The following is a 215,049-nucleotide window of genomic DNA, read 5'->3' as shown; positions in this document are numbered from 1 at the left end:
CTCAGCACACAGGATGCTCTGAGCTGCCTCGGGTCCACCTGCCCGGGAACCATTCAGCCGCTTATACTCCACCCTCCCAGGCCACCGTGGCTGGACGACCCTCCGTGGGCGTCATGGACACCAGGGCAACAGGGCAGGTCCCTGCTACTCCCAGACCCTCAAGTGTGTTTTGGAGGGTCAGCCATCTCACCAGCCAGATCACAGGCAGCTGGTTGACCCCTCACATCCACTCTTACCTACGTCTGCAGTAACGGACCCCATTTCCTGTTTCTCGGGGTGTGCTGGCCAGTGAGCTGCAGAGCCTGCATCACTTCCAGGAAGGGTCCTCCAGGGAGGGCTGACCTCCTGGTCCCACCAGCCGGGCTCCTGCAGTGCCAGCAGCCACTGGGACCCGGGGAGGGAAGCCCCCAGCACAGCAACGAGACAGCGGCCCCGGGCCCGGCGCTGTGCCCCCCCACCCGTTCGGGGCGGGCATCCTCGAACTTCTAGCACAGGAGAAGGAAAGAACAGTGTGGCCTGTTTAAGCCCCTGCTGCTCCGGAGAGCACACACACGTGCTTCTTGTCCGGCCCCGCACCGAGATGCCATCCGTCCGTCCGTCCGTCTGTCTGCTTCGCCAGCAGGCACGGCCGCGCCTCCTCCTCCAGGCCCGCCCTGCTCCCAGGGCTCGGAGGGGGAGAACGCTGGACGATCTGTTGTTTTAAGTGATGACCCCTCTTTGTTTACAGCCTTCCTCAGAAGTTTTGTCCGAGGAGTCTGAGAAAGGTGAGCGAGGACGTGGTCGATGCACATCTAAAGAAGTGATCTGAAGCCTGACGTGTACCTGCGGGCCTCCCTCAGAGAGAACACGGTTCCCAACCCCGCAACGCGGGGGCGGCTCGCGTGAGCCTGCTGGTTTCCCGGTGCGCACACGTGATGGCACCCTCACTGCCGTCTTCTAGGTGTGCAATAGCATGGCGCCTAGAGAGACAATGTGCACAGCTTAGCTGTAAAAATACTTGTGCCCCAAACGGCGAAGCTTCATAGGAGCCCTCTGGGAAAGTGGTGTCACTCGACCAGCTCGGCGCAAGGCGGCCGTGAACCGCCACCTGTGAAACACGCAGTCTCCGCGAAGCGTGCGCAGCGAGACAGAGACCCCAGCTTTAGTTACCAGCAACAAGCATGATCGTTGCGGTCAGACAAGTGAGACACAGAATAAGGGCTTTGCTCTGGAGAAGCTGAAATAAAGTGTGAGGTCCCCTCCTGTATCCAGATGGGTTTTAATAAAATAGAATTATAAAGACAAGGCTTTTTTTTTTTTTTTTTTTTTTTGGCCAAGGTCAAAGCTTCAGGTTTCCAAGTAGCTGATGTTCAGTCTCAAAGGAAGACCAAATACTGCTCAGGACTGAACACCGAGAGAGCCGGCTCCTGAGGTCCAATCCGCACCCAGATGTTTACAGACAACCACACACGTCTCACTGTGGCCCCCATTTGCCTAGAAACCGTCCCCAGTGTATTCAGAAGACGTGCTATTATGTTGTCTTTGTGGTTTTTCCCACAGGAAGAGAAATTTTAAAATACATTTTTTTGTGTACTCCAGGAAGGAAATCAATTCTTTTTTTTTAATATGTTTTTTATTGATATTTTTAGAGACAGAGGAAGGGAGAAAGAGATAGAAACATCAATGTGAGAGAGAAACATCAATCGGCTGCCTCCTGCACGCTCCCCACTGGGGATGGAGCCCACAACCTGGGCCTGGGCCCTGACTAGGAATGGAACCGGGACCTCTCTGTCCACGGGATGACACTGAGCCACACTGGCTGGGAGGAAATCACTTCTTAAACCAGAACTTGAGCCAGTTACGATATAACTTGTAGTAAATTGAACTCTTTTTTTATATATATATATATACAGGGTGGGGCAAAAGTAGATTTACAGTTGTGAGCACACAAATCACAGATTGATTCTTGTGATTTACTGATTGTTGTATTATTTTCCATACGACTCTAAAGCTACTTGGCCCCATCCACCCTGTATTTACTGTGACATCTCATAGATGGGGTTCACCTTCTAGAACCACCAACAAGAACCCAGACCAAGAACGAAATAGAATAAGACATTCCCGGAACATAGGAATATGACCTTTCCTTTAAATGTTCTAGCGCTCCTGGGCTTCGGATGAGGACCGTGTTTTATCCCGTGACGCCTACGTAAATGTGGCTGGGATAGAGTTTGCTGGGAGAGGCACCGCACGTAAAAACCAAGCACCCTCCAGCAAGTCGACACTGAAATACTTTTGCCAACATAGATGGCTACAAACACAGGACCATTTTCTTTCAGAGAGGGAATAAAACTACACTGTTCTAGCAAATCAGTTATAGGGGCCTCTTTCCTAGCAGTCTTTAAAGTCTATGGGATCTTTGAAATACTTAGCTAATTCAGTCGCTGTTAACCACCAACAGCTCCCACTAGAAAGGGCACGTGGGTAGAGACAGCCAGGCTTTGGGGAGACTTATAAGAAAGAAAAGCAGGCACCGTCGGTGTTCTCTCGGGTGGACGTTGATTTGGGGATGGCCCCGGTGAGGCAGAGTACCGGAAAGTAAGCACGTGGCGCGTGAGGACCTCGTCTTCATCTCTGCCCCTCGGTCCCCAGCGAAGCCTCTCTCTGGGGGGCCTGCGGTTCTGAGGTCCGGATCTGAAAGTAAATCTTGTGCACTTTGGACTTTGCTTTCCTGTAAGAACCAGAAATAAAAATGAAAGTTACAATAATCAACGTCTTGATGAAGAAACTGCTGCAAAGTTTTACGTGGGCATAAGTCTTACAAAGAGAGAAAGAACGAGAGGAAAGGGGTCTGTGGGCCAGTTCCGGCCACGGCCGGCTCTGCACGGCCTGGTTTACCTTTTCTAATTGTTCTTAAAAATCAAAATGAAAATATTATTTCTTGACACTTGAAAATGTAGATGAAATTCCCATTTTAACATCTATGGCCCAGGCAGTGTGGCTCAGTGGTTGAGGGTCGACCCTGCACCAAGAGGTCACCAGTTCGATTACCAGTCAGGGCACGTGCCCAAGTTGTGGGCCAAATCCCCAGTGAGGGGCATGCAGGAGGCGGCCAATCGATGCTCTCTCTCATTGATGTTTCTCTCTCTCCCTCTTTCTCCCTCTCTCTCTAAAATCAATAAAGATTTTTTTAAATGTTTTTAAACCAAAAAATTGTCTATGGATGTCTAAGGGCCCCAGCCACACCCACTGGTTCATGTATCACCCATGCTGCCTTCGGGCTGTTGAGCCGAGCCGGGGCCACGACACGCGTGGCCCGAAGCCTGAAGTAGCAGGTGGGCCGTGGCAGGGAGCATCGCCGGGCCCGGAAGAAGAGCATCTCTTGCATTGCTGCCTAACTCCGTCACCCTGCAGCCAGCTGTCCGTTGTGAGCCTGGGACTTTGGGGTGCCTGTCATTATGATAACAACAGCCGCCGCCTCAGTGTGTCGAGAGGGTGGGTGGGAATGTGCATGAAGTGTTCAGAGACGGCGACACACCAGCGTTGGCTAAGGCTGCTGGGACCCCGTGCCTTCACGGCGCCCCCTGGGAAGTAGGGAAGAGTCACTGAAACACCCTCCCTGGTGACAGACTGTGGCTAACAGTTACGGGGTCAGTGTGATGGGAAGACATCATGAAATCACGGTTATTATGAAGTGTGAGGGGTACTGTCGAGGACAGAAGACAGTCAGGGAGGTGTGGGGCTCAGCCAGAGGACCGTCCCCCACCCCGGCAGGCAGAGTGGTTAGGAAGATGGCCTAAAGAGACATCCTAAAAGATCACAAAGTGCCTATTAACAAATGATAGTGAAATATCCCAAAGTCATGTAATCAACATTTACTCTATATTTCTACAACTCGGGACCAAAAAGGAAACATAATTCCAGCAACGACAAAATGTGTTCATAGCTAAAATAGGATGTTTGTCCCTTATCGGTACTGAGAAATACGGAATTTCTCACAGTGAGATTTAATTTATTTATTTTAAATCCTTACCCGAGGATATTTTTCCATTTATCATCAGATAGACTGGGAAAGAAGGAGGGAGGGAGGAAGAGAGAGAGAGAAAAACACACTGATGTGAGAGAGACACCCCGACTGGTTGCCTCCTGCACGATCCCGGCCAGGGCCGGGGACTGACCACAACTGAGGCACGCCGTGCCCTTGACCGGAATCGAACCCGCGACTCTGGTCTGTGGGGCCGACGCTCTAACCGCTGAGCCAAACCGGCCAGGGTTCACAGTGAGTTTTACAGGGGGCCTCAAGGGGCCCGGTCAGCAGAGTCGTCAAAGGGCAGATTCTGCGTTCCACGCAGTACCTACTTCAGACCCGACAAGCCCAGGAGGCTCCCCTTGGCCTGCGTGCTGAGTGTGGAGGACCAAGGAGGAGCCATGTGGGCAGAATGGGTCAGTCTGAGATTTACTGAACACCTACTCCGGGCCAGGCGATGGATTAGTCGCCACCCCCACTTTATCATCGAATGCTTATAGCAACCTTCTCAATGAGCTCTCACTGTGCTTATTTTTCAAGCGAGGAACTTGAGGTTCCGCAGAGATCAACGACACCCCCAAAGTCACATGGCCGAGGCAACGGCCATGCGCAGGTTGGAGCCCGTCTTTGTGACTCCACAGACGGCTGTCTCTGCCGCACAGGGACGCGTGCGTCCGTGCGGCGGGGTCCAGGGGCCCGGGCCTGGAAAGGGGCCGAGAGGTCCCCTCAGCAAGCAGGCTCCTGTCCTTCCTCAGTGCGTCCAGAGTAGAGCCTGACACTCATCCCTGTCACGAGAATGAAACCTTTCAGTCATTCTTTGTGCGGAAAGTCACAAGAAACCTGACCCACCGCTGGCGAAAGGACAGACTGACTTCAATAGTCAGCTGAGCGCCCAGCTCAGGGCGGGCAGGGTCCCTGGCTCCCGCGGGCAGTACCCCGCACAGGTCGCTCTCGGGGCCACTGTTCAGACGACACAGCTGTCTCCAAAAACGCACACCAGGCCTTCCCTTCTTTCCTGCAAAGCCGGTGGCTCTCGCGTTGTGCTCTCTACACACCAGCTCTCGAGTGAGCGAAAAGACAGACAGACAGACGTCTGAAAGCTCCCGACACGTCAGCACAGGGGGCAGGGGTGGCGCGGCCCCGAGGGCTCACCTCCGGAGGTTCTCCGCGTCCTCGATGGTTTCTGGCAAAGTGACCCCTTTGGTCTCTGGAAGAAGCAGCGTCAGTCCCCCGGCGACCAGGCTCAACGCCGCTTCAAAGGAGACAGACCGCACGTGGCGCCGTTAGCCCGCAGCCAGGACCGGGCACTAACTAAGGAGACGCCTAGAGAACATGTGCCCCAGGGACACGGTTCGAGAGGAGTCGGGAACCTGCAGCATCCAAGCAATGGGAGGACTGGGAACCGCGGAGCAAGAGAGGAAACTGTGCCTTCGCGCTACCTCCATGGAAGCATGAGGTGCGTCAGGAGATTTAGAAACAATTCGGACTCGTTACTGTGTATCTATTTATAGTATATACTATAGTTACTATGTAGTAATACCATCTTATTATACATTTGTATGCTATGGAGCACAGCAAATCCATTGCAGTCCTCTCTGGTTCCTCCCTCCCGCCCTCCCGCCCTCGCCCTGGGGGACTCAGCAGGCCCAGGCCAGGCTGCTCTCTGCATGTCCTTAGCCATTTCGCCTCCCACCAAGTGGGTAACTGGGGCCTTGGGGGTCCCCAGGGCTTGGTCTGGGGAGGGAAGGAAGAGTCCCCACCTTCTTCTTAATTCAACCCCATCAGCAATAACGCTGATATAAACTCTGATTCCCACTTGTGTCCTTGTGTCTGTTCTCAATTGATAAGACCCCAAAGCAGAAGAAGGTGACCATTTAGATCTTCAAGCCTCTACAATTACATGTTAAGTGCACAAGAGTCCGGAGTCACATTCATAAGAAAGCAGGCGGCTACGTCAGAAGGTCCCTCAGATTCTTTTCCGTAGGATCAATTACTGGACCCCGGAGCCGGAGGTTGTAAACCTCTGGCCCAGCTTCTGGGAATGACATCTTATCTTTCCCGTGAAGCAAGACAGCATGAGCCAGGGGACCACAGAAGGGCCAGCGCCATGTGAGCTCGCTGGGGGGATTCACTCATGAAATGCTTACTGGATGCCCAGGATGGGCTGAAAGAAGGAGCAACCAACGTCCTGTGAAATCTTACCAAACAACACGAGGGGCAAACTTTCCCAAACCTCTATCAGCCTGAAGACCAGAAAGGGGGTGATGATCCCACCCAGGTCACACAGAGAGGAACACACCATCACTCCGAGGTTCCTGAAAAAACAGAGAGGAAAAAATGTCAGCATTTCTGTGATTCGATTTTCCAAATGTTAACCTTACCTTAGAGTGAACACGGGGGCCACCAACCCGCTCCCAACCTCCAAGTAGGGGAGAAGGGCTGGAGATAAAGTTGATCACCTATGGCCAATGATGTCATTAATCATGCCTACATAATGGAGCCTCCAGAAAACCCTAAATTATGGGGTTCAGAAAGCTCAGGGTTGGTGAACACATCAATGTGGCCAGAGGCCGGAGTACCCCAGCTCTACACGGACAAAACCTTCTATGTGCTCAAGACCCTGGCAGACCTCACACCATGTACCTCTTCAACTGACTGTCCGATTGTATCTTTCACTATATCCTGTATAATAAACCAGTAAATGTAAGTAAGCGTTTTCCTGAGTCCTGTGAGCCATTATAACAACTTACTGAACTTGGGGAGGGGTCACGGGAATCCTGACTTCTGGCCAGTTGGTCAGAAACACAGGTGGACCGTGGAGGACTTGCACCTGGTATCTAAAGTGGGGGCCGTCTTGCGACACTGAGCCCTTCACCTGCGGAATCAGCACCGCGGCCAGGTTGTTACGTCCGAGTTGAATTCCAGGACACCCCGTTGGTCTTTGGAGAGTTGGGAATTTGTTGCGTGAATCGAGTTTTTTCTTTTACATGTGAATTTTACATGAGGGACCTAGTTCTCTACTTCTTCTACCTTCTGTGTGCTTATCCATTGTTTCTCTTTTTTTAAGACTTATTCTCTTAAAATAGTTAAAAAAAATAATAATAGTGTAAGTTGTGTCCAGAGGGGTCCATGGAGCTGCTGGACCTGACACATCTTGTCAGTGCTGAGGACAGAGATGGGCTCAGCCTGCCCCCCCCCCCCCCAGGGCTCTCTCCTGTGCCGAACGCCTTTTCTTTCTCACGAGCACAGTGTGACCCCTGGTCACAGCTTCCCCATCTCACCGTCTCCTTGACACCCAACCTGCTGTCTCAGTGTCACACCAAACAGCCACTGGAGGGGCCCCGAGGCCCTGCCCTGAAAATGCTGGTCCCCAAAGAGCCAGGCTAGCACACAGCCATTTCAGGGGCCACCCCGCAGCACTCACCTGATGAATGTGGGGTACAGCTCGGCATTCACCAGGCACACCATCTGGAACACGATGGTGATTCCCATCCGGCCAACACAAGCCACTGCGATGCTCAGCCAGTGTAGCTCTGGAGAGAAGACAAGAGGGCGGAGCGGGCTGGGCCCACAAGTGGGGGCTGCGCCCCGAGCTGCCCCCCGGAGCTGACGCAGACTTGGAGCTGGAAAGGCTGGAGAGTTTGTCTTGGCTAACCCTTCAATGTTGGGTAAGTCGGCTGAGTCCTGAGAAATTTGGGGACTTGACAGTGACACACGAGGGGAGGCCCCATGGTGGAGAGGAAAGAATGTCATTTTGAAATTTCTGCCTTGGCCGGTTTTGCTCAGTGGTTAGAGCATCGGCCCATGGACCAAAAGGTCTCGGGTTCGATTTCCGGTCAAGGGCATGTACCTCGGTTGCATCTTCGATCCCCGGCCCTGGTCAGGGTCAGGTGGGAGGCGGCTAATCGATGTGTCTCTCTCACATCGATGTTTCTCTCTCTCTCCCCCCCCCCACTCTATCTGAAATCAATGGCAAAAAATCTATCCCTGGGGGAGGGGGAACATTTCTGCTCTGTCCCCTGTCGACTGCGTGACTTAGGGCGGCTGTTCGCGTTTTCATGGCCACGGGAACCCTTACACCCAGCGCCCAGGCTGGCGTGAGATTTAGAGACACTAGGTGCCCAGGGTCCGCCACGGCCGCTCCACAGGGCTGGCTCTGTCATCGCGCAGCCACGACGTCGCTAGCACAGCCCCCGAGACACAGCAGGGCCTCAGTACCGTCCCCGTAGCGGCGGCCTGGGCTGACAGACCAGGTTCCTAACCCTCAAGCTCATGTGCCTGTCCAAACACGTGGTTGCATTTTACTTTCAGAACTGTTTATTGTTTAGTTGCAGCTGGCGTCCAAGGTCACATCAGTTTCGGGTGCACAGCCAGCGAGCGTGAGAAGGAACGCGTCACGGAGGTGCGTGGCGTCCTCGCGGGGGCCGAGCCGAGGCTCTGTCGCTGCAGCGTCAGTGTGCGCGCGGCCGACCCTGGTGCTCCGAACACGCTTTCTCCAAACACCCTTCCCAAAGCCTCGGAGAGCGAGTGTTAGGGGACCCGAGCCCTTCTCGTCCTAGCAGACGCTGTGGAGTCCTGATCACCTGAGCCCACTCCCACTGGGGACTGATCGCAGGACTGGGCACGGCACACCCTCCCCCCGGATTACCCCAGACACGAAAGTGTATGAGGCTCCTGTAACAGGCCAGCTCCCTCTTTAAGCCCCTGGGGTCACACCACGTCACCCTGACCTGGCCCCAAACACTGGCTGCTCAGGGGAGAGGTGCTCCCTGTCACTCCGCCAGCGCGAGGCTCCGAGGAGACAGGGCGCAGGGGCCTAGGAGCTCACCTCGGGGTCCAGCCAGTGTCTCCGCTTCACCTGGTGGAGGAGCCAGGCCAGGCCTGCATGAGAGACCACCCCTCCCCCAGCTGGCAAGAGACAAAGGTGAAAGAGCGGGGGGGGGGGGGGGTCTCGAGCACAGGTCTGGGGTCTGTAATCTGGGGAGAGTCTCTACCCAACATGAACAGCAGCACCTCAGAGGCCTGCCCTGAGTCCCCCCGGGCCCCGGGCCACTCTACCGCAGCCGAAGGGACCACTTAGAACTGCGGGTGGGACCGTCACTTCCCTGCTCAAAGCTCGAGTGGTTTCCGCCACGCGGGATAAAGTCCGGGCCTGGCTGGCTCCTGCTAGCTCCTGCCCTGGCTCCCATGGCTCCTGCCCCTGCTCACCCCAATCTAGTCCCCGCTCTTCCTGCTCCGGGTCCTCGCACCTGCTGTCCCCTGCCCGCTAATCTCAGCCCCCAGAGTTTACAGTCGGTCCCCCTTCGCTGTCTCCTCAGGCCACCGTGACCACAGAGCTAACACCGTCACCTCCGCCTCCTCTCCCGCTAGAACCTGAGCTCCGCGCGGCAGGGGTTTGCTCTGCTTTGCTCACCACCGAGCCCCCGGGACTGGTGCCGGCGGGCCACTCGGAGAGTCAGCAAAGTATTTCCTGGAAGAGAGGATGAATGTTTACCACCCAAGGAATGAGGACTAAGGAGAAGCCAGCGGGGGGCGCGGAGCTGGGAGCAGGCCAGAGCCCTGCCCAGGTGAGACTCGAAGTCTCAGCTCTCAGGCTCCCTCTGGGCGCTCTGTGCGGTCGCTTAAAAAATGAGTAAATAGCCCTGGCCGGTTTGGCTCAGCGGTTAGAGCGTCGGCCTGCGGTCCAGAGAGACCCGGGTTCGGTTCCCGCTAAGGGCACGTACCTCGGTTGCAGTTTGTCCCCGGCCCTGGTCGGTCGTGCGGGTGGCAGCCACTCGATGTGTTCCTTTCACGTCGATGTTTCTCTCTCTCTCTCTGTTCCTCTCTCTCCCTCCCACTCTACCTGAACAAAAAATGGAAAAATGTCCTCGGGTGAGGAAAAAAAAATGAGTAAATAAATAAAAATTTTAAAATCTGTTCATTCACTCCATCTGACCAGTATCCCAGAAACGGAAACAGGAGAAAATGGGTAAACCCAGCGCAGGTGCCCCCCGCCCTCCCTGCTTTGCCCCCTGCGAGGAGGGAGACCGGGGCCTTTCTCAGTCTGCTGTCACCTGCAGCCTGATCTCCACAGCCCGGTTCTCGAGAACACAGAACCCCGACTGCGGGTCGTCCACTGTGACCTTTCCACTTCGTGACGTGCGAAAGCAGCACGCGTTCAGTAGAAACCAAACTTCTATCTTTCCTAGGCCGGCCACGTGTCCGAGGGCCAAGTGCCCCCTCGGTGCTCCGTGCGGCCCGCGTTTCCGGATGGTGTGCTCTGCACACATTCAAAGGAGAGTGGGCTAAGCTATGCGGTCCGGTAGGTCAGGTATATTAAATGCATTTTCCACGTACGCTGGGTTTATCGGGATGTAACCCCATCGTACGTCGAGAAGCATCTGTGCAGATTCTATGGGACGTTTCCCACAACACTCTGCCCAAAAGCCTGTCAAAATGACTCAATAAACCAACAAGTGTGGAGCACGAGCAATAAAAACTGAGGAAATGGCAAATCCACCTTCGTGTTGATTGAACATTTCCAAAAGGAACAGAAGAGAATGTATGCACTCATCCAGCCCCACTAAAATGAGCCTGCGTGGGCTTCTGTCGCAGCGTCAGAACCGTGGGTGACGCGCACCAGCGAGTGGCCGGTGTTGAAAGGCTAGCACAGCAAGGCTGGTGCGATGGGGAACTGGAACCCACATGCGTGCCTGTGGAACCGTGTGCTGGTCCAACCTCTCGGGAAAGCTGTCTTGCTGTACCTACTGAACGCTAAGCTCACGGACACGCACCCAAGGGAAATGTTCACCGCGGCTTTAACCCCAACAGACAGACACTGGGAACCACACAGGTGTCACTCGACGGGGGCATGGGTATCATGTGGTGCACCAACAACAGGATGCTACATGGTCATGAGAAGTACAGGCTACCCTCTCGTGCGGCAACATGGGTGAATCTTATAGACACAATGATGGGCGAGCGAATGAGGTAATACAAGGAGTACACTGGGTATGTTTCCATTCATATGACATTCAACAGTCACAATTAGCCCGTGGTGGCCGAGATCAGAGTAGCAGTGATCTTGGCAGAGGTGGTGGGTGTGGGCTGTGAAGACAGGAAGGAACCGTCTGGGGTGCTGGAAATTCTGCATCTTTGTCTAGGTCGTGCTCCCCAGGTACAAACATATGCACAGAGTTGTCACCTTGTGCACTTATCCTTTGCTCACTGTATGTATGTTATACTGCAACTTAACAATTGTTTTAAATTGTAGGCTGAGGCCGCACCTGCCATTGTCTTCGTTCTTGTTCTAAGAGCTTACCAAGCAGTAAACACGATTCCCACGATACAGTCACCCGGAAGACAATGGGCGGACAACTCACCACGTGAGATGAAAACCATGGCGAAGCAGGCCGCCCCCGCCGCCAGATTCGACACGGCCAGCGGGTAGAGGCGGCCGACGCGGTCGATGGTGGCGAGGATGACGAAGGCCGCGGGGAACTCCACCAGCGCAGAGTAGAGGAAATCCAGGTACAGGTCCTTGCCGGTGGCTCCCACGTGCATGATGAGGCCCTGGTAGAGCACGGAGCTGGTGAACCTGCGCCAGGAGACAAGGTCAAGGGCAAGCGCCGCAGAGGAGGGGAGGGGAGGTCCCGGCAGAGAGAGCCAAGGACCCTACACGCTGGGGAGAAGCAGGTGCGCGATTTAGAATGTCCTAGAGAGCCCTGGCCCATTTGGCTCGGCGGTTAGAGCATCTCGGCCCACGGACCAAAGACTCAGGGGTTCAATTCTGGTCAGGGACACGTACCTGGGTTGGGGTTCGGTTCCCAGCCCTGGTCAGAGTTGTGCAGGAGGCAACCAATCGATGTGTCTCTCTTAGATGGATCTCTCTCTCTCTCTCTCTCTCTCCCCCCCTCCCTCCCACTCTATCTGAAGATAAATGGAAAAATATCCTCAAGTGAGTATTTAAAAAAAAAAAAAAAGGAATGTCCTAGAGCAATAAAAAGAGAGGCATAAAATCAGAACACCCCGCCTCCCCTAGAGATCGCAAACACAGATGCTGTTGCTTTCTGGATGGGGAGGCGCCGGCCCTGCTGAGCTGGCACAGGCCCTGCCTGGCTCAGCTCCAACCGTTTTCCAAGGGTCCCGGGGTGAGCGGTGAGTGAGCAGGCTCAGGAATCAGGCTGCTGTATAAGCTGTGGGACCTTAAGTAAATTAACTAACCTCTCTGTGCCTCAATTCCCTTCTCTGTAAATGGGATAATAGTAACCTCCCACACTGGTTTGTCTTGAATATTCATTAAGCTAGTAGACAAGAAGTCCTCAGTGTAGCTCCGCGCACAGAGTACCACTCGGTAAAGATGAGCTGTTATGGCTGGCGGCACCGTCATCTCTCCAAGATCAAGTATCGAGACACAACGAAGCAGACACACAAGTCCAGTCTCTCTAAGTGCACACTGCTGCTCCCCAGCACCTCGCGCTGTCCTCAGGGAGCCACCTCCATGCCCCCCTCCCCCCATCACCACCGCCACCTCCACACGCCCCCCTCCACCCCATCCCCACCGCCCCCTCCGCGTGCCCCCCTCCACCCCATCCCCACCTCCAAGAGCCCCCCTCCACCCCATCCCCACCTCCAAGAGCCCCCCTCCACCCATCCCCACCGCCCCTCCGCGCGCCCCCTCCACCCCATCCCCACCGCCCCCTCCAAGCGCTCCCCTCCACCCCATCCCCATCGCCCCCTCCAAGCGCCCCCCTCCACCCCATCCCCACCGCCCCCTCCAAGCGCCCCCCTCCACCCCATCCCCACCTCCAAGAGCCCCCCTCCACCCATCCCCACCGCCCCTCCGCGCACCCCCCTCCACCCCATCCCCACCGCCCCCTCCGCGCACCCCCCTCCACCCCATCCCCACCTCCACGCGCCCCCCTCCACCCCATCCCCACCTCCACGCGCCCCCCTCCACCCCATCCCCACCTCCAAGCGCCCCCCTCCACCCATCACCACCGCCACCTCCAAGCGCCCCCTCCACCCCATCACCACCGCCACCTCCACGCCCCCCTCCACCCCCACGCCGCGGCAGGCCCCCTCACTCCGTGTTCGAGGACAGAAGAGCCACGTCGCGGAACGTGGCACAGAGGCAGATGGGGACCAGCTCAGTCACTCTCAAGGGAAAATGCAGAGACTTCCATTTTGGAAAACGATCTAATTTTGGAAGCCAGGAACATTTTACAACTACATCGGTTTTTGCACTGCGAGAAGAGGTCTTGGTTGATGAGAAGCTACTGTCTGCTCGCAGCAGGCACATGGCCTGTCGGCTCCAAACCGGAGCTCGGGCGGAGGCGTCCCGGTGAGGTGCCCGGCTCCCGGTTCCCTAAGCCCGCGCCCCGAGAAGCACCCGGCTGCGTCTGTTTCTAGTCGCGACTTATTCCCGGTGGACGAGAGTGTCAAGAGAAGAAGGAAGTGGAGACCAGCTGGGTGCCTCCGCCAGGCCCTTTGGCCAGTTACATGGGGACAACCACCTGTCCCCGGTGAAGACTGGATGGAGAGAGAGGATAACCGAGGTTTTACTCCCCAAAACATGTTACCAGGGTGCGGGGCTGCCACCTTCTGGCCGAACCTATGCATTGCACATTAAAGTAAGTGGTGGCGCGCATTTCCTGTATCCAAGTCCTTTACACACATTATTTCGTTAATTCTCCCAACACACCTGAGACAGGCACTCCTATCAACCCTACTGGATGGTCAGGAAACGGAGTCACAAAGGTTACAAAGCTTCCTGAAAGCCCCGTGGCCTCCCGAGTTGCTGCGATGGAAGAGGCAGGTGGGAGAGGCCCAGACCAGGGACCCTGTGGGCCATGGAGAGACCCTTGGTTTTATCCTCAGAGGAGCAGGAAGCCAGTGGATGGTGTGAACAGGGAGCGGCCTGGTCCGTTCAGCTCGGAAAGGACCCCTTCACCCGCTTTGTGACCAGCGCCCGAGGGGCACGGAGTGGGAGCAGACAGACCACCCAGCAGGCTTCTGCAATGACGCAGGCCAGAGGCCAGAGACTCCGACAGGGCACCAGGAGCGTGGGTACTGAGAGATGGCCGGTTCCGAACGTGTCTTCAAGATAGAGCAGAGTGCGCTGCAGGACCGGGGGAGGATGTAAGAACAGAGGCGTCCAGCGGGCCAGAAGATGCGCTGCCCAAGCACCAACCACCAGGAGAAATGCCCCAGGCGCTGGGGTGTCTGCAAAGGCTCCCGTCCCGGCCGGTGTGTGGCTGAACGCAGGACCCCCGGGCAGCACAGACACGAGGGTCCTTGGTGAGCAGGGAGAGGACACGGTGAGCCTGTGTCCACGGAACTTGGGGTGGATTCTAGGAATTGTGGTCATTCTGTCAACCTTCAGCAAATATTTATTGAAGGTCCACTCACCAGGCACCACCCTGGGAGTTCAGGCCCTTAGTGCCAGTAACATCACATGGAAATGTCAACAAGTGTACCAGCAGCACAGTGGCCGACGGGGGTGGACTGCTGAGCCTGCAGTCCGGCTACTCGGGCCGCGCGTTGGGGGAGCACCTGGAACCACCCCATGTTGAGGAGAGAGCCCTGATGTTGTGGAGCCCACCCAATGTCCTCTGAGGAAAGAGTGGGGAGTGGGGGTGCAGACCCTGGGGTGGGCAAGGGGTGCGTGGCTAGATCCACATGTGTGCATGTTCCCCAATCCGTGCAGGACAAAGGCTCTGACCCCTCAGGCAGGGTCTGGGAAGTGCTGAGGCGCAGGGAGGGGCTCTTCCTCCTCGCCAGCGCCAGCAGCCACGAAGATTCACCCACCCCTCAGCAGCCACGAGGATTCACCCACCCCTCAGCAGCCACGAGGATTCACCCACCCCTCAGCAGCCACGAGGATTCACCCACCCCTCAGCAGCCACGAAGATTCACCCACCCCTCAGCAGCCACGAGGATTCACCCACCCCTCAGTAGCCACGAGGATTCACCCACCCCTCGATGCTCAGCCAGGACGCGGCCTGCCTGGAGGTCAGGCGGGCGGGATTTAGGGCAACCTTGGGGGCCCGTCTTCTTTGTCACTCATCTTACTACTGCCTCTCATGTGAGACCCTCTGCCTACTGAAGCGAGCCTCTGGGGCCCGGTCAGCCCTCGAGAGAGAAACACGGCTCTTCCTCTGGGGACTCGAGACTGCTTCCAGGTCCCGCCCGCGCTTCTCCGTCCCCGGGGTGCCCAGTCTCTGACTCCGCCCGGGAGGGGGACAGGCCCTACCACAGGTACATCAGGATGCAGGTGTGCTTCCTCAGCTGTGGTGTGCGGAACAGGTCTGCCAGCGCCGGGCTCAGCTTCTCGGTGACGTCCTCGTCCAGAGACAGCATCTAGGACAGAGCGCTGCCGTCACCCGCTGCTGTCACCCGCTGCCGTCACCCGCTGCCGTCACCCGCTGCCGTCACCCGCTGCTGTCACCCGCTGCCGTGCGGGCACAGCCTCGGAGGCTGCCCTTCGCGCCCATTACCCCGGATCCCGCCAGGGCCCCTGCTCCCCAGGGCAGCCCCACGGGTGTTGTCCACGTCATAGACCCGACCCAGAAGTCAAGGCCATGAGAAACCCCTTGCTGGCTTGTCACCTTTAAGTCAGCGGGAGGCTGTGCGCCATTCTTCTGGGCGATGTAAGCCATTATCTTTGTGGCTTGAGTGTTCTTCTTCTGCGATAACAGCCATCGGGGGGACTCGGGCACGCACCTGGGGGCAGAGATCCCCTCAGCCCGCCTGACGTGAAGCCCTGATGGGAGCAGCCCACCCCCCTCGCCCTGGGCCTGTCTCCCTCTCGACAGTAGCCGGGGACAGGGACCTGAGGTCAGGGCGCGCTGGCCCGGGAGGGCCACTCTAGCTCGGTGAGTCCCTGGAACTCTCAGGACCCCTGCTAAGACGTACAGACCAAAAGGGAACTTTCTCTCTGTGGCCTTCACCCCATGGAGCAGGGTCCCATTCTCTCCTGGAAGCCGGCAGCCCGTCCCCCCAAGATGCTCGTGGTCCCCCACCCTCACGTCCCAGCAGGCTGTCTGTCTCCATGTGGAACAAATCTCAAAACCTCTCCAAAACCTCTGCGTTCAGTGTCCTGTAACACCAGACGGCACCATGCTGACTGTCTCCCTCGCGGCAAGGATGCTACAGCTCAAAGACCAGGACCCTCGGGCCTGAGGTTTTCTGAACAGACACAGGGACAGCCCCGCGCCGACCACTGAGACGCAGCACGAGGCCCTTTCCCACCGGGCAGCCTGGTTCACACCGAGGAGGAGCACACAGGGCCGGCCTTCCTTTAGAGACTGGGTCCCCCTAGTGCCGCCCACAGAAAGGATTTGTCCCAGCGAAACGGAGACAGAAGGTGCATGGATGAGATAGTTCTCCTCACGCCCCCTCGCCCTCTCCCCCGGTGAAAACTTATGTGTCTAGTTGCTTCTTCCTGCAGACCCTGCCAGTGCTCACAGCTAAGAAGATTCACACCTCGTCTGGGCTGGTTTTGTTTCTGGCTTAATGTGCACATTCCCCAGAGAACTTTTATTTATTTCATTCATTCATTCATCCATCCATCCATCCATCCATCCCAGAGCAGGTGGCCGCGGCACGGCTAAGCAGATGCTTGTCTGACTGGCAGCATCACACGCCTTTATCTAGGGGGGTGCAAACTGAAAGAGGCTCTGTTTGAGGGCAGCTCCCCGCGTAATGAGGGCCAGCCTGTAGTATTGGGACATGGGGTGCTGGGGTGGCCACCACGCCTGTCTGGGGGTCAAGGCAGGGCACAGTGCTCAGGGCACCGAGCGAGGTCCGGGGCTGGGGCGCAGTACCAGTAGTAGAGCAGGAAGAGGAGGGTGGGCGCAGAGACCACCAGCTGCAGCTCCCGCCAGCGGGGCAGGACGTAGGCCAGCCCGCACAGCAGCATGAGTCCCACGGTGTAGGCCGCCTGGTACAGGATGGCCACTGTTCTTCTGTAGCCCAGGCCCACAAACTCTGTGACTGAACAGGAGACAGGTCACTGTGGGGCTCCCCGGACCCTCGGGAGCCCCGGCCCTGCCCCGCTTCCTGCTCCCCAGGCTCCTCGCTCTGTGTCCATTGCTCCTGACCCCAGTGACCACCAGGCTCGAGTCCTGCCTTCCCCCCGTGTCCTGCTGACACCGCTCGGCTCCCCGAGGCACGCCAGGCTGTCCTGCCCCGCCTTTCTCCAGCTGCCCCTTCCATCCCACACTGACCGTCCCCTGCAGGGGTCAGGACCGGCCGGCCCGCGAGCACATGAGGCCGGTGCAATCAGCACCAGCTCACATCACACGCCTCACCAAACAGCCCGACCAACGCAGCAGGCTAACGTTTAGGCTGATGCTTTTGTATGGCCCTCAGATGACGTTGCAAATATCCTAATGGCCCTCCGCGCTCTCCTCCGGAGAGCTCCAAGCCGACCTGGAGCGTCCGTCATGCCCGGAGCTGCTCCTCTTGAGACGTGTCTCCGAGTGCCCCCCGGGGCCTGGAGACACTTCTGGAGGTGAAGAAATCTGCTGCCCGCCTCAGGGGAGCGAGTCCCAGGCGGAGGGTCCGGAGGGAGGTGGGCCACATGGCTGAGGGTCGTGTGAGCAGTCAGGGACCGGGACTGAGCTCAGCGGGGTGGCGGGCGAGTCCTCCTGTGGACACTGGCCGCAGGTGTCCGGCCTGAGCACCGTGCAGAGAGCACTTTGCAGGCGGGCATGGAGTCTGCGGCGGAACAGGTTGGCGGAGGGGCGGGGAGGAGAGAGTCCTGGTCCTGCCACGCTGAGGGGCCGGGACGAGAGGAGTCCCTCAAGGAGACTGAGAAGGAGCGGCCAGCAGAGGGCCAGCGTGTGTGTGTTCTGCACGCGAGGCCGTGGGGGGTAAGGAGCCGTGGGGGGTGGGGAGCCGTGGGGGGAGCCGGGGCCCAGCATCGCACCGCATCCCAGCTTCACACCTCTGGCCTCTCCTCCCTCTCTCCAGCCTCTGAGCTCCTGGAAGTGGGGAGCATGCCTGATCTGGGTGCCCGCGGCCCACCCCAGGGCCTGCCATACCTACAGCCGCCGTGGCACCACGGGGTGATGACAGGACAGCCACTGTCCTAAGGGACACCTGCCCCAGTGCACCCGCGCACGGCATTGTCATTGCCACTCTGAGGACACGGATGCACGGAGATTATGGAACCGCCCAGACCACACAGCTGGTCGGTGTTGGGGTGTCGCGTTGACCCCGAGTTAGTCCTCTCAACTGTGAGCCAAACGGTGCGTCCATACAGATGGCCGGACGTCCGATAAATACGTACTGAGCTCACGCCACCAGTGTGTTCAGTTTCCCAAGGGAGGAACATGGTCCAAGTGAACCCTGTCTCCGAATGCCAAACCGTGGACGGATTTCAGAGCCGGCAGAACGCGGCTGTTTCTCTCCCGCTCTCCACAAGGAAGCGAAAACGCGCCCAGTTCTCACTGCGTCCGACTCCACCCAGGGCCCAGCGAAGCCAGGTGACTGCCGCGCACCACTTCCTTCCAAGAAATGTTTTTCCTTAATCACGACACTTATCTCTTCGCGAATTTCCGCTCTTGTCTTCTCTCCTAACTCTCGAGTGTCCTTCAAAGCAGTTGAGTTGGTTGGGTTTCTTTTGGGGGAAGCTGGTTCTTTCTTATTTAAAGTTGGACGATACCCCCCCACACCTGTCCCCCTGCTTCCCCCAGCCTCTGTGGACACGTCGGATTTGTTCCTAGGAAACACTGATCTCTTTAAGTGGTTTACGTGTTTCTCAGACAAGGAAGGAAGGGAGGGAGGGAGGAGGAGAGACTAGGAGGTCACATGGCACTAGGCCCTGCCCGTCACACAGACAACGAAGCAGCTAGAGGCACCACAGTTTCTCCAGACCCCACAGACACCCCCGCCCCCAAAGCACCCACCCCCACATTTTCCCCACCCCATTCTACTCCACCACCTGACCTCCGTGGTTCCCTAAGACCCACGGCCACACCAGGCCGGCGATGCTTACTCAGGGTGTAGCCAGCCGTCCAGCTCCCCTTGCTGACCAGCCCCTGCAGCATGCGGAACAGCAGCAGGGATATGTAGTCCGGGGCGACGGCCGTGAGGATCCCCGACACGGCACTGACCACCACCGTGGCCAAGAGACACAGCTTACGGCCAAACCTGCGGGGCGGAGACGGGAGGTGAGCGGGGGCCGCGTGGTCAGGGTCAATGGGCATCTCTGCTTCCCCGAGGGACCACGGGGTCTGTCCGATATCACTGCCCCACCTCAAGGCCCAACCTCGTCGTCCTCAGCGAGCAGTGGCTCTTTCGAGGTTCCTCAGATCCCTCCACAGGGAACCCTGGTCCCTCAGTAACATGGCATCTCAGCCAAGGACAGGGCCCTCCCTCGGCCACTCCGCATCTCACAGGTCTCCTGCCCTGACCTTCGTATGGCACAGGCTGTCTCGTCAGTCACAGGAGCTCAGGGCCCCCCACCGGTCACTCCCATCACAAGCATCACAGCTTTTCTGGGGAAATATTTGTTCTCCCAGCGCGACTAGTGCTCTTTGCTTTCTTTTCCTCGGGGATGTAAAATGGGCACGTATTTGCTCCATCCAGCACCATGCTCGATCGCTGCGGCTTCTCGATCTCATCCCCCATTCCCGCTGGAGGCAGGGAGCCAGGGGCCAGCACGTTCCGGCTGCCAGTGACCCTGCCACCCGGGGTCCCCCTGGCCGCAGGTTCTGCGTTTCTCCGTCAGCCTCCCTCCTAGACTCCAACCCTTCCTGTGTCTACTCCTTGTCTTCTTGCCCCTTCCCCGAGCAGCCTTCCTCCTCCTGTGCTAAATATAGACTCGGAATGTCAGACCTGATGGCCTCAGAGTCCATCTCCACCTTTCCCCAAGTCCCGAGACCCCTGAGTCTCCCTCCCGAGACCCCTGAGTCTCCTACCCAAGACCCCTAAGTCACCCAAGACCCCTGAGTCTCCCACCCAAGACCCCTGAGCCCCTACCCAAGACCCCTGAGTCTCCTACCCAAGACCCCTAAGTCACCCAAGACCCCTGAGTCTCCCACCCAAGACCCCTGAGTCTCCTACCCAAGGCCCCTAAGTCACCCAAGACCCCTGAGTCTCCTACCCAAGACCCCTAAGTCACCCAAGACCCCTGAGTCTCCTACCCAAGACCCCTAAGTCACCCAAGACCCCTGAGTCTCCTACCCAAGGCCCCTAAGTCACCCAAGACCCCCGAGTCTCCTACCCAAGGCTCCTAAGTCACCCAAGACCCCTGAGTCTCCTACCCAAGGCCCTAAGTCACCCAAGACCCCTGAGTCTCCTACCCAAGGCCCCTAAGTCACCCAAGACCCCTGAGTCTCCTACCCAAGACCCCTAAGTCACCCAAGACCCCCGAGTCTTCTACCCAAGGCCCCTAAGTCACCCAAGACCCCTGAGTCTCCTACCCAAGGCCCCTAAGTCACCCAAGATCCCTGAGTCTCCTACCCGAGACCCCTGAGTCGCCTACCCAAGGCCCCTGAGTTGCCTACCCAAGGCCCCTAAGTCACCCAAGACCCCTGAGTCTCCTGCCTGAGACCCCTGAGTCGCCTACCCAAGGCCCCTCACCTGCACTCAGCCCAGCCCCAGCCTATGCCCCTCGGGTCCCTCGCTCCCTCTACAGTGGTGTCATCGTCACCCTGGGCATCACCGCTCCAGGATGTCCCCATTTCCAGCTGTCCTTCAAACCAACTCATTTTAAAGAATGGTCCACACACGTGAACGCCACCTTCTCCTCCCTCGTTCCCCTTCAACCTCGCACGGACAACAGCGTGGGTACGCGTGGCCGGCCCACGGGTTCACTGCTCCTCAGGCCGGTCACGCTAGTTCGGCAGGTAGCTGTCCTTCCGTCTTGCTGCCATTTCTTCTAAACTTCCTGCACAGCAACTCCTTCCCTGCCTACCTCTGCGTGTGGGAGTCCTCTCTCTGCACCGCGCCCGCTTTTCTCCAGCCTGACTGATAGATAGCCTTGAATCCCAGGTCCTGGGGCCCAGCCCCCAGGTACGACTGCAGCCGGACCGCTCTTCTGAGCACCTCACACGTCCAACTGCCTACTTGACAGTTTTGGTTTGTTTTTAATAGTTTTTCATCCTCACCTGAGGATATGTTTTTATTTTTGCTTTGTATTGATTTTTTTTTTTTTTAGAGAAGAAGGAAGGGAGAGAGAGAGAAACATCAGTGTGAGAGAGAAACATCCATCAGTTGCCTCCCATACATGCAATTTTTTGGTGCATGGATGATGCTCAAGCAACGGAGCCACCCCACCAGCTCAGAGGCTACTTTGAACACACCTCCAGTCTTCACGCTTCTAACCCAGAATTCCCGACGGCGCCCCAGCCCCTCCTCGCACAAAGAGTGGCAACACGGTCTGTTTCTGACCCACTTGGTCCCATCTCAACAAATGGCCCCGCCCCCACCCGTTTGCTGGGAGCATAAACCTTGGCCTTGTGCCCTTTCTCTCAGCCCCATCGATACGGTCTGCGGGCAGTGTTGACCTCCGAAATCCACCCTGGATCCCACCTTTCTCCATCCTGCTCCCCACAGACACCCAGAGCACTAGCTCCCATCTGGGCTCCGTCAACTTATGCAAGAGATTCCACTGGCCATACTCTTCTGCCACTGTCCCCGAAAATCCATTCCCCTCCTGAGGTCGGCTCTGCTGCCCAGCGGGATCGCCCCACGTACCTGTCTGCGACATAGCCGATGCCCAGAGAGCCCAGGAAGAAGCCCAGGTTCACGCAGGACTGAAAGAGGCCCACCTTCCAGGAGTCCTCGCACACCAGGTTGAACTGCAGGCCCAAGACACGGGGACGCGTGTGAGTCGAAGTGTTTGTAAGTCAAACTCCACCTCCCATCCCCTCTCCAGGGTCAGCGCATAACCCACACAGGGTGTTTCACATCCTCTTCTCCTACCACATTTTCATAAGACAAGTTCTGGTTTTTCTGGTGACTCTCATCAATGTCATTACACGCCTAACGTCTTGGCTTGACCTCCCTATGTGTGTATTAACTCAAGAGCCTGTTGTCCAGTGTCCTGCCACCGACAGTTGGTTATCAGAGGACAACGTGGCCACTAGATTTGTTTTCTAAAAAGAAGTATAGCAAAGAAATTTTCCAGAAACAGAAATGTAGCAAAATAAACATGTTTTCCAGAATTGGTCGAAAGCCCTCAACCAAGTACAGAGTAACTGCCTACTTAATCATGTACGTTCACCAATAATTATGCCGCTTTTGTCGTGAATGTTGGGGCTGTGAGCTGCAGCATGAGGAAGACACGGGGGCGGGAAGGCAGGTGGGGAGCAGGGGCTCCAGCAAGGTGTGCGGGAGGGACCGAGAGCTGGGGAGTCTCAGGGGGCCACGTGCCCAGACCCAGAGAAGGAGGCATCGAGGTCTCCGTGGAGGGGGCTTCATTCTGTGTGGGTTTAGAGGAGGTCCCCCATGTCTGGCACAAGCGTGGGTGATGCCACACATACCTGGTCACAGGGAAAGCCCCCAGAATGGCAGCATCCTCACCCCTCTTGAGAGCTCAGCCGGCCCTCACCCCTCCCCATTCCTGGCACAGCCCTACTCATGGGGTGTCGGGGGTCCCTCCTTCCCTCCCGTCTCCTCACCGCCTTATTTACTGTGGATTCCTGCCCCCACCCTCCCAGAGGCCCCTGCGCAGTGTGACAGCGGGGCAGCCACTCAGCCACGTGGGCCTCGGTTTCCCTGTCCTGTCTCAGTCCCAGAGCCACTAGGAGCACTGAAGGGGAGAAATCACGGAAAACTATCTGGTAAGTAAACCCCATTCAGCTTTTACAGTGGGGCTTTATTTCCCAGCACCCCTACATCGCAGAAGTTCCCCTTTGAACCACAGCCTTGTCCCGGCCTCGGAGGTCAATCCTTAAGAGGCCCTGGGCTCTGCCCTCCACCAGCCGGGCGTCCTGTCTGACGGGCAGCTTACTTCCGTGGCGTGGGAACTTTTTAAAATAAAACATAAGCGGAACTCCATGTCACCACTGACTTTCAGAAGCTCGCAGTGAGCGGGTCCTGTGGCCCAGGAGTGGGTCAGCTCTGGGCAGGGGCTGCCCGGCTGCTGGGTGCCACACAGACCACGCCCGTCTCTCCAAGGCTGATGTTCTTTCCCAGTAAAACTCAGCAGGGCGCACCCTTCCCCAGGGGCCTCCCATGCCTGCTGGGGACTGTCAGGTGTTATCTGCCTGTCCCAGGACTGTGGCTCTAACTGCCCAACCATCTGTCTGTGGCCTCCACCCACATGGCCCAAGACAGTGAGCCGTGTACACTAGATGTCACTACAGTCGCAGGGCCCGGGGTGCTGTCTGCTATCCTAACCCGGGCGAGCAGCGTCTGTCAATTTCCTCGCTGCCCTTCCGGAAGTGTCCTGGGCTGGCCGGGCCCCTGTGCGGAGGGCAGAGCACTCCCAGACATGGAGAGGGGGGCTCTGGCTTCCGGCCAGCACGCCTGCCCCGGAAGCTGCCCAGGCTCCACCGAGGGTCTGTGTCCAGTCACTGGCAAGGCTGGTACACCTGCCATGCCCCCGCCCTCCCACACTCACGCCCAGCCACTGCCCGTGACACACCTGTGCACGCCGGAAAGGCGGGCCGGCTGCCGGAGGAGCCTGGGCTCCAGGGCCAGGGCTCCCCAGGGCTGCCCACCACAAGAACCCCCGGGGTCACCAGCAGGTCACGGGCGGGAATCCGGGTGAGCCCGAACCAGCTGGGCCTGGAAACAGTGGAGCAAGCCCTGCTCTCACCTCGGGCTCACGCCCCAGGTCAGGGGCCAGGCTGGTGGGGGGAGGCGGGCCTGCGGCAGGGCTTTCTAGAGGGGAGTCAAATGGCAGGAACTGTGATCCTCCCCGTGCCCAGAGGCCACCTACCCGAGCCCCAGGGGCCGAGGCTGGGTAGTCAAACATGTGGCTCATTGTCCTGCCTTCAGCAAGTTCCAAAGTCCCAGGCAAAGCTGAGTTAGGTCACTTCCGCGGGAATGAATAACCGAGCCGAATCCCCAGAAATGAGTGTCCGCCGGGGCGGGGGGCGGCGGCCTCCTGGCCTCAATGGGCAGCAGGGTCCAAGTGGAGCCACTCATCCCGGGGCTACTTCTCCTGACCGCCTGACCTTGAGGCCCCTGTGTCTCATCACCTTTATCGCCTCCAGATAAGTCCGCCGCCCTTCAAAGGCCCTTCGAACCCAGCATGGCACCCCACCCCTCTTCCCGGGAGTTTCTCCTGCAACCGCCTCCCCCTCGATCCGTCAGTCATTCCAGGACTTTCTCCCACCTCACCCATCCTAAATCCGGGGTCACCTGGAAGCCCACAGATCAGTTCCGAAGCTCAGAGGCCCTCTGACACCTGACCCTCCTCTCCAGACAGCTCCCCGCCCCCCGGCTCCAGTCACCCCGCCCCCCCCCCCAGCCAGAACCCTCGGGCAGCCTGGGTCCCTGCTTCTCCCCAGCCCGAGCCAGCCTGTCTCTCTCACATCAGCTCTCCCTTCCATCCCTGTGACAACCACAGCGGTTGACATTACTCACTGGGGCTCATGCCTCAGCCTCCTCGCCCTCTCCCCACCCCACCCGCACGGTGCGCCCAGTGCCTAAACGAGGCCAAACTCTCTCTCGTTTGGCACAAAGGTAGGGGGTGCCAGATTTAGCAACAACAAAATATACAGGTGCCCAGTTGAGCTTGAGTTTAGATAAATAACACTTTATTTTTAGTAGACGTATGCCCCATGCAATAGTTGTATCCTCGGCTTCCGTTATCAGAATCAAATATCGTGCAAAATCTGGGACATAATTATCATGAAAAGGATTCTTTATCTGAATTCTAGTTTAACTGGGTGTCCTGTGTTTTATCTGGCAACTGCACATAGGTTCTGTGCTCTGGCCCAGAGGTGAGCTATTACCCCGACTGTCCCCATGACCACTCTGCAGGACCGTGAACCCGAGCCAATGTAAGAACTCTCTGCCCCGTCACCCCTGAGCCTCAGCTCCTGCTCCCTCCCCATGCTGCTCCCTCTCCTGGCTACTCCACTCAGACGCCAGTTCCTTCCACAGGCCCTGGAACCGCTCAGCAGCTATGGTCCCTCGCAGAGCCTGCTGGCCCCTCTCATTCGCCCATGTGGTCTTTTCTCGCCAGCCCTCCCCACAGACTGCGAACTCCTGGGGGACCCCCCCCCAGCACCCTGCTCAGAGCCGGGTCACCGAGGGAAAGGGCGGATGCTGTGTCTGCTCCTACAGGCAGAGTGCATGAGTCTCGGGCACAGAGAACAAATCGCCCGCCCGGGGCTTCCAGAGTCGTGGTGAGCGCTCAGCTCAGGGCCTGGGGCCGCGTGTCATCGGACCGGTCCAGCCTCTGGAGGACGCCGTGCACGCCAGGTGTTCCTGCACCCCAGGTGTTCCTGCACCCCCACCAAAAGCAAGCTGTGCGGGCACCTGCTCTCGTGCCCCTCCCCCTCCCCCAGAGAGCCTGCGTGTCACTGTGCCACAGTCTCAAAAGGGTCCATAAAGGGGGGAAAAAAATCTAGTGGCTCTTTACTAAAATGCTCATATAACCCATTAAACTAGCCAAGCTAGGCCCCTGGCACCCCTGCCCCCCCACCCCGGGCCATCGGCAGGGCCAGGGTGACGGTTGGTTTGCTCAGTGCTTTCACCGGACTCTGCTGAGCCCTGCAGCCCTGGGAGGCAGGTCACTGTCATCCCTGACGCCCTGGTGAGGAAACCACGGCGCAGAGAGGCTGAGGGACCTCCCCGGGGATGCTCAGCGCCTGCAGGCGAGGCTGGGGTCCAGGCTGGCTGGCGCCAGGCCAGGGCAGCGTCCAGCTGGCTCCTGAGGGGAGTGGGGGATGCACCCTTCAAATGGTGAGGAAGCTGGAGCCCAGGTGAGTTCTGCAGGGTCTTGAAGAAGCGGGGGGCAGGGCCAGGAAGAAGGGGAACCCCAGCCTCCCCATAGACCCAAGTCCACACAGCCCAGCACTGCCTGGCCTGCGACGGCCTCTCCTGACCCCAGAGTCTGTGGGGGCTCAACAGGAAGAGCGCCGCGTGCCCAGGGAGGAACGCGACAGGTGCCAAGTACCCCCTGAATGTGGCTCCCGCCCCCTCTCCTGGTGGGAAACTGAGCCTCATGGGAGTTGTTGTCTGTTTCTTCCTGCCCCTGAAACTCACACGTCCCCCGAGACGCAGGGCCTGCTCTCACCTCGGTCACGATGGAGGAGCCGGGCGTGTCGTACACCCAGCCGTGCCGACACGGGCCCAGCGGCAGGCGGCTCCTGTTGGCGGCCAGGCCGGCCAGCGGGTCCGCGCAGCCCAGGGCGCTCTGGTTCCAGTCCAGCTCGTAGCTGCGGCACTGGCGGGGGAAGGCCTCGCCCTGCGGCCCCGGGCCGGGCACCGTGAAGTTCAGCTCCTCGGCCAGGCTCCAGCCGCATCGCCGGCTCAGGGCGGCCACGCCGGGGCTCAGGCAGCGGTGCTCCGGGGTGAAGCCCAGGAAGACGATGCCCACGTAGATGGGGGCGAAGGACGCAGAGAGCAGGCATAGGGCCAGAAAGGTTTGCTTCTGGAAACAGCCAAACTCCCCGACCTGCTCCAGAACGCTGTCCACGGTGGGCATGGCGGGCCAGCTCCCTCATCGCCTTGACTGGATCTGCATCGGTAGCTGGGCCCAGGGTCAATGTTTCTGCAGGTTTCTCTGCCGGTTTGCAATCAGGTTGCTGTCTAAGCAGGATGCACCCAGACGTCAGCCAACTAGAAATAACCTTTTACCCCAGGGTGCCAGCTTCTGGCACGGGGGGAGGCACGAGGTTACCACCAAGTTGTTTACTTGGGCAGGAAGCAAGCCCGCCGGGCTGAGGTTCTGACTCTTGAAGTAGGGCCCCCCCAGAGCACGAGGGGAGAGCCAGAGCACACCCCGGCAACCCCAGCCTCTCCAGGGCTCTTCCCAGAGATTGATTCCAAAGCTTCTTTTTATAATCCGGATATATCAAAGACGCCAAACTGACCACGCAGCCCAGCTTCAGGTCTGTGAACACTCTCAGCTTGTCCCCCTTTCACGAGCCAGCCCCACGTCCCACAGTGCAGCCCAGCCTCCGAGTGGTCTCTGCTGAGCACCGTGTGTCTGTCCCAGAACCTCTCGGAAGGGGGAGCAGTGATGACCCAGCCCTCAGCAGACCCCTGACTGACTTGGAGCTTTCTCGGGGCTCCAGTGTGCGATCTCTAATGCCCTCTCCCGACAGCTTTCAACCCAGATGCCCTGCTGTCCCTGTGCACACCTGGGAAAACAGGCTCAGGCAGGTGACCACTCTCCAGGTTCACACCGTCACCGAATCTGAGCTCCACAGCCTGCGAAGCTGTACTTGGCTGGCTGGTTCCTGTGTTAGTTCACTTGCTGACTCACAAATAGTCCCTAAGCCCCTGCACACCTCCAGCGGTGCCAGGCTCTGGGACAGAGAAGGGGCGGTTCCTAACTCCACACCGCTTACCACCCACAGGGACAGACTCACAAAAGGACAGCAGCAGTCGGGCGGCATCAGGGGAGCCCCCCAATCTGGCCCTCAGCCGAATGTGCTCCTTACACCCAGCAAGTTGACAGGGCACAGGCGGTCAGCAGGAGGTGGAAAGGCAGGTGGCAAAGTGGCCCAGATGACCCGCCTCCTGGTGTTTGTGCCGAGTACACAGGTGGGCAGGGGACAGCCTGCGGTGGCCAGGCTCAGGTTCCAGGCTCCAGGCCTTCACACCGGGCACCTTGCCCTCCTCGGGGAGATGCACTGGACCTGCCCAGCATGGGGCAGAGCCGAGTGCTGGCAACCGGGTCCTCTGGCCTCCACCCTCAAACACAGGCAGAGCCTCTTACAGCAGGTCCGTGCACCTCACCATGAGGGGCTCCTGGCCAAGAATCAGCGAGAAGGGACCTGGGCAGTGACTGGTGTGGCTCGTGGTCAGCAGCAGCACCAATGAATGAAAAGCAGCCTCTGGTTTGGCAGTTAACCAATCCTCTGGCCTGGGGTGCCTGGGGCTGACTGGGGTGCAAGGAACAAACTCCGCAGACAGACCATTTCCTGCCGTCCTTACCCCACTTGGGACGGCTGGGTGTCCGGGACCCACGTGGGACCTCACCGGCATTGCTGCCTCCCTCGGCAGGCTCCCAGCCACAGGGAATAACCCCAGACAGGCCCTCCGGCCACAGAGGTGGGGCCCCATGGACCCAGGCAGAGGATGCTGATAGGAGACAACAAAGTGCCACCAGGAGAAGACACCCTCCCTACCCCCATTCAGCCCTAGGAGGACATGTGACATTAGGGTGGGCCCCTCCATGTGCACACAGGAGGGACAGATAAACAGATGCACAGGGCACAAGGTGTCCTTTTGTTTCTGGGGCTCTCGTCTCTGGGCACCAGGAGCTGGCTCCAGCCCAGTGGTTGGGTAACAAGCATGGCCCCCTCCCTTGGGGACGGCAGCTCTGAGATCCCTTCCCTACTTGGCCAGAGGAGAGCACGGGCAGGGAGTGGGGGTGGGGCAGAGACGTCCCCCACGCAGGTCCGCAGCACACTCAGTGCCCTGTGCGTAGGTGTCAGCCTCCGTTCCAGAAACCCTTGGGTGACAGTGTTTTGTTTCTTTCTAACAAGGTGACTCTGCTGGGCTCCTGGTCACAGGAAAGACCAGGTCATGGTTAGGAGGTGGGAACTGTCCACCCCTCCCCCACTCTCTCGGGAATGGAGAGGGGCCGGCAGTGTAGTAACTGCAGTGATTGATTGTGCCCACGTGAGGGTGGCAAGCACACCCACACCGGGAGGGTGCCGACCAGCTCCACAGAGACAGGGCTGCTGTGCGTGGGACCCTCCAGACCTACCCAGTGCATCCCTCTACCTGGCTGTTCGTCTGTGTCCTTTATCACGTCCCACAGTAAGCTGGTCGACATAAGTGTCCCCCTGAGATCTGTGAGCCGCCCTAGCAAGTAATCAAATCCAAGAGGAGGGGTCACGGGAACCCCGACTGGCAGCCAAATCGGGCAGAATGTGGGAACCTGGGGACCTACGACTTCTGATTAGCATCTGAAGTGGGGGGCGGGCTCGTGGGACCAAGGCCTCAGCTATGGGATCTGATGCTGTCACCAGGCAAACAGCATCAGAAGCAAGTGAAAAGGTAGGACACCCCGCTGGCGTCGCAGAGAATCGCTTTTGGGGGGCAAACCCACACGACTGTTAGCCCGAAGGGTCAGAACTGACACCGGACGACTCCTGGGCCTTTCTAACATGGGCCAGCTCCCCGGACAGGACAGCTCTGCGTGGGAAGTCGCCGGGGTGTGAAGGTCCCGCTTTCAACACACCATGGGGACAAAGCTGGGTCCTTCCCTGTCCCCACTGTCCCCGCGCCAGGCCAGGCCAGACCTGACCCCCGATCACTCACTTTTCTCCGTGGAGAAACCTGCCCCAGCTCCGGGCAGGGGCTGTCCCCAGTGGTCCCCCACCAGAGATTGGGGACCCTTCCCTTGCCCTGCATCGCCCTCCCGTCCCCGCCCGCCCCTCCAGCCTGCTTCAGGAGCACGCAGAGCCCTGGCCGGTTTGGCTCGGCGGTTGGAGCGTCGGCCTGCGGTCCACAGGAGCACGCAGAGGTGACTAGAGCACCCTGGCGATCATAACTGTAGAGGGAGAAGCACCCAAGGACTGCGGCCAAAGCCAACCGGGAAAGGCCTGGGTGCCACCATCCTGAGCTTCCGGACGACAGCAGGTGCCTCCCTGAGCATACTGCCTGCGACCGAACGTGACCTCGCCGGCGCCTGAGGCACGAGAAGCCAAGGCCCACGGGGTCAGTCCCTCGCCTGCCGTCCCGCCCACGGTCCTGGGGCGGATGCGGCCCAGAGGGGAGGTAAAGGAATCACGTGGGGACTTCCAATAACACTTCCCTCGGGGACACTGAGGTTTCACTCTCGTGTGACTTCCACGTGCCATGTAATATCATCCTTTTTCCTTCAGCCGTTTAAAAATGTAAAGCTGTTCTGCTTGCGGACCACACCGAAGGTGATGGGGCCGGGGCCAGTGATGGACTCAGAGCTCAAGGCCCTGGCTCCGGGGCACGGCAGGGCACAGAATTCAGTGACCTCCTGATGGTCCATCAACTCCCCGTCTTGAATAGAAAGCCTTCCCCAGACTGGTCTCGTGAAAATCCAAAGCAGAAAAGGAGACTGGGGACCCTGGGCCTCAGAAACAGCTGCACCCGTGCTGCGAACCCTGGCTGAAAAGCATTCGGGACCAGCTCTTTGAACGGATGAACGGGCAAGAAAGCCGGTGGAATTTCTGCACCACGTCTTCAGTTAGTCCCAGGGACAGACAGGCAGGCATGGTACAGAGGCCTAGACGGCGCCGCGCCCCGAGCTCCTGAGCCTGGCACAGCCGTGGGCGGCTCTCCACGTGCGCCACCCCCGCCGGGCCCCCCGGATTCACTTCTAGGGCTGCGGACTCTGCACTGTGGACGAGGGCGGGAAGGGAAGGGCATTCTGCCTCCCGCTCTGCGGCCAGAAGTCCAAAATCAAGGGGTGGGCAGGACCAGCTCCTTCTGGGGCGGAGGGAAGTTCTGCTCAGGCCTCTGTCCTTTGCTGTCTCCCCCCCGGGTCTTCACATCCTCTTCCCTGTGTGTCTGCCTCTGGGTCCCCATTTCTCCCTTCCGTAAGGACACTGGTCATGGTGGGTTAGGGCCCACCTCGCTGACCTCCCTTTAGCCTGATTATTTCTGCGAAGACCCTCTCTCCGAATAAGGTCACACTCTGAGGCACCAGGGGCTGGCAGTGCCGCGACCCCAACACGCGAGCGCTCAAATGAGGGAGAACAAACGAAGGAACGGGGCAGAAGCACCCCTCTTCAGTGGTTCCGGGACCTCAACGAAGCTGTAAAATGCCAGCACGCGATAAGGCGCTGGCTCCCCGACGATCGGAGAAGTGGATAAAGGGCAGGGCACCACTGGAGAAGCTGGGCTTGGCAACGAGCAGCTTCCTGCTTGTCTGCTTTCCCGTGACCCCGCGCACCAGGGCGCCCCCGCGGACAGGGCTGCACACCAGGACACGGCACGGCACCCTCGGACCCCCTCCACGGCGCTGCTCTGGCGGACAGGGAGTACTCAGGTCTGCTTTCTCGAAGAGGGGAGACGGCAGACCCGGACGACGCCAAGGCGGCACGGGGGGCTCGGGTCACCCCACACATGGGAAAGACCCCAGAGAAAACGGGTGCTGCTGGGACGGGCAGCCAGCCCGCTGCAGCCGGAGCCCGAACGCAAACACCTGCCACCTCACAGGAGAACAGACGGGCAGCCAGCCCGCTCGGCCAAAAAGCAGTAACACTCAGTTAATAATTTATCTTTTATTGAAATTGTTGAATACTTTATATTACAGTAAATTTGATTGAAAAAAAAATGAGGAAAGAAATCAATTTTAAAAAATACTCATGTTGAAATCAAACGAGCCAGCCACGCCGAGTGCAGACCAATGCATCCGCAGGGCGGTCTGCGTCCCGGTAGGTGACTGCCACTGAGTCTACGTACAATTCTAGAATAAGAGAAAGTAACTCATCAAACATTTCGAGAAAGGAGCCCGAGAGCGGCGGGCAGGGAGCAGGGCTGCCCCACCCGCCCTGCAGCAGAGGCCTGGCCGCGGCCCCTCCGCAGCTGGAGCCCAAGCCCAACGCCGGGGGCGCAGTTCAGGCCCATCTGCTTTCACGCCACCTCCGTAAGTCACTCACTGTGCGGTTTAAGGCTTCTTATAGGTCAAATGGTTGATAAACACTTTTTTCTTAAAAAAATAAGCACAGTAATGGTGGTATCAGGAGAACCTGAAGAGGTGAGACCTATAAAGTTATCTTCTCTGACATCTCAACTCACAAAAATCAATCTTTGGGTGGGTTGTGTGAATTCATCAGCCAGCAAAAGAAATACTGATACATGTGCTCTGGGCACCTAGGACTTTAGATGTCATGCAAAAAGCTGCAGCCGTTACTTACTAAAGGCGTGGAGCAGGCGAACGCTCCGAAGCCTAGGCACTCGGGGACCCGCGTGCGCGCGTGCGTGTGTGTATGTGTGTGCACGTACGTGGGCCCGAAAGAAACAGAAAAGCCAAGAAGAAAAGAGACACAATGGAATATTCTAACTTAGAGGATACATTATTGACCAGTTCAAAATTTCATATGAAACCAACCCAGCACCGACAGCTCCCCCTCGGACATGGCTGAACCAGCACACCCCCTGCCGGCGGGAAGAAACTGTTGGGTGGTTTGTTTTGTTTTTTTTTGTTTTTTTTTTTTCTTTTTTCACAAACCTGAGTAATTGTCAAAGTCAATAAATAGGAGGAGAGAGTTAAATGCTAAAATATGATGGTCAAATACCCTCAGGGCCTAAAGCAGCAAGGGCTTCCTCAAACAGAGCCCTCTGTCCCCAGGCGCGGGGCTCCGGCGCGGGTATGGAGCGCACGGCGGCCACGCTTTCAAATGAGGACGTGGGACAAAACCCGGGGCCCTAGCACCACCCTTTGGCAACGGAAGTGATGCCTCATTCCATGACATGATCGACCACGGATGAGTGGTGCCGGACCTCCTCACCCTCTCCCCCTTCACAAAAATTCTTCCCTTTTGAAACAGTTTCTGTTAAAGGCAAAAATGACAGAAGCATCATTGAGTTGAAGTCTTATTTGGTTGAAGGTGCCTGGCTGGGCCATCGGCCACACCCCTCGGGCACCGGGGTTCAGATGTTTAAGAGGTCTTCGTCGCTGTCGTCATGGAAGGATGCCAGGCTGCCGGGGGCGCCGGGCTTCAGCACCGCAGCGCGGGGTGGGCCCCGCCTCGCCTTCTCGCTCACCAGCCCCACCCGGTCATCCCGGAGCATCTTCCTCGGGGGGTTTCTCATCGGGTGGGTGCTTTCGGGCCCCGTTCCTCTGGCCGAGTGGACGCGCACCTCGGGGATGGTGAGGACCTCGTCCTCGCTGTCCTGGTCATCCCCGTGCAGGGAGGTCAGGGCCTCGGCTTTCACAGACTTGGTGGTGATGTGGCCGTTTTCCTGCCCCTCCTTCCCGGGCCTCGGGGGCGCCACCTGGATCTCCTCCATCAGCCACTCAGTCTCGTTCTCGTCCACCTCCTCCTCCTTGTTGACCTGCCGGGACAACGCGGGGCGCATGGAGCCCACCGAGACCCCGTTCTCCCCGGTGCCCTCCTTCCGCAACCCGCCGAGTCAGGGCCTCTTTCCCACCAGGAGAGGAAGGTGAGGCTGGGACCGGCAGCTCCTGCCAAGGCCCAACCAGGCAGACGGGGCCGCGAGGGGCAGGAGCGCAGCCAGCCCGGGCTCCTCCCGCACTCAAGAGCCAGCGCCCGGGCGGGAAGCGAGGGCGGTCGAGCCAAGACGCGCCTCTCAGAGGGCAGTTGGCTGGGCCGTCAAGAGCCACGAGCACACGAGTGCCCTTCGGTCCAAGCGGCGCCTCCGAAACCCGCGGAAGGACAGCGGGCGCAGGCGCGCACTGCTCCATCACGGACGCGTGTTCTAGACGAGCCCGGGACCCCGGGACGCGCGGGCAGCCCGCGGGACGCGCTGCGGACTCAGCCGCAGACAAACGTGTCCGGGCTCAGGCCAGCGACCTTCCCCTGTTCTGGGCCAGACGGCGGAGAGGGCGCCGAGTCCGGCGGCGGGGGCGGGAGCGGGATTACCTTCGAGTACTTGTAGGACACGTTCGCGCTCCGTCTGCAGCAGGTGGTTAGCTTACTCAGCACCGTCTCCCTGCAAGAGACCCGTCACTCCGCGTGCCGCCCGCCCCGCCCCGCACGCCCGCGGCGCACCCCGCGCAGGACGCCGGCGACCAGCCAGCTCCGCACAGAACGCTCGGGGGCCGGCCGTGGCTTTGGATGCTGCCCACCCCCTGGCGGTCTGGGAGGCCTAGAGCGAGCCTTCCTGAACCCCAAGGCTGTGCCGGACCCTGTGGGCAGGTGACTGACCCCAGGCCGGCTCACACCCAGACCCTCTGCTGGCCTCTGGCTCGTGGCAGATGAGAGGGGGCGGGGGCCCGGAGCTGGCCTGCCCCTCTGCCCTGGGGCCAGGGCTGACCGCACACAGCTCGCACACAGCTCGAGTGCGTGCGCAGTCACGTGGGAAAGTCACGTGCGCTGAGTGACCCCGCCCCACGGAGGGGGGCCCAGAGGGCGGTGCGGCTACGTGACGCCTCCGCGGCGAGGGAAGAGGGTCGGAAGGAACTCCGCTCATGACAGGTGCGAGCTTTCCGTCCCTCTGTGCACATCCAGAGACAGGGGGCCTGGAGCCCGGCCAGCCAGGAAGAGCCCACAGGTGCCTGCCGGGCGCGGGCAGCGGGCCTGACTTAGCACCTGGGGCAGGTCCCACAGCCCTGCTCAAACGGGACACTTCGCCACAGACATGCAGACGTTCGTAAAATGCAACTGGAGACACTCCCATAGTTTTGCCTTAGGACTTTGGTTGCTGTTGGGCCCCAAAAACCTGAACCCAAGAAGCGATCCTGACCCCTGGTCTCGCGGCCACCACCCCCTTCCCGTCCTTACCGTCTCTCCTTCTTATAGAGCAGCAGGGCCAGCAGACAGCCGGTGAGCGCCACCAGCAGCAGGCTGAGGACCGCCCCGACCGCCTGGCTCCTCTCCGAGAGCCCCTGGTGCTCCTGCGTGTCCTCGTCAGCGTCCTCGCCGCCGAAGCCCACCCTGGAAGGCAGTCCTGTCACTCGGGGCACTGCCGCCGCAGCGACGACCCGAGATCCCCCCGACTCAGCAACGCAAAGCTGTTCCGATGACCGGTTCAGGCAGGAACATCGAAAGGCAGGCGGGACACTGCCCCGAGCCACATGGCCATGAGAAAGGACACCAGGAAGCTGAGCTCTGAGGCACATACTCCACGGTCCTTGCTCGTCCCTCTGCAGAGCCTCAGGACACAGATGCAAGGACCTGGAGGTTGACCACAGCCATGTCCCAGGACTCCGCCCCCACGGTGACCCCGGCCCAGCACAGGACACAGCCTCAGCACTCCTCAGGGGTGAGGGGACATCCATGGCCACCACGGGCACGGCACAGGCGCCCATCCAGCCATTCTCCATCCAGGCCTGCTAAGTCCCAGGAGGCAGGGCTAGTGACCAACACAGTTGTTCAGTCGGCCAAGATTCCACAGCTGCCACCCACGTATGAGGAGAAGCAGTGTGTTTCCGCGACACTGAACGGTCAAAAATAACTAATATAAAATTAGACACATCTTCGCCGACCTCTCTCTGCTCAGAGAACGAGACATCGGAGTCATGACACGTCTAGTCCTCCTGGCCCTCGGTCACCCAGGGCCACCAGCCTACAGTACCAGAACCATGCCCAGAAATGCTCCCCCATCCCGAGAAGGCAGACTACGGTGGCAAGAAACACCTGGACTGCTCGGGATAAGAGGAACTCAACGGGCCGTACACAGTCATGAAGTCAGGTAGGTGCTGAAGCAGCTGGCCGTTGATTTGGAAAACTGCTTAATTCAAGTAATTGGGGTCAGACAGCAACCAACAAGACCACAGAAGAGTAACACTCCAATCAAACTCAGCTTATGTCAAGTAAGCCGGGCTCCAGGTCATCAAAGAGAGTTCAGCTCAGCTGGGACGTAACTGCTGCCATATGCTCGAGGGGCCACCGCCACACGACAGACACACGGCACAGTCTGCGGACTGCCCTCGAACCCAGAGCCCGGCTGAGCAGGACCGGCCAGGCACGGGAACACCTCGAGTGACACGGACCCGGTGCTGGACGTCAGATGTTCCTTCTTGCTCAGGTCTGAGTGTGTTTTCATTTCTACTTCTGGTTTCTTCTGTGATCCACAAACTATTTAGAAGTGTGATTTAATTTCCAAACGTGTTTCTATTTTTCCATTAGCGTCTTATCACTGGTTCCCAACTTAATGGCACTGTTGTGTCTTTTATATGGCACCGACGTTTAAAAATGCGTTGAGCCCGCTGCTGTGGCTCAGTGGACTGAGAAGTCCCGGCTGGATTCCCAGTCAGGGCACATTCCCTGGTTTCGGGCTCGATCCCCAGTGGGGGCGTGCAGGAGGCAAGAGGCAACCAATCAGTATTTCTCTCTCACATCGGTATTTCTCTCTCTCACTCTCCCTTCCTTTCTCTCTAAAAAACAAAGTCAATAAAAACATATTTTAAAATTTTGTTGAGGCTTGTTTTACATCCGTGTTCCTGGAAAATTTGGGAGAAGGCTGACTTTTTTCTTTTTTTTCCTGGACTAGCGCTCACAGTAAAAGCAAACCCGGTTCACTGGTTTCGGGTCTCCGAGATGACTGACGCCCACCCCTGCCACGGCCAGGACCCCACACGTACCTCAGAGGGCACACGGCGGCGGTGTACCAGGAGAAGAGGTACTGGCAGTCGGCAGTCTCGTGGCTAAACTCGGGGATCCCGTCCTTCATCAAAGGGTCGCAGTGGAAGAAGATGGTGGAAGAGACCGTCTTTGACTTGTCCTTCCCACACTTGGAGGACGAGGTGAACACCACATCTAGGTCGCCATCTGTCAGGAAGGCACAACCTCAATGATGCTGCCGTCGCTGTCTCAGTAACGGCCGAGTGGTCTTTTCAAGTTTGTACAAAGTTTGCACAAAGTCAAGTGTAAGGGCCCTTCACCAACGCCTGTGTGCTCTTCTTCACAGGCGGACCCACCTTGCGGAGCCGCTGCCCTAAGTCGCTGAGCGACAAAGACTTGAGCCTCGCCCGGGAAGAGGCCTGGCTTTGGTCCTCAGCTAACAGTATGATTTGGAGTGTCTAGGCTGTTGCACCCACCTGGACACAGATCAACCGAGTGAGCTACCAGCCAGCCAGCCAGTCAACCAATCAACTAATCAACCAACCAGCCAACAACTAACCAGCCAATCAACCAACCTGCCACTAACCAACCAATCAACCAACTAGCCAATGAACCATACATCCAACCAACTAGCCAGCCAGCCAGCCAACCAATGAACCCAACCAGCCAGCCAGCCGACCGACCACCTATGCGGGGTTCGTCGGTGAAGGCCTGGCCACCACGAGGCAGTGAGCTCCTGGCTGGTGACGCAGACCTGGGAACGTACCACACCCTGACTCCTCAGGGAGACAGCAGTGTGTCCTGCTCCCTCCTGAACCCTGCCCTACATGCATCTTCCCTTGGCTGATTGTAACCCGGGTCCTTTCTCTGTAGTGAACCGGAGCTGTGACTGACAGCGCTCAGCGTCCTCAGTCCTTCCAGTGAATCATCGACCCTGAGGGTGGTGATGGAGTCCCCCCAAACTGGCAGTGTCCGAGTGAAGGAGCCTTGTGGAGATTCAGCCCCCTCCACATGCTGTGGGCGGCTCGAACTGTTCACGTCAGCCAGCTACAGCCAGAGGCAGGGAGTCCTGGGGCCCGGGCTGTTCCACTCATTTGGACGGATGCACATAAGGCAAAAATCAGACCAGTGCGTTTGCTTTAAAATGCATCTGACGGTCCGACTAAAGGGGGTTGGTTCATGAACATTTTAAAGCTCTCCCTTTGAGGAAGTTAAATACGGAATGATAACAGAAAAAGAGCAATTACCTTGAATGTAGTATTTGGTTTTATCAGAAGTTCCAATTTTCCTACTAAAGTGTTGGTCATTCGGTTTAACCTGGCATATGTTGGCCCCGTAGCAAGCGGGATACTTGGAGCTTGAGATGGAAGAGAGCTGGATTTCATACAAGTACTTGTCCCCATTCGCTCTGATGTCCCCAGAGGCACTGAACGGCCTGCAGAGACAGAGGTTGGCAGTGACTCCAGCAGCCCTTTAGGACAGCCATCCACTGTGACCCCAGTCCTGGGAGCGGGTGTGGGGCTGCGGGACACTCTGGTTCTGAGCCCGTGAAGTCCGGTGGGCACCCGCTCCCAGCCCCCGCCCCGACGGGCACCCACGCCCACTCCCCGCCCAGGCCCGCGCGGAGCAGTGCACCCTCCTCCACTGTCCAGCTGCACACCCACCGCACAGCCAGTCCCCTTGGCCCCCGACCCCAAGAACCTCCCAGTGACACTGCCAAAGAACTGACCATGTTTTCAGAAGCTGATAAGCCCATATATCCCTGATCAAAAGTTGTTTCGCAAGGTTTTGGCTTCAACCCCTGGGCTTATGGTAAAGCAAGGGGGGGAAGAGCGACTTTATCTTTACACTCGAGAGAATTCACCATCTTTGGTGTTAAAACTTCGCGGCTGAGCTACGCTTTCCCTTGTTTGAGGCAAACACACCGACTACCTAGAAACAGTAACTAACGCGCGGCCTGTGGATGTCGCGGCGCTCAGCCAGGGAGCGCCCCGGACTGCCGGCTGCGCCTGGACCACGGCGCAGCGCTCAGAGGACAAGGCTGCACTCACTTAAAATAAATGTCTCCCAGATTGACGCTCTGGCCGTCGGCGGGGTTGGTGATGGTCCCGTTCACCATCTGCACCTCCTGCGGCTTCACGGCGCAGGCAGCCCGCGAGTCCCAGCTGAAGTAGTAGGTGCAGCTGTCCATGTCGAACCTGGAAGAAGGGGCAGGGGCGCGGTCACAGCCAGACCGGGGCTGGACTGTGCGAGGCTCCGCAAGGCGACTGCAGCACAAAGCCCAGGGCTCGTCGTCCATCCGAGAGGACCTCAGGTCCCCATGGGTCTCCACCGCCAAGCCTCCCTCCCTCCCAGGGATGGGCAGGCAGGCAGGCAGTTCTGGCTAAGATGACTATTTCAGTCACTTTCCTCAAAACCATAATAGGAAAGAGGACCAGCTAGTACATCAACAATGTGAAAAAGTAGGCAAGAGTTTAACACAATTTTTTAAATTTAGAAACCATGCAACATCTAAAAGCTGGGGGGGAAAAGTTGCTCCTCGATTTTTAATTTTTATTTGAGAAAGCTTTTAGACTCAAAGTGATCAAGCCTGCGGACAATCAACCACCCCTGGGCCTTCCCTCTCCGGCCCAGCTCGGAAGGGGCTCCTTTGTTCAGAGGGCGGCTCACATGCTCCCTCTACTGGTCAAACGTCCCCCTCACACCAGATGCAGAACTGCCTGGAGAATTCCAGCAGACTCCATGGGCAGCATCCCAGGCGCTGGCCCCACCTGCTGGTGGGTCCCAGACTTGAACACTGGCTGCTTCAGTCCAGTAGCGGTGTGTCCCCACACATTTTCCTGCGGGAGCAGCCCTGCACCCCCAGCCCCAAGTCTCAGCACCAGCCCCTTCACATCATGACTATCAACATCCTGTCCTGGCTCACACACTCACAAACCCCAGTGAAGAGCAGAGAGCAGTGCTCAGGAGCCCCCACACTCTCCGTGGTCCCGAGACCCTCACCTCCGGAATGCAGGCCTGCCCACCGTCTTCGCGCAGGCCAGCTCTATGACGGTGGATATAGTCTTGTTTCTTCCACACTTATCACCTTTGGAATATGTTACGATGACTTTGTCGTCTGGAACACACAAATGATGGAAAAGGTGTTACTTCTAGTGCTTTATGAAAACCTTCAAAGTTGGAAGTCAAAATCTACACCAAGGACCAGGACAGAAAAAAATTGGCTTTCTGAAAACGTATCGCCCGATTATCAGCCCCTGGGCCGAGCCTCCTGGCCGCGGTGGGGAGTCACTGTGGCTGCCCCTAGATGGCTCCCCCGGCGCACTGGGAGCCAGCAGATCACCGCTGAGCGTCCAGCGAAGCCTCAGAGCCCAGCTGGCCAAGGAAGTGGCCGGAAAGACGTCCAATGGCCACAGTAACTGACTCGCAGGAACAGCTGCTCCGGCCGAGCCTGTGAGCAGCCGCTCGCGCAGCCAAAACTAAACCGCCAAAGGGGGTCATATTGTGGGCAGGGAGGTCTAGGCACTCCTGCCTGTGGGGTGACTCTCCCCCCTCGACCTGCAGAAAGCAATGTGGTTTTCATCAAGGCTGAGTGACCCCTCAGGATTTCCTTCTCCATGTCAACAGCTTCGAGCGAAGTCGTCACCTGCGATTCAGTCAGGACAGCTCGACGACCCCACTCCAGTCCAACAGGCGAAGGCGAATGTTTCCTCCTTACTGGTCCCAACACACCCCAGCTACTCCTCACGAAGAAAGCCCCACCCGCCTCCTCCACATAACGAACAGCAGAGTCTCAATACCAACTGCAAGATGCACTTTTCGTTAATACCAAGACAAAGAGCTTCATTACTATTTCTCCAATTGGCAAGACGTTATAAAATGTACCCCTGAATTACCTACACCAAGTTCTCGTGTAACTGTCCGGCTCTCCCCAGTGAACGCTTGCACACGTACCTACACACCCAGGTATTCAGCCCCCGCAAGAGCAAGGATTCACAGGGACCCGACCCATCCTGCCTTCCCCCGGGGAGAAGCACCTCCCCAAGGAGCTGGGCTCTAAACACACCCCCGGACCTGCTGTCTCAGAGAATACCAAGTAGCACTTATTTGACTGTCCCAGGAGTTATCAGAAGGCCTGAGAAACGGTCATGGGAACAGTGCCTGGGAGCTTCACCCCCAGTCTGTGCTGACCCCTCGAGAACACCCCCCCCTCCCGCAGGGGCGGGACCCAGGCCTCACCCACGACATCCAGCTTCTGCGTGTGCACCAGCCCCAGAACCTGCACGTCCCCAGATGCGGTCTTCTTGCAAATGCTGGCCCTGCCGGAGCAGTTGAGGGGCCCCTTGTAGACCTGCTGGCACAGGTTTATGTAGTACCTGCGGAGCACAAGAGCAGGGGCAGGTCAGCCTCCACCTCCCCACTCAGAGCAGCTCTCCCGCTACTTTCCGAACAGCCGTCGTCCGGCAGCAAGGAGCCCGAAGCACCTCTGAGCGCAGCCCCGACACCGCTCTGCAGACAGGTCAGTGCTCCCTGCAGAAGAAGGGGTGTGCCAGCCGGCACACGGGGCGAGCCCTGCGACGCGTGGGGCCTGCTCACCTGAGAGGTGGCTGCAGCCCTCCGAGTCCACGCCCCTCTGAGGCGAGCCCGCAGGACTGAGCGTGCCTGGCAGAGAGCAGGCCCCATACCTGGGGCGGTCGGTACAGTCAATGACCTCGGGCCAGCACAGCCTAAGGAGTTCATGCCACAGAGCTGGGGAATGAACACGCCTTCCAGAAACCCGGCATCGGAAGGCCACCACCCTCACCAACACAAGTCAAATCGAACCTAACTGGATGAGGTCAACAGCTGACCACCAGCTTCTCTGGTTTCCGCTCAGCTCTGCCTGCTAACCCATGCCCGACACCTCGGGGCTGCGCCCAGGAAACACCCACGCCATCATAACCTTCCGACTGACAGCAGTCCCACCCGGGGACAGGAGGGGGCCCACCGCGGGCCCAGGACCGGCAGGAGAGTGAGACGTGGCTGGCGAGTGGGGAAGGTACTCACGAGGCCCCCTGGTGGACAAAGATCCAGGACCCGGTGAGCGAGGACAGCAGCCGCAGGTCGTAGGTCTTGTGCCCCTGGATGAATCTGCACTCCATCTTCTTTGGAGGGCACACAACGTTCGTCTTCCACTCAAACGTCACCTCACAGCCGCGGGTTTCACTGAAGACCTGTGGCCGCCCGACATCCGCATCCTCGTCACACTTGAAGATGATAGCAGACGTCCTGTGGCTGTTGGCTGGGGAGCAGCAGCGCGGAGGGAAACCATCAGACCACAAACAGCCGGTGTCGCACGGTCCTCACACCCCACGCCGGCCTCCCCACGCCGCCCCAGCCAGGCCTCACTTTGTTCAATTCACATACAGCGTATCCCTAAACAGACCAGTGCGTCTCACTGTGCTTAACGACCTTACACCTCTAACACAGTTCCCCAAGGACAGGTGTTCAAACCTGACTAAAGCACCAAAGACAACAATAAGCAAAGTGACAAGACACCCACAATGATCTCTACACGTGTGCGTGGCATCCCACAGGCCAGGGGAAGAGTCCTGCGGCCATGAGCCTCCAAACAAACCACAGTAGCCCCCGGGAACTGATCGTTTATAACTTGAATACACACACCATTCTGCTCCCTGATCACGTACAAGAATTAAGTCACTTTTTACACAGTTTCCTCAGCTCACTTTCCTCGGGAACTCACATCAGATTGTCACACACATTAGGAGGACTCACGTGTCACTGTGTCTAAACATCACAGGAGTGAGGGCTCGGAGCGGGTTCACCATGACACCCCCAGCCCCGGCCAGGCCTGCCAGGCAGCAGAGTCGATGAAGGGCCCCGGCCCCTCCTGATTAGTCACTTGCCTCCCTGCAGACCCATGACAAGCAGTCACTCTGAGGCAGGACTGAGTCATCGACGCTGGGCCTGGTGCGAGGACACGTGTCTCAAGCTGGTGAGAGCCTAGCTGACCACCCAGCATGTGCCCGTCAACCCCGCTGTGGTCTCCACGCACGGTTACGCAACATGAGCCGTGGAATGATTAAAAACATCCTTCCTTTATGAAAAGCAGCCCTGACGAGGAAAACAGTGACATGCGACAGAGCTGCTGCCGTCCACACGGAGGGCCACGGAGGCCAGGCGCCCTCAGAAGCGAGCCTCGGAGCGTGCCAGCTGGGACCAGCCCGTGCCCGGACGGCCCGCAGTGCCCGCCACTTACACTGTCTGCAGAAGCCCCACTCGTGGTCGCGGTCGTAGTTCGCGGTCGTGGCGCACCACAGCCGCACCCTGTTCTCCAGGACACACTCGTCATAGCTCTTCCCGTTGACGATGAAGGGGAACACACAGGGGTCCCCTTCCTCGGTTTCTGGAAAGAACACCGGCATGACCCAGGGCCAACGCGACGGGGATGTGCTCCGCCGCGTGTGGTCACCGATGACCTAGAATGGTCGCGGAGGACCTCCCACACCAAGGGTCACCCGAGACCACCTTCAGGACCACCGGGCCTCCCCCCAAGGCTGTCGGGACGTGCCATCCCGTGGTCCAGCCCAAGGTCTCGCCACTCAGGGTTTGGGGTGTCACGGCTTTCTCCCGCTGCCAGGTCCAATTCCGTGTTTACTAAGAATGTGTCACCCCGCTGCGCAGTTTTACCTGGAGGGCAACTGTCTCCGTTGGCATAACTTAAGATGACTGCTTCGTCCTGGTGCCTGTAGTCCAGCCTCATCGACGCCAGCCGTCCAAACGACACCCCCTTGCTCCCGGACAGCAGACAGACGCCTCCGTCCTTACAACCGCCTTCATCCGGGCCCGCGGCCGCTGTGCACACCCCCAAGCTGTAGGTGCGCGAGTCTCGGGTCACCTGGACAGGGGACAGCACGTGGCTGTGACGGGTCCCAGGTGCGGCGTGAGCACGGCAGGGGCGGCGGGTGCAGAGCAGGCTGCCCCTGCCGTGCTGGTGTCGGGGCCCGGGAGCTCCTCTCCTCTGGCCCTGGCCGGCCTGCTCTCCGGACGCCCGCGCCCCTCCGCCCTGGGCCCCGCCTGCTTCCTTCTGCCCCCCCCACGGCAGCACACTGCTGGCCGTCCTGCGCCACGCCTGCCCATCTGAAACACGGCGCTGGTGAGGACTGAGCACACAGTAGGTGCTCCACGACCAGTGTGCACCTTACCTGCCTTGCCGGCCCCGCCCTCTGCAGGCTCACACCTGCTGCGCACCTGTCAGGAGAGCCCGTCACAGGGCCCAGGGCATACAGTTCGGGTGAACCACTCTCCAGCTGCCCCCCGAGCAGTGCCGGGGTCCTGTGGGCGTGGCCATAGCCGCCCAACTAGGCACCATCTAGATCACAGGCCTAGGGGTCTAGGATCCCCAACCACCAGGAACCGAGGTGGCCACAGCCTCATCGACATAACGAAGAGTCCGTGACTCACAGGCCAGGAGTAAGACGGGCCCCAAGCAGGCTCACACGCGTCTCAGGTCGGAGGGACCTCCTGTCTCCCCCACCATGCCTCTGGGGTCAGTGGAACAGCTGTCTCTCTCTTTTGAGCCCAGGCTGACCACAGTGTAGAACTCCATGTGACGCTGCCCCTCCGGGAACCTGCCCCTCCGGGTACCTGCCCCTCGGGTACCTGCCCCTCGGGTACCTGCCCCTCGGGAACCTGCCCCTCCGGTACCTGCCCCTCCGGTACCTGCCCCTCCGGGTACCTGCCCCTCGGGTACCTGCCCCTTGGGTACCTGCCCCTCCAAGTATGTGGGGACAAGGACGTCCCGCCACCTGTTCTTCGCCTGTGATGTGAGGGCCCCCAGGTGACCTCACAGGGTCATTTAACCCTCACGTGCCTAAGGGTGGGAAGCTCTGAACCAGAAAGCACAGCTCGAGTGTCAGCTGCGGCAGGTGAGCACAGACCCAGACCCCCGACAAGCGCCACCCTCTGTGCCTGCCTCAGTGGTCAGACGTCACATTACCTGAAACACCTCGGACATCAGAAAGAACCCAGGCCCTGGCCTGCCCGCCCCCGGGCCTGGTGCAGGGACTACCTTGAAGGTGCTTTTGGATAGGCTGGACAAGTTGAAGCTGTAGTACAGCTGCTCGTCCATCAGGGAGCAGCCTTCCACCTTCACTTCGTCAGGACAGACCAGCGGCGTCTCCCACTCAAACACAAAGTCGCAGTCGCTGGTCCGCAGCAGCTCGGGGGTCCCCTGTTTGGAAGGAGAGCACAGGTGTTGACGACCCACGTGGGTGAGGCCCGGCACCTCCGCCCCCCCATTGGCCGGCCGAGCACCGCACACAGGTGTTGACGACCCACGTGGGTGAGGTCTGGCACCCTCCCCCGCTGGCCGGCCGAGCACCACACACAGGCACCAGGCTCAGGCACCCTCACTGCCCGGGAGAAGGGTCCTGGCCGCAGCCGAGAAGGAGCGAGAAGTCTCTAAAGGTCACGACAGACATATGTGAAACGGAGACCCTGGCGGAGGAGGAACGTGGGCCTGGACGTGCTCACAGGAGCGTTCCCGCTTCCGGACACGGATATTCCCAGCGAGGGCGAGAGCCACGGCCCGACACTGCACAGGCCAAGCGTGTCCACCAGTGTCTACTCCCTCACTCAGCAGCCACAGGAACAGAGGCGGCAGCTGGTCGATAATTTTATTGTTCATTACTGCTGAGAATCTTTTTTTCTAGAAACTCAAGTGGAAAAAGTATTTCCACTGAAAATAAAAACCACAGGGGAAGAAAAGCACCTGAAAATCTTTCCAGAACTGGAGTAACCCGTGTGGGGGCCCTTGCCCCTAAATGCACCGAACACTGACCAGGGCCATGAGCAGCAGCTCAGACAGGGAGCAGAAGTCAGCGGACACCCAGCCGCAGAACCGCCGCAGCCTCGGGGCACAGCGGGCACGGCACCGCGGCTCATCTCAGGGCGACACCAGTGCTCCTCCTAAGACACCGCCTGAACACGCACACACGCAGGAAGAGACCAACTCGCCTGCCTCCCTAACCAGATCATCCCACACCCGCACACCGGGCCTTTGTGCCGAGAGCCCCCCGCGAGGTTTGGTTGTCGTCCCCGCTCTCAGTTACACTGTCCCTCCTTGTCACTTTCTGCCACTGTCCACATACTGTATCCGGCCAAGAAATCGGAAAGTCATCTCACGGAAACTGCAAGACACGTCAGGGAGCTAGTGTCCATGACCTGAACCCCAGAGCCAGCTGGGCCTTGGAAGTCCATCACTGGGGCTCTAAGAGGGGTCTGGGGATACACAGGGTGGGCAGGGGCAGGGTTCCAGTGCTTCGTATGGACAATGGACAATGACACAATTTCCGTTCACTCACAACCAAGAACCTACTTTGCCCACCCCTGTATTCCTTCCTTCCTTCCTTCCTTCCTTCCTTCCTCCCTCCCTCCCTCCTTCCTCCTTCCTTCCTTCCTTCCTTCCTTCCTTCCTTCCTTCCTTCCTTCCTTCCTTCCTTCCTTCCTTCCTTCCTTCCCTTCCTTCCCTCCCTCCCTCCCTCCCTCCCTTCCTAATGGGGTTGGGGAGAAACATCAATGTGAGAGAGACACATCGATTGGTTGCCTCCTGCATGACCCCAACTGACGAGGGCGACGATGGAACCAGGCACGTGCCCTTGACAGGGAGTCAAACCTGAGACCCTTCAGTGTGTAGGCCAACACTCTAACCACTAAGCCACACACACCAGCCAGGGCCACCTCCTGTGTATTTCTATTACATCACACACACACAGAGCCCTGTCACCAAGTACGTTATTATTTCTGCAGCAAGATGTACGAGTGTCCACATTAGGTGGGACAGACACAGTCCACAGCAGCCTCGGTCCATTCATGTCGAAGGACTGGAAGTTTTCGGGGTTTCATGGACCTCAGGAGCACAGACAAGGGGCAGGGGGGGAGGGGTTTCCACAAGCACGTCCCCCAGCTGTTCTGACCCAGAGAGAAATGGGGGCCATAATCTCCTAATTTTTCTTTTACTCGCAGAGGGCAGTCAAGAGAAAAACATATGCAAAGCCCTGGCCGGTTTGGCTCAGCGGTTAGAGCATCGGCCTGTGGTCCAGAGAGACCCGGGTTCGGTTCCCGCTAAGGGCATGTACCTCGGTTGCAGTTTGTCCCCGGCCCTGGTTGGTCGTGCGGGTGGCAGCCACTCGATGTGTCCCTTCACATCGATGTTTCTCTCTCTCTCTCTTCCTCTCTCTCCCTCCCGCTCTATCTGAACAAAAATGGAAAAATGTCCTCGGGTGAGGATAAAAAAAAAAAAAAAAAAAAAAAAAAAAAAAAAAGAAAAACATATGCAAAGAATCTGTAACGACATATTTTTTAAATGCACCCAGAACAGAAATAATAACCTCCTCCAAAGTCAAATGTACAACTTTGTGGGACCTACTTTGATTCCCGAGGGTCTCCTTTTGTTTGCTAACGTCTGGATCCGAGGTGATTACAGCCTCTGAAAGTCTGTCAGTCTTCCTCGTATGAATCAATCACAATGTTGCAGTTTTGAGAAAAGGTTGTGAGTCTTTTATACATGGGTCGGCCAAGCTGAATACCACTCTTGTACTCAAGTGGGTCGTGTTTTTAAATTACAGTAGCCCCTCTCTGCAAAACCTGCCCTGCTAATTCAGGATGGGCCTGCTCACTTGTAAATTCACACATGAAATTATTCAGGTGCACGACGGCCGGGCGGTGCGATCCGAGGCGGAGACAGAGCACGGGCAGCCTCGGCTCCGAACGGGCTCCGTGGCTTCCAGCCCGGACTGGCGCACACGCACTTCACCTCCCAGCTGCACACTCGCGGCACACTCACCATGCTCACGCCTCTCTTGCAGTGGAAAGCGATCAGCGAGGTGTAGTTGAAATGCTTGTCTGCCTGGCAAGGAGTACTGCTTTCGAAGTTCAAGTACACTTCGTTAGCCACGGAATTGAGTATCGGAGGTCCTGTGACTCGGCCGATGTCCTGAACAAAGAAGAACGCAAACAGTGTTTCAGGAAATTCATTGTTCCCCGGGTTTATACAAAATTGCAAAAATTACACCTCATCCGTTTTGAACATGATTAGCGGCTAAGGAAACCGGGTCATGGCAACTCCCTGGTAGGTCCTGACAGTCAGACGCTGCACAGAACACTCAGTCCGGGGCCATCCCCTCCGATCCGTGGCTGGTGGTAACAGCTCTATTTCTACCCACAGCACTTCAGAGGCTCCAGACTTCAGGCATTTCTCTCCAGTCACAGCGAGAAGGCCGAACCCCGTGTGCCCCACGCTGACCGTCTCCTGCCGAGCCCTGCGCTGGGCCTGCCCCTCCCTTGGCGGAGGGCGCGGCCACGCTCACGCCACCCTTCACCACTCCGCTCAGCACCCAGCACTGGCTGCTCAGTACGCACTTCGGAGCAAATGAACACGAAGGGAAGAACGGTGAACGCCAGGGCAGATACAAGTGCCTGAGTGTGTGTGTGTGTGTGTGTGTGTGTGCACGCGCGCACGCGCAAGGGTGAGAATGAAGCTGTAACTTCCCATTTACCACTGTGGGCGTGTTCCAGCCACAACATGCAACAGCCCCTCTGATTAGAGAACACATTCGTTTTTAAGAGCTGAAAAAGGGTAGCCAGGCAGTACAACACAGCAGATCCCAATCTGCACTGGGGGGCAGTTGACACAGAAGGGCTTCCCGAGACTGGGCTCACCCAGGCCCTGCACCTCCCACGTGGCTGAGGCTGTCAACCACCTCTTGAGCAATTCCTTTGCCCGCTCCTGACAACGCCGCAGATAATGTCCAACTTTTAAAAGGACATCTAGATACCTGACGACAGGGCTCACTATTTAAAGAATACAGAGAGAAATACACCACTTTTGAGATGCATTTCAAAAAATAACACCTATCAAGGATTTGACAAAACACAAATATAACTCATGAAGACAAGTTTTGAAAATCCAAATCTACACTAAAAATGCGAATTTAGCCCTGGCCAGTTTGGCTCTGCAGTTAGAGTGTCGGCCTGCAGTCCAGAGAGTCCCGAGTTTGGTTCCCGCTAAGGGCACGTACCTCGGTTGTGGTTGTACCCTGCCCGGTAGGGGTCGTGTGGGTGGCAGCCAGTCGATGTGTCTCTCTCACACCGATATTTCTCTCTCTCTTCCTCCCTTTCTCCCTCCTGCTCTATCTGAAGATGAATGGAAAAATGTCCTCGGGTGAGGATAAACAAAAAAAAATGTGAGTTTAACACCAAAGTTTCAAGGCAGAGTATTTAGCTATTAGCAAAGCAGCTCTGGCCATTATCACTTTTTAGTAAAGAAAGTGCTTGCATTTCCTAAGCATTGCAATGATACAAGCAACGTTCTTCCTTGCGCTTGACGTAAAAAAGTCTCCCTCGGGAACAACCTTGAGACTGCTCTCATGACACAGACGAGTGTATCTGTGTACGTGTGTTCACGCTGCCTCGCGGCGCAAAGACCTGCTGGCGGCACCCTCGGCGACAGCTCCACACACAAACCCTGGCCGCTCTTCTCCAAGGTCCCAGAACATCGCAGTCCCAGGCCGCGCCTCCACTTTCTGCCTGAGTACCTCCCCGGCGAAAGCAAGAAACACAACGCGCAGGTCTGTTGTTAAAATCGTGCAAACACTGTTTCTGCCCTTAAGGCTTCGCACACTTACTATGGGGGTCCCGTCAACGGGCACCTTGCACACGGCGGCTCCGGCAGGACAAGCCACCCCGTGCATGGGGTTCAGCGGCTGGCAGATGTTAATGTAGAAGTCAGGGTTGGTGTCGGAGGAATCATCCTCGCTCTCGTCATACGCCTCATAGCCCCCCGTGCGGTGGATGAGGGGAGACAGGTCGATGATGGAGCTTCCGTTCTTCACGGAACACTCCGTCTGTTAGAGGAAAGAGGGACCTCACTGGAGTGAACGGTGAGATTCTCCTGATCACCATTAAGTCACCCACAAGAACTTAAAAGCTGAACAAGAAAGCACGAAGAGCGGATTAACGTCCCCAAACGCTTGTTTACGTAACATTAACTCCTGAACCAGTTATTACTGGGACCGTCAGGAGTGGATGAGACACACGGGGTGTCTGCTGGGAGTGACGACACCCGGGAGCTCCTGGGCTTCGGGTGCACCCACGTGTTTCTCCGATGCCGCCTGTGCCCGGCCGCAGACTCACCACCTGCTCGCAGGCCAGAGGCGTGTGCCAGGAGAAGAAGAGCGTGCACGTCTGTTTGTCCAGGGAGATGAGCATGGGCTTGTTGGTGGGCCCGGCCTCGGGCCTGCACACAAAGCTGATGACACTCTTGTACCTCAGGTTGGATTTGGAAGGACAGAGGGACCCTTCCTCGTACACCAGCTGCAGGACCTGGTCCACGTAGCTGAGCCTCTTGCTCGCCTTGCCCACACTGATCCTGGTCTGCCCGAAGCAGGCCCCTGTGCCAGGAGAGCGGGGAGGAAGAAACACCGTCACGCATTCGAGCAGCCAACTTCCGTACGAGATCTTCCTGCAAATCCAGACTTTCAAGTGCACAGCAAACACCCACAATTCAGAGTGTCCAAGGTGGTTTTAGCAAATGTTATACGTCTGATATTTCTTCACAAGGCCACGTGTTCCCCCCAGGTCAGCTGCCCGCTGCAGGTGAGGACGATGTGACCTTCGAGGCTCCTCTGCTACTTGGCTGGAGGAACGCAGAGGCTGGGGTGGCAGGAAGTCTCGGCACTCACCTACGCCGGGAGAGCAGTTTTCATTCTCCCCACAGATGCTGATGTAGACCAGCCCCTTCTCGCTGTATGCGGCCGTGTGTCCGGAGCTGCCACTCAGAGAGTTCAGATCAAACAGGTGTCCTGCAAGGGGTCGGGACGCAGTGACTCCAGGAAGCCGAGTCGGGGGCCCACCACACACGGATCACACTAGCTGTCGGGACCCCTGCCTCCCTCATAGACACAGCCCTAAAAATGCTCCTGACTGGCCAGCCGCACACGAGGCCCCCAGCCCGAGTCTTCCGTGTCCGTCCTTCCCCAGGAGCAGCGGCTCCCAGCACCCTCCTCTGGCGCTGGGCCACGGCAGCCACTCGGTGCTGCTGGGACTGGGAGGGCCCAGTGGCGCCACGCCAACGCCTGGGCACCGCCACCTGCGTCCTCCAGGCCCCCAGCAGACTCGGGAGGTGTCCTAGTTGTCCCCCGTGAACAGATACCAAGGAGGCTGGTTCTGCAAGCCCAGGGCTGCTGGACAGCACCCGCAGACTCAGGGGTCACGGGGGACATGGCTTCCAGGGAGACGGCGGGGCTCCCAGGACAGCGACAGAGAGCAGACGACGGGCCCAGGGAAAAGGACGGATGGACACAGGCCGGATGCCGCTGCCTAGGTGCCCTGCCGGCTGCATGCTGGGGCCCTCACGGGGGGCGGTGACCGGTGGCTTCTCACCTGTGACGGGGTTGGTGACTTGGCAGTCACCGTGCACGTTGGTCTTCACGGGACAGGCGGCGGCAGTGGGCCAGGTGAAGGTGTACTCGCAGTCCTCCACCGCGCTGATGAACATGGGCCTGGAGTTCTAGAGCGAAGAACAGTGCGTTGCCGACAGGGCGGTCTGCTGTCCCGGGCAGGGCCTGCCCGGCAGCGCACCTGGGCTCGGGACTCCTGCTCTGACTTCTACGAAATGAGGCTGACTTAGGAAAGGCGAAGGGTCAGCTTTGCTCCCGAGACACCAGTGGGGGCTCCACAGATGCAGGGTGAGGGACGGGTACCCAGAGCCAGAAATCCGCTTAGGGGACCGGGAAGGTTTTCCTTCAGCGAAGGCACAGGGCGGGGCTGGGGACAGAGCAGGCGAAGGTGCTCGAAGGGCCCGCCACTGACTCTGCGAATCCCTCCACCGCACCGGCCAAGACGTGCTCCACGCGTCCTCAGAGCTGCTCGCCACCGGTGCTCAGCCTCGTCCGCACCCACACCCTCCGGACGAGGCCACCCTGGCCAGCCCCCTGGCACCGCATGCAGAGCCCTCACTTTCCCTCCCCCGGTCGGTCAGCTTTCCTCCTCCGCCGTGAGCCTCCCGGCTCACAGAGTCGAAGGTCTGCCCAGAGCCTGGCCGCTCAGTCTAGGCTAAGCCCCGCAGTCTGCCCCAGAGAAACCTCAGCTGCCGTCCAGTCCAGAGGGCCAGCCCCAGGCCCCGAGCCCTTGTCCCCACTCCTCCTGCTACTGTTGGCCAAAGACAACTGGACAGAGTGGGCAACCTGTCCTCACGTGGAACAGGCTGTCTAGCTGGACCCTAACCCGAACTAGCCGCAGCTCTACTCTCCCACAGTGCAGATGGGCTGCACCCTGATACCCCAGCGCCCGAGAATCCACTGCCGCCGTCCGCAGCCGCGCTGCCCCGGCCAACCCGCCTGGGAACGGTCACTCACGTCCCAGAGGACGGGCCCGGCCGTTCCCGGTGCACCGACCACACCCCAGAAACGGCACCCGACACTTGACACCTCTTCTCTGTAACCCTCAAAACAACTGGGCACGTTGGGCAGGGCTTGTGTTATTAATGGGTGAGAGCTCAGTGCGGGCAAGTAATGAGCCACGTTCCTCGGTGGGAAGGGGGAGCGCTGCCTTTGACCCAGGTCTGACCTTCTGCTTTCCCAACGGCCCCGTGAATACAGGAGCGTGTTGTCCAGGATCAGTTTTCTCTACAGTCTCTGGGCCCTGAGTCAAACTTTAACCGGAACCCACGAACTCTGAAGCTACAAGGGCCAGGCCGGGCATGTCCGGGCCGGAGGAAAGGCGCCCAGGCCCACGGGGCAGCGCGACACTGCCCTCACCTGCGGAGGCGCCGTCATCCGGAGTCCTCCCCTCCCGGCCGAGGGAAGGGCAGGTCGGCTCACGACCCTTGGATTCCTCCTGCCCCCACAGCACAGCCTCGGGCCGAGGCGGCTGCTGTCACTTACGACTTGGTTCTCGCTGCAGGTCAATCGGATGGTGGTCGACTTTTTCCGAATCTGGTCCGGACACAAGTCTCCATCGACGTAGGTCAGGACGGTGATGCCATCTCTCCACTGAGGGCCATCTCTCACCCTGCCGAGATTCACGGGCTTGGAGCCGTTCAGCAGACACACAGCCGCCTCCGGAGGACATGACTCTGCAACAGGGGGACGAGGAAGTGACCGTCCGACACCTTCCCGCCTAGAACTTCACTGTCCCTGGGAAGTGATGTCAGACACTCTGCGCCGACTCCAACAGTCGCTCTATGATAGTCTACTTCTTCTACGTCAATCAGAGGCAAGGATACCACGAGTCCTCACTCACTGTAATACTGTTTGACCAGAGACGACTGGGACAGGTATGCTGAGAATTCGAGGTGTCACAGCCTGAATTACTTCTGAACCTCAAAATTCATGAAGCTAAAATACCTAGATGAAGCCAAAGGGGCATTTTAAACATCCTACATTCATGTGCCCTCTTTCACCAAGAAAGCACCAAGAACTCTGCCCCTTTCTTAGTCCCCAAATGTCCGTGCCATCTGTCCTGCTCCACAGACTAACACCGATCTGCCCAGCACAGAGCAAGTGAAGGGGCCCTGACCTCAAACCACACGGAGGATGAAAACCACTTTCTGTAGGTGAAACCCAGAGCCCCAGGAGTCGAGCCTCACAATGTGTGGGCAGGGCTACTAAAACTCCAAAAAAACGGGACAAGTTTCGTCTTCAGGACTTAAGGGGCTATGGGTGGCACCCAGTCACTGCAGAACGCTCCTGGTCCCAGTGTACGGCTGACTTCTGTTCTCACCACCGGCACGGAGGCCTGGGTGAGCCCCTGCACGGCAGGACCAGACACCCATGTCACTCTCAGAAGACCCAGCAGGCACACGCCCTGTCTCCATTCCACATCCTCCACCTCCTGTCCTGCTGAGAAGAACCACCTGTCACCGTGATTCCATCTCCCCACTCCACACACTGGTTTATCCTGGGCCACGCCAGGGGTTGGTCATTAAGATCCTGAAATCAGTCTTCCTGCCGCTTCTTGGCCCACCCCCCCGTGTCACGGAGAGGATGTGCCTTCAGAAGCCCACACCGACGCATTTCCCCAGAAACTGACCACAAGCCTTCAGCCCGCCGAGAGCCCTCTCACCCGTGCCGGGATGCGGAGACAGAGACTTGCAGACGTTGATGAGGTAGTGCTCGGTGGCTCCTGTACTCGTGACCGCTTCCCAGTTGTCACTGTACCTCGACAGGGACGAGAGGTCGTAGTTGTTGCCAGCCTCGTCTCTGCAGGGAGAACACAGCCGTCAGGCTCAGCTGTCTCGTGCCTGAGCGTCAGCATGCGGCCTGGACAGGCTCAGGGTGTGGGTGCCGTCCTCCCCGACAGCCTGGGACTCAGATCGTCCCCAGGGACTGAAAACCGGGCCGCTCCCACCAAGTCGGAGCCAGCGAAAACCCAAGTTCAGGAAGCTTCAACACTTAGTCCAACACGATTGTGTATCAACAAAAACCTCCAAACACCAAGCTGGGAAGTGGGTGCTCTCTGTGCACAGGCCAGAGAGAAGACACAGGTAAGCAGCTGACACCAGGAGCACCCCAGCAAAGATCCCTCTCAGGGTCAGGCCACCTGCTGTCGAAATCTGAGGCCACCTACAGTCACTTAAATTAAAATGGACCAGTGTTGACCCTTCTACTCAGGCTAACGGTTTTCTTACTACACAAATCCCAAATGCAGACAGTTACTGAGAGCCAACCCTACACCAGGAGCAGTGTTAATGGTGAGTGAGACCAGCACTCGATCCCCATGGGGTGACAGGTCACGGTGAAGACAGAGGAACAGTCGCAGTCACCACTTCATTAGATCCGAGCATGTTTGAGGAGAATGAAGAACTTCCATTTATTCAAAAAATACTAAGCACTAAGCTGAGAGTATTGTAGTAAACAAAATAAATAAAATCATCTCTCTTATAAAGTTTACAGGAATTACAATGGAAGAAACCATCAAAGGGATCGATTTTTTTAAGTGTATAGTATAACAGCTGTCAATCAGAGGTGAAGAGAGCAAAGGCGAGAAGGGGGTATAAAGTTTGGGGAGCGAGAGAAAGAGATGAGTGGTCAGAGAAGGCCTCCCTGGGAAGATGACCCAGCAACTCTGAAAAACAAGAAACAGCTGGCCATTCAGGGACCCAGTAAAGACCACACGCAGAGGGACTGGCAAGAGCAAAGGGCCTGCAGCACAGTGAGCCTGGCGCATTCTAAAAGCAAGGTGCACCGTGTGGCTGGAGCGGAGCAAATGTGCAGGGGTAAAGTAGCCAGGGGTTAGGTTAGGGGTACCATGAGGCAATATCAAGTAGGCTTTTTAGCTCAAAGCAAGAAGTTTAGCTTCTAGTTCCAACGACACAGGAGAATCATCGTATTGAACAGTTGCAGCAGAAGAATGGTCTGAGCTGACATACATTTAAATAGGATCATTCTGCCCTGACCAGTTTGGCTCAGTGGTTACAGTGTCTGCCTGCAGACCAGAGTCCCAGGTTCAATTCTGGACAAGGGCACATCCCCTGGTCAGGGTCATGCAGGAGGTAGCCAATTGATGTGTCTCTCTCACATCGATGTTTCTCTCTCTCTCTCTCTCTCTCTCTCTCTCTCTCTCACCCCCTCAACTCTATCTAAAGATAAATAAAAAAATATCCTCAGGTGAGGATTAAAAAAGAGAGAGAGAGAATCAGCAAAGTGGAAAATCGGTCTAAGGAAATACAATACAGTGCAGAAAGGATATTAAAAGACATGTGGACAGAATGGAGAACTGAAAAGATACAATTAGTAAAAATTTCAAAGGAAAAGAACAGAATAGGTTACAGGCAACATTCAAAGACACAGTAACTGCAAATTTTCCAAACTTAAAAACAGACACGGATCTTTGGTTTTGGAACGCACCCACTTCCAAGAACATAAGTAATAGTAAATCCACACATAAACAAATCATGCTGAGATTGCGGAACATAAGAAAAATATGTAAAGAAAAAACAGCTTATCTACAAAGGAATGAAAACAACTGATAGAGAGCAGATTCTCCCATAGCAACAGCATGCACTGGAGGCTGATGGATTACCTTCAAAGTGCTGACCAGAACAGCAAACAGAACTACTAATCTAGAATTCTGTACTCAGCAAGACTCGTGCAGATAAAATTAAGCCCTTTCAGATAAAGACCAAGATTTCAACCCTGCAGACTCTGCTAGAACGACCAAGCAGTGTTACTAAGTGTGGTCTGCACCCCAGGCCCATCAGCCCTGGCAAAAGGAGCTGGGACATGAAGCAGTGAGTGGGACACACTGGTTCCTTACTTCACATGAAGCTCATCTACCTGCCGGTGCTCCTTAGCCCATCACACACCAGCAGCAACTGGTGACAAGCTACACTATGAGTAGCACTTACACTCAACAAAGTACCTAAAGAAGCAGGAAAATTAAATCAAAACAAAGAGGTAAGATGCAAAAAGAAGTAATAGGGTTATTTCTTTTGCTGTTTATAAAAGGAAAGTCACATAGTCAAGTAAACAATGGTGATTTTTTAAAAATCACAAAAATGACTTCTTTGAGAGGTAAGAAAACAAGTCTGAACTACTGGATGGCTGTACCGTGAAGGTGGGGGGAGGGTGTTCCGCACTAAAGCTTTCTACACCATCGCACTGCTGGACGGACGGGCAGAGTTACTGATCAACGTTGGCTTTTTGTTAAGTCAAGAACACATGGTTAAGGCAGTCATTAAAAACATGAATTATAATTCAGGGAATAGATGACAGGGTTTTTAATAAGAAAAGAAAACTTAAAAATTATCATCAGTATCCTCAGAGATAATTAAAAGAACTTATTAGAAATTTAAAATAAATATTTCCAAAGGACAGTTGGTAGAAAAAGTTCAGAAAGTGTTCCAGAGTGGAATAAAAACACAAGGGTCAGCAACAACTGTTCACCAGCCATGCAGGGTACTTGTAGAAATTGGGCCAATGCCTTCAAAATGGAGAGGAAATCATTTTGCACCTACAATCCTACACCCAGCTAATCAGATTTGACAGCAAAATTAAGGCACTCTCAAACAATGTATGGGCTCTCTCTCACACCACCTTTCTAACAGGCGTGAGGATATGCTCCAACAAAACGAAAGGGACATACAATCCAGGAGGCAGTGGCCTATCCAGGCCCAGAGCAATCCCAGAACAAGCACTTCTCAGGAGGCCAGAGACCGTCCTGGGAAGACAGGATTCCCCATACACACAGCGCCACAAAGAACCCAGTGGTCCTCGCTACAACAGGAAAGCACGTTATTCTGTCAACAACAAAAGGAAAGACACTACAAAAATGCCGAGGTTTCAAAGCTACTGAGGTCACCACATTCAAACACGGAGCCAGCAAACATGCGGCCTGATTCTTCGAAACAAAAGGAAAGGAAGGGACTCTGGACCTAAACAGCCTATTTCCTTCCAGAGGAACAGGCCAAGGGGCCCAGGGTTATGCCATCTCTCTGCAGGCCCAACCACACCATGTGATTTTGCAAGATATGATGTTTACACGACATTGTAAATGCTGTCCGTCAGTTTTTATTTCTTTGCAATCACCCTGTGAATAAGGCAGGGAAGACCATTAGAGCTACCAAACGTAACGTTAGTGTGACAGACCCTGACGAGGGACTGCGGCGGCGGAGAGGGAACAGAGAGTGCATCTTCACCGCTGTGACCCACACAAGCAGTGTCCGAGGGGAGAGCAGAGGCCAGATGACGCCCTGGTCACTCCACTCCACTTACACCCGGGAATCACGCAAGGCTTTCTGTTTTGACCGCAATCTCATTCCATGTGTCCTATCACAAAATAATCACCCTCCGTCGTGAAGGATTTAGAGCTTCACCTGGTCCACCTCCCGATTTTACTGTTAAGGAACTAAGCACAGAGACATCACCTGACAAAGGTAACCCTATACCACAGACCATTAACCATCAAAACAAAATCCTATCAAGTTTTCGACTGTCCACAAAGCATTACCTCGGGCACTGACTTACTTGAAGGAACACTCGGTCAGGTCGAAAGGCGGGCAGGCGTACTGTGTGCGCCACTCGAACAGGTAGGAGCAATCCGAGGTCTCCTTGAGAAACACCGGCTGCGAAGTCAGGAGAGACACACGAACATGAAATGGGAAACTTCCATTAGTTTACATGTTGAGTTTTAAGGATAAAAACAGTAAGGGATAATTATGTTCACTGAAAACTACACAGATTCATCAAGGTTTCAACACAGTCTCTGTAAGTAACTTATTTAAACTGAGCTCAGCAGGAGCTGAGACGAGAGCAGATCCATTTTATAAAGACAGGCACCCCGAAGGTGAGGCGTGCCCCACACCGCCAGGACTCCCCTGTGGACCCCGAGCGCTCACCTTCTGGGTGCTGCGGTCGCAGTAGAAAAAGATGGTTGTTGAGCGCTGATACACCTTATGGCAAGTGTCCCCCCCAGTGTAGTTCATTTTCAACAGCCCATTCTCGTAAGTCACCTTCTGAGTAAGGAGACCTGTTTAAGAAGCAGCTGATTAAACACAGATCAGTCCAGGAAGCCCCAGGTCGCCACGCTCAACATGAGGACACACTTTGCAACACGCACTCTGAGTAAACAGACGACCACGTATGCCGGGCCTGCCGGCCCTGGGTCACCTGCTCTCTGTCACACTACAGCAGGAACAATAAAACCAGGCTTCTCTGGCCTAGGGTTGCAACATTACAGACTAACCACAGGACAGATGATACACAGACACTCCTCAGCCTGATCAGCCTGTCACTTCCTCTCCTCAGTCCCCAAGGGCTGCTACACACCACAGCAGCTACTTCAGCTTCTTTTTAAAATGTTCTTCAATTGCCCTGGCCAGTTTGGCTCAGCGGTTGGAGCATCAGCCTGCAGTCCAGAGGGCCGGGTTCGGTTCCCGCTAAGGGCATGTACCTAAGTTGCAGTTTGTCCCTGGCCCTGGTTGGTCGTGTGGGTGGCAGCCACTCGACGTGTCCCTTTCATGTCGATGTTTCTCTCTCTCTCTTCCTTTCTCTCCCTCCCACTCTGTCTGAACAAAAAATGGAAAAATGTCCTTGAGTCAGGATAAAAAAAAAAAATGTTCTTCAACTTACAATCACTTGCCCTGCCGCTGATGACCAAGAGCCTGCCCTGTAAGTTTTAGAACCAAACCCTTTACTAAATGTGTCCCTTTGACTCAATTCTAGAAAGTACTACTCAGAACACTCATTGCTGGCTAGTTCAATGGGTCGCAATGTTGCAATAATGGAAAAGAAGTAAGATCTCAGAATCCACAACTGGTATTGCTAAATAAGAATGAAATAAACTAAACTCTAAAAAACATGCACAGTATTCAGTAAGAAAACTAGCAGACACATCGTTAATGAGCTGTCCCACGAGAACACAGCAGTCATTTCTCCTGTTCAAGAGAGATACTCTGTAGCATACCATCTTCAATATGTAATCCCAACGTTTCCAAACAAGAGCAAAAGAAAACCCACAGTACCTGCCACTTTTTGGAATCCCAGAGGCCCCCGCTTGTGCTGACACGACGAGATGGCCTTGGACTTGTCGTTGGTTGAGCAGACATTTGAGGACAGCTTGCCACAGACCCGGACATAGTAGGTGTATTCCCCGGAGCTCACGACAGTGTCGTTCAGGGCGAGAGGCTTCAGGTCGTACAAGTGGCCGTGCCTCGGGTCTCTCACCTCACAGTTGTCTCCTGCAAGAACACGTGACGTGAAGGGCAACTGCCATTCACATTTGCAGACAGAAGTTAGACAATTTTCAATCAGGCATGTGCTATCTTAAAACAGGCATCAAACACGTGTCCACATGGTCTCGTTTTGTTTTTATATATACATACTACAAACTGCTTGGCAAACAGCATTCTAGAAAAGCCCAGGACACAGGGTAAAGATGCACTTAATTACACCAAACGATTCCCCATACATGTGTGCTCAAGTGTGAGAGGCCAATGACCTGTACAGGCAGGTCCGTGAAGACAACACCAACAGTGAAGCTGGCAATGGGATGGGGTAAAATAACTCAAGGATGAGAAATGATCTGTTTGTTCTCATCACTATGTGGGGCACCTAAAACTAATATAACATTGTATGTCAACTGTAACTGGGGAAAAAAGTTCCCTAGATGATATTTAAAAAATAGATAAATTATCCATCCAATAATGAGCATTTCCTGGTCACGCTTGTGCCCGTGATCACAGGGTTCTGCATCTCCGGGGCTGTGCAGAGCACCTGCTCCTCGTACCCTCGCAGCCAGTGAGCTGGGCCCAGGCCTCACCTTCCGCGCGGACCACGGGGCAGGCTTCCACGGTCCTCCAGACAAACACGTACTCACAGTCATCCAGCATCAGAAACGTCGGCGAGCCCTGGAACAGAAATCAGCAGCTTGCTTGCTTTTCATTAAAAAAAAAAAAAGGGCCCTGGCCGGTCTGGCTCCGCGGTTAGAGCGTTGGTCCTGGGCTGAAGGCTCGATTCCGGTCAAGGTCATGTACCATGGTGCGGTTTGCTCCCCAGCACTGGTTGGGGTGGTGCTGGAGGCAACCAATCGATTAGTCTCTCTCGCATCAATGTTTCTCTCTCTCCCCCCAACTCTCTCCCTCCCTCCCTCCCACTCTATCTGAAGATCAATGGAGAAAATAACCTCGGTTGGAGAATTTTTTAAAAAAAGGGAAATGATGCCACAATCGATAGCCAACTTCTCACCTCCGTGAGAAAAATGCACAGCTCTTACTAACCCCGTGAGGCCTGGGGAACAGCACCGTCCAGTCAAACCCTATCAAGTGGCCTGAAACCCAGGGAAACACCGTAGATTAAACGAGACAGAGGATCCAAAGGTCGGAGGGGGACGGGCCTGGAACCGACACACGAGACACCCGCGCGGCACACGCACCGACGTCTGAGCGCACTCGAGCGTGATCCTGGTGGAGAAGCGCTGGCTCCCGCACTTGTCCCCGTTGACATAGACGATGCTCAGGGACCCGTTGGCTGCAACCTGAGGGCTGATCTGCACGACGCCCAGGTTCAAGCTGTTGTCTTCAGACACCAGGCACGACCCCACTGCATTGCCTGCGAAGAGCCGGGAAATTCGTTGGGAGGGGCGGGGGAGGAGGGGCGGGGAGGGGGGTCGGGGGGGGGGGCGGGCGGAACAGGAGTCGCCGTCTCTGAACTCACCACGGCACCCGGGGATGTAAGGAAGGGGGGTGCACACACTCAGGTAGAATGTCCTCTTGTTCCCGTCGACTGAGGAGTCCACAGCAATCCACGGCTTCCGGACTTTGCTCAAGCCACTCAGATCGTACTCATTTCCAGCGAGGTCTGAAACACAGTGGGACACGCTGCGTGGCGCATCCTCGATCACTTCTGAGCACGACCTTCCCACCCCAACGAGGGCCGATGCTGCGCGAGCCGACCCGACACGACGCTCCCGGCGAGAACGTGAGGCGGTCCCGGAGGCTCCCACACACCTCAAGCCCGCCCAGACCCGCACAGCTGCTGTTCACGACAAAGCAGCAGGGATGAGGAGGGGCTGCCCACGGGAGGGTCCCGGACACCGTTCAGCCTTGGGCCACCCTCCGCAGCTTTATGCTTTTCATTTTTCCTTCCTCAAATAAACATTCTCTGATAGTGTATTTGATTTTTTCCCCCAAGTTTTCTTCTCTGTACTTAAGCAGCTTCTGGTCCCAAAATATTGCTTCAACCTATAAACTACCCCAGATTCTCTTCAAGAGAAACATTCCAAATCTGAGTATCATTCACAGAAAATGTGTGACACAAACTGCACACTGCCTGTAGAATAAAACACACCACACAGGCACACGCTCTCACGTGCACACACACGCTCACGTGCACACACACACACTCACGTGGACACACACGCACATGCATGTACACACGCTCTGGCCGGCCTCTTGGCTCCTGGTCCTCTGGCCTTACCTGTGACCTGGCAGTCCACTGGAGAAGGTACGCAGGCCAACGCTGTTTCAAGCTCAAAGAAAGTCTTCCGGATTTCCAGGCCAGAGTCTATGTCCTGATGCAGGAATTTGGCGATCCCTGGGTAAATGTCATCATTGCACACGAAGCGGATGATGAAAACATTACCGGTCTCTGGGGAACAAGAAGGCCAAACTGTTAGGACAGCAGCAGTCACATGGCAGCCCTGGACAACGCTTCCGCTGGGAACAAGCCACAGGCTACCTCGGACACAGTGACATCACAGCGCCAGGTCCGTTTCAAGGGACCCGATCTGAACCAGGGTGGCCACATTCATTGCAACAGTGACCCACGAGCAGATGGGGTTGCGTCGTGAACCTAATGTCTTGGCTTTCATACACAGGGTGGGGCAAAAGTAAATTTATAATTGTAAGTACACAAAACATTTTACTCTGATATTATTTATGAATTACTATATTATTTCACACAGGACTAACTGTAAACCTACTTCTGCTCCACCCTATACTCCAGAAAATACACAAGTGCAAAATCCATTACCAATGAAAACAACGTAGCTCTCCTCTACTGGTTTGATCAACAATATCTGCGAAGTTCCCATTACACACGGGTGACAGACAAGATTTCCTTCCTGTCCAGGGCCCCGGGAGTGAGCACGTGAAACGCAGCCTGTGACTGGCCAGGAGGTGAGAAGTGTAATGAAGGAAAAAGCAAGACAGGCATAAGGAATTCCAGGGGTGAGGGGATGAAATGTGACCATTTTAAAGGCAGTGGCCGGCTCACTGAGAAGGTGGCTCTCGGCTGGTTCCCGAGGAAGGTGAAGAAACGGACCTCGTGGCCATCCTGAGGGAAGGGCATTGAGGGCAGGGGGGACAGCAAGGACCACGGCTCAGGAGGGGTGAGGGGCAAGAATGTGCCTCGATGGCTTCAGACCAGGAGGTGTGAGGAGAGTGGTCCCACCGAGAAGAGAGGTCCCGAGGCCACGGCGAGAGCGCTGCCTTCCACTCGGGTGCGGGGCTCTGACACGGAAAACATCCTGGGGCTGCCGAGCTGAACACGGACCGAATGGGGCTGGAAGGGAGGTGGGCGAGGAAAAGGCGGAACCGCCACCGAGAGGCCCCCGCAGCCCAGGGACCACGGGGTGTGCGGGCCGAGGCCGCAGGGGTGAAGAGCCCATTCACACACTAACTCCACGACGCTCTGCAGAGGTGGCCCGAGGCGTTACATGTGCATGTAACACGGCAGGAGACTGAAGCCAGGAGAGACTAAGGAACAAGCTTAAGGTCACAGTTAACAGTACAGGCTCTGTAGCTGAGCCCAGTCCCCGGAGCGCTGGAGCCCGGATCCAAACCCAGCAGAGAGTGCACGTTAGCGGTCGTGGCCGAACGACCACAGCAGTAACCCTGGGAGACGGGATTCCTTCCCAAAGTGGAACTAGAGAAGGAAACCACATATCAGTGTCTAAGCTAGACCGTTCTATAAACAGTCCTGTGAAACTGGACAGCAAAGGAATTCTAAGAAAGAATAAAGCATGTGGTTTTTTTTGGTATCGGGATGACCAAGAGTCAAAGAGTTTTCCATCTGCACAGCAAAGGGTGACCACCACCCAGCTCTACTAGAGTTCTCCTTTGACCAATTAAAATGTCTCCCTGGAACTTCCATCTCCGGCCCAAATGCTCGCCAGCGACGACAGCGAGCGGCCTGGCTCCTCCTGTGAAGGACGACTCTCCCAAGAGCTGCCAGCAGCCCCCAGGCCTCACAGGGAAAGATCCCCAAATCTTAAACGACCCTTCGCAGGAATCACGAAATGATCCTTCTGTGCCTGTCCTGTTCTCTCCCTGGTGTGCCGAGCTGTGGGTCACCTAGGAGCCTGGGTGTGACGCACACGGTGAACAAGGACTGTGGGCTGTCACACACCCTGGTGTGCCGAGCTGTGGGTCACCTAGGAGCCTGGGTGTGACGCACACGGTGAACAAGGACTGTGGGCTGTCACACACCCTGGCGTGCCGAGCTGTGGGTCACCTAGGAGCCTGGGTGTGACGCACACGGTGAACAAGGACTGCGGGCTGTCACACACCCTGGCGTGCCGAGCTGTGGGTTACCTAGGAGCCTGGGTGTGACGCACACGGTGAACAAGGACTGCGGGCTGTCACACACCCTGGGGTGCCGAGCCCTCTGACCACCCCCTTCTGGATACCAACTTCGACTGATGGCGTTCGTCGTCTGACTCCCCCCGAGTTCACCACGAGCAGTGGGAACAACAGACTAAAAGCCGGAGAGGTGTGGATTCCAACCCCAGACCTGCGCCTCCCAGCTGTGCGACCCTGTTTCTCCCACCGCAGAAGAGGACGCATAGGCGCAACAGGCAGGGCCGGCATGAGAATCAGAGCACCTGGGTCCTGACCTGGCTCTGTCCAGCGCAGGGGGCCTTTCCGGGCCTTCGGCACCTATCACCCAAGAGGTGGTTAAGCAGGAGGGTGTGAGCACCGGTGAGGGCTGAGACGGGCTGGGTGAGAACCCCGACACCCCAACACAGGAAGCGCTTGATCTGGTGCAGCTGTGCCTCCACGCCTGGCGCCCGCCCCCCTCCCCAGCTTTCACCACCCCCAACCTTCGTTCCTCCCTCCCCCGCCCCGCCTCCACCCCCGGCCCCTGGCTGCGTCTCCCACTTCATGACACCAAGCTCCTGCTGCACAACGCAGTTGCAGAAAAGAGTACAGATGGTAGAAAACTTAACATAGCAAAACTGAGTATCAATACACAATGAAGACTGAGTGGGAGAAGAGGAGAAAACAAAGTAATTTTTATGACTGTCACCCATCGCTCCTTCAGTACCTGGAAGAGACAGGATAAAGAAAAGGGACAACGTCCCGTGTCAGAGGGACAACTGACGGAGGACGCTTGGGAGGAGGGGACTAAGGAGCAGCAGCGGTCCGGCAACCTCCAGTACAGGGCCACACGTGAGGGACCTGGACGAGCGCAGGGACGCGTCCGTGGTGCGCGCCCAGAGGCAGCAGGACTCCGAGACCCAGCTCGGCATTTACGTGACACTCAGAAAGGGCGGCAGCCACAGAACCCCCAGGACACACGTCGGCTAAAACAACACGGCTCTGGGCTCACCTTTGGTTTCGGAGTAGGGTCCCTCGTAGGTCAGAGTGATGAAGCCCTCCGTGGACAGCTGGAGGGTTTTCTCGAGCCCGACCAGCCTTTCTGGCTTCAGATCCTTGAGATCTGCTGTCTGCGCCGGTGCCTCACAGCCAGAAGCTGGCATCCCGTTCAAGCTCCCGCACACCGACATCGTGCCGCATATGTTAAACTGCAGGCCGGGCGGGAAGAACCGAACCGTCGCGCTCAGGCTGTGGACTCACCACGAACGACAGCCCTGTGACCCAGACCCTGCCAGACCGAACAGCTGGCCTTCCCCGTTCAAGTCACCAACTCCCACCTTTGGGCGGAGAAGTCCTGGAGTCAGCATGAAAAGCAAAAATCAAAGTCCAATGGCCCATAATTGCCTCCGAGGCTTGGCACGTTTGTTTACACAACCCTGTACCTCCAGAGGCACAGACACCTTTCAGATGACAACGCACCTCGTGTAACAGAGGACGCATGTAAACCATAATGTTACAATATTTTAAATTAGAGAAAGTATACATAGCTGAAATCACGTTAGTTAAAAGGAAGTATAATGTGATACCCCTAGACTTCTTGATGTTGGTATCCTTCCATTTCAATTCAGTTACAATCCCTGCAGTTATGAAAATGAAGACTAAGCTCCTCTCGGTACGAACACAGACAGGAAAGCCCTCTATCTGTTGAGTGTGCATGGACATCGTATACAGAATGAACGACTACGTACAGGACACGTTTTTCTGAAAGACCACATCTCCTACTTCAGAAACGGTCAGGTAGGGCAAGGCCAAGTAGTAGGGATCATCTAATCTAACCGTTCCATAGGGATTTGGGTTATCTAGAACGTTCTCTCCGGGGTTCAACGAGGTTCTCATCTGCCTCTCACACTCTTACAAGCAGCTAAATACACTCACCTACTGTAAACCTGTTATAAGCCACCTGGTATGAGCCAAACTCCGGAGTAGCAATTTGGGGTGCATGGCGGGGGAACAACCCAAGTGCTGCTGAAAGACACATCTCCCGGGGGTCCCCCTAGGCTGTGGAACAGCTGTGTGCGCCACTGTCTGCCTGAAGAGCATCTACAAAGCCCCCTCTGCATCCAGGTTTTACACAACAATCTCCTGCCAACTTCCTGCTTCCAATGTGGATTTTGCTACAGAAATTTAAACAAACTAAACTATTTTTTAAAGTTTTTCCTCCCTTTCTAGTGGTGCTTAGTTTATGATACAATGGCATTAATGAGACTCCCCACCTTGCTGCCCCAGACACACCGTCAGGACTGTCTATGAAGGCAGCTCCGGCAGAACTCTAGAACACAGCCCTCCAGCTCGCTTGCCTTTCGCAGGGTAACAGAAGGCCCGTTTCCTCTCGACTAGGGTTCTCAGACCCCGGGGGCAGCAGAATCACCAGGAAGCGTGTTCAACCACACTGCTGGCCCCACTCACGAGCACCTGTGTTTCTGACAAGTTACCAGGTGTAGCTGGCCCAGGGACACCTGCTCTAGACAGACTAGGAATAACTTATTTCTGAAGACTAGCTCCCTGCATCTGCACTGTACCGGGATGGGGCGATGGCTTCACCTCATTTCCCCCTTAAATCGGGACTCTCCCGTCTCCTCCTGCTGAGAGTCACCATCCCAATGCCCTGAGCAACTCCTCGGGCCCCTGCCTCCCCGCCCAGCAGCTGGAGGCTGCAGAGCACTCTGCCCTCTTGCGAAGCAAACCAGAGTTCATCACGAGGCTCACCATGAAAGTCTTCCCGATGCCCGAGACCACGTAGCCTTGGGAACTGTTCAGCGGGTTAAAGTCAAACACATACCCGCTGTTAGGGTCCCTTATGGAGCAGGCCTGCAAGAACAAGGTGGGAAGAGACTCAAACCCAGGCCTGAGGGCAGAGCACACAGCACCCCCAGACCCGGAGCTCTCCGCGGATGGAGACCCCGGCGAGGAAGCAGCCCTCTGGCCGCGCCCTGAAGTCCGCCAAGTGTGGGGCTCAGACAGGACACTTACTTGGAAGCTCTTAAATCTGCTCTGTTTCCCCGAGTAAGACCAATGCTGACCCCCCCCCCCCCCCCGCGAGACAAAAGGAACAAAGAAAGACCCATAAATAACTTTTTAAACCAACTTAAGAAAGTTGATGTCAGTGTTGTTTTCCTCTCAGATGTGCACTTGAAGGCAATGATGGGAAGGACAACGAGGTTCCTCACTGTCCCTCTCCTCTAGGTGTGATGAACCTCACCCCCCCCACAACCCATGTCTTTCTTCTGCCCCATCCACCATCTGCAGGGGAAGGAACGGCAGTCACACCCCAGAAAGCACTGACAGAGGATGGGGCGCAGCACCTCTGCCTTCCACCCTATGCCGGGACACCATTCGGGTAAGCCTAGCTCTGCCATCAAGGGGTCCGCCCCTGGCCAGCTCTCAAGAAGGGGGGAGGAAACGCCATCCCATTACAAAGGAAGACACCCAGAGCTATGAAAACAGGAGCCGCCCTCGGGGGTCAGAGGACACGCGCAGGACAGGGCTCCCTGAGGGCAAGAGCCTCGGCCAAGAAGCAGACAAGCCCAGACCGCAGCGGGCGCACGGCCCAGGCAGAGGGGACGGTAGGAGAGCAGCTGGGATCAGCGCTAGAACCTTGAGTGTCAACAATAGCACAGGTGGGCTGCTTCCCTGGTGGCAGGCACTGAAATACATATTAACCACTCAGATCTCTGCAGTGGCGAAGAGCCCCAGACCCCAGTGGGGTGCCACGGCCGCACTGAAGGGGAGAGGGAGGAAGCAGGGGAAAGGATCTACAGTAATCAGAGAGTACAACTGGACCTGGGGATGGGGGGAGGGGTGAAGCATGGCTCCCAGGCGCCTGCCGACGGCACAGAGGGAACGGGAGGGAAGGGGGCCCGCAGAGCGGGGCGCCGGGCGGGACTCCCAGGGCAGCGCGCAGAGTGGCCCAGGCTGGCACACGTACCTGGTCTGTGTCCGTCGTTATCTGGATGGGACAGGCAGCCTCTGTATTCCACAGGAAAGTGGCCACACACTCCCAAATGAGAGAAAATATTGGATGGGTGTTCTGAAAGGTCAAGTCCAGAAGAACAGTCAATCTAAGAAAACGGAACTCAATCTAACCCAAAGAAATCCAGAGAGGTCCAGCTCATTCTACAGAATGGCTGCAATCTCCTGATACTTTATTGTGTGTCCGTCAATAGGCTAGGCAGGTGCCTAGTGAGCATTACTTAATTACAACTTAATGCCCTCATTATTCTTATCACAGAGATATCATCTCAGGCTGAGATGCTAAGACATTTACCTGAGGTCACGCCAGCAGAAATGGCAGAACCGGGATCCAAACCCAAGTCTCAGTCCAAGTCCACGTTTTCACAACGCTCCCCGCCAAGAGTGGGGAATACAACCCCAGGACCAAAGACTACAGAGTGCGTGATCTACGCATGCTCAGAAACAGGCAAACCTGGCTTGTGGCATTAGAGGTCAGGACAGGGGTTGAAACGTGACCAGAGGGACATTATGGGGGCTCCTGGGTCCTGTTCTGTTTCTAGATGTGGGGGTGTCTGCTTACACAGCCAATTCGTAAAAATGCATCCAGCTGTTAGTACCTTATAACCTGTGCACTTCTCTGGGAATTTCGCAACGAGCTCCCGAGCTCGGGCCATGCTGCCTGGCATGACAGCGCCACCCGGTGACGGGCAGCCGCAGCTGCAGTGGGAGCGTCTATCGAGTACCAGGCACTGCTGAGAGTTGTATCAGCATCTCTCACCTAAACCTCACCATGACCCCTCGAACCAGGTTCTGTAATTACCCGACATCTGCATACAGATGAGAAAACTGAGGCGCAGAGAAGTTAAGACGCCTACACAGGCTCACAGGGGAAGGAGATGACAGTCCTCCCACCCCAAGCCCACACCGGGCCGTCCCCCACCCTGTCAGCCTGAGTCTCCAACGGTGAAATAAAAACACGTCCGCCCGCCTCGCCTCACAAGCTGGCTTGAGAAGGAACTGAGCCTGAGCCATGACAATTCCGTGACTTGCACAGCGCTCTGTGGGCGTGGCCCTCTTCCCTCACCAAGTTATTTCCTGGCCCACGATACGGACCCGGCCCTGTACGAGGTATACAGTAACAGTGTGAAATTGCTCTGGAAACTAAAAGGCACCATCTGAACCAGGTGTCACAGGCACTAAGGCTCCAAAAGAACTTGCCGGAACCACCCAGCATCACGTTACCAGGAAACCACCGGGCAGGCAGGAGGGTGAGGCTCCAGGAGGCACACACAGATGTGCCCAGGAGGTGGTGAGGGCCCAGACGGGCACCCAGGACTCCTTCCCGAGACGGCAGGAAGAACATGGCTGCCCAAGCTCGGGCCATGCTCAGCCAGCTGGCAAGTCCTCCTTATCGGAGAGGGCTTGAACTCTAGGGAAATGATCTCTTGGAAGAGTATCACGTGTTGGCAAAACACACAGAGAACTTGGGGTCTGCAGGACGGGACTGTACTGCTGAGAGAAGTGAACACCCTTTGCTACTTCTCAATAAAGCCAGAAGAAGCTGGAATATACCCTTAACAAGAGGACTTCTAAACAGTTTATTTAGTAAGAAATGTGGATTTCAGAATTGCCACTTTGTGTCTCCCTGAGTTTGGCCATCACGTGAAGAGCACAGGACGCAGGTGTGAAGCGTAACTCCAGGTACCGGGGCGCTGCGGGGTGAGGGGCCCTGGGAAAGGAACCAGTGCTGGTGCGCACACGGAATGCACCTGACGCCCCTGAACTGCACAAGCGCTTTAAATGGGGAATCGTATGTTATACATTTTTTGCCATAATTCTTTTTTTAAAGAGATTGGGACTATACAGAATGACCCCTGAAGCATTTACACGTAGAGTTCTCTTCTGTTCTGCCCCAGCTAAGGAACTCAGGGCCCAAAGCAGCCTCCGTCACCGTTCTACTGCCCAGCCTTAACTTCTTTGTCCTGTTCTGCCAGTGAATTGCACATCTGTCCCTCACTGTCTGTCGTGGGCCTGAGCTGAACCGAGCCTCAGCTCCCTCATCTGCAGACTGTGGATGGAACCAGCTCCAGACCCTTTCTCTGCCACAATCATCGGGTCACTGACTTGAAAGAACGGGCAGGGCGGTGCCTGTCCAACTCAGAGAGAAACTCAAGTCTACAGACCACCACCCAGCGCTGTCACACACCAGCAACGAGAGAACTTGCTTACACTCCAGAGGGTAGAGACTCGAAAGCCTCGGGCGAGCTCCTGCCTCCTCAGTTCATCACGGGCTGACCAGAAGCACAATTAGGAGGGATCTAACCCTCCACCCACCCCAGAGCCATCCGTCTCCGATGACACACACCTTAGGCAGCACTGGTCACAGCCGACCCCAGAACCACCCCAGCCCTGGGGCCAGCAGCGCCTTACCAGGCTGCCCCTGGAACAGACAAGATGGATCCTGGTGGTGTAGGTGGTCTGCCTCCCCTCGCTGGTGGTGCAGGCCGAGCCGTTCACATACTCGATCAGGAGGCTGCCACTTTCCTCCACCGTGGGGCCTGTCTGGGCCATCCCCAAGTTACTGATGGAGACTGCTTCGGAAAACACACCCTGCGAAAACAAGCAGTAAACATAAACAAACAAATAACACCCTGCCAGCAGACATGTCCGTCAGGCTCCCCGTCTGACTCCATCACTACTCCCGCAGATCCTTGTTATTCACAGCAGTCTGTGGTCTATAAAGTCACCGTGAACTCGGAGCTAGTGAACACGGAATACATACGGGGAAACCTGTAACTCTATGTACACAGATCTCACTTAGAATATGATCTTAAATCCTCAAAACAACTCACGCTGGTAGATTTCACTGCCGTTACAGTAAGAAAACGATGTTTAGACATGGTGGCCTGTCCAAGGCCACCCCCCAACAGTCATCAGATGCAGGACTCAAACCCCATCCGCCCTGCCCGGAGGCAGGGCCCCACACTGCCCCACCCCCCATCCTCTGGTCATCTGGGTAGGAAACAGTCCAGGATGCAGTGTCCCCTTGTTCCACCTCAGCAGGGACCATGCATGTTGGGCCACCGTGCCCACATCCCAAGGAGCTGCGAGAGAGCCATGGCACCGCTGCTGGAGGAACAGATGTTAGCACGCAGAGGAATCCGCTGACACAGAATCTGCGACATCAAGCGCTGACTGTCCTGAGACCACTGCTCCCACAACGAGCAAACACGTAGGTGCACGAACACACCACAGGGAACTCGGTTCACCACCACCGCAACACCAGAACCTCCCGGCTGCCACGAAACACAGGCCAGGAAAAGCACATTCCCGGTGTCCTATTTTCTTTGTTGATTTTTTTAAAGAGACAGGAGGGGAGAGATGGAAGCATCGATGAGAGAGGACATCGACTGGCCGCCTCCTGCATGCCCCCCACTGGGGATGAGGCCCACAACCTGATCGGGAATCGAACTGGTGACCTCTTGGTGGATGGGTCGACACTCAACCACTGAGCCACACCAGCCAGGCCCAACGTCCTATTTTTAAAGAAGCACACATCCATCCACCTTTATTTTAAGACTCACTGTGTCAAGAGCACAGGAAATATACCAAATGGCGGATAGTAACCACACTCAGCAGACAGTGAAGGACAGCTGGGTGCCCGGGCGAGAGCACACCTCGCATCTGGTTCACCCGCTGCAACTCTCCCACTGGTGTCCCCCTTAATTAGCCAGAAACGAGAGCTTTTGAAAGCAAACACTATTCTTTAAAGGCACTTTGGAATTCAGGCTAGACACTCTGCCAGAAGCTCCCTCTGCCGATCCAGTGATCAGAGTGACCAAAACCAAGGCTCGCTTGGGGTTTAAATCTGAACAATGAGCCACACACAGTCGCACTCATGGGAGGCCCCGCACCTACTCAGCAGCCGCGCTCAGCAGCCAGCCCTACGCTGATCCGGGAGTCCCGGAATAACCACACCCGCCCACGGAGGCCTACGCTCGGAGGGAGAACCAGATGACCAGGCCGGCCCTCACTTGATTGTTCTCGTATCTCATCTGGCAGGCGGCGGCATAGCGATCGCAGCCCGGCACGGGGTTCAGAGGCCGGCACACGTTTATGTAGTACTTCCTCCACAGGCTGTGCTCTCCCGCGCTGTCCAGGGCGTACCAGTTCCCTTCACGGCCACCGTCAGACTTTGCAAGCCTGAAATTTCAGAAGGAAAATATATGCTTTCAAAGACTGACAAATCACTACAAGGAGTTGGAGAACCACGGAACACACGTGCCCTCCCAATCACACTGCAGGAGTTGGCTTCACTGGGACGGAGGTCACCCATGTGCTTGACTTCTGTTCCAGACAGAATTCCGCGCCCCTCGACCTGCACCCACACCTCTGTCCTGACAGTCATTGACCTGGATGATGCAGCCAAGGGCAGAGGCTTTGCGGTGCAGACAGGCTAACGTCAGAGGCCACCAGACCACCATTAGACTTACTCTGCTTCAAGCTCCCCATCTTGGTCCTACACCCCAGAACTAACTGAACTGCCTACAAACGGCCCAGGCCCGTGCTCACCCGCAAGGCCTCAGTGTCCTCAGCACTGGCCGCACCCAGGCCCAGGCCCAGGCCCAGGGCAGGCTGACCCCTCACCTGGAGAGGTCGTACTGCTCCATGGAGGAGGAGTCGGTCACCACGCACTCCAGCGGCTCCTCTGGGCAGGCATAGCTCGTGTACCAGCGGAAGTTGTAGGTAGAGTTATCTTCCTCCTGATCGCACAGCAAGGGGGCGAGGGGGGGATGGCAGAGAGAAGGGGATGTTACGCACAGCCGGGATTTAAAGAAACATGACAGGTACGTTGTCTATAAATAAACACTGTAAGGAAAGCTACCTTACCCACCTCATTTATTAAAAGGAAGAGTGTCCCGTGAAAAGTTAAAGACAGAAACCCAGTCTCTGTTAAGTGGGAATGAGAGATGGTTTGATGCTTTTGTGTTCTGCACCCTCACCCACCAGGGCTGGGCGCTGTCCCTGAGGACGGCCCACTGGAGAAACAGCTCAGAAAATGAAAACTGAAGCAAATCTAAAATAATTAATTAAAAGCTCAAGAGGTGACAACCTGGCCAGAATACCAGACAGCCTGACAGTTTATCCCGGGGACACCCTGCCTCGCACCCCACCTATGGTGAGAACCTCGTCTCAGCCCAGAAGCCCCCAGCCCTGTCACAACACCCTCTTCCTCTCTCCTGCCTTTGCCAGACGACGTCGCCCCCAGCCCCCGCACGCACAGCACATCCCTACCTGATACTCAGGGACGCCCACGCCAACGTCGCGGTCACAGAGGAAGGTGATCAGTGTCGTTCTTGGGGTGTGCTTGTCATTATTGTAGGACGTGCCGTTTTTGTAGCTCAACTGGATCATCCCATCATAATATGAGAGTTTAGCATTACTCTGCCCCAAGCTCCAAGCCTTCTTATCACTAAGACAAATAAACGTCTCTCAGAGGAGATCGGGAGACCAGACACACGGTGGTGCTGACACTGGAGGAAGGGCAGTGCTCGGGGGGCGCTGTGCCCAGGGCCCGGGGCTACAGACCACCCTGATCCCAAGTCAGGATTTCTAAGCCCAGTGTGGGGGAGAGGGTCACCCCGCCCCCACCCCGGAACCCACACCCACTACTGGTTGAAGGCACACCTCACTTCGTTTGAACTAGCGAGTGAAGAAACATGCACACACATCTCTCTAACGACCGAGAAGAGCCAGCCACACCGAAGTGGGGCCTTAGGGAAACCCGCTCCTCTGCCACGGGCTTGGCGGTCCCTTCCCTGGGAAACAAGACTTCCAGCATCCCCTGGCTAGCAGGCTATGTCTTCTCGGTGTCTCAACGCAGAGGACACGCCTGTTCCTGAAAATGGCTGTCACCCAAGACACCTCCGGAAACACCCGAGCTGACCGCGGAGACTTGCCTCTTGGCCACCTGACAGGCGCCCGCGCCCGGCCGGCAGGAGCCCAGGGACACGGCCGCGCACACGTTTATGTAGAAGTCATACTTCGCCGTCTCCACCCTGTAGCCGTCTTTCCTCGTGAGAGGGGACAAGTCGAAGGAAAACCCTGCGAGAGGGAAAGGGATCAAGGAGCCGCCTCAGCTCACAGGTCAGGCAGAGACCTTCCTCGGGGGGCCGGCAGCAGGGAGACCGAGGCAGGAAAGAGGCTCCCTGCGGGCCACCGGAAGCACAGCTCCCGACAGTCCCGGAGGAGGGGCCATCGCATCTACGCTGCTAACCTAAAGTCTATTCGACGCCCGAAACTGCTGGTCAGAATAAGCCACCGGCACCTGCACACAGGACGGGTACCCCATGGGGCCTGCATGGAAGGCTCTCTGAGGGTTTCGTGGCCAGAGCCTCGTGGGAAAAGCCTTTTCCAAGATGATGTGTCCCTTCGTGGCCCTCAGGTTCTGCATTCAGCAACCCTGCCTCCACCACGACTTTAAGGCAGGTTCTTTATGATCTCAGTTAAGCCTCCAACATCAGATTTTCAGATTTTTGGTCAAACAGTGTTACTATCAGTCTAAAGCAGATTATCTCTAAAACACTGATAGGAAATATTTTTTTAAGAAGCCTACGCAGGTCCAGGTGGGCGGAGGCCACACGGGTGCTGCTCGGATACACACCTGCCTGGGTGTCTAGGACGGTGCAGTTATCGCCCGCGGTCCGGGACAGCACGCAGGCCGCGGCCGTGTGCCACTCAAACTCGTAGGAGCAGCCGTCCTCCCCGGAGCTTCTCAACACGGGAGCGCTTTCCAGATCACCTGTCAATAGGGAGGAAAGAACCATCACCCACCGCCCCCGAAAAATCTCCCGTTCTACAAATCGTCCTACAAAGACGGCGTGAGGTTCCCAGAGGGTCAAACCTGCGAGGGCAGGAGGAAAGGTGGCTGCCAGGGGCCGGGAAGCACAGTGGGGACTCGTGTTTAATGGGGACCGGGCGTCCATTTGGGAAGATGAAAAAGTTCTGGAGATGATGGTGCTGATTTCTGCACGACAATTTGAATGTACTTCATGCCACCAAACCGTCCACGTACAGTGGTTAAAATGGTGAATTTCACAGTATGTGTATTTTACTATAATTTTTCTAAAACTATTTTTCTAAAACTATAAATATTTTATATTGTGTATATTATGCCATAATTCAAAACAATAATTCAAAAAAGGGTCCGAGCCCTGGCCAGGTGCCTCCGTTGGTTGGGCGTCATCCTGTGTCATTCCCTGTCGAGGCACATGCTGGAGTTGCAAACTTGATCCCCACTAGGGGGCGTGCAGGAGGCAGCAGATCAATGTTTCTTTCTCTCCCTCTCCCTTCCTCTCTTTGAAATCAATTTTGAAAAGTAGAAAAATAGGCTTAGCCCCTGACCTTATTCCACAGCTGAGAATTTATCCAAGGAAATACTTCCAGGGGAGGTGGGGAGGGTATGAAATAGCATGGCCAGCAATAAGAACAATGTTTAAAAACAATGTTTAAAGCCAAGTCACGAACAACACTATCAACAAAGAAGTTCCTGAAAATTATAACTGTAACTGTAAACAGAGAAGAGTATTCACAAAACACTACATTTTGAAGAACATAAAAACACACACACACAGGTTCTGACCCTGTAAAACTACGTAAACAGAGGGAAGGAAAGGGGGCATTGTGTTTCGTGGTGAGATCACGCAGCCTTTGTCAGCGGCCCGTGGTCTTCCCCCCGCAGAGGAAGTGCAGCGGCTGCATGATCACTCGCATCAGCCCCGAGGAAGAGGAAGCCGCGCTCAAGCCAGAACCTTGGAAAATGACAATGCGATCCCCTCGGACACCATATGGTTTCTCCATTTCACTGGATTTGGGCAGGGGGTGGGGGAGCGAATCCAAATGACCCCCATTAACAATCTGGAAGCTGCAATGCTTGGCATCATCACCCCTTTCGACCTTATCACCTTGGCAGGGGCCAACGAGAAACAAAGAAATGAAGAACGCGAGCACACCCCTGGCAAAGACCACAAACACGTTTCCTCTTTTCCTTCACTCTTTTAAATTTTTTACCTGGCTTGCAGACAAGTATTATATCAGTTTTTATTCTCTTCTTATCACCACAAACATCACCATCTGAATAAGAGAGTACAATATTTCCATTCTCTTTTGTGGGAGAAGAAACAAATTTGCCCAGATTTTTCCTTTCACTCTTATCTGGGAAAAAGAAAGGGGGAAAAGACAGAAGACATGATTAAAAATGATAATGACATAGAAAGGTAACAAAAATCAGCCGAGACCCAGCAGGCGCACCCCAGTCCCTTTCTCAGCCTCGCTGGCCTGGCCCAGTGGTCAGTGAGTTTTTCCTGAATGACAAGTCTGGCAGCCACGCTAAAAATCCCACGGCCACACCCAGGCTGAGCAGGGAGTGCGAGAACGGTCAACAGCGTCCTCGTGTCCACAAGAGGCAGAAAGGCAAGCATGCAATGTCCTGCCATCCCACAAAGTAACAGTTCCCCCGTTCTGGGGCCCTCCGCTCCCCAGAGACACAGGTCTTTCAAAAGCACAGCCAGGGGGCTAGAAACTAACTAAACCTGTTCAGCAAGCCAAGAAGGTGACCACTTAATTCTTGGTTCAGTTGATTTCCCCTGTACAGTTCTGAAACTCTGTGCCCCGTCCTTCTGAAATGAAGGCCTGGGCCTGCCTGGACCTGCGGGGAAGACCCAGCGCCTATTCTGGATCGTAGAGGTAATTCCTAAACCCCCTGTGCACACAGCTCCTTATTTCATGCTCAGAACAGCTTTGAATTATTCTCCCTGCCTGTCATTTTTGAGGTGAGTCTTAAGCGATAACTAGCATGCTACACATATACATCGAACAGACGTCTCTGCAGGACAGGACAGACCAACATAAATGGCAGAGCGAGCTCGAGGGGGCAGTGTTCTCAGAGGAGGGCTACATTAGATGCCGGTCACAGTGGAGTGTTAGAATATCAAAATCAGTTTCACACAAGTACTTGCAATGTTATTCTTCAGGTTACAAAGTGAAAAGATAACCGGGTGTTTCCAACAAAGTTCCCTCCGTTCCCTGTCCTGGCATTGGCCAACATCAGAAGGCTGGGGCCACCTAAGCCCCCCAGGTTCTCCATCCCAGACTGCACCCCGCAGTCGCCTACGGGTGAGCCCTTCACTGTGTTCTCTGCAGGCTGCTGGACCACAGGGAGCTTCCCTAACTCTCTCCCAACTGGGCGCAGCCTCCGGGGAGGCCCCGATGCGCGCTGGGCCCCACTCACCCACAGAGCACACGGCCGCGTCCTCGGGGCAGCCTCTCGCCTTGCCCCCCTGCAGCAGTCTGTGGCAAATATTTATGAAGAAATGCTTCTTTTCTGTTTCCTTCTGGCTGCCAACCACGGCTTCCCAATTCTGTTCTGATTCTGTTAAAAAAAAATAAGCCTCTTTAGCCAAAGGCAGGGATTGTTGCTCTGAGTCACACCACAGCCGTGAGTAAGCGGGGAGACCGCTCACCAGCATGTGGCCGGGCGCCGCGGGCACTCACGGTTCTGGAGCGGGCACAGCAACGCCCTGTGATCCTCGGGCTCCTCGGTGAGCGCGACAGAGACAGACCGTGCCCCACACCTCCCCAGACGAGCAGGCGTAACAGGAGGGATAGACGATTAAAACAAATTCTCCCAAGCCCCAAAGTATGAAACCAGAAACCAAACCCGACGCCAGCCCTGCCTGGGGACCGGGCAGAGCACCCGCCGCGGGTGACGGCCCCCGTCAGACCAGGACGCACGTCTGCTGAGCGCGGGGCAGGGCAGCTCCGCAGAGGGTCGCCAGGAGAGGCAGAGCATCTGCGGAAGGGCATGCAACGTCGGACGCGCCCCTCGCGAGCGGAGCCTGCAGCATCAAAGGTGCCGACACAATGGTGCTGGTGGAATGACAACCAGTGTCACTCCCCTGGAAGAACTCACGATGACCACGCAAGCCAACAAGACAGATACTGTTCTGCAAGTTTGAGTCAGAGTGGGGCGGGTTGAAAAGCTGTAAAACAGGAGGACTTTTCAAGCTAACAGGGAGGATTTCAACGCTCAGTTCAGAGCTTCCTTGGAGTCGTCTGGGCACAAACACTGCGAAATCACCGGGTTCCTGGAGAGCCAGTGCCGCGCACCCCTGAGTGGACACGTCACCGCGCTCCACTGTTTTTTTCTTTTTAAACAAAGGTTGGATAAGGGGACCTGGCTAGTGTGGCTCAGTGGTTAGAGGGTTGGCCCATGCTCTGAAGGGTCATGGGTTCAATTCCCAGTCAAGGGCATGTACCTGGGCACATCCCCAGTCCCAGTCGGGGCCTGTGTGGGAGGCAACCAATCAATGTGTCTTTCTCACATTGATATCTCTCTCTCTCTCTCTCCCCACCCCCACTCCCCCTCTCTCTAAAAATCAATGGGAAAAAATGTCCTGGGGTGAGGATTAACAAACAAAAGGTGGTATAAGGGATCTAATGCCATCAGCCAGTTTACTGTAAGGAAACAGGCCTGGAAGATGTAGGTGACCTGCTCGAGTGAACATGGCTGGATATGGCCACACCAGCCCTAACTCTGGTCTCTGACAGAGGTGAGCGCGCATCCCACTCTGCAGAAAACCCACCTCTTCATGAACACACATGAACACATATGTGCAGAACAGCCACGGCACCATCCCGCCCGTGAAGGGGTCCCGGAGAACCAAGTACAGAGGCCCTCCTTCCACAGCCCCGTGCGCAAAGGAAAGCTCTCCCCGACATCCCGAGAAAGAGGAGTTCCTCGTTCTTAGTACTACACGTCCCGAACCAGACAGGACTCGGAACGAGCTCCTGGCACGGCTGCTCATTACGTGACTTTAGGCAGCTCATCCTCTCCGTCTTAGGCATTATCTCCACCTCAAGATGCACCTTGCTGTGTGTACCGAATCCCAGCACCGCCACCAAGGTAAAACTGGAAGTGTCCCCACTGGATCAGGCGGTCCCTGTGGAAGCCCCGTGCTCCCCATTCAGTCGTCTCAGCCCCTGCTAAGCTCTACGGCACAGGGGGTGTGGGGCACGCTATCAGGCTTGTTGGGTTCCCAGCACGCAGTCCGTGCCCCACATAACAGGCTCATCAAGCATCTGCGCAGCTGCACACGTCCCTTACTCGACAACCCGGCCGCGCACACACCGCGCGGCCCGGGGTCCCACAAGCTCCCGTGCCTTCCTCCTTGCACTTCACCGAAGAGTCGGAGGCTGGGGAGTGAGTGCGGATCCCACTGCACACAGGAGGAGAGGCAGTGGGACCGGGGGGAGCCCAGGTCTAAGCATGAACCCACCTATCCCACCACCCTTCGCCCCAGCTTTCCACCCTCACGGCTCGGCAGGCCACGCGCTCAGTGGGAACTCTGCCTGCTTCCCATTCATTTGTAAAACTTTTGATTGAGATACAATGAACGCATAACACTGTATTCATTTTAGGTTTATAACATAACGACTTGTTATATGTATATATTATGAAATGATCACAATAAGCTTAGAGAACATCCATCACCATAAATAGCTACAAATGTGTGTGTGCATGAGAGAGATGAGAACTTGTAAGACCTACTCTCTTAGCAACAAGAGTTTAAATTTTCTTCTTAAGTTTCTGATCGCAGAGCACAAGCGTGGCGCGACGCAGGCCCTTGGCCGTCTGAACTGAACTATGGTAAGATCAGCTCAAAGTGCCCCGCCCCCACAGAAAACAGGGACCCGACCTCAAATTCAGATACTCCGCCTTCCGACTTGGTGTCGGCTCTAATAATTCACATCGCTCCCCGAGGAGGAGGAAAAGGCCACGCAGTGATCAGCTGACAATGGAAACAGTAACAGTATTTCCCAACGTAGCTGTGGGGAAAGAGGCGGAAAACGTCCCCATGAACACGTGTCTGAGACCCACCTGAGTGTCGGGCCAGCGCGGACAGGTCATAGCGCTTCTTCCCGTCGGTGACGCTGCACAGGAGGTCCTCCTTCTCCTTCACACAGGCATGCTTCGTGTCCCACGTGAAGAAGTAGGTGCAATCTACCTCCCCGGTGAAGACGGGAGAGCCTCTCCCGCCGTTACCTGTGCAATTCGAAAAGGGCAAATAAAACACTCCATTATATGATCAAACCCAGGAATGTCAAAGGAGCAAGGGAAGAAACAGCCACAGGACACCAACACCAAACATGCAGTTAAACAAACTCCAGCCCCAAATGCCTGAGATCAGAGGGCTCAGAGATTACAGCGGCTTCTGCGGAGTTTCAGATCATCCTGAACCCCTCACAGCGGCCTGTGTCCCTTTCATCTCGGTGGATGGTCTCAACAGGACAGAGGCTGTTTACAACACATTCGAAGGGGACATGAAACGGGTGCTAATGAGGATCGTAGGAGCCACCGACAGGGCTCTCGCTGCCCAGCAGCTGTGGTCAGCCTCCCGTAGCAGCAGGGCCAGACCAGAGACTCACTGAGAGGAAAGCAGAGACCAGGGTTCTAGTCCCAGGAGTGCCACTGGCTTAAGGATGTCATTGTGGGCAAGACAAGTTCCCCGGGGCTTCCCCCAAAAATGAAAACGCGATCATTTCCACAGTCCTCCCAAGGAAGTGTGCTGAGGTCCAGTAACCCCAGAAAGCTGCAGGAACACCTCCGGATGGCGCCGGCACCCTTCGTTCTGGGGACTTCATGAGTGCATGGATCTGACGCCCTACTCAGATCTGCAGCCCCCTGGCTCACCCCCTCCAGGGACCCCCAGTTCCCCTGCGAGTCCGGACAGTCCAGCTCTGCTCAGAAAGCAGCCCATCCTGGGTCACTGCCCCGGGCAGGAAGCCTGGGATCCAGACAGCGCCGCTGGCTTTCCGCTTACTAGAAACACTCTCCTCGCCTTTCCCAGCCGGTGGACCCTGGCACAGGGCTCTGCCTCCCTCCCCGGGAGGGTCAGCAATCCTCCCAGGCCGCCTCCAGGCCGACCGCCTGCAGCCCCTGCGGTTTGATGCCCTGAAGAGCACAATGTTCTCCAGGAAAGGGAAATGATATTTTGTACCAAGGGCAATTTCTATTAGGCATTTAATATTACAAACTTCATAATGATAATACCAGCAGCTACCCTGTACTGAGCACAGTCCGAGCCAGGCACTAGGCAAGCACCTCAAGGCTACCTGGGGCTGGCTGTGGGAACAGGCTCCGATTCACGTACTTTATAAAAACTGGCATATTTAATCCTAAAAAGCCTATGGCACAGGTACAATTTTAGCCCCATTTAGTAGATTTAGGGCAGCTAAATAATTTGCCTATGGTTTCATAGCTAGAAAGAGAGGAGCCAGGAATCAAATCCAGACCGTCTGGCCCCAGAGCCATGCTTATGAGTACAAGGCAATACTTCCTTACACTACTGTGGGTTATGTCTTCTTTTATTAAAGTAAGAACGTTTAAGCCATTCTCTCTAAGAAGCCCAACTTCCTCTCCGACACACAGCACCCGCCGCGAGCGGGGACCACTGCGCCCCTCGCTGCCGGAGGGCGTGAGGCTCCCTTGCTCGCTTCCCACCCACATGTTTCCCAGACAGTTGACTCCTACTGGAATCCTATTTCGCTATTTGGAAAACATCTCTGTTTCCGCAAACTTGAAGCATTCACTGTTTGTCTTTCACCAGATTAGTTGACAAATGATTACATAAGACAACGATGGTTCCAGCTCCCATCCCGACTTCGAGCTGGTTTTACATCTGAAACTCACTAATGATCTGTCAGGAGAGTCCATTTTATAGCCAGTGGGGTACATCTTACCTGTCTTCTTATTTAATTCCTCGAACAACGGTAGGAGACCAGTACGCCAACACTCCCCTCGACCAAACCACGTTTGTTTCCTTTGAAACACAGTGGGCTTTGCCGTCAGGGCCTCGGTTCCAGGGCCGACGGTCTCCATCCATCAGCAGGATTAATACTGGCTTTTCACCATCTCTGTCAGTCACAGTCCTGGCTGCTGTCCCGCCTCGAGGTGCGTTCCCAGCACCTCACCTGCATGGCGTCCCAGGGTGTGGACCCCATGACCAGCTGAAGGAAAGGTGGGCTTCCCCAGTGGAGCCAAGGAGCTGCTCTCGGGCTTGGTGGCAGCACCCAGTCCTACTCCGCCAGCCCCCGTGGCAAAGACAGTGCTACCTACCCACCAAACTAGTTGAATTTTCCCTCTAAGCTCACACGAGGCTACATTTCCCAGCCTCCCTGCCTGGGAGGTTGGCCTGTGCCACTCAGCTCTGGCCCTTTAAGAGGAACAGCTACTCCCATTCTGCAGAGTCCTTGAAGGCAAATTCAACAGACAGCAGCAACGCAAGGCAGAAAACTCGAAGGTCCCTGAGTGACCACCTGGAGCACAGCTGTAACCTCTAGCCCCTACAGTGGCATAGACGGAACTAAAGAAAATAAACTTTGCCCTGGCCGGTTTGGCTCAGCGGTTAGAGAGTCAGCCTGCGGTCCGGATAGATCCGGGTTCGGTTCCCGCTAAGGGCACGTACCTCGGTTGCAGTTTGTCCCCGGCCCTGGTTGGTCGAGCGGGTGGCAGCCACTCGATGTGTCCCTTTCACGTCGATGTTTCTCTCTCTCTCTCTCTCTTCCTCTCACTCCCTCCCGCTGTGTCTGAACAAAAAAATGGAAAAATGTCCTCGGGTGAGGATAAAAAAAAAAAGAAAGAAAAAGAAAATAAACTTTGCCCTGGCCGGTTTGGCTCAGTAGTTGGAGAGTCGGCCTGCAGACCAGAGAGTCCCGGGTTCGGTCCCGATAGGAGCATGTACCCCAAAAAAAGAAAATAAACCTTGCCTGGTGGTGTGGCCCAGTGGACTGAGCATCATCCCATGGACTGAGCAGTCCCGGTTCAATTCCTGGTTAGGGCACATGCTCAGGTGGCAAGCTCAATTCTGAGTAGGGGGCGTGCAGGAGGCAGCCGATCGATGTTTCTTTCTCTCTCCCCCTTCCTCTCTTTAAAAAAATATCAAAAATTTTTAAAAAGAAAAGAAACATTTATTGTAATGAGCCACTTAAGTTTGTAGGTTTCTTACTAGCCTATCCTAACACACGACTCTTCCCAAAAAATGACCTAACGCCCTTATTTGACAATAATAAGGTATCACATTGCAGCAAGCTAGATGTAAGTTACTGAAACAAATAGTTAAAAATACATTACAGCTAAAAGAATAAACTTATAAACATTGTGCATGAACCACAGATTCATAAGTATAAATAATTCCTAGAGATCCAAGTGAAACTATAAACCACATTCCATACACAGCCAATTAACACCCATTCACATGCAAAAATACATGATTATATTAACCCAATAAACACAGAATCCACCAAAGGATTTCCTCTCAAAACTCTCAGTTTAAATTTGGGACAAATAATAAAATAATTTTACAGTACAAACAGCTGGCTCCAAAGTTTGAAGCATCGAGTCACTGAGGTGGAAGGGGCCTTAAATATTTTATAATCCAAGTTCAGCCTGAGAGCAGGCTCAAAATCCCCAAAAATGTCTAACATCTCTCCATCTGGTCTCCTTGTCACCATCCTAATGAAAACAGCTAACACCAAGTTTCTGGCGTCATTGTTCATTCTGTCAGGTCGAAGTTGGGGTGGAGAGTTATGTTCCATCAGTGACGTATGGTTTATATGAAGCAAATTTGGCAAAACATTAATGACCATTAAATCTGAGTGGTGGGGATATAAATTTTCATTGTGATGTTCTTTCTACTGGTATGTCTCAAAATCTTTTATAATAAAAAGTAAAAGGTGGGGGGACAGCCTGCAGTATTTTTTTCACGCCCCAGATCATTTGGACTGGATGGCTGCACCTCTTCTTTGTGAGTCCCCAGCTATGCCCTTCTCAACATCCTCCTCGTCCGCTGGGACCTTCTGGATCATTATTCTATGTTCCCAGTGAGCCCAAATGAGATCAGCGCACTCCCAACGATCCCGGCCAAGTCATTTATAAAAAGCCCAGAACAGGGCCAAGAGGTAATGACAAGGGAGGGAGACTTGGACCACAGGAGCCACCAACAGCAGAGCAGCCCAACCAGCGGGGGAGGCCAGAGGCCCGGCTGGGGAAGGGCGGGCAGGCCGAGCGCTGAAGCCCAGGAACAGATACGAAGCAGGCGGCACTGCCCGGGGACGGGGGCCCGACAGCAGGGTGCACTGCAGAGAGGGTCTCCTACCAACCTGGAAGAGCTGAGGACCACGAAGAGAGAGAGTCTGAGGAGGGCTGGAGGGCATTCGAACCAGATGGGAGATGCATCCAAAGGCCACACCCAAGCCAGAGTCCTGTCACCTGCCTGCAGAAGTCCCTGGGACTGCACTCATTTCTCGATGACATCAACTCCTTGACAGCACAGATGACTTTCCGCAAGGTTGTGCGCTCTCCTTTCTAGGGTCATCTTTAGCCACATTCTACACACACATCCTGGATCTGCCCACAGAGACCCAAATTCACGCCTTGGCATGTTCCCTCTGCCACAGAGACGGGCGCCCACAGCCGCCACGTCTGTGCCTGGCTCACACCTACTCCTCCTGCAGCCCCTCGAACAGAGCCTCCTCTTTCCTCCACTGCCTTGACCCCACGGCTGCTCAGACCCCAGACCTGACCTCAGCGCCTCCCCCTGCTAGAGCACCGGTGACAGCTCCACCAGGAGCCGGGGCAGGCCTGGATCGCCTGCACTGCGCTCACCGGTCTGTGACTGCCTGAGGCTCTGCCGTCACGGCACCATCTGTGCTCAGGTCCAAGCGAACAGCACTGACCCAGTGCGTGCCGACTGCCTGAGAGCTGGGGCAGCGAGAGGACCAGCGGGCTGCAAGGGAGCAGCAGGAGGAACGGCCGTCGGACTCCGGCCTCCCCAGCTCCTGCTCCAGGCTCCCTCTGCGGGGGCTCTCCTGGCAGTTTATCACAGCCCGGTCTTGATCTCAGCCTCTTCCGACGTCCTCCACACCCGCAGACACGTGCTCCTGGAGCCCAGTTCCCATCATGCACAGCTGCCTCTCCCAGACCCTGCAGGGAACCTGCCTGTGACCAAATGGTCGAAGCTGTGCCACAGAAACATGCAGCACACACAGCAAGCGGGGCCAGGAAGAGCCGGGGCACGCGGCCACAGCGTGCACAGCCGTGCAGATGGCGGGACCCGGCGCTCCAGAACCAGCGCTGTGCAGAGGCTGAGTCAGCCTGCGGGACGCTTGGGGTCACAGCTCAGAGGTCAACAGACAGGACGGCTCCCTGGTGGTGACGGATCCCATCACCTCTCTGCAGATGCAAACCAGGTCCGGGACCCGGGGTTACACAGAGCAGCACGGCTTTGTGAAATGCCAGGGCCACCGTGACTTCTAGGAAACTTCTCCGACTCGCTCAGAAAAACCAAACTTGCCCTGTGACCTCTTGCGATCCCCAAACCCAGCCTCCATCACAAGGCCACCATCCTAAAGGGTCTTCTTGACACTTAGTTTGTAAAAAAAAAAAAAAAATACAGTGGTGTAGTGACAACCCATTCGAAGTCAGCACGTAAACCCATGCTGCTGGATCCGTGCGGGCTTCGGTGTGAGCCAAAACTCAAGACAGAAACTCCGCCCCAGCAGGCCCGGTGCGGGGCCCACTCCCAAAACAAACAGAGAGGGGAGGGAAATGGAAACAGGATGTGTGTTGTTGGCTGGGCACTCCTACCTCGTCTGGGGGCTGGGGGTGGCCACGCCTGAAAAAGACGTCTGACTGCTCCATTCAGCACCCCAGCCCCAGAACCCGCGCCCAGCAGAGCCCAGCGCAGGCGGGCCGGGCACACTCACCCGCGGTCTCGTTGCACTCGAAGTTTATGACACTCATCCGCTGGAAGCCCGAGCTGCACTCATCGCCGCCGGAGTAGATCAGTGTGAGGTCCCCATCTGAGTACCTAGATTTTTGTGAAACACATACATGCGCGTTTAGCAGAACCGAGAAACAAACTTGAATTTGTTGTTTGTTTGTTTAATCCTAACCCTAGGATATTTTTCCATTTATCTTCAGATAGGGTGGAAGGGAGGGAGAGAGGAAGGAAGAAAGAGAAAGAGAGACATCGACGTGAGAGGGACACATTGATTGGTTGCCTCCTGCACGACCCACACCAGGGCTGGGGAACGAACTGCAACTGAGGTACGTGCCCTTGACTAGAAATGAACCCGTGACTCTTTGGTCCGAGGGCCGATGCTCTAACTGCTAAGCCAAACCGGCCAGGGAGAAACTCGAATTTTTAAACCTTTCTCCGTGAAGCCCTTTGCATGCCATCGACAAATCGGTACTGACACGGAGCAGTCCGCTCTCACCAGCTGGGGAAACCGTCTAAAGGAAATGAGTTCCAAATGTACAGGCTTATCGTCCTCACTTCAAAGTAACGACGGCTGCACGAACGGGCCGGAGGTTTTGCTGTGAGCACGAAGACCCTCTGCTCTCCTTTCTGGGTTTTGTACAAGATAAATAAGGGCCAAGAAGCACACAGCTTTTTCAGCGTCTGCCATGAACACGGCCCCACCTGAGGGAGCCTGGACAATACTTGCTCTCAGAGAGCGACATTTTCATAATGCTTTCGTGACGATAGCCACTGAGTCAGGGGTCATGGGAATCGCCCTGAATGCGTTGTTTCTGTTGTTTAAAACTTTTAAGTTGTGCTCACGGCATCTGAGATTCTCAAAGTGCCAGAGAAAACTGAAAGTTAAGGAAAGATAAATTCTGAATACAAAAGCCACATCAACTGTAAACTAATTAAATAACTTTCCTGCAGTACGTCCCTTCCAAACAATGGGTTGTAAAGCAAACAGACCTAACAGAAGCAGTCTCATTGTCAAGCCAGGAAAAACATCCCACTGTTTAGTGACAAAAGGCACGGTGCCTAAGTCAAGTCGGAGGAATGCTATCTCGACTGGCTTCTGCGCTTCACAGAGAATGGAGGAGGAAGAGGACGAGGAAGTCAGCGACGTTTTACAAGAACAGACACAATGCACTTGAAAAGCACGGGAAAACTGTTTACACACCGAAGAGTTTGACTCTGGGATTTTCCTGCCACTTTGACTTGAGTGAAGTCAGGTTTTTTCGCTTGGCAAACCGCAGCCTGTTTCTCATTACAGACCTTTGGGGTTGATTCAATTTCTCCACAGATATTCAAATAAAAAATATATTCCTTCCCAGCTGCACTATAGTAATGACCTAAAGAACGGGGAACAAATGAGGAGAGGCTCTGTCACGTTCGTAGGTGCCGTGAAGTGACAACACTACTTCATTCGACCTGAATCTGCCGAAGCGCCCGGCCCGGGGGCAGGGCTTACGGCCCCCGCCGGCCCGCCGGGCCCCAGCTCACCTCGCTCCTGCTTGAGTGGCTGGAGGTCAATGGCAATGTCATGCTGCTCGCTGCTCAGGGAGCAGTTGCTGCTCTCCAGATAATCCCTGTGGCAGGCGTACTCAGTGACCCACTCAATCTCGTACCGGCAGTTGGATTTAGCCGTGAGCTTGGGAATGGTGCCCTATGGGAAAATGGAGTGAAAGGCGCCAAAATTAACATTTGAAAATGCAACTCACATGCAGGTCTTCCCTGCTTCCTACAAGCTCGAAAGTAAACTGTTGAGTTTTTACAGTTTTCTGTCCCTGTTTTGAACCATCATGGCCCTTAACATATTTCGATTGTTTGACTTGCAACAACTCCAGTCACTTGCCAACGTTTCCGGTCCCTTTCAGGGTTACACTCAAGCTTCAGCCAGGGAGCCCGCCCCGAACTCAACGTCATCTGACACCCACGACCTGGGCAAGCAGCCACGACTCATGAAGCGAGGGCGAGCGGGCCATGCCTTTCGATCAGAAGTTCTGCAGAGCCTGGGCCAGCAGACCCCCCAAGTCGAGTGGGAATAGCTGTGCAAGGGAGCATCTAGGGAGGTGGTCCCTAACTCCTTCCTGAGATTGCTGAAGGGGACTGAGCACACCTCTCCTATATCTGCTCCTGCCCCGGGGAAGCCGGCCCCCCACCACACTGGGCTCTGGAGAGCTCTGCTTGACAAACATGAGCTCCACCAGGCCTTTGGTGCGAGAAGGGGGCAGGTGCTGGGCGGTCAGTTCCCTGGGGGCAGTGCCGGCTTTCACCGTGGCTGGGAGAAATGTGTTGCTGCTCTCAGCATCAGGGATGGCTGTGCTGCTTCTAAGCACCGTCACTCTGCAAATGTTTACCCAGCGCCTGCTACGTGCCAGGCACAAGGCTTCAGGGCGGGCTTTGCAAACACAGGTCATGTGATAAATAAGCTGCAAAGTTGCAAGTCCGGCTCCGTCTGTCTGACTCAAAACCGGTGCTTTAACCACTGGGCTCAAGAAAGTCAGATGTATGGTGACGGGTTGCCAAGCACCGAGAGAGAGAAGCTGGACACAAAGGCCACACAGTGTCCAGTTCACTTATACCAGATGTCCAGAAAAGGCAAGTCCCCAGAGCCAGAACGAGACGTGTGGCTGCCTGGGCCAGGGGCCGACGAGCCCGCAGCTTCTCCGGGGGTGATGGCAATGCTCAAACGCTGACGGTGGGAAAGGCTGCACGATGCTGTTATGTGCTAATAACCATTAACTTGAAGCAGGTGTACTTTACAGTTTGTAAATTCAATAAAGCTTAGGTCTGTATGACAAGTGAAATGTTTACTAAAATCCCAGCTCCTAAAAGTATTCAATGAGCCAGCGCAAATGCTTAAATAAACCTTCCAGTACTAAGGTATCACGTGTAGCCCAAGTTCTGCCCGGCCAACAGTTGAGCTGGAAACGAAACCTTCGCTATCAGCACAGCAGCCTCCTCTGCTGGCACCACTGAGTGCCCTGTATCCCAGGGACAGGGAAGTGGGGACGCCCCCGCTCTCCCCCGTGCGCGTGCCCACGGGCCTCACTGAATGCGGAGCAGTGAGGGGATCGTGAACCGCGGCCAGCTGAGGCTCTCGTCAGCCTTGAAGCAGCCCCGTCCCCGTGTGGGGCACACTGTGGGGCACACAGAGGGTGTGCGTCAGTCCTCAACACCGGGCTCAGAGCTGGCGTGGAGCACTGGCCAGCCAGGTCTTCAGTAAGCTGCCACCACGGGCCCCGGAGTCTAGGGACGTAAAATGGAAAGCCAGTCGGGGCTCAACTTTTGTCCCCATAACCCAGTACAGAAAATAGGCCAGCTGCCAGCTCCAAACCACAGCACATTCCACGTTTATTTGGGGGGAGGGGAGTATGGCTCCCTAGCAAAAGAATTCCACTCCTCCTAGTTCATTCTATTAGGAGAAGACAGAAATAAATTAGAGGAGAGCCCTACCCTTCCTCCCCGGGGGATGTCTCCCTTCCGTCAGCACCCACATCTGCTAAAACACTTAACAACCACACGTGCAACTCCACTGGGCACAGGCCAAGGACAACCCAGACCGTCCCTACCCTCACGGAGGTTACAGCTGTGCTAACTGCGTAAACAGCCGGAGGACAGAGCACTCGATCTGCTGGCAGCTCAGGAGGGGAAGCAGGGAGGAGGCGGTGAGCGCGGTGCTGGAAGCCCAGCGACCCTTCCTCTGGCTGCAGCTCCCCTGCGCCGGGACCCCGCACCGGTCGCTGCCGCGCGATTTCAGTGAGGTCTGCCTACCACCTGCACTTCCTGCTTCTGACCGTGTTTCTGTGAACTCATTAGCTATTTTTACCTTGCTTCGTCCTAAAACAATAACAGCCATGAAATCATGGGTTTGGGGTTGTACGGATGGTTTTGCAAATATCCATTCAAATCAGCATGAACTGAAAATTTTGAAAATCTGTCCATGAACCACTTAAAATCAAATCCTGCAACACCAGAACAAAACACCATCCTGCATTTTCCCATCCAGAGGCCCCCTAGGTGGCTGAGAAAAAGCAAACCTCAAGCTGTTCTCCCCGAGTCTCGCCCGTGCAGCAGAGGCCGTCCCGGGAAGCACGCCTTCCCGACAGTCCCCGGGCTCAGCGCCTGCACCCAGACCCCCTGCCCCGCGCACCCCAGCCCGTACTCACGGGCAGCCCAAGCTGACGTGCACGGCTGGGAGACCATGGAAGACAGGCCACTCACCTCCCTGCGCTCTGACGGGCAGACGAACGTGATGGTCACCGCCGGGCTGTGGCCCGCACAGAAGTCTGGCTTCCCTGCCTCTTCTCTCACGTAAGTCAGGGCCAGCCTGGAAGACACGCAGAGATAACGGACTGTTACAGAAGTATCAGTTGTGTTCCAATTAATCTGGTGCCCTGAGCATTCATTTGGGGACAATGGTCACAGAAGATTAAAATGTAAAAGCAGCCATACATAGTAGAACACTAAGTCATTGCCATTTGGGAAAAAAAGAAAAAAAAAACATTTGAAAGTAAACTTCAACGAAGTGCTATTTTCTTTAAAAAAATAAATAAAACGATCAACGTGTAAATTTAAATACTAAGAAAAGCTGTTTGAGTAAAACAAAAAACATTATAAATACTCTAACAAAACTAAACAAACACAGCTGAGCAGGTCAGGCACGTTCCTGCCGCGGCCTCAAGACCACTTCCTCGCTGAACAACAGATCCTGCTGCAAGCCAAGGTCTCTTGTTGAACCCGAGGACGGGGGAGCGTGCCTGCGGCCTGGCCTCCCGGCCCAGTGGGGAGGGCTGGAGCCACCGGGGGCTGGCGTTCCTGGTGAGCAGCCACAGAACGGCCCTGACACACAGCCTGCCTCTTCTCTGAAGACAAGCTCGGGCTTTCGTTCAATGCCCCCACATTTTACAAAGTCCCCCCAGGTACCAAGAATCACCCATTTGTCACTTGGGACGACGTCATGGGCTGAATTATGTCTCTCCCTACCCCAATTCTTGTTAAAGCCCTAATCCCCGCATCTCAGCATGTGACAGCATTTGGTGATAAGGTCTTTAAAGGGGTGATTAAGTAAAGATGAGGTCATCAGGGTGGGCCCTGATCAGATCTGACTGGTGTCCTTCTAAGGAGAGGGGATCAGGACACAGACATGCACAGAAGAGGCGTGAGGACACATGGAAGTCGGCCACTGACAGGCTGAGGAGAACAGATCTGACTGGTGTCCTCCTAAGGAGAGGGGATCAGGACACAGACATGCACAGAAGAGGTGTGAGGACACATGGAAGTCGGCCACTGACAGGCTGAGGAGAACAGATCTGACTGGTGTCCTCCTAAGGAGAGGGGATCAGGACACTGACAGGCTGAGGAGAACAGCCTCGGGAGAAAACCAACCCACTCACACCTTGGACTTCTGGCCTCCAACTGAGAGCAAATAAACTGCTGCCGAGGCCGCCCCGTCTGCGATACTTGACCGGCGGCCCTTGCAAATATGGACACACATAGAGAAACCTCCCAAACACTTTAAATCTCAGGTACGCGCCAGGACTTTCGACGGATGACCTATAATCGCAGCGCTGACGTGCCACCAGCTAAGGACCAGAGCAGCCCACGGCGCCCATCTAAAGCCCTGCCACGGGGAGACAATCAGAATTCCTGATCCCAGGTCAGGCCGCAGCCACGTGCGGGCCACTGGGGAAAAGCACCTCCTGCCAAGCCAGCCACAGACGCAGGAGAGCGTGTGTAATCAGCACTTCTTATCACGAGGAATGAAGCACCCAACCCGGAACTCGGGGCCAAGGCGCCCCATCAGGAAGCAGGCTCTGCACCCTGGAAGGAAGCCAGCAAACTGTCCTTCCTGCCTCTCTCCCTCTGGGACAGTGTCTAGAAAGATAAATATGGACAAAGAATGAACTTCATGGGTGACCTGCCATGGTCAATATCAGGACACACCTTCAGGTAGCTGTCACACGAAGCTGGATCCCGATACACACTTTCACAGCTCTGAGAGATGAGTGATTAGGAAGTCACCCAGCCAGCCTCGGAGACTCGCAGGACGACAAGTGATTTTGCAAGCATGTGTGAAGCCCTCATTTTGCAAGCGTTATCTTGCAACAAACTCAAAAGCCAGGACCCTGCTGAGGACGAGGAGGCCAGCCGTGCACTGACCTGTGCTTGCTCACTAACTTCAGGCCCTCCTTGGGCTGGCCGACGTCGAAGGCCTGGCCCCCCCTCACCAGGCAGGCGGCGGTGCCCTTGGGGCAGGCACGCAGCTGTGGACTTGAGTCCCGCAGTGAGTCTGTAAAACATTACACAGGACATCGATTATGCATCAGGAGTGGTGAGCACACCTACCTCTAGGCCCAGAGTCCCTTCAAAGAAATGTTCAAATTTTTTTAAGTTCCCATAAGTAACAAAGTAGAAGTTTGAAAAACAAAAAGGAGCCAGGACCACATTCCATGCTGAGACCTTGGACAGCCAGTGACCTGCCTGGACGGTAAGGAAGGAGCCCCACCTGCAGGGCTGCAGGCGAGCGTGGGGAGAAGGAATGCAAGGTGCTTGCTGTGCACCTGGTACGCGAGAGGCGCCCGGTGCACGGGCGAGTATGTTCACTGCAGTCCAGGAATGTCCGCCCTGCTCCTCAAGACACACTAACTTCAGCATTACTGCCTTTCAACCTATGAACAGACTAGAAAAATGCAAGCACTCCATGGACTTGTGTGAAGATGGGCAGATTCGAGAGAAGACCCACAGGTGGTTCTGGGTTCAAATCTCAGATCCATCACTTACCCCACTACAACGTTGGTCTAACCACACAACTCTCACCGCCCTCGAGTCACCTCAAACACTAAACGTATCTGGAGCAATGCCCAGGCGGTACTGCTGCTGGCCACCACAGCCATGACCGTCCCAGGGTCCTTCCCTCTCGCTGCAGGCCTCTGATCATCACCTAGGATACCTGGTACCTGGTACAGCCCGGGGAAAACATTTTTAGGCTTCTTCTTCCACTTGACTATAAGCTGGAGAAGAGGAGGAACTTCCCTGTGGTCAACACTGTAATTCAGTGCCTAATCAGTGCCTGGCACACAATAGGGGTTCAGAAGTTAGTTCCCCCACAAATGAGTAAATATCACCTAGTTTGGGCTTTCATTAGAGCCTTATCAACCAAAAAAGGGAGGGTCCCCATATCTTCTCCAGTTTGCCATGAGGAGTCACCAGATGACGAAAAGGACAGCGAACCTTTAGGTCTCAAGCCTGTGTTGTGAGATTTCACTACCAGTGGCTTTAGTCCGCACAGAGTATCTCCTGTGCTGTGGTCTCCTCGCCTCGGGGACACGGCAGACGGACCACTGGGGAACTGAAGACAAAATGTGGACGTGAGGCAAGTGCCCGTCAGTGTGCAGAGCTCAGCACAGAGCAGGAAAGCTACTGTTCGTAAGGTGTTTGTGTGCTTTTTAACTATGTTTTTATTGATTTTTAGAGAGGAAGGGAGAGAGAGATGAACAGCAATGTGAGAGAGAAACATCAATCCGTTGCCTCCCGTACACCCCGACCGGGGATCGAACCTGCAACCTAGGTATGTGCCCTGACTGGAAACTGAGCCCACAAGCTTTGGTGCACGGGACTGTGCTCCACCCAGCTGAGCCGCCCGGCCAGGGCCCACAGGTCCCAGGCTTGGAGCACTTTCCTGGGGCTGCAGAATGTCTGGGTCAAGACCGGGGCCCAGTGTGGATCGAAGTCACTCAAATTGCCGGTAAATTAGAAAGAAAAAAACTCTTAAGAATATATCCAGTGCATTTGAATAATCCTCAAAATGATTTTTTTTAAAAGACCAGAAACCTAACTGTTGTCTGTAAAATGGCATATTTTTTCACAGTTCAATAATCTACAAGACTCTTCAATTTTGTAATCAAATTTGAATTACAGACCCATTTAAGACAAAGACTTTGTCTATCTACCTTTTTCCAGAAGAATAAAAAGCTGTCCTTGGAGAACAAAAGAATGACAGAAACCACCTAGTACACAGATAATCTAGTGATCACTGGTCACCCCTGGTGAACCATGTAGATCCACTTTCTAGAGCTAGTTAGAAACAATAAGCAAAGTGGTACAAAACGTACATGCACAGTGTAGAGTACTTGTACACTCAGACTAATACCTACTACCCAGCAACACTCTCATGTGCTGACTTAATTTTTAAATCTCCTCCGCACTTTTCTGAGGCCCAGACTGTGCTGCATGAGAAAGAGGGGCGCAGGGCGCAGAGAAGGGCTGCAGCCCACTCACGGCAGGCGCTGCCGGCACAGCACTAGCGACGCCTCCCCTGCAGGGAGCCTCGGGAAGGTTCCAGACATCGCAAGCACCGGCCCAGCGAAGCCCTTTCTGGATGAAGGCTGTGCACAGCCTTCAGTCACTGCAGACACCACGCGCCTCTCGCCGGCTCTGGCACTGTCAGAGAGCCAGGCAGGAAGTCACCCCAAACGAAACACGTGTCATGACCTCGCGCCAAGGACTCAGATACACACAGCGGCTGCACACCCAGCTTCCCGGCCCCCAGGAACCTCGACTCCATTCTGCTCCAGCTGTCCTCGGCACCTTCACACCGAAATCAACCCATTCTCCACCCCACCAGCTCACTGGAAGGAAGATTAGCTTGAGAATCTTGAAACCCAAAGTGTCTGGCAGAGAGAACAAGTTGGAGGGAATTCGTGATGGAATCAGAATGTCTTGGGGGCCAAGGGGCAGGCTGAGCAGAGAGAACGTCTGTGGGGACAAAAGCTCTTTTCAGTGCCTCACAGTGAAGGCTCTCCACGCAGGTGAACACGGGTGACAGCGCGAAGACACGGGAGCCACCTGAGAAGTCCTTCCACACCACCCCGCGCCAAGCCCACCAGATTCAGACCTATGTCTCTACAGACGTTGATGAACAAAGAAGTGTCCGGGTCTGAGTCATCCACCAAGTAAGCCCCGGTGATCTTGATCAGTGGGTTTAAATCATGCTTCTTGAACTCTTCATCAAATGCATAGCATGGCACCTGGAAGAGAGGAAAGTCAGTCTTCAACACACACCTTCTTGGGGCTAGTGGCTCAGCAAAGCCTGTGACAGATGTCACGTAACACTGGTCTCCGCCACTTGGGTCTATCGGCTGTGATGTCGCTGACAAAGCAGAAGCTGACAAGCACTTTGTCTTGCCTGCGGGGCCTATCCCTCCCACACTCACCTCTGTTCACCTGCATCAGCCCTTTCTCCCTCCCCATGCTATGGCGTCAACCACCTGCCCAATGTCCACCCCTCTGCCACCATCCCACAGCTCTGCGATTTACGGCAAAATGCCCTGTCCATCTCTCTCTTCCTCCCCTCCCACTTTCTCCTGAGTGCCACCACAGCAGGGTGCTGTCCCCACTCCACTGAAACCCTCCTGCCAGGTCACCGTCTGCAAAGTGCACGCTTGGCCTTCCCCATGCCGGGCTCACAGTGAAATCTGATGCCGGCCCAGACCCTCTTCCCTTGGCTGCCTGGCCCCCGAGGCTCCTGGTCCCTCCCAGGGCTGCACGGGTTAGCACGTGTAAAGCTCTCGGTCCAGTTCTCAGCAAGATGATAGGCTTGTTATTTGTTGTTATTTACCACTGTCACTTAGACACACAAAAGCATCTCAAATTTAACAGATTTTAAATGTCTCCTCCAAAACCTACTTTTGCCCTAGTGCCCCCCATCTCAGCACGGTGCAATCGTTTGGCCTTAAGGTCATCCTGGACCCACACTGCCCAGTCCTGCCGGTCTGCCTTCCAACCAAATCCTGGATCTACTCACTTCATTACCACCCTGTCCAAACCACCATCATCGCCGCCTGCAACAGTCTCTTTTAACTGGTCCCTGCTTCCAGATTACAAATTCCCGGCCCTGCAGCCCGCTGTCCCCACAACCACCAGAGCGATCCTTCCAAAATTACATCACTCCCTGCTCAAATCCACCAAGGCTCCCATCACACTGAGAACGAAACCCCCTCCGACTTCACGGACCGGCACGAAGCCTCCCGGATGGACACCAGGTACAACTCGGCTCGAGGAATTCGAGGCCGCCCCAACTCGAGTGCACGTCCGACATCCGCGGGCTCTCGACGCCCCATCCAGGGAGGCCTTCCGGCCACCCAGGTCTGAAGCGCACTCTCCACCGCTCCGTGCCTCCCCGTCTTCCCTTCCCCTAGCTCTGATGTGTGCCACCTGTCTGTCAGCGGCCTCCCACACAAGTGTCCACGCCCTGAGGGCAGGGGCTTTGACTCTTCTGAGGCCCTCAGAAAGGCCTAGGACAGTGCCTACAACCGAAGAGACGAAGACAAATTCCTCCTCCGGGCACCTGGCCATCCGTACCGGATTCTCGTCTAGGACCACTCTCTCATCTCTATGAACTAATGGCCTCCTGTTTGCAAAATGTCAAGGAATCCATTACCGCTGGCAAGAGCCTGTGCTCTAATAGTCCCACCTACATCTGAGAGCAAAGCGATCAGGTCTTAAAAAGGCCCCAGTCACCTAGATAACATCACCTTCTGCTATGTCTTTATTTGAAACACCCCTGTGAGCCTTATTATCAAAATAACTCACTGGCATCATTTTAATTGCACGTGCAAAAAAAATAGTCTAAAAACTCATGTTCTCTGCAATCATTTCAACGTGGTTTGTTTCATCATATTCTGTACATAATTTTCCTACAACTTTGTCTTTTAGGATGAAGCTAGTCATCTGCGGGTCTATTTACAAAGGTTAACTGCTTCATATTTAGCTTTCAAATTTTTCTTAGAAAGATATCAAAACTGCAAGAACGCTCTGACCCACTAACCTTGTTCCCCAGTCCTGTTTTCCAAGTGTTCATGGAGAGCTGATGGATTAAATCAACAACTTGAACCTCCTCACAGCCTCCGGGGACACGTGAACTCATTCCCACTCGATCCCTAAAGCAGAGTCTCCCATGGCCTGTAATGCTGATCAGAGATCCCGCTGATAACCACGGAGGCTGACACATCTGGTACTGGGAGGGCATGACTCACATGGAGCCAGACGCCAAGCCTCAGGCTACATCCCACAGAACTGACTACATCCACAATGCTTTAAAGAAATCATCTCAATTAAAATAAAGTTATTCCTGCAAACCGTCACTGGGTTCCAGTGAAAGTAACCACAGCGGTCATAATCCTGCTAATGTAAAGCTTGTGTTCCCAGCAAGATAACACAGAAACACAAACGCGAGGGGTTAGAGGTGACAGGTTAGCATGGAAGACGAGGCACCTCCAGCTACACAATGAAAGCCTGTGAAAGAAAAGGGAGCAGCCGGCCACGGCTGGAGGGGGAGCGAGAGGGGGCCACGTTTGAAAGAACTTGTAGTTCTGAACTAGCTCAAGCCCACTGGAGGCTCGAGGGATTCCAGGAAGCATGGGGCTCAGACACCCCGCTCGAGGCAGGCAGCCACCTCTGGCCGCTCTCCGGTCCAGGAAGGAATTCCAGACCCGCCCTGCGCTGCGCCCACAGAACTGGAGTATGCATCGGAAAACAGTCCAGGCTCCCGGGGAGAGTCCTCCCACTTCCTGCTCCACGGAGCAGAGCAATGGAGACATTCATGAGAGCGGGAACGCAGCAGCCGGGAAGGAGGCGGCTGCCAGCTCCTCACTGCACTCGCTGAACCAACCTTGTTAGGCATCTTTATGTAACTGGGCCGCGCCACTTCTCTGTGCTCCCAGCCCTGCCTGGTAGGGACGTAGGTCCACGATGCCTTAGAGAAACCACTGCCTGAGAAAACCCGACCGGGATGCAGAACAGGCACCAGGGCGGTCGTTTTAAAAGGACTGTCTAGAACTGCCACAACTTCTGCCCGTCAGAGCAACACAATCCAGATCTGACAACGCAACACAAACAAAGAAACGAGGAGACATCAGGAAGGTGTGGAAATCATGACGACAGCAACCCTAAAGCGAGTCTGGATTGTTTATAAAGAAATGCCGAGTGTGTTAATAATGTCTGAAGTTATACCACGGCCGGTGAGGTGTAAACAAACCCGCTGCAGGCGGAGACACAGGAGTGTGCTTGGCTGTGATCTGCTGAGGGTGACGGCAGGGCTGTTCTCAGGCCACACGCTCCTCAGTTCCTCCGTCTGCAGTGCCCGCACCTAAGGCAGAGCCGCCCAGGCCGTGAGCAGGGTCACGCCCGCCACACCTCTGCTCCACGGGCTCCTGAAAGCAAGAGGCCTTGCAAAACGAAATGCAACTCCCACTGCTTAGCCCAGAGCAGGCCCTCGCTGCGTGGAGACTGCACGAACAGGGCCCCAGCTCCCAGAGACGACCCGAGCACAAGCTGCAACATTCCTCACGCATCTTTCAATCAGCTAAGACAGATGAAATGTCACGGTTTTGAGAGACACATAGCTGTACCTCCCCACTCCACCCCACAGAACAATTTAGAACAGGGCACACTTCTCCTATAAAGGGTCACAGAGTAAATATTTTAGGACTTATGAGTCACGTAGGTCTCTGCCGTGTATTCTTCTTTGTCTTTTTACAACCCTATAAAAAAACGTAAAGACCATTCTTTGCTCTGGGGCTATACAAACACAGACCGGGGCAGGGTCTGGCCCACAGGCCACAGTTTGTGACTTCTGACCTACAACACAAAGTGAAGAGAAAACAAGTTGCTATTTTTTTTTTATTCAATTTGGAAAGCCATTTGTCCCTAGGTGGTGGGAGACACAACTGTCAGTTTGGCAAAACAAGGGAAGAGGAGGCTCTGTTCACGCAGAAAAACAAGCACTGCCGTCAGGCTGGGGTGTCAGGGGGTACCACGGGAGCACCCGTAGGCCTGGACGGGGCTGAGGTCTCCGGGAAGAGCAGGTGGCTACCTCTGAAGCTCTGAGAGCCTTTTCTTGCCACTAACTGCGTGTTGGCCAAGAGTTTACCCTCTGTTTTAAAATGTAAACTTAAAATTTGCCCTGGCCACTTTGGCTCAGCGGTTAGAATGTCGGCATACGGTCCAGAGAGACCCGGGTTCGGTTTCCGCTAAGGGCGCGTACCTCAGTTGCAGTTTGTCCCCAGCCCTGGTTGGGTTGTGTGGGTGGCAGCCACTCAATGTGTCCCTTTCACGTCGATGTTTCTCTCTCTCTCTCTCTCCCTCCCACTCTATCTGAACAAAAAAATTAAAAAATGTCAAATGAGGATAAAAATAATAAATAAAATAAAATGTAAACTTAAAATTTGACACCACCTCCTAAATATCAGTGACATTTCTTTGGCCTTATTCCTTGTCACACTTGAAACTTTTTCCCACTGAGCGTCCCTCCAGCTCCTTCCCAGGGGCCACACTCCTCTTCCACACCGTATCACACTGTCTTGTGTGTCATGTGAAAAACCTGTGATCACTTATTATTCATAATTTCATTTGGTTTTACTTTTTAAAAACTAAGGTCTCTCTTTCTGTCATCCTTAAATGATACTGTACTAATCCATCAGTGAAAGCGACTCCCATTTGTCCATTCCTAGCTCCTAGGACTTTGAACTCAATCCTTCAGAACAAAAAACTAATGGTGAAAAGTGAGGATAACCCGCCCACGAAGACTATCGTCCTGGTGAGCACAGGGAACCGCCATGAGACGTGGGGCCGGGGCGGGGGGGGGGGGGGGTGGGAAGCGCTGTCTCCCCTCCTCCGTGGCCAGGAAAAGCCAAGCAGCAGAGCCAACCTTAGAGGCTCTACTTTAGGCAACAGGACACTTCGTGGATCCCCAAGAATGACCTGACCAAACACCACAGAAAGAATCGAAGGAACGATAATGGGCATCCGATCTCTAAGGTGAGCTGGCAAAGACCTGGAGGGCTCGGGGCTCCTGGCCTAGTCACAATCCAGAAGCCACCTCAAAGCTGTGGAGGTGGCCCCTGTGAGCAGAGTGAAGACGCTCAACCCCACTCAGCCGTGTCACTTGGTTCCTGAGTTGCACAGCTCAAGAAACCAAGAACGAATTTGCCTTGCATGAGTGGGCTGTTCTATTCCCATCACATCCGGTGATGTTTTTAATGCCCTGTCCTAAAAATAAGAACCGCTCAGCACAATTTTAACAATTAAATCATATGATCGCTCTACTCAGTGGAGTTTGAGAACTGAAAATATTTCCACCCCAGTATTTCCAATCTTAAGGGTCCCAGAATGGACTTCACAAGCCTGTAACCTTGACATGCCCTTGTTACCTCTTTCTTAGCTTTAAAGGTGTCTTTCTTGCAGGCTGCAGTAGTCCTCCACTCAAAGTAGTGCACACAGCCTGTTGCAGTTACAAACTCGGGAGTTCCCTATTAAAAATAAAAGTAAAAGTTACCATACTGCATATTGTAAAATTTCCATTTTTAAAGTTACAAAGAGTAAATGAACATTTTAAAAGTAGCAATACGGGGGTGGGCTAGGCAAACACAACCGTTTTAGTTCGACAAGGTCATCACCAAGTTCCCAAACCCAAAAATTCTGAGACAAAAGCTTCATGAAATCATGTTGGAATTTTGGTGTAATCGGGCCAAAACTGTTCTACTGCCCCAACTATGCAAGTACAGTAAACTCATGGGAAGTAATCCTCAGAGTCCTGATCCTCTCAAACTCCAAATGTTCTCTTAACCAAATGCCAACAAAATCAAAGCCAGAAAATGTGACCTCATGCTTCCTGTAAGCGAGAGAGGAGGCCCACCCAAGCCCAACTGAGTTCGTACAGCAGCCTCGCTTCAGAACCGCACCCCCACCACGCTTCAACCAGTTGACTCCAAACTGAACCACAGCACTGCTGGGTAATACCGGACACAGCGGGAATTTACCTCTACACACCCAGTGTGCAAATCTGGAGTTCTTCACCATTCTGGTTCTTTTATGGTGAACACAGAATTCTTGAAGGAAATCAGTTAAAATTAAAACAGGAGCGAGTTTAGTCAGTAACACAGACCTCCCTCCATATTTCATAGCACTGCAAACAGATTTTCCCCCAAGTTTTCAACATGGACAATAGTGCAATTGATAGGCTGGTCCAAACTTAACATAATAATATAGGTTCTATTTTTTAAATTCTTGAGATGAGACATTACAGGTCTGAGGATACAACAGTGACAGCAAATTCTAAAATATTTTAAAGCAATCTGGTGGCCACATGAGTTTCACTCACTCTGATTTTTCTAAACACTTGGGTTCTTACCCTGATTAGAGAACATTCATTAAGATCTGTATACAAATTGCTTTTCCTAAAAGCTAGCAATTATTTACTAAAAGTCCCTCTCTAAACACTGAAGATTAAAATAAAGAAATCATGCAATATGCAGACAGCAATAATAAATCACACTTTAAACGATTATGCCCCCTTTAAACACCAATAATACCCAAAAAGGTTGGGATCCCCATTACCCACTGGCAAACACTTCTTCTAGATCAGTTGCTTTTAACCTTTTCATGTCATGGCACACGAACAAATTACTAAAATTCTGCCACACACCAAAAACTACATTTTTTGCCCACCTGACAAAAACAATAATAGGTATAATTTTGATTCATTCACACCAGATGGCTATTGTTGTGTGGCTGTTGTCATTTTCTGATTTGACTATCTATGGGAAGAGCGGTCAGTGCCCCTGACTAAATAGTCAGGTATCACGTTTTTAAAGTTCTGTGGCACACCGATTGAAAACCGCTGTCCTAGATAGATGTCAGTCTCTCCAATTTAATGTAAATGAGGAAAGAAAAACATTAAAAAAAAACAAAAAAAACACTGCCCTAAAAACTATCAAAATAAAATGCTGAGAGAAGAGATTTCAGAAAGAAAAAAAAGTCATGCCTGCAATAAACATTAAACAGTGCTTTGAGTTTAAACACATTAATCACTTTGATTTGTAGTTTTACACAGGATGTGGGTCAAGTTTCACTTAAAAGTGGTAACTATAGCCTTAGGATTTTTTTTACTTATTGGTTCTTAATGGCGATGGTGATTTTGGTTTGGGTTTTTATCTGTTTGTCTTTTTAACTTTTTTTCACTTATTCTTCCTGGAATACCACTATAACAAGACCTCTAAGGAGCAAACATTTCTAACAAAGGAAATGCTATAAAGTGACTTTGTGGGCTCACCAAAGTTTTCCCGCAGAGAAAGGTGATGCTACTCTGGATTTTATGATTTGGGCTTTGCTTCAACTCACAGTCCACTGTTGTGTTAAATTCCAGAAGAGTTCTGGTTGCACTTTTGTAAAGAGAGTCACCTATTTGGAAAGGAAAGAGAATGAACAAGCTATAAAATATTCATAACCATAAAGCTATTTTCAAGCAAAGGTAAACTGAAAGTGGTGCTATAATTCATCTGAAAGTGTATAAACTTACAAACTGTCCATTCCCCAGAATTCTGCATCTCAGGAATGGCATCCCACCCACCCAGCTGTTCAAGCCCCAAACACATTACATTGAGTCCTATCTTTCTCTCATGTACCACATTCAATACATCAGAAAGGCCTATTGGTTTTACCTCCATCTGAAATCCATCCACGTTTCTTCGTCTCTATTACTACTAAAACCACACACATATCTCACCTGCACTCTGGCGGCCTGACTGGTCCCCTGACTCCACTCGTGTCTCATCCCTCACCATCCCCCTACCCGATCCATCTTGCACCAGTGTGATCATCAAAAATATATTTTAGAACCTAGAACTTGGCTACTAAAATTCTCCAATAACTTTCCACCATGTGTGCTATAAAATCAAAATTCTTTAATATGGCCGACAAGTAGGGTGTAGGGTAATCATGTCTCAGTTTGCCTGGGACGTTACTGTAATAATCCAGAATAAAAAGTCTATATAATATTATTGTGACAGTAGTTGGCATAGGAACAGATAAACTGACAAACAGACTAGAACAGAGAACAAGAGACTAGAACAGAGAGGACAAAGACATTCATGCAAATCAAACTTTAATATATGACACAAGTAATAGATCAGTGGACAAAGAGGAGGATGTTCAATAAATGGAATTAGAAACAAAATGGCAATCCATAAGGAAAAAAAAGATAAATTTGTATCACCATCTACCACCATATACAAAAATCAACTCTAAATAGATTAAAAATGTAAACATCAAAAAAACAAACTTTAAAATTCTTATTAGAAAATAAAGGTAGTGTCTTGGACAGTTTGGCTCAGCGGTTAGAGTGTCAGTCCGCAGACCAGAGTGTCCTGGGTTCGGTTCCTGCTAAGGGCACATACATTGGTTGCAGTTTATCCCTGGCCCCATTTGGGGTCATGTGGGTGGCAACCACTCGATGTGTCTCTCTCACATATATGTTTCTCTCTCTCTCTTCTTCCCTCTCTCCCTGCTGCTCTGTCTGAAGATAAATGCAAAAATGTCCTCGGGTGAGGATAAAAAAAAAAAAAAAGTTAGTTATGTTTTAGATCTTAGTGTAAGAAAACATTTAACACTCAATAGCATTAACTATAAAAACATTGATAACTTTGAGTTACTATATTTAAATTTTTATGTCCATCAAAAATAGCTTAAATAAAACAGAAACCGATTATAAATTGGAAGATACACAGAACTGGCAAAAAACTGGCATCAAGAATATATATACTAACACGCAAAGGACAAAAATGTGTTAATCCTAAGAAATAAAAAAAGAAAATGAATGACCTCTGACAGAGAACACAAAAAGAGAGATTTTTTTAAACCCACATCTAGTCAAGATAACAATGAATTTTAATATCAAAGGCAAAGAGAAAATGCTAAAGCTTCTGCTAGAAACCATGATTAGATAACTCAATATAAAGTGAACAAGACATATTCAGACAGAAGGAAACATGTCAATAAATATCTGAAGAGATGTTCAACACCACTGGTGAACAAGGAGCTGCAAATCGAGACCACATGGCATACCAATTACAGCAATTCCATTGACAAAAATTAAATAGCAAATGTTGGAGGAGAGATGGTACAGAGTCCTCCTACGCTGCATGAAAGTGTAAACTGGTACAACCACTACATAAAGTCAGTGTGGCATTATGCCCTAAAATTGAACATTCATGTACCCTATAAGCTGAAAACCATGCACACATATAACAGGAAACAAGTGAAAGGACATTTCGTGTATTTTACATTGGCAATAATCTGGAAACAATCCAAATGCTCATAAACAGAAGAACAAATTAACTTTGGTAGATCCACACAATATTATATAGGAGTTACAAGGAATAAACCACAGTGAAAGATAACAATATAGTTGATTTTCAGCAATATAATACTGTTGTTACCACTTAAGTCCCCCCAAAAGTTTAAAAAAACCACATACACATACACCCAGATTGGGGGGTGGAGGGGAGGAAGGAAGGGAAGGGACAAATTTTTAAATACAGATGTGGGCTAATGGCTACTTCCAGTGAAGGGATGGGGAAACACGTAAATAGCGGTTATTGTCAGGTTCCTGTTTTTGTTAAAGATGGGACTCATTACATTATCTAAGATGACTAATTAAAAACAAAAACAAAGGTTAGTCCACGGATTATTGGTAAATGCGTATCATGAACTCGGGGGTATAAACGGCCCAATTCAATACATACAGCTGAGATCTTTAAAGAAGAAAAGAAAGAAAAACGAGGGGGTGAAAATTAAGCTGCCCCACAACATCAAGCTGTCAGTACAGCGGCTCTTTGTCCCGCCTACCTACGCGCAAGGGTCTGCCGCAAACGCGCAAAGGTCCGCCTGACACTCCCAGGTCCGCCTGAAAATCTTCCGCCGAAAGGACACAGAAACCTCGCCGAAACTCCGGGACCTGGGACAGCGCCCTGGGCTAGCGGCCTGTGGACAGCGCCCTAAGCCCCGCCCACGGCGGGCGTGTCTGGGACCGAGATGGGGCGGGGCTTTGGCACACCCCCACAGGCCTGCCAGCTCCTAGAGATGTGGAGGGCTGGTGGTGGGAAGCGGTGCGCTGTGGACACAAGAGGGCGCTCAGGAGCCTGCACCCCCCCCCCCTTGAAGACCCTCCCCCACACCTCCTGTCCCCCCACACTGCAGCCCGTTCCGGCCCTGTGCCCAGAGCTCCTGGGGGCTCCTCATAACTGCTGGGCCCACCCTGAAAACGAAAGGAGAAGGGCCCTGGCCTCAGGCCGAGAGGGATCCGGCCGAGCTCTGCCGCCGCGGCGCGCGCGGCACCGGCATCCCTCAGCATCAGGCCCCATCGGCACTGCGCCAGCCCGTCCATCTCATCTTCCTCCTCTGCCTGCTCCGCCTGGTGGCCGAGACCGGCTGCCGACCAGGGCACACGGGGAGAGGCCGCTGGAGCCGCGGCAGGCAACCGCGGCAGGCAACCGCGGCAGGCAACCGCGGCAACTGGCCAGCCTGGCCATCCTCCCCGGACAAGAGCCGGGCGAGGACTGCGGGGCGGCGGCCAGCACGCCAGGCCCACGGCCAGCTCCCGAGGACGGCGCCAAATGGGCTGGGCCGCGCTCGCCGGGCCCGCCAGACCGCGCCGGGTCCTCCAGACCGCGCGCCGGGCCCGCCAGACCACGATCTCCAGGCCGGGTCCGCCAGACCAGACCGCACTGGCGGGGCCCCTCCAGACCAGACCGCGCCGGGTCCTCCAGGCCACGATCTCCAGGCCGGGTCCTCCAGACCAGGCTGCGCGCGCCAGGCCCGCCAGACCACGGTCTCCAGGCCGAGCCCGCCAGACCAGGCCGCGCTCGCCCAGGCCCGCCAGGCCGCACCGAGTCCTCCAGACCGCGCTCTCCAGGCCGGGTCCGCCAGATCGCGCTGGGTCCTCCAGACCGCGCGCTGGGCCCGCCAGACCGCGCGCTGGGTCCGCCAGACCGCGCGCTGGGCCCGCCGGACCGCGCCAGGCCCGCCAGACCGCGCGTGCCAGGTCCTCCCGACCGCACTCTCCAGGCCGGGTCCGCCAGACCAGGCCGCGCTCGCTGGGTCCGCCAGACCAGGCCGCGCTCGCCGGGCCCGCCAGATCGCGCCGGGTCCTCCAGAGCGCGCCGCGCCGCGCGCGCCAGGTCCTCCAGACCGCGGTCTCCAGGCCGAGTGCTCCAAACCAGACCACGAGCTCCCGGCCCACCAGACGGCGCTCTCCAGGCCGGGTCAGCCAGATCAGGCCGAGCTCTACAGGCCAGGCCGCGCCGGGTCCTACAGACCCTGCGTACCGGGCCCGCCAGGCCGCGTTCTCCAGGGCCCGCCAGGCCTCGCCGTGTCCTCCAGACCACGCTCTCCAGGCCCGCTCCGCCAGACCAGGTCGAGCTCGCCCGGGCTCATCAGAACAGGCCGCATTGGCAGGGCCCCACGAGACTAGACCGCGCCGGGTCCTCCAGACCGCGCTCTCCAGGCCGGGTCCTCCAGACTAGGCTGCGCGCGCAGAGCCCTCCGGACCGCGGTCTCCAGGCAGATCCCGCCAGGCCAGGCCGGGCTCGCCTGGGCCCGCCAGACCCAAGCGCACTTGCAGGCCCTGCCCGGTCCTGGCAGGTCCGCCAGGCGGCAGTCTCGAGGCCGGGTCCGCCAGACCGCGCCGGGTCCGCCAGACCGCGCGCTGGGTCCGCCAGACAGCGTTCTCCAGGCCGGACCCTCCAGGCCGCGCTCGCCCGGGCCCGCCAGACCAGGCCGCGCTCGCCAGGACCCGCCCGACCAGGCCACGCTCTACCGGCCAGGCCACGCCAGGTCCTCCCGACCCTGCGCACCAGGGGGCCCGCCAGGCCACGCTCCCCCGTACCCACCAGGCCAGGCCACGCTCTACCAGCCAGGCCTCGCCGAGTCCTCCAGACCCTGCGTGCCAGGCCGCGCTCGCCCGTACCCGCCAGGCCGGGCCACGTTCTCCAGGCCAGGCCGCGCCGGGTCGTCCAAACCCTGCGCGCCCGGCCGCGCTCGCCAGAGCCCACCAGACCAAGCCGCACTCCGGGTCTGCCAGGCCTCGCCTGCAACCCGCGGCGTCCGCGGCCGAGCCCAGCCGAGCTCGCCACTCGGCCCCGCTGAAGCAGCAAAGCCCGGTGATCCCAACTTCGCGGGCGGCCACAGGGCCCACCGCGCAGCCACTAGGCCTCGCCAACACCTCCATCAGAGCCGGCCTGGCAGGCAGGCAAGCCCTCTCTGTGCTAGTCACCGGTGTGCTCGAGCAAGGCTTCCCTCGCTACCCACCTCCCCGCCTTTATTGTGTCGTGTCCTTCAAAGTGGACTGTCACATGCTGTTTCACACCAAATTGAAAAAGAATCTTCTCTACCCAGGTTTTCCCTCCAAGCTACTGCCTCATTTTTCTGCTCTTTATATCAACACTCTTTAAAAGAGATTTCTATTCTTGCTACCACCGATTACCCCTCAGATTCTCCCCCTTGTCCCCTGCACTGGCTTTCCCCCCAGAGCCACACGACACTCCCAGCTCCAAGTCTCTGCTTAAATGTCGCTTCTCGGCAACAGGTACCTGACTTGATATCCTGAACACATTCCCCTGAGACCGCCAGCACTCTGAACTCTCCTTCCCTTTCTTTTTTACAGCATTCTTCACATTCTAATATACTATTTACCATTGTTGTTTTTGTGTGTAAGCTCCACGAAAAAAAAGGGATTTTTGTCTGTTTTAGTGACTGACTCATTCAAGTATTTGCTATAAATAAATAAATGAGTATTAAGTGTTGGCTGTTTTAAAATATTTTCTTCATATATCTTTTAAGATGTGAATTAACCAAGTAAATTAGAATAAAATATACTATTTATTGAACCAACCCCAGACAGTCAGGTTGTCCTAGCACACTATTTGTCACAACGCTACAAAAAAAATTTGTACAAAAATCTATGTACAGTACTAATTCCTCTATTGGTAAGATTTACAAAAGTAGGTTATAGGAATGTGTTTTAAAATTTAATAGATTTTGCCAGACTATCAGGAGAAACCATAATGGGATAAAAACATGAGTTATATCTAAAACTCAACCAGATATCTTAAATATCTAACAGAATTATATGGTTTTAAGAAAAAAAAATGAAAGAATATAGGATTTAAAAGGAAGATATTTTCACATCTTAACAGAGACACAAAATTCAATCCAGTGATCAAGCTGGAGGGGTAGCAGATCCCCACGAGTGCACACAGCAGTCACATGACGTAAGTATCACCTGAAGTCAGGGCCAGGCTCCTGAGTAAATGAAGTCACTGGACACAGCACCTGCAATCAGATGGATTCACTGTGCCCTACCCAGGTCACCAACAAGAAGACAGCCAGAGTTCCAGGCTTTGGTGGTGAGTAACCTCAACACTCTTCCCTAGTGTGCACTGCGCATTAGCTCAGTTAAATGGGCTGGTAACAGGCTTTCTAAAATGGATATATAGTGTTTAACCCTCGGATTAATTAACTTAAAACCACAGTATTAATATTTAGGATGTTAGGAGGATTGTGACATTTTTGGTGTTTTTATATATTTGCAGTGTTTAATTCAAAGGTTATAACGAGCAACTGATTTAGATTGTGACAGTATTAGACTAAGAACTTCAGGTTCATCATATTTATAAGTTTAAAGTATCAAATTTTTAAGAATATTAGTCGGATCAAACATCTTAAGTATTTTGAAAGGAAATCAAATATATGAGATGTATAAGTCATTTTAAAATGTGGTGAAGATGATTCATGTAGGTTGTAAGTAGAACCAAATGTTCACTGGCCCCACAAAAATGACTACCACACTCTGCTGGATTTACATAAGGAACAGTATCATTTGCCTAAGGAAGAACAAATGTTGGAGTTTTTAATCAAAAATAATGTAATATTATTTAAACCAAAGTTGAGGTCTTGATATTTGTTCCTAAGTATAAAAACAGCCCTGTGGGCACTATAAAACATGCATCAACAATGATCTTCCCTAAAAGGCTGTAGACAACCACCCTCCCACAACACTATGGAACGTGCTCGCTTCCAGGCTCCTTGCCAACACTGTAGGATGCAACCATTTAAACGTCTGCCAATTTGACTGAAGAAAAGTGAGATTTCATTATTGCTTTGATGTGAATTTACACCTGGCTTACTAATGAAGTTGCACTGACGATCAGGATTTCCTCTTTGTGAATTGCCATTTTACTCCTGGGTTGTTTGTCTTATTATCTATTAAGAGAAAATCTTGCCCTGGCTAGATTTGCTCAATCGTTAAGAGTGTTGGCCTTTGGACCGAAGGGTCGAGGGCTCAATCTGGTCAAGGGGCAGGTACCTGGGTTGCAGGTTCAATCCCCAGCCTGGTTGGAGTCATGCAGGAGGCAATCAATCGATGTGTCTCTTTCACATGGCTGTGTCTGTCTCTCTCTCCCTCCCTACCTCCCTCCCTCCCCTCCACTCTCTCTAAAAAGCAATGGAAAAATATCCTTGGGTGAGGATTAACAAATAAAATAGAGAGAGATAAAGAGAAGATCTTACCTCCTCTAGGTTATATTTCTATTTTCCTAGGTTTTTTCCTAATGTTCCGTTGTTTTACTTTTAATTTTAACTGATCTGCCATTTCTGTTATATGATATGAAGGAGAGGTCTGATGCTGTTTGCTAACAGATAAATAGCTAAATTATACCCCAAATTTTGGTTATACATTAAGTTCTCATATATATTTGGATCTATTGCCATACTAGTTCTCCTGTTCCTCTGATTTATTGGAAACTCCAGTTTTTGTGGCTGTTCTCAAAATTCACTCTTTTTTTTTCCTTCCTAGCAAGTTCATAAGAAGTTCGTTTTTCAGGAGTTCAGATTTCCCGTCATGGTTCCCATTTTAGCTCAACTATCTGATGTGCCCCTGTGACTCCAAAGCAACAGCACCTCAAGTAAGTCCAGACTCCCAAGCTGGCCTGGCAGCATTCAGTCCACCACGCAACCTCTGGCAAGTGCTGATCTGTTTTGTGCCTTAGTGTCTTCATTTATACAGTGAGGGAAATGGAATCACCTACTTCACAAAGTTGCTGAGTGAATTAAATGAGATTATTTTACTTAAGAACATAACAACTCGCACAGAAGTACACAAGAGATGTAGTTATTATTTAATTATAACACAAAAGTGATCCTAAATTCAGTTATGTCTATTGTATGACACAAATTAGCGAAATTAGATCTGATTCAAAATGACCTCTGTTCACTTTGATGTCACCTTCGACCACCCCTCCTCGCTTGCTTTCCCGAGCTGAAGGACAGGGCAGGGGCTGCTAGCGCCCAAGTTCACAGCATCGAGCCTACCTTCTCCCCCTTGGGACGCTCTGGGAAAGCATGTGGTATGTGTCTGGGAGAGTCAAACTGGGTTGGAAAACTGCTAGTTTGTATCATCGTCAACCTGTAACTTAGCTTTTAACTCATCTAGTTACCTTCAGCCTCTCTCATTTGCCAGTTTTTTGAATACATTCCAAAATACATTCCAAAATAAAACCTGTCTGACCCACGAGTTCAGAACAACCTGGTGCTTCGTCAGATCTTTTTCCTGGGCTGCAAATCCCTCTTCCAGTCTAACAGTTTCCCTATGGGAGACAGGGAAACCAAAAGGAGCTAGGCCTCCACCAGCAGACCTTGAAGGCTGTACTCTCCTTGCTCTAAACATTACTTGCTAAAAAGCTTTTATAACTGTATTAGGAATTTCCATTCAAAATGGCATGCAGAGCTACCACAGTATGCTGCCCCTCCCATCGCCAAAATCTACCGCACCGTCACCCGCTGTCTCCATCCGTAACCGCCCTTCACCATGAGACTGCACCAAACTGCCTTGGTGGACATCCATGCCACCACATCCAAGGATGACGACACCAGATGCTTTTATGTCTTCCCTTCGTCTTTTCATTTAGGCAGCTGCCCTTTCCGGCTCCAACATAAGTTGGCAGAGTTGGCATTGTCCTTGGACCCATCATCCTCCCCAGGGGAAGGGGATCGTGATCCAAAAGGAGGGCATATGGGGAAATGAAATGAGCCCCAGGAAGGAAAGGTATGCACTTGTTTCTCTAGGACTGCCAGTCCTTAGGACTCTTTAATGTTTAATGTAAGCCTAAAACCAATGACCATCTTTGACCCCATGTGAATACGGACTGCCTGAGAATCAGGGAACCACAGAAACAAGCAGAACGTTACAAGGGGCAAGGGCTGATGCTAGAGGAGATGAGTGGGGGAGGGAGAGAGTAAAGACAGAGTTTAAGAAAAGCATGAGAAGGCAGAGCCATACAGGACACAGCCTTGTAGGTCAATAAATACAAATGTGCATAATTCTTCGTAATGATTGGCAGCACAGTGTCCACTATCAGCAATGTCCAAACTTTTTCCTCTCATGGCACACATAAACAAATTACTAAAATTCTATGGCACACCAAAAAATATATTTCTTGCCAAGCTGACCAAAAAAAAAAAAAAATTGGTATAATTTTTATTCATTCCCACCAGACAGCTATTGTTGTGTTAGCTGTTGTCATTTTTTTTATATGACAATCGAAGGGAAAAGAGGTTAGTGCCCTCAGCAGTCAGGTGCCGATGTTTTACAAACTTTTGAGGCTCACCAGTTCAAAGCCGCTGCGCTGATGGAAGGGACCGAATCTGATGGACGCTGGACAAACTGTTACCACTTCTAACTGTGACAGAACATAAAATGTACATTCTGTATTCTAAGCATACACCGCTGTGCAGATAGCTATATATTCATGGAATCATTTTTGCAAAACGGGGACAGTGCACATTCAGGAAGTAAGGACAGACTTACCCACGGAGCGGTAGCTGCCTGTCTTCATGTCCCGCATACAGACAGCACTCGATGGCCCGCACTGGGCGAGACCCACACTTCCACACACGCTGATTTTGTAAAGCATGTGATTTTTGGTATCAACAGCTTCCCATGTATAACTGAAAAGGAAGAAAAACAATTTGTCACTGTCAGTGATCTGCCAATAATTAAACTTCTCTCCAGTTTTATATTCAAGCCACATTTGCTTAAGACTACCACAACTTTCATTAGCCAAAAATAGTGAAGTCCACTACGTCAAGTTGACTAGAAGCCAGGGCAGAAACCACTAAATACCACCTCGCTCTGGTTCAATCCGCCCGTGAGGCCACCTCAAGACTCAACAATCATCAAAATTCTTAAAATTCTACCGTCCACTTAAAAGTATCAACTCAGATAAGTAATTGCTCAAGAAGCATGTTGATGTAAGACAGTAACTGTTCAAATCACACTGGAATGCTGAAAAGCCAAAGAGTGTTTTTTACTTTGTTTATTTTATTTTAAAAACCGGTTGAGGCATGAAAGACAGTTCGACTTCTGGTTTTACTTTTTACAGCTACAACTCAGATCAGAGCTGACAAGACGAAGTTGTGCAATGAGTTCACTATCTGATTCAAAATCAGACTTACTGTAGGCTGACCCACTGCCACACAAATTTCACAAGCATTATGACTCATGTGTGCCCTGGCCCGGCGGTTCGGTTGATTGGAGCAATGCCCTATACACCAAAAGGTTGTAGGTTCGATTCAACCTACCTAGGTATGGGCACATACCTAGGTTTCAGGTTTGATCTCTCTTATGCGCTCTCTCTCTCTCTCTCTTTGCCCCTTCCTCTCTCTAAAATTCAATTTAAAAAGCATATCCTTGGGTGAGGATTAAAAAAAACTCAGTGTGTGTTCAAACCTCTGGCAACGTAGCTATTGAGTAATTGTTAATGAATGAATCTGCATACTTGGGACAAAATAATGGCTTGTTAGTTCTGTCAAAACAATGAGTCTCACTTCTCCCGTCTGACAGGGAGAATGTTCCGTCCATTCTGTAAACTGAGGGTCATTTCCTCAGCCAGGGCAGAGACAGAGGAGGAGAAATGTGGCTAAAAAGTTCCCTGGAAAATGCAAAGAGACTGTGTGAACAGAACGGTGAGAGAGAAATCAAGTCACTCAGAGTTGCTCAGGGTCGGCCCCCCAGGACTCGGGGAGGGCCTGGGGGGAGCCTGGAAGGTCACCACTACCACCCAGGTGCAGCGAGTTTCCTACCACCGCACAGCACCCGGACGATGACAGGCACTCCCTCAGGAAGGAGCGCACTGCCCGGGGAGCCCTTTCCCCACGCATCAGGGCAAGGACTGGGCAGAAAACACCAGCGGCACACCCTCCGGCCTAGAAGTCTCCCCAGTAGCCCACCCAGCAGTGGATGAACCCCACTGTGGACTGGGGGCAGGAAGCTCAGCATTCTGCACGCAGGTCTGGGGACTGATCGCATCCACCTGCCTAGAAGCCAAGGGCTATGAGCACCACAAGCATTCAGGCAGCTGGCAGACTATTGCCCCGGAAGTTCAGACAGCCCCTGAACTGCTGGAACCCTGAAAAACAGGCTGGTGTGCTTGCTGAGTGCCACCGTGGTTGACGGCAGCTTGGAAGCAGGTACCACTGAACTCCCCTTCCGCCCCAGGGACACCTCAGAGCCATCTCAAGTCGGGATGGTAAGGCGGCAGGAGAAAATAAGCCAGTGTTACCAGGCAGGAGAAAGTCATCAATAAAGGCCTGTTTCCTTTGACCTTCATTAACCTTTTTCATTCGCTTCACAAACATTCTTAAGAACTTATTGCAGAGGCAGTGGGTACAGAATGATCAGAGCACACACACAAGACCGCTGCCCTCCTGGTGTGTGTTCCAGTTGAGAACAGAAAATAAACAAGAAAACAAACACACAGGATAATTCCACCTACCGGCAGGTGCTGCTGGGACAAAAACAGCCATTGCTCACCCGACAGAAGAGACTGAGCAACTACTTGGGAGGAAGTCCTCAGAGAGGATATTTGCCCTGAGGCTTGAATAACAAAAGAAGCGACCCAGGGGGAGATAAGGTGAGAAGAATATTCCAACAGAGGGGTAGGCCAGTGCGAGGTCCTGAGGCAGGTTGATGGGAACGAAAGGAAGGCGGTTTTGTGGCTGGAGCAGGTGGAGGCGGACGGCAGAAGGGGTGGTCAAGGAGACGGCCCCCGTTATAAGGGGCCTCGCAGATTAAAGGAAGTAGTTTTGATTTTGTACTTGAGGCAAAGGAAGGCCCCTGGAAGAGAAGACCCTATGATCTTTCCTTAGATTTTTAAGCTAGTGTTTTTATTTGCAGAGTATTAGTAACACTTGTCTATTAATCACGGTTAGTTATGGAAACTGCTAACCTCTTGTTTGGGAGTCATGACTAAGTTCTTCCAGGATACTAGACTTCAAATGTATACGTGAACAGTGGCCTCATCAAGGTGTTTCACAATCTTAAATATTCAAGAGAGGTGTACAAAGTATCATTTTAGAATGAGCTGACTGGTAGGCATCAATTCTAAAGAAATCCATGCGATACCTAAAATGCTATGCTTTAAAAAAAACAAAACAAAACAGTGCGCTACTGTTTTTACAGACATAATATTTAAATAAGATAGATGTAAAGAGTATGTGTTTGGGGAGCAGCAAAGAGATGAAAAAGAGAAAAATGGGGGATATTGTCCCACTTCTCTGGAAATCAGGGTCCCTAGAAAGGAAAAGTGTTGCTCCATTCGATTACGTTTATTTTCTCTGTGTGCATTTCATATTTGCTTTGTCAAGATTTATCAAAATGAAAAGTGCTTATGTGAGTAGGAAGGGAAGGTCCTATGTAAGCACTTGAGTGCTGGCTTTTTTCAGGGGTTGATTTACCCACTGAGCACAGGGCGGCCCCTCAGGCTGGTGCCCTCCGCGCCTCACACAGCCAGTCCACAGCACATGGATGAAGTCCTCAGTCACATCGCTTACAAAGGAAGGGACAGCCACGGCACGTCTCTAAGCTTCAGTACCAAGGCATCTGCAGACCATCAATACTTGAAACACCCTGAGTCCAAGGGACTTACGTCTGTTTCAAAACAAAAGACATGCCTAGTGCCTTTTATCATTGGGAACGCAGGAACAATCATTGAGTTGAAATAATTTATCTGAAAACTCATGAAACATTTTCCAGAAACTGTTGTATATTCTGGTATGCACACTAGTTAGATTAAATTGTTATCTAGATATGCTTCTGCTGGTAATAAATATTTTTTAAAGACTATTTCATAATAAACTTGGAAGTCATATAAATATCTGATAGCACTGTTTAAGGAAATTCCGTGTTTGGACCTCGATGGCGCTAACCCGTGCCAGACTCAAGGCGGAGCTGCCAGGAAACCCTGGCTGAAATCACCCTTAAATGCATTCTAACATTTAAAAGCACCATGATCATGTTAGAGAACCAGAAAATGGTTTCAGAAACAATAAAAGTATTACAGACTAAATAAAATTTAATGATATCTTTTAGGAATAATAAACTTTTGTCCAAAAGCTTGCCCACTAAAAAATTCCCTACCTGAAGTGAACAAGGACAGCCCAGATTAGGGGCCCGACTGTGCGACTCGCTCAGCGGCCAAGGAGACCATTCAGCTGAGATTCACAGAAAAGTCTCTCTCCTGCACGGAGCCATTTGGGCTTATACAAGTAAAGACGGGGAAAAAAACAGACAGCAAAAAAAATGAGACCAACATATTAGATCAAAATGAAAACTAAGCTGTAACGTTAAAATTTAAATTTTTGGCAAGAAACAAACCTCTGGAAGAAAATATTTGCAAGCTGTGTGGAAATGTAATCTTCACTCAAACACACACACGAATGTTTTAAATATATCTGCTCTACAAGCCATTCCTGCAGCAGGGGAGTTCGGGCATTTTCTTGAAAGTCTAGTATCCATGCCAGGGTCAAGCCTTCCAAAAGCCACTCGGGCTCGAGGCTATCCTCCACCTCAGCCGAGGCACACGAGGGGACCCAGAGGGTGGAGCAGTCTGGACCACAAAGGCCCAAGGAAGCAGATGGTCAACGGGAAGCATCACCAGAAGCCCTGTCCACTGGCCCAGCCTTGCGAAAGGCAGTTAATATCCTCACAGAAGGCAGCCCATCCCCAGTCAGAATTGCTCTTCTGGACACAAAACGATCTATGCAAGAACCTTGGCTTTGAAAATCAGCAAAAGTAAGCAAAACCCTTGTCATTCTACACCTCATTTTCCAGAGTGTAAAATGTAGTTAGCCAATGTCCCCTCCTGCTCCCAAAACATCCAAATCCATTTCAAAGCAAACCTGATGATGCTCGATGGACATGTACAGCCACATCCTCTGGACCGCATGGGCTCGCCACCTGGATCCGCGGCTCTGACTCCCACCCCGCTGGCCTCTCCCATCGGGCAAGGCCAGATCTTCTCAGGGACCCCAATGTGTGCTGCTCAGGACAATGAGGCCCTCCCCCCCCAGAACACCGGGCAGGCACAGAATCAACACTGACTGATGGTGGAAGAAGGACACGTGGCCAGTAGATCACAGCACATCTTCAGAGCAAAGCCACCAAGCACTCACTGCCATTATTCACCTCTACCGAGTTCCAACTTTGGAATCAGAGCTCAAAGCTCAGAAGAATCAGGCAAACTCCTTGCCCAACATCACACAGTTGAGAAATGACAAGGCCAGGAATTAGTCCAGGTCCTCCTGAGCCCCGGGGGCAAAAGCTTCACCACGACAAGAAACTGCCTCTCTTACTTTCAATGCTTAAAAGTGTCTTTGACTTTTCAGAAAACATTTAGTTTCAATTACAACACTGAACCTGGCTAAACATTCCACAAAATGTAGAGTTGCTACCTAGTGACATTTCGTAATGCCACTGAAATGACATATTCGCACAGGTTTCCGGAGTCAGTGAGTCCATCTGAGGATGGCCCCCGAGAAAGAGCTGAGAACCTCTGGAAGATCCAGGCTGCACCCTATTACAGTGATCAACAGGTGATGTCCTTCCCTCGCCGGTTTGGCTCAGTGGTTGGAGCGTCGGCCTGCGGACCAGAGTCCCGGGTTCGGATCCCGCTAGGGGCATGTACCAAAAAAAAAAAGGTGATGTCCTTTTCCTAGTTCAAGCTCTTCCCCAGATGTTTATCTTCTGCTGGATACACCCCACCCCCACCCAGCCCTCTTTTGCACAGTTCGAAGGACCAGGCGCCAGAGGCAGCGCCTACTGTAGTGTTGCCCCGTCCCACTGGCTTCCACGGAAAGGCAATCAGCCCCTTCCACTGGCTGCACTCACCCACTCACCCACTGTGAAGGAACACACACACCTGTACTGTTCCCATCTCATGTTCACCCTCCTCTAACATGCCCCCTCAGCGCACAGAGCTGCCCTTCACAGACCCCAACAAACACCAACAGTGTCCTTGTGACTCGGAAAACAGCCCCCAATCCAACCATCAGACCCAGCAGGGACAGGGCAGGGAACAGAAGTCATACCCAAAGTAAATCACTTTAAGAGACCTCTGATCTTTAAGTGACCTGTGTGGCTGAAATGTGCCGTAGATGTGGACAATTAATTTCACCATATATGCTGAGCACACAGGCTGAGTCCTTCCCTTAGAGAAAGCTGAAGACTGTCTGCCCCGACTGGAATCCCACGGCCTGTGCCAAAACCATTGTGGACGACTGCACTCAGTCCGTGTCTGTTCAGTGGCACAGAGGTTCCATTTTAACCTCATTTGGTTTAAATTTCATAATATCCTGAAAGGTGCTGGCAGATTACCAATTAGAAGGAAGCACACTGTCAACCAACCCAGAGACAGGAAGGCGTTTCAACTTTCCCAACACTGCTCCAGCAGACGCTGCACGAGGGCCCAGCCTGGCAAGACGCACCCAGCCCAGGGGCAGCACTGCAGAGCAAGCCCGCTGCCACGCACCCGCCCCGGGGCCAGGGCGCACCAGGAGAAATGCACAGCCATCTCCCCTGGGTCACACTTCTGTCCAAAAGAGACAATTCAATAGAAAACGCCAGAGGGGTACAACAGGACAATACTTCTTAAAGCATTTGACACTGACACTGTGACACCTCTCAACTCTCAACTTTGCACATGCAGAACTACAATACCTTGTAACACATCATCTGGGGTTCTTTCATTTTAAAATCAGCTAACATCTCGAACAGAGTACATAAAATTCAATTATACAATGTGTGGTATGCCCAACCCCTCTGGAAATCGGAGTTCCTTCCCTCCAACAAGGTCAACTCGCATGCCGACCTTGCCTCACGAGCAGCCACACGGCCAGAGGCTTGTGAAATATGTCCCAGTTCCGTGGTTCCCCGGAGTCTCAGGGTCACAGTGATGGTCACGTAGGTATTAAACATTTTATTGCTGACCTGCAAGTATCGGTATATAAAGCAGAATAGAGGAATCAGTAATAAAATTAATAAGCATGTATAAATCTAGAATTTGGTTTCCTTAAAAAAAAAAAAAAAAGAGTTGATGACATATGAGCTAAATTCACACAGTGCGACCACTGGCTAGAGGGCTGTCTTTCTGGATTTAGAGTGAGCCGCAATCTAAAAGTTGGGGGACAAGGGGGATGCAAAGTCTCTCCAATCTGAGCGTCAAAAACAATTTTCCGGCCCTGGCCAAGTAGCTCAGTTGGTTAGAGCATCATTCGATACACCAGGGTTTTGGGTTCCATACCCAGTCAAGGCACATACAAGAAGCAACCAATGAATGCAGAAATAAGTGGAACAACAAATCGATGTTTCTTTCTTTCTCTCTGTCTCCCCCCAACCCCTTCCCTCTCTCTAAAAATCAATAAATAAAAGAAGAAGAAACGGGATTTTCCTAGTCTGGCAAGCATCCAAGTCCTCTACCAGAACACTGAGGAAATGGTTTGGCTCACGGCTGCCCCTTATCATGATCTGAGAGTTTCTCAGCTCATACATCCAGCCCCGTACCCTTCAAAAATCTGGAACAGTCCCTACACTACGAAGGGGAAGGAAAAAGGGAGGAGGGGCAGGCGGAAAGAGGGCACAGAAAGAGGCAAGGTTTCTAACCCGGACGTTCGCAGCAGAATGTGCCCACTTTTGTCAACAACTTTCTGCTGCTGACATTGAAAGAGAAAAGTCCGATTTGGCCTGATAATCTACACCTTGATCTGAAGGCGGGGGGACAATGCGTTTGACACAGCATGGCCAAAGCTCATACAGGAAGCACTTCACTTCCTATTCTAACAAACCCACAAAGCTGTGGAAAAGATATGGGGCCTGCGAAAAAGAAAGAAGAAAAAGAGGCAAGAAGTGCCAGACAGTCTCCCCTGGTGGTTCCACAGGGTCCGGGAGCAGGAAGCCAGTTGGCTAGAGGGGTCCGGCCGAAAGGAGCCGCGAGGTCCACGCTGGAGCATCGGGCGCCGGGAGGCGGGGGGGGGGCGGGCAGCAGGGGCCCAGAGAGCTTTTCAAACCAGCACATGAGTGACGGACAGACTCCTGTGAAACAGGGAGCCGCGTGTCACTACGAAAGGGGCATGGCAACAGCAGGAAGAGCCCACAGACCAGGCCCTGACTCCTGCCCCACCCGGACCAGCTGTGTGAGTCATGCTTCATTTCTCTGAGCCCCAGCTTCCTGGTCTGCAAAGCTGAGCCACCCCAAAAGGTCACTGCCAGGAAAACCGAGACTGGGAACAGAGAGCGTCTGAGAGACTATGATGGACGGCTTTCGTCTGGATCAACAAAAGGATTCAGACCGCTAAAAGTTAAGTTTACAAAAAAAGGTAAGTTGGTGTGGGGCCTCCTAGAGGAATGCCAGGTGACGCTGGTGAGGACAGGGAGGGGGCAGGATCTTGTCTTGGGCCACCTCCTCTGAGTAGACGGAGCTCAAGCGAGCAAGAGAAGTGGGGGGAGGTCCAGGGCACACATATACCCTGAGCCTCTGGGGCTCAGGACAGGAAGACACACACACACACACCAGCAGCCTCCTGGGACCACGAGGACAGGGCAGCCACTCTGGGCCGACCCTGAGCCTATACCAACCGCCAGCAGAACAGACTTCTGAACCTCGAACTTCTGGCGGAGGAGGAGGAGGGGGCAGGACGTGCTGTTCCTCAGGCGCTCTCGCTGCAACGCCACGCGTGGGACACTCGCACATCGGCAAGCGGCCTCCACAATGTGAAGCTACCAGAGAGAACTGCCGGGCCTCCCTTTGTGACACCTTCCGCGCTTCTGCTCGGCTCCACCCTGAGGTACTGGGACACGAGCCAGTACATCAACCCTAACCTGGCCCTGGGAGGACCTGCTAGGAACCAGAGTAATTACCTGGATGTTCTCATGCTCTGTCCCTCACATGCATAAGGAAGGGTGGGATTATAGGCTAAACCTCCTTCTCAATTACACGGATGTCTGACTCTAACTGCCTTGAAAGTCAGCCCAGTCCCCGGTAGAGAATTCAAACCTTAATTCTCAGTCCCCGAATCGGGCGTCACCAATGTCCCAGAGACCATTCCCAGACAGCGTCCTTCCTTCAGAGCCCGCCCTACCTACGGAGGCAGGAAGGGAGGAAGGTCCGCCTTCCTAGGTGCTGGGCGGTCAGCTCATTATGCTCATTTGTCTCTGCTTGTGGATGCTGGGGTCAAGGGTCAGACTGGCACACGGGGCTCAGCAACACCTGAAAAGGAAACACACGCTCCTGGTGCCCGCCAGCATCCGCCACATGTTTTCCTTTAAAAAGAACAGCATTCTCTCACTTCATCCTGGAAAGATTTTAAAAAGAACAAGAGGAATATTCCTCGAGCAACTAACTTCACGCCCCTCACATTCACAGAATGAGCTTCACACGCTGTTGCTCAGCGACTCCAACGTGAGTCGTGGAGAAAAAGCAGCCGTTTGTTGAGTGGCCAGCCTTCGTGAGGCTCCTGCTTCCCAGGCCTGGAGGAAGACGGACTGGAAACGTCCACGTCGCCCTCGAAGCTACCGACACGCCGGCAGGGCCCTCACACGCTGCCTGTGCCCGCACCTGCGCCCTGGCTCCGGCACTGCCCACGGGGACAGCGCTCCCACAGCCGGGTCTGCTTCCTGTCTCTGCTCCCCCACCCCCGCTTCTCCAGGGAGCCGCCCACAGTTACAACACCCCCTGGCCCCGCATTCCAGGGCAGCGACCACCCATTTCTCTGAGCCCTTTTCCGGCCAACTCCTCCGAAGGGTGGTCCAGACTCACTGTCTCCACATCCTGTCCTCCCATCCTCCTCCAACCCGACCCGGCTCTCACCCAAGTCTCCACCGAAGCCTGGGTCACGGTCACTAAAGACCTCCACGTGGGAAACCCAGCAGTCAGTCCTGGTCCTCATGTTACTGAATGCTCAGTGTGACCACGTCCTCCCAAGACATCGCTCTCTCGTTCTCAGCCTGTCTCCCAGCAGCTCCTGGTCGGCCTCCTCTGCTGGTCCCGTCGTGGGCACACCTCCTTCACACCCTCGGCCACCCCATCCAGGAGCTTTCCAGCGGCACCATGGCAGCTCCCAGATGGATACCCCCGGCCCACAGCGCTGCCCTAATCCCAGAGCACAGTGCTAACTGCCCACCCAACCCCCACTCAGATGTCCAGCAGGCCTCTCACACCAACACAACCAAGCCAAACCCCTTCTCTTCCCTAGACGTGCTCCTCCTGCAGCCCTCCCCATCTCTGAAAATGGCAACTCCATTCTTCCCGCTGCACCAAGCAATTCTTTCCCTTCTCGCACCCACAGCCAACCCTCAGCGAATCGTAGCAGCTTTACCTTTGTCACATCAGAACCACTTTCCACCACACCCAGCGCTACATCCCTGGTCCAGCCTACTGGGATTTCTTACCTGGTCTATCAAAAATCTCAGCTTCCCCCGTGGGCCACGCCTAGCCTACGTCACTCCTCTGCTCAAAGTCCTCCCAGGCTCCTTCCCCCCAGAATGAAAGCCAGAGTCCCCCCGGCAGCTCTCAGCCCACTCCCTGTCCTCTCCTTCCAGTCTCCTCTCGGCCACTGCGGCCCCTTCGCCATTTCCCAAGCGTGTCTTCGATGCTTCCTCCAGAGAGCACCCCCCCAATTAGATGCATAGTTCACTCTTTCATTTCCTACATGGTCTCTGCTAAACATCATCTTACAGAAAGGCCAGGGAGGGCGCACCCCACAGAGAGCAGCCCGCTCCCCGCCCCCACCGCCTCAGAATGTCAACCAAAGCCATTAACTCCTCTGCCTCCTCCAAGGGGCCAACTCTAAACACACAGGAGAGAGAGGCAGCTGGCTTCTCTCTGTCTGTGGTCACACCTCTACGGCAGATGGCAGGGGGCGGGGCCCTGGAGGGATCTGAGGGTGACTCAGTGAGACGCACCCCTGTCACTTCTAGGAACCCACTTCTTCAGCACTTCCATGCCGGTGGTGTGGGGTTTCTCTGTACAAGCCAAAGGTGAGGAGTAGGAACTGCTGGGGAAGTTTTTGTTGTTTTTAGTACAAAACAGTATTTTAGAATGTGGAACTGGTTTTAGATAGAGATAAGCTACAGATGGCAACAAGTTAATTTCATACACAATCAAGCCCCAGTAATCGCTGGGCTCCTGACCAAGCGCTCCACGTCCCAGGCACACGCACGTGAGCGGAGGACACGAACAGGATGAGCACACGGCCCCGGGAAGACACAGCGTCTGAGCTTTCCTCCCAGGCCATCCACTGGCAACCGAACTTCAAAAGCCACTTTTCACTGTTGCCACGTTCCTCGTTCCTCGATCTGCCCCTAGTCCCTCCCTGTGCTGGAACAAAACTGAGATTAAGACTTTCACAATCTCGATTCCCTCCAGCTCTCCCGGCACGGTCAGAACTGCGCGTAGGAATCTGCTCCCGGCCTGGGGATGCTGTCCTCCTGTGTTCAAGGAAGCACGCTGGCCCTGGGGATCGAAAAGTGCAAAAACAAAAGGAAAATCCCACCAAAAGTTGCCAGCTGATCAGAAGGGCAAGTGTCACAGGAACCAGAGGGCCTGGGACTCCCCCAGTGTGGAGAACCCACAGCACCTGCCTCTGCACTGCTCCACACAAGCACAGAAATAGGCAGATGACGCAGGGCTCTGGGCACCTCGGCACCCGAGCCTGCGGCAGCTGTTTCTCGTTCAGCACAGTGGTTCCCCGACGCACTTTCCCAACCCTCCCACTGGCCTGCGTCCTTGTCCCCCTTCCCACCTGGTGAGGTCTGAGGGTGGGGGCCCCTCTGACCACTGCCGCCCATGCAGAAGGGGGTTGGGATTTCTCTGGGACTTTTGGACTCTGACAGAAATGCAGCAGCCACAACAGGAAGGAGGACGAAGCCAAGAAAACTGCAGGAAGGGGCCCCGGGCCTCCCGACATATGGCACCTGGCACCAGCCCAAACCCCACACCTCCTACCCTCAAGCTCCTCCTTGTTTCAGGGAATCTGAGTTGGGCTTTCTGCTACTCGAAACTGAAGGAATCCTGAAGGATACATACCTCGAAACCACAGCACTTTGGATGCAAAATGGACCCCAAGAATCATACAGTCCAGTGGTTTTAAAACTTTTTTAAACGATGGAAACGTTGCCTTCTCCAAAGGATTCTTACATGGAGTGCCAATGCATAAAAGATAAATAAGAAAGGCTCTCTGGTGAGGCAGAAGCCCCAAAGCACTAGTGGGAACCTGGGGGTACAAAAGAACAGGCTAAAAATATCTCTAGTTAACACAGCAGCCCCAACTTGCAGAGAAAAAGCAATCGCTGCCACCCCCACCATTCATGAACACTGGCAACAGGCCAGCCACCTACAAGCATTCTGATTCTCCTACCAACCCTAAAAACGTGGTTGGACACAGAAGGAAACTAAGACCTCAGGGGATCACTAACTTGCCAGAGGCCCCACAACTCGTGAAGAGAAGAGTCTGGATTCAAAACCAGGACAGTAACTTCCCAACTCAGGGCCCATCTCACTGGAGGAGGGAACTGAGATCCAGAGAAAAGAAGTGATCTGCCACAGCCAACTCAATAATCCAGCGCTCCGGCTCCAGCTGCAGGCAGAACACACTGCCTCCTGCCAACTGCCATCAACAGGGGCTGAGCAGCTGTCTCCTGGCAGGAACAGGCTGGGGGTCACAATGGGGAGGGCGAAAAAGCACCTAAGACTCGAAGGCCAGCCACAGAGACACACCAGCCAGAGGAACGCCCTGCCCATCCCCCGGCCTCCCCCAAAACAATTTATAGCCAAGCTCCACAACTGCCTCCATCTGAATCCGCACAGCTGCACAACAGAGGCAACGCATGTCCAGAAGGAGCCCTGCTACAAAGAGCACACTCAGAAATCACCAGTGACCACAGGGCCCCAGCACCACTAAAACATTATAAACACCAACGAAGAAACTGGGCCCAAGGAGCCAGAATGAATAGGGCAACCAGAGTAGAACCTTACAGCCTCTTCCAAGGGGCATCATGGAAAAAGAACAGGAAGTAGTGAATATACATCAACTGGAAACCATGTTGAAATACACACACACACACACACCCAGAAAGGCTGAAGAGCTTATGAACAGAACTGCTAAGCTGGGAAACAGGACACAAGACATTCTCTAGAGGCCTGTCCAAAGTGGTAGCCAGATACAAAGTATAAAAGACAAATGGAGCAGGACAAAGAATAAGTTACAATAAGGAAAGGCTGAACAGTACCATTAGTGAAACTCTGACCCAAAGAGAGAACATTTTTTCCAAACACACAGAACACTCTCAACTTGACTAGGTGCTAGGCCACAAGGGAAATATCAATAAATTCTACCACGTTTACCGGCCACAATGGGGAAAAAAAAATTTACTGGGGGCAAAATATTCTAAAAAATTAATGAGCTCAGGAAGTTAAAATAGTTAGAACTTTTGGATCCAAGAAGAAAATATTTTTAAATGAAGGATTAATAACTATGTATCAAAACCAATGAGTTTTGGACAAAGAAACATACAGCTTTAAATTCATCTCAAACTAGAGAAAGAAACACGAGGTAGGAGTTAGTAACAGAGAGCAGAAATTAATAAAATAGAAAATAAACAGTGATAGAGATGGTGAACCAAAAAATGCTACTTCTTGTGAAAAGATTAATAAAGGTAAACAAATCTTTAGAAAATGTGATTAAGGGGGAAAATGCATAAATAAGAATCAGGAATTTTTTAAATGGACCTACAGATACAAAAAGTATTTTCAAAAGTATAAAAGTAGCAGGCTACATATTAATACATGAATATATAATTAAAATTACAGATTCTCTAGGAAAACACAGACTACCAAAACTGGCTCCAGAAAAAGCAGAAAATCTAAATAGATAAAGCAGATAAAACTGAAACTATAATCAGAACTCCTCCGCCAGTACACTCTGCCTCCACAAAGGCACCAGACAGTTTTGCTGGTGTAAATGTAAAGGAGAGAAAATGTCGACCCTACACAAAACTGTTCCACAGCATATAAAATACTAAAATCTACCTCGCTCTTTCCACAAAGTAAACATATGCTTGATACTAAAGTCAGCCAAGAACAGCACAGTGAAGAAAATTACAGCCCATTCACACTTAAAAACAGCTGCAAGCATCCTACATAAAATATTAGCAAATAGAACTACACATATTAATAGAAAAGAAAAAAGAAAAAGCTTTCACCCTTTCCTCGTATCATACATAAAAATTAACTTAGCCCTGGCAGATGTGGCTTAGCTAGCTGAGCGTCGTCTCGTGCACCAAAAGGTAACTGGTTGATTCCTGGTCAAGGCACATGCCCAGGTTTCAGGCTCAATCCCCAGTTGGGGTGCATGTGGGAAACAGCCAATCCATGTTTCTCTCTCTCTCCCTCTACCTTCCTCTCTCTCTAAAAAAAATTTTTAAAACATATTTTTTAAAATGAACTCAAAAAAATCGATCATAAATCTAAACATAAAGTTAAAATTATAAAACTTCTAGAAACAGCTGCAGGAGACAATCTGTTTGACCTCAGAGTAGACTAGTGCTTCTCAACTAGATTGCTGGTAGGAACACACAATGGAGGTAACTTTGTCCCCCACCCCAGGAGTTCTTTGAAACGTGTGAAGACATTTTGTTTGTTACAGCTAGAGTTGGGGGTACTCCTGGCATCTAGTGGGTACAGGGTAGGGATGCTGCTTATCATCTCACAATGTAAAATCAGCCTCTACAACAAAGAATTATCAAGCACAAACGTCCACAGTGCTGAGGCTGAGAAACCTTGCTTGGGGGAGGCAAAGGTTTCTTAGGTTACAAAAGGCACAAACCATTAAAAAAAAAAAAAAAAAAATCAAAAACTTTTTTTTAGAGTTCAAAATTTTTTAAATATCTGTTTTTCAAATAATATATTAAGAAAATGAAAAGGGGTCAAGCCAAAGACTGGGAAAAAATATTCATGACACACGTTATACATACCTAAGAAAGGACTTGTCCTCAAAATACATAAAGAATTCTTAAAACCCAATAAGACGACCCCCCCCAAAAAAATTTAAGGGACGAGGGGCAAAAGATTGTTTTTAACAGACATTACATATGACAATCAATAGCTCATGAAAGATCTTCAAAATCATTAGTCATCACAATAAATACAAGAAAAAAATACTCAACATCAGCAGGGATATGAAAATTAAAATCACACAGAGACAGCACTGCAAGCCCACAAGAATGGCTAAAATTAAAAAGACTGATAACATCAAGTGTTGGCAGAAGACATGGAACAAACAGAACAGACTGCTGGTGGGAATGCAGAATGGACCACCACTTCTGAATACAGTTTTACAGCTCCCATAGAGTGAAACACCCACCCCCCAAAAAATGATTGCACGTGTCCACACAAAATTTTGTACATAAACATTCAAAACAGCTTTACACATAGTAGCCAAAAACTAGTAACATCTATATTGCTCTTGGATCATAAACAAAATCAAAACTAAGATGACACATTATTTAAAATTAACAAAAATAAGGGGAGGAGGGTGTTCATGGCGATGTCTCCCTGGGGACAGCAGTCAAGGACAAGGACAAAAGAATCTTTTGGGATCCCGGTATAACATTCCATTTGAGGTGTTTCCATTACAGCTCTAGCCCCCCCCCCCCCCCCCCCCCCAGTTTTCCCCTCTGCTTAAGAAATGCTTAGGAACTACTTGAAGAATAAATGAATCCTGTGTCACCTTGCCAGGATTAAAGATGAGCAGACACTCTTAGCATAACTTCACTCACTCATCATGAGCCAGCTGGGAGGACAACACAAAGGACCCATGAGTATACCCAACCTCAGCCACATGGACCTCCTCATACACCACCCATGACCAGTGGAAGCATTATTGGGAAGTCTCCATTCCTGGGACAATAAAAAGGAAGACAAGAAAAGAATAGTGCCTGCAAAGTAATGAGCTACTTTCTGCCCCGAGTCCCAGTTCTGGGACCCTGTTGAGTTCTCTCTGCCCAGCACAATACAGTTTTATATGCCAAGATCAAAATAAAGATGAGAACATCTGAATTATTTTTCTCAACCCCATCTTTTAAAAATTCCTCTGTGAAACACTGATAGAAGATGTGAAGCCCAATCAGAAATTCATTGCCTGGGAATTTGTCAGGAAGTTGTTCTAAGAATTAATGCATGTGGTCTAATGTATCCATAATTAACAATCTTGGACTTCTACACATTTATTGTTGCAAGAAATGTACACACACAAATGGATGTGGTCCAAGTTTCACATGTGGCCCAAATTAAGCATATAAGCATTGTTCCTTCGGAAAAAAAATTGCAGGGGAAAAAAAAAAAATCTAGAGACAGCAACTAAACCAACCTCAACTCCCAGCTGGCTTCATTATCCTCTTGTCCTCAATGTAATAAAAACTTCCAGGATTTATACCCAAACAATTGGGGGAAAACTTGTTCTGAATAAATTTTAAAGTACTTACCTACTTAAATCAAGCCAGCCCGATGCATTATTTTATAATGAGTACAAACTGTTAAGCCCTCACTCGTTGAGGACGTTAACACCTAGGTAAAGGGTGGAAGCTCACCTATTGTGTGTGTGAGATAGCGTTTTAGAATGTGTGAATCTCACAGCAGTGAGTAGAGCGCAGAGCATGTGGTCACTTCTGGTGACTCTGCTTGGCCAGGCCTCTGCCCCTGCCTCTGCCCCTCCTTCTCTCTCTCCTTCTCTGGTCCAGTGACACTCAGACATTCCTCACCAGCACAACACTCCTTTGGCCTCGAGACCTCTGCACATGCCGGTCCCGCAGCCGGTCCCGCTGGCCTCAGGAAACAGTTCTTCCTACTAGCACCACCTCCAGGGAAAGAGCTGAGTGGTAGGATCGGCGAGTTCTTCCACGGCACAGGACTTACCTGGAACAGCAATCCTCTTGACACCTAGAAAATATAACTGAGTCGCTCCAAGGAAAAGCGCTTTAAGTAAGTGCTACCGACATACTTTGGGAAACTTGCCTGTGCGGCCCTGCTCTTCCGTGCACAGCTCGCAGGGGCCTGTTCTCTCCACGTGCACGCGTGCAGTTCAAGCCGCTGCTGAAACGGTTCCAACAACTGACTGTGCCAGGAACTGCACCGCTGCCCACCACCCTCGCCCCAGGAGTGCACAGGGCCACTGCTTGCCCCCAAACGCTGCCCCCCTCTGTGGGCCCCACAAGGTACAAGCACCCCTGAAGCAGGCCCAGGGCGGTGTCCTAAGGGTTGCAGATGAAAGTCCCTCCAGGATTCTAGAGGACAGATGGCGTCCCCAGAGCTCCAAGTCCGTGTTCAGAGGCAGTGAGAATTTACTATTAGGGATCTAGTTAAACCTAGACAGCGTCTGGGCACTCCAAACCTGTGGCTTGGATGAGGGGTTTCTGGGGACTGCCCTGGGCACAAACCACAATGAATGAGACGATTTCAATGGAAAATGTCCAATGGACAAACATTTGAAGTGTGATACTGTGATTCCACAGACAAGCTGCACCAACACTTGTGAAGTCGACTCTTCATAGTCCTAGTGGAGACCTGGGTCAGCTGTTTGCATTTCAGCCAAAGGGACACCCAGGAATGGATTAAAAAGGCAGCTTAATACATCCTGCTTTAGTGGTATTTCATCGAACTTTTCATACTAGATGTTTCTTAAAATGATCTGTTCATATTCCCATTCTTGAAATGTGTGCCAGTGTTGAGGAACTTTTAGCCAGTGTTAACTGAAAAAAGTACACAGATTTATCTCACACACACCCCCAAAGAAAAGGTCTTAAATATTTAGGCCAAGGTATTCATTTAAAATAGAAACAAATAAGAAGTTCATTTGGCAGGTATTGGTTGAAACTAGAGATCACACATGGCTCTGGAGAAGTCTCACTGTGAAGCCACAGAGCAGTAACAGACAAAGGGAAAAATGTGTACAAGCCCTCTGAACTGACTAGGGTATTTGCTGTCCTAAGAAAAAGTAAACACACCCACTTTAAGATAATCTCAGCCCACAGAGGACACATTTATCATGCTAACCATGCATCAGGCACTCTTATGTGTGCTAAGTTATGCCCACCTATGACCGTAGAGAGAAGTATTTAAAGACACGAAGGCCATTTTCTACTAGTGGAGAGGCTGTGTTGTACCTGGAGATGAGGCTAGCCAATGCAGATTCAAGATGCTGTGGTGACTAAACTAAAGCAAAAGTAAGCCCCCCTTCTCCCCAACCACACGGTGTGGTTCTGCCCTTGGGGCCAAGTTTAACCTTAACTATTAAGAAATACATTCCAATTTGCTAACAAGAGCAAGACTTGGACACCACTAGCCCAGCTGGGTTAATTTCGTAGAGATAAGGGTTGGTCACAGCAGCCATTATTCAAACCTTCTTACAGTGTCAGCCTCAGCCCGACCCTGCCTAAGTTGCAGCCCTTTTCTCTGTGTTAAGTTCATTAGCTGAGTAACTATGTATCTCAGGCGCCTAACTGGCCTAAAAACGAATGTGTGGTCAGCTCACTCGCGCAGCCCTCCCCCCTTCCAAATAAAGGGAAAAGAAAGCCCAGGGGTCTTTCCGAAGAGTTTCCATTGTGAGCTCAGCCTCCCTCTCCTTAGGAAAATAATTTCTGCAAGTTCTGAACCAGGGTTGGGGGTGCTCATAAGACCATCTCTGATTCAAAGAAAGAATAAGAACCCTATACACCCCCACCACAAACGAAGTTCGGCTCAAAGTGGCCTCAACTTCACTTAATTCTGAGAAGTAACTTGCTAGTGCCAAAGGGAACTGGGCCGTTCGCGAGTCTCGCTGAACTTTCCATCCAGCTTTCTTTATAACAAAGGGATGGGGGGAGGGAGCTGGATTTTCCAGCACCTAAAACAGTCCAGAGAAGGGTGGTCAGAAAATTCTCGGCACAGACAGTTCCCCAGCCCTGGGACCACTCGCCGTCGCAGAAAACGACAAGCCCTCGATGGGAGTACCGATTACACAATCATGGTTCCCAGAGCAAAAGACTCCACTAGAATAATCCGCACGAGACAATGACATCATGTGAGCAACTAGACAGGAAGTTAGGCTCGAAGAAGTGAAGGGTGAACCCTTGAAAGCCAATACAGTATGACCACCCCCAATCCCTCCACCCGAAAAAAGAAGTCACCCACTTTCTGTGGAAATGCTAAAGAAAAAAAATGGAAAACCCACATGGAGGAAATCAATCGGCAAATGAAACCAAAACCCCAACTCCAAGGCCATTTGTGTGGATGAGCCTTTCCCCACGAAGGGGCCTCTGCAAGCCCCGCTGGTGGAACTTTGAGGAACGTGGAGTGGGAACAAAGCAGAGCTGTAGTTCCTGCGTCCTCCAACTTTCGCAGGCGCTCCGCGGCGAGAGGGCAGGCGCTGGGCACGAGAGTGCCCGCAGTGTGTCACCCGGACGGGTCGCGGAGGCCGCCGCTCGCACACAAAGCAACCCGGGACTTAGTGACAGCCACAAGTGGCCGGGCAGCGGCCCCCGGGCCAGCACCAGGACTGCGGACGGCGGACGGCGCGCGCCCCGCGCCCCCGCGCCCCCGCCCGCGCGCACGACCCCTCCTTCGGGATCTCCTCCTTCACCACCACGAGGGCAACTTTCCCTCAGGGGCGGGAAGGACCCAAGGCTGGACTACAGGCGAGTCCGGGACCCCAGACCCTCCCCGAGCGCCCCCGCCCCCCACCCAGCCCTGCTGCGCGCCGGGGGCACCGCGAGCGAAGCCTGCGCCCGCGCGGGCCACCCACCTGCACAGCTCGGGGAACTCGGCGCCCTGGGCCCGCACGGCCCCCGGGGCCCAGATGAGCAGCAGCAGCTGCATCAGGAGCAGGGAGCGCAGCAGGCGGCCGGCGGGCGCGGGCCCCAGGTGGGCGCTCCGGCCGGCGGCGGTTCCCATCGCGCCGGGCCCGGGCTGCGCGGCGGGCACGGGACTAGCGGCGCGCGGCTGCCGGGGGCCGCGCCCGGGACATGGTCGCGCCGCCAGGGTGGAGGCGGAGAGGAGTGCGAGAGGAGCGGGAGCGAAGTGAGAGCCACAGAGGCGCGCGGCTCGGCTGGGCTCGGCGGCGGCTGCAGCGGCGGCCCCGGAACCGCGTCACGTGACCGCCGCCGGCACCGCCCCCGCCCCGCCCCGCTCACGTGACTCCCTTGTTCAGGTGATTCCCCGCCCGCCCGTCCGCCCGCCTGCCCGGCTCGGCCCGGGCCTGGTCACGTGAGCGCCCCACGCGCGGGGCGAGAAGCGGCGTGGCGGGTGCGCGGGCGCAGGTGTGGGCGGAAGGCTGGCCCTGGCCTCAGTTTCTCCCAGGGAACGCTCCAAGTCGCCCGTGGACGCTTCCCACCTTCCAGGAACCGTTTCCCAACCTCGCCAGACAGGGAGGGCACGTCCCCGAGGAGGGCACGTCCCCGAGGAGGGCACAGCGCCCAGCCGGGACTGCCGTCGGCGGCCGCGCTGCCCTGGAGCCCGCCTCCCTGGAGCCTGCCCGACGGAGGCGCGGCGCGGAGCCCGCACCGGGCTCCCACCCCCGGCCCGCAGCGCCTCGCCAGCTTCTCTGGGAATGGTCTTTCCCGGGCGTGCGACTCCCACAGAGAGGAAGGGCACACACGTGGGGGGCGGTGGAATCCGAGGGAGGCGCGAGTGGAACTATCAAGCGAGTGCCACGCAACCAAGTTTTATTGATTCTTCTACTCAAATATTTCGCTGAATCCGTCTCATGCGAATGTCTCGGAGCTAGGCACAGGAAAGGAAAAAGACGGACTCAATCTACCTTCTCTTACAGCAAGTGTAACATACAGGATAAGCACGAGGGTAACAGCTCATCTTGTTTAGAGCTTACTCCGTACCAGACACTGGCAGCGCCGAAAGCTTGAACCCAGAAACCCCCGAAGTGGGGGCCTTGCTGCAGATGAGGGGCGGAGGCACAGAATGTTAAGGAACTCACCCAAAGACTCTTGGAGACGTGGCAAAGCTGAAATTCAAACACACATAATCATGATTCAATAAGAGTTCAAATTTATTGAGCAGGTAATTACCTGCCATGCCACATACTGCTGCTTTTATTTAGTTCATTTGACCCTAAGGCAATCCAATAAGAACGGTATCTTTATTGCACCATTTTATGCTTAAGAAAACTGAGACACAAAGAGATTCAATGACTGTGAGGTCATGAAGCTAGTAAGTGAAAAGGCCAGGGTTTGAGCCCAAGCCAGACAGTCCCAGAGCCAGTGGCGTGGCCTCTATGCTCCCAAAGAGCAGAACAGCAAGAAAGACAGGTGATGTAGTGGCCTGAAGGGGGTGCTCAGATGTCCAACCGGGGGCATCAAGAAATGATTTGTGCCCTGGCTGGTTTGGCTCAGAGGTTAGAGCGTCGGGCCCACAGACCAGAGGGTCCCGGGTTCGGTTCCCACTAAGGGCACGTACCTCCGTTGAGGTTTGTCCCCGGCTGGGTTGGGGTTGTGTGGGTGGCAGCCAGTCAATGTGTCTCTCTCACATCCATGTTTCTCTCTCTCTCCTTCCTGCTTTATCTGAAGATAAGTGCAAAAATGTCCTCGGTTGAGGATTAAAAAAAAAGAAAAAGAAAACGATTTGTCTAGGCAGAAAAATTTTCTTCTACCCTTCTAGGGTTCTTTGGCTGGTCTCCTAATTAAATTGACATAAAACATTAATAGGAGAAAACATTTAATTTCGCCCCTATCAGAGCCCCATAAAAATATGAGACGCAGAGTTCAGGCACTTGAGGCTGATGTGCCATCCTGAGTAAGGAATGAGTCGAGTTAAGCCTGGGGCTTCGAGGGTAATTCCCAGAACCATCAGAAAAGCAGGGGTTTCATAACCAGATATTTGCCCTGAGCTGCAGGTAAGTCTTTCAGATTAAAAAGTTATCTCTGGTAATAGCTCTCTTTCTAAATCAGGCCTCTAGATCTAAATTCTCTTAGACAGTTATGAGAGAGTAAGGGTTTTTCTTAAGTCCAGGGGTTTTAATTGCCTTCAGCTCAAAATAACTCTCGTACCAAGGTAGCTCATTTGGAGTGGCACATTCTGCTCCCCCTGAGTTTCATATTTTTCCATTCTAATGTTATCACTGATACAGATAAAGATCTTCAGCGGATACTCTAACCACCAGGTGAAAAATTATTGCAAACTTGAATATTCACTTCGTCTCAAAGTATTTTTTCCTAATAAAAAGAAAATAATATCTTTACAATGGAAGGGTCTGGTAGAACCGCCTTAATCAAGTGATTTAAATCAGTACCACCAATATTTGTAAAGAACTAACACTTTTTGCTTCCTAAAGAAATGCGATGAAAATGCTGCTAAAGGATAATATTCAAAAGAGTAATTATGACTCAGATGCAGATGTGAAATGAACATGTGTCAAAGATATTATTTAACTCATTAATTAATGTAAGAATCAATCAGTAATATGTTACAACTGGTTCAAAGTAAACTCCAAAAAGAATCCAACATAGATTATAGGCAGTCAGGATGCTGAAGTTTAGTTGCCTAATAGATAGAAGATTGGTCAATATCCATAGGTCAAAAATCAACTGTATGTCTCATGGACACCATTTGTATTTCTAAAAAGAAGAATCCTAGATCATACCATCAATAGTCTACAAATTACAGAGTTGTAAAATAGCTCAAAGACAATGAAAGGCACATACACACATAGAATTAGATACCCCAGAGGGGTATCTAATGACCAGCTTTCTCTTGAAGTTACCCAATAATATATTTGGTCATTTCAAAGTCTTTCACAATTTTTACCTATAGTACAAAATACTACTTATGTGGTATTCTTGCCAACATATAAATCTAACCAGAATGAAGCAACGAAATCCAGATTGTGAAACCTTCTACTAGAAAACTGGACAATTCAGAAATGTCAGTGCTCTGGAACCCCTCACCCCCACCCCCACCGCCCAAGGAGCACAGTTCTAGATCAGCTAACAAACAGCAGGCTGAGAGCCAGCTCTGGCCGGGCAGCTGTTTTGAAAGTGTCACTGGAATACAGCCACACCCATTTGTGTATGTGCTATCTCTGTGGCTGCTTTTGTCTACAATGGCAGAATTGAGTTGCAACAGAGCCCACAGAGCATCAAGTATTTCGCCATCTGGCCCTCTACAGAAAAATTTGTAACCTCTTTTCTAGGTCAGTGGTTTGTAAAAGTGTGGTCCTTGAACCAGCAGCTTTGGCATCACCTGCCAGCTTGCTGGAAATGCCAATTCACGTGCCCCACTCTGACCTACTGATTCAAATCTTCGGAGGTGGGTGCCAGAACGTTGTAACAGGCTTTCCAGGGGATTGTCCTACACGTGAAGGTCTGAGAAACACTGTCTTGAATTAAAGGAGAAGAAAACAAGACAACAAAATGCAGCACATGACCCTTAACTGGAGCCTGGATCCCAAAAAAAGGAAGGGATAAAGGAAACTTGAGGATACTTGGGAAAACTCAGATAAAAATTGTACATTTGAAACTCTAAAGTCAAATGGTATAAGGACTAATCCTCCTGTGTTTCATTTAAATTTTGCAGCAAACCTTCAAGAAAAGAGAGACTCAGAAATGTTAGCCCCAGACCCCACGCTATGGGTTATGTTATGTTCCCTAAAAAGACGTGTTGAAGTCCTAGCCCCCATTACTTCATTATGTGACCTTATTTGAAAACACAGTCATTGCAGATTAGTTAACATTAGATTATACTAGAGTGGGGGGAGGGGGGTCAATCCAGGATGACTGGGGTCCTTAGTGGAAGTGGCGTAGAGACGCCGAGATGCACAGGGAGAAGATGGCCACGTGAGAATGGAGGCGTGGCATGTCAGCCGGGGAAAATCAGTACTGCCAGCAACACCGTGGCTGGGAGAAAGGAATAAATATTCCACAGAGCCTTCAGAGAGAGCATGGCCCTCCTGACAACCTGATTTTGGACTTCTAGCCTCCAGAACTGTGAGACAATAAGTTTCTGTTTTAACAAAGTGGTACTTGGTTACAGCAGCCCTAGATGAACACACCTCGCAACCAATAGGGCAGATCCAGGCTTGGTGTCCAGGAGCTCCAACCACTACCCCATTGTGCAGGCTCAGTCTTCTTGCATCTGACACTTGGCCTGGCTGGGGAAACACAAGCTCAGGTGACAGACCAAGAACAGACGTCCGCTGCTGCTGTGGATGTCCCTTCGTGGTGTCTGGCTGCAGGTGAAGCTGCCGGGTACCCCTGTGGAACACAGACCACCAGCTGTTAGACTGTTGGTGCTCAGACAGGTCTCAGGCGAAAGGGCGCAATGAAATTCCAGCAACTTTTCTGAATGCCCAGCTAAGAGCATAATTCCACTAAAAGACCCTCGGGGCACATTGCCATTCCTTTTGGGCATTTCTTAATTCCTACAGTGATAAGTAATATGTTTGCCCAGAAAAAAAAATATGTATAGTAAATAGTATTATCAAGTCAATGTTAAATTTCTTGACTGAGATGATGATACTGTGATTATGTACACCTTCTTCTCAGGTGACGCATGCTAAATGTAGGGTCATGATGTCGGCAACTTTCAAATGGCCCAGAGAAGAAAAGGACACGTGTAGCTAGAAAGCAGAGGCCAGGATACTAACAATGGCTGAACAGAGCTGGAGGCTGGATCCATGCTCTCGTGCCATCCCTCCAACGCTTACGGAGGTCTGACAGTTTCCAAAAGAGAGTTGGGAAAGAGAGCCCATCCTGGAAGAGACTGTTTTTGAGTGGAGCCTGGAAGGATGGGGGCCAGGGGGTATGGAGAAAGGACGCAGCAGACAGGAGAACAGGACTCAGGGAGAAACAGACAGGAGGCCCTTTTGCCTGAGTACAAACCACAGGGGAAGAGAAAGAAACTGCTTTGGCCAAATATCGTGCTAAATCCTTACAAAATATAATCCTTCCTTTAAGTAGTTCGTGGCTTAATAGGGACCACAGTCCATTTTAATATAAATTTGGAACAATTTTATTGGGGTCATTTCCTACAGGATCTTAAATGGTCACTTAAGAAATTTAGATGTCCTTGGATGTAAAGTGAGGAACAAAAATAACTGACAAAATGATACATATTAAAGATTCACTGCGTCACAAACCATTCTGCATTATATCATTTACTCATCGTAGCATACCTATGAGGTAGGTACTTGTATTATCTTCATTTAAAAGCTGAGACATTCAGACAGAAAGAAATTAGATGCCTTGCCGAGATCATGCAAATAGTAAGAGACAGAACTTTGATATGAACTGTATGATCTGGTACAAAAGCCCATGATTTTAACTCATAAACTTCCTCCTCATGGAGAGAGTTCGAGCCTGAGAGGGAGATGGTCACAGTTACCCATCTGGTTGCAGGAGAGACCGGAAGCTGTTTCAATGACAGTATCAGAATTAAGGTGACAAAAGAGATAGCGGAAAGCCATTTGTCTTTCCCCAAGCACTGGTTAACACCTGGCCAGGCCTTGTGACTTAATAACACCTCGGTACCTTGTGACCCCCAAGAGCAGTGGCCGTGGGAATGGGGGGTGGGGACAGAGGTATGAGGCGGACACGGTCGGCTGCCTTCCTGCAGGCGTTCCCTTCTCTGCTGGCAAAGCCCACCTCCCAACAAAAAGGCTGCAGGTGTGAGACCCTTGCATCCCGGCCATTCTTACGACGAGAGGGAGGGCATGTGACCTAGTCCTGACCTGGGAATGGATGCAAAGTTTCCTGGGACCCTCTGCAAAATGTTTTCCTCTCTAGTAAAAAGCAACGCAAAGTGGGCCCCCCCCCCTTTTGCATGTGTGAGTGTAGTACTGTCTGCACAAGGCACGTGGAGCTGCTGTACCCCTGTAATTCCTGGGGAAGATACGGCCAACCCCGCGAGAAAGACGGAGCACATCAGGATCTTCAGTGACTTGTCCACCGCTCACCAGAACCCTGGGATCGGCCCGATCGGATCGCTGGCTTTGTGGCGCAATAAGTAAATTTGCTTAAGCCAGGTGTGTTAGTTAATAATTAATTGCTTCTCAGCTTCCAAGCTACCTTTCAATATATGCTCTGTGATAAACGGAGAAATTCTTTTAAGTCATTCGCCTTTGAAGTGCACACGATGTTCTCTGAGTAGAACTCACTCTGGAGGGACCTTGGGAGAGAAGAGGTTCTCCTGCCGTGGACGGTCCAGCACAGCCACACCACTAACCGTGGCCCCCTGCTCCCCACTGCATGCCAGAGGGTGACCTCCTGCAGCCGGAGACCAGCTCCAGTCTGGCCACTGCAGGGAGTTTCTCTGCTACTCAGTGAGCTGAATCACACCTTCTTCCGTGAGATCCGAACGCTTCCAGCTTATTTTGCTTTGGGTCCTCTCCCTCAGCCCAGGGAACCACATCGAGTTTCTTTATAGTTAGTAATTATTTCTATTAAACTTCCCTGTTCCTAGCGCCTGGCTGGACTCAGACTGCTACACTATGCTGAGTTGGCTTCTGTGAGCCAGAAGCGCACCGACTGGCCCACTGCAGTGCCCAGCAGCTGGTCAGTGGGCCAGAAGGCGTCCGTGATACAGTTTCCAGATGGGAATATTGGTGCTGCCAAGAACAGAAAGTGGGACAGAAGAAGAGAAATGAATTTGAGGAGAAAGATGCTAAGTGTCTTCTGTGCAATAGCAAGTCTGAAGGGTCACCAGGAGACCAGGAGGAGGTGCCCAGCAGGCAGCTGGTGGCACAGCACTGAACACGGGCAAGAAGTGAGAACTGAAAGGAATTATGGGGAAGACGCAAAGACGGGAGAGGTGGTGAAAGGTGGGTCAGCGAGACATCAGCAAAGTGAATGAAATCGTCCAGGGACAGAACAAAACAAGAAAGTGATTCTTGGTGTGTTAGTGACCTGTTGGAGTGTAATAAATGATTCTCAGATTTAGTGACTTAAGGTAACTGTCATCGTTTATGAATTCTCACAAGCTTCTGTGGGTCAGAAGCTTAGGCGGGGCCCAATAGGAATGGCTCCTTTGCTCTGTGACTGTGGCCCTCAGCTGGAAAATTCCAGAGCTCGGGCTGAAGTTCTCTGAACGCTCATTCACTCCCACGCCTGATGGTTCGTGCTGGCTGTCAGCTAAGACCTGAGCTGAAATGCCTGTGTGTGAGGCTTCTACACGTGGCTTGAGCTCCATCAGACTTGGAGGCTGGGCTCCAGGTCAAGCAGAGAAACAGAGAGATGAGGGGGAGAGGTGGACTGAGCTTGGAAGTCACAGGACATGGGTTTGGCATCGCTATTTACCAGGGCAGTCACCAGCCCCCGCCCAGATTCAAGCAGAGGAACCCCGGGCCCCCGCTCTAAGTGGGAGCGTGTCAGTCACACCGTAAGAAGAAAATGTGGAAGGGGAAAACACCGAGGTGTGGCCATCTTTGGAAAAGGCGGTCGGCCACGCCTGGGGAGCAACACAGTGACGTGAAAGAGCAGACACGCCAGAAAAGGAGCAGAGACGAAGAAAGAGAATGGAGGGGATCCCCAGGAGCCAACCTGGACAAGAAAGTTCTGTGGAGTTCCAGCCGAGGGCTGTGGGGCTCAGGTGTAAGGAGCACAGGAGCCCTGGCCGGTCAGGCTCAGCAGTCAGAGCGTCCAAAGCGTCGCAGGTTCGATTCCCAGTCAAGGGCACGTACCTTCATTGCAGTTCGATCCCTCGCCCTCGTCAGGTCATGCAGGAGGCAACCCACCTCTGTGTCTCTCTCACATCGATGTTCCCCTTGCTCTCTCTCCTGCCTCCCCCATCTGAAAATCAATGGAAAAATGTCCTCAGGTGCAGATTTAAAAAAAAAAAAAAAAAGGCAGCAGCATATGACAGTGAGTGGTGACAATGAATGGTGGCAGCTGCGCTGTGGGCAGCTCCAGCAGGAATATCACGTTTAGGCTGCTGGTTAAAGGGAGTCCTCATGAATTAGACTTCCACTATTTAAGCTCTGCTGGGAAGCAATTTAAGCTCGTGTGAGCGAGAAGACGGGCAAACAGACGGGGTCCTTTTAAACGAGCCGTCGTCCGGCTCAGGGCACGTGCCTCGGCAAAGGGGCTCGGGACTGAGACAGGCACGAGGTCTGGATTAGGAGCCCAGGCGCGGGTGGCCCTCCGACCTGAGGCAGGAATGAGGTGAGTCACCGGACCGCCAGTTTCTCTTCTCTGCAAAGGTTCCCAGAGAAGACAGTGAAGTTAATTCGGCAAACATATCGAGTGCTTATTTTTAATCGATAACGTGCTTGGTACTAGGGTGCAAAGAAGGCACAGTCCCACGTCAAGGGCATTGCAGATACAAGAAGAGAGTGACAAAGCAAGTGATTCACAACTCAGTGTCGTACGTAGGTAAGTAACTGCCTACAGGGAACTAAGGGGACAGGATTTCCACCAAGTCTAGCTCAGTGTGGGGGAATCCGAAGGATTCTCAAAGGAGATGACGTCAGCGGATGTAGCCAGAGCACGGGTGGGAGTGGAGGCCGGGTGGGGGTGGGGCATGTTTCGGGAAACTTTGTGCTTTGCTAAGGAGAAGGGGCGCTTGGGAGGATTTTTAGCTGAGTGGCCGCATGATCGGATTTTCATTTCAGGCACATCACACTGACCACCCTCTGAAGGAAGGGTGTGGCGGACATGTGGGGTTATCTGAGACAGGGTGGCTGGGTGAAGGACTGAGACAATCCAGGTGTTATGGGCTGAATTGTGTCCCCCCACAAACAAGATGTTAAAGTCTCAAGCCCCAGCACCTCAAAATGTGACCTTCTGTGTAAGTAGAGTTGTTCTCGATGTAATTGTTAAAATGAGGTCATTTTGAAATAGGACGGGCCCCTAATTCAATATGTCAGGTGTCTTTGTGAAAAGACAAAATTCAACCGAGCACATTTTAAAGAACTAATTGGCTTTATTTAACAATTCATAGATGGGTCAGTTTCCCGTCTAGCAGATAGAGAAACTCCCAGAAGCTACACAAAATGAAAGGAGGCCACCCCCGGCAGAGGAGGGGGCAAGGGAAGAGTGGACTGGATGTGACAAGCTCGCCTTCCTTTGGGGGCTCCGGGGTGTGCTAATTCCATGTTGTCTGGTTCCAGATCCCGTTTCTGGGAGAGGCTGAAACTGTCACTGTTAGATGTTACGTCTCCGTTCAGTGATGTGCGGCTTTGCATAAGTGACTCCATTTCGGGTCTCTTTTTTAACATCTTATAAAAAGAAAATCACGTGGCCCGGCCGGTGTGGCTCAGCGGATTGAGCGTCGTCCCGTGGACTGAGAGGTCCCGGTTCCATTCCCGGGTGGATCCCTGGTCAGGGCACATGCCGGGGTTTCGGACTCCATCCCCAGTAGGGGGTGTGCAGTAGGCAGCCTATCAATGTTTCTCTCTCTCTCCCTTCCTCCCTCTCTCTAAAAAATAAATAAAAACTTATTTTAAAAAAAGAACATCACGTGAAGAGACAGATGTACACTGGAAGCTAAAGAGAGGCCTGGATCGGACCCTCGCCTGGAGCCTCGGAGGAGCCCAGCCCCCTACACTCTGGCCTCCAGACCTGAGACCCAAGTTTTCAGCTGCTCTCAGCACCCCGTTTGCAGCGCTTTGTTCCGGCGGCCCAGGGCTGGAGCGCGGGCAGAGGGTGGCAGGCGGCACTCACAGAATCCGGGCTCACTTGGAAGTCGGGGACGGGGAGCGAGGACACCCACAGGTTCCTGGTAGGATGCCCGGTGTGTGGTGATGCCATCCGCTGAGAAAATGTGCCTGGGACGCAAGCTCGGAGACTGTGTGCGCTCAGCACTGGCTCCCAGCGTCTAGAACAGACATTTCCCCAGTGAGGGGGAAACCAAATGAAATTGGGGAAAGAGGAAGAGTATTGTTTTTATATCACACACATGGGTATTTTCAGCATTTCCCCCTTACCTCGCCAAGTTTCTGCATTCCCATAGAAATGTCTATATTTTGTAGCCCGTTTTCCGTGTTCTGTGTAGTCCAGCTTATTTTTATCCCGATCTACCTTCCCTCGCTCTTCCTCTTCCCTCAGCTACACGGCGACTGTTTTCTGGCAGAGTACCTGTTCAGTACAAGCTACCGACTGTTACTGCTGTCAGAGTCACGGACGTGTACTGCTCCAAAAAGCTGGACGCATTTCCTTGTTCCCTTCTTGTCGTTTCATCTGATTTGTCATCTGAAGGTTTGACTGGGGTTGGAGCTGCTTCCAAGGTGCTCACTCACCTGGTGCAGGTGACGGTGGGAGGTCCCAGTTCCTCTCCGTGGGGTCTCCTCCACCGGGCTGCTTGGGTTTCGTCACAGCGAGGTGACTAGATCTCCCCAGGGCAGGCGACTCAGGAAACAACGGTAGACTCTCAGTGCCTCCGTGACAAAGCTTTGGAGCTGCACACCGCCACGGTCTATTGGTCACACAGACCAGCCCTTACACATGGGGGTGGGGCAGGGATCGTGCAAGAGCACAAATGCCAACAGGCGAGGTGCCTGAGGGCACCTTAGAGCCGGGCTTCCACGTAAGTCAGAGGGGGAGGTGGGGGCAGGCATCGAAGGCATAATAATGGAAAAACTCATGTGCATTTTTCGTGAATGCTATATTCATTCATTTCACTAACTTTCTATGAACAGAACTCATCAAGGTACCATGAATTAGTGTTTCATCTTTGTAAACTTCCGGTTTTGAAAATCCTTCATTTCGTCCCAATGGTTACTAAAAATTGTAACCCTATTCCAGTTTGTGTTTGTGTCCTTTTTCTCAATGGGGTGTCAAGCTCACTATGATGAATCGCAAAATAGCCTTTCAGTTTTCTCGTGCCCCGCCTATTCCGCATTGTTCCTAAGAATTGAATTAGTCATTCCAGACGGATTTACTCTGGCAGGCCCGTGTCAGTGCCGCTGGGTGTAAACAGCCGCATTGGCACACATCACACAGAAACGCAAACCTATCCCAAGCAGTCCTCCCCGTGGACCTGGCAGCAGAGAGCTTTGGGCATCTGAGTTAGAATCTAGTCTCTGCTTCCTTTGACTTCTTTGACTTGAGTCAGGCCATTTAACCTCAACCACACTTTCTTCTATAATAAGGGTCAACCGAGTTCATATTAAGGACCAGGTAGTAAATATGTTAGGCTCTGTGGACCACACCATCTCTGTCATAACGCTCCGACGCTACTGTTGTAGTGTGAAAGCAGCTGTAAATACATATAAGCACATGAGCATGGCTGCGTGGCAATAAAACTTTATTTGCAAAAACAAACAGCCAGAGTTGGCGCACTGGCTCTCGTTCGCCAACCCCGATCCAGAAAACGGACCCACGTAGAGGACACTGTAGCTGAGTGCTCAGTATCTATTACAGCCCAGCTGACGAGTCCGGGCCAACGGGCCTGCCCAGGCCATTCTGCGCCCATGAGACCCTACTGGAGGCTTCTGGGAAGTCAGTATCCTTGCTCTCGGGAAAACGCTGCAGCGCAAAGCGAGCCCAGGTGTGGACCAGGCCCCGCGGAGGTCCGGTTACCACCGGCAGCTCTCCTACCAGCTCTGGAACAACTCGACGCTGTGAAGGCAGAGAGAAGCCGGACTCCACACTTGTTTTCATGTGAGCTGAAAAAAAACCTTGCAACGTCTCTTGATTAACTCTGATTTGGGTCATCTGCTGTTTCAGCTAAACGCATCCTACGTGAAAACCTCCTTCAAAGGGTAGCGACGAAATCTTAATGGATAATGTCACCGTGGCATGTAAATTACAAAGCACACCTGAAACTAATAGAAAATAATATTGAACGTTAACTATAACTGAAAAATAAAATAAAAAGCTCTACCAATATGAAATTGGTAATATTGAAATAATCACCAAAACCCCCTCCCCCAAGTCCTCACTGGGTCTCAGTCCCACTGACTGCTTACATAGGCCTTTGACACTCGTGTTCCATTAAAAATAAAAACTTTGCCCTGGCCGGTTTAGCTTAGCAGATGGAGCATCAACCCACAGATCAAAGAGTTGTGGGTTTGATTTTGGTCAAGGGCATGTACCTCGGTTGCAGTTCAGTCCCCTGCCCTGGTCAGGGTCATGGGGAGGCAGCCAGTCAATGTGTCTCTCACATCAATATTTTTTTGTCTCTCCCCACCCCCACACCCTGTCTAAAGATAAATGGAAAATATCCTCTGGTGAGGGTTAAAGAAAGAAACAAAAGAAAATAAAAACCCTTCATTTCTTTTTTTTTTTTTTTAATTCTCACCCAAAGATATTTTTTCTATTGATTTTTAGATAGACTGGGAGGAAGAAAGGGGGAAAGAGAGAGAGAAACATCGATGTGAGAAACACATAGATTGTTGCCTCCTGCACGACCCCGACCAGGGCTAGGGATCAAACCTGCAACCCAGGTGTGTGCCCTGGACTGGAAATTGAACCCACGACTCTTTGGTCCACTGAGCCAAACCAGCCAGGGCCCTTCATTTCTTTTCAATCATTTAAAAAAATGTATTGTTGACACTATTACAGATGTCCCCCATCACCCCCTTTATTCCCCTCCCCACCCAGCCCCCGCCCTTCCCTCTGGCCATCTCCATCAATACTTTTTTAAAATTGCAAACTATTATTTCTTTAAGCTTGAGATTCCCAGCCCACAGAAGAAAAAACTCGGTGAAGGAAACCAACAGTAATTATTAGTCTGTCAAAGCGCTTCCCTGAAGTTTCTTACAAAGCAGTTCCTCCCTCCCTTCCTCCCTCCCTTCTTTCCTTCCTTCCTTTCTTTTCTGGAAAATAGCAAAGCAGAAACTTGAGTTTGAGGGGTGTGGGACTGGAGTCAAAAATTGGTCATCTTTGACTAAACAACTTCTGTCCCTGAGTAAATCATCACACACTAGATATCACGGGTCCTCATAAGTAATGTTCTCTAGTGTGAAAAAGGTATAAATCGGAGGAAAAGGTATAAATAGGGACGTGTGGTTATTTAGTAAAAACAGAAAGTGCTGAGTACCTTGTAACGTCTGAACATTACACTCACGCTTCCTGCTCTTCTCTCCCCTGGGAGGGTTAGCGAAACTGCAGTATTTTTTCTCTATTGCTTTTTTTATGTTTCCACGATGACCCAGTTTCGTGATGATTTGAAATTTGAAACAAAGACATAAATTAATCCAATAAGACATTTCGTAACCTGGGTTGCCTGCAACTATGTCATAGGTACAGTATACGGAGACTGATAAGAACTTAATAAATAGCCTTTCTAAATGATCAAGACCCATAACGTGCCACGTATTGTTTTGTACTGGGTGACTGACAATCATTCACCTTCGCCACAGCCCTGTGAGGCCGGATTGTCTTCACTGTTCCACACGAGCAAACCGAGGTTCCCAAGAGGTTAAAACAATGTGCCTAGGGCTGCAGAACAGGAAGTGGGGTGCCTGGAGTCGGGCGAGGTCTGGGAGGTCTCCAGGGAGGTTCAGGGAGAATGACCCAGTTGGGAAACACTAGGAAAAGGGAGAGCCGGCCAGAGGGTTAGAGAAGGCTGAGACCCGCTCCAGGGGTGGGACCTGCCACACGGGGTAGGAGAGCTCTGGGGACGCACGTGAGGCGGGAGGGAGGAAGGGACAACACGCTGCCCAGCGGTGCAACAGGGAGCTGGGGCTGGCACCCGTGTGTCTGCAGATGTCTCCGCTGCGGGCGGCTCCCAAACCCTGGAAGTTCTGTAACAGGCTCGAGTTCACACATCTGACTGATGACAGAGCGGGGACTGCAGCTGAAGTCAAGTTTCTGCATCCAAGTCCATTTTTTCCCTCTAAACTCACCATCTTTCCTTTACGCCCTGCACAAACCCTCCTTCTCCACATTCACTCTGGCTTCCAGCGGCCGCCGCTAAGATGCCAAGGACTGTCTTCTCGTTTGGCACTCGCCATATACTAACTACCTTGTATCACTGGCTAGCATTCCATTTGTGTGCAATTATTTTGGTAAACTCAAAGACAGGGGTTATACTTTGTATGTGTTTTGTGCCCATGGAAAATTTTTTTTATATCCTCCACAGGATCTAGTACAACACCAAACTTATAACAACACTCACTTACTGGATGTCAAATCGACAGAGAGATTGACCGGTGACACATAGCTAACTAAGTGAGCTTTTCCTGGTGGATCAGGATGTGTGAGCCCTTTTCCTGGTGGATCTGGATGTGTGAGCCCTTTTCTGGTGGATCAGGATGTGTGAGCTTTTCCTGGTGGATCTGGATGTGTGAGCTTTTCCTGGTGGATCTGGATGTGTGAGCCCTTTCCTGGTGGATCAGGATGTGTGAGCCCTTTCCTGGTGGATCTGGATGTGTGAGCCCTTTCCTGGTGGATCTGGATGTGTGAGCCCTTTCCTGGTGGATCTGGATGTGTGAGCCCTTTCCTGGTGGATCTGGATGTGTGAGCCCTTTCCTGGTGGATCTGGATGTGTGAGCTTTTCCTGGTGGATCTGGATGTGTGAGCTTTTCCTGGTGGATCTGGATGTGTGAGCCCTTTCCTGGTGGATCTGGATGTGTGAGCCCTTTCCTGGTAGATCTGGATGTGTGAGCCCTTTCCTGGTAGATCTGGATGTGTGAGCCCTTTCCTGGTGGATCTGGATGTGTGAGCTTTTCCTGGTGGATCTGGATGTGTGAGCTTTCCTGGTGGATCTGGATGTGTGAGCTTTTCCTGGTGGATCTGGATGTGTGAGCCCTTTCCTGGTGGATCTGGATGTGTGAGCCCTTTCCTGGTGGATCAGGATGTGTGAGCTTTTCCTGGTGGATCTGGATGTGTGAGCCCTTTCCTGGTGGATCTGGATGTGTGAGCCCTTTCCTGGTGTGTCTTTTAAATTTCTGTCTCAATTTTGAATATGGAAAATACCAACAGATGTATTCACAGAAAGAAAAAAAGAAACCGCTTTAGGGTCTCCATAATTTGTAAGAGCGCAAAGGAACCTTGAGGCCAGATCTAGGAAGCCCAGATCTAGATGATTCTATGCTTACTTTCCAAGTGCACTGTGAGCCATCACCTCTCCTACATTCATCTGTAAGTCGCCTCGGTCTTCATCATATTGTCATAAAGCCCCCTGAGCAGAGATGAGGATGCTCTTTGACTTCAGAATACATTTTCCTGGTGGGTCTGTTTCAATAGGTCCTACCGGCATTCATTCCTGCTCATAATTATGGTTTCGAAACAGGCAAGGCAGCGCCTTCCCCACTCCAGCCCACAGACCCTGTTACAGAAGAACCATCTTCCTTTCAGGTTAAGAAAAAGGCCCACAGTTACGGGGTGCTGCTCCAGAAAATGACCCCAGCAAACCAGCTGTCCTCACTCCCCGTGTGCTCCAAACTCGATTTTCCACCTTGAAGGCCTTGCTTTGCTCCAAGCAACTCTAGAGTTTTTAAAATCACTCCATTGAGAGTTTTGACAATGGTTTTCTGTTTCCCAAGAGTATGCTATAGGGGTCGGTTACAGACGTAAAAAAAAAAAAAGCTGGGTGGGCTGGACTAATTATATATGGATTATTGCCTCTCGGTTTCCTGTCCCGCAGACTGAATGCAGATGGTGCAATTGTTCCCAAAGCAAAGGCAGACTTGCCACCAAAGAGACAGAACATCTCGGCAGGAGGCACACAAGCACCAGGGGTGTGTCTCGCATTGACCTTGGCATCCCTTCAGCAAATCTTCCCTTTCTGGTACTCGAGGGGAACAGCTTGTGTAGCTCTGCCAAGGCTGAGCAGACTCTGATTTTCCCAAACCAATGCGGGGATTTGCTGGCTTTGGGCTAAAGAGAGAAACCAGACACCTTTCAAAAAGGAACAGCGAATGCACATTCCCCTTTAATTACACAGCTTCCTTAACTGTCTCATCACTTACAAGCAGGTCCCTTCCTGGAGGCTCTCCCTCAGGAGCTGACTACTCTGGAGATAAAATTGGTCTGGAGTGCGTTTACAAAAGACATCTGCTTTCTTTGGCTAGTTGTTGCCGTTAATCAAAATTTATGTGGAATGGCTAGTCTTTGGCAGAACAAGAATATAATCAAGATGACCCTGAAAGGCTGAGAAAGGTTAATGGACTGAAATAGCCGTGTGCGAATTCCACAAACATGCAGAACTGGTCTCCAAGGGTCTCTGAAATATGGAAATATAATAAGGTCCCTGACTTACAGGCACACACTACAGCAGGGGCCACGTATACAAAACAGACCACTGGAGAATTCTGTTCTTCCGTCTCCGGGGCCACCCTCAGGCCAGGCCACCATCAGCCCTAGCCTCCTGGCTGGGCTTCTTCCATCCTCCACCGCTCCCTGGGAACCACTGGGAAGTTTTAGAATGTTTCGAAGGCTCTAGAATCAGATTTCAAAGGCCTTGCCAGTGAATTTCCCTGTCAGCTCCCCACCCCTACCCCCACCTGAAAGACCTTCCCATGTACCTCGGGCCTCTCCTCCCTGGGGCCTGAGTCACCCACTTGGAACAGGCTTTGCAAATACTTGTCTACCAGGCTCAGAGGGAAGGTTCAGATGGAGATTTAGAGAGCTAGTTTGCAGCTCCCAGAGCTGAGATAAATATGCCAGGAGCTGAGGAAGCAGAGAGGAAGGGGAAGGTCCCCCGGGAGCAAGCTGGAGTAGGCCTCAGGCAGTCTCCAGTCTGAGCCGGTGGAGAGACGGGCCTCTGGGCCCGGCTGCCCTTTGTGGAGGATCACCAGCCTGTTCCCGCCACTAGCTGGTTTTAGTCAACTCACACCTGTGCCTCCAGACTTCCAGTCCATTGTCTGAGGGCCCAGGACATTCCCAGGTCCCCTGGAATGGACAGAGGTGCTTGTGCAGTGAGCACCCGGAGGTGGGGGGGACATGAAGGGAAATCTCACCTTTGGCAGGGGCGGGCTTAGATGGAAGTCGTTTTTAACCCCCCCAGATGGAATACCCGGAGCCTGCTACACTCCCCAGGCCTTCAGACGGGAAACACGCCGACGCACACAGAGCCACTGCCCATCCCGAAGGCAGAGCTCCACCTACCGGTGAGAAAAGCAAAATACAGAGTGATTAACTCCTTAGATGCTGGGACTCCTGGGAAGGGGTCCGGCGTCCTACCTTCCCGGGACTGCTGGAATGGAGGGCACAGGAAGTGTGGAAGACAGTGCAGGCACAAGGAATAATGCCCGGTTCCCTGGGCAGTGTCCCCGAGGCGGCAAACCCCAGAGAGAGTTTCTGAGCCCACAGGGACGCACCTAAGTGGTTGGGTAGCAAAGCTGGGGCACTCAGACAGGTGGGCTGGAGAGACCAGGGAGGTGGGAACCAGGAATTGTCCGAACTACTAGGGGCCCAGGGACCCCGAATAGGGATCTTCTGGTTGGAGCAGAGACCACTCCAATCAGCCCAGTGAGAGTGGCCTTGCAGGACAGCGAACCTCCTGGAGGCCAGCAAGGACCACAAAGTGCCCCCCCACAAACTGTGGGAGCCTGAACCCGATGCCCCCCGGGGAGAACGGAGAGAGAGCTCGGCTCGAGAGCACCTCGAGCTAACCAAGCAGTTTCCTGAAAGAGGCTGCAAACTGGAGGCAACTGAGTGAGGGCAGAACCCGTTCTCCAGCAGAAGGAACGAAACGCTGTCAGCCAAGTGGAGCTCAGTGCTGGAGAAGCCCCCCTTCTGCACACCCACATCAGCAGATGGAGACTCGCCCTTTGTGGGGTCACGGCAATCTCCTGCTAAACGGGTGTAAAAGTTTCCCCTTGTTCCTGCCAAGGAACCCAAATCCCGGCCTCTGGCCTGCAGGACCACGACCCCACTGTCTCCCCCCGTTCCACCTCCCCCTACGCTTTTGTCCCACTGGCCTCCTTTGTGAACAGCACACTTGCCAAGTTCTTCCTGCCTCGAGGCTTATGTGTATCATTCCTGTGCCAGGAGCTCCCCTCCCTGCCGAGCACACTGCGCCTTCTCAAGTTTGCTGAGGCCCCTGCTACGTGGCTGTCTCTCCGTCTGTGTCTGCCTCGGCGCTCCTTTCTTTCCTTGTTCACGCCACCGCCTTTCACGTCCAGAGCCACAGTAGGTGCGACGTTGCCCCCCCCCCCCCCGGACAATGAGCTCCATGGGGGCGGGCAGTTTCCCGCTGGGCCCACGGGGACACCTCTCGTCTGAGCGCAGCACCCACATAGAGCAGGCATCTGCCAAGTGTTTGTGGAGCCGATGGGTAAATAAGCAGACAACGTAAAAAGCAGCATAATTAAGGGCTCCGGAAAGCGCAGTGGAAGTTCGAGGCTGGGAATGACCAATTGCTCAGCGGATTCAGAGAAGGGTTCTCAGAAGAACAGCTCAGGAGACGGGAGTGGGCAAGGCCCACGTGTGTGGGGGGAACCCCAGAGGGAACAGCACTTACCACAGTTTTAAAATCTTCCGGATCAGGAGAGGAAGGGGTGTGTGAGCAGGATGCTCTCCGTAGGCATAGGGCATAGGGAGGCTTTGATAAGCTAGCCTTCTGCGCCCCTACTGGTGAGGTTCTAGAACTGAACAGTGTGTCCACATTGTAACCACATACTTCATGCAAGTTGCAGATTTGCTGAAGAAGACCCTGGAGAGAGCAGGATAAAGAATAACAAAATCTGAGGAAATGGAACAGACTCTCTTCAGCTTGAAGAACGCTGAAGAGTACCGGTCATACGGAGGGTCTCTTTGCAAATAAGAAAGTGCATAGGCAGAGGCACTAAATGAAGCTCCCCACCAACAGGATGTCCAGTGCTTGTCGGATAAATAAAGGATCACAAATGCTGCTAATATTTGGGGTGTCTCTTAATATTCTTTTATTTTATTTTATTTTGAGAGTCTGTTCATCAAGGCTGGGGACAGTGAAACGGGAAAGGTTGAGGACAGAAGAAGCAACAGGAGCGCAGGCAGGGCTGCTTGGCTCACTGCAGAGTCAGAGAAAAGGGGCCTTGGAGTCAGGTTCAAGGGGTTGAGCTGCCCCTGCTCCCCTGGTGGCAGGTCTTGTGGGGCCCCTTGGAGTTTAGGAGAAGCATGCCTGAGAGGGAAGAAAGGCGTGGCCGTGTTCCTGGGAGGGAGAGTGGGCTCTGGGTCCTTTATCTTGAGTGTTCTAAAGGCTGGGGGTTCAGGGGAGGTCTTCGGGGAAGATCTTAATAGAGCATTCATTATGCTGATGCACCAAAATGAGATTTATTCCCGTAGCTTCATCTTCTCCTTGGGTGTGGTCGGCACAAACGGCACCAGTGGGATTTCTGCTGTCTGTCTCCCCGAGGAGGGTGATTCAAGCTATTGCCCCTCTGGTTGGGGAGGAGAAGTGTAAACCATTTACTCTGAAGTGTCCTTGGTTGGGGAAGATAGGATTCTGCGATTTACTGCTTGGCTGTTTAACTGTCCGCTGTTTCCCTATTCCACTCGTCCTGGCTTACCAGCCTGGCTCGCTCCCCCTTCAGAGACTTCCATCCCTGAAATCGTTTAGGGGTGACGAGAGAGACCCGCCAGTCTTCAGTAACTGCCCCTTCACTGTGTATCCTTACCTGAAGCCGAGCACGTGCTGGACGTGTCTAGTTCAGGAGCCATGGCTGCCTGAGACGTGGCTCGTCCACTGTGTTGGCGTCTGACAAACTCCGTGGCAGCAGCTTGTGACACCGCCTGAGACGTGGCTCATCCACTGTGCTGGCATCTGACAAACTCCGTGGCAGCAGCTTGTGACACCGCCTGAGACGTGGCTCATCCACTGTGTTGGCATCTGACAAACTCCGTGGCAGCAGCTTGTGACACCGCCTGAGACGTGGCTCATCCACTGTGCTGGCGTCTGACAAACTCCGTGGCAGCAGCTCGTGACCAGCATGATGTTACTCGTGTGACCACTCTGGGTTGTTACAGTTCTTGAGTGATGGAAAGGAACCTGGGAATTCAATTATTCTGCGAGGCCTCGTGATCAGTATATGTACACTTTTTGGAAATGTTTAAAAACAACAACATATAAATGTGAAGCTCTTAAGGCCCGTGTGACCCAAGACTTGAGTGTGCTGCTTTAAATACCAGCTTCCTTAAGAGACCAGGCACCTTCTCACAACTCAATATAAAAATGACAACTAGGTGTGGCTCAGTGGTTGAGCACTGCCCCATGCACCAAGAGGTCGCCAGTTCAATTCTCGGTCAGGGCACATGCCCAGGCTGTGGGCCAAATCTCCAGTGGGGGACATGTGTGAGGCGGTGTTTCTATCTCTCTCTCCCTCTCCTTTCCTCTCTCTCTAAAATCAATAAAGAAAAAAAAAAAAAGACAAATAACCCAATCAAAAAAGGACAAAGGATCTGAATAGACATTTCTCCAAGGGAGACATACAAATGGTCAAGGAAAAGGTCCCTGACGTCACTGATCATTAGTCACTAGGGAAATACAATTCAAAACCACAACAAGACACCATTTCCTACTCACTAGAAAGGCTAAAATCAAAAAGTGAGACAATTGCAGGTGTTGGCAAGGGTGTGGCAACAATGGGCCCCTCATACACTTCCCGGGGGGTATAAAATGGTGCAGCCACTTCGGAAAACAGTCTGCCAGTTTTTCAAATGATTACCATGTGACCCAGCAATTTTCCTCCGAGGTATATCCCCGAGAGAAATGAAAACAGATGTCCACATAAAAATTCGTGTTAACAGCAGCACTATTATTGCTCATAATAATTAAATAGTGGAAACAACCCCAATTTCCATCAGTAACAATTGGCTAAATGCAAACGTGGTATATTCATACAGTGGAATATTATTCGGCCATAAAAAATGAGTGAAATTGCCCTAGCTGGTTTGGTTTAGTAGTTAGAGCATTGGCCTGTGGACCAAGGATCACAGGTTCAGTTCCTGGTCAGGGGCACGTACCTTGGTTGTAGGTTTGATCCCCGGCCCCGGTAGGTGTCGTGCAGGAGGCAATCAATCAATATGTCTCTTTCGCATCAATGTTTCTCTCTTTCTCCCTCTATCCCTTCCACACTGTCTGAAGAGCAATGAAAAAGATCTCAGATGATGATTTTAAAAAAAAAGAGTGAAATACTGATACATGCTACTACATGGATGAACCTTGAAACCATTGTGCTAAGTGATAGAAGCCAGACACAGAAGACCACGTGTTGTATAATTCCATGTATCTGAAATGCCTAGGAACGGGAAATCTGCAGAGAAAATAGATTAGTGATTGCTTAAGCATGGGGAGGGGAATGGAGAGGGGCAGGGGGGCGGCAGCTGAAGTGTATGGGGTTTCTTTTTGAGGTGATGAAAATATTCTAAAATCGACTGTGGTGATGCTTGCACATATCTGTGAATAGACTAAAACATTTTAAATAGGCAAAGTGTGTGGTATGTGAGTTATAGCTCAATCAACCTGTTTAAATGATGATGATGATAATAAAGACCAGGCATGTACCCAACAGAGGATATACCTATTCTGGATAAAGCAAGAAACCCTTGTATTGTACCAGTTACAGTCATAGGTGACTAATGACATGCTATTCACGTGAGAAGAAATCAATGAAAGAGTTGATAAATAAATGAATGAGAAAGTAACATTCCAGTGAGTGAGTGTTCTATTTTTTCTGAGCACAGAGTAAGAAAAGAGGGATAAATGGCGGCAGGAAGCTGTCAGGTCAGGTATTTGGCAAAATGACCTAACATGAACGGTTGGGCGGTTCAGTAGAACAATATGTTATGGTTTACTCATTATGAAGTTGAAAATCAAGTCTGTCCAGTGAACTTTTCTCTGGAAAAGTAAGAATTGAGTAAGTTAACCCAGCATTCACTACCACCAGCCCTCTGCCATTTCTCACTAGCTGTGGTAAACACCACGCAGAGTCAGAAGCATCAATGAACCCACAACCTAGTGAGAGAGGCCAAAGTAACACCCCCTGAGCAACTAAATAACAAGATCCAGCCTATTATTATCATTCTTAATATTGGGGGAATGATAACATCTTTCTCTTGTTTGTTCAAATAATCTTCCTCTTCCCTTTTGACTCTTCTCCACCCTTAATAATCATGTGGTGTGGCATTTTAAGTGAATTATAATTAATTTCATTTTGAGAATTCCATACTTCTGAGACAGAGACACCTTGACTTATCTAAAAGTTGGGGCTAGAAACTCTGAAACAGGGTGGGGGTGTATGGTGAACAGAGAGGTTCCACAATAATGCTACATTACTTGTGACATGGTTTACTTAAAAGAATATGCTAGCTTTGCTTACTAATGGGAAAGGTACTATTATACAATAGATAGGATAAAAAGCCCCCTCCGTACTGTTGACAAACATAGGATGTTAGTGTTGGAGATGGCCCAATTAGTCCTCACCTGGCCTGTTGGGACAGAAGGAGTTACAGTTCTTCTTGCTCCTGTTCTTATTAGGGAGAGAGGACTTCACTCACCACGGCAGCACTTAGGGGCGTCCTTTAAAAGAGGCACAGCTGTGTCCCAGTTCTGAGTCCAACCACAGCCTAAAGGTTCAGCGCTCACCAACCAGGAAACCAGCTTCATTTTCTTGCAACGAGAAGAACACTGACCGTGAAACGATCTTGGTCAGAGTCGGATGAGTGACTCCAGGAGGACCCTGGACCTGTGGGTGAGAGGCCCTGGTCTCCAGAGAAGGATGCTTTCACCAGGTGTCCTTGCGTCAAGAGATGAGCTGACAAGAAGAGGACCGATCATGCCAGCAGGGGTAATTGACCCTGATCTTCAGCAGGGTCTGCCCTTCCACAGGAGGCAGACTTGCTGTTTGAAGCTGTCGCACAAAAGGTGATAGTAGTGCGCTGTCCACATTCCCTCTTCACAGTCCAGGCTCTGATCTCCCCCGTGCAGGGAATGCTGGCTGCCGAAGGCTCACACCTGTGCCCTTTCCGGGTGTGGTCCTCCCCTGAAGGGAGCTGTCCTACCTGAGGTAACATCCCTCTTGAAGGCAGCACACACCTGGTGAGTAGTCGCTGCAAAGCTACAAAAGCTCTGTCCCCTTACTCATTAGGACACCAGATTGTATCCTGGTAAATATTTTACAACCAATTCTCTGGGAAAAAAAGCCCTGGCCTGTAATGGGACATTTCAAACTCCCACCAGGGCCAATTTCAAGATCAAGCTGACATCACTAAGCGAGGAGCTGGGAGGAGACCCACGCAGCCCCTCCCACGAGCTGGTAGGAACCAGTCAGGCATGCCACTGACATCCCTCCAAGGGCCACCATGATTCAGAGCTCGCATGGGATCGGCTGGGACCTGTGGAAACCACATCCGTGCTCAGCTTCTCCCTCCACCCAGTCCGGCTCCCTCCTGCCTTCCAGGTGTTGATCCTGAGACACACCCCAACACACCTGCTCCCCCGCTCAGCCTGTTTCCTAGGGCACCTATGCTACCATCCCCCTTGGAGCTGGCACCCTCGGGAGTCTGTCCCTGGCTCTGCTTTCTCATTCTGTAGTGTTCCCCTGGGCAATCCCTACCCCCCACCCTTGGCCATCACCTCTGACTCAGACGACTCTACTGCACTCTGGCCTTCGGAAATTTCCAGATGCCTGTGGAAGGGAAACAAGCTCATTATCTTCTCCTGAAATCTGCCTTTCTTCTAGGTCCTTTCAGTAAGTGATTCATCACCTTCCCAGCAAACGACTCAGAATTACCACCAACAGTCTTTCTGCCCAAGCTCCTGGCGATTCTCTGGTTCGGTCTCCGAGGGCGTCTTCCACTCCTCCGACTCCACCTCACCTCGGTCCTCATCACTCCTGCCTGCACCGTCCTGACCTCCGAGGCCTTTCTGAGCCCTTTGCCCATCTCCCTGCCCACACGCACCACACCAGGACATCCGGGGTGGGCCTAGCCAGCCTGTGGGAAGCAGAAGAGGTACTGGGGATCCTCTCTGTTATTTAGCCTTTTCCTACGTGTTCATGGTGTACCTGCTATGTCCGTGCGCGCTGATAACGTATAAAGGACACGCTTTGAGTGAAATGCGCGCTCACTCTGGCTGCCGCTGGGTTTTCGGGGTCCCTGAGCAAACGTGTTTGCAGAGCGCTGCTCAGTAATGCTCGGGCAGGGACCTCGCCGCCACACAGGTCCTCCCTGGGCGCAAATGCCACCTGCCTCCTTGGACCGGCCCCGTTTCCCACGCCCAGGGCTCCTCGTGGGACGCACGCTTTTTTTCGGCCTTGCAATATAGATATTTATGTAAAATCTCCTTATTCTCTGGCATGTTTTAAGCTCACTGAGGACGGAGACTGTGTGTACGTTCCCCCCAGAGCCCAGCACTGCTCCTTGAGGACAGGGAGACAGATGTTTGTTGAATGAGTATTTTAAGTCTCACACACCTCCAAGAGTGCCCCGAACAACGTCTTTCACACTTACATCATCTGTTTGTCCTAGAGAGTGTAATGTGGTTAATAAGACACCGCGCAGGATGAAACACGCGTCCTTTTCAGGAGGTCAGTGCCCGATGAGGCCTCTGTAACAGAAAGAAGTCACAGAGGGATATTACCACAAGGTGGCAGAATGACACAGCTCTTCGATAAATATTTTCCAGCTCCAGAGTCTCTTTCAAAATGTGTATAGCCCACCCATTAAGCTATCTTAGAGCACATCGCATGTCCCCAGAAGAAAGTGGAGTTGGAGCAGGTTCTACTTTTGGGTCACCCTCAGCCCTTTCCGCTGAGCCCTGACCTTGGCAGAGGACAAGTGACAGGTGCCATCTCCGAACCCGAGCTGCAGGACAGGCTGGCTCCGCAGGTCTGGTCTCCTGCACGGCCAGGTCGGATGCAGCCACCTCAGCTTCGGTACCTGTGGGGTCAGGTGCCAGCATGCCTTCCACTGCAAGGACCCCTCTACACCGGGCACCTCCTCTTAGACCCCAGGGACCAGAGATGTGAGCAAGGGTGCCCCTGCCTGTCGCTGTGCCCGTGAGCTGCCCATATTCGGTCAGGGGTGCCCACGCGGTGGTTCATCACTGGTACCTGTGGCAGGTGGGGACAGCGGAGTCAGTCCTTGGTGCGGAGACCAGAGAGCCCAGCGGAGCTGTTACTTTATTTATTTATTTTTTTATCCTCACCAGAGGACATTTTTCCATTTTTTATTTGGATAGAGCGAAAAAGAGAGAGAGAGAAAGAGAGAGAAACATTGATGTGAAAGGGACACATCGAGTGGCCGCCACCCACACAACCCAACCAGGGCCGGGGATGAACTGCAGCCAAGGTACATGCCCTTAGCGGGAACCGAACCCAGGTCTCTCTGGACCGCGGGCTGACGCTCTAACCGCTGAGCCAAACCGGCCAGGGCTGGAGCTGTTACTTTAATGTCCAGTTTGAAGGATGCGTGATGAAGAGCATTCAAGGCTCCCTGCCCTCCCCTTTCTCCCAAGGCTGGTACAGACCCCAGGTGCAGCCTCCTGGAGAGGGGCCTTGCGGGAGATTATGATGGGGCCTGGGCCTTGCCCTCTCTGTCTTTTGGAAGCCTCAGGGCATCTGGGGGAGATGCCATCAGAAGTGCCACCTTTCCCGTAGAGCCTGCAGGCACCACGCACCCGCAGGGGACAGACAGGGCCCCACACTCCAGCATGACACAACAGCCACCATTTGTTGAAGACTCACCAAGTCCTGGCACTGCTGTAAGTTCTGCCTCCTTTGATTCTCATAGCCCCGGCTGAGTTAAACTATTTGAATTCCCACTCTTTTCGCTTGCGAGAATGAAGTTTCACTGGGAAATGCTGGGGAGGACTTCGCGTCCAAACACTCAGGCCCGCGCCCCAGCTTCTGTGCCAGCTGCTGTCCTGAGGGGCATGGAGGAAGCACAGAGCTGGGCCGGCAGAGGGCTGAGGCTGCACGAGGTGTGACCTACTGGGAGCCGGAGGGGTCGTCCCCCAAGGCCAGTCCGGACCTGAGCAGACCTCAGCCAGGGTGACTCGGCCCCCGACTTCTGCCACGGCCACGCGTGAGCCTCCGCAACTAGGAATTTACTCGGAGAGAGGCTCCGACCGCATGGATTGATTTCTCCTCTCTGATGAATCGACAGCTCAGAGTAGAAATTAAATTCAGTGCCAGAAAAGTAGAGAAAGGAATCCAATTTCCTGCAGGTCTGACCTGGCAGGCGGAGACTGGTACCCAGTGAATAAGGGAAAGGGGGCATCAGGACCTCGATCACCCACTGGAGCCCAGGCCCTGTTCAACACCAATACGTTAGTGCTCCCCACAGTCCGCAGGGGGTTCCTACTCTCCCCGTGTTGACGGAGGACAGAGGCCAAGGGCTCCAAAGGCAGTGGCCACGCATGTGGCGGGCACAGCTCAGTGAGGGGGTGCAGGTCTGGACGTTCAACCAGCCCCTTCTCCATGCCCCACTCAGCCCCTCCCAGAGACTCACGTGGCCCCAGCGCCTCCTTCTCGCCCGCAGCCCTTGGCACCGCCTTATCTCTGACTCTGATACAGGGAGTCTTGCTGACATGCTCTTGGCAGTTGCTCCGTTAGAGGAATTCTTTTATTCAAATAGCTTCATTGAGGCATCATTGGCATACAATAGATGGCATACTCACATGCAATAAACTGTCATTTACAGCAGCAACTTGATCCGTTTTGATATGTGCACGCACCGTGCAGCCATGAGCCCCTGGGGACGGTGGAACGTCCACCCTCCAGAGGTGCCCTGCACCTCTCCTTTGTAACCCCTCTGCCCTGCTCCCCGCAAACAGCCGGCTCCGCTTTCTGCCACTCTAGGTCCGTTTGCGTTTTCTAGACTCACCTATAAACGGCATCATGGCCTATGTGCTCCTCTGTCTGGGTCCTGTCACTCACTGTAATCATTTTGAGATTCATCGACTGTGTTACACGGATCAGCACTTCATTCCCTTTTATTGCTGCGTAATATTCTGTGGTTCCGCTGCCCGTTTGCCCGCTCTCTTGCTGATGGGATTTGGGCGGATGCTAGGAACATCAGCGGATGTGTCTTTGAACATATTTCTCTTCTTTCCTAGGTAAATACCTAGGAGTGGATGGATAAATCATATGGTAGGTGTATGTCTAATTTTCTGATATACTACTAAACTGTTTTCAAAAATGAGTACGCTGTTTTACATTTCCACCAGCAGTGTCTGAGGTTCACTTTGTCCGCATCTTTGCCAATATTAGGTGTGGTCAGTCTTTTACATTTTAGCCCCTGAAGCCCTGCCAGTGTGGTTCAGTGGACTGAGCATCCCCTGGACTGAGAGGTCCCGGTTCGATTCCTCCTCAGGGCACATGCCTGGGGTTTCGGGTTTGATCCCCAGTAGGGGGTGTGCAGGAGGCGGCCAACTGATGTTCTCTCTCACATGGATGTTTCTATCTCTCTCTCCCTTCTACTCTCTCTAAAAAAATAAACAAAAACATATTTTTCGTTTTTTGTTCAGATAGAGTGGGAGGGAGAGAGAGGAAGAGAGAGAGAGAAATATCGATGTGACAGGGACACATCAAGTGGTTGCCACCTGCACGACCCAACCAGGGCCGGGGACAAACTGCAACCGAGGTACGTGCCCTTAGCGGGAACCGAACCCGGGTCTCTCTGGACTTCGGGCCGACGCTTTAACCGCTGAGCCAAACTGGCCAGGGCAAAAACATATTTTTAAAAATAAAATTTAGCCCTGGCCAGTTTTTCTCAATGGTTAGAGCGCCGGCCCGCGGTCCAGAGAGACCCGGGTTCGGTTCCCGCTAAGGGCATGTACCTCGGTTGCAGTTTGTCCCCAGCCCTGGTTGGGTCGTGCCAGTGGCAACCACTTGATGTGTCCCTGTCACATCGATATTTCTCTCTCTCTCTCCCTCCCACTCTATCTGAAGATAAGTGCAAAAATGTCCTCAGGTGAGGATAAAAAAATAAAAATAAAATAAAGTGGAGTACTACCTCACTGTGGTTTTAATTTGCATTTCCTTAATGTCTAATGATGATGAATATCTTTTCATGTGTTTACTTGCCATCCTTCTATCCTCTATCTACCTAGCTATCTAACTTTTGCCCATTTTAAAGCTGAGTTCTTTGTTTAGTGTGGAGTTTTGAGTTCTTCGTACATTCTGGACACCAGTTCTTTTCAGGTATATGCTTTGTAAAGATTCCCTCCCTGTCGATAGCTTTCCTTGTCATTCTCTTACAGAATCTTTCAAAGAACAGTTTTTAATTCTGACCAAGCACTGATCATCAATTGCTATTTTATGGATTGTAATTTTGGTGTTATATGTAAGAAACCTTTGCCTAAACCGAGGTAACAGATTTTTCTGTTATGCTTTCTTCTTCAAGATTTAGGTTTTACATTTACATTAGGTCTAGATCTAATTTGAGATAATTTTTCTGTATAGTGCAAGTTATAAATCCAAATTCTTTTTTTCTTTTTGCATATGGACATACCATTTTTTCAGGACCATTTGTTGGAAAGAATATTTTTCTCTATTGCTTTGTCTTTGCAGTTTTAGCAAACATCAGTTGTCCGTATGTGTGTGGGTTTACTTCCAGACTCTGTTCTGTTCCATTGATCCACTTGTCTATTTCCATGCCGATGCTACACTGTTCTGATTGCAGTAGGGGGATTTAGGGTGTGATGAGAAGCTAAAAAATGGCCCGAGGTCCATCCCATCCTGGAGAGTCTGTGTTTCCTTCCTCCCTTCCCTGGACAAGGACAGCCCACGTTCTCTCCCCAGAGCTCAGTGCAGCATGGTCCACCTCTTGCTCTAATGCTCTCAGGCCAGCTGCCACTCAGGTTGCAGCAGAGAATATTCTAGGCCTACGTGGAAAATATAAATGACAGAAACCCTGCAAAAACTTTATCCACCATTCCCACCTCACCCTCCAACACAGAGCCTGAACCAAGCCACAGGCAAGTTCCCTCCTGCAGCCTCTCGCCTGCTCCTGGAGGAACAGGGACTGTCCCAGCACTGGTGTCCCAGCACTGGGGACAGGGGAGCGCGGGCCAGCGGTTTCTGGAACGATTTGCAGAGAGGGAGACTGAAGTTAACCATTACAATGAAATTTGAGAACATTCAAGAATTCATGCCACAGACTCCCTTTCCTTCTCCCTCCCTTGTCCAGCGTGGCTCCCCCTCCCTCTGCCTGGAAAAGTGGGAGCCAGCCATACACTAAAAAGGAAAGAGAAAAACGGCTCCCTCTCGTCTTTGCACACACTGGGGGCGTGAAGTGTGTGAGCCCAGCAACCGGGCACTGGCAAGTTGGGAACAGAAAGGCAGGAAATGATGGTACTCGCTACTATTTTCACACACATAAACATAAAGCTCTTCTAAAATTAAAATGTTATGTTTTCAAAGTCAAAATAGTCATTTGAAAGAAAAGTCAGGGAAAACATACTAAACCTGCTGAAAAGTACCACTGCGGTTCTAAAAAGTAACCATCCTCATTTTTTATTATCTCCCCAACTGGAAAATGGCCATTACCCTTTGACCTTCCAGAAGCTCTCATCGGGGGGTATTTGTTTACTCCTTTCAGCTGTGAGAAGTCCCGGGATGCTCTGGAGGAGAAGAGTGTGCTGTGCCCCCCCCCCCCAATCTGGCCCTTTTTCTCCAGTCCTGTCTGTGTCATTTTTCCTGGTTTATCCGAGATTAGAGCTAATGTTGCAAGTCTTCTCAGAGGACAGTCTGGAGATGCTCCGAGCTGACGGAAGGTAAGAAAGCACGGGGGTCTAGAGTGAGACCTTCAAAAAATAAATAAATAGAGCGAGGCCTTCACCCTGTATCCCCACTGCCCTGGTGTAACAAAAATCCACTCCGTGTCCTGGAACTCGGGGCCTCCTGTTGACAAGGCATTCTAACGAGGAGTATCCCACTGACGGGAGACTCCCCCCAAGGTTAGCGGCACAAGCACAGGGGCCTGTCACACACGAACGCCGGCCAGTTGCTTGTCTCCAGCTCACAGCTGTGCCCCGGAGGAAGCCCGGCCAGGAAACATGAGCATCAGAACGGAAGCATGGGCCCTGGACCCTGAACACCGCTTCCTGCTGAGCGGAATTCCACCGAGAGACGTCCGTCTGGGACCTTGACACAGAGGCTTATCACTAACACACACTAACACATCACAAGGTGACACCTTGGCCCAGTGAATCCGAGGGCGGGGTGAGTCTGCGACTTTGGGGTACTTACCAATAGAACGGAGAAGGCGTTAAATGTTCATCCACAGGTCAAGACAACCCTTCCACGTAAAGTCCAATGGAGAATGTGGTGGACGACCCCAGGTGGCCCCCAAGGACACCCGCCTGCTGGGGTTCACAACTTTGTGTGGTCCTCTCCCCTTGAGTGGGAGTGGGACCCGTGACTTGCTTGTAACCGGGAGAAGTGGCAGAGGTGCCAGGATGTCACCCTCGATTAGGTTTCCATTCACACAGCAGACTCACTGGGCGCCCCTCACTGGCCGAGAAGAAGCTGCCGAGCTGCGGACGGATGCTGGAGAAGCTCCCGTGGCAGAGAAGTGTGGGTGAGGAGGACTGATGTCCCCCAGGAGGTCCTCTGATGCTACCGTAGCCCAGGCCAACACCTTGACCATAGCCTGGCGAGATGCTGCACCCAAGACCCCAGCTCAGCCATGTCCAGCCTCCTGACCCACAGAAACTCTGAGATTATGTAGGTGTGCTGTTGGAAGCTGCTAAATTGGTGCTAACGTATCATGCAGCAACAGCTAACTAATGCAGAGAGAAAGAAATCGGTTCACCCCAGCCAGGTGCACTGTCCTGCGCACCGAAAAGTTTGCAGGTTAAATTCCCCGTGCAGGGTGCATGCAGGAGGCAACCTATCAGTGTTTCTCTCTCTCTCTCCCCCCTTCTCCTTCTAAAATCAGTAAACATCCTCAAGTGAGGATCAAAAGAAATCATTTCATGTTAGCTAGTTTAACTTTCAAATATAAAAATTGTGCCCTGGCCAGTTTGGCTCAGCGGTTAGAACATCAGACTGCGGTCCAGAAAGACCCAGGTTTGGTTCCCGCTAAGGGCACATACCTCGGTTGCAGTTTGTCCCCGGCCCTGGTTGGCCGTGCGGGTGGCAGCCACTCGATGTGTCCCTTTCACGTCGATGTTTCTCTCTCTCTCTCTGTTCCTCTCTCTCCCTCCCACTCTACCTGAACAAAAAATAGAAAAATGTCCTCGTGTGAGGATAAAAAAAAATTAAATATAAAAATTGTGTTTGGAGGGGTCCCTTCATGCCACGAGAAGCATCCTTTCCCACTCCCACTATCAGAAGAGGGGATCCCCGGTACAGGCTTGAGGTGGAGCCCCGTCTAGAATGCATGATGGTAAAAGAGGGTGCTTCTTCAAAGGAGGCCCAGGGTCCTGTGACCAGAGAAAAAAGAGACGGAAAGTTAATACCCACAAAATACTAACTGCCCACCTGAGAGTCCAACCCGCTTCACTGCTCAGAGGTAAAGCGCCCCTTCCACAGTCACCCCTCCAAGGCAGGGGCGGAAGCCAAACCGTTTCCTCATCCTCAACCCAGGAGTCTCACCACTAGAGCACAGTGTATGACTAACGTTTTTGGATGATCTTATTTTTCTGTTCTTTTCATCTATTTAGGAATATTTATTCAGTGACAAAGCATTGAAATCAAAGTTAGATAATTGGTGAATATAAACAAAAGCTTTGAAAGATCCAATAGTGGAATAAAACCTATTTGGAAGAGAAATGCCTCTTTGGCTGTCCTTTTAAAACATTCCAACTGCCTGGCCAGTGTGGTTCAGTGGTTGAGCATCGACCCATACACCAAGAGGTTACCAGTTCGATTCCAGGTCAGGGCACATGCCCAGGTTATGGGCCCGATCCCCAGAGGGAGGCGTGCAGGAAGCGGCCAGTCGATTTTTCTCTCATCGGTGTTTCTATTACTCTCTTCCTCCCTCTTCCTCTCTCTCTAAAATTAATAGAGAAAAAAAAATTTTAAGTAAAAAATAAATAAATAAAACATTTCCAACTGGGCCCTGGCTGGGTTTGGCTCCAGTGACTAGAGCATCAGCCTGCAGACCAAAGAGTCTCAGGTTCGATTCCAGTCAAGGACATGTACCTTGGTTGCGGTTGAGTCCCCTGCCCTGGTCCGGGTCATGAGGGAGGCAACCAATCGATGTGTCTCTCTCACATCAAAGTTTATCTCTCTCTCCCCCTCCCTCCCTCCCTCCCACTCTATCTGAAGATAAATGGAAAAATAGCCTCAGGTAAGGATTTAAAAAAAAAAAAACCTTTCCAACTGTTTTTTGCTTACTTGGGCCTTTGAATTACCCACAATTAAGAACAGAATAACAGCCCTGGCCGGTTTGCCTCAGCGGTTAGAGCGTCGGCCTGCGGTCCAAAGAGACCCGGGTTCGGTTCCCGCTAAGGGCACGTACTTCAGTTGCAGTTTGTCTCCGGCCCTGGTTGGTCGTGCAGGTGGCAGCCACTCGATGTGTCCCTTTCACGTCGATGTTTCTCTCTCTCTCTCTCCCTCCCACTCTATCTGTACAAAAATTGGAAAAATGTCCTCGGGTGAGGATAAAAAAATAAAAAATAAAACGAGAGAGATTTTATAAAAAAAAAAAAAAAAAGAACAGAATAACAAATGTGAACCTATTAAAAAAGAAAAAAGAACTAACTTCTCCCCCCACATACGTCAGTGAGGGTCTCAGCGGAAGCCCGCAGAGGCCGTGGCATGCTGCCCCCCCCCCCCCCGCCCCGGGCTCCGCGGCCGTCGCTCAGCCGAGGTGTCCTGCTCGCTTCCTTCCTCCGCCGGGTGGTTTCTGTCAAGCCCACCCGGAGCTCCCAAAGCCAGCAGTAGATGGGAAAGCGGCTTCCTGAGGTCAGCACACAGCTGCTCACTGACCCCGCTGGGGCCCTGGGAGGGGCTGCCCTGTGGAGTGAGACCCCTACGAAAAAGGAGCATGTCTGGGCAGGTCGTCGTTGGGCAGGTCGTCGCTGGGCAGGGCCTGGGAAAATAGCGTTTGCCTCCTGCACGGCCTTCTGTGTCTGCTCCAGCCCGCGTGCTCTTAGGGACAGCCACAGTTCCTCGGAGGACAAGGGACAGGGGAGCAGGGAGGTTGCAGATAGAGGGGAGACAGAAAATACTAGGTCAAGTTCTGCTGTGTGACTCAGAGCAAGGTCTCCTCTCTGAGCCTCTGCTTCTCCAGCATCGGATCAAAGTGAGCGCTGCTGCACCGCAACCTCGCTGTGGTGAGCAGGTGAGCGGACACGGGTGCGAGTCCGAGGTGTGAGTGAATGAACGGGGCTGGGCTGAGCCCGTTCCGCACCTCTCGCCGCTCCCCCCGCCCACGGATGAGGCCCGAAGGCTTAGATGAAATCATAACTGACACTATGCAGTACTTACTGCGGGCCACATCCTACATGCTTGGCACACAGTAATATATCCTTCTGCGACTTTCGGTCTGCCCACCTCTTCTCTCCCCCCCAGCCGGTTTGGGGTATTGGCCATGGCAGCTTCAGCATCTCTCAGAAGGGGGCTTGTACCTTCCCCGAAGAATGGGATTAACGGACTGTTAAGATTCGAATTGCAGAAAGAAACTGAGGAAGCACTTTGTCTTCTTTGATGCCTAGAAGCATGAACACGGACAGGGCAGAGAGCCCTTCCCAAGCTCATCTGGACAAACACCAGAGCAGGCAGCCAGCCCCCTTCTCTCCCCACCGACTGAACATTGGTTCTCAATGGGCAAGTCAGAAACCGATCTAAATAGCCAACAACTGGATAAACTACACTACACCATAGAGTGCAATTTTGTGCTGGCGTTAAATATTATATTTCTAAGTGTCATCATTTAAAATATATGCAATATTTCTGGGCAGAGGGTTAGGTCACTGTTTTTATGATTATATTTGACATTTTCATTCCTGAAAAAAAAAATGTCCATAGGACCAAAGACCTAGCTGGTCCTCATGGATTCTGAACAGCGCACATCACAGGCGGCACAGCTTCCTGAGCCTAGTCAAGCAAACCCAGGGAACTCTTTGGCCAAGATTTCCTGTGTTCTGCTAGTGCACAACAAAAACAAAAACAAAACCCTTCTGAAACATATTTAATGAGACAGGAAAATCAGGTGATTTAATTTAAGGTACAAAAAGCTGAATGCAAAACAATAAAGATGTGCCCTGGCCAGTTTGGCTCAGCAATTAGAGCGTCGGCCTGCGGACCAGAGAGTCCCAGGTTCGGTTCCTGCTAAGGGCATGTACCTCGGTTGCAGTTTGTCCCTGGCCCCGGTTGGGGCCGTGTGGGTGGCAACAAGTCGATGTGTCTCTCTCACGTCGATGTTTCTCTCTCTCTTCCTCCTTCTCTCTCTCCTGCTCTATCTGAAGATAAATGCAAAAATGTCCTCAGGTGAGGATAAAAAAACAAAACAAAACAAAAAAAAACAGTAAAGATGTTAAATATTATATATAAATATATCATTGAAAAGACGAGAAAGTATATGAAAATGTGGTGATCTCTCATATGGGTCACTTGTAGTTCTCTCTTTATATTTTTCTACTTCCCAAATCCTCTGTAATAAGCACTTAATATCTTTTAATTAGAAAAAAGAGCAACATTATTAAGTGGACACACTTAAGTGGCGGCCAGCCATGGGGAACATGTGGAACCGCCTGGGACTCTGCCAGGGAACAGTAAGGACACAGACGTGGCCAGGAGATGCAACTATTTTTGTTACCGTTGCTATGGTTACGTGAGCCCTTGCTTCCCTCTCCAGGCTGGTGTGGTGTGGACAGCAAGGGTGATAGAGAGTTCACATGAAACATAAAACCCCCAGCTCATTGCCATCCCTTAACAGAGAACACTTGGAATTAAGGGAAGCACTGTTAACTATTAAGACGTGTGCTCATTTGAGACCTTCCTTTCTTCCCTCCATGGTTGTAATAACAGTGGGACAGAGCTGGAGCCTGTGTGTTGGCCTAAGAAGGTCCCCATGCTGTTTGCTTCTTCTTTGCACCAGGCTTGGACCGTTAGCTCAACGCCTACTGGCACCGACTCAAATTCTCACACATTCATTTGCTTTACATTTAGTCCAAATAAACATATGTTTTAGCCATGTAGAGCTTACCCACTTTATAACTGATGAAACTGCACCCAACTTTTGTTAGCCACAGATAAGACTCACCCTGTAGCTGTTAGCCAAGGTTCTTTACAGAAACAGAACCACTGAGAGATGATAGATAGATGACAGATAAGTAGGTAGGTAGATAGATAGATAGATAGATAGATAGATAGATAGATAGATAGATAGATAGATATAGATAGATAGATAGATGTTAAGAAATTGCCTCGTGCAGTTATGGAGGCTAACAAGTCCCAAGATTTGTAGTTGACAAACTGGAGACCCTGGAGAGCCGATAGTGTAAGTTTCAGTGTAAGTCCAAGTTCAAAGGCAGGAGAAGACGCCCTGGCTGGTTTGGCTCAGCGGTTAAAGCGTAGGCCTGCAGTCCAGAGAGACCCAGGTTCGGTATCCGCTAAGGGCGCGTACCTCGGTTGCAGTTTGTCCCCGGCCCTGGTTGGTCGTGCGGGTGGCAGCCACTCAATGTATCCCTTTCACATCGATGTTTCTCTCTCTCTCTCTCTCCCTCTCTCTCCCTCTCTCTTCCTCTCTCTCCCTCCCACTCTATCTGAACAAAAAATGTCCTCGGGTGAGGATTAAAAAAAAAAAAAAAGGCAGGAGAAGACTAGTTCCCAGCTTGAAGGCAGTTGGGAAGAAAGAGCAAGTTCTCCCTTACTTTGCTTTATTTATTTATTTATTTATTTATTTTATTCAGGCTTTCAACGAATTGGATGAGGCCCACCCACACTGGGAAGGGCAGTCCAGAAACACCTTCCCAGACACCTCCAGAGTAATGTTTAACCAAAATTCTGGTCACCCTTAGCCCAGTCAAGTTGACACAAAATTAACTAACCATCATGACTCCAAACTTCAGCTCTAGGGAACTCTCTGACCCAGAGACTCCCCACCCGGCTGCTGAGTGACACCACCTGGATAAGTAAATCTCCTCTCTGATTCCAGTCAGTCCTAAGAATTCCCATACCCTCTTCCCCTTCTAGGTGATGGATCAGCGCCCCTGTCTCTGAAGGTCTCCTGTTGTGAGGGACCTCCCTCTGTTTGAGTCCCGTGCAATGAAGCTGTTGTGCAACACTGCCACCTGGTGGCCCAGGCTCTTCTTGATCAGCCTCCAAACCCTCCAACTGACCATAATAATCCTCATTGCATCATGGAAGAACTTTCTTATGACCCTTCCTGCTCCTGTCCAAACTCTTGGGAAGAGAGTGATCACCTTCAAATCACCACGTTCTCTGCATCAGATCTGTCCTCAAGCTCCTTGAACTTCTTATCCCTAGGAATTCGGGGAGAGAGGGTGTGTTGAGGAGAAGCAGGTAGGGAGAATAAAGTGTCCCGTCTCTACCTTTTAAGTTCTCTGAGCCACGTCTGCCGAGTCAGAAGTTAGACCCTGAGAACTTAGTGACCCCCGACCTGGAAACAGTTGTGATGCCCACCTCCTGCCCTCCATGGCCTTCAAAATAAGAACCACAGTTAAACCATAACACTCAAACCTTAAATGTGTGATGAATTTAAAATAATTTCTAGATTTTTTCTGCCCTGGCCGGTTTGGCTCAGCGGTTGGAGAGTCAACCCGCAGACTGAATAGTCCTGGTTTCGGTTCTGGTCACCGGCACGTACCTTGGTTGCGGTTCGTCCCTGGCCTTGGTCGGGTCATTTGGGAGGCAACCAATCAATATGGCTCTATCACATCGATGTTTCTCTCTGTCTCTCTCTCCCTCCCTCCCACTCTATCTGATAATAAGTGGAACAATACCCTCGGGTGAGAAATAACAAAAAAATTTCTAGATTTTTCTGTATGCAAAATGCTAAGTAAGTTTGTGAAAAATAAATATTTTGTTTTGCTTTGTTTTGATCCCTGGCTTGTTGGTACATTTCGTCTCTGGAGCAATCCTGTACTGCTTACACTCACGCGTGGGACAACACAGAGCCGCTCTGAGCCGGGCCGCCGATTGCGCTTAGCACAGCGCCTGGTACAGAAGATGCTCGGTCAGCATTGAACAATGACCCTGCTACAGTCACATGCTATGGAGGACTATGTCTTTTTACCAGCTGACCTCAAGCAAGTAAAAGAATGTGAGACGGAGAGTACTGTACTGTATTTACGATTGTTTCTTTTTTAACAAGAAAAGTGTAGGGAAAAAATCAAAAAGGAAAAAATCTTCACTCATAATCCATGAAAGAAATAGCTGATAAACTGAACTTCATTAAAATTAACAGCTTTTGCTATGAGAATGTCAAGAAAATAAGACAAGCCACAGACTGGGAGAAAATGTTTATAAAAGACACATCTTGTAAAGGATTGTTATCCAAAATACACAAAGAACTCTTAAAATTCAACAATAGGAAAACACCCTGATTTTAAAATGAGCCAAAGACCTTAACAGACACTTCACCAAAGAAGATATACAGATGGCAAGTAAGCCTATGACAAGATGCTCCACATCATGTCATCAGAACCATGCAAATTAAAGCAATAAGATACCACTGCACACCTATGACAGTGGCCAAAATCTAAAACACTGACAACATCAAATGCAGACAAGGATGTGGAGTAACAGAAACTCTCATTCATTGCTGGTGGGAACACAAATGGTCCAGCCACTTTGGAAGATAGTTTGGCGGTTTCTTACGGAACTAAACATACTCTTTTTTTTTTTTTTTCTTCTAATCCTCACCCAAGGATATTTTTCCATTGACTTTTTTAGACAGAGTGGGAGGGAGGGAAGGAGAGACAGAGAGAGAGAGCAAGAGAGAGAGAGAGAGAAACATTAACGTGAGAGAGACACATCAATTGGTTGCCTCTTGCAGGACCCTGAGTGAGACCATGGATGGAACCCACAACCGAGGTACATGTCCTTGACTAGGAACTGAACCTCTGACTCCTGGGTCCTCAGACCAACGCTCTAACCACTGAGCCAAACCTGCCAGGGACTAAACATACTCTTAACAGACAATCTACACAAAAATCTGCACGTGGATATTTATAGCAGCATTGTTCATAATTGCCAACACTTGGAAGCAACCAAGATGTCCTTCAGCAAGTGATGGACATATAAATTGTGGTACATCCAGACAATGGCATATTATTCAGTACTAAAAATAAATGAACTATCAAGCCATAAAAAGACATGCAGGAATCTTAAATATATATTCCTAAGTGAAAGAAGCCGATCTGAAAAGTCTACAACCGGTATGATTCCGACTATATGGCATTCTGGAAAAGGCAGACTGTGGAGACAGTAAAAGGATCAGTAATCGCCAGGAGTTGGAAGGCAGGGAGGGATAAACAGGCAGAGCGCAGAGAATTTTTAGGGCAGTGAAAATACAGTAGTCACCCTTATCTGCGATCTTGCTTCCCATGGTTTCAGTTATCCATGGTTAACCTCAGTCTAAAAATATGAAGTGGAAAGTTCTAGAAATAAATAATTCTTAAGTTTTAAATTGAGTGCTATTCTGGGTAATGTGATGAAATCGTGTGCCTGCTCGGATTGTGAATCATCCCTTTGTCCGGTGTCGCCACACTGTAGACACTCCCCAGCCGTTAGTTACTTAGTAGCTGTCTGTGCTATCAGGTTGACTGTCGCAGTATCTCAGTGCTCGTGTTCCAGTAACTCTGTTTTACTTAACAATGTCCCCAAAGGGCAAGAGTCGTGATGCTGGTTCGGACATGCCACAGAGAAGCCGTAAAGAACCTCCTTTCATAAAAAGGTATGGATATACAGGGTGTACCCCCAAAATGTATACACACACCATTGTAGATCTATTACATTTTGAAAATGAAATGTATTTTAATAAACACTGTCTTTATGATTATTCAAAGTGCATGTACATTTTTGTGGGGGATACCTTGTATAGAAAAAATCTTACTATATAAAGAGTTCGGCACTGCCCTGGCCAGTTTGGCTCAGCGGTAGACCATCGGCCCACAGACCAATGAGTTCCAGGTTCGATTCCAGTCAAGGGCACGTACTTTGGTTGCAGTTCGTCCCTGGCCCTGGTTGGGGTCTTGTTGGAGGCAACCAGTCGATATGTCCCTCTCACGTCAATGTTTCTCTCTCTCCCTGTCTCTCCCTCTTTCTCTACCTGAAGATAAATAGAAAAATATCCTCAGGTGAGCATTAAAAAATAATAATAATAAAAAATAAAGAGTTCAGTACTATCCATGTTTTCACAGGGGTCTTGGAACATATCCCCTGCAGTAATGAGGGAGACTGCTGTACTCTGTATGGTTCTATGATTGATATGTTATAGAATTATTAGAATGACATGTCTAAACCCATGCAATGTACAACACCAAAACTGAACTGTAATGTAAACTATGGGCTTTGGGTGACTATGATGTTGATATTTGTTCATTAGTTGTACCCAAGCACCCTCTGGTGGGGGATGTTGGTAATATGGAGACTATGCATGTGTGGGGGCAGGGGGCATATGAGCCATCTTTGTACTTTTCCCCAATTTTGTCGTGAAATTAAAACTACTTTAAAAAATAAAATCTTTTTTTTTTTTTTTATCCTCACCCAATGACATTTTTCCATTTTTTGTTCAGATAGAGTGGGAAGGAGAGAGAGGAAGAGAGAGAGAGAAACATCAATATGAAAAGGACACATCGAGTGGCTGTCACCCGCATGACCAACCAGGGCTGGGGACAAACTGCAACCGAGGTACATGCCCTTAGCAGGAACTGAACCTGGGACTCTTTGGTTCACAGGCCAACACTCTAACCACTGAGCCAAACCGGCCAGGGCTAAAAAATAAAATCTTAAAAATTTCTTTCTTAAACAAACATGTACTATATCTAAATTTATTTATTTATTTTTATTTTTTTTTATTATTATTATTTTTTTTTATCCTCACCCGAGGACATTTTTTTTTTTTTGATATTTGGTTCAGATAGAGTGAGAGAGAGAGAGAGAGAGAGAAACATCGATGTGAAAGCGACACATCGAGTGGTTGCCACCCACACGACCCAACCAGGGCTGGGGACAAACTGCAACCAAGGTACATGCCCTTAGCGGGAACCGAACCCGGGTCTCTCCGGACCGCAGGCCGACGCTCTAACCGCTGAGCCAAACCGGCCAGGGCACTATATCTAAATTTAAATAGAGATTTAAACACACACACCTCAGGTCTTTGCCCTGGCCGGTGTGGCTCAGTTGGTTGGACATTGTCCGGAGCACAGAGAGGTTACTGGTTGGATTCATGGTCAGGGCACACACCTGGGTTTTGGGCTCGATCCCCAGTAGGGGGCGTGCAGAGGCAGACAATCGATGTTTGTCTCTCACATAGATGTTTCTTCCTCTCTCTCTCTCTCTCTCTCTCTCTCCCTTCCTCTCTCTCTAAAAATCAATAAAAATATTTAAAAAATAAACTCAGGTCTTTATTTGGTAGGAGGAGGCTGCACTATTATATAACCTTTCTGTTGCCAACATCTGATGTAAATTAATAAAAATGTCAGAACTGTACATTAAAAATATCTTAAACCATTTTTCAGATCACCGAAAGCATGGAGGGCAATTGACCTCTGAATCTTTCATTTGTCTTGTTACTAGGTAATTAATAAATATATTTAGAAATATTCTTTCCTTTACAAAAATATTATGCCAGAGGGAACAGTTAATGTTCCCCATAAAAAGATGACAGGCAGAACTAGTAAAATGCTATTTACAGCATTTTTAGCAGAAAACTGAAGAATAATTTATTTGGCTCATTAAGCTCTGTCTATCTCTGAAAGCCAACCCAACTCCAAACTCCCAAGTTCTTAAATGTCAAAACCCTGTGATTAAATGTCTTGATGGCTACAATCTGTCAGAGCCTAATATCTGCAAGAATGTATTTGCTTCTGCCAAATATATTCCCTATAACACTGGGTGGCTGGGATTTTCTCTTTATTGGAAGTTATCTAATCCTAACGTAAGTCCCTATCTGGGACTCATGGAGGGGTGCGCCCTGGCCGAGGAGCGCAAACCAGAGACAGACAAAGCATTCCAAAGCCTCAGTTCAGCCTCAAATCAAGTCTGCTCACGACTGCATTAAGGGGACCAAACTCTGCTCTTTCTGCCTGACCAAAGTTTGCAGCAGACACTGTCTCAGGAGACGCCATCACCCAGAACTTCTACGCGGCTCCTAATCTGGGGTCCATGGCCCCCCAGGGCCTATGCGTTGCAGTTCAGTGTAACTGGCTTCTTTGCAATCCCATGCATTTTATTATCTGCATTTAAAAATATTCTTCTAAGAAGTCTGTAGTCTTCACTAGATTGGCAAAAGGCTCCCAACACACATTCCTCACATACAGTGTTCAGAATTCAGCCAACCATTTCCAGGCATACCAAAAACAAAAGGACCAAGAGTGAAAAATCTATTGCATTTCTATAGCAACAGTTGGGAAGCAAAATTAAAACAAAACAAAGCCTCCATGATTTACAACAGCGACCCAAGCTAAAGGGTTCCTGGACATAAATCTAATAAAAATATGTGCAAGACCACTACTCAGAAAATTATAAAACCGCCGTTAAAAGACACTAAAAAAGACTTACAAGTTAAAAAAAAAAATGTTTTATATTCATGTGTAAAAAATATTTAATGTCATAAGGGCATCATTCTCCCCCAAAACTGGTCTATATATTCTATTCAAAAACGAACAAAATCACAACAGGATTTTCATGCAGCTGGAAAAGCCCCTCTAAAATGTCTGTGGGCGACCAAAGCTTTGAAGTAGTTGGTTCCCCGAAGACCCTGAAACGCGCATGTGCAGGGATGCGGGTGATGTGCTGGGAATTGTCCCCAGGAAAAACTGGTGATGAGATGGAGAACATAAAAGAACCTGAAGAGATTTGGGCAGAGCATTATCAGCCCAATAAAATGAATGGGGAGACGGAATTCCCCAATCAGATATCAAGAGGTGTATGAGGCTATAGTGATTAAAGCAGTTTAAGTAATTAAGGTCAATTAAGACTTACCGGAGAGATTTAGAATTTGGCCAGAGGAAGAAAATCCAAGGTGCCGTCAGGGCCATGCTCTCTCTGAAGCCAGAGACGATTCCTTCCTTGAGTCTTCCTAGCTCCTGGTGGTTGCTGGCCATCTTCGGAGTTCCTTGGCTTGGAGACACATCTCCAATTTCTGCTTCTGTCTCACATGGCCATGGTCCCCGGTCTGCGTGTCCTCACATGGCTCTCTTCTGAGGACACCAGTCATGGGATTAAGGGTTGACTCTAATCCACCTCTTTACCATTCTGGTAAATGCACATTAAGTCTACAATAATATACCCTTTTACGCCCTCAGACTGGCACTGACTGAGCCATGCACAGAGGATCAGGTGGACCAGGTATTGGGGGAGGGGGGGTGAGTTGCTTCTTCCCACCTGAACTGCCCCACATCAGAAAACACTTTGCTATTGTTTTGTAAATATGAGTCAGCAATCCTACTTCTAAGTACATGCCCAAGAGAAAGTCTTGTTTTTAACTCACCTTTATTGTTGAAAGTATTCCAGGTGTCCCCTCTTTTTCCCCCGTTGACCCCCACTCCCACCCCCTCCTCACTTCCCTCTGAGGTTCCTCAGTCTAACAAACAATTTGTACTTCTTAATCCATTCACCTTTAAAAAAATTTTTTTTTCTTTATTGATGTTAGAGAAAGAGGAAGGGAGAGGGAGGGAGAGATAGAAACATTGATGAGAGAGAACATCGACTGGCCGCCTCCTGTATGCCCTCCCACCAGCAATTTGGCCCACAACCTGGGCAAGTGTCCTGACTGGGAATTGAACTGGAATCAAAATGGTGACCTCTTGGTGCGTGGATCAACACTCAACCACTGAGCCACACTGGCCGGGCTCCCTTCACCTTTTTCACCCATCCCCTCAAACCCCTCTCCCAACTGGCAACCAACAAAAAGTTCTCTATATCTATGAGTCTGTTTCTGTTCTGCTTGTTCATTTTGTTTGTGGATTCAATTGTTGATAGATATGTATTTATTGCCATTTTATTGTTCATATTTTTCTTCTTCTTCTCCTTCTCCTTCTTCTTGAGGAAGACCCTTCAACATTTCATATAATACTGGTTTGGTGGTGATGAACTTTTTTAGGTTTTTTTTTGTTTTGTTTTAAGTGGTAAGCTCTTTATATGTCTATTGATTTTAAATGACAGCTTTGCAGGATAGAGTAATCTTGGTTGTAGGTCCTTGCTTTTCATCACTTTGAATATTTCTTGCCACTCCCTTCTGGCCTGCAAAGTTTCTCTTGAGAAATCAGCTGACAGTCTTATGGGAACTCACTTGTAGGTAACTATCTGCGTTTCTCTTGCTGCTTTTAAGATTCTCTCTTTGTCTTTAACGTTTTGCATTTTAATTATGATGTGTCTTGGTGTGGGCCTCTTTGGGTTCATCTTGTCTGGGACTCTCTGTGCTTCTTGGACTTGTATGTCTGTTTCCTTCACCAAGGTAGGAAAGTTTTCTGTCATTATTTTTTCAAATAGGTTTTTAATTTCTGTTCTCTCTCTTCTCCTTCCAGCATCCCAGTGATGTAAATCGTGGTACACTTGAAGTTGTCCTAGAGGCTCCTTACACTATGCTCATTTTGGGGGGGATTTTTTCTTTTTGCTGTACTGATTGGGTGTTTTTTGCTTCCTTATATTCCAATTCGATGGTTTGCTTCTTGGCTTCACCTACTCTACTATTTCTTCCCTGTAAATTACTCTTTATTTCAGTTAGTGCATTTTTTTTAAACACCCTTCATTTTTGACTGGTCCTTTTTTTTGCTCTTGAGGTCCTCACTAAGTTCCTTGAGCATCCTTATAACTTTTGAACTCTGCATCTGTTAGATTGCTTATCTCTATTTTATTTAGTTATTTTCCTGGAGTTTTGTTCTTTTTTTTTTTTCTTTCTTCCATTTGGGACATGTTTCTTTGTCTCCTCATTTTGGCTGCCTCCCTATGCATGTTTCTATGTATTAGGAAGAGCTGCTACATCTCCTAGGCTTGGTAGGGTAGCCTATTGTAGTGGGTGTCCTGTAGGGTCCAGTGGCACAGCCTCCCTGGTCACCCCAGGTGGGCCCTTGAGGTGCACCCCCTGTGTGGACTTTACACCCTTCAGCTGCAATTGAGTCTTGATTGCTGTTGTCACATCAATAGGAGGGATTTACTCAGGCTGATCAGCTGCACGGTGTGGCTGTGACCACTGAGCACCGATCTCTGACCACTAGGAGGGTCAGCAGTGCAGGGGCCCACCCCACAGAACAAGACTTCCTTCGGCAGGGCTCTGGTACCCATTGAGTTCACCCCTTGAGTGTGTTGCTTGTGGAAATGGTTGGGTCATGGTGCTTCAACGTAGTCTGAAGCTGTCCACTGGGTGTGTTGGCTCTGGGCACTCCCAGGAGGTGCAGGCCAAGGTCACCCACTGCCTGTGTTCTGCCCAGGGCCACCAGACATAAGCTACAAAGCTATCTGCCGATGGCTGCTTCTTGTGCTGTTCTTGGAGGTGCCCAGGTACAGCCAAGCTGTGAAGCAAGGCTGGCTGCTGCTAGTGCTGGGCCTGGGGACACTTAGCAAGAGGTATGGGGCTCACCGAGGCCAGATGCTGCTTGTTTGGGAGATTATAGGAAAATCCGAAGCATGAGCTGGGACAGGCCATTCCTATGGTAAAGCCATTGGAAACAGCTTGGGTGGGCCCAAAATTGGGTGGGGCAGGACCTGAGGGAATAACCAGGGAGGGGCAAACAATGTGAGTCAGGTACTGGAGTCCCAGATACGGTGCCTGTCTGCCAACCCCACGGGGGAAGAGCTCACCAAAGGAACAAAGGCCTCCACCAGCACGTCTGTCCGGGAGAAAGCTGCCTCTCCAGCTCTCACCCCAATGCCAGACAACTCAGTTCTTCCCCGTGTGTCTCTGGTGCTTTTCAAGCTGTCTGCCCAACACTGGAGCCCAGAAGGAGCAAGTCCAAGTAAGTCCTTGCGCGGGCCCTTTAAGAGGCGCTGCCTGGGGCTCCAGCTGCCTCAGCCTCCCTGAGCCTCAGTTCCCGCTGGTTTTCCAGCCAGAAGTTCGGGGATTCTCTTCCTGGCACTGGAACCCTGAGCTGGGTGCCTGGTGTGGGACGGGGACCCCTCACTCCTCAGGGAGGACCTTCCCAGCCGAGGTGTCCCTCTTGGTTTTTATCCGCCACACGTGGGAGTGGGACCAGCCCGTCCCCTCCGCCTCCCACCAGTCTCCACGTGGCCGCGTCTTCGGTCTCGTAGCTGTAGGACTTCTACGCACTGGATGTCAGGCGGTGCTGAGTGACGGCTGTTCTGTGGCTTGTACACAATTCCCATGCAGTTGTGGGAGGATGTGAGACCGCTTACCTACGGCCACCTTGACGGAAGTCGTACCTCCCGAGAGAAAGCCGCCCAGGCACGGGAGGAGCCTCTCCACAGCCTTTCCCGTTTAAAACAAGAACTGCAGCCCTGGCTGGTCTGCTCAGTGGTTAGAGTGTCGGCCCGCGGACCACGGAGACCCAGGTTCGGTTCCCACTAAGGGCACGTACCTCGGTTGCAGTTTGTGCCCAGCCCCGGTTGGAGTCGTGTGGGTGACAACCACCTGTGTCCCTTTCACGTCGATGTTTCTTTCTCTCTTTCTTCCTCCCTCTCCCTCCCACTCTATCTGAAGATAAATGCAAAAAAAAAAAAGTCCTCAGGTGAGGATAAAAAACAATCAACCAATCACTGCGGCCCTGGCCAGTTGGCTCAGCACTTAGAGCATCAGCCCGAGGACCAATAGGTCATGGGCAAGATTCCCATCAAGGGCACAAGCCTCAGTTGCGGTTCGTCCCTGGCCCTGGTCGGGTCGTGTGAGAGGCAGCCAGTTGATGTTTCTCTCTCCCTCTCTCTCTCTCCCTCCCACTCTGAAGATAAATGAAAAAATATCCTCAGGTGAGGATTAAAAATAAATAAGTAGCCCTGGCCGGTTTGGCTCAGTGGTTAGATCGTCGGCCTGCGGTGCAGAGAGACCTGGGTTCGGTTCCCGCTAAGGGCATGTACCTCGGTTGCAGTTTGTCCCCGGCCCTGGTTGGGTCGTGTGGGTGGCAGCCACTCGATGTGTCCCTTTCACGTCGATGTTTCTCTCTCTCTCTCTCCCTCCCACTCTATCTGAACAAAATATCGAAAAATGTCCTCGGGCGAGGATAAAAATGAATGAATGAATGAATGAATGAATGAATGAATGAATGAATGAAAACCGCAGCCACTGTGTAGAGGGCGTGCAGTGCGGTGTGTCTCCGAAGGGCGCCTTCGTCAGGAAAGTACAGGAAGGCGGCTGGGGAATCCTGGACGCGGCGCTCCGCGAGGGTAGCTGCAGACCACAGACTGGCGTCGTTGTTGCACAGGAACAAGCGCATATTATGTGGCACGCCGTGTGACGAGCGGTAACTGCAGGAGCGGGCGGAGAGGAAGTGTCCCCCGCGGTGGGTGCAGGTGTGGGGTTGGAGCCCTGGTGGCTGGGGCAGGGCCTGGGGGCGCCGGGGAAAGAGGCCTTGCTGCCGTGTATGAAAGCGTCCTTTGTCCCGTCTGCAGTGGGGAGGCCGAGCTGTCGGCCTCTCTGGAGACCTGCCGCTGAGGGTAAAAGGAGGGGGACCCTGGTCTGGATCATTCCACAGAAGGAAGGAGCTCCAAAACTGGGAGGGGGTAGGGTACATAAAGACTTTTTCTTTTTGTACATTTATTTATTTAAATCATTATTGTTGAAAGTATTGCAGAGGTCCCTCTTTTTCTGCCTTCGACCCCCTCCTCCCTGCTCCCACCCCCTCGCCTTCCCCACATTGTCGTCTGTGTCCATCGGTTGTGTGTGTAAGTTCTTTGGTTTCTCTGTTCCCACCCTCTACGCTCCTTCCCTCTAAGGTTGGTCAGTCTGTTTCCTACTTCCACGTCTCTGGATCTATTTCATTCACCAGTTTAATTTGTTCATTAGATTCCACAAATAAGTGAGATCATGTGATACTTGCCTTCCTCTGAGTGGCTTATTTTGCTCAGCATAATACGCTCCAGGTCCCTCCATGTCGTCTCAAGGGGTAAATGATCTCTCTTTCTTATAGCTGCATAGTACTCCATAGGACCTTTTCTTTGTTTAAAAAGGTTTACGTTCTTGAATGAAAGAAGATGTGGATTCCTGCTAATTATTACATAATTTATTTTCATGGACAATCTTGTAAAATCTTAATTCCTATGTTTCTCAAGCCGGTTGCATTCCTCTTAGTTCATGAGCTCGGGCATTTTGCCACATCCTTTAGCCTTATGTCTCATCTTCTACCTCCTCTCCTACTCTTCTCAAGACGCCTTAGCACTGCCCTTGGCCTTTCTGGCCCCTGTCATCGTTTCCGCTCCGTGCCCCCGGCTCGCTGCGACCGGAGCACTCCGTCGAGGCACAGTCCCCAGGACCCATCTGCAGGAGGAAGGACCACACGGTGAGACCGCCCACAGGGCAGGAGTGTCCGGAGGCCCTAGAACCGGAACGCAGGCTCCAAGCGAGGTTCCCGCTTCCCCGGCTCCTCTGGTGCCGCCGCAGGCCGGGGCCGTGCAGCCGTGCAGAGTCCGCCGCAGCAGCCCCCGGTCCCTCTCCGGCTGGAGTGGACCCCAAAGACCACGCGGAGCAGCCGAGCTGGAGGGGGAAGACGGGAACCACGAAGGCGCCACGACGGCCAGAGCTCAGCTCTGCACTACTTCGCTCTGAAGACAGCAAGCTGAGGGAACATCCTAACGCTCCCCAGGCCCCTCCGGTCATCCAGTGACCACAAAGGTCTGCGCTTCCTTTTCGGGAGTAACAGGGAAAGTGAGTCTTCAGTCCCCAGGGACAGACACGAATATTGAGTCTGGCTCCACCACTAGTTTTGGGGCACTGGAGATAACAACAGCATGTTCTTCTCCAGTGGTGTGTGTTAAATGATACACACGCGAAGCCCCGAGGGGAGAGCCGGCAAGTGGGGGACAGCCACCGGAGCTGGCAGCGTTAGTCCCCACCTCACAAGCAGGAATCGCTGGTCACGCAGAGGGAGGTTCACAGCCATGGCCAGTGGGTCTCGTTCCCAGAGAGATCACTGCACAAAACATCGCCCCCTTCTGTTTAAAACACAAGGAGTCCCCCACGTACCCAAGGTTCTAGAAAAAGTAAGAAAGTTTGGCCCTGGACAGTTTGGCTCAGAGGTTAGAGAGTCGGCCTGCGGTCCTGAGAGACCCGGGTTCGGTTCCCGCTGGGGGCGCGTACCTTGGTTGCAGTTTGTCCCCGGCCCTGGTCGGTCGTGCGGGTGGCAGCCACTCGATGTGTCCCTTTCACGTCGATGTTTCTCTCTCTCTCTCTCCCTCCCACTCTATCTGAACAAAAAATGGAAAAATGTCCTCGGGTGAGGATAAAAAAAAAAAAAAAAAGTAAGAAAGTTTGTCCCCTTCGTTTCCTGTAAGCATCATGGAATTGAAAAAAACATATAGACAGCCTGCTTGTATATAATTTTTAAATATTTTTAAAATTGCAGTTGACATACAATGTTATATTCGTTTCAGGCATACAGGACAGTGATGAGATATTTACACAGCTTACAAAGTGGCCAGTCTAGTACACAGTTATGACAATACCACAGCCCATCCCGGATCCCCTGTGCTGAACTTTACACTCCTATAATGTTCATATCATCAACTCATTCCCACGTGGATCGTGCAAAGACTGTACCATAGGTTACGTCATCTTAGCTGTGCAGATGGATGTTCCACAGAACGTACGTGGAATGGAAAATATCTTAATTTTTTCAGAAGCTAATTTTGCTACCCTGTGGTTTCCTCCCTTTCAGGGTTTTCTATTTCATTGCTTCTCTCTAAACCCAGAGGAAGGTTTCCAAGGCAGGAAAATGGATGGCGCCTAGATATCCCGGACTCGGAGCTGGGGGGGGGGGGGGACGTGAGCAGAGGAAGTGGGGGAACTCCCAGGTGGGGACAGGGGCGTGTGTGGAATGCCGGGCAGCCAGAGGCATGGGCCGTGAGGGGCGCGTGTCGTTTTGGAGTGTTGCACAAGGGGAGGGAGGGGCGTGGGCACGTCCTCTGCCTGTCCCGCAGCAGCCTGGGTGTGTGTAAATTTGGCATTGCCAACTGCACTCTTGCTCAGGACACTGCCTGGACAAATAAGTGATTTGAATGTAATTGCGGGGTCTGCAGAGGCAGTGACAGCTCAGCCTCCGGGTGGGGTCCAGACGATGGCGCTGTGGGCACATCAACAACCACAACCTGGCTGCATCTGCCTGGTGCGGCAGCTCAGCATCCCGATGGCAGCTCCAGACCTTGCCAGTCTTTCCGTCACCGATGCCCACTTCTCTTAGACCTAGCACATCACAGCACAGCACAACACAACACAGCACAACACAGGGTTGTGCGATATAATACATGACAACACGATACAATAGCACGCCTTCCCAGGGACGCTCCACTCCCCAGGAAGAGACAGGAGAGGAAATCAAGACCAAGGTCACAGACCCCAGAGCAGGGCTTCCCAACAAGCCGTGACAAGGATACTTCCCATTTTTTATTTCCAATCCATTGCAGACCTTCCCCCCCCCCAAAAAAATATAATAAAAATCAATGAGTTGGAAAATGAAATAAAAAGTGAAGTCATACAACATACAAGTCCAATATTTTAATTATTAGATTCAACACACATGAAATGTACTATAACATTTTCTCAACACTTCCTCTTAGTCTGCTCTCACCGTGGACTAGGAACCAGTCCAGGGGCCACTCGGGCCTGGAGTGGGGACCTTTCTCTGGGTCAACTTCCGCTGTCATTCCAGGCTGTGACCGAGGGGGCTGGGTTCTCCCTGAGGACACCTTCTGAGAAAAGTTAACCTGTAGAAATCTCAGTCATCCGGCAGAGGCTCCTAAGACATCAATATCCTGCCTCGTCGGTCCCTTTACTGAACCTGGGCCAGCTTTAATGAGCACCACTGGTCTCTCGGGTCATCTCTTGTAACCCCAGAGACAGGAGAGACCATCACGTCTCCCAGGCCACTGGCCCAGTATCGTCATTCCCTTCCGGTCCCCAGAGCGCCGTGATCTGTGCAGGGAGCGTGCACGGACCCAGACACCCGAGTCTGGCTGTGCTTCTCAACCTCGTTTGCCCTCCTGGCCTCGTCTGCGCCCTTTCAGTTCACCCAGCTTGAGGACAAACAAGGAAAAGGATTGAAAGCTGGGGATAAGGTCTGGCGGGAAAGACAGAGCCCGCAGGACTGCGAGACGGGCTGTGCAGCTTCTGCCCCTTCCTCGGGGACGGCCCAGGGAAGCGGCTGGACATGAGGACTGAGCTGGGCCACAGGCTGGACAAGCTCCATCGGTGTAAAACCAACAGTGATGTTTCGACTTCACGTGCCTAACAGAAGGCCCTTCCTTCAAACCTGAAACTCTCCTGGGAGTGCTTGTTCTTGGTTTGTAGAAATAAAAGGCAAAACTTGGGGTGTTCAGCCCTCCACAAATATAGTTAGCGCTGTCGTACCCTGGCTGGGTGAGTGAGTGGCAGGAAGGGAAATGGCCCCTCGACCGCTCGGGCCTTGTTGGTGTCCTCTCTCCTTGGAAGAAGAAAGGTAGGAAGCACTTGGGAACACCTTCAATTTCCCATGAGCATTGGACCACGCTCCAGCAGAGCCAATGAGGCTGAAGGATTAAAACAATTTTTTTAATGTTTTTATTGATTTTTTTTTTTTTTAGAGAGAAAGGAAGGGAGAGAGAGAGAGAAACATCAATGTAAGAGAGAAACATGGATCGGCTGCCTCCTGCACGCCCCCTACTGGGGATCGAGCTCAAAATCCCGACATGTGCCCTGACCAGGAATCCAACCAGGAATCCAAGTCTTCTGAGCCACACCAGCCTGGTAAGGCTGAAGGGTTTCTAAATGATGTTTCATTGTGCTGCGTTTTTTTGTTTTGTGTTTTAAGTAATCTTTTTAGCTTTCTACATTTGCCTGAGGGCAAATCATTCTATAGAGTGCACTTTGATCAAAAGCATACATCAGTAAATCAGTGTGAGGATGACCTTTGCACTAATAATATCCTGAAATATTCATCCCATGACTCGGGACAAGGCATATGCTCCTCGTTTGGGGTGGTGGTGGTACAAAGCTTGCAAGTGCTGATCAGCCCAATATTAGAAACGTTCTGTTTTCTAACTCATTAGCAAGTAGACTTTATTCGTGCTGTACCCACAGCCACATGTGAGATCATCATCCTTCTAAAAGCCCGACAAGAGCCCGGCCGGTGTGGCTTGGTTGGTTGCGTGTCCTGTACATGAAAATGTTGCAGGTTTGATTCCTGGTCAGAATATGGATGGGAGGCAACCAATTGATGTTTCTCTCTCACATCAATGTTTCTCCCCCCACCCCCACTTCTCCCTCTCTAAAACCAATTAAAAAATAAAAAAAAAAACAAATGCTTATGCATGAGCATTTCATTCCTGATCTCTGAAAAACTCCAATAATTTCCTCCGAATTCAGAGGATGTAGTTTGGCATGACTAAATACAACTGAGCATAGAACTGGAATTATATTCACTGCCAACTTAGCTCCCCCAGGAAATCTCTCCCTCGGGTTCGAGGGTCCCCTATCAGTCCCCAGAAGTGGAATTCTCAGCTTCCTGCCTCTCATTCATCAGACTGGAGGCGGAATGTCTGCTGGTCTGTTTGCAAAGTCACATCTCCGGAAACAACGGAAACTAGCCACCACTGCCAAGGTCAGGGTCATACATGGACGGGTTGTGGCCACACTGAAGTCAGTTCCAAAAGAGGGATTCCCAAACCACTCTAGGCCAGAGGGGCAAATAAATGACTGTGGCCACACAAGCTGATTGCCACTTGTTTTCATGTGGCTACAGCTAAGAGTAATTTTTCACTCCCCTCCCCCCCGGGGGGAGCGTGAACGCGGTCCCCCATTACCACAGACTGTGCAGTCGAGTTCCCCACATTTGGGGAAATCACGGGGTCAGCACATCCGGAGGGCAATGGAGAAGTCTCGCCCCGGGAAGACCACCTTTGTGGTCATGGTGTCTCCCCGGCCAGGTATTTTTTCATATGTTTAAATGTTTGAAGAAAAACGATCATTTTTATGACACATGAAAATTACATGACATTTCACTGCAGCGCCTGTAGATAACGTTTTGCTGGAACACAGCCATGCTCACCATTTACGTATCGCCAGCGTCTGCTTTCGTGCGAAGGGGACAGAGGTGAGTCCTTGCCACACACACTGTGTGGCCTTCAAAGTCCGAAACGGTTGCTCTGGGCTCTGCATTGGCTTCGTTGGGATCCTGTGGGGCTGCTCCAGAATGTACAGACTCTGTCTGAGATGTATCGTTTAATTAGCCTCCTACCTTTCTGTGAACTGTAGCTGGAGACGGAGCCAGCACAGCACAGCGCCCCCTGGAGGGACGGAAGGAGTCTGCCTTCCTTCTTTGTCACCAGCACTATTGGTGTGGTGCCCATCGCTGGGCCAGGCGCTGTCAAGGAGGCCAGGGATCACACCTAGGGCCTTGAAAGTCTGAGGACTAGCTGGTTTTACTGTGGTGAAATATATATACCAAACCGTTTGCATTTCAGTGGCTTTAAGTGTATTCCCATGGCTATATAACCATCACCACCATCCGTCTCCAGAACCTCTCCATCTTCTCAAACAGAAGTTCTGTCCCCATCAGACACCCCCATCCTCCCTCCTCCGGCCCCTGGCAGCCACCCTCCACTGCCCGTCTCTAGGACTCAGTCCTCTAGGAGTGAATTGCAGCGTTTGTCCTTTTGTCTCCGGCTTATTTCACTCAGCATGTTGTCTTAAGTAACTTTTGATGGCTGTGTCCCATTTTACACAGCTTCACACGCATTAGCTCACCTACTTGGCACGGCTCCTTTGTGAGGCAGGTTATTGTTATCCCACTAGATGGGATGCTGTTGGTCATCCCTGAGACCACCCTGAGGTCACCTGCAGTCAGACCCTGCACCTGCCCGCAGCTCCCTGAGCCTCTCTGCCTCCAGGGGTTCTCACGGTGGCCAGCAGTGCTACACCTGAGCACGGGCCAGGCCCAGAAGAGCTGGGAGCTGTCACTGTAGGCGTGGGCAGGAGGAGGGTCCCCACTGTCCTGGGCCGCGGTACCCACTAACTCACCCCATGTGGGCTTTACCCCTGCCCTGTCTGAATTCCTGCTCCCTCCTCATCCCCGTAAATAAATCACTTGCACCAAATCCTTGCCTCAAAATCTGCTTTGGGGGAATTCCAACTAAGTCATTAATTATAGATCATGAAGGGTCAGAGAGATGAAACTGGTGTAGACTCTTGTACAGCTAATAAATCGAGTCGGGGTTTCAGTTCTAGCCTCCTCATTCCATGTGCACTGTCCCCTGCTAGTGACAGAGGTCTCCCCTCTGGCGTCTACAGTCTGGCATTGGCTGAGGTATTAGAAAGGGAGTGTCAGTCGGCCGGTGTGGCTCAGTGGATTAAGCATTGTCCCATGGACTGAGAAGTCCTGGTTCAATTCCCAATCCAGGCACATGCGAGGTTCTTTCTTTCTTTCTTTCTTTCTTTCTTTCTTTCTTTCTTTCTTTCTTTCTTTCTTTCTTTCTTTCTTTCTTTCTTCCTTTCTTCCTTCCTTCCTTCCTTCCTTCCTTCCTTCCTTCCTTCCTTCCTTCCTTCCTTCCTTCGTGCCCCTAGCGGGAACCGAACCTGGGACTCTGGTCCGCAGGCCCACGCTCCAACGGCTGAGCCAAACCGGCCAGGGCACATGCGAGGTTTTCAGGCTCCATCCCCAGTGGGAGGCATGCAGGAGGCCGCCGATTGAAGTTTCTCTCTCATATCAATGTTTCTATCTCTCGCTCTAAAAAAAAATCAATAAAAATATATTTTTGAAAAATAGGAAGGGAGTGTTGGCAGCTGCCTGTAACTCCCTCCTTCCCCACATGGGTGCCCTGGAGCGTGAATGGCCCCCACCAGGGCTCCTTGCAAAGATGATAATCTCAGTTTCAGCAGGGCTACCTGATCTCTCAACACTGCTTATTAAAATGTATAGATTGATGGGGTGCGGAGGACTGGAGAAGGGGCAGTCACACATCCATTTTCTATCTGTGCAGTCATCAGAGTACGAAACGGAGGGGCCCCACACCGAACAGCTTCCTTCAAGAAGAGCGCGTCTGTCCACATTGCTCGAGACGCACCGGCCCACCTGAACCTGTCTCAGGAAGGAGGGGACGTCGTGGACACCCCGTGTCCGCGCTCCTGCAGGAGAGGGCGTTTCGCGGGCGCCTGCCCTCGCATGCGACTTGGCGTCGTTCGTTTGGTTGGGTAAGATCTGAAACCCACGGCGCGTCTGTTTGACGATACAGCCTCGCGTGTTAACACTCATCCACACACGTTTAAAGGTAGAAATGCGTGCAGGAGGGGCCTCCTTGTCTAAGGACAACCAGTTCAGTAAAAGTCCGTTCAAAGGAGGACCAAAATGTCGTAGTGAACCCTGAAAGAGAAAAAGCTCGGTACATTATCTTGAGACGTAAAATTTAAATCATGGGGAAAAAATTTTTAGTCTGTCTTTATCAAAATGTATGCAATTTCAACCACATGCTAATTCTTTTTTTTAAATGAGAAATCAATAGTTGAACTTGGCCTTTTGGAGAAGCTCATTCACAGGAGGGCTCCTCTCAGGACACAGTTGCCATGTTGTAAAAAACTCCGGCCGTGCAAGAGGTCAGGTGTAGGACGTCTAGCCCGCCTCTGCCACGGGGCCCACGCCAGGCCCCGCCAGGTGGCGCAGCATCCCGGTGCCGGCCTGGTCCAGCCTCCGATGACTGCCACCCCCTCAGCATCTGACTGCAGCTGTCAGAGACCCCGAATGAGAAGCACCTGGCTCAGCTCAATCAACCCACGGAGCCTTGACAAAGGACCTTAGGTTGTTGTTTTAAGTCCCTGGAAAGAGTTAATGTCTGAAATATGTTTTCTGACAACACTGTGTGACACCATGATATGACGCCTTTTATTTCACACTTTTTTTGAATATCAAAAAATGGATAATTTTTGCAAAAATACCTGAGGACTTCATTCTTTTTCCAAGAGCCTCCCTTAAACACGCTCAATTAAATCCCTTCATTTCTGCCCTGGCCACTTTGGCTCAGCGGTTAGAATGTCGGCCTGTGGTCCAGAGAGACCCGGGTTCGGTTCCGCTAAGGGCATGTACCTCGGTTGCAGTTTGTCCCCGGCCCTGGTTGGGTCGTGTGGGTGGCAACCACTCGATGTGTCCCTTTCACGTTGATGTTTCTCTCTCTCTCTCTGTTCCTCTCTCTCCCTCCCCCTCTATCTGAACAAAATATCGAAAAATGTCCTCGGGTGAGGATAAAAAAAAGAAAGAAGCTTCCGTGTGGGTATCAAAGGGTCAGGACTCATGGCTCCCCTGCCTCGCCGAACCTGTGTGCAGAGACACGTGTGGCATGCGTGTGAGATTATCGTTCAAGAGGCCAGTGGACGGAACATTTGGAAGAGGAGAAAGTCATCAGACAGGAGAAAAGGAGGAACAGTGGGGACTGGGGTTCTCCTAGATGATGGGGAGGGTCTGAGAGTTGTTACCCCGTAGCCTTGATCTTTTTCTAAGTGGCCCATGAAACAAGGCCGTGAGGAGATGGAGACAGCGAGGGGAGGTGCCGAGTCTGAGGACAGAGAAGGTTTGCAGGGCTGCCCAGGGGAGGCGGCGAAGTTCATGGCCTGTGAGGAGAGACCAGCCTGGTGGGACCATGACTCAGCAGGAGCCCTCCCCTGACTGCTGAGGTCTCTGCGCGGCTCCGAAGCCTGGTTGGAGGCCGAGGCAACGGGGCAGAAGGGCAGGGCGGGAGAGCAAGGGCGACAGAACCAAGGAGCACCTAGAGAGTGACCGGAGCAGGGACACCAGAGGTTTGGCTGTACAGCTGCAGAGAGGACGCGGAGGAGACTCGGACTCAGTGGACTCCGCAGCGAGGGGCAAGCGGTCCTGTGGCGGAGAAATCCGGGCCAGAGGGCGGAAGAAAGGGACCGCTGTCAAGGACAGGAGCCCGCGGTCCGACGGTGGGACTGCGGGGTTCACTTCTCGCCAGCTGATGGGTTTGTGGTAGGGCTCAGAGTGTAGCTCAGAAAGGAGAGGGCCAAGGGTCAGCCGAGATGACGCAGAGACGGAGGCCAGGGCAGGACTTGTGGAGATGAGAAGTTAGAATGGCCGCGTGGCAAGACGGGATGATGACAGTGGCCGTGGACAGAAGGCCTGGGGCCATATCTCAGAGAGCTTGAAGGGTGTGGGGCCACAGGGCCCGGTGACAGCAACAACGACAGAGGGGGGTGGTGAGCAGGACCCCATGGGTCTCCAGGGCCTCCGCCCCACACAAGAGGGAGCACTTGCTTCTCCCGTGTGGACTTGTCGCCGATTTCGCTCAGGCCTGCCCTGTGCCTGGAGCCCTCTCCCTCTTTAGCCTTTTGAAATCCTACCTGCCTTCAACCAGCCAAAGGACACCTCCCTGAAACACTCCTTTTTCACTACAAAAGATGTGAGCCCTGGCCGGTGTGGCCCAGCGGTTACAGTGTGGCCCGCAGACCAAAGAGGCACGGATTCGTGAGTTCAAATCTGGTCTCAAAGGCATGTACCTTGGTTGCAGTTCGATCCCTGCCCCTGGTTGGGGTCGTGCAGGAGGCAGCCAATCGGTGTGTCTCTCTCACATCAATCTCTCTCTCTCTCTCTCCTCCCCTCCTTCCATCCTTCCAACTCTATCTGAAAATCAATGGAAAAATATCCTTGGATGAGGATTAAAAATACAAAAGATGTGATTTCACCTCCCTCTTGACTGCCATACAACTTTGTTTACGACACTCTCCTGACACTGATTTATGAGCTGTAGATGCCTGTGTGGCCTTCCCCTGCTACCCCAGGGGCTTCCACCTTCTCTTGGCCGTGTTCACATCCTGGAGTTTGGCAGACAAGGGCCATCCACGAATATTTGTAGCATGAACACTGCAGACCCTTCCCTTTCGTCCAGGACAGGCCTTAGATCCGAACCACCTCCTCCCCAGCCAGGCCCAAGAATTCTCCGAAATGCCACCTCCTAACTGACAATGACAGACGTATCCTCTACAGTCCCGGGGGGCGTAAGTCCTAGAGGTTCCCCTCCCTGTGTGCATCCTTCCTTCAGCCTTCCTGATTTTGTTTCTCCCCTTACACTTGACTTTGGGGGAATAGTCTGGGTGAAGTAAGAGAGGAATTTGTCCTTACCACACTGCCAAACCCTGAATTCTAGCTCTTTGCAAATCATGACTCTGGAAACAGTTAGAAGAATGTTTATATTCATTAACACACTCAACTTCCCCACTTTATCTGCAGAGGGACAATTCATAGGGGCTTCCCATGAGCTCATCGAATTTTCCTGGGTCGAAAACTCCTTGTTTCTAGGAGCCTCTCATTCCTCTTCGGCACCGGGATCCCTCAGAGACGGCGTGAGGTGGCTCCCTCCTCACTGACCAGGAGGCCAGCGCGGCATCTGGGAGATGCCAGTAGATGGAGGACAGACACTCCGATTCCATATTCTCTCCATTCCCCCTGAAGATGCTCTGTTTTCAATCAAAAACAAGATCATTCTAAATGTCATCGCTCCACACCCATCTGGGGCTTCTGAAAGCAAGCTGCCTCAATTCTGAATCACACGTCACCCACCCCCCAAGCTGAAAAGCTGCCTGCATCTAAGCATCTCTCCACCGGCAAAGCTGTCCCAGGCTTACAGGGGACCGTCTCTTCGGAAAGGAAGAGGATGGAGAAGAAGCGGGTGGCGACAGAGAACCATGTCCTCACGACTTCTCTAACCTTTCGGAGACAAACAGTTGATATAAACACTAATGGGCATAAACACGCTACTCCCCACTGAGCCTCGGGCAGCAATGCCACGCTCATGGGTGCCCAGGAGAGGCAGGAGGAAACTAACACGGTGATGTCGTCCATCGGCTCTGATGGCTGTCCCCGCTGCAACCTGGGACATGCTGCCAAGGACACAGACACAGTCACAGTCACAGCCGGCGAGCAGTGAGACACTGAGATGCTGAGGAAGTCCCGCGAAGGCCCCTCTGGGATGTGGCCACACTGTCACCAGCCCTGGCCGCGGAGCCTCCGGCCAGGACTGCAGGACGGACACACAGAATCTCTTGCTCAGGAAGAGAGGAGGCCCAGAGGTGAGGGCTCTGTGGCTACAAATAAATAACCCACCTCTTGAATCTGGAATTCAGTTCCACTCACGACAGTTAATGTCAAGCGAAGCGAGTCCAAACGGACTTGGGTGACACCGAGCATGCCCACAAAGGGAAGGGAGGCCACGGGCAGCCCCTCGACAGGTGGCCGGAAGTCTCTGTTCACACGTGAAACATGCTGTGACAGGGCCGCGGACGGTTTCCGTGGTGGTGTCACGGAAAGCTGTCCTGCTGTGAGTGGAAGAAAGACCTTTAAATCTACACTTGACATTTGACAACATGTAATGATACGGGTACGTAACAGAGTTAGGTGTGTGCTCCACAGAACAGAAGTATGTATTTCTTCTTCCACTTGAAGCAGCGAGGAGAGACCCACGTTTATTGAACACTGACAACGGGCCAAGGGCTTTGCACACCCCTCTCCCCATTTCATCCTCACCGCAAGCCCCGGAGGTGTGGGCTATCGCTGTCAAACGTCCCGTGAGTGAGGAAACAGGGCTCGGAGGTCAACTACTCGTCTGAGGTCACACAGGCTGCAAACGACAGTCAGCCCGACTCCCAAACCCAAGTCCTTCCCGCTGCGTCCCGCTACCTCTTCACAGTCCAGCAAATCCGTGGTGCCCTGTCCTGTGCACGTCTGCACACCTTCCTGCTGGGGTAACTATACACGTCTTAGGAAAGTGCCGGCGGAAGGCCCGGGACGGGGCAGAGAGAGGTTTTCTGACAGGGATAGAAATAACCGAGGTTCGTGTGTAGCATTTCCAGGAGAAACAGTGCAAGCGCACAGTCTCGTGGTTAATTGGCATCTCATGCATATGGGATGGGGTGTCCTTCTGTGTCCTATTGAGGAGATACTTAAGTTGTATTGCAAGCACTGACTACAAGTGACCTTCGTCCCACCACTTTTGTCCTCAGACGACAGTCTCGATGGTGGCGGTATGGCTGTTGCCTTCCTGGCGCCGGGGTTGCATTTCATCTTTGAAAGCCCTGGTCAGAACCACCTTCAAGGATTCCTTGAAGCGCTTGTTCCGGCTGCTGCCCACGAAGAAGTAGATGAAAGGGTTGGCGCTGCTGTTGATGGTGGAGAAGAGAAGGGAGATGTGGTGGAGGTCCTTGAACGTGGACCAGTACTCGTAGTACAGCAGGTAGAGAAGTCTCATGGGCATGGCGAAGATGAGGAAGATGACGATGGTGACCGTGATGACCAGGTACAGCTTCGAGGAGTGGGATGTCCGCGTGTTCTTTCGGATCTTGACCACCAGGATGGTGCTGGACACCATCATGAGTGGGGTGAAGACCAGGAAGCTCAGAATGGCTATGAAGATGATCACTGCCCGACAGTCACTCCGAGAGTGACTCTGCCCTTTGCTGTCGATGCACATGACATATTCCGTGGTGGTCACTAAGCAGGAGAGTGCCCAGAGAAGGGCACAGACGAACGCCGACTGGTGCTGGGGGCGATGGCATCGGTACCAGATGGGGTACAGGACAGACAGGCACCTCTCCACACTGATGGCCGTCAGCAGATAGAGGCCCGTGTTGTAGCCAAACAGAAACGTCACGGATAACGTGACGATTGTGTAGTAGTAGCCGGAAGAGAGCTCATGATCCAAAGCATAGTCGACAGTCAGAATGAAGATGCAAAAGAGCAGCGAGATGTCCGCGATCGACAAGTGGGTGATGTAGACGGTGAAGGGGTTTCTTCTCATTCGGAAGCAGAGGAACCAGAGGAGAATTCCGTTCTCAACAAAGCCCACGGGGGAAATGCTCATAATTACCCAGTGCACGACTGGGACCCCCTGGCGCGGGTCCCCGGCGGAGGTGTTCCGGCCGGTGGAGGTGTTCGAGGAGCCCTCGACTGCAAAGGACGTCACATTGGACTCATCCATGAGGAGGCCTCAGGCTGGAGCTCCTCGGGGAATTTTCTGTAAATAAGTAAAGAAGAAAGAAAGTTGATGAATTGGAGTAAAAGGGAGAACTGCAGCTATGAGTCACAGCCTTCGCATTATAACCATACAAAGGTCATGATCATCTAAAAGGTTACATACGTGTAACCTTCATACAAAAAAATATTTACTAGACTGTACAATTCTCTTTCTAATGATGGTGAAATTAGACACTTCCCTGAGAAAGAGAACGGACTGATTCCCCAATAGCCTCTGCTTCTGCGTTGTTCTTTGTTTCTGGCTCAGTGCCAAAACGATCAGCAAAGCAGGGAGGTCAGGGATCCTGGGGTCCATTTCCAGCCTGGCCTGAGCCTCCTGAATTAGGCTTTGAAAATCATTTCATCCCCTGTGCCTCCATCTCCGGGCCTGAGGAACCAAGTTAATCGCGTTAAAACGCGATGCTAAAATACACGTTTGGGTAATGCCACTTTTTTCAAGGTAGAAAGTGCCGTAGGCGATAGGTGAGAGGAAGTAGCTCGCAAAATGCCGTTCGTCGGGCACCGATACCTTTGAAAGCGTGAACAATGAGAAGGCACCTGCTTCGTGTGGTCTCGGTTCCGGGACGAAACTGGGCCCCTACTCAGACAGGAGAGCGGTGCAAACCAGCACCGAGACAGATGGCGGCCACAGCAAGCTGTAGTCACGTCCCCAGGCCCCAGGGGCCAGACCGCGCAGAAACCACCAGCGACTGGCAGACGTCAAACAGAGCGCGGAACCGAGCACCGAGCTGGAACCGACAAACACGCTGAGTAGTTCCACGTTCCAGGCAAAGAGTCTCGGAGACCTTCCCTCACACTTTCCGAATTGCAAAATAAATGTTTGCACAGTGCCCCCTTCCTCTTGTATAACAAGTGTGTGTGTGTGTGTGTGTGTGTATGTGTGTGTATGTGTGTCACTTCCACCGCCAGGGAGGGAAAGGGAAGAGCCAGCAGACAGCATCTCCCTCGTTGCAACACTAACTTGTTCTTGGTTTTTTTTTTAGACTCTTTGGGAGGGTGGGAAGGTGCTAAAATATTGTTCTTTGCCCCGCCGGTGTGGCTCAGTGGTTGAGTGTCAACCCATGCACCAAGAGGTCACTGGTTCAATTCCTGGTCAGGACATTCGCCCAGGCTGTGGGGGGCATGCAGGAGGCGGCCAATCGATGTTCTCTCTCATTGATGTTTCTATCTCTCTTCCTCTCCCTTCTTTTCTCTCTAAAATCAATAAAGAAAAAATATATATATAAAATATTGTTTTTTGTTTCTTTAAAATCCTCATCCAAAGATATGCTTTTATTAATTTTAGAGAGAGGAGGGGATATTTAGAGAGAAAAAAACATTGATGTTGGAGAGAAAGGTCAATCGGTTGCCTCCCGTGTGTGTCCTGACTGGTAATCGAACCTGCAACATTTTGGTGTACAGGATGACGCTCCAACAAACTGAGTCACCCATCCAGGGCTTGTTCTTTGCTTTGTGAACTTTGCCCTTGCAGACCAGGCCCCTATATGTGCAAATAACCTTTAGGAAGTTGATCAAAACAATATTTTGAATTCGCAAATACCTGCCTTTTGCCCAGAACAGGACATAGATGTGACATTTTGCGGCGCTTGAATGAATCTGGTGATATGAGACATTTCTGGGATGGAGTCAGCTGAACCCCAGCATTGGCAGGGCGTCGAGTTTTTATCTCCGTGCAGCTGTGCCTGAAACCTGGACCAGCAGGTGAGCTGGGGGAAAGGACAGTTACTTCCCCACTGGTGTGACCCAGAAGCCCAGAGAGGTCTCTGCCTCTTCTGTCCTGATGCCTTCTCCCCACTAACACTTCCCTCGGCTGTTCTGATGGGATGCTGGAAATGATACCCACTGGGGAAGATTCTTCTTTCATTGCATAATTAGATAGGAGATATAGACCCCAATACCCTTCTGGGAGCCGCACACAAGAATTGGAATCCACAACACGATGACACGGCTGCCCACAGACAGCTGTAGAGACGAGGCTCCGTCAGGAGCTTGTAGGCAAGAGAGCCATGTTCCCTAAACGTGCCCATCAAATACACGCTCAGTGCCAACGTCCTGCCCAGCACTGTCGGGGGCACTGGGATCCAGCAGTGAAGTTTGAGGAGTGTGTGGGCCCTGGGTGGAGGTCTGACTACAAGGAAATGAACGTCTGGACCGAAACCTGAAAGCAAAGCCTGGTGATGAGCGTTTGGTCAAGCTTATTCCACAGGCTCTGCGTATCCAACCTGAGTGCTCAGAAATCCCTGGGGTTGCTCAGTAAACACGCACATCCTAGGCCCTCCTGTTCCAGAAAGCCAGGTCAGGGCCCTGGAGTCCGAATTTTCATAGCCCGAGGATTCTGATGCAGTTGGGTCGTGGGCCATGGTTTGAAAACACCGCCATTTACACGGGAAGCCGGTCAAGGTCTTCATGCAGGGCTGCGATATGACTTCAACTGTGTCTTAGAAAGCTCCTCCTGGCCCTGGCCAGTTTGGCTCAGCGGTTAGAGCGTCAGCCTGCGGTTCAGAGAGACCCGGGTTTGGTTCCCGCTAAGGGCATGTACTTTGGTTGCAGTTTGTCCCTGGCCCTGGTGGGGTTGTGTGGTGGCAGCCACTCGATGTGTCCCTTTCACGTTGATGTTTCTCTCTCTCTCTCCCTCCCTCTCTATCTGAACAAAAAATGGAAAAATGTCCTCAGGTGAGAATAAAAAAGAAAGAAAGTTCATCCTGGCTGCAGTCTAAAGGCTGGATGGGAAGGGATGATGGATGGAGCAACAAAGTCAGTGGGGTGTTGAAATGTCATGGGGAGAAATGATAACTAGGACAATGGCTGAAGGAGAGAAGGATTCCAGAGACATTTCAGAGAACAGAGGTTGGGTCTCAGTGGTTGTGAAGAAAAGGGACAGGGAAGAGTCAAGGGACTGAGTTTCCCATCTGAGGAGGCTGTGCAGGCAAACTCCCGGTGAGCGAGCCCGGGACCGTGCAGACGAACCACCGCTGAGCAAGCCCTGGACCGTGCAGGAGAACTACCGCTGAGCGAGCCCGGGACCGTGCAGGCAAACTCCCAGTGAGCGAGCCCAGGACCGTGCAGACGAACTACCGCTGGGCGAGCCCGGGACCGTGCAGGAGAACCACCGCTGGGCGAGCCCGGGACCGTGCAGGCAAACTCCCAGTGAGCGAGCCCAGGACCGTGCAGACGAACTACCGCTGGGCGAGCCCGGGACCGTGCAGGAGAACCACCGCTGAACGAGCCCGGGACCGTGCAGGAGAACTACCTGCTGAGCGAGCCCGGGACCGTGCAGGAGAACCACCACTGAGCGAGCCCGGGACCGTGCAGGAGAACTACCTGCTGAGCGAGCCCGGGACCGTGCAGGAGAACTGACGGGACCGTGCAGGAGAACCACCGCTGAGCGAGCCCGGGACCGTGCAGGAGAACCACCGCTGAGCGAGCCCGGGACCGTGCAGGAGAACCACCGCTGGGCGAGCCCGGGACCGTGCAGGAGAACTACCTGCTGAGCGAGCCCGGGACCGTGCAGGAGAACCACCACTGAGCGAGCCCGGGACCGTGCAGGAGAACTACCTGCTGAGCGAGCCCGGGACCGTGCAGGAGAACCACCGCTGAGCGAGCCCGGGACCGTGCAGGAGAACCACCGCTGAGCGAGCCCGGGACCGTGCAGGAGAACTACCTGCTGAGCGAGCCCGGGACCGTGCAGGAGAACCACCGCTGGGCGAGCCCGGGACCGTGCAGGAGAACCACCACTGAGCGAGCCCGGGACCGTGCAGGAGAACCACCGCTGAGCGAGCCCGGGACCGTGCAGGAGAACCACCGCTGAGCGAGCCCGGGACCGTGCAGGAGAACCACCGCTGAGCGAGCCCGGGACCGTGCAGGAGAACCACCTGCTGAGCGAGCCCGGGACCGTGCAGGCAAACTCCCGGTGAGCGAGCCCGGGACCGTGCAGGTGAACCACCGCTGAGCGAGCCCGGGACCGTGCAGGAGAACCACCTGCTGAGCGAGCCCGGGACCGTGCAGACGAACTACCGCTGGGCGAGCCCGGGACCGTGCAGGAGAACCACCTGCTGAGCGAGCCCGGGACCGTGCAGACGAACTACCGCTGGGCGAGCCCGGGACCGTGCAGGAGAACCACCGCTGAGCGAGCCCGGGACCGTGCAGGAGAACCACCGCTGAGCGAGCCCGGGACCGTGCAGGAGAACCACCGCTGAGCGAGCCCGGGACCGTGCAGGAGAACCACCTGCTGAGCGAGCCCGGGACCGTGCAGACGAACTACCGCTGAGCGAGCCCGGGACCGTGCAGGAGAACTACCTGCTGAGCGAGCCCGGGACCGTGCAGGAGAACCACCGCTGCTCGAGCCCGGGACCGTGCAGGAGAACCTACTGCTGAGCGAGCCCCGGGACCGTTGCAGGGTGAACCACCGCTGACGAGCCAGGACCGTGCAGGAGAACCACCTGCTGAGCGAGCCCGGGACCGTGCAGGAGAACCACCGCTGAGCGAGCCCGGGACCGTGCAGGAGAACCACCGCCTGAGCGAGCCCGGGGACCGTGCAGGTGAACCACCGCCTGAGCGAGCCCGGGACCGTGCAGGAGAACCACCGCTGAGCGAGCCGGGACCGTGCAGGATGAACCACCGCTGAGCGACGCCCGGGGACCGTGCAGGTGAACCACCGCTGAGCGAGCCCGGGACCGTGCAGGAGAACCACCGCTGAGCGAGCCCGGGACCGTGCAGGAGAACCACCGCTGAGCGAGCCCGGGACCCGTGCAGGAGAACCACGCTGAGCGAGCCCGGGACCGTGCAGGAGAACCACCGCTGAGCGAGCCCGGGACCGTGCAGGAGAACCACCGCTGAGCGAGCCCGGGGACCGGTGCAGGAGAACCACCGCTGAGCGAGCCCCGGGACCGTGCAGGAGAACCACCGCTGAGCGAGCCCGGGACCGTGCAGGAGAAACCCACCGCTGAGGCGAGCCCGGACCGTGCAGGAGAACCACCGCTGAGCGAGCCCGGGACCGTGCAGGAGAACTACCTGCTGAGCGAGGCCCGGGACCGTGCAGGAGAACCACCGCTGAAGCGAGCCCGGGACCCGTGCAGGAGAACTACCTGCCCTGAGCGGATCCCGGGGACCGTGCAGGAGAACCACCGACTGAGCGCGCCCGGGGAACCGTGCAGGGAGACAACCGCTGAGCGAGCGGGACATGCAGGAGAGCAGGAGAACTACCGCTGAGCGAGCCCGGGACCGTGCAGGAGAACCACCTGCTGAGCGAGCCCGGGACCGTGCAGGAGAACTACCTGCTGAGCGAGCCCGGGACCGTGCAGGAGAACTGACGGGACCGTGCAGACAAACTACTGCTGAGCGAGCCCAGGCACCTGAGCAGAGGCTGGTAGAGCGGGAGGACCGGGACCCAGTGTGGTGTGTTGGAATGAAGCGGCAGGAAGCCATAGGTAAGAGCGGATCCAGGTCTGCTCATCCTTGAAGGTCCTGCTCTCAGGGAATTACTTTTTAGTAAGCCGAACTTAATAAAACAAGGAGTAATGGACACATAAATGAGATCTTTAGAACATTATTCATTACGGTGCTTTTGCCTGATTGTAAGTTTCAAACACAGACGTGACCCAATGTACCCTCTTCTATTCCCAGGTCTCTGACCTAGACTCTCGGGACGAGTCTCCTGTCTCCCGTCCCTGCACACTGCCATCCCCCCTTTTCCATAGTCCCTCTGCCGACCCTGGTGTTATCATCAATCACCTCCGTAGCCAACGCGTTCCTCCTTAGAGAATTAAAACGTGTCCCCCACTTAACCGCAAACTCCTCGAAGACAGGGCTTGGTCTCCAGCACCTGGTGTCGGCTTTCAGTAAGTACCTCCGAATTCTTTCAAGGCATGAAGCCCACACCACAGTCCCGAGACGGCACTGCCCAGGGTATCGGCTCACTGAAAAGTTCTCTAATGGTTAGAGTATAACTCAGGAACCACATGATAAACAGATTGTGATCATGATGAGATTGGAAAGCAAATAAGAATCCCATTAAACTTAATCTCAAAAACGAATGATAACTCTCCAAACTGTTTTGTTACAGTGGCATTTGATTTAAATGACCACATCGCTGAAAGTCACATTCCCAGCCTTCCCAGACCAGACTGAACTCCAGTTCTCAAGTGAAATAGCAGGTGGCAGGCAATGCCCGGAACCCCGTCCTCCTCCGGGCTCCTTGGTCATTTTGCATAGTGTTCATGGATATTCGAGGTTGGGGAGTGTAGGAGAATAGAAGGGTATTTGCTGCAAGCTGACCAAACAGTTTAGCTCGGAAGAATTTCATTTAACTCAGTGCACGGTGAGTTCTCGTGGAGACGGGACCCACCGCGCTCCAGAACTCCCACCGTGGAGGACTCGCCTCCCTGTGAACTCCAGCCCAGCACTGTGGGCTCCACACACGCGCACCGGGGTTCCGTACAGCTCCGTCTGAGACAGCAGTCGTCTCTGCAGCGATGCGTGTGACCTGGCAGTGACGGTCCGGGGTGGAAGGACAGCCCATCCTGCCAGCCCCCTGTGCCCCTGACGCGGTCAGTAACACAGCAGCACGGCCGTGGACACTCCGCTGGGGACAGCGCGCAGGGAGCACTATTGGCGGCATCACAGAAGCACCCTGCCGACCTCCCCTCCTCTACAGCAGGATCCCTGGGGAGGAAGCAACACACTGGAGCGAGAGAGGCTGCGGGGCGGGGCTTCTGAGTGCAGGCATCTCTCCTCCACGCCAGCTTTGCATCCTCCAACCAGCTTGGGCAGCTGACAGGGAAGGTGTCATTGTCCCCAAGGAAGATGTCACTGTCCCCACTTCATAGAGGAAAAACTAAGGACTTATAAGTGGGTCAAGTTCAGAGCCACTGGGTCACACAACTGCACAGGACCTCACAGTTCATCCTTTCCTGTGTCGGGTGCTCCCTGGTCCCTGCAGGGTGTTGGGGCCCAAAGGCTCACAGGGACCCTGCTCACAGAGCCAGCCAGGCGGGAGTCCAGGTCCCCACTTAAAGTCTGAGGCCACTGGTCTAACCCAGCACCCTCACTTCACAGACCAGTAAATGGCAGCCAGAGAGACTGAGAGAGGCCAACATTCACGGCGGATCCGAGGGAAGACGCTCCGCCGGAGGCTCCTTCTTACCCCTGAGCACGATGCGCGGGGCCTCATCCTATTTTAAGACCTTACCTTTTATAGCCTCTGTTGCATGTTTTCCAGTCTCGCATGCTTTTAGTGCTTCCTACTGAAGGGACGGGAGGCATCGTATTTCCTGATGTTATAGGGACATTTTTTCCCCAAAGACTTGTTTAATTTCTAATTGTGACTTTACCGGCACAGGGCCGGGGTCACCCTGTGCTCTCTGCGTTCAAATCCTGCTGTGAATAAATCAGCCACAGGTGCTGAGTAAACGGTCCTCTGGACATATGTGTTCACTGAAGAAAATCTGAAAAATTTTCACAAAAGAATCATGCATGAAACCATGACTAAAATTAAACCTATTGAACATTTGGGATATTTCCTTTTAGCCTTTTTTTTTTCCTGTCTCACACACACTCACACACTCTTTTTTAAAACTGATATTGCATTTTTATACTCTGTTTTGGTCTCCTGCCTTTTTTTCATTCAATAGCATGTTATAAGCATGTTTTTTTTCAGCATATACATATATATTTTTTTTATCCTCACCCGAGGACATTTTTCCATTTTTTGTTCAGACAGAATGGGAGGGAGAGAGAGGAAAAGAGAGAGAAACATCGATGTGAAAGGGACACATCGAGTGGCCGCCACCCACACGACCAACCAGGGCCGGGGACAAACTGCAACTGAGGTACATGCCCTTAGGGGGAACCAAACCCAGGTCTCTCTGGACCGCAGGCCAACACTCTAACCACTGAGCCAAACTGGCCAGGGCAAGCATATATTTTTAAAACATGACTTTAATAGTCACTATTTGGATGTACCATAATTTATTTTTAATAATCTCCTAATCAAGGACATACCAGTGCTTCTGGATGTTTACCAGGCACTACTCCTTATGCCCCTGCAGCAGTCCCCAGCGCCAGCCATTTCTCCAAGGAGCCCTGGCTCCTTCTCGTAGGGAAAGGGATTTAGAAGCCAAGACCTGGATGCTAGGTGTGCTCGCTGCTCTGAGGGTATCATGGCTCCCAGGCCTCCTCCGGGGACAGGCATGCACACACACTGCCATCACATGTCTATGCTGTATATCTGTAAACGTAATAAGAATGTAGATCTAGAGAACCAATGGATTTACAGCAGGATACTGAGTTCAGTTCTGTTTTCCTCCTCTCCCTATGTGCAACCTTCTCTGACGGTGAGAAGCTTGGCCCCCCTTCCTTAAGAGATTTACTTATCAGATCACATCACCTGTGGGTAAATCATCTGTCTGCCTCGGCCCATGCCCCACCCTGCACAGATGTCCTCCTCACTCGGTCAGGCCTCCAGTGCCCCTGCCCTGAGACACCCCCACCCAGCAGAGGCTCTGAGCCTGGCACCAGGTCCTCCGCCCGCCATGCAGACGCCCCCTCCACCCGCACCTGGCTGGGCTGCCCCACGGGCACACTCCTCGCCCGCTCGGGCTCCCACACCTCACACAGCATGCGAGGCACGCTGACGACAGACAGCAGAGGCGACGCGTACCCACCGCCCTCCCACAAAGGTCAAGAGTCCTAAGTAGTGTGGCATCTGAATGCAAAAGAGATGTTTGAGGAGAGAGGTCGGACATTGTTCAAGCACATTCAGAGGTGCCCCCAGTTCTGCCTGCACCGGGGGCTGCTCTGCCTCAGAGCCGCCCACCCCCCTCCTGTCAGACTGACACCTGGATGTGGTCCTGAGCAAAGCTCGGGCCTCTGACCTCAGCTCCTGCACTCGGTCGCCAGTTTAATGCATTTCTAAAGAGCTGGCGTGTGCCCAGCTGGTGTGGCTCAGAGGCTGAGCGTCGACCCTGCACCAAGAGGTCTCCAATTCCATTCCTGGTCAGGGCACATGCCCAGGTTGTGGGCCCGATCCCCAGTGGGGGGCACGCAGGGGGTGGCAATCGATGTTCTCTCTCATCGATGTTTCCATCTCTCTCTCCCTCTCCCTTCCTCTCTCCAAAATCAATAAAGAAAAAAAGAAAAAAATAAGAATAAAGAGCTGGGGTGTGGGAAGAGCTGGAGTTTGAAAAGCATTAGCCCATACGAGTCTCACGGAAATGCCAGCCTGAGACAGTGAATCAGCTCGCAGGGGACAAGGACAGTGGTGTCCGGGATGTTTCGAGACGGGAGCTTTGCGGAGCCAAGTCCTGGCCCGTCTAGTGAGAAATGCTCCCTGCGTTTACCTCTCACGAAAATGAGAGAGACAGTGGAGCTGATAGAAGAGTTAGGAGAATCAAAGCAGGCAAAGACCTGGGGTTTTGTTTTTGTTTTGTTTTGTTTGGTACGTGCCCCCAGCAGGAACCGAACCCGGACTCTCTGGTTTGCAGGCCAATGCTCCAGCTGCTGAGCCAAACTGGCCAGGGCTGTTTTTGTTTTTTGTTTGTTTGTTTTTTCAGCTTTATTGGGGGATAAGGCAGAGTTTTAAATGCTATACATATAGGCTTGCTGACGTTTTCTTTTAGCGATCTAAGAAGCAAACATTTCTTCCATGTTCCCATTTAGTAGGCCACCGTCTATCCAGGCCCTGGATTCTCAGTCTAGCACATCACTCAGGAAGGAAGGGAGGGAGGGAGGGAAGGAAGGAGGGAGGAAGGGAGGGAAGGAAGGAGGGAGGGAGGGGGGGAAGGAGGGGAGGGAGGGAGGGAGGGAGGGAAGGGAGGGAAGGAAGGAGGGAGGGAGGGAAGCGGGAGGGAGGGAGGAGGGAGGGAGGGAGGAAGGAAGGAAGGAAAAAGAGAAAAGCCAACACAACTAGGGTTCCAGGTGGGCCATCTGAAACTGGTCTCGTTTCTAGGCAACCAGACAGAGAGGCCTGACCCCAGGCTGGACCTTCCAGGAGCACAGCTCCAGAGAAAAGGGCAAATTCTCCTCTGTTTGTGTGCGCCGAAACCTGGACAAACAGAAACCCATTTGTGAGCTGGAATTTCCATGGCAGGTAAGGGACCTGATGGGAATGCGCGGGGCAGGGACACCTGTCTGCTAGTAAACACCTCGTTCCCATCTTCCTGACCCTTGAGCCAGCTGCGTGGAGAAGCAGAAACTCCTGCTCCCTTTCCAAGGGCACAGCAGGATCAACTTAGAGCCCTGGTCTCAAAGGGCAGGGGGGTGATGTTGTCCCCTAGGGGACATGTGACACTCCTGGGAATTTTGGTTGTCACAGCTGAGCAGAGAGGACTGTTGGCATCTAGAGGGTCAAGGGCAGGTTTGCTGCTCAACATCCTGTGACACACAGAACAGCCCCCACGACAGAGCAGTCTGACCCAGAGCGTCCTGGTGCGAGGTTGGGAGCCCTGCTCCAGAGACAGGCCCGGGACCACCTTCTCACTGTGCCCCCAGAGCACCAGACAGCATCCTGCACCCCCCACGCACCCCGCCTGGGAGACACTGCCAAGACACACGTCAAAGATCAAGGCTGAGCAGGAGATTCCTTTCCAAAGACACCCGGCCCCCCAAGGGCCGCGCGCCCGACTTGACAAGCACAGAGGCCAGTGCTGACGCGGGCGCCCCCTAAGGGAAAGCCAAGAAACACCAGGACAACTTGCCTCTGCCTGTGCCCAACTGCTTCTGACCAAGTGATGCCCCCAGAAATATCAAATATGGTAACGATCCTTTCAAACCCCAACTCCCTGATTGATAAATTGATCCGAGGACTCTTGCCCCCCCCCCATCACGAGTCAAAGACAAGAGAAAGCGAACACAGAAGTTTCAACCCTGAAGTTGAAAAACAATGTTTGGGGACAGTGAGCCCAGCAAAGAAAAAAATTTTTCACAACGAAGGCAGGAGGAGACAAAGGTCTTTGCCACACGGACGTGTAACACACCGTGAACACAACCGGCACAGAACGAGTCACCCGGCAATAGCTCTCTGAAGAGGGGAATCTTACTCTGGTTGTCGAACTGAACAGTGGAAACGAAGGGGCAGACTCAGTAGCTCCACTGGCTCGGCAGGGTCAGCGGGGGCAGCAGGGAGGCTGTCCCTTCGCATCCTGGGGCACCGCTGCCCCACCGGCCCGCAGGGTCTCCGGTCCCCACGTCTCCTCCGAGGATGGCTGCAGCCTCCCTTCTCTGACGGAATCAGAGCTGCTCCCCCACGGCTGAAGTGTGCCAAGCAGATGGTCCCACGCGTATCAGCAGGAGCCGCGTTCAAATAGCATCATCCAGTGGTACACTCCAGTGGAAATCTTCACGCTGCTCCGGAGTGGGGACAAGCTGGTGATCATGCGAGGGGGTCGACCCCCCGACGGGGCTGAGGAGAGAGACAAGCCAGAGACGTGCCCTGTGGAAGGGCAAAGTCATGTGTTGCGAAGATGGAACCAGCTCAGGTCCCTGACTCAGCCTGCAGCCAGCCAGTGTGACCTGTGCCAAGCTCTTTAAGACTCAGTTTTGTCGCCTGCAAAATGGAGCTGATCACATCACTGCGGAAAGCAGCCGAGACGGAACGAGATGTATGCGCACACCTGCACGGCCAGGGCCACACTGCTCCACAATTACGCAGCCGTCCCCTGCCACGCCCAGTTTCAGGGTCTCGCGTGGACGTGCGACGCAGCGGAGGAGAAAGCCCGGGAGTGGGTTCCGAGGCGCAGGCACACCATCGGCGGGGCCGGGTTGCACCTCAGCCTGGTCCCGAGACCTGGTTCGTGGCAGCGGTGGCCTCTGGGAGCTGCAGCTTGTCGGCCACCAGGTCCAGTCACTTCCCCTCCCCGTCCCCTCCCCCACAGACCCAGTGGGAAGGCGCAAGGCCAAGCGGGAGGACCCTGGTGGCTGGGCGGCCGAGCCCTGCAGTGAGGACCCCCCCCCCCCTTCACGGCAGCAGTTCTTTTCTCAAAAGTATCCTTCGCGGTCACTGTGGCAAAGTAGAGACGCCCCCCTGGGACCGAGGAGAGGAAAACAGGGTGAGAGGCAACCTCGGGCTCTGTGGGAACGCAGGCTTGGGAACCCGAGCACGCGGCTCTGCTCGGACTGTTTTCATAAGCAGCAGCCCGGGGCCGGCCGGCCCGCTCCTGCGGGAAGCCGACCTGGGCGCCGTCCTCCGGGGGACAGGGGCGTCCCCAGGACCTTCAGCCGCAGGTTGCGATCGGGCCTCTGCCGGATAGGCAGGGCTGAGCGGCACATGGGAAAGCAGGTGCCTCCGGCTGGGAAGCTCCAGGCGGTTCTTTACCTGGTTCTGATGTTCCGAGGGAGGAGAGGGCCAGCTCCGGGAGACGCAGCTCCCAGGGGATCGGCAGACACTGGACAGAAAACCGGGACCATCTGAAGCAAACTGCAGGGCAGAAAGGGGGCCAGACACACAGAGGAGATGCGGCAAGGGGAGGGAACAGGCTGGCTGCGCCGGTTCCCAAGTCACGGTCGGGCAGGAAGGGACCCCCAAAGACAGAGGATGAAGGAGAACGGGATGGATAGAAGAAGCTGCTCGGCCCTCCGCTCACGTGTGCTGCCTCTCAGGAGCTCAGGGACTGTCCGGATATTATGAACGTTTCACCCTGTCCCTACAGGGGCTGAGAAACCCTGGGCTGAGTGACCAACGGGAGGCAAGGCTCCAACGTCACTCTTTAAGTCAACAGGACTTAGGGGCTCACCAATGTGCTTTTTCCAGCTCCTACCAGAACACAAAAATTTGTGCCTACCGGCGGAGAACAAGCCGCCCAGTTTGGAAACTGATAACAGTCACAAGGTGAATGAGGAACGAGCCACTGGGAAGCTGGCGTGGCAGGTGGTGGACAGGTGGGGTGCGGGGGGGGGGGGTGCCTGGTCAGGGGTGCCTGGAGGAGACCGGGCTCTCGTCCTCAGACTGAGTGGGCGAGGCGCCGGTTGTTTTGTGACTAATTGGCACCACCAACAAAAGCAAGAATCACTGCAGATGAAGCCGGAGTTTCGTTCGTGGCAGATAATGATTTGCATTTAGAGAAAATACAGCAACTCTCTCTAAAAAATAAAACTGCTTGCACTTAACCACAAATAGGGTCGCTATTTCTGTGCCTGGCTCATCTTTGTAAGCAATCCTCCTCCTTTTGAGAGGTACAGAGAGTTTGGGAAGAGGGGGTGCGCAGCAACGGGAAACAGCCAGCAGAGGCGGGGAAATGGTGTGTGGTCCCCAACGTCCAGTTCTAGCTTCACCTCGAGTCAGTCGCACCTGCCCAAGTTTCCTAGAGAAACACATCGCTCTGTCTCCCCTCAAACGACAGGGAAACATGAGGAGGAGGCCTGGGGAGGACCTTCCGGGGACAAGGGAGAAGGACGGTCCGTCACCCAGAAGGCTATGGAAGGGACCCACACACGGTAGAACCCCTGGCGGAAGAACCCACAAGGAGACCCACACATGGTCAAATCCTTTTCTTCCGTCAGTTCACTCCTGGGCTCTCAGCCCTCGCAGGGCCGTGTGGGCACAGCCTGGAATGTGCTCCTCATGCGGAGGGAACTCCACTCTGCTCTGCCCTGGGTGCTGAGCCTGGGTTATGGGCAGAAAGCCATGAAGTGCTTCACCGGGCCCAGCACTGTCCTCGGTGTTGGAAAGTGGGAGTTAGAACAGCAGGGTCTGGGCCACTCCTGCCCAGAGAGTGGCCATGGGTGTGGCGGGGGGGCGAGCACATTCTCATAGCAAGATGACAGGCCCCAAAGTCAGAGCTGAGAAACAGCAGACCCCGCGATGGCAGGCACCCGTGTTAGTGCAGATTGTCTTGCTTCAGCCTTTGGAGGCAGGACAACCTCCGGTATGCGAGAAATCCGGACTTGCAAATTTGACTGGAGCGATGAGTGATTCTTTATCCCTCCGTTTGATTGACAGGGTCTCAGAGCCGGGCTGGACCCGCCCTCTGCCCTCCAGTCCTGCAAGAGAGACTTCAGATCTCACTGGTCAGATAAAAGTCCAAGATAAACCCTGAGAACAGAACTCTCCCAGGCTGATCTGAATCTCATCAGCCGTGGGGAACTTCCTCCAGGCTTCTCATCCCCTGCCCTGTCCTGGGATTGGCTGGGTCTCTCCCAAGTAATGATCTTTATGTTCAGTGCACTTTTCTTAAGAAACAAATCTTAAAGAGAAATGGCGTTTTCTCCCCCATGTCGTTCTCCTTCGACTAGACAGGCCCACCTGGTGGGGCAGAAATCACAGGTACAACGGGGGTAAGGTGAGCAAACCCGTGACAAAGTTAAGGGAGCGGATAGACCCCTGGATGAACCCTGGGAAGGGTCCAAAACAGACCAGGGCTGCAGGGTAGGCCCAGCTGTGGGAGGTGGGTCCCCAGCCCTGGGCCACCCCCACCTCCACCCTGTATTTGGAATCTGCCTGAAAGGGGTGATGAGGAGAATGTGAAGTGACCCCAAAGGGGGCCAGCAGTCCCTCAGCAAAGACAGCTCTCGGGCCCTGGCCGGTTTGGCTCAGTGGTTAGAGCATTGGCCTGCGGTCCAGAGAGTCCCGGGTTCGGTTCCCACTAAGGGCATGTACCTTGGCTGCAGTTCGTCCCTGGCCCTGGTTGGGGTTGTGTGGGTGGCAACCACTTGGTATGTCTCTCTCACATTGAGGTTTCTCTCTCTCTCTTCTCCCTCCTCTTTCCCTCCTGCTCTATCTGAAGATAAATGCAAAAATGTCCTCGGGTGAGAAAAAAAAAAAGACAGCCCTCTGCACCAAGGGGCAGGGAGCACGTGTGCCGTGGTGTCATCCTCACAGACACAGGTGTCGGGCAGGTTCCTCCACTTTGACAACTGCGATGTCTCCTTGTCCTCTGCATCGGCACCTCAGCGGCTGCACAGACCCTTGCCCTGTAGATTCCTTACTTCGATTGTAATCGTGAGTCCTCTCTTGTCCAAACACCATGAAAACATCCAGTTGTGAGAAAGAGTATTTTTGGAGCATTGCCTGGGGACGTGGCGTCTGTCCATTCCTCTGCGTGTTCTAAATATTATCCTGGGCTCAGCCCTGAACACTTGGCCGGCATTGTGCTGGCCCTTCATAAAACTGTGCTTGCTAAATCATCCTTGGGAGATATTCATCAGCTAGCTTTTAGAGGCTCAAAAAAGAGGCATAAAAAGATGAGAACTGTGTTCCTGTAGGAATGGCTCACGTCCTCGCTCCCGTACCTCCGGGGCCCCTCCAGAGCCTTCTGCATGGGGAATAACAGCAGCCAGCGTGCTCGAGCCCAGACAATACCAGTAAGCGTGTGACTGCTGTTCTTGTAGTTTCCTTTGGCTGCCACGTATGTGAAGACACATACTTTACCTGCCTCTGGAAATGCCGCACATGGCTACTTAGAAGAAAAGCGTTTGAAATTACTAATTTAGTCAAAGGCCAGATCTGGGCACCATTAAACTTATATTCATTGTCCTTTTTCTGCCCGTAACTGTGGATTTGGGCAAACAATGTTTTTTGTTTTTTCACTTACTACATTCTCAAGGAGACTGAAAAAAAAAGTCACCTCTAAATGATAGCAACTGATGTACTGGACCTTCAACAATTAGCAGTAACTCCGGATTCGTGCAGAGAAGAGAGTTCTCTGAAGTCTAGGATGGCGCCCCTTAAAATCTGTCACTGGAGTTCGTTCTGTGTGCTCTCCCAACTCACAGCTCTTCGAGACAGAGGAGGTGCCTCAGTCATTCACTCCTGGATGACTGAAAGAATAAGTTGAATAAATCAACTGTGTTTACAATCAATAGCGTAATTTTTTAAAAATATTTTTTAATATAGAAGCTAATTTTATTATTTTATATCCAAGTAAATAAGAATAATCATTTCCTCCCAGTCTATCAAACTGGAGTAGTTTCATATTTTTTTTATTAATTTATTTTTGTTACTCCTTTTTCCTCCATTGACTCCTTCTTCCCCATCCCCTCCCACCCCGTCCCCAGTTTTGTTGTCCATGTCCGTCGGTTATGCACACATGCATGTAAGTTCTGTGGTTTATCCCTGTCCCCTCCTCCCCTCTAAGGAACATCAGTCTCTACCCTACTTCTATGTCTCTGAGTCTATTTTGTTCATCAGTTTGTTTAGTTCATTATATTCCAGAAATAAGTGAGATCATGTGATATTTGTCTTTCTCTGCTTGGCTTGTTTCGCTTAGGACAATACTTTCTAGGTCCCTCCATGTTGTCTCAAAGGACAAGAGATCTTTATGTCTTACAGCTGCATAGTACTCCATTGTGTATATGTACCACAGCTTTTTTTATCCACTCATTTATTGATGGACACTTGGGCTGTTTCCAGATCTTAGCTATTGTAAATAGTGCTGCTACAAACATCCGGGGGTACATATATTCTTTCTGATTGGTGCTTCAGGCTTCTTAGGGTATATTCCTAGAAGTGGGATCACTGGGTCAAATGGCAGTTCAATTTTTAATTTTTTGAGGTAACACCATAGTATTTTCCATAGTGGCTACATCAGTCTGCATTCCCTTTTCATAGAGAGGAAGGAAGAGGGAGAGAGAGAGAGAGAAACATCGATGAGAGAGAACATCAATGGGCTGCCTCCTGCAGGCCCCCCACTGGGGATCAGGCCCACAACCTGGGCACGTGCCCTGACCGGGAATCGAACCAGCAACTTTTTGGTGCATGGGTCAACGCTCAACCACTGAGCCACCCCAGCTGGGCAGTACCATAACTCTTGATAGCAGTTGTTTTATCATTGTCACTTCAGAGTTAGTCTGATTTCCCCCATTAAACTGAAAGTCACGGGGAAAGGATCACATCTCCACGTCCTGTGCGGCCTCATTCGGTGCTGAGAACACTGGGACTGAGCCCTGATCGGCGGTCTGCCGAAGACCTCGCTCCGCGGAACAGCAAAGCTCCCAGAGCCCTAGGCTGATACTTGGTGGAACTAACGTGCTCCTGGCAAACCCTGGCCTGCATCTGACATGATGTCACACTGACGACTCATCGTTGTTTAGGGCACGTGGGTGACCGTCATGGCTGCCTAGTTACACTTACTGGATGATGTTGGTGCAGATGACAAGGTGAAAGGTATCGAGCCAGCTGGGCTTCAGTCGTCTGAGAGCACCACACCGACATCCATCGACAGGGCTCGTTCTTGGTCAGTCAATGTCCAGATGTTGACCTGGAGGACACTCAGCATATGTGGCCAAAAAAATAATAGGTACCTTTCTGGCTACTGTACCTACTTGAGAGCTATCCAGCAACCTTCTGGCTATGTATACAAAAATGTACCAGGCAAACCCAAAAACATTCAGCCCACAATAGTGTAAAAAAGGCAAAATAAATAAAATCAACCTTAATTTTGTCCCAGCTTCGTCACTGCTCAGGGAGAAGAGGACAGTGCAGCCACCTCCCAGCGGCTCGGCCTGGACCCCTGGGCGTGTGGCTCTGCAGTCCTCCAGCTGGCCTGCCAACGCTGGCTCGTCCCGCCGACCGCGGCCCGCGGCGTGGCCGGGTGGGCCAGGGAAACAAGGCGTGGGCAGCCCACCACGCTCCTGCTCTCCTTGGACAAGGAGCTGGAGAAGGGGTTGTACTGTTGGCCAAATGAGGTCAAGGATTTTCAATATTTTCCACCAGACATTCTCGGCCTGTGCTCTGCTGACAAGGACACGCTAGGTCAAAGGTCACGCTATCCTGAGTCCGAAGGCGCTGCGGGGGGGGGGGGGGGCAGGAGAGAAGTGGGGCCCTGAGCGCTGAGAGAAGGGGTGATGGTAAAGAGAGAGGCCTCCACACCAGGACAGCACCTAGACCAGGGGAACAGAACAGAGAACCCAGAAATGGACCCAAGACATGATGTTCAAGTACTATTCAACAAAGGGGCAAGAGCATACAGTGGGGTAAGACAGCCTCTTTAATAAATGGTGTTGGGAAAATTGGACAGCTACACGCAAAAAAATAAAACCAGACCATCAACTTATACCCTACACAAGAATCAACTCAATATGGATAAAAGACTTAAATGTGACCCGTGAATCCATGGAAATCCTAGAAGAAAATGTAGGCAACAAAATTTCAGACATCATACGCAGCAGAATTTTCACTGACACATCACCTAAGGCAATAGGAACAAAGGAAAAAAATGAACACATTGGACTACATCAAACTCAAAAGTTTCTACACAGCAAAAGATACAATCATCAAAATTTCCAATATATAGAGAGTACTCATACAACTCAACAAAAGGAAGACAAAGAATCCAATTAAAAAATGGGCAGAGGACCAAAATAGACACCTCTCCAAACAGGACATACAACAAATAGCCAAGAGACATATATATGCTCAATGTCACTAATCATCAGAGAGATGCAAATTAAAACAACAATGAGGTATCACCTCACACCTGTCAGAATGGCCACCATCAACAAATCACCAAACAACAAGTGTTGGCGAGGGTGTGGAGAAAAGGGGACTCTAGTACACTGCTGGTGGGAATGCAGACTGATGCAGCCACTATGGAAAACAGTTTGGTGTTTCCTCAAAAAATTAGAAATTGAACTGCCATTTGACCCAGGGATCCCACTTCTAGGAATATACCCTAAGAAGCCTGAAGCACCAATCAGAAAGAATATATGTACCCCCGGATGTTTGTAGCAGCACTATTTACAATCACTAAAATCTGGAAACAGCCCAGTGCCCATCAGTAGACGAGTGGATAAAAAGCTGTGGTACATATACACAATGGAGTATAAGAAAGAAAGATATGTTATCCTTTGAGACAACATGGAGGGACCTGGAGAGTATTATGCTAAGTGAAATAAGCCAATCAGAGAAAGACAAATACCACACGATCTCACTTATTTGTGGAATACAATGAAGGTGGGCTGATGAACAAAATAAACCAAAGGAGTATGGTTCAGACTGACAAACCTCAGAGTAGGGGGTGGGGGGAGGGATGAGATGAACCGAAGAACCTATATGCATGTATACGTAACCAATGGACATAGACAACAATGCTGGGGGTGTGTGGGGGGGATGGGGTGGAGAGTGTCTAGTGGGGGGGGGGAACACACGTAACAAAAATAAATTAATAAAAATTGGGGGGGGGGGGGAGAAAGAGGCCTCCAACCCAGCTGATGTGGCTCAGTGGCTGAGCATTGACCCATGCACCAGGAGGTCGCAGGTCCGATTCCTGTTCGGGCACATGCCCAGGTTGGGGCTGATCCTCAGTGCGGGGCATGCAGGTGGTGGCCAATTGATGTTCTCTCATCGATGTTTCTATCTTTCTCTCCCTCTGCCTTTCTCTCTCTCTAAAATCAATAAAGAAAAAAACAAAAAAGAAATAACCTAAAGTGAAAGTTCTAGAACAGGAACGTTCTAGGGCCTGAGCCTTTCCTGACCAATGCCGCAGGCACAAATCCGCCAACACCGTGTTCTCTGTGCACCTGGGCACACAGTCTCGCCTGGGCTACACCATCCAGCTGCTGCGTCCACAGTGGAGGCGGGCCCTCCCCGGGGAGCTGCCTGCTCGAGACTAAATTTGAGGGGTTCCCCCAGTAGCACACCAGGGAGCCTTGGAGCAGGTGACATCCGGCGGGCTGCTGGTACCAGATGGTGGGTCTTTAAGCTCTGCATTCCAGAAACTGATTTGCTTGTGTGCTTTACGCCTCCACCTGCTCTGAGACACTCGTCACACGAGCAGGAAGCCCGTTCCCCACGTCCAGCTCCAAGCGGACCATTTGCCCCTGCCCTGCACCCCCGGTCCCCTCTGTCTGCCCACAGCTCCAAGCCCTCCCTCCGTGTCCAGCCAGTGCCTGTTTCAGTCTGAGGTGCTCCGACTCATGTCAGCGGCGACTTGTGGCCGTTTGTGTTTGTGCTGGAACAGCTGCCCCTGGACTGGGTTCCCTGTGTCTCGACTCTTTCTAGGGAGGGGTGGGCAGCCGGGGCTGCTCCTCACATCCCCCATCATGACACGTCTGTGGCATCACTCCCATAGACACAACGGACATGAACGCCCAGTGTCTTCAGAAGTTCCGCTAACAGCCCCCAGGAGAAGTCACCTTGGGGGTGGATGGTGAACAGTTCTGGATCTCTGCTCGTCCCCAGCTGAGGTGTGAGCCCTGTGCATGACCCTGACGTGCGAAGGTTCTAGCAGGAGGCCTATATGCTGAAATGTCAGAACTCGGCCCCGGGCGGCTCCACTCATAGGTAATGGGTGACCTGGGCAGACCCGCCAAGGCGCGCCCCAGGCTCATGCTCCCGACTCCCTGGGACAAGGGTCCCAGCACATTACCGCACATGACATGCTGCTTTGGAGAGACCACAGCCAAGCGGCCCGAGTCGGCCCTCTCCAGACAGCAGGCCCCAGGTGCTCAAATACAGCCACCATCTCCTGCCATCGGGGACCCCAGATGTGCCTTCCCGCAAGTCCCCAGTCATCGCGTGACGCCTCTAGAACCACGAAGAGAAAAAACTGGCCGTCTGCCCCGACCTGGACATGGCTCTGAAGTACCAAGTGAGCACCGCACATCGCCTTGGTTCCACGGTAGGTGTGGAGGTTGCCCCGGCCCAAACTTCGCGCACCCCCCCCCCCCCCCCCGGTTCCTATTCCCCAGCTCAGGACGCCGCCTCCACCTCCCTCCGTTTCCTGTGAGGGCCGGGGCTCTGCCAGGTTCCTTGGACTTCCAGCAGGGAACATCTGCGGGTTGTTTGAGCCCCAGATTCCCTCGAGCCCTTCCTGGGGAAGACTTTCAGTGGTCGGCACGGGGACCCGCAGACGGGCATCCTGTCCTCGCTGCGGCAGCACCGTCCACACTCAATCCTGAAATCAGCCCACGCGGCCCCAGCATCTGTCTGATCCCCTGAGCAGTTATGTGGGACCATTGTCGGTCCTCACCACAAACAGGGCCCAACGCCTAATCCTGAGCGTGAACAGCAGGAGAACTTGGATGTAGGTTTCAGGTTGCACTCACACAGACTCTGACACACAAGAGCTGCTCTTTGGAGGAGATTTTTGCATGTAACTTTTTATGTTAAAACACACATATCCTAGTCTGGACTGAGTGTCGTGCCCTGTACCAAGAAGTCACCAGTTCGACCCCCGGTCAGGGCATGTGCCAGGGTTCAGGCTGGATTCCCAGCAGAGGGGTGTGCACGAGGCAGCCGATCGATGTTTCTCTCTCACGTCGATGTTTCTATTCTCTCTCCCTTCCCCTCTCTCTAAAGAAATCAATTTTAAAAAAATTTAAGAAAAAATAAGGAGCTAAGTTTAAAAAATTACATACCCTAAAATTTACAGTTTTAACCATTTTTAAATGTGCAGCTCAGCAGCATTAAGAGCAATCACAAAACTGCGCAACCATCACCACCACCCGTCTCCACACACTCCCATCGTCTCAGCTGAGCCTCCGTCCCTGTTAAACACTAACTCCCTCCCCAGCCCCGGGGCCCTCCAGTCTGCTCTCTGTCCTCTGAGTTCTGACTCCTCCAGGGACCTCAGGTAAGTGGACTCACACAGGATTTGGTCCTCTGTGTCTGGCTGATTTTACCCAGCACGACATCTTCAAGGCTCATCCGTGTCGCAGCAGCTGCCAGAGCCTCATTCCTTTCGAAAGCTGGGTATTGTATTAAGTGGAATGTGTATTTCACATTTGTTTATCCCCGATGGACACTGGGTTGCTAGAACATATCGTCTTTAAGAGTGCGGCACTAGGGGGACTTGATTATAGATCAATACCCAAGTGCCCTTCTTTCCAGCGAGTTTTCCGGGAAACTTCTAGAATCAATAATCTAATACACTTCACATAAAACACAGGAGGTACTTTGCAGGTATTCCTGGCCGGAAACTGTCCGGTAGCAGTCAGGGTTTTAATTTTTTTTTTTTTATCCTCACCAGAAGACATTTTTGCATTTATCTTCATATAGAGCAGGAGGGAGAGAGGAAGAAAGAGAGAGAAACATCGACGTGAGAGAGACACATTGAGTGGCTGCCACCTGCACGACCCCAACCAGGGCAGGAACAAACTGCAACCGAGGTACATGCCCTTAGTGGGAACTGAACCCGGGACTCTCTGGTCTGCAGGCCGACGCTCTAACCGCTGAGCTACCTGGCCAGGGCTGGGTCAGGGTTATAATTGCAAACAACAGAGACAGACTCCGGCTAACTTGAGTAGAAAGGGGATTTATTAGGAGGATATCAGCTAGCGCACAGATTCCCGGGACAGAAAACTCCAAGGTAAGTTAGGGCGCCCCAAACAGCTATGCGCGCGATGCTGAAACTGTGCCGCCACATGAGCTCCACCAAGATGCTGCTGCTGCTGCCTCTGCCAAGCCAGGGGCCACGGAGGACGAGCTGCTCCCTCGCTGCCACCACGCCCAGCACCCAGTGCACCCTTAGCTCAGGTCCTGCTGCCCTGGGCACTCACCACACCCCCGGTAGGATTCTCAGTGACCCGGCAGCTGCAGCAGAGTCGGGGCAGACAAACCTGGCTGGCTGTGCCAACGTCACACACCACAGGCAGGGACACGGGGAGAGTGAGAGGCTCACTAGGTAGTGAGAGGCTCACTAGGTGGGCAGCCCTGCACCCAGCGTGTGGGAGGGGCCCGGACTCGGGGTGGCCACGGCAGGCTTTACCGGCACCAGGTGTTCACAGGGTCATCAGCAGTCAGAGCTGACTTGGCGGGGAACACACGCCAGCCCTCCCTCATCACGGGCGGCAGGCGTCCCTAACTGAGCCCCCCACTCTACAGACCCCCGGTCGCCGGCCGGTGTGGCTCAGTGGGTGGGAAAACATCCGTCCCACCCACCTCCCATCTGGGGAGAAGGGAGCTTTGAACGACTCACCAGAGGACCAGGAACAGCTCTGGGTTTCTTGCTTCTTGGTGCCATCAAGTGGCAATTTGGGTTTTCACAAACTGGAAATCATTCTAACGACCATTTTTACTCTACTGTGTCCCGGCTTCTGTAGGAAGTTGCATTTTTTATCTCCTGAATTATCTTAGGGGAACTTCTCCCCCCAAAAAACAGGGGTGACCTGTCTCCCTCTTTTATGCCCAAGATGAGTGACAATGATGACATCCAATGACAACGTCCCTTTCTCCCTCTGGGGCACTGGGAGGCGGGCTTGTTCTGCAGGCCCGGAGACCTGACAGAGGGCAGCCGGCCAAAGCTGCCCCAGCGCACAGACAGCTGAGCACTGAGACCAGCTCGTATTCTTGTTCTGCAGGCCCGGAGACCTGACAGAGGGCACGCCAGCCGAAGCTGCCGCAGCGCACAGACAGCGCCGAGCACTGAGACCAGCTCGTATTCTTGTTCCGCAGGCCCGGAGACCTGACAGAGGGCAGCCGGCCGAAGCTGCCCCAGCGCACAGACAGCGCCGAGCACTGAGACCAGCTCGTATTCTTGTTCTGCAGGCCTGGAGACCTGACAGAGGGCCCGCCGGCCGAAGCTGCCCCGGCGCACAGACAGCGCCGAGCACTGAGACCAGCTCGTATTCTTGTTCTGGTCCAGCTGGTTCGGGAGCCCCCAAGGAAGACGCCCAGGGCACAGCGCAGCCGGGGTCTCGGGGCCCAGCTCCCGGAGAGAACAATGGACGAACGAGGCTCCGTCAAGAGGCCTGTGAAGGCCCAGCCTGCTTCCAGCCGAGGTCCCTGGAGTATCTGCGGTCAGTGAAAGATTCGGAATGATCCTTGAGGCCAGAGGTCCTGAGACGGGATGCCAGGTGACTCAAAATGCTAGACGAACACTGAGTGAAATTTACACACACACAGAATAATCTTCTTGTGTTTATCGAGACTATGTTTTGTCAATGCCTTTCTCAGGCAAAAACCACAACAACAAAGTATGTGGTTAAAAACTATACACTGGCCCTGGCCGGTTTGGCTCAGCGGTTAGAGCGTCGGCCTGCGGTCCGGAGAGACCCGGGTTCGGTTCCCACTAAGGGAACCTACCTTGGTTGCAGTTTGTCCTCGGCCCCGGTTGGGGTTGTGTGGGTGGCAGCCACTCGATGTGTCCCTCTCACATTGATGTTTCTCTCTCTCTCTCTCTCTCTCTCTTCCTTCCACTCTGTCTGAACAAAAATTGGAGAAATGTCCTCGGGTGAAGATAAAAAAAAAAAAAGCTAGAGACTGGCCTGGCTGGTGTGGCTCACTGGTCAGGCGTCGACCCATGCACCAAGAGGTCGCCAGTCCGATTCCCGGTCAGGGCACATGCCCAGGTCGTGGGCCTGATCCCCAGTGGGGGGCATGCAGGAGGTGGCCAGTCGATGTTCTCTCTCATCGATGTTTCTATCTCTCTCTCTAAAATCAATAAATAAAAATATTTTTAAAGAACTAAGAACTAGAGACTGGCAATCCTAAAGGTGAGACCATCCCTGTTTTGTCCAGGCGTGGGGGTGAGGCCTTCAGGCCCTCGGGCAAATGGATGCCAACGGCCCATAAGCCCAGGGTTTCTGGCTG

The 215,049-nt window shown here is 52.8% G+C and overlaps 3 protein-coding genes and 1 non-coding gene across 6 annotated transcripts; all 4 read right to left on the bottom strand.

The window, feature by feature from the left end:
• Window positions 1-2,541: 2,541 nt before the first annotated feature.
• On the bottom strand, window positions 2,542-26,693 carry SLC22A1 (solute carrier family 22 member 1). Its single transcript, XM_036249034.1, has 11 exons — window positions 26,196-26,693; window positions 21,695-21,798; window positions 18,990-19,144; window positions 16,813-16,981; window positions 15,595-15,709; window positions 15,240-15,346; window positions 11,368-11,582; window positions 7,431-7,539; window positions 6,209-6,321; window positions 5,159-5,258; window positions 2,542-2,710 (listed from the first exon to the last, which is right to left on the bottom strand). Exons 1-11 carry the CDS (start codon window positions 26,604-26,606, stop codon window positions 2,608-2,610), a joined length of 1,701 nt encoding a protein of 566 aa, XP_036104927.1. The 5' UTR covers window positions 26,607-26,693; the 3' UTR covers window positions 2,542-2,607.
• Window positions 26,694-31,366: 4,673 nt separating this feature from the next.
• IGF2R (insulin like growth factor 2 receptor) lies at window positions 31,367-130,424 on the bottom strand. 3 transcript variants are annotated; one of them, XM_036248039.1, is made up of 48 exons: window positions 130,276-130,424; window positions 110,981-111,120; window positions 101,393-101,520; window positions 99,492-99,590; window positions 94,178-94,310; window positions 91,444-91,573; window positions 89,506-89,611; window positions 86,782-86,944; window positions 86,459-86,630; window positions 85,241-85,344; window positions 79,356-79,520; window positions 76,707-76,847; window positions 75,488-75,631; window positions 74,082-74,219; window positions 73,378-73,522; window positions 72,713-72,890; window positions 72,065-72,180; window positions 71,452-71,620; window positions 69,848-70,027; window positions 67,392-67,493; window positions 66,173-66,274; window positions 64,419-64,614; window positions 61,284-61,454; window positions 60,522-60,665; window positions 60,241-60,416; window positions 59,629-59,716; window positions 58,832-59,047; window positions 57,707-57,837; window positions 57,336-57,433; window positions 53,434-53,570; window positions 52,254-52,444; window positions 50,752-50,878; window positions 50,052-50,171; window positions 49,504-49,760; window positions 48,996-49,214; window positions 47,156-47,305; window positions 44,381-44,542; window positions 43,000-43,207; window positions 42,569-42,715; window positions 41,356-41,590; window positions 40,549-40,685; window positions 39,313-39,427; window positions 38,361-38,507; window positions 37,557-37,744; window positions 36,330-36,516; window positions 34,528-34,680; window positions 33,667-33,736; window positions 31,369-33,118 (listed from the first exon to the last, which is right to left on the bottom strand). In XM_036248039.1, exons 1-48 carry the CDS (start codon window positions 130,422-130,424, stop codon window positions 32,714-32,716), a joined length of 7,479 nt encoding a protein of 2,492 aa, XP_036103932.1. In that variant the 3' UTR covers window positions 31,369-32,713. The 3 variants fall into 3 exon arrangements, with proteins under 3 accessions (XP_036103934.1, XP_036103932.1, XP_036103933.1); XM_036248040.1 differs by lacking the exon at window positions 130,276-130,424 and adding an exon at window positions 122,529-122,656 and having other exon boundaries at window positions 31,370-33,118; XM_036248041.1 differs by lacking the exons at window positions 86,459-86,630; window positions 89,506-89,611; window positions 91,444-91,573; ... (3 more) ...; window positions 110,981-111,120; window positions 130,276-130,424 and having other exon boundaries at window positions 31,367-33,118; window positions 86,782-86,892.
• Window positions 130,425-182,332: 51,908 nt separating this feature from the next.
• LOC118622153 lies at window positions 182,333-182,495 on the bottom strand. The gene has a single exon (XR_004957969.1). It is a non-coding gene; the product is annotated as a U1 spliceosomal RNA (small nuclear RNA).
• A 7,063-nt stretch (window positions 182,496-189,558) lies between these two features.
• On the bottom strand, window positions 189,559-190,536 carry MAS1 (MAS1 proto-oncogene, G protein-coupled receptor). Its single transcript, XM_036249450.1, has one exon. The coding sequence runs from the start codon at window positions 190,534-190,536 to the stop codon at window positions 189,559-189,561; it is 978 nt and encodes a 325-aa protein (XP_036105343.1).
• Between the last annotated feature and the right edge of the window lie 24,513 nt (window positions 190,537-215,049).

Source organism: Molossus molossus, unplaced genomic scaffold (genome assembly GCF_014108415.1).
Source record: "Molossus molossus isolate mMolMol1 unplaced genomic scaffold, mMolMol1.p scaffold_m16_p_8, whole genome shotgun sequence".
Taxonomy (NCBI): domain Eukaryota; kingdom Metazoa; phylum Chordata; class Mammalia; order Chiroptera; family Molossidae; genus Molossus; species Molossus molossus.
Note: the sequence above shows the minus strand (reverse complement) of the source record. Positions and strands in the feature narration are given on the sequence as shown.

Bases quoted from the DNA above. Each gene is read 5' to 3' on its own strand.
- SLC22A1 (XM_036249034.1), bottom strand. From the start codon at position 26,606: ATGCCCACCGTGGACAGCGTTCTGGAGCAGGTCGGGGAGTTTGGCTGT. The intron at 19,145-21,694 runs GTACGTGGGGCG...TCCGCCCCGCAG, and splicing joins ATCGGCTATGTCGCAGACAG to GTTTGGCCGTAAGCTGTGTC. The intron at 11,583-15,239 runs GTAGGGCCTGTC...CTCCTGGCGCAG, and splicing joins TGCATCCTGATGTACCTGTG to GTTCACCAGCTCCGTGCTCT.
- MAS1 (XM_036249450.1), bottom strand. From the start codon at position 190,536: ATGGATGAGTCCAATGTGACGTCCTTTGCAGTCGAGGGCTCCTCGAAC.
- IGF2R (XM_036248039.1), bottom strand. From the start codon at position 130,424: ATGGGAACCGCCGCCGGCCGGAGCGCCCACCTGGGGCCCGCGCCCGCC. The intron at 99,591-101,392 runs GTGAGCCCACAA...TATTTTTAATAG, and splicing joins TTCTCTGCGGGAAAACTTTG to GGAACTCCCGAGTTTGTAAC. The intron at 91,574-94,177 runs GTCTGAATCTGG...AATGTTTTACAG, and splicing joins CAACGTCTGTAGAGACATAG to ACTCACTGCGGGACTCAAGT.